The following is a 288,358-nucleotide window of genomic DNA, read 5'->3' as shown; positions in this document are numbered from 1 at the left end:
AACATCGGATCCTAAAACTGAGGAAAATAGGTGCTTGTACTTCCCACTCATAATTCTCAAGAAAACCTTTAGCTATGTGGTGAGTCCCCTCTCTTCACCACACTTCTTTTGTGCTTCTCCCTTCTCCATTCCCAAGCCAAGCCACAGGAGGAGGACAGTAAGAGAATCTCTGGTAAATTTGTACATTTGGAAAGGGCCTGTGTGGAGAGAGTCATTCCCCAGCTGAAGTTATAATTATGCCCCTGATATTACTGATTTATCCTTTGTGCCCATTTGCGCATAAGGAAAAAGGAATCAGGGAGGGACAACAAGGAAGGGAGAGGGGACGGTTAAGGAGCAGACTGCTCCCTTGCTGAGGTAGGAGGACAGCTGCACTCAAAGACGGCACCATGTTAGCCTTAGCTGATAAAACACAAATGGGTCAGTGGAAACAGTTGTGTGTTTTGTTTTGTTTTGTTTTGTTTTTTTGTATGAGTAATTGGTCAGATTTCTCTTGGGCTTGGCAAGGATCTGAGTGGACCCTGATGAAGACAGACAGGCTTGAGCCATCTTGGGGGTGCCCCGCCCAAGAGGGCTGCCTGTGGGCAAGAGGACGCAAGATCAAGGGGCGGCAGGACTGGAAAAGAGGGAAAGGAGAGGGGGTTGGTGGATTTTAAAAAGCATCAGGCTAGCTTCTCTCTAGTCAGAGAACTAAACAGTGGGGAGGACCCCTATAGGGGTCCCCAGAGAACCCTACATATGCTCCACTGGATGCCTGTTTTACAGAGAGCATCTACAGCCAAGAGGGGACAACATAGCAAGGTGAAGTAGAAAGATGTTCGCCATTTTTCATTGCCCTCTCCCTTGCGATGGTACATAGAGGAGAAAATGACCCAGGAGTGTGTGTGTGCAGATGGGTCACCCTTTTAAGCTTCTCATACTTTGATATCCACTGTTAACTCCATGCCCACCCCCATCCTATCACATCCTTTCCTCTACCCTTGGCAGAGAAACTCTCTGGCTCAGACACGAACAAAAGAACATTGTTACTCTCAGCACAGCAAAGCAAGCTGGAATTTCCCAAAGGAATATGATTGAAGACAAAAGAATGTAAAGAAAACACAAAGTTCATAAGTACAGTGAGGCTGAGAAAGCACAGACTTCCCCCTCCTACAATAACCAAACAGCACTAGGCTCTCACCAGTGGTGTCCACACCCTCCTGAGAATCCCATCCAGTGAAACTGCATCTCAGATCACCCACATACTCTCTCTACACACCCTTCTTAGTCTTCATGCCTTCTTAGAGGGAGATTTGAAGGACATCCTGGCTGGATAATAGGTGATGCACACATGGATAAAGAAATAGTACTGTTTCTTAGCTTTTGAGTCTGATAGACCTGAGTGACCTTATGAAAATTACTTCACCTCTCTGAACCTTTTTATCATCCATATAGCACCTATTTCATAGTTATGAAATATTCACATAAGTGCCTGCATATGATAAATATTCAAAAAAGTTTCCTATCTATAATGGACTAAATGTATCCCCCCCTCCACACCGTACATTCATATATTGAAATCCTAGCCCTTAGTGTGATGATATTAGGAGGAGGGGCCTTTGGGAGGTAATATGTCATAAGGATGGAGCCCTCATGAATGGCATTAGTGCCCTTATAATGCCTTCAGAGAGCTCTCTTGGCCTTTTTCTGCCTTGTGAGAATCCATTGAGAAGTTGGCAGTCTGCAACCTGGAAAAGGGCCATCCCAGAACCAACCATGCTGGCACCCTGATCTCAGACTTCCAACCTCCAGAACTGCATCAAGTAAATCTCTGTTGTTTCTAAGCCGTTCAGTCCATGACACTTCGTTGTAGCAGCTCTAACTGACTAAAATACTATCATCATCATTATTATTACTAATATTAATGATATCAGCATGGGAAGACACCACCTGTCTTCCTTCTCTCTACATTTATATGTATTAATTTCCCCATTCTTTCTCTCATTCCTCCTACCCTCATGGGTAGGTAAAGTTTATTTCTTTTCCCTTTAAACTGATTGCCCTGTTGATTGAATAAATTATATTATAGGTTTGTTGGAATAAACTATATCAAACTCATCAATCCACCCCTAGGCAAAGCTTGCCTTCTTTACCTAGAGTGCTAGCCTGGCATCTGGACTTTAGTATAATGACACAATATTACATCCCAGGTGATAGGTTTGGCTCTGTGTCCCCACCCAAATCTCACGTCAAATTGTAATTCCTAACGTTGGAGGAAGAACCTGGTGGGAGGTGATTCGATCATAGCGGGGGATTTCCCCCTTGCTGTTCTTGTGATAGTGAGTGAGTTCTCACAGGATCTGGTTGTTTAAAAGTGTGTAGCAAGGCCGGGCGCGGTGCTTCACGACTGTAATACCAGCAGTTTGGTAGGCTGAGGCAGGTAGATCACCTGAAGTCAGGAGTTTGAGACCAGCCTGGCCAACATGGTGAAACCCTATCTCTACTAAAAATACAAAAAATTAGCTGGGCATGCTGGCAGGCACTTGTAATCCCAGCTACTCAGGAGGCTGAGGCAGGAGAATCGCTTGAACCCAGGAGGCAGAGGTTTCAGTGACCCAAGATCGCGCCATTGCACTCCAGCCTGGGCGACAAGAGCGAAACTCCATCCCCCCCCAAAAAAAAAAAAAAAAAAGGTGCAGCACTTCCCCCTTTGCTCTCTGTGTTCTGCTACAATATGTAAGAACATGCTCACTTCCCCCTCACCTTCTGCCCATGATTGTAAGTTTCCTGAGGCCTCCCAACCAAGCTTCCCGTAAAGCCTGTGGAACTGTGAGTCAATTACACCTCTTTTCTTCATATATTACTCAGTCTCAGGTACGTCTTTATAGCAGTGCAAGAATGGACTAATACATCAGAACTAGCTAAACATTTCTATTTCATGTTTAAAGGATATCTTTATTTTCCAAACCCTAGTGGTGAACTTGCTCAAGGCCAGCCATTCATCACACATTCCCCGACTCATATAGCTCATGCTTGAGCCAGGTAAACCACAGCTTCTTTACTGCCAGCCAGGCATCAGACAAATCCAGGCTCAAACTTGGGCTCGGTACGAAATTACTAATAGTAAGTGCTTAATCTTTCTAATTTTCAATTCACTCTTTATGGAATTGTGATTAGGATATCTCACACAAGAGTCTTTGTGAAGGTTAAATTAGAAAATGAATGTCAAGCACTTAATGCAGAGGCTGGTCCACATCACCACAGGCTCAGTAAATGGTGGCCAACATCATCAGTACATGTTTATGATATCACAACTACTTTACATCAACAGTTAGGTGGACAATACATATCAAAAGAAAACAGGACTTTCTTTTACATAGTCTCTCACCCACGTACAACCTACTTAGTAAACCAGTGGTTCTCAACCTTGAGATATACATTAAGAGTCACCTGTTTACCCCTGAATCTTAATAATGTCCTACTCACTTAAGATAGAAGTACAAATAGCACATGTATGGACCTGGGTACTATTGATTTCTTAATTATGATCTATCTTTATTGACAACTCCAAATCATAATTGAACACAGTTTCCCTGCATTTATTGTTCTTAGGAGTCTGATGGTAAAAGGCAAGAAATTTGACTTTAACACTAACGTGTTGATATTTCACACTCACATTTACTAGCTGGGGCCACATGCCCCAGCCTGACCTTTGTTTCTATCCAAAGTCCTTTCTGCAAAGTGCAGTCATTTCTGCCCCATAGCATGAGCTAAAGCACTTGTTAAATGAATGAATTCACAGCAGAGAATGGCTAAATGCCCTTCATGTTACAATCTTGGATGAACAATGAGTGGTTCATGGATAAGAGACGTGGCATACTGGCGAGGCCTGGTGGCTTATGCCTGTAATCTCAGCACTTTGGGAGGCCGAAGCAGGCAGATCACCTGAGGTCAGGAGTTCAAGACCAGTCTGACCAACATGGAGAAACCCCATCTCTACTAAAAAATACAAAATTAGCTGGGCATGGTGGCGCATGCCTGTAATCCCAGCTACTCGGGAGGCTGAGGCAGGAGAATCGCTTGAACCTAGGAGGCAGAGGTTGTGGTGAACCAATTTCGCGCCATTGTACTCCAGCCTGGGCAACAAGAATGAAACTCCATCTCAAAAAAAAAAAAAAAAAAGAGAGAGAGAGACGTGGCATCCTTTCTTTGAAATATACCAAGGGGAGGCAATGAAATGAACTTCTGAGTCAGACACATCTGTGACCCTGGGAAGATCAATGAACCTATCTGAGTCTCTATAAGGATGAAGACGATGACAGCACCTACCTCCTAAATGGTTGGGAGGATTAAATGAATCCATCAATGAGCAGTGCACAGCTTTTAAGACATAGTCTCCTTGATGCTGATCTCACATCCTTTCTTTTTTCTTTTTTTTTTTTTTTTTGAGATGGAGCCTTGCTTTGTTGCCCAGGCTGGAGTGCAGTGGCACCATCTTGGCTCACTGCAACCTCTGCCTCCTGGGTTCAATCGATTCTCCTGTCTTAGCCTCCAGAGTAGCTGGGATAACAGGTGCACCACCACCACACCCAACTAATTTTTGTATTTTTAGTAGAGACGGGGTTCCACTGTGTTGGCCAGGCTGGTCTTAACTCCTGACCTCAGGTGATCGGCCTGCCTCGGCCTCCCAAAGTGCTGGAATTACAGGCAAAAGCCACTGCGCCCGGCCTCACATCCTTTCTTGGGGTTGCCCCAACCTCTCTTTCTTATTTTCATTCACTTTCTGGTTTCTGACCAGGGATCTTCTTTGGGAAGATTACATCTGGAGAATCATGTTTATTTCTGAGCATTTGAAGAGGGCTTTGACTAGGACTATAAAGGCCAGAAAACTGTCATGTGAAAAGTGGACTTTTAGACGTTAGGTAAAAACTAAGGCAATGTGAATAAAGTATGGACTTTAGTTAATAATATCAGTTTATTAACTGTAACAAATGTACCATAACGACACACATAATAGGGGAAACTAGGTGTGGGGTATGTGAGAACTCGCTGTAATATTATTGCACCTTTTATATCAATCTAATACTATTCTAAAATAAAAAGTTTATTCACTGTTAAAAATATTTATCAATATTAAAACCATAAAAGTCAAAACTTACATATATGTTTATAATTTAATCCTATATGTACATGACAAGAAGTTATCAGAATAAAAGTGAATTTTCTTTTCTTTTTTTTTTTTTGGTAGCGTATGGTAGAGTCAGTGTCTCACTATGTTGACCAAGCTGGTTTCAAACTCCTGGCCTTAAGCAGTCCTCCCATCTTAGCCTCCCAAAGTGCTGGGATTACAGGCATTGAGGCACCATGCCTGGCCAAGAAATTTTTTTAATGGACCTTTAGTCAGGAATAAGAAACACATTGGGGAGATGATAATATTGGTTACTTTCTTAAAATATTTGCAGGTCTCTATTGTGTGGAAGGTAAGATATGTGCCGCATAGTTCCCAAGGCAGAAATAATGAGCAGAAATGGCAGATAATCCAGTTTTACCTAAATTAATGATTAAAACTGTACCCCCACATACACACACAAAATGGACACATTATAAAGTAGTATATAAACTCTTTGAAAGTTGTCCATGCAGAAGGCAGATGACCACCCGTTGAGGGGATGTTGCATGAGTAGATAGGAAGTTGCACTTGACAAAATTGTGTATATTTTATGACCATTTGTTTATCCTTACATCTATCGGTTCTACCTTGCCCTTTTCTACCTTCATCCTTTTGATCCATTAAGTTTTGAATTTGAAAAGGACTTCAGAGACTGTGTAGTTTTTATCTGGGGTGTGATTTTCTGACAGTCTTCTTGACCCCTGGTATTATAGGCAAACACATTCCTAGGAATCCTACTTGTTCAGCTTAAATCACTATTATTTGTTCTTTCTTACTCTGGCTCAAGATCCTCATCTCAGGCTTTTCTTGCTTTGACAACCTGTTTGGAGTCAATTCTCCAGCTCCAACATTAGAAATCTCACAGATTTGTTCTTGCCCTCCTGACATACAGCTGGAGCCATGATTGGTCCTTCTGCCCCATACCATGCCATGGACCTACTGGGCAATCAGAAACAAAAACCTGTCTGTGATGGATCACTGCCCTGGCCCTGAGGCTGACATCCAGACTGAGTCATTATTTTCATGTGACATATTACTCAGATCATGGCCTTATATTAAGTGCACAAATGGATCCTAGAAATGAAACAGAAATACAACTTGGAAAATGCACTATGACTCACAAAACAGATAAACTGCACCAAGCCACAATGTGCCACACACACAATCTAAGATCAAATTAACTCTATCTCCTTTAGAGCCACATCTTCCAAGTAAGACCACAGATAAACTGACTTAACTGAAAATTTGCAGACTCATATCTTGTGCAGATGGAACCACTGACTCTTCTAACAGGCCACTTCATTTACATATTCTGACCAATCCCTGCTGAGACCACACTTACTATCTGCCACCTAAAACCACCTGATGATTAACTGCAGCCCCGACCCAAGTACCCTTCCCTGACTCCTTTGTTTTAGGACAACATCACAGTCGTGCTCTGCCTTGCTCGGTATGCGTAATAAACCCAGCTTTGGACAATCAACAGGTACTCCTAGTGATCTTTGATTAGAGAATCTAACAATTCTTTTGCCTGGTTATGCTCATTTTCCTCTTGTTTCCCTAGCACACACCTACTCTTGCTTCAAGAATCAACTTACATATCACTATGAGTCTTCCTTGATTCATTCTTCACCTTTATCCTCTGCACTACTAGTTACCTCATCCTCTGTGTTGCCCAAGCACTTAGCCCAGACTTCCATTAGCTTTCCTCTCACTATATTTTCATTCTTTTGTTTATGTCTGCCCACTCCTTCCATCTTTCCTTAAAAGCAAGAACACATTTATGCATGTTTATATGTTCAATGTTTACACTGGTCCTAGATACCAAATAGGCTTTGAATAAATAATTGTTACTTAAACCTGCAAACACAGCTTTAAGGGATGCATGTGTTACTTATTCTTTCTCAGCCATCATATATGTATAAAGGAGCCTCATGTACAATTTTCCACAAAACCCATTCCTTCGTGGTAAGAAGAGTCTCTAAAACCAGATACTGGGTGGCCAGGGTCAAAAGTGGTGATATAGAATTATAGGGACCCAGGTGATGGGCATGACAAATACTGTTTGCAATTCTATCTTGCAAAGAGGAAAAACAGCCCAGCAGTTTCATTTTACGAATTAGTTTAATTATGCCTGCCTGGTTGTTACTGGTGGAAGATGTCCAGGTTCTTGGTGTTTTAAACAAAGAATTGGACAAACGCACAAACAAAGCAACCAACAAAAGCATAGATTCATTAAAATAAAAGTACACTCCACAGAGTGGGAGCAGGCTCCAGCAAGCAGCTCAAGAGCACTGGTTACAGAATTTTCTGGCACAAGGCAACCAGTCAGAGACTGAAGGGAAGTTACAAAGTTATACCCTATGCAAATGTCTGATTGGTTGCAGGAGGTTACCAATCAGAGGTACTTTCCTTTTTTCATCTGCAACACAGAAGGTGGGGGGTGTTGCAAAGGAAGTAGCCTCTGATCCTTTTGTTACTTGGGTGTGCAAAGTTGGAGTTTTCCTTTCATTCAGTTCTAGGAAGTCAGCATGAATCAGCCTTAGGTTCCCTGCCTCCAGACCCTATTTTCCTGCCTCATGCTGGGTGGGATGGAAAAAGTTTTTAAAATTAATTCCTAAAACAACACATAACTTAGCTTCTTGTAAAAAACAGCTGGGTGTGTGGTGGCACACACCTGCAGTCCCAGCCACTCAAGAGGCTGAGGCAGAGGGATCACTTGAGGCCAGGAGTTTATCTATGTAATAGAGAAAACTAAAGTGTCTTAGAACACCACTTCCATCCTGATGCAAGCACTACTTTTCCAAAGGTATTTGCTGTTATTAGTTAAATATGCATCCTTCCAGATTATTTCCATGCATTATACGCATAGGAAAAATACAGTACTGTTTTGTGTGTGTGTTTAATACAAATGTAATCAAGACTAAATGTCTCTATTTATTTATTTTTGAGATGGAGTCTTGCTCTTTTACCCAGACTGGAATGCAGTGGCATGATCTCAGCTCACTATAACCTCTGCCTTTCGGGTTCTAGCGATCCTCCTGCCTCAGCCTCCCGAGTAGCTGGAATTACAGGCGCCTGCCACCACACTGGGCTAATTTTTGTATTTTTAGTAGAGATGGGATTTCGCCATGTTGGCCAGGCTGGTCTTGAACTCCTGACCTCAAGTGATCCATCCGCCTGCCTCCCAAAGTGCTGAGATTACTGGCGTGAGCCACTGTGCCCAGCCAAGACTAAATGTCTTTAGACTTTCATACGCATTTGAGATATGGATGGTAAAGATTTCATGAAAGATGTTCATTTACTAGGCTCTGTTACTTAACCCGTGTCTAAGTAAAAATGTTAAGAACTGAACATAGAGCATGTGTGTATTCTGCATACAGCATATTAATACTTATATTAATAAATATACATCTATATTATCTCATCCTTATGTTACCCAAAGATAATGACTGATTCCCATTATAGCTCAAAGGGAATGTTGTGAAGATTAATGACAGCGTTCCTAAAACTATTTCAGTTCTTTAGAATGCAAAAGCTAAAAATAAAGCAGTATACTTTATGTGATCAAAAATATCTGAATGCACAAGCCACATATTATCTTTAGTGGAAAAATAATTATTACTTTATATTGAAAAGGCTCATGCCTAGTCATAAAATTCTTATTCAACACTAGAAAAATCATAACATAAATATCTCTTCTTTCTCGGTTACTTACATAAAACTCTAGTTTACCTGTGTAAATGGGTCACCATTACATGTATAATTTTATATTTTGGAATAGGAAAATCACATTCATGCTCAATAATTTGTTTTCAGTGCCAACTTGAAGTTTTTCCAACCAAACATTGAAAATGCACTTTTGAAATGTACGATGAAAAAGTATCAAGGAATGATGAATTGATGCATTCACAGTTGGAAAGTAGTAAGAGTTTGTGGTTGTGAACTATATTTGCTAATAAATTGTGTTTTAAAAGCTGCAAAAGGCTTTTAGAAATGCAATTAATATGCACATTAATAAGCATTCCAGAAAATCACCAGCTCAATATGGAAAAGTAATATGAGTAAAACACATAGTCACTACAACACTGTGTTTATATAGCCCCTACTTTATGTGTAAAGACCTTGTCTATCATAAACATGGTTGGAATAGGCAATGCACATTTATACCCAGCTAAGAGTTAATTCTCTCCCCACTTAATCATCCAAACAGAGCCTCATTGTAACCAATCTTGTTGGTATTGGGTCATTATCCTGTGCTTTCCTCAGATACAGTGACGTTTTAAGATACATCTTAAAAAGGGTCAGTTTTACTAAGGGATCTAGGCTAAAAGAGACTACAGTGAAATTAACCCCTAGGTTTTCTGTCAGATAATATATTAGTCAGGGTTATCCAGATAAATAGAACCAATAGGGGATGGGGTGTGTGTGTGTGTGTGTGTGTGTGTGTGTGTGTGTGTGTGTGTATACATACATAAAGAAAGAGAGATTTATTTTAAGGAATTGGCTCAAGCAATTACCGAGACTGTTAAACCCCAAATCTGCAGTTCAAGTGTGAAGACCGTATGACTCTAGAACTCCCTCTGGGGGTGGTGGAGGTCAGCCTTTTGTTGTAGTCAGGTCTTCTTCAATTGATTGGATGAGGCCCATCCACATTAGGGAAAGTAATCTGCTTTACTCAAAGTCCACCGATTTAAAGTTAATCTCATCCAAAAACACTCTCATAGAAACATCCTGAATAATCCACATATTTGGGCACTGTGGCCCAGCCAAAATAACACATAAAAGTAACCATCATGGAGAACTATGGCAGAAGAGCCTTTGAGGTCTCCCATAAGGATACAAGAATACCTGTTGACACTGCTAGTCAGCAGCCTATTGGAGAAAATTTTGAAATCCATGAGAACCAGTTAGCTCCTGTTTTCAACATCAATGCTGCTGTGCCTATGAAACCCCTCCAAGTCCTGCTCCAGCCCTGGATCTTATCTTTTAAAATCACTTCTCATCAGATAAATATGAAATAGCTCCCACTTATTATTACAGTTAATCTTCTTGCTAAGCATATTTTATTTTATTTTTATTTTTTAAAAATTTATTTACTTTTTAATTTTTTAAAAAACGTATTAAAAAACAAAACCAAAAAAGAATCTTAAAAGAGGCAGAATATTGGCCAGGCATGGTGACTCATGCCTGTAATCTTAGCATTTTGGGAAGCCGTGGCGGGCAGATCACTTAAGGTCAGGAGTTTGAAACCAGCCTGGCCAACATGGTGGAACCCTGTCTCTACCAAAAATTAACCGGGTGTGGTAGCACACACCTATAGTCCCAGCTACTCTAGAGGCTGAGGTGGGAGAATTACTTGAACCCAGGAAGCAAAGGTTACAGTGCGCCGAGATTGTGCCTATGTACCCCAGCCTGGGCGACAGAGTGAGACCCTGCCAAAAAAAAAGAAGAAAAAAGGGGGCAAAATATTGTAATAGAAAATTTCCTGGACTGGGAGATAAGGCATCGATGATGATGATGATGATGATGATGATGGCCAGGCACTCTAACAAGTACTGAGCATATTTTATTTTCTGCATTTATGCAAGAGAAAATTAGGGTTTGGATATCAGCTTGCCTGAGGCCACATAGCTGGTAAATAACAAAGATAGTATCAAAGCCGGGTTTCAGACAGACTTCAAGTTTCATGCTGTTGCTCCCTAGAGCAAACAACTTCAAGCAACCAAACTTGCTTTAAATTTTCATTGCCATGAGGAGTTTTGTTGGAGGTCTGTGGCAGACTGCTAGTTGCCTACCCAATATCCATTCTGACCTTCTTCTTTAGTGAGGAATAGGATCACTGTTTTATCCAGGCAGCAGTGTGCCCAGCTAAAAGACTACAACTCCCCAGCCATGATGTAAGCAGAAGTTGCTGAATGATCCCATGAGTCCTGCAACTCTCACTCCTGCTTCCTGTCTGGAATATGAATATGATGGCTTCAACATATACAAATGTAGCCTGATCTTTGACTATAGTCACGAGCAAAGGGAACATATTAGAAGAAAACAGACCATAAGTTTTTTTAAATAAACTTTTTATTTTGAAATAATTTTAGATTTACAGAAAAGTTGAAAAGACATAGTACAAAGAATTCCCGTACCTTGAAAACATGCTAAGTGAAAGAAGCCAGTCTTCTGACTACTCTCTCTAAAACCCACGCATTGTATAATTCCATTTACACAAAATATCTAGGACAGGCAAATCCACAGAGACAGAAAATGGATTAGTGGTTTGCCAGGGGCTGGGGAGAAGAGAGAGTGGAGAGTACTTAATGAGTACAGGGCTCCCTTTTGGGGTTACAAAAATATTCTGGAGTTGGACAGTGGAGATTGTGCATAACACTGTACGTAAGATTGTGAAGGCACTGATTCCACTGAATTACTGAATTGCACACTTAAAAATGGTGAGTTTTACCACTATATAAAAAAGTTCCCTTCTACCTTTCAACAAGCTACCCCTAATATTAACATCTTACCTCGGCATGGTACATTTGTCAAAACCAAGAAATCAATGGTGGAACGACACTAGTAACTAAAGATTTCTTCACTGTACATTTCACATTCTCCTCTTTTCTGAAAAGGTGTCTTCATTGCAATTACCCTATTTGTTCCCTTTTCCTCCCACTCCCTTCATTCTGCTTCCTGCTAGAATGTAGATATGATGGCTGGAATAAGGACAGAAGCCATGCAACAAGGATAGCAGTGCTTGGGTCCCTGATGACTTTGTGAAGTCTTTACATCAGCCCTAAACTGCCATGTCTGGACTTATTTTATGAGAGATAATAAACAATATGTTTAAGCTACTATAACTTCAGTCTATGTTGCCAACAACTAGCCAAATCCTAACTGATATCAGGTTGTAAATTGCTTGGGGTTAACCTTCAGCGTGCATGAAATTTTCTTTCTTTCTTTCTTTTAGATGGAGTCTCCCTTTGTAGCCGAGGCTGGAGTGTAGTGGCATAAATGAACCCATTTGAATCCAAGGTTTAAGCAATTCTCCTGCCTCCGTCTCCCGAGTAGCTGGGATTACAGGCACCCACCACCACACCTGGCTAATTTTTGTATTTTTAGTAGAGACTGGGTTTCACCATATTGGTCAGGCTCGCCTCCTGACTTCAAGTGATCGACCCGCCTTGCCCTCCCAAAGTGCTGGGATTCCAGGTGTGACCCACCACACGCAGCCATGATGGGAAATTTTCCAAGCTCACAGGGGACATTCAGGAACTGTCAATAATATTGTTTCCATATCATAGAATAGGCTATGAAGGGAGAGACTACAATATGAGGTGATTTAGTCAATATTTTATATTTGAGCTCCCATTAATTCAGTGTTAATCCCAGCATAGAGATTTGCCAATTCTCAAACATATTTAGTATCCTTTCCACATGTCTATTCTTCTGACTAATGAATAATTGTGATGCTTACAGGATATAGAAAAATTTTTGACAATTTTTTCTAGCTGAGAATAAATGCAAAAGATTCCTTTAGCGTTTGCTAATGTTCCTGAGATGACCTCAAAACCTCAGGTTTAAATACTTAGATTTTTATTTCGTAGTTTGTGATTATATGAGAATGAGTTGCATGAACAAAATATTAAAGTCAATTTTGTTTTTTTTTTTAAATTATCATTACTTTTAGCTCTTAGTGGCTATGATTTTCATCTTTTCATATTTTACATTCCACAAGACATTGTATTAACAAAGACTTCTTTAAATCCACCTTTTCTGGAAAAGACATTTTTATGTTCACAGGCATTCTGCCTTATGTTTATAGAAGCATCTAGGGAGAAAAAATGCGTTAATGTTGAGGATGAGTGAATTTTGTCATGAAGGATAAGTAATTTTCACAGACTCTCGTTCTATCTAGGCTTTCTCTTTCTCAAGAGATGGGGTCTTACCCTGTTGCCCAGGCTGGAGTACAGTGATGCAATCATAGTTTACTGTAACCTTGAATTCCTGGGCTCAAGTGATGCTCCCACCTCAGCCTCCCAAGTAGCTGGGACTACCAGTGTGCACCACCATACCTGGCTAAATTTTTTTGGTTTTTATAGAAACAGAGGTTCACTATGTTGCCCAGCCTGGTCTTGAACTCCTAGCCTCAAGTGATCCTCCCACCTTGGTCCCCCAAAGTGTTAGGATTACAGGCGTGAGTGACCACACCCACACCTGGCCCTCTATGTAGATTATATCTAAATCTCAACTTATTAGATGCATACTTTTGATTGATAGCTACTTTTCTATAGCAGCATAAAAATTGGATTCAGAAATGACCAAGTAGATACTATGCACTGTCTGAAAGACAACTTAAGTCATCACAAGTCAGTCTGTTTGTATTAGAAAACTATATTGATTTAGTGGTATTAGTTAAGATGCTTTTGGATGTAAGTAAAAAAATCAATTAACAAGCGGCGTTAAAAGATAGCTTATTTTTTGGTACATGCCTTTAGTCCTAGCTACTCAGGAGGCTGAGGCAAGAGGATCACTTGAGCCCAGGAGTTTGAGGTTGCAGTGAGCTATGATTAAGCCACTGTACTCCACCCAGGTGACAGCCTGGGTAACAGACCGTAAGTTGGCTTTTATCCGTTATCTTGAGCGTGATCCTCTTTGTCTTCTGGGCTCCAAACATCACATCTTTTACAAGATCACATTAAAAACAGAAAGCCTGGGGATGTGAGGTGGGGAGAAACTTTTCTTTCTTTTCTTCTTTCCAGAAATTCTCAGCAGACTTCACCTCACATAATAAACCAGAACTGGGGTCACAGGGAAGCTAGGAATGGAAGTACTGGATATTTTCTGTCTCTGTTATAGAATATAGATGGCCCTGCCCACAAGGAAGGAGACGTTGGGAAGGCAGCCAATGAGGTCTGCCACAGGGGTCTTGTAGCTATCGTCACTCCATGTGCCTTGCATCTTTCTTATGGCCAGTGAGCTAAAATATGGAGGATGTGAATGTCACATGGGGTGGAAGGAAGAGGAGAGGGCTAAAAGACACATGGTGGCTGGGCGCAGTGGCTCATGCCTGTAATCCCAGCACTTTGGGAAGCTGAGGCGGGCAGATCACGAGGTCAGGAGTTCAAGACCAGCCTGGCCAACATGGTGAAACCCTTTCTCTACTGAAAGTACAAAAATTACCTGGGCCTAGTGGCAGGTGCCTATAATCCCAGCTACTTGGGAGGCTGAGGCAGAGAATTGCTTGAACCTGGGAGGTGGAGGTTGCAGTGAGCTGAGATTGCGCCACTGCACTCCAGCCTGGGTGACAGATTGAGATTCCATTTAAAAAAAAAAAAAAGACACACTCCTGGTATAGAATGATAGTCTGATGAATATGTAATGTGCCAGAGTCAGAAAAATTGTAAACTATCCCTAATCCACAAAGCTATTCAAGTCGGCAGAACAAAACTTCAGGGTTAATCAGGTGAATGTTGGTATTCAACATTCAGCTGATTTCCCTCAAAAACCTTCAGTGGATCTTTTTCCTACTGTCTGAAGCCTCACACATATTGAAAGTGATCTTTCTGTTAGAATTTTTCCTCTTAATGGTTTGACTAGTTTTTCCTCATATTTATTTGTTCATAATTGTTATTCAAGAGCTCTCGTGTGCTGTCCTAGGTTCTGGGTCATTATATGGTAATTCATGGTTAGAAATCCAGAAACCAATGGATACAGCATTATTTATTCTGCAAGATAAGATAATCCCTCATTTGCATTTACTAATGAGGAGACTCCCCGACCTTTACAGAATACAAAGAAAGATGGCATGCCAAATTTGGGTTTCATTCAATAAAATTGTACTTTCCTATCAACCTACCAACAGCTATTTTCAGCATTTTCCTTAGAACAAAAGAGTTAATGAACAGCAAACCAAAAGGGAAGGTTGGCTGGTCATTGTGTATTATAAACTATAGACAAACATCTTTTGTTTTGTTGTTGTTAATGAAAAACATGATAATGTGCATCTTAATCAAATTTAAAATGTGGGCATTTGAATATTTTTAATGAGAAGGAGTAGTGCACAGTGCCACCTTTAGTCAAATCTAGAGTTCCCATTTCAGGCTTAAATAATAAATGTGGGCATTATTACCTTTTACAATACACCATTGATAGAACACCAACTTTAAAGCCAATTAAAGGTTGGCAATCTTCCTACCATTGGCAAAGTAACACTTGTTAACAGTTCCCCTTGTGACACGTTTCAGCATAATCACTGATTTCTGGAAACCTTATTTAGCACTTACGGATATTTTGAAATCTCTAATGAATTTCTTTTTATAGACATTTTTACGTTTTATTCTAATTTTTTAAAGGTGTTCAGGTAGTTTAATTTTATACACTCAGATGTGCATGTACCCAGATATTTATATGTGAAAGACAAAATGTCAGAATATGTAGAACTATACTCTATAAATAACAGTTTGCTCATAATACTCAGATTTTAATGGTTCCATTTTTGAAATCAAATTGTGCCCAAATTCATTCAGAAAAATCTCACATTAGAATCTAAATATGCAGAAATTGTTCTGTTTAATAAACTACAAGTTCTTGTAATTTAAAAACAAATTTTAAAAACTGGTCGGAATAAGTAAATTCTTTCACAGTTATTTACTTGAAATAAAAATGTTGTGGAGGCTAGTAAAGTCTTTTTTCATTTCACATGGAAATAATTTGATAAGCCTGGCAAAGATGTGAGAAACATAAAAATGAGCTAAGAAAATTCAAATTATTTCAGCCCTGAGTTACTAACACCAGACAGAGAACTAGTTTTCACCAATTAAAGAACAGCTTGATTATGTGCCATGTAAAACGCTAATGCAGAAATGAACAATAGCTATTTCTCATTTAAATTTAGTTATCTGGAATGCTTCAAGTAGACAACATTAATGCAAGATGATACAATGCATCCAGATATTGGCAGTAGATTGATTTAGGTAGACATAAATGATCTTTAAAAAATCAGCAACCTGCCGGGCGTGGTGGCTCAAGCCTGTAATCCCAGCACTTTGGGAGGCCGAGACGGGCGGATCACGAGGTCAGGAGATCGAGACTATCCTGGCTAACACGGGGAAACCCTGTCTCTACTAAAAAATACAAAAAATTAGCCGGGCGTGGTGGCGGGCGCCTGTAGTTCCAGCTACTCGGGAGGCTGAGAGGCAGGAGAATGGGCGAAAACCCGAGTAGCGGAACTTTGCAGTGAGCTGAGATCTGGCCACCGCACTCCAGCCCATGCATGAGACTCCTGCCCCCAAAATAAATAAATAAATAAACAAATACATCAAAGCAACCTTTAGAAGCTGCTATATCACTCTTTTGCTTATGTAATGTAGTCACAATATTAATTAGCAACACTGTATTGGTGAACAGAAAATCATACTTAGGCCAGGCATGGTGGCTTAGGCCTGAAATCCCAGCACTTTGGGAGGCCAAGGCAGGCAGATCACTTGGAGGTAAGGAGTTTGAGACAAGCCTGACCAATGTGGCGGTAAACTCCATCTCTACTAAAATATGAAAACAATTAGCTGGGTGTGGTGGCATGCCTGTAATCCCAGCTACTCGGGAGGCTGAGGCAGGAGAATCACGGAACCCAGGAAACAGAGGTTGCAGTGAGCCAAGATTGCCACTGCACTCCAGCTGGGTGACAGAGGGAGACTGTCTCAAAAAGGAAGAAAGAAAGAAAGAAAAGAAAAGAAAGAAAGAAAGAAAGAAAGAAAGAAAGAGAGAGAGAGAGAGAGAGAGAGAGAGAAAGAAAGAAAGAAAGAAAGAAAGAAGAAAGAGAGCGAGCGAGCGAAAGAAAGAAAGAAAGAAAAGAAAGAGAAAGAAAGAAAAGAAAGAGAGAGAGAGAAAGAAAGAAAATAATAATTTAACGTATCTTTATCTTAGCCATCTATTCCTTGACCCACAAGGATTTATGTCAGGACTAAATATCAATATAAACATTCAATTGCCCTCCTTTTTAAAAAGAACTCAACTGTTATTGTTGCAACCTTAATTAAATACATATTATATAATTTGATTTAATAAACAGAAAATTATTCCAAAGAAGTGTACTTGTTATTTAGGGATGTGTTTTTTAAAAATTTAGAGCAAGACACAATTGAAAAGTTTGGAAGTAATGTTGATAATGGTGGAAAATCAGATACAACCTATGTAAACAAAAATTAAAGTTTGCTTACATATTTTTTTTGGTTGGTATGGCAGGGACTGTTGGTTGCCTACCCATATCCATTCACCTTTATTTCCTAGTAACAGCCTTATTTCTTGCTAGGTGGCCATGTATGCAGCAAAAAGACTACATTTTCCAGCTGTCCTTCGAGTTAAGTGTAGTCCCATGATTAAGTTCTGGCTAATGAGATGGAAGCAGAGCCAGGCTTCTTCGAAGTCTCCCTCGAGGAAGCTGATTCAGCCTAAAGGGGAGACTCCTTTGCACCCCTTTTGCTGATGTTGAACTTCAACAGTCAGCTTGGACCATGAAGTGACCTTGAGGTTGGAGACCCTCGTATGAAGGAGGAAAAAGATAAAAGAAGACCAAATCCTGGAAGATTTGGAGTGTGCAGTCATACAAGGACCTCTGCTCAGAAGGGCCTCACATGTGGTTCAATGCTCTATTATTGCTACCTTGAAATTCTTAATAACTGTCATCTTTGACATTGTATTTTTTGGTTTGGTTTTGTTTTTTGAGACTGGATTTCCCTCTATTGCCCAGGCTGCAGTGCAGTCTTACTGCAGCCTCTGCCTCCTGAGCTCAAGTGATCCTCTCTCCTCAGTCTCCAAAGTAGCTGGGACTACAGGCATGCACCTCCACGTCCATTTTTGTTTTGTTTTGTTTTGTTCATTTCTTGTAGACACAGGGTTTTGACACATTGCCCAGGCTGGTCTCAAACACCTGAGCTCAAGTGATCCGCCTGCCTTGGCCTCCTAAAGTGCTGTGATTGCAGGCATGAGTCACCACACCCAGCCTGAGGTTGTGCTTTCTACATAAAGTCTAGTAGAACAAGGAAGCATGAATGTGAGAAGAGAAGTTACACACAATCAGCACATCTGCTGTTTCTTGTTGCCCTATTTGCATGTAGCCCCATGAGCTCTGAATTCTGGAGGCCCCACAGTGAGTGGGAGTTCAGTGAGACTCAGAGTGTACAAGGAGAATGTGTTAGATCTATGACTAATTAATTGGAGTACTGATGGCCCCAAGAGGCCACACTTCCCATCTGAACTAGAACTTGCTATGCAGAAAGAAGGCAGTGGCATTTCTAGAAACATACACAATCAAGGAATCCTGTTGTGTCATTTCTTACTTATGTTACTTCCCTGTAGTAGTCAACAACTTACCCTGAAAATAATAGCATAGAAGGAAAAGGGAAAACAGCCCATAGTTCCTTTTAATTTCAGTCCTTCCTTATCAGTAAGCCAAAGGTAGAGAGTGTTGGTAGAAGGTGCTTGTATCAAGAAGTGAAATAAAAACAGTTAATTGCATTTTGGGCAACATTTTCATTCTTCTGGTTAAGAACAAAGTACAAATGCACACACATCCTATAAAATATGAATTGTGTGATTTCAGTGATCTCAAGTACACACATTAAATGTTCTTATATTTACATTTAAAACTAGCATTGCTTAATATAAAGATGAAGGGTAAAATTCATGCTATCAATTTAAGTTTTTATGTATTTTTTGTTACTTAGAACAACATTAAAATAGGAAATTTTTAAAAACACCAGGGCAAGTCAAGAGAGAGGTCTCAGTAGAAAAGAAAAATCTTTATATTTCAGTACTCTTTTTTGTTTGTTTGTTTTGAGACAGAGTCTCACTCTGTCACCCAGGCTGGAGTGCAGTGGTATAATCTCGGCTCACTGCAACCTCTGCCTCCCGGGTTCAAGCGATTCTGCTGCCTCAGCCTCCTGAGTAGCTGGGATTACAGGCACCCACCATCATGCCCAGCTAATTCTTGTATTTTTGTAAAGACAGGCTTTCACCATGTTCACCAGGCCAGTCTTGAACTCCTGACCTCAGGTGATCTGCCCGCGTAGGCCTCCCAAAGTGCCAGGATTACAGGCTTGAGCCACCATGCCCAGCCTATATTTCAGTACTCTTAATGAAACATTTTTAAAATTTTTGAACAGGGGCCCCCACTTTTTCATTTTGCACTGGGTCCCACAATTACGTAGTCAGCCTTCACATCAAGGAACCACCATACCATCCCTGAACTGCCTACTTTTGTGTTTAAATCACCGTTTCATTTTAGTCAAATATAATCCTTGTCCTTATAGTGTACAGTATAGTCACTACACTGCTGCTAAAGAAGGATATTTGATTTTTTGGAAAACCTTTGTTGGGCTTCAAAAACAGTGGGGTATAGACAGTATTTTTTTTTAATTTTTGTTTTAAATATACAAACACACACATAGCACATGCAGAAAAAAAAAAGACCAGAAATAATTACACCAAAATATATTCATAATATTTATTTCCAAGAGTTGGAATTATTGATGTTACCTATTTCCTTTGGGTTTGTGTGATTTTCTGTGTTGTTCAATATTTCTTAAATGAATATTTAATATTTTTATAATTAGATGAAATTTGGAAAATTTACAAATGAATCCTGAATCAGTATGAAATTTACTGCTGAATCTAGAAACTACGTAAAACTTAGTTGTGTAGTTTTTTTTATTTTCCTTAATTTGAGGATTTTCAAACTATAAAAATGATACAGGCTAGTTGTAATAACTGAGATTATACAAAGTTATATTAAAAAAAATTTTTTTTTCCTGGCACATGCCTGTGGTCCCAGCTACTTACGAACCTAAGAGAGGAGGATTACTTGAGTCTAGGGGTTCCAGTTATCCTGGACAACACAGCAAGACCCTGTCTCTTTTTAAAAGTCAAAAAACTATTTTGTCTTTATATTCTGTCTCTGCCATCTAAGGCTAACATGTTAAGTGACCAACATGCATCATCTCACAAATTATATAATATAATCTAGCCTATATAATTTGCTCATCACACACACAAACACAGATTGATTTTTGAGTTTGTTTTCTGTGAAATAGAATTATAAAAGTGAATCTACAATTTACTATTTTTTAGTTAACGCATCACAAACTTCTCTACAAGAAAATATATAAATTTATCATGTTTCTTATTTCTCCATGTGTACATACAGACATATTTTAAATGCCATTTTAAACTTCTCATTTTGGAACTTGGAGGTGTCTTTTGACAAAGATGCTTTGCTTGACCAAACTTTAGTCAGTCTCCTGAACCTTCTCCTAGGCCCATCTATGCTCTTCCTTGTAAAATCCGATTTTGGCAAGAGCCCTGCTAAGTCAGTTTAGCAAGAACTCCCCACCCTGCATATCCTATCACTCTCAATAGCTTGATCAGGTTCCTCAAACTCCGCCATCCAGCAGGAGATGTCTGATCATCCTTGTCCATCTTCAGCAAGAATCCTGTTAGGTCAATTTCACCAGAATCCTCCTCAACCTTAATGTTTCCTCTTAGTAATTTTTTATCACTGAGCCCTACCCGGCTTCTTGGCTATAAATTCCCACTTGCCTATATTGTATTCAGAGTTGAACCCAATCTCTCTCCTCCACTGCAAAATCCCCTTGCCATGGTTCTTACACCTATTGCAGTGTTCCTGAATAAAGTCTTCTTTAGCATGCTTTAACTAGCATCTTTGAATACTTTTTTTCTTTAACACTTTTAAGTATACATTTATTAAAATAAACATTCTGTTTGTGATGCTGTGGAGGGCAGAGGGTGGTTTTCTTGCGGGTAGGTTGTTGCTTCCAAGTAAACTCATTCTGTCGTCTTGATCAGAGATTATGGAAGGGAATACTTTAAATTTGTGTTTCCAGACAAGATATATTTCACATCCATATGTTTCCTCCTTGCCTGCACTTTCTTAGGCTGTATTTTATCCCATATCATGCTAAAACGTTGAGTCAGTCCTCTGGTCTGCAGTATGCTTTCTGGTACATCATTCTCCTATTCTCTTGATGGAAAACAGGTTTGGTGCCTTGAAGAAGTAAGTCAATACATAATTCAGTGTTGATTAGATTAACCTTAGAAGGCTACCTTAACAGTATCTGCTGAGGAAGTGGGGGAATTGGGGGGATGCTTATTGGGTTGCAAAAGTTATAAGGTAGACCATACTGATTTTATAAAATTATGATTATTCCTACATGATAGTGAAAACAGATTTGTAAGGAACTGTGTCAAAACTGATGACTCTGAGCCCTTGCTTAGACAGAGTCTCAGTGAATTCCTCGGTGACCTCAGTGTCCTTATTAGTATGAAGCAGTTGGCAAGAAGATTCTGTCTACTCTCTAGTGCACGTGTATACACTTAACTGCACTTAAATCTTCATTTAATCTGAGCTGAGAAAGAGTTCTGTACCAATGAATGGTTTTCTTATCATTTTAAAACATATTACATGAGTAATTAACTTGTTTCTTCTTGGTAACATGTCCACCATTATAATTTATAATGAATCACACTTTAATTTTGCTTATTTATGGTTTTATCCTTATTAACAGCTATTCATTGTTCATTGGCTGTGCTCTGCAGTCTCAGCTTATGAGACTAGAAAATGTTCCCATCACCACAGGGAACAGGTAATTACCCTTTTGGGATTACATTCTTGAGAAAAAATTGGGGAGTTTTTACTCCTCAAATGAGTCAACAGAAAAATCTTTACAGGATGTAAGTGCAAAATATAGATGAATCAGCCACTACATCAAAAATATTATGGAAACAAGAGAAAAAAAGAAAAACCCTTTCAAGTCTATAGCTAGAATATCTTTTTCAAACCTCGATTTTTGTACCAAAAGCTGCAGCTGCACCTAGTTTATTATTGCAAGGGCTTTGCCTACACGGCAGATAGAAAATAAAAATTAAGTGCAGAAAAGCTAAATTAAAATTAACCCTCTGCTCCAAATATATATCAATACATTACTGTGTCTCCCCAAACCAAGGTCATCCCAGGTTAAATGTGGTGATTAAAGAGGGCCTTGTCCTCAAGGCCTGGCTTGGCCAGAAGCAAGCTTATGCAATAGGAAGTTTGTCTCTGGCACACGCACATCTCCAAATAGCTCCCTTTCTCTTTGCAGTCACTTCTTCTCCCTTCCTCTAGCTCTCAGGGGTCTCCCTGTCCCTGCTACATTTTTCTCTCAGCTGGAAGCAAATTAATGGGTAAGAGGGTACCGTTTGTGGAGAAAATTGTGCTGCTTAGCATTTATAGTCTTTATATGTTTTTTTGTGTTTTTTTTTTTTTTTTTAGTTATTAGAAACAGGGAGGAAAATTCTGGTAGAAAAACCAGTTTGGTTCTGGGTCAGTGAAACTATCTGGCAATTTAATATAATCAAATCTTAGTAATTAATTTTGCATTATAATTGTGTTAAGTGACCCTAAGGTATCTAAGCAGCAGAGGTGGAAAAGGGGAAGTAAAAGTTAGTAGTACTTTCACGATTTACTTTTTCATAGGGTAGAAATAGTCATGGGATCTACCAGACTACGGGGAAATTGCTGTTTTCTTCTTTTTTGAAGAAATATTTAGCAGAAGGGAAAAATAACCACCAGGAGAACTGTAATCAGAAACTTTCGCTCTTGTAGGGGTTAAAATATAAGCATAATGGGCTTAAATATTGGAAAAATAGAATTTAGACACCAGGCACTTCCCACCTACAGCATAAGCAAACAGGCTAAAAGATGGTGGGACTGAAAGCTAGTATGTCCTCTGGCCAAATTCTATATTCAACAGGAAAATCCCCACATTTGACTAGACTCAAGAGTAAAAAAAGGGCTGGGCACGGTGGCTCATGCCTGTAATTCCAGCACATTGGGAGGCCAAGGCAGGTGGATCACGAGGTCAGGTGTTCGAGACCAGCCTGGCCAACATAGTGAAACCCCGTCTCTATTAAAATACAAAAAATTAGCCATGTGGGCTCCTGTAATCCCAGCTACTCAGGAGGCTGAGGCAGGAGAATCGCTTGAACCTGGGAGGCAGAGGCTGCAGTGAGCCAAGATCGCGCCACTGCACTCCAGCCCAGGTGACAGAGCGAGACTATGTCTCGGGGAAAAAAAAAAAAAGTTTGCTTCGTTAACAGAAATTTTACTAACACGTTATGTTCTTTTCCATCCTTCTCTTTTCAGTGGAGTATTTTTTAATAATTATGGCTGTAAGTATATAGTTATATTTTCTTAATAGAGTTTAAACTGTTTATTTTTCTGGTTCTTTAGACCCAGGGCCTTCAAAATTCTTTGCAAATTTAGTCTCAAAAGCATTTTGAAAAACAATGGATCTCTTGAACATTTTACATGGATATCTAAAAACATTGTATCAAGTTTAAGTCATTGCAAATAATGTATTTTCTGGTGTATTGTAATTTGAATATGTACTTTATTTTTTGGGACAAGGTCTTTCTGTCTATGGCCCAGGCTGGAGTGCAGTGGCTTGATCATAGCTTACTGATGCCTCAAACTCCTGGGCTCAAGAGATCCTCCTGCCTCAACCTCCCAAGTAGTAAAACTACAGGCACACAGCACTGTACCCAGCTTATTTTTCATTTTTTTGTAGAGATGGAGTTAGGGGGGCAGGGTGGCAGTCTATGTTGCCCAGGCTCATCTGGATTTCTGGCCTCAAGTGATCCTCCCCCTCAGCCTCCCAAAGTGCTGGGATTATAGGCCTTAGGCACAGTGGCTGGCCTAATTTTATTTTTATCAAATCCTTGGAGCTGCAGGTTTAGCTCATTCACTTTATGGAATAAGTCTACCGCACAAATACATTACTGGAGAAGCCAGTCTTCCCTGTCAAACCAATCAGCTAAATCAGACTTACTGCCTATCATTTCAAAATTTAAATGAATGGCATATTATTGTGAATCTTAATTCTATAAGAGAGAGACAGAGATGAGGTAGAGAGAGAAGGCATGGAGATTTGCCAAGAGTTTGTTGCCTGGATAAAATAAGGCTGTAGCAATTTTTTTTTTTTTTTTTTTTTTTTTTTTTTTTTTGAGATGGAGTCTCGCTCTGTCGCCCAGGCTGGAGTGCAGTGGCGCCATCTCAGCTCACTGTAAGTTCTGCCTCCCGGATTCACGCCATTCTCCTGCCTCAGCCTCCCGAGTAGCTGGGACTACAGGTGCCTGCCACCACGCCTGGCTAATTTTTTTGTATTTTTAGTAGAGACAGGGTTTCACCGTGTTAGCCAGGATGGTCTCGATCTCCTGACCTCATGATCTGCCCGCCTCGGCCTCCCAAAGTGCTGAGATTACAGACGTGAGCCACCGTGCCCAGTCAGGCTTTAGTAATTTTTACTGATACTTTCTTTACTCTTGTTTTCTTTCCCTCTCTCCTTCCTTCCTTTCTTCCTTCCTTCCTTCCTTCCTTCCTTCCTTCCTTCCTCTCTGTCTCTCTCTCTCTCTGTTTCTTTCTTTCTCTGTTGGGGAGGAATGAGAAGAAGTCCCCTCAGAAGCAGTACATTTTAAATTATCCCCTTATGAGTTATCCTCAAGATTTGTATACCCCAGAGCAATGCACGAAGGAAAGATTCAGGTTGGGAGAGAGACAAGTCTGTCTTCTCTGAGATGGAAGAAGGGTGAACATGTAAAGGCAGATATTGGCAGGCCTTAAGAGGAGGGCTCTCAGGAAATCAAGTTGTAGAAGTTGGGAATCTGGAAACTGATTGCATTATCCATCACCATATGCTTTTGGAAAGTCTTCATGTACCCTAGGAATATGAGTATCCAGTTTGAAGCCTACTCCCCTGAACTCTTTTTAAAAGTGCATGTACTATGAAGATGCAAGATAAAAGATAGGCTTCCGGTGGTGAGGCATGCAAAAGGCACCAGACCTTCCAGAAAATCAGTAGGGCAAAAGGAACTCCTTCATGAACACGCCGCGCTATTGGCAGAACTCAATTCCAAAGTTGAATTCTTTGCTTTATTTTAATCTATATGTTTTGAATTTTTAGAGATGAAAAAGTCTATAAGACAAAAATATAAAACTAGAATAGTAGAATAAATAGCAGTGGGATTATTTTCCATTTTTGGGCTCTACCAAAGTAGCATAAGGCAGCTTCTGATTTACTTTCCATTGAAGCTCCTAAATTATAATGATAGCATATTAAGGGAGAATTTAAAGTAACTCCACATGTCAGAGAGTTTGAAAGGATGCCAAAATCATGCCCCCGCTTTAATAATGCCAATTATATGGGTGAAAATCCAAGCTTCATAATAGATAAGCTAATATTTCAAAGGAATGCTTCAAAGGACATTCTTCAGCATATTTTCTCCATGAATTGTAAAACATCCCAAAAATGAGAACTAGCCATAAGGAAGGGTCAAATCTCTACCAGTAGGGAATGTTTGTTGCATTTATTCTCTCAGTATTTCTGTCTCCCATCTTCAGGTAATACTTTCCCACTTCTTTGAGGATACTGCTCCTCCTTCACTCCATGCAGTTCCAGGTTTTCATTTATATTCTTACCATCATAGAAGTTATCATGTGATGCAGGTCTCATCATTCATAGTATTCCATCCTCCTGGCCACACACTGGCCCAGTAGTAGGCATATGACCCAAGCTGGGCCAATTAGAGTCTTTCTCTGGGATATTTATATGAAACTAGGAACACTTCAATGAGGCTACCGAAACACAGAAATGCTGAGTTGTGTTAGATTTCTTATGGAAAATGATAAACAATCAAGTTTTCCCATTGGGATCTCATATGGAGCAAGCCATGCAGATAAAGTAAACAATGGAAGACAGAAAGACGCAAATAAATAAGGACACACAAATTATAAGAACTTGAACCCAGGCCCTGGAATGGTATTCGGACAAAGCATTGCCTGCATCAATGAGAGACATAGAGGGCCCTGGTGACTTATGGATGACAGAGTCTAAAAATCAGATGTCAAAAGGTAGAAGTTGCCAGGACAGATGCAACAGGAAGGTCCTATGATAGGACTTTTAGGCAAGCAGAATGCCCACAGGCTTTTGGCACTTAGGGAACTTCCTGTACTTGAAAGGAACCGGGTGTGAAGGGAGACAGGGATGTGAGGTTTTTAGAAGAGATGTAGGTTTTGCATGACTGAGGACAAGCTGGGGGCTGGGTGTGGAGGGGGGTACTGAGGCAGCTGCAACACCTGTGTTTCAATAGTGCCATCATGTGGCTATGACACCAGCAACAGCCTAGATCTAGCCCAATGTGCCACTTTGACTGAGCCGAATTTCTGGTTTTCTCTTCTAGAGGCAGACCTGACTATCCAGTCCCTGAGGTATATGGATTTCCTATGGTGGAATGTGGGAATAGTCAGAGAGATGGGATTACAGAGAAGAAAGATATTTTCATGTCGGAGAAGTGTGATTTGGATAACAAAAATAGATGGTTCCTCATTTTGTCCTTCAAGTCAGAGAAGTGGAGTTTGTAAGTGATGGTGTTCTGGAGTTGGCTTGTACCAGATTGTGAGAGCTGAGTATTAAATTTTCAGGAATTTTGCAAGCTGGTTGTTAAATGAAGCCATCATGAAAAATAAAGTACACATGTCAGATTTAATGACAAAAGATTTACTGGGGAAAGAGTTAGCAGATTGAGATGCAACTCCATTTGTCAAATCATCGCTCAATTGTAACCATATGTTGGCTACAGAAACAAAAGTTTGGCAAAAATTAACAAACACATTCTTCACAAATCCATTGGCTTCATGGAAGTCACAATAAAAGTATTGTATATTTTATTATTATTTGTAAATTATATGTTGTATATCTTTTATGTCACAAAATTTATAATAAACTTATATATACACACACATAAATATGTATGCACACTTTTATTCCCTGAAGAGTCAGTTTTCAAACATTTACTAGCACACCACTACTTCTAGGTAATATGTTTGTAATTAATTGCTAATAGTAACAAAATATGAATAATGCATCATTTCATTCCACTCGCACTCACTTAGTTCCAGACTAGTATGACTCCATCCTAAATCATACTCCATCAATGCTACAAAAATTTCAGGCTGTTACCAGTGCTTAATAGGAATTCCCATTCAGTTATTTCCTCAAACACTTTGATGACAAACAGACAATTGAACTCCTATGAGATCTACGGTGAGACTTTAAAACCATGTTGAAGTGCTAACTGCATAATATTTTTGGAAAGTAACATTTTATTCCCACCTATATAGTTCAATTTTATATAATTATATAAGAGGTTAGATCTTACCATGAGCCACTTTTTTTTTTCTTTTTTGAGATGGAGTCTTGCTGTGTTTCCCAGGCTGGTCACAAACCCCTGGGTTCAAGTGATCTTCCCACCTCAGCCTCCCATGTAGCTGCAATTACAGGCACACATTATAGTGCCTAGTTGATGGAAAAAGTAGAAAGGTGGATTCTTATGCATGATGACAACCAACAACACAAGCTTTGCGACTCTAAAAAATAAAAAGGACAAGGGAGAAGCTTCCATTTTCAATGGCAAACTATACACATGTATTTGATCTGGATGCCATTAAAATGACAATAAAGGAACAAAAATTGGAAAGGAAATAAAATCACAAGAATGAAGAGAATGGAACGAGAATCACCAACAGATGAGATTTGTTTTAAATTTATGGAAGTCAGAAAAGAGATGGAATCATGTAATTAAACAGAAGGAAGGAAGCCATAACCCAGATACAATCAAGAGGGGCTACAGTGGCAATAGGAATGAATTTAACCAGCGGCACTTTAGAGAAACTCTGAGACTGGAGAACTTGGAGTCAAACCATCAAGTAAGCATGAAAAGAAGATAAAGATACTTTAGGTCTCAGAAAATCCTTTTCTTAGGAAGTTACTTGATGTACCCAAGAAAAAAGTAAGACGGAGGGAAATCAGAAAGAAAATCACTTAGAATACAGAAAATGTGGAACTACTCAGGAGTTCAATAAAAAGAACTTATTTTGGGTACTGCAGGCCTAGAAATAAGTCTTTCCAAATTGGAACAAGAATTCAATGGGGACTAAAAAGAATATCTTCAGTAAGAAAGGAAAGAATCCCATGTCATAGGTAGAATAAATAAAATGTTGGAAGATATTTGGATATGACAAAGTAAGCATGTTCTTTTTTTCAAGAAAAAAAAGGCAATTAGAAACTGCAGGAAAACAAAAATGCTGAAATAAAGTTGTATTACTAATATTAATCAATCTAAAATACAGTATAATTTAATTGTATATTGTATTTATAGTACAAGGATTATATTGTATTTAGAGTACAAGGAAAATACAATATAGTATAAGGCAGAGTATAAAGGAAATACAATACAGTACAAGGAAATACAATACAGTGGAAGGCAGAGTATAAAAAACAATCTGGCCACGTGTGGTGGTGCACATCTGTAGTTCCAACTCTTTGGAAGCCTGAGGCAGGAGAATCACTTGAACCAGGGAGGCAGAGGTTGCAGTGAGCCGAGATCATGCCATTGCACTCCAGCCTGGGAGATGAGTAAAACTCCATCTCAAAAAACAAAAATAAAAACAAAAACAATCTAGTTGACTATGATGTCAGAAGCATTCTCCTTCATGTATACAGCAATCCTAAATGAAATCTATAGTTTGAAAAAAGCAAACTTCCTGGCTCTCTATTGAACAATACCTTTATAGTCTAAATAATAAATGTGTTATTAATTATGATTCAACTTTTAAAATCAATTTATAGACAAGATACAGAAAATGTTATTATGTTATGGCCACAGAACAGAATATAAACCACTCTTGACAATATAAAAGAAAGATAAAGCTGGTAGAAATTGGTAGGTAAAAGTTGAAGAAGAGAAGTAAATGGAAGCATAGGGACACTAATAACCTTTTTTTAAAAAAGAAAACATAATGGGGAATTAAGAAATACTGTCTTTGAGTAAGAGAACAAGAAATAAAAACTTAAATATTACAAAGTTTAAAAAAATGACACAACAGTCAAATATCTAGAAGAGGAAAAGTGGAAAGAGATGTAGATGTAAGTTGAGTGAGTTAAATCCTCATCTTTTAAAGTGGGAGATCAACAAATAAATCAAGCAATGAAAATATGAACATATTATTTAGTTGTATGGAAGTCTCTCCTAGAAGTAAAATCACAGTGATTAAAAGTTGTGGTTTCTGGGGAGCAGAGGACTATTGTCTCTCATTATAGTTGCTTTTATAAGATGAAAAAATTTTAACAATATATACATATTACTTTGATAAATATAAAACTCAAAGTAAAGTAGTGAGACAGGATAGTATCTGACACATGAGCTCTGAAGTCAGTTTATGAGTGTTTAGTCTCAGCTTCACCATTTCCTGGCTATGTGACCTTGGTATGTTACTTAATTCCTTTGTTCGTTACTATCTGTGTGACCTTGGGCATATTACTTCATCCTTTTGTGCCTTACAGGACTGTTCTGATTATTAAATAAGCCAGTGTATATTAAGTGCTTAGCAAAGTGCCTAGCATATAGGAGATGACCATATTGTCTGCTAATTTTGAAATAGACAACCACTAAGGCTTTTGGAAATCTATGAGGGTGGATAGAACTTTTTCTATTATCTAAAACTATCTTATTCTTGAATGTAAATGTATAGAACCTCTTTAGAAGAAATTTTGGAGATTGCTGTTAAAATGTAAAATGCATGTTTTTTGAATCAGTTATTCCATTTCTAGGAATATATCCTCAGATTTCTATTCACAACTTTGTCTAAAGATGTAAATTTAAAGACGTCCATTTCATCACTATTTATAATGGTAAAAAATTAGAATTGGTTAAATGAATTGTGATATATCCATACAATATAGTATCATGCAGTATTTAAAAAGGGAGATAGATCTATATGTATTGATTGAAAGATATATAAAGTACAGTAAACAAGATTTAAAACAATGTGTATATTGTCTTGTATTTGAGCAGAAATGAAACACACACACACACACACATACACACACGAAACTTGTTCTGAGGTTGACTCTGGAGAGACGAATGATGCCTGAAATGAGAGGGACATTTACTTTGATTGCCCTTTTACACTGCTTGAATTTTACCATATGCTTATAATTTTTTTTTTTTGAGACAGAGTCTCGTTCTTATTGCCCAGGCTAGAGTGTAGTGGCGTGATCTTGGCTCACTGCAACCTCCACCTCCCGGGGACAAGCGATTCTCCTGCCTCAGCCTCCTGAGTACCTGGGATTACAGGCGCCCACCACCACGCCTGGCTAATTTTTGTGCTTTTAGTAGAGACAAGGTTTCACCATGTTGGCCAGGCTGGTCTTGAACTCCTGACCTCAGGTGATTTGCCCACCACAGCTTCCCAAAGTGCTGGAATTACAGTTGTGAATTAAGGCTCTAAAATACTTCAAAAGTGAAATAAAATTAAAACTAACTCACCATTTCATTTAGAATGTTTTTTGAAAGTAACAGAAAACCAGACTCTGCTTAGTTTTCATTGGCTTATGTAACTGGGAATTTACATAACGGAAGTCCAGAGCAGGGCAGGCTTCAGGTTTTGCCTGATGCAGGCTGCCAGGACTGTTATTTATTCCTGTTTGTTGGATTTATTTTCTTTCTCTTTTTTCTTTTTGAGACAGGGCCTCACTTTGTCACCCAGACTGGAGTGCAGCAGCACAACTGTGGCTCACTGCAGCCTCAACCTCCTGGGCTTAGGTGATCCTCCCACCTCAGCCTTCTGAGTAGCAGAAATTACAAGTGTGCGCCACCAGCCTAGCTAATGTTTGTTTGTTTGTTGAGTTTGACGGAGTCTTGCTCAGTCACCCAGGCTGGAGTGCAGTGGTGCAATCTCAGCTCACTGCAACCTCTACCTCCCTGGTTCAAGCGATTCTCCTGCCTCAGCCTCCCAAGTATCTGGGACTAAAGGCGCAAGCCACCATGCCTGGCTAATTTTTGTATTTTTAGTAGAGACAGGGCCTCACCATATTGGCCAGGGTGGTCTCAAACTTCTGACCTCAAGTGACCCACCCGCCTTGGCCTCCCAAAGTGCTGAGATTACAGGCATGAACCACTGTCCCTGGCTAGATTCATTTTCACATTGGCTTTTCTCATGACCAAATGCTACCTTCACATCTGCTCTCCTTAATGCCCAAAGAAAGAGAGGAAAACTCTCAGAAGGTTCTGCATGTGTCCTCTTATGTCTCATTGGCTTAAACTGGTTCTTATGTCATTCCTAAACTACTCCCTGTGGTCAAAGGAATACCATATGCACATAAGCTTAGGCCTGGGTTCCTGTACCAGTCACTGTGGCGAGGGAGATGGCATTACCCTTCATTCAAAATAGTCTTCCTCTGGAGCTGGGTATAACAGTGTTCCCTGAAGTACAAGAGAAGAATTATACTGGAACCTGAATTAGGAAACTGTTAGAAAAGGGAAGAGAGGGAAATTGGTGCCTTGTAGGCAACCAACAAAGACCATGACTCCCTCTCTAATCTTCCTCAATGCTATTATAAAAGGCTTTCCACTATTGCCTCCAAAAAGTTCTCAAATTATTGTCAAAGAGAAGGAATTAATTTCTCTTCTATAGCAACAGAGTAATGCCTGGCAATAATGATCATAATATGTCTTATGAAAAGATGTAATTTATAGGAAGTTCTCTCATTTGATACAGATCAGTTGTTAGATTATCCTATTAATTAGAATACAACCATTGGGGGAATAGAAATAGAACTATATCTTCAAGTATGTCAGGCTTGGAGAGAATATAGAATAATTATCATGATGATGAATGTATAATTTTAAACTCCAAAGTGGGATTCATTAGGTCTAACTTTCCCTCACTAATGATTGTCTACAAAGAAACAATGTAAAGGTTACAGAGAGAAGCCCACAAAAACCCTAACAAATAAGTTACAGAATATTTCCTTGCTAATACAAATGATGTTAAAATTTTAAAGTTATGTTAAATTTATGTTAAAATTACCACGAACATTCTGTCTTTCCCAGATTTAGCCCAATATAGAGTAAACATTGATGCTATCAAGAGAAACAATGGCAACTGTGAACATTTCAGCTTATCTGTTTTTCAATGTATGCCCAGCAAAAGGAGATATTCCCAAAGAACCTCATAATGGAAGCAAAGCTGAATGTTTCATGGACACCATCTACAAAACAATTATTGTTGGCCGTATTTCAGACTTCAGAGTCTAGTCTTTTGGGTCTCGAGAGGCTTGATGGTTCTTCTGGGCTGCATGGGATTCTCTAGATGAGTTGTGGTAGTGGTGATTGAAGTGAATAATGGAGAATTATTTGGAGTGTGTAATGGACTATATGTCTGTGTCACCCCCAAATTGATATGTTAACTCCTAACATACATTCAGTGGTAAAATTTGAAGATGGAGTCTTTGGGAGGTGATTAGGTCATAAGGGTGGAGTGCTCATGAATGGGACTAGTGCTCTTGTAAAAGAGGCCTCAGAGAGATCCCTCACCCCTTCAACATGTGAGGACACAGCAAGAAGACAGCATCTGTGAACCCGGAAGTGGGCCCTCACCAGATACTGAATCTCTTGGTGCCTTGATCTTGGATTTCCCAGCCTCCAGAACTGTAAAAAAATAAACTTCTGTTGTTTATAAGCCACCCCATTTATGATTTTTAAAAAAACAATAAACGTTGTTGTGTATATTTAAGGTACACAACATCATGTTACAGGATACATATAGATAGCAAAATAATTTTTAGAGTGGAGCAAATAAACATATGCATCATCTCACATGGTAACTCATTTTGTGTATAGAGGCGGTAAGAGCAGGTAAAATCTACTCATTTAGCAGGAATTCCAAATACAGCACAGTTTTATTAACTCTAGCCGTACTATAGCCATGGTGTTGTACATCGGCTCCTTAGACTTGTTCATCCTACATACCTGCTACTTTGTGACTTCTAACCTACATCTCCCCAATTCTTCCCTATCGGGAGAACCCACTCCCGATGTTTAACGTGGGTTCTTTTCTATTTCCTAAGTGTCTCAGCTGGGTTGAGAAATAAAGGGAAAGACCACAAGAGAGAGAAATTTAAAGCTAGGTGTCCGGGGGAGACATCACATGTCTGCAGGATCCGTGAGGTTTCCTGAGCCGTAAAACCAGCAAATTTTTATTAGCGATTTTCAAAAGGGGAGAGAGTACGCGAATAGGGTGTGGGTCACAGAGATCACATACTTCACAAGGTAATAAAATATCACAAAGCAAATGGAGGCAGGGCGAGATCACAGGACCACAGGATGGGGCAAGATTAAAATTGCTAATGAAGTTTTGGGCACGCATTGTCATTGATAACATCTTATCAGGAAACAGGATTTGAGAGCAGATAACCTGTCTGACCAAAATTAATTAGGTGGGAATTTTCTCATCCTAATAAGCCTGGGAGCACTATAGGAGACCGGGGCTTATTTCATCCCTTCGCTTCGAACATAAAAGACAGCGCACTTTGAGAGGGCCAGAGGACTGTTCGTAGGCCTACCCTCAGGGCGCATTCTCTTTCTACGATGTTCCTTGCTGAGAAAAAGAATTCAGCCATATTTCTCCTATTTGCTTTTGAAAGAGGAGAAATATGGCTCTGTTCTGTCCGGCTCACCGGCAGCCAGTTCAAAGTTACCTCTCTTGTTCCCTGAACATCGCTGTTATCCTGTTCTTCTTTTAAGATGCCCAGATTTCATATTGTTCAAACACACATGCTCTACAATTTGGGCAGTTGATACAATCACAGGGTCCTGAGGCGACATTCATCCTCCTCAGTTTACAAAGAAGATGATGGGATTAAGAGATTAAAGTAAAGACAGGCATAGGAAATCACGATGATATTCATTGGGGAAGTGATAAGTGTCCATGAAATCTTCACAATTTATGTTCATATGTTATAGTAAAGACAGATGTAAGAAATTATAAAAGTATTAATTTGGGGAACTAATAAATATCCATGAAATCTTCACAATTTATGTTCTTCTGCCGCGGCTTCAGTTGGTCCCTCCATTCAGGGTCCCTGACTTCCCGCAACACTTCCCTCCACCCCCCTAACCCTGGTAACCACTGCTTTATTCTCTATCTCTGCATATTTGACTCTTTTTTTTTAGATTCAACTTATAAGTAAGATAATGTAATACTTTTCTGTCTGTGTCTGGCTGATTTCATTTAGCACAATGTTCTCCAGATTCAGCCATGTTATGGAAAATCACAGGAGCCCTTTGTTTTTGGAGACAGACTCTTGCTCTGTCACCCAGGCTGGAGTGCAGTGGTGTGATCTCGGCTCACTACATCCTTCAATTCCCAGGTTCAAGTGATTCTCCTGCCTCAGCCTCCCGAGTAGCTGGTACTACAGGCTCCTGCTACCATGCCTGGCTACATTTTTGTATTTTTTTTTCCCTGCCCTGGGACGGAGTTTTGCTTTGTCACCTTGACTGGAGTGCAGTGCTGCAATCTTGGCTCACTGCAACCTCCACCTCCCGGGTTCAAGCAATTCTCCAACCTCAGCCTCCCGAGTAGCTGGGATTACAGATGCCCACCACCACGCCCGGCTAATTTTTGTATTTTTAGTAGAAATGGGGTTTCACCACGTTAGCCAGGATGGTTTCAATCTCCTGCCCTCAGGTGATCCTCCTGTCTCAGCCTCCCAAAGTGCTGGGATTACAGGCATGAGCCACCACACCCGGCCTTTTATTTTTTATTTTTTATTTTTGGTAGAGATGGTGTTTTACCATGTTGGCCAGGCTGGTCTCAAACTCCTGACCTCAGGTGATCCGCCTGCCTGGGCCTCCCAAAGCGCTAGAATTACAGGCGTGAACCATCGCGCTGGCCTTTTTTTTTTTTAAAAAAAAAAGAGACAGAGTCTTGTTCTGTTACCTAGGCTGGAGTGCAGTGGCATGATCATGGCTCACTGTTATCTTGAATTCCTGGCCTCAAATGATTCTCTTGTCTTGGCCTCCCAAAGCACTGGGATCACAGGTGTTAGCCACTGTGCCTGATCAAGATCTCCCTTTTTAAGGCGGAATAAATATCCACTTTACACACACCCGCACCCACACACACTGTGGTACATATATGTGTAAATGTATTTCTATTTTTACACATATATGTAAATATTTATATATATTTATGTATATACACAAAGATAGCACACTTTCCTTTTTCTTTTCTTTTTTTTTTTTTTTTGAGACAGTCTCTCTCTGTCACTCAGGCCAGAGTGCAGTGATGCAATCTTGGCTCACTGCAACCTCTGCCTCCCGGGGTCAAGCAATTCTCCTGCCTCAGTCTCCCAAGTAGCTGAGATTACAGGCGCCTACCACCACGCCTAGCTAATTTTTGTAATTTTAGTAGAGACGGGGTTTTACCATATTGGCCAGGTTGGTCTCGAACTCCTGACCTCAGGTGATCTGCCCCCCTTGGCCTCCCAAAGTGCTGGGATTACAGGCATGAGCCACTGTGCCCAGCCTCCACGATGTCTTTATTCATTCCTCTGTTGTCAGGTGATGTTTTGTTACAGCAGCCCAAATAATCTAAGACAGGGTGAAACCCATAATTGTAGTACGTATTTTAAATATTGGCTGAATGGAGTTATTTTTAAAACTTTCATAGTGTGAAGTTTGGCTTATTAAGGGCAATTACCCTATTAAGAAGATGCCCTAAATTTGAAGTGTTCTAGCACGTGGTTGATGAATTCTTAGCCGTGAGTTTAAGGGTAATGGGAAGTACATTCGGACCTGGAATTGATGTCTTACAAGGCGAGTCACAAGTATAGGTCCTCTGAAGGGTTCTGTATGACAGGAATCTACTCAGTGGTCTATACTGTTCTATCACATTTTGTAGGTGCATGGTTGAGTGTCCAGTGTTAAGTGTAGTCAGGCACAAGTGATAAATAAAACTATCTTCATTAACAGCTCCATCGTCCCTGAGATGAACCCAGATAAACAGGAAAGTTTATGATTAAATCGAATGACATTGTTCCCTAGGAGGCTCAGGGGGCAGAAAAGGGAATAATAGCATTTTGGGAATCACCCATTTATTTTTTGGCCAGGAGTACCATTTGCACTTGCCTGACTAATGAAAGAAGTTATATTACACACGAGACCATTAGAGTCCCTAATGAGTCAAATTAGTTTCCTTGAAAGGGCCCCAGTGGCCCTCTCAGTTTGCATCCTGGCATGGCAGAAAGACCTGGACCCAGTCCGTATCTGCTGGGACATGTAACTGGCTGTACTTGCATGGGAGGCCTTCCTTACTCTTAGTTCACATGGCTGACTCTCAGGGTATGTTCAGAGCCCTGTAAGCTTGGACGGATACAGAAATTTTGTTTGGTGGCACTGGGTGAGTTTTGCCAATCTTTTTGAGGTTGTAGGACTATATAGTAGAGGTTTTTGAGTGAAAGATCTGGAATGGGGGTAATTTTCTGACTTCTTGGTCTCAAAGCATCTTAAAACCTAAAATTAACCAATGGAAGAATGAAGCCTCTGGCCGTTATTTCTAGGGGCACATATCTGCTGAGGGCTTCATTCTGAACTTACTAGGAGCACTAAGTCTTTTCTCTATTTTTGAGACAGGGTCTTGCTCTGTCACCCAGGCTGGAGTACGGTGGTGAAATCATGGCTTACTGTAGCCTTGACCTCCTGGGTTCAAGCGATCCTCTCACCTCAGCATCCCCCACCCCCACCCCCAGTAGCTGGGATTACAGGCCTGTGCCACCATATCCAGCTAATTTTTGTATTTTTTTTTTTTTAGAAAAGGGGTCTCACCATGTTGCTTAAGCTGGTCTTGAACTCCTGGCCTCAGGCGATTCACCTGCCTCGGCCTCCCTAAGTGCCAGGATTATAGGCGTGAGCCACTGTGCCTGGCAATAGATCTTTTTGAGGTGGGGTCTTTAGGCGTGGAAGGTGAACTTCATGGTGAGGAGCTGCTCTTCTACCCTAGTAATTAGGCTCATCTGGCATCAGTCTGTGTGAAACTACTGAGCATGTAGCAGGGCACCTCCGCAGGTGTTTTCTTAGGACAATGGCATTGAATGCTAATGTGTAGGGTGCATTACAGGGTTACCGACTTCCTGACTGCTGGATCTGAGTGACCCCCTGGCCTTTCTCTAGAACTTCAAAGTCCCGTAGAGTAGCCACTGGCCACAGGTAGCTACTGAGCACTTGAAAGGTAGCTGGTACGAATTGAGATGTACTCCAGGCATGAAATAGAACCCAGAATGAAAAGGTTTAGTCTAAAAAAGTGTAAAATACATTGTTAATCATTTTAAAATATTGATCATATGAAGCAACTATATTTTTAGTATCAGGTTAAATAAAATATATTATTAAAAGTAATTTCACTTATTTCTCTATACTCTTTTGAAATGTGGCTACTATAACATTTAAATGGCTCAAATTACGTTTATTTTGCACAGTGCTGCTCCAGAGAATAGTCAGTGGGAGAGTTAGGCTAGTGAATGTGTGGCCAGAGGCTGTAAAATCCAAAATCTATGAATAGATATTGGGTCTGAGGAGGTGCTCTCTATAAGCAAGGCATTCAGAATTGAATTTCTTCAGTTTGCCTGAAGATCAGCATACCACATCCATTTCAGTCCAGGACTTTCAGCACCAGAGGTGTGTGAGAGGCAAGATCCAGGGACCAAATAAGTCTATTAGTTAAGAGAGTCATAAAAAATGTTGTTAATCAATTGCTAGGAAACTCATATTTATAGCCAGTCTTCAAACATCTGGACTGGGCTTGGAAAAATTGTTTTATTTCCTGAGAGATATGCCCAAGGCTTTAGCCTCCTCAGAGATCTAACTCCCTGATGAGCCTCTCAGGGCCTATTAGTACTGGCTGCAGAGGAAGTGAGTGGATAATGATGCCCTAAGGTCACTGTGGGCAGGCCACAGTATTCCTGACATAGGGTCTCATTCTTCCCAAGGAGCATGGGATGCTGCAGCCCGGTTTGAAGTGAGGTGGGGGCTTTTCTTCAAGAATAGTTGGCTGTATGTTGTGGGATACTACACACATAATTCAGCATCTGCCACAAATGCATCATTGAAAGATTGGGTCATGTCAGACACTGAAGTTACTAGACTTTGGCTGGAAACAAATGGAAAAAGCAAATGGAAAAAACCAACGAAAAACTCAGAACACTGGCTTTCTAATACAAACACTCACCTCAGTGACCAGTCACAGCCTTTCTTCCCCGAGGAATCTTTGCCATGTCATGGGGGGCATCTGGAGAGTGTTTGCCAATCTTGACTCTACACCTTTAAGTTGCTTGATTCACCTATGCACCTGGAGGGGTAACTTTGGGCACCCAGCAGCATTTGGGACCAATCAGTTCTGACCAAAACATTCAGTGGGTTGTACTTCAATCAGCTTCCTGCTTGGTTTCCCATTTTGGCTTTCTTTCCCATTCACTGTCAAGCTGCAGACCTTTGGACTTGACAATTATGTCTGGCGACTCCAGCCTCAGACCCTTGGCTCTCCCTCAAGGGATTTGCCTTAGGGAAAATCAGATCTCTATTTGTATTTCCTCAGATATTTAAAAAAACAAAAAAACAGTTAACATAGCAGGCCTGGCTCCTTACCAGGTTCACCCTTGGCTGACATCTGCGAACTTGAATTTGGGAAAGGTTTCTACCATGCTAACTGATAAAAGCGGCTCACTATACCTAAACTGTACAAACAATGTGAGTTTATGCTGAATATCTGCTTTATTTCTGGGAATCTGGAATTTGGTGGTAGGCAGAGGATGCCTATGTGATTTAACCACCAGTGAAAACCCTGGATGCAGAGTGTATAATGAGCTTCTGTGGTATAAAACATTTCCCATGTGTCATCACAATTCATTACTAAGGAGTTAGGCATGTCTTGTATGACTTCACTGGGAAAGAATTATCAACAGCTTGAGCTTGGTTTCCTCTAGACTTTGCTCCATGTGCTTTTGCCTTTGCTGATTTTTCTCTGTATCCTTTCGCTGTAATAAATCATAGCCATGAGTGTGACTATATGCGGACTCGTGAGTCCTTCTAGCAAATAACCAAATCTGGGGATGGTCTTGGGGGCCCTTGACATATCAGTTAATATACGGAAACTACTGGAGGAAGTCTTGAATGTAATTTTTGCTTTCATTATTTTTCTTAGAGTTCAGAATGGGAATCCCTGAATACATCCATCATTACATAATATGGTTGGGAGATTCAAAGCACTAAAGCCGAGGCTAATAATATGTGGAAAATTGGCATATGTTGTAGACTTCCCAAAAGATCCCTGTTAGGACAAGTTACATAGGGTACACGCAGGAGAGATCAGTGCAGGAAGACCAAGGAAGGTTTGAAGAATTCAGTATGGCAGAGAGACATGTAAATCAGAGACAGGACCCTCCTTAAACAGAACCCAAGACCGCATCCTAGAAAAGGGAATAGAGAGATAAGGGCTGGTATTATCTCTGTCACATTGGCTGAGTAGGTTAAAATCAGAAAGTGTGTTGGAAAAACAAAGCAAAGCAAAGCAAAACAAAACAAAACAAGGACCTGCAAGAAAGAATAAACTTCATTTTTTCTGAGGGGAGGGACAGTATCTCTGTTGCCCAGGATGGAGTGCAGTGGTGCAATCTCAGCGCACTGCAATTTCTGCCTCCTGGGCTCAAGCGATCCTCCCAGTTCAGCCTCCTGAGTACTTTTAGTGGAGATGAGGTTTCACCTTGTTGCCCAGGCTGGTCTCGAACTCAAGCGATCTGCCCACCCCAGCCTCCCAAAATATTGGGATTACAGATGTGAGCCACGCATCTGGTCACTTCTTTTTTAAAGTATACTGTTCTTGATAAAGCTGCAGTCAGGAATATTTTTAGGGACAAAAAGTTTACAAACAGAAATAGTAAAAAAAAAAAAAAAAAATTATTGAGAAGCATTGTCATTAGTCTACCCTATAAAATGAAAGTTTTTTGTATACGGATGGTGTAGATTAGGTTTAGCACTGAATATTTTTTGTGTATTAAATACTCAAAAAAAAAAAAAAAAAAAAAAAAGCCCTGCGAGGCCTCATTAGTTTTGTTTTCTCACGGAAAACCACAGTTCAAATTCCCAACGGGGATGCAGCCCCTGATTTTTTGAAAGACAGAGTATATAGTGGTTATGAGCATGGACTTTGGAATCAGATGCCTTTTTTTGAGTTCTAGTCCTATTTATAGCTGTGTAATCTTGGACAAGTTAACAACCTCTTCATTTCCTGTCTTATCTTCAAATGCAAATAATAATTATAATTGCTTCAAAGGGTTGCTGAAAGGATGACCTGAATTAATCCACATAAAGGACTTACATAGTGCCTAGCATATAGAGTATGCTCAATAAATGGTAGAGATCATTGTTATTATTACTATGACATGATTCCTGTGCTCTTAGAAAGTGAATTCATAGGATGTTGTAAATAATTGAGAGCTATAGTGATATGCATTGATAACTTACAAATGTGATAAAACAAAATGCCCCTAAATTTTTAGTTATAGAGCTAACTAAAATGAATCACATGAAGGATAGCTGGAAGGGCCAGAATTGTTTTTTTTTTTTTTTTTTTTTTGAGATGGAGTCTTACTCCATCGCCCAGGCTGGAGTGCAGTGGCGCCATCTCAGCTCACTGCAAGCTCCGCCTCCCACGTTCACGCCATTCTCCTACCTCAGCCTCCCGTGTAGCTGGGACTACAGGTGCCCACCACAACGCCCCGCTAATTTTTTGTATTTTTAGTAGAGACAGGGTTTCACCATGTTAGCCAGGATGGTCTCGATCTCCTGACTTCGAGATCTGCCCGCCTCGGCTTCCCAAAGTGCTGGGATTACGGGTGTGAGCCACTGTGCCTGGCCGAAGGCCCAGAAAATTTTAATGAAACCAATTTGAAGTTATTATTGCATCTTAAGGATGTATCAATCAAAACAAGTAGTTGTTCAACTCTGGCAGGACAGAACAGTAGTTCCAGGACTTCAAGTTTTATGACGAAGTTAGAAAAAAAATTGTAGAATGTGATGAAGTGCTGCCAACTTTTCAATTTACCCAAGACTGGCATGAAAAAGATCTAATAGTCTATTACCACTGTCATGTCCTAAAAGAAAAAATGTTTCATCTCCAAAAAATAACAAATAGCATATCTTTAGAACAAAGATAGTACTTCCCAGAAAGTCTACTAATCTAGGGAGATTTTTTCCCCCAACAGGTGAAAATCTCCTTAAAGGCAAGCAACACTCTTTGGATCAGTCCTTGGGATAAGAAAAGTCACAGTTGGGGCTGGGCACAGTGACTTGTGCTTGTAATCCCAGTGCTTCGGGAGACTGAGGTAGGGGGATCGCTTGAGTTTGAGTGATGAATTTGAGTAGCGAGGCCCCCTGCTCTGCCTGCACAGTCTCTACACATTTTTTTTTTTTTTCAGTTAGCCAGGTGTAGTGGTACATGTCTATAGTCCCAGTTACTCAGGAGGCTGAGATGGGAGGGTTGCTTGAGTCTAGGAGGTTGAGGCTGCAGTGAGCTAAGAACATGCCACTGTACTCCAGCCTGGACCTCAGAGCAAGATCCTGTTCCAAAAAAGAAAAGTCACAAAGGCAAACACCAGTAGTGTCCACTGTCCAAGCAAAAGGAAACTATGCCACCTAAATTTGACCTATTCCTGGTTCCAGTTGCAACACCATTTATTTTTTCTCTCTTTCTTTTGTAGAATCAGGGTCTCACTATTTTGCTCAGGCAGGTCTTGAACTCCAGGCCTCAAGTGATTCTCCCACCTCAGCCTCCCAAAATGCTGGAATTACAAACCTGAGCCAACTGCGCCTGGCCTTGCAACACCATTTCCAATGTGAAGATAAATATTGGAGATTTAGGCATTGATTTTGAGTTCTTCCTGTTAATATAGGTCACAAAAGTAACAGGACATTCCCTAAACATTTGATTTATCTGTTTCTCTTATCCTTATGAAGCAACCATCTAATTCCAACGTAGGTCAACCAGGGAGAGCCTGGGTTGACCACCTGAACTTCAAACATTTCTAGCAAATCACGGAAATGACTTGTGAATATGGCTTAGCTTCCTATGTAGCTTCATTACAGGAGTGGGAATATGCTTATTATGTCCACAGGGGTATTGCTGCTTTATTTCTCCTAGTAAATTAATATATTTGCATTCTGGTATCTATTTTGGTCTCTTGTGCTTTTCAGACAACTTGTCCCAGTCTCTCAGGGCCTGATTACTCCCAGGCACTGAGAAAATGACATTTCCAGGATGTGGAAGCAGCTGGTCTTCTTGTATACCATGGCACATGCACACTATTCCTTTTTTTTTTCCTACTTTATTATTATTATTTTTAAATTATACTTTAAGTTCTAGGGTACATGTGCATAACGTGCAAGTTTGATACATAGGTATACATGTGCCATGTTTATTTGCTGCACCCATCAACTCATCATTTACATTAGGTATTTCTCCTAATGCTATCCCTCCCCCAGCCCCCCACCCTCTGACAGGCTCCGGTGTGTGATGTTCCCCATCCTGTGTCCAAGTGATCTCATTGTTCAATTCCCACCTATGAGTGAGAACATGCGGTGTTTGGTTTTCTGTGCTTGTGATAGTTTGCTCAGAATGATGGTTTCCATCTTCATCCATGTCCCCGCAAAGGACATGAACTCATCCTTTTTTATGGCTGCATAGTATTCCATGATGTATATGTGCCACATTTTATTTATTTGTTTATGTATTTATTTTTCTTTCTTTTTTTTTTTTTCTTTTGAGATGGAGTCTCACTCTGTTGCCCAGACTGGAGTGCAGTGTTGCGATCTCAGTTCACTGCAAGCTCTGCCTCCCAGGTTCAGGCCATTCTCCTGCCTCAGCCTCCCAAGTAGCTGGTACTACAGGCACCCGCCAACACACCTGGCTAATGTTTTGTATTTTTAGTAGAGATGGGGTTTCACCATGTTAGCCAGGATGGTCTCCATCTCCTGACCTCGTGATCCACCTGCCTTGGCCTCCCAAAGTGCTGGGATTACAGGTGTGAGCCACCATGCCCGGCCTATATGTGCCACATTTCCTTAATCCAGTCTATCATTGATGGACATGTGGGTCGGTTCCAAGTGTTTGCTATTGTGCACAGTATTCCATTTTTAAAGTCATGCCTATCTACTGACATTTACAAAAAAAATACATGGCAGTGGCTTTATTAGTCAAGGTGCAAGCTAAGCTGCTATAATAAAGAGACTCCAAAATATATTGACTTAAATAAAATGAAGTTTCTTTCTCTCTTATAAGTCTAGAGTAAGAGGTCCAGGGCTGGTCTGAGGGTCTTACTTCATTAGAGCAGAGGCCTGGGTTTCATTCGGATACCCAAGTTTCTTCTGTCTCCTTGCTTTACCACCTCTCTAGGTATTGTCTTCATCCATATAGTTGAAACTGGCTCTCTCCATGTTTATATTTTAGTCTGTGGGAATGGAAAAAAAAATGTTGAGGGCAAGGGACTCTGGCTTTAAGGAAAGATGTGAAAGTCACACACATCACTTCTGCTCATATCTTACTGGCCCAAATTTAGTTATATAACCACAGCTAGCTGCAAGGCAGGCTGGAAATGTTCTACTCAGTGTCATGCCCTGTGACTAAGAATATATAAAACATGTTGATTTCTCTGAATCATTGATCCAGACTCATGGAATAATCCCTGTGAAATTTTCCTGACTTTACTATTATGTAAAGAATAATAATAAACCTGCCTCCCCTTCCTCCCAATCAGAGGTAACCTCTAACTGAAACATGTGGTAATTATTCTCTTGCTTAAAATAATAGTTTTAGGCTGCGTGCAGTGTCTCATTCCTGTAATCCCAGCACTTTGGGAGGCTGAGGCGGGTGGATCACGTGAGGTCAGGAGTTCGAGATCAGCCTGGCCAACAGGGAGAAATCCTGTCTCTACTAAAAATACAAAAATTAGCTGGGCATAGTGGTGGGTGCCTGTAATCCCAGCTACTTGGGAGACTGAAGCAAGGAATCACTGGAACCCGGGAGGCAGAGATTGCAGTGAGCCGAGACGGCGCCACTGCACTCCAGCCTCAGCAAAAAGAGCAAAACTCCATCTAAAAAATAAATAAATAAATAATAAATCACCATCATAGTTTTACTATCTGTATGTGTATTCAAAAAATGAAATACTTTTTGTTCTGCCTGGTTTGAGTACCATATAAATGTACTTATTCTTTTGCGACTTGCTAAACATTGCTTTGACTTCTGGTTCCTTTTTGCTTGACAATTTAATCTTCAACTATTTTCTCTCCTGTTGCATTTTACTGCAAATGGAAGGAACCAAACCCCTCCTTTAACACTGCTTAGAAACCTCCAATTTCATCACTTGTGAGTTCTACCTTCCATAAAACACTACAACATAAACACAATTCAGCCAACTACTTTGCCACATGTATAAACTAAATGGGGAAGTTTGTTTTTGTTTTTGAGACAGGGATTCATTCTGTCACCCAGGCTGCAGTGAAGTGGCATGATCATGGCTCACTGCAGCCTCAACCTCCTGAGCTCAAGCAGTCCTCCCACCTCAGCCTCCCGAGTAGCTGGGACTACAGGCATGCACCACCACACCCGGCTACTTTCTTTTATTTTTTTGTAGAGGCAGTGTCTTGCTGTGTTGCCCAGGCAAGTGTTGAATTCCTGGGCTCAAGGAGTCCTCTCACCTTATCCTCCCAAAATGCTGGGATTACAGGTGAGAGCCTGCCCAGCTTTTTCCCCTTAGCATTTAAACATACTCAAATCTCTTTCCTCTTTAAAATGAAAACAAACAAATAAAAACCTTCATTAAATTTGCTGTCTTCTGATTTCTCCTTTCCTTCACAGGTCATGTTTCTTGAAAAAGTGGGCAAGATTCGTTGTCTTTATTTCCCCATTTCTCATTCTTCCCTTGACCTATTGTGACTGGCCCCACCATTTCACCGAATCTGCTCTCCCTTATTAAAGTCAACAATAACTCTTAGCTGTAAAAGCCTATACAGACTTTTCTGTACTTACCTTACCAAGTGATGATAATAACCAGCACTGTGAAATATTCCTTCCTCGAGCTTTGCTGCTGCTTCAACTTCTATGACATCATTCTTGTTTTTCTCCTCAATGGCCCCTCCTTCTTCATCTTCATAAACTAACTTTTCTACACCCCTTCCCACCTCCTTAGGGGTGTTCCCAGGGGTTTTATCAGCAACTGTGTTCTCTTCTCATTTTATAAATGTTTGGATGATCCCATCTACATTGATGATTTAAGTATCATCTATTAGCCCACGACTCCCAAATATATATCTCTAACTCACACTTTCCATATGGCCAACTGCCCTTGAACATGTCCACTTCCAACTCAGTGTTACTCAGTTCCCTGTCTTGGGAGATGGCACTTTCATCTATCCACTCACCCAACAGCCTGGGAATCTACCTAGATTACCCATCCTCCTTCAAGTCTCCTTCAACCCCTGCAAGTAACTGATAGCATCAATTTTGCACCCCAGATATCTCTCATACCTGCCTCTTTCTTTCTATGCTTGCTATCACTACCAGCATGATTTATTCCTGAGCATCTCTTTTTTTTTTTTTTTGGACAGAGTCTCGCTCTGTTGCCCAGGCTGGAGTGCAGTGGCGTGATCTCAGCTCACTGCAAGCTCCACCTCCTGGGTTCACAACATTCTCCTGCCTCAGCCTCCCGAGTAGCTGGGACTACAGGCACCCGCCACCACACCTGGCTAATTTTTTGTAGTTTTAGTAGAGACAGGGTTTCACTGTGTTAGCCAGGATGGTCTCTATCTTCTGACCTCGTGATCCACCCGCCTCGGCCTCCCAAAGTGCTGGGATTACAGGCGTGAGCCACCGCGCCCGGCTCCTGAGCATCTCTTATGTCTTAGATAGCTTTACCTTTTATGGCAGTGGCTCTCAATGATCACTGTAGAGCAGAACTTGAGGAAATTAAAAATAAATTCGGCCAGGTGTAGTGGCTCATGCCTGTAATCCTAGTACTTTGGGAGGCTGAGGTAGGTGGATCACCTGAGGTCAGAGTTCGAGACCAGCCTGACCAACATGGTAAAACCCCATCTCTACTAAAAATACAAAATTAGCCAGGTATGGTGGCACATGCCTGTAATTCCAGCCACTCAGGAGGCTGAGGCAGGAGAATTGCTTAAACTCAGGAGGTGGAGGTTGCAGTGAGCTGAGATTGTGCCATTGCACTCCAACCTGAGCAACAAGAGCAAAGCTCCATCTGAAAAAAAAAAAATCAAATATTTGATGACTCACCTTCGAAATTACTTTTGGATGGGGACTGGACATTCACATTTTGAAAAAGTTCTAATGTGCACTTAGGATGGCAAGCCATTGCTTTATGATCTGTGAAGATGAATTGGAAGTGGATTGGAAGATAAACTGAACCATCTTGGGCCAGATGTAGAAGTAATCTGACTAGGAAATATCAGAGTGATCCAAGGCTACCAGAATTATGTTGTGAGTCTCTGGTAATTATATTCTTGAACAAAACCAAATAAACAACAGCAAAACCCCATACTTCAGCTATTTTTGTTATAATTGGTTTATGGGATATTGAACAAAGTTGATCCACTGCTTCCTCAATCACAAAGGGGCCAGTAGGTTATATAAACATACGATGTCAACATGGGAGACTGCCTGACTTCTCCAAAGGCATCTGATTCCAATTTTTTCTTTTTCTTTTATTATTTCACTCTAATCCCATGACAGACTGTGATTCCAATTTTTAAAAGCACTGCAGCACATTTTGAAGATGAGATTTTACCTGGAGCTGCCAGTCTAAAACCCTGTTTAAAGTCACATTTAAGTATTAATTTGCTCAGTCGCTGTCTGAGGTCAACATCCATTGTTGTTATCCTGTAGCCTTTCATCCTCTTGTGGGTTAAAAAACCCGGAACACATCTTTCCCTCATCTCCCATGCTCAAGCCATTTAGTTTGAGTGAGAATGACCTCAACTTAGCTCCACTGTGAGCCCAGATACCAGAGCTTTGTATTATTCCATTGTTGTGGCAATAGTAATTGATTCAGAGATAAGCAAGAATCTAATCAGTTCTGTGAGGACAAAAAGTTTCTGTCTTCCATAAGAAAGTTCATATCCACCCCAGGATGGTTCAGTATGAGAATGTAAAGCAGCCATAGCCACTGGCCACTGCCAGGGGAGCAACTAGGACAGTGCATGATGCTTGAAGATGAAGCCAAGACCATGGCAGGTAGAGTGGAGCAAGTCTCTCTACTACGGACTTTTCGGTAATGCAGAAAAACACCCTCTTTTTATTTCTTTAAGCAAATTAAAATTTTAAAATAATTTGTGCTATGGTCTGAATGTGTTCCCTAAAATTGATAGTTGGAAACTGAATCCCCCATGCAACACTGTTGGGAGGTAGGGCCTTCTGGGAGGTGTTTAGGTCATGAGGGCTCTGCCACTATAAAAAGGACTTGAGGGAGTAGATTTGCCCTCTTTCACTCTTCTGCCACGTGAGGACACAGCCAGCAGGCCCACAGAAGATGCCACCTTAATCTCAGACTTCCCAGACCCCAGAACTGTGAGAAATAAATTTCTGTTTTTAACAAATTACCCAGTTTGTGATATTCTGTTATAGCAGCACAAAATGAACTAAGACAACTTGTGACATAAAGACTGATTTAATACGTGGTCTTTACTAGATTTAAAATAGTTTTGGCCAGGTGTGGTGGCTCACACCTGTAATCCTAACACTTTGGGAGGTGGAGGTGGGTAGATCACTAGAGGTCAGGAGTTCAAAACCAGCCTGGCCAACATGGTGAAACCACGTCTCTACTAAAAATATAAAAAATTAGCTGGACGTGGTGGCGGGTGCCTGTAATTCCAGCTACTCAGGAGGCTGAGGCAGGAGAATCGCTTGAACCTGGGAGGCAGAGGTTGCAATGAGCCAAGATCATGCCATTGCACTCCAGCCTGGGCAACAAAAGTGAAACTCCGTCTCAAGGAAAAAAAAAAAAAAAAGAAGAAGTTTTATCACTTGTATACATCCCTAATATTATTAATTCATACGCTAGTTTTTTGTTTTTGTTTTTTTGCTAGTTATATAACTAGCAAAAAAGTAAGGATGATTTTGAATCTTCCCATACTCAGAGGTCATAAAAATTCAGGTCCATGATTGAGGAACCAAATTATCAAGATGGAACGGGGATTTATGGGAATTTGTAACACCTTTACACCATAGACATCATCAAAAGAGGTAATTACGTCTCAGGCTCCTTACTATCATGCCATATTAGAAAGTATGCCAGGCACAGTGGCTCATGCCTGTAATCCCAGCACTTTGGGAGACCGAGGTAGGTGGATCACTTGAGGTCGGGAGTTGGAGACCAGTCTCACAAATATGGTGAAACCCCATCTCTACTAAAAAAATACAAAATTAGGCAGGTGTGGTGGCGCACACGTGTAATCCCAGCTACTTGGGAGGCTGAGGCAGGAGAATTGCTTGAACCCGGGAGGCAGAGGTTGCAGTGAGCCAGGATCATGCCATTGCACTCCAGCCTGGGCAACAAGAGTGAAACTCTGTCTCAGAAAAAGAAAAGAAAAGAAAAGAAAAAAAGATAACGAAAGATGTAGTGCATTGCTCAATAGTAGTTATGAACATTAACATGTTTGGATATGTTTTATGAAACAGAAACAAAAGAATATAGTTAATTCATTTGATTAAATGTTCATATTGAATTTGCATGTTGAGGACCACATAGTAAGTAAAATAACTGAATATAAATTAGGTTGTATGATAATAATAATTGGCAGAATCAACAGATATTTATTGAATGGTAATTAAATTTATTCAACAATGTAATTGTATTCAATAATACAATTTTGTAATCCATATTTACAAGGGATCTCGTAATCCAATTACAAGATAATTGTTGACCACCACAGTCAAAGACATATAGAACTGGAAAACACACAATTGTTGCTACTGGAGTATAAATGCTTCTAGGCCCCCTCAGATGACAGAGCAAAGAGACATGTGTATACTAACCTGTGTCTATATACACATTGAAAAACATTTCTATATGTAACCATCTGTATCTATATTAAGTTAGTTCATACTGATGTCTCCAACTTTAATCCATTTAAATTAATGCAATAATATGTACTTAGATTTGCTCTCATCTTAGGACACAACTCAATTATCTTACCAGGGTTTTGTGTTCCAAAATTTTTGAAACTGCCTAGAACAAAGACTTGTCATGCCATCCAAATCTTATGGCTAAGTGACTAAGTTCTGGCCAGTGGGAGGACAGTTGTAGGGTGGGACTTACAGGAAAGCTTCTGAAAATGAGAACAGTCTGCTGACACACCTCTTTCCTTTACTTTTCCCTCCTTTTCTTTCCTCTTGCCTGGAACTCAGACAAGATGGTTGGACCACTAGCAGCTATCTTTGATCACGAAGTAATTATGAGGTTAGAAAATCATTTTAGATAGTAAAACAAAATGAGAAGCTTGGATTTTTGACAACTCAGAGCTGTCGAACTAGCCCTGGTTCTGTCTACGTCCACACTGCTTTTATGAGAGGAAAAACCAAATTGCTATCATTTGGACTTTGTTTTATCCAACCAAACCTGATGCTGATAGTTTTTGAAAGTGACTTTAGATATAATTTCTTAATCAAACTGGATTGTTTTTATGACTGCTTATATATTATTCAGAAAAAGACTTCTTGAGGAAAGTCATATTGAGTTGAGTCCTAAAAAGTGGGGAGTGTAAAAGCGACATTAGAATGTGTGGAAAAGAAAAAAGGAACGAAAGAAGAAAAACAGAGAACCTGAGGAACTCAGAGTGCTCTGGGAAAGGGAGAGAGTACTGCATTATCAGGGAGGTGAGTACAGAGAGAATGATATCTTAGGAATAGGTATAAAAATGATTAGATAGTGTAGGCATTGTTGGGAAAGTCTTTTTCCTCTTCTTCCCAGATTCTGAGATTCTGATGACAAGAATGTTAGTTTTTTTTTTTTGTGATGGAATTTCACTCTTGTTACCCAGGCTGGAGCGCAATAATGAGATCTCGTCTCATTGCAGCCTCCGCCTCCCAGGTTCAAGGGATTCTCCTGCCTCAGCCTCCTGAGTAGCTGGGATTACAGGTGCCTGCCACCATGCCCAGATAATTTTTGTATTTTCAGTAGAGATGAGGTTTCACCATGTTGACCAGGCTGGTCTCGAACTCCTGACCTCAGGTGATCCTGAGATCAGGGATGCTTGGGCCTCCCAAAGTGGGATTACAGGTGTGGGCCACCACACTCAGCCGAATGTTTGATCTTTTGTTAGAGTCACAACACACACCCCTGAGCTTTGTTGCTTTTTAAATCCCAGTTTATTTTCTCTCTGTTTAGATTAGATGGTTTCTACTGTTCTATCTTCTAGTTCAGTGATTCTTTTCTTTATTCTGCTGTTGAGTTAAAAAATTGTATTTCTTGCATTTTTTGTTTTAAAATTTTCATTTATTTCTTCTTTACATGTTGTTTCTTTGCTGAGATTTCTTTTTATTTAATTCAAGCATGTTTTATTTATTATTTTATTTTTTGAGAAAGAGTCTCACTCTGTCATCCAGGCTGTAGTGCAGTGGCTCACTGCAACCTCCGCCTCCTGGGTTCAAGTGATTCTCCTGCCTCAGCCTCCCGAGTTGCTGGGATTACAGGTGCCTACCACGACACCTGGCTAATTTTTGTAATTTTTTGGAAGAGATGGGGTTTTACCATGTTGGCCAGGCTTATCTTGAACTCCTCACCTCAAATGATCTGCCAGCCTCGGCCTCCCAAAGTGCTAGGATTACAGGCATGAGCCACAGCGCCTGGCCTCAAGCGTGTTTTAATTGCTTCTTGAAATATTTTCTGATGGATGCTTTCAAATCTTTGTTAGATAATTTTAACTTGTCATCTCAGTGTTGGCACTTATTGTCTTTTTTATTCAGCTTGAGATCTTCCTTGGTTTTGGTATCATGAGTCATTTTTTAATTGAAATCTGGTATCATGAGTGATTTTTTATTGAAATCTGGACATTTGGGTATTACGATATTTTGGATATTATTTAAGCTTTTATTTTAACTATCTTTTTCTTGACACTGTTCTGGCAGGGGGCATCAACTTGTAAATGGCAACTCATGGTAGACGTCTAGGTTCCCTATTCCACCTCCGTTGACACCAAGGGTGGGTGGTTCCTTGTTACTGCCGGGCAATGATGGGAGTTTCAGCTCCCCACTAGTTGTCCACTGATACTTCCTTAGTTTAAAAGGCTTGGAATGGCTCCTTACTGCCCCCACGTATCCTCCACTGACACCATGGAGGGGAAGGGGTGACATCTTTACCACTGGGCAGTGATGAAAGCTCTGACTCTCCAGTATGCCTCCAATTACACCATCTAAGCAGGGAAAGGGAGGGGAACCTCATCACTGTAAGGTAGGAGTGGAACCCAGGCTCACCCCCTGTGGTTTCCAGCGACACCGATGGTAGGGAAGGATGTGTGTGGAGGATCACTCATTACTGACCAGTTGAAGATGAAAATCTCATCTCTCTCTTTGGTTTTCTCTGACATTACCTTAGAGGGGTTGAGGAGTAGAGTGATTGGGGTGGTAGGATGCTGGCGTGTCTCATCACAACCTGGAGAGTGTGGAAGTCTAGGCTCCCCACTCAGCCTTTGCTTTATGGGGTGGGGTCAGTGAGTGTGTGTGTGTATTGTTTGTCTACAGTAGAGTGATTATCTTCTAAATGTTTTCTTTCTTGCTAGGCTGCTCCTTTTTCATTGCTTGGCTAGAAAGAGCGGCTTTTTATTGGGGCACTTTTTGTCTATCTATGCCTCTTGGCATTTTGGGGTTTCTGGTTTTTGGCTTCTCCAGGACCCAGTTTGGGATACATAAGGCTACATGAAAACCCAAGGAACTTCCCACTGTGTTCCTCTCTGGACCCTAGCCAGTGTGACTTCTCTCCACCTTTCAAAGTTTCCCTATGTTTATCTTATATATAATGTCAAGTTTTTAGCTGTACTTAGAAGAATAGGGAGAAACCTATCTACTCCATCTTCCTGGAAGCAGAAGTCAGGGGCCACTATAAGGCATTGAAACAATTTCAAACAAAACCGCGTGGCAAAGACACAGGGAGGAGTTGCAGTGCCTTTCAAACAAGGGCATCAGGAGGGCAATCAAATGAAGAAAGCTAGCCAGCCATAGGCAGTAACTGCATTTGCCAGTACAATAATATTTGCAAGCACCTTCAAACAGTAAGAATTACTTAAAAATTCATAACGCCTTTTAAAAATCATAGAAGCCTATGAAAATTCCTTAGTTTATGAATCAATGTAGGGCTTCTTGGAGGAGACATAGTTGAAAGACCAATTGCACTTCAGGAGTTAATTACAGAAATCTGTAGGGCTGGAGGAAGAACAAGAAAGAAACCTGTAGGCCCACATTTATTGATTGCAGGAGATCTATTCCAGCCAAAAACCTGACGAAAGCAGGAAGAGAGGCACAGGTGGGGAATGCTCCAGAAACTAATTAACCCCTAGTAGGGGTGGGGACCCAAATCTAGGAGAGGGTCTAATTGGTGAAATGAGTTTTTTCTCCCTCACTCCCTTTCCTTCATTCTTTTCATTTAGTGTTAGGTAGAGGATTGGGGTGGAGAGATGGTCAAAGAAGGGAATTATTTTCCTCCCAGTTACAGATAGGGACCTTGCACTCTGTACAGGTTTTTGGAAACGTTGCCAGCATGCCCAGAAACATGAAAGAGCCCAGATGGAAATGATCCAATTCCTGTGCTTTCAACTCCATGGGTTACTGGGTAGAGTGAAAAAAAAAAAGGTCAAAGTCAAATTTGTTGATTGTGCTCCTCAGATTGGGGTTCGCATTTCCCTACCTACTCCATACACATCCTCTTTCCTGCTTTATCGCCATTCTCCAAAGGCTATATAGTTTTGCTTTGGTGCGGTCATGACTTCCAACCCTTTGGTGGAGTCAGTGGAGATGAGAAGGCCTGCAATTACCCTCAAGGGGTTTACAGACTCGAATAGGTACACCAAGAACTGACAGAAGAATGATTGTCTGTCTCTCCGCACGGTGCAGTGGCTCACGCCTGTAATCCCCAGCACTTCGGAAGGCCGAGGCTGGCGGATCACTTGAGGCCAGGAGTTTGAGACCAGCCTGGGCAAAATGGCGACACCCCGCCTCTACTAAAAGTGACAAAAAATTAGCCGGGTGTGGTGGCGCACGCAGGCCTGCAGTCCCACCTCACCTACTCCGGAGGCTGAAGTAGGAGAATCACTTGAACCCGGGAGGCGGAGGTTGCAGTGAGCCGAGATCGCACCACTGCACTCCAGACTGGGTGACAAACTCCGTCTCCAAAGAAGAAAAAAAAAAAAAAAAAAAAAGGACTGTCTTTCTAATACACATACATATACTACTACTTTCTGGATTTTATATTTAGTTTTGCTTACAAAATGGATTTAGGCTGTAGAATTTTCAAGTATTAGAGAAATACTTGAAATAGAAAGTGCAAGTTTCCAGTAATTCTTCCCTTCAAAGATAATGTTACCAACTTCTTTTCCTACTATTTTTAGAATTTATTGAGAAACTGTTGTGTTAAACAAAATCAAATGAATTTAAAAGTTATTACACACATGGTAGCTTTCTGAGTGTTTTTCAAGCTGCGAGTCAGTTTTGTCCTTTTAAACACGCAATACAGCTCTCCATAGGACGGTTCTGGGGACAGGTTTTCCAAAGAGGCGGGAGCGAGAGACTGCCACCTGCTCCCACACGCCCTCTGCTTTGGTAAACAAGGAGACTCCCGCCCGCAGGCTGTAAACGAGGCACGAGCTTGGGGGCAGAGCCAGGGCGCCTGACGCCACTGTTCAAAAAGACCTCTTATTGGTCCTTCGCGCAGCGGCGGATCTGGGAGTTCTGATTGGTCTGTTTCCCTGTCCGTAAGGGGATTGACAGGCTCTGCCGCGTCAGGCCGCTCCTCTCGGCTCCGCGCTCCTTCTCTCGCGCGTGGGCACCCGCCCCCGAGCGGTGAGAGCGCGTGCGCGCGCGGCTTTTTCCGTGGCCGAGCCAGCTAGTCCCGCTGCACACGCTCGCCGTCTGTGGGCCCTCCAGGAGGCGGCGGCGGTCACCGCGGGGAGGAGGGGCGGGGGCAGCATGGCAGCCTCCTTACGGCTCCTCGGAGCTGCCTCCGGTCTCCGGTACTGGAGCCGGCGGCTGCGGCCGGCAGCCGGCAGCTTTGCAGCGGGTAAGGACCTCACGCCTCCTCCCCCTTGTCCTTCTTTCGGCCGCTCGCTTCTTCTGTCCAGACGGCCGAAGAAGTCTTTTCTCGGGAGGTGCTGCGCTTGGGCTGGGGCTTAAAAACCAGTATTTTGGCTGGTCCTAAAGGCCTGTCCTCTTCTCCGGCCGCCACTCCGCGAGTACCCCCCTCTGCCTTACCTCCCTTTCTCCCCGGCTCCTGATGAACGGGTTCAGCGCCCTTTTCGGTATTTAGGAAGAGGTGGGGAAGAGCTTGCGCTGAAGGGAAGAGTATTTGGGACCGCGGCATGCTGCTTTGGAGTTAGGACTCCGAGGACTTTTGGAGGGCCCAACTCCAGGGGCAACCCCGCCCTCACCCCAGCGACCCCTGGCCTTTCAGCGCCCCCAGGGTGCACCTTGGGTTGGGGACACAGTTGGGCAGCAGGGCCTGATGTTTAACCACTTGAGTACGAGGGAATGGCCTTATTACACAAGCGGTGTCTGTACAAGCCAGGCAGTAAATCTTCCAGCAAAGTTTGAGTCAGCCTTGACCAGCAAGCCGGGCTTCCCCCCTCTACTGTAACTGTGCCATCTAAAAAATGTCATTTCTGTCAAATTATGAACCAAAGCATGTTCAGCGTCCTCAAGATTGTGGGCGGAATTTATCCTGCCTCCCTCCTCTCATACTATTGTAAATTGTGGAAGCTAGCCATGAATTTATGAAGAGACAGTTTTTAGAGCCAGGATGAAGATCCACAGTCTTTCATATTCCGCACGAGGGACATGAGGCCCCTTGGATAAGTGAATCAGGATATTCCCAGCAAGATCTAGGAAGTAGTTCTCAGTTCTACCTAATTCCTTCACTTTCTATCACACCAAGACTCCTCTTTAATTGAAAAATTGGTTGATTTGTGGGGACACTGCCGTTTTCTTCTTGTGAAAGTTTGAGAGTTGTAACAGTGCACCTTGTAGCAAGATGATACTGAGGATTAACCACAAAAATATCTTGGCATTAATTTTTTCTAATGTTTGGTTAAAAAAGTGTGGTAGGTTAGGATTTGAGCCTCCCCCATCCTGCCCTTTTTTTTTTTTTTTTTTTTTTGAGACAGGGTCTCTGTCGCCCAGACTGGAGTGCGGTGGCCCAATCACACTGTTCACTGCAGCCTCGACCTCCTGGGCTTAGGTGATCCTCCCACTACCTCAGCCTCCCGAGTAGCTGATTACAGGCATGTTCCACCATGCCCGTCCAGTTTTTGTATTTTCACAAGGGACAGGGTTTTGCCATGTTGCCCACGCTGGTCTTGAACCCCTGGGCTCAAGTGATCCTCCCAGAGTGCTGGGAATATAGGCATGAGCCACCATGCCTGGCCGGGAATTGTAAGAACTTTTAAAATTCTTAACAGCTTGCCATTCTCCCCCTCAGTGAAACCTCTGAATTTCGTTTCTGGTTGGAGGACAGAGGCTTGGCGAGATGCAAGAGAGCACGTGTCTGATACAGAACCACAGTAACAAGATAAAAACTCAGAATATGCCAAACCTGAATGTAATCACTATTTGAGCTTATATATTGAGCTACAAAAATGCTCCTGACTTTTGAGATAACCTTAAAAAAAAGACACTTTTCCACAGTAGCAGCACTTTTCACATGAATTCACAATTCTTTCAGTTCTAATTAGCCAAGGAAGACATATTTGCTGTTTAGTGGTTTTACAAGGTGTTCTAATGGTATTTTAATGAACCCTTGATGTACCTTTTAGCGTTATGAAAGTTCTTACCAGTTCATGGTGAAAGAGCCTGAGGCCTAAGACTAATAGGTGCCTCTGTAAACTGGGAGGTCCTACCTCAAGAGTGCTGATTAGACTACTTTGGCATATGGTCTTGTACTTTGGGTTCTTTGGCCCAAAGATATTGTAAGAATGTAGATTTCTGATAAATTTTAAATAGTTCTTTTGTGACAAAGTGATTAGATCACTTCACCAATTGTTTTTTTCTCTGGAATTCTTTTTTTTTTTTTTTTTTTTTTTTTGAGATGGAGTCTCGCTCTGTTACCCAGGCTGGAGTGCAGTGGCGTGATCTTGGCTCACTGCAAGCTCCGCCTCCCGGGTTCACGCCTTTCTCCTGCCTCAGCCTCCCGAGTAGCTGGGACTACAGGTGCCCACCACCACGCCCAGCTAATTTTTTGGTATTTTTTAGTAGAGACGGGGTTTCACCTGCTAGCCAGGATGATCTCCATCTCCTGACCTCGTGATCCATCCGCCTCGGCCTCCCAAAGTGCTGGGATTACAGGCGTGAGCCACCGCGCCTGGCCTTTCTCTGGAATTGTTTTAAACATTTAAATTTCTGTTAATTTGAGTTTACTGCAAAAGTGTTAACTTTTTTGACATTAGATTCTTAAAGAGTAGAAAAAAATCTACCTGCAAGTTTGGAGTCAAATGACATTGAGAAAAAGAACCATGTTCAGGCTGGGCGCGGTGGCTCACGCCTGTAATCCCAGCACTTTGGGAGGCCGAGGCGGGCGGATCACGAGGTCAGGAGATAGAGACCATCTTGGCTAACACGGTGAAACCCCGTCTCTACTAAAAAATACAAAACAAAATTAGCCGGGTGTGGTGGCGGGTGCCTGTAGTCCCAGCTACTCGGGAGGCGGAGGCAGGAGAATGACCTGAACCCGGGAGGCGGAGCTTGCAGTGAGCTGAGATGGGGCCACTGCACTCCAGCCTGGGCGACACAGCGAGAGTCCGTCCCAAAAAAAAAAAAAAAGAAAAGAACCATGTTCAAATAATAATGTGTGATGTTCTGAATTCTCTTGGATATTTGTAGTATGTTTAAGATGTTTATATCATACAAATGATAATATAAGGATCTATATAATTTATTTACTGTTTAAAAAAATGAAACCTGAAAGTTGCCAGTTGTAGCACATCTTTTTAATTTTTTAATAAATACGTTTTAGAGACAGGTCTCCCGGTGTTGTCCAGGCAGGAGTACAGTGGCACCTGCTTAGCTCATTGCAACCTTGAATTCCTGGACTCAAGTGATCTTCTGCCTCAGCTTCCCAAGTAGTTAGGATTGCAGGGGTGCACCACCATACCTAGCTAATTAAAAAAAATGTTTTTTGAGACAAGGCTAGTAGCCTACTACGCTGGTCTAGAACTGCTGGCCTGAAGCCATCCTCTTGCCTTGACCTCCTTAAGTGTTGGGCTTGCAGGCATTAGTCACTGTGCCCAGCCTGCCACATCTTAATTTTTAAATGTTTGTTTGTATGTTTGTTTGTTTATTTATTTATTTATTTGAGATGGGGTTTCTCTCTCTCTTGCCCAGGCTGGAGTGCAGTGGTGCAATCATGGCTCATTGTCACCTCAACCTCCTGGGCTCAAGCAATCCTCCTGCCTCAGCCTCCCAAGTAGCTGGGACCACAGGTGCACACCACCACGCCTGGCTTTTTTTTTTTTTTTTTTGTGGAGATGGAGTCTCACCATGTTGCCTAGGCTGGTCTTGAACTCCAGGAGTCAACTGATCCTCCTACCTCAGCCTCCTAAAGTACTGGGATTACAGGCATGAGCCGCTGTACCTGAGCGTAATTTTAAAATACTTAAAGCATTGAAAGGGAAATAGAGGAATGAGAAATATTCAATTGTATGTATATTACTATTTCATCACCTGTTTGATACAATTGTGTATGTTATTTTACAAGGTAATTAAATTTAGTTTCAGACTTATTTGTACAGAGAAAAAAATCTATGGATGTAGGCCCTCTACAAAATGTCTTGTTGTGACTCTCCAGCTTGTACATGGAAAAATAAATCACATCAGATCATCTTGAAGTGACCACCTGACCAAAGGTAGAATGGAAAAATTAGCATCATGTATAGAAACAGGAATACAATTTTTAATATTATTGGTCCTTCTGTATACATGAAATTTACTTTCAAAGTAGCATAACTCATTGGATAAATCAAATATATAATGGCAGTTTTTCCCTTTACCTTAGCTTCTGGGGCTGCACATGAAGTTCTGAAAAGCTGCTCGTGGTCCTGGGACTAAAAGTTGACCCTAAACTTGTGAAATTACATAAGGAGCGTATTTATTACTAAAATAAGTTAACTGAGACCATAAAGGCCTTTATAGAGAAAGTCCTCACCCTTAGTTTAGTAACTCTTAATAGTAAAGCAGATAGAGTGCTTATGATGCAGTATAATGTGATAAAACAGACATACATTGTATAGAAAACCTAATGATACAATGAAAAATGCAGTCAAAAGACTGAAGGTCCATGCAAAATGTTTTTATTTTTGTGTAATGAGATTGTTTCCCCTTATGACTATATACTTTTTCATTCTAGTTTTCTACAATGAAAATGCATTACTTTGAATAGAAAAGAAGCCTCAGAAATGTAAAGTAATTAACTTGTTACCAGTTTTTGCATTTTGACACTTAGTGAAACCTGGTTTTTGGTAGCACTTAAGGTTGTCAAGATACGGATAACTCTCCTTGTTACATTGGAGAAAGAGGTCATGATTGGTAAATTTGCATCTATAAATTTAGAAACAAACTTTGCCAAGTTTTCTAGCTAGTTTCTTTACATTGGTCCTCAGTAATAGACACTAATGCTAGTTTCTTAACCGGTCAACCAGTATCACCTTTGTATTTTGTTGATTGATTTTCTCCCAGTTTGGTTTTATTTATGTTTTAACTCTACTTTTTCCACACTCTACTGTCAGAAGTTATTTAAAGAGAGATGCGTTATTTAGGTTTGAAAGTTTTTAGGGCAATAATCATTCCATTATGCTCATGGATTTCTGCTCCTTTGGTTGCAAATTCTTTTGTATTTGCCAAGTGCTTATTCAGGTGCTTCACCTTAACTAAAAGCTTTCTTTCCCCAGATACAGGGCTTCTCCTACAGGCATCTATTCCTTTTTCTATCTCTTTGACTCTTACTTCTAACCCACTAGGCAAAATGGGGCAGTTGGCATAGGACTTCACGTGTACTGCTACTTCTTGACCAATTTTAGTAAGAGTAAGTAATACGTATTATCTGTCATGTGTCAGGCACTGTTGAACGCTTTATATGCATTATCTCAAGTAATCTTTACAATAACCTTCTGAAGTAGGTACTTTTATTGATCAAACAATGTCTTGAGAAGTTAAGTAACTTGTATACATCTGAGAAGTGAAATTATCTGGATAGGAACCTAGGCCTTCCCAACTCAGAGAAAATTTTAAACATTATCACTATCAATAAATAACTTCTTCTCTTTTGACATCAGGTCATCTAATTATACTGCCCTTTCTTTAACTTTGCCGCAGGCAAAGATGAAATAAAGAGAGTTGAGCCCTTTGAAAACTTTATCTTCATTCACATTCATGTTGGCCCATCCAACATGGCCTCATTGTTCTTCACTTCTTCAGCTTTAGTAACAAACATCAGCACTCTACTTGAGCTTCTCTAGGATCTTAGTAGTAGGAGTGATTCTCTTGCCGAGATTTCACCAGCAGAACTAGTCTTCTGGTTGATTTAACCCCCTCTGTGATTCTTGTTCTAACAAACATAATGTTACATAATGCTCATCACCTGGTCCTTTGACTCCCTCCGTTTTCCTCCAAGTACATAGACATACTTTCTTGTTTCCTCATTTCGTTAGGTCTCTCTCTAGGTTTGTCTGTATCCAGTCTCAAACTTATTTATAATTAGGAATTTCACTGATGCCTAATACTATTTTTTTCAGCCTCTTGTTGTATTTCTTGATAAATCCGTTGTTGTGGTCTGTTTGTGCCTTTCCCCAGCTGTCACTTAGCTTAGTGGTATTGAGAGTCATAGAAGTTTGCTGATTAGATACAATGCTTTCATTAATTTCTTGTTCATTCCCCATTACATTTGCAGACTTTCCACAGCATTTCTAGAACTTTAACTTAGGGCTGGCAGCTCCTGAACTAGTCATTTGGCAGAAGGATGACATTACCATGTATTAGTTTAGGCAGTTTGGAACTTGACCTCGGATCTAGGGGAAAGAATATTAGAGAGTCTACCTGCAATGTGTAATGATTGCTGTGACACTGTTTACCTTTACACAATCCACTTTTATCAGCATCATTACTTTGTAATTGCTTTAGAACTGGCTTTTATTCCCATATGCCTATTTGATGAAACTTACCTAGTTTATTATTCATTCACATGGCATATATTAAATTTCACTGTGCCACTTTATGTATTTAATTTTATTATAAAAGTAGTTACAAAAGTTACATGCTCATGGTAAAAAAATGGGAAAGGTTATAAAATGTAATATTTTCTTCAACTCTGACCCAGTAGTCCAACTCTCCAGGTGTAAGTACTGTTTCGTGTGTCTCCATACAGAAAATCAGAAAACTTAATGCGTATGTATCCTTTTTTCTCCTCTCATACTCTATCCTATAGATAATGTTCCGCGTTTTGTGGGTTTTTTTTTCCCACTTAATAACTTATCCTGGAGATTTTTTCCTATAATTTTAGATAAATATATCACCTTTTTTAAAAACATTTGCACATTTCATTGTGTTATTTACTGTGAATTATCAAGTGCCCTACAATGTATATTTAGTTATGAATTAAGTGCCCTATTAATATATAATTAGTTATGAATGAAGTGCCTTATTAATATATAGTTATTTGCAGGTTTTTGGCTGTTACAAGCAGTGGTATAATAAACTGTATCTTTGTGTTGTTCAGAATTTAATACATAGTAGGGATTGCTATGGCCCTTAGTTGGGCACCTTTTTTGTGAATAAAATTGTATTGGAACACAGCCATACCCATTTGTTTGTATGTTGTCTATGGCTGCTTTCAAACTAGAGTAGATGAATGAAATAGTTGTAACAGAATGAAATAGTTGTAAATAGATGAATGTAATAGTTGTAAAAAAGCTGAAAATAATTTACTGCCTGACCCTTTAAGACAAAGTTGGTTGGCCCCTCATGTGTACTATATATTCTTAGAAATGGAATTGCTGGTCAGAGAGTATGCATGTTTTAAATTTAAATTTTAAATAAAAGTTCAAATTTTTTTTTTTTTTTTTTGCCAAATTACCATCCAAAAGGTTGACCTAATATACAGCTGGACAGTATATGAGAGCATATATTTTCATCAGTTATTTCTTACCAAGAGCAGTTTTTACCAAAGAAATAAAACTTATCCAACAGGTGAAAAATAGTATTACATCATTTTGTTTTGCATTTCTCTAATTATGACAAGTTGGGTATATATTTAGAGGGTTTTTTGGGGGGTAATTTACAAATTTTCTGTTGTCATTTCGTGATTTTTGCCTACTTAAAAAAATTATATTTTCTTCCAGATTTTAAAGTTATTTTACATATAAAGCAAAGTAGCCCTATTTTTGTTATGTGTTGGAGTATTTTTCTTGTTATTTGTATTTTATCTGTTTGTGATATTTTTCCCACATAGACGTGCTAAACTTTTCCCCTTTGTTTTATTATGAAAAATATGAAGCAGAAGGTATTGAAAGAATAATATAACTGGCATCCATATACTCTTTCCTTAGAAACAACAGTTGTTAATATTTTGCCACATTATCTTTTTTTGTTCCACATATATACCTATTCCACTTGAATGTAAATTGCTGACATGACACTTTAACCCTAATGCTTCAGCATGAATCTAAGAATGAGGATATTCTATGTAACCAAACTACCATTGTCCTACCTAAGCCAATTAGCAGCAATTCCATGGTATCATCTAATGTACAGTTTATATTCAAGATTTCATTATTTTTTTAAGAAAGTCCAGCTTTTTTTAAAAAGGATCTATTCAGACTTCCTACTTTACATTTGATTAATCTATCACTTTAGTATTTTTTAATTGAGAACTGTCTTGTTTGATTCTATAAATATACTGACTTTTTAAAAACAGCTTTGTTAGCAATATAGTGACATACGATAAATTGTACATAAAGTATACAATTTGGTAAGTTTTGATGTATATAAGCCAGTGAAGCTATCATCACAGTCAGGATAGTGTGGCTTGGTGCGGTGGCTCACGCCTACACTCCTAGCACTTTAGGAGGCTGAGGCCTGTTGATTGCTTGAGCTCAGGAGTTTGAGACCAGTCTGGCCAACATGATGAAACCTCTTCTCTACAAAAAAATACAAAAATTAGACGGGCGTGGTGGCATGTGCCTGTAGTCCCAGCTACTTGGGAAGCTGAAGTGGGATATCTGAGCTTGGGAAGTTGAGGCTGCAGCGAGCTGTGATCACGCCACTGCACTCTAGCCTGGGCGACAGAGTGAGACCCTGTCAAAAAAAAAAAAAAAAAGTAAACATATCCATCACCATATCCCTGAGATTTATTCATACCTGTGGAATATAGAATATTTGTATATTTTTCCTGGTTATAGATTTCTAGCTTGACAGTTGTTTTTTCCTTCTAGTGTTTAAAAAATGTTGCACCACTGTCTTCTCACTTGCATTGTTTCTGATGAAAAATCTGCCTTTATCCTTATCTTTTTCCCTTTCTACATAGTGTGTCTTTTTTTCTGTGGCTGCTCTTATGTGTTTGATTGTGATGTGTCTTGGTATGGTTTTCTTCACGTTTTTTGTATTGGGGTTCATCCAGTTCCTTGGATGCATGGGGTGTTTGTAGTTTTCATCAACTTTGGAACATTTTTGGCCATTCATTCTTCACATATATTTTCTGTCCCACTTCTCTCCCCTCGTTTGAGGACTCGAGTTACATATGTGTTTGGGTGGTTGAAGCTGTCTCACAGCATATTGATGCTCTCTTTATTTTTTAAATTGTTTTTTTTCTCTGTGTTTTAAATAGTTTCTATTGATTTATCTTCAAGGTTATTAATCTTTGGTATCTATTCTTTGGTTAATCTTCTGGTATAATTTTCATCTCACACATTTTATTGGTAGATTTCATCTCAAGAAATTTAATTTGGATTGGTAAAAATATCTTTCATAATTCTACCTTTGGAATATATGGACTACAGTTATAATTTTTAATGTCCTTGTTTCCTGATTCTAACATCTGTTTCAGCTTAGGGTTGGTTTTGACTTTTGAGTATACACATTCTCTTGGGCTTCAGAGAGGTTCAGCTTTTGACCTTCAGCCTCTTTATACTCATCTGGTGATTTTATTAGCTTTTACAGATTTCATCTCTTACTTTGAGACAGGTGGCTACCATGTATATCTCTTTTTTCTCATCCTATAACTGAAACCTTGGTCATGATATTTCTAATAGTCTGTTGGACGTCTTTCAGCTCATTGACAGTTCATCGTTGCCCTGTGTAAAACTGAGCCAGATCTCCTTGATTTTTTCACTTAGGTATTGATAACACTATTCTCTTGCTGTCATTTTGGACCTCACCCTTATTTTAGCTTATAATCCAATCCATTGTTATATCCTTTTACTTCTGTCTTTGAAGTATTTTTTATACCTGTCTTTTCCTGTGGCTACCACACTTTATTAACTTTGACTTTGTTATGGACTGAAATTTTGTGTCCCTACAAAATTTTTATGTTGAATTCCTTTTTTTTTCTTTTTTGAGATGGAGTCTTGCTCTGTCACCCAGGCTGAAGTGCAGTGGTACAATCTTGGCTCGCTGCAGCTTCCACCCCGCTGTGTTCAAGCGATCCTCCTGCCTCACCCTTCTGAGTAGCTGGGATTACAGGCGCATGCCACCATGCCTGGCTAATTTTTGTATTTTTAGTAAACACTGGGTTTCACCATGTTGCCCACGTTGGTCTCAAACGCCTGACCACAGGTGATCCACCCACTTTGGCATCCCAAAGTGCTGGGATTATAGGTGTGAGCCAATGTGCCTGGCCAAAATTCGTAACCCTCAATATAATGATATTAGGAGCTCGGCCGTTTGGGAGGCAATTAGATCATGCAGGTAGAGCTCCTGTGAATAGGATTAGCGCGCTTATACAGAGAGACGTGAGAGCTGCTTCTCTTTCTGCTCTCTACCGTGTGAGGATACAGTGAGAAAATGGCCATCGGGAAACGAGTTAATGGACCTACCAGACACTGGATCTGCTGCCACCTTCATGTTGGACTTCCTGGCCTCCAGAACTATGAGAAATAAGTGTTCGTTATTTAAGCCATTATGGTATATTTGTTATAGTAGCTCAAACTAAGGCATCTAGAGGATTACCGTTGCTTTTATATTGGTCTTCTTGCCTCCAGACTCTTTTCTTTAAGTTCATTCATTGTGCACTGCTGCCTCTTTTCTGTTCCTAAAGTATTAAGTCTCATCTGTCGTTTCTCTTGCCCACCATTTCAGTAACTACCTCTTGCCTACAAAATACGAGTTGTTTAGCATCCTTCCATCCTTCCACATTATGGTTGCATTTTTAAAAAAATCTTAATCTCTTGCTGTTTTGTTTCTTTGTGCATTCTTTAGGAAGAATAGAGGGCAGTATCATACAGTGTTTACAAGTGGAGACTCTAAAATTAGAATGTCTGGATTTGAATCTTGGCATTACAACTTAGTAAAGTATTGGGTATTTTACTTCAGCTCACTAAGCATCAGGGTTCTCAGCTGTAAGATGGGCTTCATATATAGCATATGGTAATAAGTCTGTTTATAAAGTGCTTAGTACAGTGTCTGGCATGTAGTAAAATTGCAGCAAGTATTAACTATTACTGTCATTTCTTCATGGCTCTTCTAGTTCCTTGTGTATATTCATTTTCCTTTTTCTATTTGGAACTTTTTCTCCTTACCCTCCTATCCATTTGAAATCCTACCCCTTGCTTACTATCCAGGTCAGATGCCACCTTCCTCAAGTTCCCACACCATGAATTCTCATTTTTCATCAGCATTCTGTTTTTATCCTTAACTGTCTTATGTCAGTGTTTATGTACATGGTTTATTTCTTCTTGGGTTTTAAGCTTGTTGAAGGCAAGGACTGTGTCTCTTACCTTCCTTGGCATCTCTTTTGGTACATGTGATAGTTGCTTAATATTTGTTGAATTTGTGAATGAATTGTGGTTCTACCTGACTGTACTTACGAAGTGTTTGACCTAGGGTGAATTGCCTGTTAAATTAACTGTCTTTAAATTATAATCTTCCTAGTTTCTAATGTTTTTAGATTGCTAAATTATACCTTTTCAACCTTAACACAGTAGTCAGGCACAGTAATGCCACATTTTCTTTCTGGCTATTATTGCTAGTTTGTTTGTGAGCATTAGTTAGAGTTCTTGATGAAGTGTACTCATTTTTTTTTAATATCAAAATAAAATTTCAATTAGGTGTCACTTTTCTGTTACTGAATTCCTTGTGGGCCAGAAAGACAAATTATACCAATGTACTATTATATCAGTGTATTAAACTTAGCACCTGTTAAATGATGTTGCACAGAAATGACACCCACATTTAATGGGAGTGTTAGTCAATCATTAAGTTAAAGGAATTAAATATGCTTCTAACCCAAGAAGACCTCTAGTTCTTAAGCATTAGGGCTTCAAATAATTTGCTTTTAACAAGTCTCATTCCATTCAGATTCAATTCAGGGAAGAGCAGATTAAGTTCAGTTGAGGGGATCTGAAACTTAAAAGAGGGACTGTGATTAGTTGTTGCACTACAAATTTTAAAGCTGGAGTTCTTGAAAGAAAAAAGAAAAAGAATTCTGGGAAATGAAAGGGCAAGGAGAGTTAGTTCTCTTTCTTCCCTCACTAGACTGTGAGCTTTTAAAGGACAGGGACCATACATTGCTTGTGTCTATCTCTGAGCTCTGTCGTAGTACTTCATGCAATTAATATTTGTTGAGTGGAGTTCTCAATCTAGAAAGTGAAAAATTGCATCTAATGTTATTTCCATAGTAATGTAAAGCCTCCCCACTCTGTAACGCATTACTTTGATTCATATGCCCACAGAGTAATTTCAAAAAGTCTTATATGAAAAAGAAAAGAATAAATAAAATCTGTATAGTTTTTAAGGCTTTTTTTTTTTTTTTTTTTTTTTAAATGGCAGTCTGGTCAACAGAGTGAAACCCTGTCTCTATTAAAAGTACAAAAATTAACCAGGCGTGGTGGTACGTGCCTGTGATCCCTGCTACTCCGGAGGCTGAGGCGTGAGAATTGCTTGAACCCAGTAGGCAGAGGCTTCAGTGAGCCGAGATTGCATCACTACCCTCCAGCCTGGGTGACAGAGCAAGACTCCATCTCAAAATAAATAAATAAATAAATAAATAAATAAATAAATAAATAAATAAATAAATAAATAAAATAAATAAATAAATAAAATAAGGAAGTTTCTCTTTTCTGAAAGTTTAGAGTTGTTAGACCAAGGTCCTGATACTGTTATACTTGCCATTTAAAGCCTATGGAAGTGTCTCCGCTTTCTCCCCCAGGACCACCTTTATAAACCAATGATTCCATTCTACTGGGTTTAACATCTTTTAGAGATTTTTTTTTGTTTTTTGTATCATTGGAGGAGATGGTTTCTGTAACTGTGGGAGTGGGAAGGTGAAAAGCTTTTCCATTCTTGGAGCTGGTCCAAGACATAGGTCTTATTGAATACTTCTGTCTTTTATACACATTATTAAGGGAGATAATATAGAATACTTCACATTATAAGTGAATCACATATTAGGTGTTTTGTAAATGATAATGTTATTTAGTTTAGTGTTAAAAATGGTAAAGGAATGTTATACAGGTACAAAACAGGAAAAATGCTTAAAATTTTGTGACTGTGCCCCAGAAAACTAAATAATTAGAAGTTAGTCTGCCTGCACATTGTTGATAACTTTAAATGTGGTTAGGTCCATTAGTTTAAAATTAACCTTTTAAAAGTTAGTGGGGTTTTTTTTTTTAAATAAATGTATTATTATTTTGTGTATTTTTCAGATGGGATCTTGTTGTGTTGCCTAGGCTGTTCTAAAACTCCTGGGCTTGAGCAGTCCTCCTGCCTCAGCCTCCCAAGTAGCTAGGATTATAGGTGCGCACCACTGCACCTGGTCCTAAAAGTTTCTTTTAGTTAAAAAAAAAAAAAACACCTAACAATTGACTTGCTAATATTAAATGAATGTTTACAATAAAAAATATTATTTGCCCCTATTGAAAATAATGTATTGAAATCAGTGTGTTCTAGGTCAGTGGCTTCAAAGACTCCAGTTGGATTCATTGGACTGGGCAACATGGGGAATCCAATGGCAAAAAATCTCATGAAACATGGCTATCCACTTATTATTTATGATGTGTTCCCTGATGCCTGCAAAGAGTTTCAAGATGCAGGTGAACAGGTAAGACCTTTTCTTTAGATTTGTTTTAGATTTTGAGGATTAAAAATGAATGTACATTCAAATAAGTGACAGCTTGTTAGAAGTCTACCCAATGGAGTTGTAAACCTGATTCAATGTTAATTTTATATATATGTAAACATCCAACATCCAGATTTGCAGTAAAGGAGAGTTCTCGTCAGACACTCAGGGGTATCTGTTCTTTGGCGGGTGACTTGGAACATTTTGCACATTTGGTGAGAGGGCCTTGCTTTAGCTCTATATCAGTTTTCTGAGATAGTAACTTTACTGATTGTGCTGTTAAAGTATTTAGTTTGGTGGAAATAATCTCCTGTGTTATTAAAAGCACAATTGTCTTTAAAACAAGAGTAGACTGAGAGATATAAAGCTTAGTTTGGGTTCTAGTTCAGATAGTTACGTGCTTTCTTACTGGGGGCAAGTTACATCACTTCTGCTGATTTCCTCATTCTTAAAAGGTGAATGATGACAACCTACGCCATTAGGTTGTGAAGCTCAAATGAGAGAATGTATGTGAACATACTTTGTAAACACCATATAGCAGCACTTTGTGCATAATTATTAGTTATTGGCCATAAACCAGGAGACAACCTAAAAACACTATGTCTTGTAATGAAGAGTTGAGTTATAGTGAATCTCTAGTGTTTTGTTTTTAGGCTATCATTCATGTTAAAGAATTTTGGTACTAGAGTTTATCATGTTGGATGATAGTATCTGCTGGTTAAGTCTTGAGTTGTTTGGATTTGTTAAACTTTATCAATAACTCAAATTATAGGAGACCATGTATCAGTATCTGAATATAGAGTTTGTTTTTTCTAGATATGAGGAAATTCTTCTTGGTCAAGTTGTAGAGTGGTAACTGAGGATAGTATGTGACCCCAAAACAGAGAATACTAAAAAATTCCTGAGAAAAAGGTGAGAGAAAAAAATTAGTCAACTTCTAGATAATAGACTTGAAAATAAATACTGATAAATGCCATACCTAGATACAGAACAGCTTTAGGTAACTTAGAGGCCATTTTCACAACTAGATATCTGAATCTTTTCCCTTTCCGTGGTTTTTGTGCCATATGGAAATTGCAGCAGTGTAGTGTTAGGGTGGAAGTATGACTTTGGAACTTTTCAGCGTAGTATTGTGGCTGCTTCTGCCTGTTCAGTTGCTGAATACGGATGCTATACTCCCAGTACAGCAGGCTTATGGGCTTAATTAATGTAGGGACTTAGTAGCCTTGTTGGAGAAATTTGATCAGTTGTATAGTAGAGAATCTGGGAAAGGTGGCCTTTTACCATCTTCAGAGATGGTGAGCATTTCAAGTTGATATTCAGTCTGAGATGAACCAATTAGTAGTTATTTTGAGGAGATGGTTATTATTTTCTGGGATAACACATCTATTTGGTATTGCCGTTTTACAGTGGTTTATCTGTTAGTAAGAGTAACAAGGGTACTTCATCTCTAAACAGAGGAAATATCTTCAATTAAATACAAAATTTGACCAAAGAGTGGAATAGGAATTGAATGGAGACTATTACCCTAGACCGGCAAAGCAGAAACTTGTGACCTTTTAAATTGTTACCAACACAAGTACTTTCCCTCTATCCCTGTAGCACTTCCAGCTTGTCTGTGGAACAACTGTAATGATCGTCACTGCTTTGTGAATCTCTCCTGTGTTTTCCCAGAATTCTAGAGCTTTCTGATGCTCTACCTGAATTACCTCGTACTCTGAAGTTACCAGGCCTACCTCTATTTCCCAACAAGTTTATTATTTCTTTTGTGTTGCTAATTTTAGGTAGGTATGAAGGAAGCCTACCTTAAGAATAAGAGAATCTGGGAAAGGTGGCCTTTTACCATCTTCAGAGATGGTGATTCATCCTGTGTGAATGAGATATTTATTTTGAAATAGATATTTTTGAAATAGATATTTATTTTGAAATAGATATATTTTGATAGATATTTTGAAAGGCAGAGAAAAGAATCTAATACAGTATTTAGTGAGCACCTACTATGTGTCAGGTCTTTTGCTAAATATTTTGTGTATATTATCTCATTTTGTCTTTGCAACAGAAGTGTAATCAAGAAATTGATGCTTGGAGAAGATAAATAATATCCCTAACGTTATACAGTGGTTCTTATTATCTGTAGTTTCACTTTCTACAATTTCAGTTACCTATAGTCAAATGTGGTCTGAAAATGTTAAGTACAAAATTCAAGAAATAAACAATTTATAAGTTTTAAATTGCATGCCGTTCTGAGTAGCATGATGAAATCTTGTGCTGTCCTGCTCTGCCCACCCTGGATGTGAATCATCCCTTTGTCCAGTGTCTCCATGCTGTAGACACTCTCTGGCCCATCAGCCGCTTAGTAGCCGCCTCAGTGATTGGCTGTTGTGATATTGCGTGCTTATTTTCAGGTAATCCTTATTTTATTTCATAATGGTCCAAAGTGCAGGAGTAGTGATGCTTGCATATCGTTATAATTGTTCTATTTTATTGTTGTTAATTTCTTACTGTGACTAATTTGTAAATTAAAACTTTATCATAGAAGTGTATATTTAAAGAAAAACTGGCTGGGCGCTGTGTCTCACGCCTCTAATCCCAACATTTTGGGAGGCCAAGACAGGCGGATCACTTGAGGCCAGGAGTTCAAGACCAGCCTGGTCAATGTGGCAAAACCCCGTCTCTACTAAAAATACAAAAATTAGCCAGGCGTGGTGGCATGTGCCTGTGATTTCAGCTACTTGAGAGACTGAGACATGAGAATCACTTGAGCCCGGGAGGCGGAGGTTGCAGTGAGCTGAGATTGCACCACTCTGGTCCAGCCTGGATGACGGAGGGACACTCTGTCTCAGAAAAAAAAAAAAAATTAGCTGAGCGTGGTTGTGTGTGCCTGTAGTCCCAGCTACTTGGGAGGCTGAGGTGGGAGGATTACTTGAGCCTAGGAGGTTGAGGCTGCAGTGAGCTGTGCGCTGCAGCCTCGGTGATGGAGTGAGACCTTGCCTTAAAAAGGAAGAAAAAAAAAATGGAAAACATAGTCTATATGTTTATATAGACTATGTTCTATAAACATATAGAACATGAAGTGAAACATATAGACTATGTTCTATAGACATATAGACTATGTTATAGGATTTGGTACTGTCTGTGGTTTCAGACATCCACTGCGAGTCTTGGAATGGATACCTCTCAGAGGAAGGGTTACCACTGTGCAGTGAATGAATAGCAAGAGCCAGTGTCTAAACAAAGGTCTTTGACTTTGGAGTTTTGGTTCTTTTAATTACGTGATGTATAGTCACTAATTAGTGAAATTAACGTGAAAGACGTTTTTGAGTGTGTGTGTGTGTGTGACATCTCTGTTGATGATTCTGAAATGTAGCTACCTGTTAACCTATTTATAAACTAGATTGCTGGAAAATAAAGTGCCTAGATCAGTCAAGCCACTGATCATTTGTCTCCCTTGCCCCTTCTCTTGTGTGGTTCTGTACCCATGGAGTTAGAATTTAATAATAATTATCTATTGTATGGGTTGTTTAGTGGGTTGAATAGTGGCCCACCTCCCCAACCCCCAATGATGTCCTATAAAATTGTTAGGAGAAAACACAGAGGTAAATCTTTATGACTTTGGATTTGGCAAAGGATTCTTAGATATGACATCAAGAGCATGAGCAACAAAATTACAAATAGGTAAATTGGACTTTATCAAAATTAAAAACTTGTTCTCCAAAGAACATCATCAAGAAAGTGAAAAACAATTCACAGAATGTGATAAAATATTTGCAAATCATGTATCTGATAAAGGAATTTGTATCTAGAATATATGAAGAAGTCTTACAACGGAAACATAAGACAAGTAACTCAATTAAATGGGCAAAGGATTTGAATAGACATTTATCCCAGGAAGATATATGAATGGTCAGTAAACACATGAAAAGATGCTCAACATCATTAGGCATCATAGAAACGTAATCAGAACAGCTGGGTGAGGTGGCTCACGCCTGTAATCCCAACACTTTGGGAGGCCGAGGCAGGTGGATCACTTGAGGTCAGGAGTTCAAGACCAGCCTGGCCAACATGGTGAAACCCCGTCTCTACTAAAAATACAAAAAAAATTAGCCAAGCGTGATGGTGCGCATCTATAATCCCACCTACTCAGGAGGCTGAGGTGGGAGAATTGCTTGAACCCAGGAGGTGGACGTTGCAGTGAGCCGACATTGCCACCACTGCACTCCAGCCTGGGTGACAGAGTAAGAGTCTGTCTCAAAAAAAAAAAAAAAGGTAATTAAAACCATGAGACACACCCACTAGAATCTAGATTAAAAAGTTAGATAGCAAAATGTGTTTGTGAAGTTGTAGAAAAATTGGAGCCCTCATACACTGCTAGTGGAAATGTAAAATGGTACAGCCACTTTGGGAAAGATTTTGGGAGTTCCTCAAACAATTAAGCATTAGAATTATGCCATGACCCAGGAATTTCACACCTAGCTATATACTCAAGAGAAATGAGAAATTTGTATCCACATGGAAATGTGTATTCAGCAACATTATTCATAATCACGAAAAAGTGGAAACAACCCAAAAATCTATCAGTGGATAGAATGTCCAAACAAAATGTGTTATATCCATACAATGGATGATTATTCAGTAATAAAAAGAAACGAAGTACTAATATTTGCTGCAACATTGATGAACCTTGAAAACATGTTGCGTGAAGGAAGCCAGTCATAAAAGACCACATACTATAGACTTCCCAGGGAAGTCCAGAATAAGGAAGTCTGTATAGAGACACAAAGTAGATTAGTGGTTGTTTAGCACTGGGGAAGAGGGAAAGTTGGGCATAGAGGCATGATAGCTAATGCATATAAGGCTTCTTATTCTTTGTTTTTTTTGAAATGGAGTCTCACTCTCACCAGACTGGAGTGCAGTGGTGCGATCTCAGCCTACTGCAACCTCCGCCTCCCGGGTTTAAGTGATTCTCCTGCCTCAGCCTCCCGAGTAGCTGTGACTACAGGCACGCCCCACCACGCCCAGCTAATTTTTTTTTTTTTTTTTTTTTTGAGATGGCGTCTTGCTCTGTTGGCCAGGCTGGAGTGCAGTGGCGCAATCTTGGCTCACTGCAACCTCTGCCTCCTGGGTTCAAGCAATTCTCCTGTCTTAGACTCCTGAGTAGCTAGGATTACAGACACATGTCACCACCCCCGTCTAATTTTTGTATTTTTAGTAGAGATGGGATTTCACCATACTGGCTAGGCTGGTCTCGAACTCGACCTCAGGTGATCCACCCACCTTGGCCTCCCAAAGTGTTGAGATTATAGGTGTGAGCCACCGTACCTGGCCAATTTTTTTGTATTTTTAGTAGAGACGGGGTTTCACCATGTTGGCCAGGATGGTCTCGATCTCTTGACCCTCGTGATCTGCCCACCTCGGCCTCCCAAAGTGCTGGGATTACAGGCGTGAGCCACCAGGCCCAGCCAGGTTTCTTCTTGAAAAGTTTCTAAAATTGATTGTCATCATGGTTGCATATGTCTGTGAATATGTTAACAGGGCCTTTGGTACACTTTAAATGGGTGAATTGTATGCAAATGATATGTCAGTGAAGCTATTAAAAAAGATATATTCAAGTTCTAACTCCTAGTACCTGTGAATGTGACGTTTTTGGAAGCAGGGTCTTTGATGATCTAAGTAAGTTAAGAGAGATCATCCTGGATTTAGGGTGGAGCCTAAAGCTAATGACAGGTGTCCTTACCAGAGACAGAAAAGAAAACACAGAGACACAGAGGGGAAGGCCATGTGAAGATGGAGGCAGACATTAGAGTTTCGCTGCTGCCAACCAAGGAGTATCAGGAGCCATCAGAAGCTGGAAAAGGCAAAGACGGATCCTCCCCTAGAGCCTTTGTGGGGAGCGTGTCTCTCTTGACACCTTGATTTCAGACTTTTGACCTCCAGAGCTGTGAGAGAGTAAATTTCTGTTTTAAGCGACTGTGCTTGTGGTAACTTGTTGCAGCAGCTATGGAAAACTAATGCAGCAAACATTGGGAATCTACAAAATGTGTGGGTTTTGAATCTTTTTTTACCACTTAGTATCTGTGCAATCTTGGGCAAGTTTTTCAGTGTCTCTATACCCTTGTTTCCACATGTATGAAGATTAATCATACTGTTTTCATAAAGTTGGTACAGGGATTAAGTGAGTTAATTATGTATGGCGCTTAAAATAGCATTTGGCACATATTAATCACTGTATGTTAATGTTAACTATAAATTAGTTTCTGTATGCCTTAGTTTCATCTCTGCTGTACACAGCTGTTCCTTTTCTCATGTTCTCCATTCAAATGGTAGTATCAGATATTCTCTTCTGTGAAGAAAAGTTACTTTTTATTGCTCTAATCACTATGGGTTAAGGCTACTGTAGACTACCTTAGCAAAACGGGGGATAGGACCTTCATTAAGTCACTAATTTAACATGTTTCTCGAGAACTTTCTATGTGCCAGGCACTGGGAATACAGCTCAGAACAAGATAGTCACAGTCCTTGCCTTTAGGGACCAATAGGGGGTGTTAGATTGTCAAATCACACAAATATGTGATTCCAAACTGTGATAAGTCTAAAGAAAAAGTAAAAGGTCACATTAGTTTTTAATAAAAATCTGTGTTACATTAGGTGAGAGGGTGGTTAGGGGAATTCTCTCTAAAGACTAGATATTTAGGCAGACAGCAAAATAACAAATAGGATTTATCCAGATTAAGAATGAGGACAAAGGAGCAATTTCCTCAAGAAGTGGAGCCTCAGTCTTTGCTGCAGACTGTTACTTTAGGTCATCAGAGATAGCTTGAGTAACTATCATATGTCTAGTAGTTTACCTGATGCTCTTGGGGAATAAAACAGGTTGAGTTGGATGTGACAAGGTGTTGGATATGTCTTAGGTGGCAAGACCACCTAATACTGCAAGGAAGTTTCTACTAAAATTGTAATTTGACTATAATTAAGTGCTAAGGCAATTTTTTTTTTTTTTTTTTTTTTTGAGACGGAGTCTCACTGTGTCTCCCAGGCTGGAGTGCAGTGGCGCGATCTCGGCTCACTGCAAGCTCCGCCCCCCGGGTTCACGCCATTCTCCCGCCTCAGCCTCCCAAGTAGCTGGGACTACAGGCGCCCGCTACCGCGCCCGGCTAGTTTTTTGTATTTTTAGTAGAGACGGGGTTTCACCATGTTAGCCAGGATAGTCTCGATCTCCTGACCTTGTGATCCACCCGCCTCGGCCTCCCAAAGTGCTGGGATTACAGGCTTGAGCCACCGCGCCCGGCCAAGGCAATTTTTGAGGTAGAAAAAAATAAGCAACTTCTAAGGGTCATTTCATTTCTGATAGGGAATTACAGGATTAATTCCCTATTAATATAAACAGGATTAATTACAGTAAAGATTGCATGTAATCTTTACTCACCCAACAAAGATTGTATTATCTTTGTAGTCTGAAATGAAAGTCATGAAGGACAAGGTCTCCAAGATTCCTGCATAAAAATTTGAGGGTTCCAGGACACAGACTCAGTTACTGGGTTTTCCTTTTTCTTCTTCCTTGCAATATGTCACTGGTTGTAAAGAAGGAAAGAAGGTGGGTTCTGGGTCAGTGCTCCTCCCAGATTAGTGAATAGCAAAGACTTAGCTTCTTGTGTACAGTTGCCACTCCTCCCCCAATACACAGTGGGGAAAATTCTGTGTGTGGTTCACACTGAGGCAGGAAGCCTGGAAGACAGAATCTTCTTGCCTCTCTTCCTCACATCTCTCGTTCTCTTAAGCATCTTGACTCTAAGAGGTCCTTTGAGTATTGATTTTAACAGCAGTGGAAGGTAGGACAATGTGAAATTCAGATGAAGTGAGAAAGGTAAAGGGTGAAAAAGCTTTGGTCCTGAGGGCAACAGAAAATGAAAGCATTTGTTGATAAATGATTTATGTTGGCAGCTTAGAGAATGTTTGGAACAGTGGCAACATCATCAGAACAAGTGTGGTTTCCTAAGAGCACTACTTTAAAAAGTAATATTAATTTAGATAGGTTCTGATATATTAAAATGTCAACATTCTTATTTCATAGCTATGTTTAGTTTTTTAAAATGTTGGATAAAAGAAAAAATGAATTTCATTCTACTACTATAAGGCCAAGACACAACTTGGGATGAGATGGAGAAGTATGTGTGAAACCTTGAAACTTTTTGCCACAATAGTGCCCTGAAGGGTTTAAAGGTTAAAAAATTCAGGGTATATTTGAGTTGACTCATACATTTTTAAGGATGGGTGTCCATTTCCTCCTTCTGTGTTACTATATCAAGTCAAGCTGATGAAGTGAGAGTCAAAGAAAACAAGCCCATCCCCCAACACCCTGCCAAGATTGCAGAAATGCTGGCTAGTTGATTTCTAATGTCAACTGTTCTTTCAGTGAGAGATTTGCAGGGAGGAAAATCAGATGTCGTTTTGAAGAAGTGCTTTTCTTTTTTTGAAAGCAAAAACTGAGAATTTATTGTTTCATGTATTCGAAGAGTTGGGGAGTGGTCTGACCTCTGGCAGAGTTGAATTTAGTGACATAGATATAGCCAGATTCTTTTCTTTTCTCTTTGCCTCTTGAGTTTGCTTTTCTCCCTTAGGCTCCTTTCTCCCTTCAAGGTGCAAGATGGCCACCTGCAGTTCCAGGTGAAGAAGTGTTTTAGAATATTATGACCCTGGAGGCTTTTCTTCAAGTTTTAGTAAAACTGTAGTCATGCACCTCATGAGGATGTTTTGGTTATGGACTGCATATAGGATTGTAATAGAGTATTTTTACCGTACCTTTTGTATGTATAGATACATTAAATACACAGATTCTTACATTATGTTACAGTTGCCTACAGTATTCAGTACAGTAATGTTGCTGTACAGGTTTGTAGCCTAGAAGCAATACACTATACCATGAAGGTCTGTAAGTGCTTTCTCTGACGTTCGACACCATGAAATAGCCTAACAACTGTCAACCTTAAATAACGATTCAGAAACTGTGATTAGGTATAGAGTTTATTCAAGCCCAAAAGGTGGAAAATGTCCACCTGGAAGCATAAATTCAAGTTGCCTTGAATATATGTGATTACCAGATGTTACAAGTGATTTTGTTTGTTCATTTCTTTTGAGACAGGGTCTCTCCCTGTCACCCAGGCTGGAATGCAGTGGTGGGATCACAGCTCACTGCAGTCTCAACCTCCCAGACTTAAGTGATCCTCCTGCCCTGTCTCCCAAGTAGTTGGAACCACAGGCGTGTACCACCATGCCCAGCCAATTTTTGTATTTTTGTAGAGACAGGGTTTTGCTTTGTTGCTCAGGCTGGGCTTGAACCACTGGGCTCAAGTGATCAGCCCGTCTTGGCCTCCCAAAGTGTTGGGATTACAGGTGTGAGCCACTGCACCTGGCCCCAGGTGAGTTTTTAAGGAAAAAAGAAGAGGCAGTTCCTAAGTTGTTTAGCAAGAGTTTACGTTAACATAAATTATTAATTGGCTGTACACTGTTCTTTGTATTCCAGATTTCAGGAACATGACCATAATAAGTGAGGCAGCTAGTCAGGAACAAAAATGCCTTTAAGTAATTACCACTGGGCACGGAGGGTGGTGGTGACCAAAGTCCTATGCTCACGTCTCTCTGGGCCTGATAAATTTTGCAAACCTCACATAGCTCAGATTGCTCCAAGTTGTTTTTCTTTTCTCACAACGCATTTCTCAGAACGTATCTCTTTTGCATGACTGTATGTGGATTATTAGGGAAATAAAAACTTTGATATGTTTAATACGTTTTACATGACTACTTAATAGCTTGTTTATGCCTTGAAGTGTTAACCTATTCTGATAGGGCATTTATAATTGGTTGAACTTGTTTTGGTCATTTTCATAAAATATGTAGACATTTCTATTTCCTTATCCCTTTTTTTTTTTTTTTTTTTTGAGACGGAGTGTTGCTCTGTCACCCAGGCTGGAGTGCAGTGGCGCAATCTCGGCTCACTGCAACCGCCACCTTCCAGGTTCAAGCGATTCTCTCGCCTCAGCCTCCCAAGTAGCTGGGATTATAGGTGCTTGCCACCACACCTGGCTGATTTTTGTATTTTTGGTAGAGACGGGGTTTCGCCATGTTGGCCAGGCTAGTCTCAAACTCCTGACCTCAGGTGATCCGCCTGCCTCGGCCTCCCAAAGTGCTGGGATTACAGGTGTGAGCCACCGCACCCGGCCTTATCCCTTTTTTTAAATTTAAAAACATCAGAGGGAAGTTATTATTATATAAGCGTTTATTAAAATAAGTTGGGCAGAATGATGGACTCAGAAAATGAGTGTGTTTGTAGGGCAGCCTCCAAGGCCCGCAGGAAGCTTGCAGTTGAAGATGTTTTTGAACTTTTAGGTTCAGTGGTAATGTGCAGGTTTGTTATATAGGTAAATTGCATGTCACAGGAGTTTGGTGTACAGATTATTTTGCCACCCAGGTAATAAGCATAGTACCTGGCAGGTAGTTTTTTGATCCTCACCCTCCTCCCTCCCTCCACCTTCAGGTAGTCCCAAGTGTCTGTTGTTCCTTCCTTTGTGTCCATATGTACTCAGTGTTCAACTCCCACTTATAAGTGAGAACATGTGGTATTTGGTTTCTCTCCCTGGATTAGTTTGCTTAGGATAATGGCCTCCAGCTCTATCTATGTTGCTGCAAAGGCCATGATCTCATTCTTTTTTATGGCTGCATAGTATTTCATGGTGTGTATGTACCACATTTTCTTTATTCAGTCTACCATTGATGGGCATTTAGGTTGATTCCATGTCTTTGCTATTGTGAATAGTGCTGTGATGAACATACGGGTGCATGTATCTTTATGGTGAACTGTTTATATTCCTTTGGGTATGTACCCAATAATGGGATTGCTGGGTTGAATGGTAATTCTGCTTTGAGTTCTTTGAGAAATCACCACACTGCTTCCACAATAACTCATCTAATTTACATTCCCACCAGTGGTGTATAAATGTTCCCTTTTCTCTGCAACCTTGCCAGCATGTTATTTTTTGACTTTCTAATAACAGCCTTTCTGACTGGTGTGATACTGTATCTTACTGTGGTTTTGATTTGCATTTCACTAATGATTAGTATGGTCACATTTTTTCATATGCTTGTTGACCATGTGTATGTCTTTTTTTGAGAAGTGTCTGTTCATGTCATTTGCCTACTCTTCAATGCAGTTGTTTGATTTTTGCTTGTTGATTTAAGTTCCTTATAGATTCTGAGTAGTAGACCTTTGTGGGACGCATAGTTTGCAAACATTTTCTCCCATTCTGTAGGTTGTCTGTTTACTTTTTGTTGATAGTTTCTTTTGCTGTGCAGAAGAAGCTCTTTAGTTTAATTAGGTCCCATTTATCAATTTTTGTTTTTGTCGCAATTGCTTTTGGTAACTTTGTCTTGAAATCTTTTCCAGGTCCTATGTCTAGAAACAGTATTTCCTAGATTATCTTCCAGGGTTTTTATAGCTTTAGGTTTTACATTTAAGTCTTTAATCCATCTTGAGTTGAATTTTGAGTATGGTGTAAGGAGGGGTCCAGTTTCAGGTTTTTGCATATGGCTAGCCAGTTATTCCAGCACCATTTATTGAATAGGGAGCCCTTATTGCTTGTTTTTGTTGACTTTGCCAAAGATCAGATGGGTGTAGGTGTGCAGCATTGTTTCTGGAACTCTTTTCTGTTCCATTGGTCTGTGTGCCTGTTTTGTTCCATGCTATTTTGGTTACTATAACCCTGTAGAAAAGTTTGAGTTTGAAGTCAGGTAACATGATGCCTTCAGCTTTGTTCTTTTTGCTTAGGATTGCCTTGACTATTTGAGCTCCTTTTTTGGTTCCATATAAATTTTAAAATAGTTTTTTTCTAATTCTGTGAAGAAAGTCATTGGTAGTTTGATAGGAATAGCATTGAATCTATAAATTGCTTTGGGCAGTATGGCCATTTTAACAAAATTCATTATCCCTATCCATGAGCATGATTTGTGTCATGATTTCTTTGAGCATTCTTTGACCATTCTTTGAGCATTCTTTGACCATTTGTGTCATGATTTCTTTGAGCAGTGTTCTGTAATTCTTGATATAGAGATCTTTCACCTCTCTTGTTAGCTGTATTCCTGTGTTTTATTCTTTTTGTGTCTATTGTGAGTGGGATTGTGTTCTTGATTTGGCTCTTGGCTTGAGTATTATTGGTATATAGGAATGTTACTTATTTTTGCACATTGATTTTGTGTCTTGGGACTTTGCTGAAGTTGTTTATCAGCTTAAAGGGCATTTGGACTGAGATTATGGGGTTTTCTAGATATAGGGTCATGTCTGCAAACAGGGATAGGTTGACTTCCTCTCTTTGTATTTGAATGCCTTTTATTTCTTGCCTGATTGCTGTGGCCAGGACTTAAAGTACCATATTGAATAGGAGTGATGAGATGGGACATCCTTGTCTGGTTCCGGTTTTCAAGGGGAGTACTTCTAGCTTTTGCTCATTCATTATGATGTTGGCTGTGGGTTTGTCATAGCTTATCCCTTTATTATATTCGTGTTTCTGTTGGAAACAGATGCATCATTTCAACTTTTAGCATCTTTTTAAAAAATGTAACTGATAATAATGATCAGATCTTCATATTTTAGAAATTTTGAATCAATAAATTGTGAATGTAGTGATTTAAAAACATAAACCCTGGAACTAAACTGTCTGGGCTCAAATCTCAGCTCTGCCATTTGATAGCTGTGTGACTTCAGATGACTTAACCTTTCTCTGCTTAAATTTCTTACTCTTATATAAAATGAGGATAAGAGTATCTTTCTCTTAGCCCAAAATAACCTGGCACATAGAAAGTACCACTACTGCTGCTGCTACTGCTATTATTGCTGCTGCTGTTGTTATTACTGCTGCTGCTGTTGTTATTGTAGCTATAGCATTTTTCTCCAAAATCTTTATTCTCCAACACACCTCAAACACCACTGTCTCGGCTGCATTATTGAGTCCAGAATATGTTGAAAGAGAGTCATAGATGTATTTTCATTCTTGATTATAGCCCAAAGGCCAAGAAGTGATACGGAGACATATTTCTAAATGAAAGAATGAAGATACAAATTAAAACCAAGCTAGGCGGTAAAGTGATTTGGCAGCATTCCTGTTTGAGTCTATTCTGCACTGCCCCTTCTGACCCACCTTTATTTTGCAGAAGATACTGGTTTTTCTTTTTAACTTAGGCCTTAGCATCAAGGACATGCGACTTGTGCTTTGTTTTCATTGTCTAGGATTTTCCTTGGAGATGCTCCTGATCTATGCCAAAAGTCTGAGATGTATGCACCACTTCTGTGTGAGTTTTCTGATTGAACTAGGCTTAATTAGATTCTCTTTTCTTTTGTTTTCTCTTTAAAAACTTGGAAACCATTTTGTTGTTCCTGAGTTGTAAGGCTGAAAATGTTTGCTTAAGTCAATCTCTTGGGATCTAATCTGGCATCCACTCAGGTCTTGTTAAATGAGAGCGTTAAAAGCCTCTTGCTGAGTGGGCTCCATCATTGCTGACCAAATGTTTCAAGATGTAGGCACAAAGCTCTTTTGTCAGTTTTTCAAGTGTAGTGCAATTTTGAAGTAATTGTGCTTTTCTACTTTTAAAGTATTTAAAAAGTACTTTTAAAGAGTACTTTTAAAGATTAAAAAACACAGGAGTGGCAAGTTTAACAAGATCAAGTTCTTCTTGTTTCTTTGTAAATTTCTGTTACCCATCTGGTTTACTTGGAAGCAGTGCTGAACTTGACTTACGTGACTGTTTTATCTAGAAGAGGCAGCAAGATTTTTCTCTTCATGTAAAGCAACTAGGTAACAGTTGTCTTCTCCCAATGGATATGTAAAAAGAGGGTGTAGTCCCTTCAGATTACTCTTGGCTCTTCACCCCCCTCCTCATGCAGCAAAGCAGATTTTTGTTTTTATTAAACAGATTTTTAATTTATTTTAGCAGATTTTTAATTTATTCAGTTCTCTGCTCTTTATATCACACACCCGCCGTTGATGCATACTGGCATACAGATAAAGTTAAATTCAGATAAGTTGGCTGCAAGAAATCTTAAAGACTGTGTTGTGGTATACACAGAAACCAATTTCCTATAGTCAGAATTGAGATAATAGAAGAGTAGAATTGTTATAATTCATAATAGTGTAAGTGTGAGGCAGTTGGAATTAGCAGATCTGTCTGGGGCAGCCTTGACAATCAGAGCAGAGCCATGTCCCAGAGTCAGCCAGGCCAGTGACCATCGCCAGTTATGGAGGTGTTGAAAACCTGCACGGTGAAAGTCCTGCTAATGCTGTGCTGAATCATTGCACGTGCTTCCAGTCCCCTCAGCCCTTTTTCATGGGAACTATACCTTCTTAGAACTTGAGATTACTAAATATGAAAAGTATCTCTGCCTAAATTTCCTTTTTACTTTGGGGATGGGAATGCTGAGAGATAATCCAAATCACTGTTTTTATTTTATAGATTTGGAAACTGAAGCTGGAGACGTTACATAGTTTACACAAAATCACCTGTGACTTCTTGGCTGAGCTGCAACTAAACCTGGGTCTCTGGCTTCCCAAATTAGTGTTCCTTTCACTGATCCATGCTGGCTTTGCTTATCCATTCAATTAGCAAATGTAATTGAAGGGACTCTAATTAGTTTGGCTTCTAAAGGCTTTTGTAGTTGATGTCAGACTGGCAACAAGGTTGATTTTTTTTTTCCTCCCAGCTTTTGAGTTGTGGCCAGATTTGTCAGTTATTTCAGGGTCTTGAAGTCATCACATGGATGGTCAGATTAGTTGAATGTCTGTTTATCTGTCTAATAAACATACCTTTGTAGTACAAATTAGAGACTGTTAGGATATACCATATATACATATATATCTGTATGTCTATATATCTACATATATATATATAGAGAGAGAGTGTGTGTGTGTGTTATTAGATTTAGAGCAGTTGTGGCCAGTACAGTGGTGACATTCCAGCTATCACTACCGTTGTGTGTTTTTTCCGGGCCTGTGAGCTTTGACACTACTTTCCTGTATAATTAAGGGGTTAACAGTATTCTGGCAATGCAACCATCTCAAGAAGCAGATGCTAGAGATGCAGGGGGCTGATTGGCCACCCTATGCACTTGGCAAGTGCCTGAATTGGCACTGCCAGTTCATGGGATTAGGAAACTTGGAGGTGTGAAACACCCTTGACCTGTGAACTAATTGTTGATGCCCTTCAGGGCCCCTCTAAAGGAGTTATGTAGATGGAATTTAATTTCCTTCAGTGAGAGAGAACTCAATTCCTAAGGGGAAGTCTGGAATTAACTCTTAGACCTCATGGCTTACTGATGTCCTTGAAAGATCTAGAAGGATGGAGCTGGAATAGAAGGAAAGTATGCCATTGTTTTGCATTGTGTTTATTAGAGTAGGATGAATAAATGGGGCCGTCTAAGTAACATATTTTTGGTATAGTATAGGAATAGAGAAGTATGACTACTACAACTTGTTATTTCACTGAGCTCTATTTTTCTTGAGTAAACTTCAACTGTTTGCCAGGAAATAGTTGCCTCTTCTAGAGTCTCAATATTTATGAAGGTGTAGGAAAGGTTTTCATGCAACTTAAGCATTTCTTTGTAATTTGATGGAAAATTTTTTAATTTTTAGAATTATTTGTAGCAAATCCTCATTATGTATCAAAATATACAGGTTGAATGTATCTCATTGTAAATTCTAAAATGCTGCATTGTCTTTAGAGTGAAACATTAAAAGAGAATTTTTGTTTGTTTGTTTTAGGGTCTGAGATGTTTTATAATGTCATTTCCTGCCTTGTTAATACACCATATGCCAGGATACTTGATTTACTGAAATTTTAAAGTGTGACTTATGAAACTGCTTTTTGTTAAAGCTACATTTATCTTGAATTTGATTTAGAAACTCATAGTCTCTTGTGGAAATTGAAATGTAATTACTTCTAGCTCTTAATATTTAGATTACACACTCTCTTTGGCTTCCTATTCTTTTACTTTCATCAAATGCACGTAAAATATAAAATGTGTAAACTTCTACCACATGAAAAGCAGAGGCATTCCTATTTGTAAGATGCTTACATGTCACTTCACATTTTCTAGTAGAAAATACATGTTTCTACCTGCATAACGTATGTAGAAATATGTCTGTTTTTCCATATGTGACTCATTCTGGAGAGAAATCTTCAATAATCTGCCTGATAGTCTTTTGTCTTTTTTCAATGAAGAGAAAAAAGGCTTTACAGAAGATGTTGTGACAGTTGGGATGCCGGATTTCTTTTTTAAGAGACAGGTCTCGCTCTGTTGCCCAGGCAGGCTGGACTGCAGTGGCGTGATCATAGCTCACTGTAACCTCCAACGCCTGGGCTTTTTAAAGTTATCCTCCCATCTCAGCCTCCCAAGTAGCTGGGACTACTGGTGTGCACCACTGCACCCAGCTAATTTTTCTGTTTTTTTGTAGAGATGGAGTCTTGCTGTGTTACCCAGGCTGGTCTTGACCACCTGGGTTCAGGCAGTCCTGCTCTGACCTCCCAAAGTGCTGGGATTACAGGCATGAGTCATCATGCCCAGCTGATTCTTTCTATTAAAGGGTAATTTGAGTCAAGGAGGGAGCTCCTGGTCTCTCCTGACCTCTTTGGTTGCCAGTTGACTGGCCAGGTTTCTCAAGTTGAATATATGGAAAAGAGCGAGAGAGCTGGGGGTGGGGGATTTGAGCGACAGTGCATCTACTCATGCATGCACCTATACAAACAGGATAGACAGTGCAACTTTCCTTTACAGTATATTTGTGGTCATTAATAAAGCAGAAATGAGGGTTGAGAGAGTGCCCTGATGCATATTCATATATCTTTATTCTGTATGTAGTTTCCACATAAGTTTAGGTAGCTCATACTGTTAGCCTTCCTGGTGGTACTTGCAGTCATTGTAGTAAGTGTTTATGTCCTTGTCCTGACCTTTTCTTTTCTGAAACAGACTTATATTTTCTTCTTTTTTTGCTTGAAAATAGAGACTGGAGGATGGTGGGGATTGGGACTTGAGATTTTGTTAAGGGATTTTGCTGCCCACCAAATCACTAATGAGTCCTACAGTTGAGTTACCAGTGTTGTTGTACTATAATATTTTTCTTAGTCAAAGTGTATACCAAAGATTATGCTGTTTAGGAATCCAACTTGGAAGAACCCATGAGAAGTGTGTCTGTTCCCAGGACTGCTGGGTTTTGCCCTTTTACCCTCAACTCTCTTCACACTTTTAAAAATAAACGATAGATTTGATTTCACAGAAACTGCATCTGTATATGTATAATGATGTGCCTTTATTTTGGGCAGTAAGCTTTTTTTTTGGTCGTTTGCAAACAAGGATTAGTTTTTATGCACTGTCACTGTTATAGGCATGCATGAAAAGTGGATCCTGTTTGTGCTCTAGAAACTGCTTACATTATAATTTAAATAATGTGCCTTTGCAATTTTTTTTTTAAAGGTAGTATCTTCCCCAGCAGATGTTGCTGAAAAAGCTGACAGAATTATTACAATGCTGCCCACAAGTATCAATGCAATAGAAGCTTATTCCGGAGCAAATGGGATTCTAAAGTATGTATTTCTCAACTGTGGATATTTTCTTGTTATGATAGTTCATGAATTTCACGTGTTAGAACTATTAGGAAATTACAAGTGTGTTTGTTAAACCTTTCTATACTGTTCTTATTTCATACAGTGAATAGTGTGGTTTTCTCATTGTAAAAGGCTTATTTTTTTCACTGAAGTCAAGTATGTGACATTGTGTATAAATTTTTTTGGTTTCGTTTTTTTCCTTTTACTCTTGCATTTTAAACTTACCCTTTCATTGGTAACATGTTTAGGAGACTTTTAAAGCTTACATTTTAAGCTGCAACTATTAATAATATAATTTTCTTACAGCTTATAGAAATTCAGGAAAAGAGTTTAAGAAAAATATAGCCAAACATTGGAAAGAACACCATTGTTTAACATTTTATTATATGAAAAAAAGTTATCGTATGTCCTGTGGGTTAGTATGTTTTTAGTAAGAACTTTGGGAAGTTGGAATCAAAGGTTAGCAGTAGCTCTTTAACCCATTTATGTCGGAGGTTGCAAATTTTTTTGTGAAAAATCAGACCTTGGCAATGACCTTGAGCAGTAGGATGTAAATAACTCCCACAAACTTAGTGTAAATGGAACAGTAGGCATAAATGGGCTAAGTAAAATAAAGTTTAGGTCAGAGTTTCCTAATCTGTGCCTGTCTTCCCTGGCTTTGAGAAACCTTTTGGTTAATTGCTGCTTATTGCCAAACCCTTGTGGTTATGTTAGGATGATAGTGTTTGAATTCCCAACTTAGTTTTCTCATCTCACTGTTTCTATTCCTAACTTATTTTGTTGTTGAATTTCAACAAAGAGATAGAGCAAACTGGTAGATGCTGTAGTCACAAGAAGGGCTAAAAGAAAGGGTTTGATTTCAGGAAACTGTAATATGTGAAATTTGAAGTTTTTGGAAATTGAATTGTGTTGGAAAACTAACCAACTTGGAAGGAAGCAAAAGACACTTGGATATTAGGCAGAAAACTGATAAGATAAATGTTTAGATTTCAGGGAAGGTTAAAAGACACTCATTTTGGATGGAGCTCTCAGGGCCACAATGTGTGTGGTCCGGAGGCATCCTAGCTGTCCTGTTACCTAGCCTGTTTCAGTTATGGTCCTGCTTTACCTCTGAAGGAAAAGTTACTAAAAACTTCTGAGGAGACATAGCCCTATATTTGTTAATATCCTTTGCTAAGGAATATGGTGACTAGCTATCAGAACAGTTTGGTCCAGGATGTGTTTTTAAAAAGTTTGACTTTACCTTGAGCTATAATTTGCTTCTTATGGGTGGTTATTTTTTTCTGGGTAAGGATCATTTCCATACACCCAGTGCATGTATAATTTTTTGGATGATTTTCCATTTGTTTGAAGGTTTAAGATCTTAAAATATTAAGATCACAGATTGATAAACTTAATTCTTATTTTTTTAGGCTAAAGAGAAACCTACATACTCGTAGAGTATGCTATTTCTCTTCTGTGAAATATACCCAACCATTGCATTTGAATTGTAACAATTCATATGTCTAAAATTGTTTAAACAATTTTTAATGTATATATTTTTCTTTTCTTTTTATTTTAGACGAGGTCTTGCTATGTTGCCTAGTCTGGTCTCCAACCCATGGCCTCAAGTGATCCTTCTTCCTTGGCCTCATAGAGTGCTGGGATTACAGGCATAAGCCACCATGCCTGGTTATGTTTAAACCATTTTGTGTGCTATTTTTTTAATAGAAAGATTTTTCCTTTTAGTAGTTTTTATCAATGATTTTTCTGTTTTCTTCTTCAGTGTTTACATTTATTCAGTTTTAATTTTCTAATCATGATTCCATGTCCTCTGGGTTAGTATATCTATAGTAAGAACTTTGGAAAGTTTGGCTAGGCACAGTAGCTCATAGTTGTAATCCCACCACTGTGGGAGACCGAGGCAGGATGATTGGTTGAGCCCAGGAGTTCAAGATCAGCCTGGACAACATGGTGAGACCCCATCTCTATAAATATAAAATTTAAAACTTAGATGGGTATGGTGGCATGCACCTGTGGTCCCAGCTACTTGGGAGGCTGAGGTGGGAGATCATGTCTTAAAGAACTTTGGAAAGTTTGAATTAAAGGTTAGCCATACCCTTTAAAGAAATTATAATTTAGGTTAGAGTTTCCTAGCTAGTGAAGATAGACAGTGCCTTATAGTGTAGATACGTAAGTTACCCTAAAAAGCCAAAAAGACTGTGAGATTTCCAGATTGTTTCATATGTTTTCCTTTCTACCTGTTTGATATTTTATTTTGTCATTAAAAAGTTAGTTATAAAGTAATATGCCATCTCAACACAAATGACTAGATTTTAATTGCTTATGTTTATTCTTCATAGTGGAAATAACACAGATATATGAAATTTACAGTATGGCTTGTTAAAGACAAATAAATTACTTTTTAAATACCCAACTACTTTACAAACAAAAATTTAAGTCCTATCTAATACCCTTTTAAAGTTAATAGGTGTTTTAAATTGCTTACGTCTTAGCTTCGTGTTTATTATTGTGGTTAGTGTGTACTTCACCTGAAATCAGAATTTATACCATGTAATGTATCAGGTTTTTTTGGATCTTTTGAAAGAGTTTGGCTTTACTTTTGAACTATAATTGATTTCAAAAAGAATATGAGATTTTTAAACCTATTCTAAAATAATGTTTTTAATACTAAACTAAAATCCTCCTTGATATATGGCAGCTTTTTAGCAGATTCTAATTCTATAGGTAGGTGCATGAAAGTTTTACTCAGAATTGTAAACTAGAAATATTTTTATTTATTTACTTAGAAAAGTGAAGAAGGGCTCGTTATTAATAGATTCCAGCACTATTGATCCTGCAGTTTCAAAAGAATTGGCCAAAGAAGTTGAGAAAATGGGAGCAGTTTTCATGGATGCCCCTGTTTCTGGTGGTAAGTGGTAGCTAAAATATATGCAAACCTATTTATGTTTATCAGAAGTAGCAATTATGGTTTTGTGGTACCATATGGTTTTATGGTAGTTATTTTTAGACTTGTTACAGGATTCTCACTCATTAAAAATAAAAACAAACCGACATGTTATTTAGTACTCTCAAGTCTAAGTAACATTGTTAGTCTTAAATTCAGATAAAAAAGTGTCATAACTTTGAAGTGTTGTGAATTTTTGGTCCATTTACTGTAGATAGGAATATATCAGTTTTTAGAAAATTTTTTTTGGAACTAATGTAAAAAATAACCAGCTTAAATAATCCTGTAACTGTTAAAGAAATTGAACAAGTGGAAAAAAAGAAAAACAGTTGTTTCATAAGGGAAACATTGGCTCAGATCATTTTACAGATGAATATTACCAAAATTTCAAGGAGCAGATCATCTAAATTTTATACAAAGTTTTCCAGAGAATAGGAAAAGAGGAAATACTTCCCAACTCATTCTGTAACACCTGTATAACTCTGATGTTTACACCAGATAGAAATGTTATAAAAAAGAAAAAATAAATGTAGATTTATTTTAGTTATGAATATAGATGTAAAAACTTTATATTAGCAAACTAAATGCAACCATGTATGAAAGAGATTAAACACTATAACCAAGTTTCCTTTAGCCCATGTATGCCAAGATGGCTTAATTTTAGAAAATCTGTGCATATAATTTACCATGTTAACATGGTTAAAAGTCATATGATTGTCTCAATTAGAAGAAAAGACCCAGTAATGAAATTCTAAAAACTTACTATTAACTCATATATTAATAGTGGGTATCTGGGTAGTTTGGAATGGCAGGATTATAGTATGGCTTTTCTGTAATTTCCAAGTTTTCCAAAATTACTGTGTAATCAGAATTACTGTGTACACATTTATATTATGTATTTGTAGCAGTATAGCAGTAGGCAGCAGAATATGAATTTTATTCCAGTTACATTAAACTGGATTGTGGGCTTTAGAATTAAAAAGTAAAATATAGAAATTTAAATCATTTTGTATTTTTTTAATAAAGAACTTAATGATCTTGTAAAGGTACCTTATATCCCAAATGATTTTTGAATATAGGTGGAGGAATAAATAATTGCTGGCTCTTCTGATTGTTATATTGAATTACTTAAATAGGATTTAGGTATAAAGATTTATGATGTGGTATAGGTACTTTGAGTAAAAGTACCTACAAAATACTAATAAGCGGTTTTAAGGTTGGTGTTTGTGTGGTTTTTATTGGTTGGAATTAATAAACTGAACAGATCTTTCTTAGAGTGGTTCTGCAGTTGAATTTGAGAATTGATATGGTACAAATGTTGTTGCCATTGATTGATTTTCTTTGGCCTCAGGAGTACAACCTGAAATTATAATCTGATAATAAAAAATACCAATTTGAGTTTTAAACATTATTTTAACCTTTAAAATACAATCTTGTGAGAAAACTTTGAAATTACTCTTTAGTTTTTGTCAAGCAATTTTTAAACTTTGGTTTGTTGTTTTAGTGTACAAAAATGCTAATATAACTGAATACACCTGAATCTGCACTATACAGTAGATTAAAAGCTTTGTGCAGGGATGATTTGTGGCAATTTATTGGTTGACACATGATCATTATGAGGTTAACCAGTATATAATAACAGCTTATTTATATTGGTCTTATTGTTATTATGTTTATATTTTTTAACATGGTGTGTTACAAACTGTTCCACCTTCCCACTTAAATGGGCTGGTTTAAAAATTATTGTATTTTAACTAAATAAAGTTAAACCAAAGTGTTATAGGACTACTGGGTTTGATTGCTTGTTGCATGGTAACAGACCAGTATGCAGACACAATGGGAGTTGCAGTAGAGAAAGAATTTAATAATTGTAGGGCAGTCAAATGAGACAGAGGAACCTTCAAATCCTCCTCCCTCAAGGGTTTGGGGATGGAGCTTGTAAAGGGTCTGAACAGGTAGGGCTAAAATGTGGGGATTGCTGATTGGTCAGGAAGCAAGGGGTGAATTCCTGGGACAGGGAGATGAAGAAACCGCATTCCTGTGCAGAGTTCTTTGGTTCCTTGGTTGACGTCTTTAGAATGGCTTCAGCCATTCTGCTGGAATTCAGGACCTGAAAATGCCATAAGCAATTCTTGGGTAAAAAGGTCCAGTGTCAGAGATTCTGTCTATAGGAACAATGGGGGAGCAGGTGGTCAGCACGCCACATGACCCTTGGTTAGTTACCAGCTACAGGGAAATGGGTTGAAGTGCCCCAGTGCACCCTGGTCAGTGCCTGACTATAATTCTGCCTAAAGCCTGGCTTGTACTTCTCCATCAACTCTGTGAGGGTGGTGGTTTCAAAAGGGAGGTGGGAAAAGCATGGCTTAGATAACCAAAATGGGCCCACAGTTTTTTTTTTTTTTTTTTTGGAGACGGAGTCTCGCTGTGTCGCCCAGGCTCGAGTGCAGTGGCCGGATCTCAGCTCACTGCAAGCTCCGCCTCCCGGGTTTACGCCATTCTCCTGCCTCAGCCTCCCGAGTAGCTGGGACTACAGGCGCCCGCCACCTCGCCCAGCTAGTTTTTTGTATTTTTTAGTAGAGACGGGGTTTCACTGTGTTAGCCAAGATGGTCTCGATCTCCTGACCTCGTGATCCGCCCGTCTCGGCCTCCCAAAGTGCTGGGATTACAGGCTTGAGCCACCGCGCCCGGCCCTGGGCCCACAGTTTTATAGAAGTCCTGTGTTCATCAATCTTGAAACGTAGAGTATTTGAGATCATTTGAAAAAAACTTGAAGAATTTCTCCCCATCCCTTTCTCCCAAGTCTTCATCTATTTCCTATTCCAGACTTTTAAAAATGCATCATGGATTTATATATAGGTACATACAAATAGAGTAGTATTCTAAAACTGTAAATGGAAACATACTATACTTCTATTAGTCTATGGTTAGTATTTTAAAGAGAAGTTTTTTTTAAAAACTCGGATGAATTTAAAATAGTATTGATTTTTGAGAAGCAATTGGTTTATTTAGTCAAGTGTTTCCCCCTACTTCCTGCTAAGTATTATTCTGCACATATATTTTATAAATATCTTGTACATATCTTTTGTATTTCTGTGGTATCAGTTGTAATGTGTCATTTTTCATTTGATTTTATTTGAGGCTTCTCTCTTCTCTTCCTGGTTAAAACCAGTGGTTTATCAATTTTATTTATCTTTTTGAAGAGCCAAATTTTTGTTTTGTTGATCCTTTGTATTTTTAAGTCTCTATTTCATCTAGCTCTGCTCTGATCTTTATTATTTATTTTCTTCTGCTCATTTTATGTTATGTTATAATCTTTGGGCATTTGTTGCTATAAACTTCCCTCTTAGTACTGCTTTTGCTGTATCCCACAGGTTTTGGTATATTGTGTTTCTGTTTTCATTTGTTCCAATAAATTTTTTAATTTCCATGTTTTCTTTTTTTTTCTTTTTTCTTTTAAATAACTCTTGCCCTGTCATCCAGGCTGGAGTGCAGTGGTGCAATCACAGCTCACTGCAGCCTCGACCTCCTGGACTCAAGGGATCCTCCAGCCTCAGCCTCTCAAGTAGCTGGGACTATAGGTGTGCACCACCACACCTGTCTAATTTTTGTAGAGATGGATTCTCACTGTGTTGCCCAGTCTGGTCTTGAACTCCGGGGCTCAAGTGATCCTCCCATCTTGGCCTCCCAAAGTGCTGGGATTACAGCCATGAGTCATGGTGCCCAGCCTTTATTTTCATCTTAATTTCTTAGTCAACCCAATGGTCATTCAGAAGCATGTTCCCCCCCAACCCCACCCATGTATTTGTAGAATTCTTCTTGGTATTGATTTTAGTTATATTTTAATGTGGTATGAAGAGATACTTAACAGGTTTTCAGTTTTTTGTTTGTTTGTTTGTTTTGAGACTGAGTCTCACTTTGTCGCCCAGGCTGGAATGCAGTGGCGCCATCTCGGCTCACTGCAACCTCCACCTCCCAGGTTCAAGCAATTCTTCTGCCTCAGCCTCCTGAGTAGCTGGGATTACAGACTTGTGCCACCACACCTGGCTCATTTTTGTATTTTTAGTAAAGATGGGATTTCACCATGTTGGTCAGGCTGGTCTCAAACCACTGACCTCAAGTGATCTGCCTGGCTTGGCCTCCCAAGCTGCTGGGATTACAGGTGTTAGCCACCATGCCTGGCTGTTTTCAGTTTTTTAAAAGTTATTCATACTTATTTTGTGGCCTAATAAAAGGTCTATTCTGGAGAATGTTCCATATACTGATGAAAAAAATGTATATTCTGCAACTGTTGGATAAAATGTGCTGTAAATGTCTGTTAGGTCCGTTTTGTCTGAACTCCAGTTTAAATTCAGTGTTTATTTCTTGACTTCCTGTCTAGGTGAGCTGTTTAACATTGCGAATTGGGTGTTGAAGCCCCCAACTATTATTGGATCTTTCTTTTAGATCTAGTAATACTTGCTTTATGAATCTGGGTACTCCAGTGTTGGGTGCATATAAATTTGGACTTGTTATATCATCTTGCTGGGTTGATTCCTTTTTCATTATTTAATGCCCTACAATTAATGATTGTCTTTTTTTATTGTTCTTTATTTAAGTCTATTTTTCTGATGTAAGTATAACTATTCTTGCTTGCTATTGGTTTCTGTTTGCATGGAATATCTTTTTCCATTCTTTTACTTTAACTGTGTATGTGTCCTTATTAGTGAGGTGAGTTTCTTGTAAGCAGTTGGATTTTTTTTTTTTAATCCATTCAACCATTGTGTATCTTTTAACTGGAGAATTTAATCTGTTTAGTTACTATCAAGGTTATTATTGATATGAGAGGCTTTGTCCCTGTCATATTGTTAATTATTTTACAATAATGTTATATATTTTGTTTCTTTTTCTCTCCTTGTTAGTCATTATGGCATGGTGGATTTCTGTATTGATACCATTTGAGTCCTTTTTTCTTTGTGTGATTGCTTTGCCAGTGAGTTTTATACTTTTGTGTGTTTTCATGATGGTAAATGTCTTTTTGCTTCCAGGTTCAGGACTCCCTTGATTATTTCTTGTAGGGCTGGGCTAGTGGAATTAATTCCTTGAGCATTTGCTTCTCTGGAAAAGACTATTTCTTCTTCATCGTGAACAGTAATTTTGTTGGATACAGTATTCTTGGCTGCCAGGTTTTTTTTTTTTCTTCTTCCTGTCAGAACTTTGAATATATTATCCTATTCTCTTCCGGCCTATAAAGTTTCTGCCGATAAATCTTCTGTTAGTCTGATGGGGTTCCCTTTATAGGTGACCAGGTCCTTTTGTCTTGCTGTTTAGCTTAGACCTTATTTATTTTATGGCCAGGCATGGTGGCTCACGCCTGTAATCCCAGCACTTTGGGAGGCCGAGGTGGGCGGATCAAGAGGTCAGGAGATCGAGACCATCTTGGCTAACATGGTGAAACCCCATCTCTACTAAAAATACAAAAAATTAGCCGGGCGTGGTGGCGGGCGCCTGTAGTCCCAGCTACTCGGGAGGCTGAGGCAGGAGAATGACATGAACCCGGAAGGCGGAGCTTGCAGTGAGCCGAGATTGCGCCACTGCACTCCAGCCTGGGCGACAGAGCGAGACTCCATCTCAAAACAAACAAACAAAAAAGACTTTATTTATTTATGTATTTATTAGATACTAGGTCTCAGTCTGTTGCCGTGGCTGGAGTGCAGTGGTGTGATCAAAGTTCACTGCACCCTTGAACTCCTGGGTTCAAGTAATTCTCCCCAACCCCAGCCTCCTGAGTAGCTAGAACAACAGGTATGTGTCACAATGCCCAGCTAATTAAAAATTTTTGTAGTGATGGGATCTCAGTATATTGCCCAGGCTGATCTCAAACTCCTGGGCTCAAGCGCTCCTCCACCTTGGCTTCCTAAAGTGTTGGGATTACAGGAGTGAGCCACCATATCCCGCTGGCTTCGACTTTAGCCAGTCTGATTAAAATGTGTAGTGAAGAAGATCTTTTAGCATTGTATCTTTCTGGGAATTGCTGAACCTCCTGTATCTGAATATTTAAATTTCTTGCTAGACTTAGGAAGTTTTCACCTATTCTTTTGTTAAATAGATTTTCTAATCTTTTCACTTTTTCTGTGGGTTTGGAGATACTGATAATTTGTATATTTGGTCACTGTGTGTTATCCCAAATGTCATGAATGCTTTACTCATTCTTTTTAATTATTTATTTTTGTCTGACTGCATTATTTTAAAAAGTCTATCTTCAAGTTCTGAGCTTTTTATCTTCTGCTTGTCTAGTTTATTGTTGAAGCTTTCTAATGTATTTTATATTTCCTTCGATAAATTCTTCAGTTCCAGAGTTTCTACTTGTTGCTTCTTAAAGATATCTATCTCTTTGGTAAATTTCACATTCATGTCCTTAATTGTTATTCTGATTTGTTTGCATTGTGTTTTAGAATTAATCTGTTTTTCACTGAGCTTCTTTAAAATCAATATTTTGAATTTATTATCTGGAATTTTGAAGATTTTAAAAAATTAATATATATTGTTGGAGAATTGGTGTATTCCTTTGGAGATGTCATATTTCCTTGCTTTTTCATGTTTCCTGTCTCCTCATATTGATATCTATGCATCTGGTGTAACAGTCTCTTCCTCCTATTTTTGAATTTACTTTTTGTAGGGGAAGACTTTTTCTTAAAGATATATCTGCGGTTTCATGATTGAGCAGGGCTCTTTGGCTTTGATTATGGTTGCATGCAGTATTATAGTCACTGCATGGTTTCCTTGGCTGTAAATAGCTTTACTGGTATCTGTTATTTCCTTGGAGGATTAGGGTGAAGTTATTAGTGGAAGCTGTGGTGAAGTTGCAGTGTGGACTGGGAAGCCAGGTAGGCCAGTCTTCAGGCCCTAGTGGTGGCAGCAGTGGGCTGTGCATGCTTTGTTCCCCAGGGCAGTGTGTGATTGGTACAGTTTGGATATTTGTCTGCCCAAGAATGTAATCCCCAGTGTTGGAGGTGAAGCCTGGTGGGAGGTCATGGGGGCAGATTTCTTATGAAAGTTTTAATACCATCCCCTTGGTGCTGTCCTCGCAATAATGAGTAACTTCTCAGGACACCTGGTTGTTTAAAAGTGTGTGGCACCTTCCCCCTTCTCTCTTGCTCCCACCTGGTCATGTAATATGCCCTCTCCCCCTTTGCCTTCCACCATGAGAAAAGCTCCCTGAGACCTATCCAAAAGCTGTGCAGATGCTGGTGCCATGCTTCCTGACAACCTGCAGATCCAAAAGCCAATTGAACCCCTTTTATTTATAACACCCAGCTTCAGGTATTTCTTTATAGCAATGCAAGAACAGCCTCATACATGCTGGCACCTGTGTCAGTGGTTACGGCGGACCAATTCTTGATGCCTTCACATGGCTTTCTCCAATGCCAGTAGTGGCAGTGGGGGCTGGGTAGGTGAGCAGGTTCTCATATCCCTGGCCAGCTGGAGTGGTTTGGGCAATGGCAATATTGGTGGTTTGATTACCTTCTGGGTCCCTATCTGTGTGGGCTGGTGATGGTGGTGACTGCAATACTGGTGGTGGCTGCAATACAGGGTCACCCCCAACAGCCCCAGATATGCTGCTGCCAGGCTTTCCTGCTGTCTATAGCAGCAGAGCTGCCATGCTATACAGAGTGGTGTAGGGGCCCTGCCTTTGCATGTGAGCCTTAGCATGGAGGCCATGCTGCCAGTGGGGTTTCAGTCACCACTCACTGCCCCTCACTGGTAGCCCTCCAGCTTGCCTAGCCCAGCCTCCAGTGATAGCAGGAGCAAGTGCACAGAGCAGGGGGAAGGGTACCATGCTCTGTGTGTGTGTGAGAGCTTGATCACAGAGGCTGTTCCACCCGTAGGAGAAGAGTTCACTCTCCCTTTGCAAAGCCAAGCACAGGGTTTGTGAATTGCTGAACTTGGAGTCACTTCTCACAGCCCCGGACAGGGAGCTCTCAGACACTGTAGAGTGTGCTTCGGTTTCCTTTGTCCCAGGTACTGCCTTTCAGTGCACTGTACCATTTTTTTCCTGGGGAGTAGTATACCCTGTGGGTTAAAGTCCTTTGGATTCAGCCAGTGCTGTGCCACCACGGCCATTCAGGTCTTGGGGGATGGCGAATGACCCAGGATGAGTTTCCTGTCTGGTGCAGTGCCTGCCCTTGCAGCATTTGCAGATCTCCACCTGCGCTAGTGTCAGGGTTCATGTAGGTAGAGGAGCTCTCTTGTGGTTCATCAGATCGCAACAGTCCGTTGCAGAGACATGGACTGTTGAAGCTCTTTTACTTACCATTTTCCTGTAATACAGAGTCCCTCGGGGCTCTTGGTTGATCTTGGTTAAGCTGACTGCTTTCTTTCTTCTCTTTCTATGCCTCTGGTGTTTGCTGTGAATTCACCCGTGGACTCTGATGTTCTCTTCTACTTGAGGTATTTTTATTCCTAATTTTGGCTTTTCTTTCTGGAGAGGGTGGCTGTCTGATATCTGTCGTCAGCCATCTTCAACCAGGTAACTGAGTTTTGACCAAGCTGGTGAAAATTTAATAGAAGTTGTTATAGTGTTCTTCAGACTGCTGGGATAAATGCAGTGTTGTGTTACTTAATGTAAAGCAATTTCATCATTGTTCAAATATCAGAGTGTACTTACACAAATCTGAATCTAGGCTGTATGGCCATAGCCTATTGCTCCTAGGCTGTAAACCTATACAACATGTTACTGTACTGAATACTGTAGGCAGTTATAACACAATAGTATTTGTGTATCGAAGCATATCTAAACCTAGAAAAGATACAATATTAAATACAATATAAAAGATAAAAAATGGCACACCTGTATAGGGCCACTTACCATGAATGGAGCTTGTGAGTCTGGAAATTGCTCTGGATGAGTCAGTAAGTGGTGAGTGAATGTGAAGGCCTAGGACATTACTGTACACTGCTGTAGGCTTGATAAACACTGTATACTTAGGGTACACTAAATTTAGAAAACATTTTTCTTTCTTCAATAATCAACCCCAGCTTACTGTAACATTTTTACTTTATAAACTTAAATTTCTAAAAAACTTTCTGACTCTTGTAATAATACTCAAAACAGCAACACATTATACAACTGTACAAAAAATATTTTTTCCTGATATTCTATTTTATAAGCTTTTTTCCTATTAATTAAATTTTTTTTCCCTTTTAACTCTTTTCTAAAAAAGGAAGACACAGGGGCTGGGCGTAGTGGCTCATGCCTGAAATTCCAGCACTTTGGGAGGCCAAGGTGAACACATCACTTGAGCCCAGGAGTTCAAGACCAGCCTGGGTAACATGGCAAGACTCCTTCTCTGCAAAAAATACAAACATCAGTTGGGCGTGGTGGTGTGCACCTGTAGTCCCATCTACTTAGGAGGCTGAGGTGGGAGAGTCGATTGAGCCTGGAAGATTGAGGGTGCAGTGAGTCGTGATGGCACCACTGCACTACAGCCTAGGCGACAGAGAAAAACCCTATATTTAAAACAAAACAAAAAAAAAACAACGAAGACATGAACACACACATTAGCCTGGGCCTTTCCTAAGCCTTCACATTAACTCATAGGATATTACTGTGCTATGGTTTGGATGTATGAGCTCTCCAAACCTCATGTTGAAATTTGATCCCCAGTGTTGGAGGAGAGACCTCATGGGACGTATTTGGGCCATGGAGGCAGATCCCTCATGAATAGATTAATGCTGTTCCTTGCAGGTCAGGAGTGAGTGCATTCTCAGTCTTAATTCCCGCAATATTGGGTTGTTAAAATGAGTTTGGCTCCTTCCCCTTTTTTCTCTTGCTTCCTCTTTTGCCCTGTGATGTCTGCACATGCTGGCTCCCCTTCACTTTCTGCCATGAGAGGAAGCAGCCTGAGGCCCTCAGAAAATGCATTGGTGCTAGTGCCATCCTTCTTGTGTAGCTTGCAGAACTGTAAGCCAAATAAACCTCTATTCTTTATAAATTATCCAGCCTTGGGTATTCCTTTATAGCAACACTAAATGGACTAAGACACACTGTCTTTCACTTATACATCTTGTCTCACTGGAAAGGTCTTCGGGGGCAACTAACAGGCATGGAGATATAATGTCTTAAAATAACAGTGCTTTCTTATGGAATACCTCCTGAAGGACCTGCCTGGGGTTGTTTTGTAGCTTACTTTTCTTTATCAATAGAAGGAATATACTCTATTTATTCTAAAATTATAGTAAATCCATAAACTAGTAGCAGGGTTGTTTTATTTTCATCAGTAAGTATTATGTGCTGTACGTAATTGTTGTGTGCTACACTTCTATCTGACTAGCAGTGCAGTGGGTTTGTTTATACCAGCATCACCACAAACATGAATAATGCATTGTCCTGTGACATTACTAGGTGACTGGAATTTTTCAGCTCCGTGATGATCTCATGGGGCCAATGTTGTATATGCAGCCTGTCATTGACTGAAATGTCATTATGCAGTGCATGGCTGTAGTATGTCTAGCTGTTAAATGTCTCTTGTGCTTCTAGACTTCAGTTTTATTATTAGACAGGACCTTACTAATAATTTAATTTAACTCTGTTAACATTTTATAGATGGAAAAATCGAGGTTCAAAGAGGATAAGTGACTTGCCCAGGGTTCTCTAGGTTTTTAGCAACTCTAGGACTAGAATCAGTTTTCCAGCTAAATCTAATGTTCTTCCCACACTGTGTCACACCTTCCTCCCTTCAGTCTCATTCCATGGTGGCATCCTCTCTTCTTCATAGCAGTCATACTTATCAGATCGGAAGGGATTCTCATAACTCCATTTGTATCCATTTTATTTACCCCAGCAACTGCTCCCTATCTCCTATGTTGCTAGCCGATGGGCACTGGCATGTAGTAAAAATAGGGAATTGCCATATTTCCTAGTCCTCAGAGGCTAGCTTATAATCTGAAAGAGGCTTAATACTTCTGTGTCAGATTCACACGAGAAGAAATCATTGAGAAGCCACTGTTCTTGAATCTGGAGAACTCAGGAGAGATCAGATCAGTCCTATTAGGTTATGTCCATCCTGGAATGTTTGTTAACTGGCTCTAAGGGGCATTTGTTCTGTGGATGGATTGGGATGGAACCAGTTTTTGGGGTCTTTCCTGATTGAGATCCACCTGACTAGTGCTGCTTCATCAAATAAGCCTCCAGAGAAAGAGAAAGTAAAGTGATACCTTGACTTATCTTTAACATGTTTTAGTTTAATGGGATAAGATCTGTTTTTAGGTATAAGGATTTGTGAATTGAACAGAATTATAGTTGAAAGCAAAGGGATGAGAGGATTTTTATATAGCAACAATGATAGTACAGAATCTATGCTATTGCAAGGACAACTGTGCTACACTTATATTTGTGCCTGTCTCTTCTGCTAGACTGAAGAGGGCAGACACCATATCTTATTTAATTTATATCTCCAATGTATATCTCCTTGTAGACATTTAATAAAGTATGGTTGGTTGAATCAAGAATCTTTTCTTATTTTAAAATTCAAGACTGATGTTAAATATTTTGAGCTGAGTTAGTTCATCTTTCTGAAGCTGTCCTCCAGGTTATCTCCAGATTATTTATCTCTCTGTGAAGTGTAAGCTAACTGCCTCTACATTTTGTTATCAGTCAGGTAGCAGGTATATACTATGTTTAAAATATTGTATTATAATATTAGGTGCCATTGTGGTGAGTGTGATTATGATCAATTTAGTGGGGATGAGATAAGAGAAGTAGAGAAATACTCAGAACAACTTAAAGAGGAAGTTCTTACATTAAAAGTTTAGAATTTAGAAAAACATACTAATACTTGCAAATAGTTACAGAATGCAAAATACTGCAATATGGCAGTATTCCCAGTATTTAACAAGCAGAAATGGAACTCCTCATTACCAGTTTAATCTCTAACAGCATTCTAGGCACTGTAAAGAAACAGTCCTCATCCCATCTCGGTTGACTATTACTATTTACACTTTTATCTCCTAGTCAACTTTCTGGATATTTAAAGAGAGTAACACTAGATTTAGGCCGGGAGCAGTGACTTATGCCTGTAATCTCAGCACTTTGGGAGGCCAATGTGGGTGAACCACTGGGGCTCAGGAGTTTGAGACCAGCCTGGCCAACATGGTGAAACCCTGTCTCTACCAAAAAATACAAAAATTACCTGGGCATGGTGGCGTGTACCTGTAGTCCCAGCTACTCAGGAGGCTGAGATGGGAGAATCACTGGAACCTGGAAGGTGGAAGTTGCAGTGAGCTGAGATTGTGCCACTGCACTCCAGCCTGGGTAACAGATGAGACCTGTCTCAAACAAAACAAAACAAAACAAAAACCACAACAAAAAACCCCACTAGATTTAATCTATACAGCTGATTCCAGGCCAACAGAAGGACTTTTAGTTCTGGAAATGGAATGTTTCTGTTAAAGATCAACTGGAAATTTTTTAAGATGCTTCCCAGTAACAACCTGGGGGAACCAGTGGAATTTGGAATTAGATTTGACAGTTCTTTAGTACATATTATTTAAATAAAGAAGAAAGGGAATTAGTTCATATAATTCTCCTACCACCTTTAGGTTTTTTGTTGTTGTGCTTTTATTAAAGAATAAATTGAAAGAAGTTTCCTTGGATGGTAGAAAGAACCTGGTTCATACATACACATATATATATATATATTTTATTTATTTATTTATTTGGAGACAGTCTCCGTCATCTAGGCTGGAGTGCAGTGATGTGATAATAGCTTACTGCATCCTTCAACTCCTGGGTTCAAGCGGTCTTCTGCCTCTGGAATATCTAGGACTAGAGGCATGCACCACCATACCCAGCTAATTTTTTAATTTTTTTGTAGTGATGGGGTCTGGCTGTGTTGCCCAGGCTGATCTCCAACTCTTGGGCTCAAGTGATCCTCCTACCTTGGCCTCCCAAAGTGCTGGGATTACAGGTGTGAACCCCTGTGTCTGGCTGAGCCTGGTACTTTTAGAAAGAGAATGTAATTGGCCAGGCGCAGTGGCTCATGCCTGTAATCCCAGCACTTTGGGAGGCTGAGGCGGGCGGATCACCTAAAGTCAAGAGTACGAGACCAGCCTGTCCAACATGGTGAAACCCCATCTCTACTAAAAGATACAAAAATTAGTCGGGCTTGGTGGCAGGCAGCTTGATCCCAGCTACTTGGGAGGCAGCGGCAGGAGAATCGTTTGAACCTGAGAGGCGGAGGCTGCAGTGAGCCGAGATTGAGCCATTGCACTCAAGCCTGAGGGACAAGAGCAAGACTTCTCTTAAAAAAAAAAAAAAAAAAAGAAAATGAAAAGAAAGAGAATGTAACTTTAAAAATCAAGGTCTGCATTTCTTTCTTCAACAAAATATCTTGTACTTGAAATTATTTATATAGTCCTTATAAGATTATCTACTTGTTTCTGATTATACACTTTAATCTCATCTTCTGTATTATGCTGACAGCATCTTCACCACAAGGGACTTGCCTCATTTTCCAGTTCATATAAAGAAGGTAGAGAAATACTCAGAACAAGGTGAAGGGATAAGGCTTTAAAGATCCTCAAAGTCCTTTGCCTCTTGAAACTTACAGAGGAATAGAGAGAGTTAACATAAAAATAATTTCAGTGATAATTGCTGTGAAGGAAAAAAAAAAAAAAGGAAGAGTAACAGTTTGGGAGATAGAAAGTATTGAGAGTGCTCTTTTGGATAGAGTGGATGGGATGCCCTTTCTGGGGAAGTGATATTTAAGCAGAGGTTTGAATGAAAAGGTTTAGGGAAGAGTGTTTCACTGAAAGGAGTTGCTCTGTTAAGAGCTCCGAGGCATTGAACTGGCTTGGTGTGTTCATGGAACATTTATCTTTGTATCACCAGACTTAGCAGTTGTTTCCCTCAGAGTTTGTTAAACTGAATAACCTGTACCTGACTCACCATATGTCTAATACTATGCCTTTGTTGATCAGTTTGTTGTTTCCAAAGTAAAGCGAACTGGGCTTTATATAAATTAGCCCATGACACAGGTCTCATAAGTATGATGCCCTATTAACTTGTGCAAATCACATTTTTATGAAAGTTGTAATCCTTATTTAATGTCTAATGTTGTTTAGTCATGCCATTTTGGATACATGCACGTGTGTGTATGTATGTATGTGTGTGTGTGTGTGTGTGCACGCAGTGGGTCTGCTACCACAGCGTTGGTTCTAGCTTGATCAGCTCTCATCTATAATGAATGCTAGACATAGAGCAAATTAAAACTAAATTAAAAACTATTGCTAGTGACTGATGACCAAATACTGTTCAGTCTGCTCCCAGGGCATCATTATAGCTGTGCTTGAATAATTGAAGAATAAACTCACTGATTGCCCAATACATCTGTAGATTTGCCCAGAGACCTTAAGTTGAAGTGATTCTCAAGTGATGCTTGTAGTTAGCCCCAGGCACTGCATGCTGGCAAGCCTCATTGATTTGCTAAACTGTATTGTTCCACGTAGGAGTTAATGTCAAAATTAAATAATTGAACTTGTGTGTACGTGTTTGTATAACAGTTCCATACCAGAAAACCAAATTTTATACTCTACTTGGCTGAGTTAAGTTTTAGTAATTTGTTTGAGGCATTCTTAGAATAAGCGCAAAACCTATTAAGAAATTTCTCTTAGAGTGCTAGGCTTGCTTGGTAAATCTCAGTGAGTTTCCTATAGACTTCATTATTGTTTTTAAAATCAACCATTCAGGCTTGGCCTTTACTGCTCACTGAACTGGATACCTACTGTTTTTCCGCTAGATCTGTATCTAATTTATGGTAAAAGGACCACAAAAAATTATTTCTATTTTGGCACCTAACACTATTATAGTTAAGGGTCTGTTGGCATTTCCATTAAAACGTTTTCTTAGAGAAGTTTATAACTTGGCAGTTTTACTTGGCTTTGGGCTGAAACATTGCTATTTTTGTCCAAAAAGCAAATTCTTCTATCAAATTTCATATAACTGAAATTATAATGTGTAGAGGGGGAAGGGCTATCAGAATAGGTCTTTTTTTGATACTCTCACAAGTGCTTCGATTATACAGTAGTCTTGTGTGTGATATTTATTCTTATGTTTTATTCTTACCTCAGTAAGAATTTATTTTTGTTATGCAAGATAAGTAAGTTCTAGAGAGCTGTTGTAAAACATAGTGCCTATAGTTAACAATACTGTGTTGAGTATTAAAAATTTGTTAAGAAGGTAGATATCAGGATGGGTGTTCTTACCACAAAGCAACCACCACTACCATAACATGTGGGGCATGAGGAAACTTTTGGAGGTGATGGAAATGTTTATTACCTTGAATGTGGTGGTAGTTTTATGGGTATTTGCATATGTCCAAACTCACCAAATTGTATACATTAAATATGTACAGTATATCAATTATTCCTCAATAAGGCTGTTTAAGAAAGAATTTTTAAGAATGATTTGAAATATTTTGGTAGAATAATTCATCCCCATGGGTTCCTCTCTTTAAAGAGTTATAGTACTATTACGTATTTTAAAGTTACTTTTGACCAGGCGTGGTGGCTCATGTCTGTAATCCCAGCACTCTGGGAGGCTGCGACGGGCAGATCACCTGAGATCAGGAGTTCGAGACCAGCCTGGCCAACATGGTGAAACCCCATCTCTACTAAAAAAATATAAAAATTAGCTGGGTGTGGTGGTGCGTGCCTGTAATCCCAGCTACTCAGGAGGCTGAGGCAGGAGAATTGCTTGAACCCAGGAGGCTGAGGTTGCAGTGAGCCAAGATCGCACACTGCACTCCAGCCTGGGCAACAGAGCAAGACTCTGTCTCAATAAATAAATACATTTTTAAAAACTTTACTTTTTAATTAGCAACTGCTGTTATTTATTATAAAAATTAAAGTACTTTGTGCATTGACTATTATATGAAAGGCTTGAATTACACTATCTTAAAAAAAATTAAGTAAAATAAGACTTTCCTTGGTCTGACTTGCTATTATTTAAAACTTTGGTGACTCTCATAATTAAAGTATCCCTTACGTTGTTTGAGGGACAAATCCATTTCCTTAGAAATGAGTTAAGATTCATCAGTACTAGTACACAGAACTGGGTCAATTATGTTAGCCATTTACATTTTCCCATAATTTTACTTATCACTCTGTATCCATAAAGTATCCTTTCTGTCTCTGGAGAATATCTTTAGCCTGGGATTTTCTACAGTTTGCACAAGTAGTTCAGAAATGTTTGGTAAATAAATTCCAAGGGTTTCTTTGAAATTAGTCCTGAAGAAGAGGTGCCCATAAAAATCTCTTTTTACATTCTTTGGCATGCCTAAGACTGCCTTACAACAGTTGTCATAGACAAGAATTCGTTATATAAGGTGTTAAGTTCTTAACACATTCAAAGAAGACTGCTGACTCATTGCCCAAGATAACATGGTTGAGGCAGCTCCAGCAGTTTGTCTCCTAAGAAAATTACAGAAGAATGTGTTAGAGAAGGCAAGGTGATCACTTTTACAGTATTTTCTTATTATTGCTTTCATTATTTATTGTTAGTGATAATTACTATTATTGCCAACAAGCTACTTTATTTCTAAAATTTTACTTTCACAGTTTGACCAAACCTGAAGGCCAAATATTAATTGCATTGTAATTTCCAATCAGGTAACCATGACACCGGCTGCTCTTGCCGGGCTCTATTCTGTGGTGGAGGGGGAACCTGTGTTCTCTTCACATGGCTATGCTGGAAAGTGTATGGATAAGGCAGGGGTCCTGCCTGAAGTAATCCCAGTGTATTTTTAATGTCCTTTAATTGCCATTCAGGATGTAAGTCAGACCAGACACAATTGGGTCTGGTCACAGTTTAGGACTACTGAGCCCTGTTTATATAAAGGTGAATTTAGGAAATAAATCTGAAGCTATTACTTATGTACAATTTATTTTTCTTTAACACCTATTGATTTCTAAGCAATGTGAAACTAGTTCCAGAATACTCTATGTATTATATGTCTTTATTTGGCTTTGTTTGTGACCCCTGGATAGCATTGGTAGTGAAGTGGGAGGAGCAGATGTAATTCAGAATTTGACAAGGCCCTTGCTACCATAATCAAACTGAAACCTTATCAGACTTATTTGAAGTTTTCAAGAAGTCCGATTTTCTTAAAATTTGATAATGTTAACAGATGAAAAGTATATGAAGTTTTAAGTCTGTCTTTCTATATATTTGCCATAAAATTCTGTTTTGTTTTGCATTGCTTGGGTGATGTAGTTGTGAACATTTTAAATTTACATGCAAATTTCATAGTAGTCATCTTTCCTTCGGGTCCAAGGAAAGTATGGCAGCAGGTATGCCTTCTGTCTTCTGCCTTGGAAGGATTTTGACCTGACCTGAAGATTAGAAGATTGTTGCTGTTTTGCATTTAGCTTGGGTTACCTACAGGGATAGGAAAGATGTGGATTCCTTTTAAAAGAGTACTAAGAATTTTAACATTAGCATCTGACATCTTTTTACACTGAGTTTTTATTGACTGTTAGTTTTGGTTACCATCATTGTTTATCTACTATAGCCTCTAGGAGGACATTGTTCCTAGGGAGATTTTAAAAACCAAACTTAGTATGAGGCCAGAATACAAATAATTTTATCATTAATTACATTTCATTTCCCCTAATTCTTCTTATGTGTGAGAGTAATACTTGTTCTTAAGTGACCAACATTTTTAATGTACTATGTCCATATATTAAAAGAATAGAAACCAGTCTTGGCAGACACTGGAATAGTTAATTGGCTTTTCCAGCCAAGATAGGTTTGTAAAACTTTGTGAAAATTAAGAAATGGGAGGAAAAGTATGTTTCTATGCACTAATGGCATATTTTATTAACCCTTTACCTTAGGCTATAACATTTTTTTTTTTTGCAGCATTATTTCATTAGATAAGCAGCTGGAGGAAGGAGGCTAGTTAGTTTACTGTAAGTGTTAAATATCTGCAAACATTCAGATAGTTAAAATAATTATTTTCATATAAAATCCTGGGTAGAGATGAAGTTTTTCTAAAAATAAATGATAATTTTGAGAAAGGAATAAGAGCAGTGACATAATTCTGACTTTGAGACCTGTAATCTTTAATAGCAAACTTTTTTTTTTTTTTGAGACAAAGTCTTGCTCTGTCGCCCACACCGGAGTTCAGTGGCGTGATCTCAGCTCATGGCAACCTCCATCTCCTGGGTTCAAACGATTCTCCTGCCTCTTCCTCCCATGTAGCTGCCATTATAGGCATGAGCTACCACGCCCGGCTAATTTTTTGTATTTTTACTAGAGACATGGTTTCACTGTGTTGACAAGGCTGGCCTCGAACTCCTGACCTCAGGTGATCTGCCTACCTCAGCCTCCCAAAGTGTTGGGATTATAGGCGTGAGCCACGGTGCCCAGCCGCAAACTTTTAAAAACAGCATTTAGAAAGGTTTGATGATATCATATGGTCTTTAATTGGACTGAATTTTATATTCTTACTAGTACACGTATAAAATCAACAGCTTTTCATGATTCGGCATTTACATCTTAAATCTTGCACTCTGCTCTGTTAGGAAATGGAGCAACACTGGATATTTTGAAGCTAATAGGAAAAGTCTACATTTGTTGTGTAAAAGTTACCTTACGCAATATCCAAGAGCAAGTGAACAAGGGTTGGGGGGTGGGGGTGCCAGAGAGCAGAGCATGCAAGAATGAGAGCGCAATTACATTGTCCTCTTCCATTTTAGTTGGTAGTTTGTACCGAAAACTGTAAAGTTAAACTTTTTGGAATTGTAACTATCCCAAGTGGGAATGTAAACTATATTGAACAAAATTTATTTAGCCTGTTAAAAAGTCAACCTAAAACTATAGTTAATTAGTTTATATTGTTACATCACTTTTAATAGAGACTCACAATCAGTGCAGAGTAAGAGGAGCTATTATCAGGTGAGCTGACTGCTACCCATATGGGGCTTTAAGATAATGATGAGTTTAAATTTCCTCTTAGAGCTAAGTGAGAATAAAACTGGAGGCAATAAATACTCTTGGCCAAAGCCATTAAATGAAAAAGCTGGGAATTCTCCAGCTCTTGACTTAAATTGTTTGTTTATCAGCTGGCGCCTAGTCTGGAGTCAAGAGCTGGAGATTTCTATCTGTGACAGAACTTTGAAACTCTTGCAGGACACTTTCATTTCAACTTAAGGTAACTTGAGTTTATAGCTTTGGCTTTAAAGATTACTAATGATTTACTCATTTCCTTACCATTTAACCAGAGTGGACTTTTTCCCAGGAAGGGATCTGTGTTTATTTAGGGCCTTTGTCTGCGGAGGGATTAAAAGGCAGCCCACCAGCATTGTGAACTTGATGGTAATAAAAGGTCACCAAAACACACCATAAAAACATTCTTACCATGGAATTAATTATACAGTGTAATTTTACAAAGCAACTTGGTTACTCCATCTTATCCCCTCCCCCATATTTAAACATTTCAACTTTTAAAAAGTAAATCTTTGGTATAATTTTGGTTTATGAAAAAAACGTTTTTTTGTTTTATGATGTTTAAATGCTGAGGAAGTTGTCATGTGCATATGTACAGTTTAATTGCTTAAAAATCTTAAAAGTTTTTAAATAAAAATGATCATTTATTGTTAAACTATGGGATGAATAACTTGTTTGGGAGGAGGTTAGAGTAGTCAGAAGGGTTGGTTAGTATTTCGTAGAACAGCTCAGTTTCTAAAAACCTAAGTCCAGCTAAGAATTTATCTGTGCCACCAGGTGGCATTGCATCCAAACCTGCTAATGATAAAAGAAGGATTATAAAATATTTTTTTTGTTAAAGATATAAAGATTTTGCTTTTGAAGTTAACTTAAAACTACATCTGATATCAAGGTTAAGTATCTCCAAAGAATTGAAAAGATTTCTAAACTCTGTAAATATTTGTTTTTAGGTTGTTGATATTAAAACGAAAGTAAATGAAAATTAAACATTGAGGGGATTGCTATTTTTCATTTAGTAAAATAAGCATTTAACATTTGGCTTTTTTTTTTTTTTTTTTTTTTTTTTTGCTCGTCTAAACACTGGAGAGGGGAATCCAGCCTATAAAGATTCTCACAAATATTTCAAATCCCCGCCCCCTACCATGTGGCAAGATTCCACCCCCCTCCTTGGGTCTTGTAAAAAAAAAAAAAAAAAAAAAAAGTGTCAGCAGGTTTTACTGTATGGGAATTTTTAAAAAGAGGGAGAGACCTCTGAAAGGTGCAAGTTGGTCCTTTTCACAAGCCTCACTATGAGATTCATTAGGAGTTCATGTTCATGTCTTAAAAGCTGTTTTTGGGAAAGTAAATTCTTGAGTTTCCTGTACTGGTTTTCAGGGAGTCTTTATAGTCTTTTGAATCAGCTCATTTTAAAACAGTGATAATGTAAAAAGCACAATAAAAAAAGGCTCATTATAAATTTTATAAAAGTGTGATTTTTTTCATTAAAATACGTATTCATGTTCTATTTTTATGAAGCCATAAATATTAGTTAATAAACTGTAGCAGAAACAATTAAATTACTTAATACAGCTATCCAGGTGCTAGGATATGTTGTCAGAATAAATAAAGCTCAGTGTATATTCTATTGATTTTTATTCTTTTAAAAAATGTATTCACCATGCAGAGAGATGTTTAATGCTTAGCTTTGATCATTTATCAAAAAGCTTAGTGCTACTCATTTTATACTCTTGCCTCTTCTCTGAGGCTTCTTAATGTGCACAACCTGTTTAAGAAATGTATATGTTTTCAAAGTAAATGTTTGACCTCCCACCTTGATGTTCCCACTTAAAAGCAAAACCCTTCTCTCCCTTATATTTTGAATAACTTGATGAGAATGTGTGTTGTACTAAAACTAAATATACGTACCCTTCAGTATTACCAAAAGAGACCTTTTGGTTTTAAAAATTAGGAAATTTCACATTTGAAAGTAATCTAGACAAAGGTACTCATGACATTTGACCCTGAAATTTTTACTTTTAAACTTGATACAACAGTCTGCTTCTTAGCTTTGTTGTATGCTAATATTTCTACTTATTTAACATCAAAAAGCTGTCGAGGTTTCTCTTTATAGATTAGGCCTGTGTTCTGGAATTGCCTCCTGCGGTCCATGAATTGCTTCTTGGCTTGTCGTGTTAGAATTTCTCACCAGGGTCTTTTGTGAGCTATGTAGCCAACATTAAAAAAAAAAAAAATCAAATTTGATAGAGCAAACTGGATTAGTAAAAATTATACTTAATATTCATAATTATAATTGAGGTTTCTTGGCTAAGCATATCAATTTTATGCAGTAAGAGTAAGCACATGCAAATCTCATGTTAATGATATGCATACATATAGTTGCCCACAATGACTATATTTTTCTAGTTATTTCTATAATATTAAAATGATAATTTTTTGGCTGAAATTCCAGAAATCTGAAAACATTGAAAAATACTGATCATGAGAAAAACAATTCTTACTTGTTAGGGTATATGTTATTTAGTAATGAAGCATTTAGATTTTGGATTCTGTAATTTCAGTTGGAAATAGTATTGGTGTAAGTGAGTGTTGCCATGGGAACCTCCACATAGATATAAAAGGCAATACTGTCTAAGTGGAGGAGGAGGGGCGATGTACTGAAATACCAGTGGCCTAAATGATCTATTTTATGTATGTGTTGGTGTGGGGGTGAGAGCTAGGATGAAAAGGGGAGAGAAAGTACTACGGAAAGTAAATGTTACCAGTCAAAGCAATTTACTCATACTTTTGGATTCTTTTAGATGGAAGTGTTTTAAAGCTTGAAATGTGATTCTTAATTATTGGTATCATTTGCACATACTGGGGAGTCTTTGCATACCTTATTTTTAACCTACATTGGAGTATGTTTAACTTACTTGGTTTTAGATAAAATTTAATTTAGTGAAATTTGAGAGTTAGGATTTCAGTCTTTGAAATGGCTTTAATTATACTAATGTTATTAAAGATGGTTATTATATTTAATTCTTTTTAAATATCTGAAATTTAGAAAAACTAAACTGACTAGGACACAGTTAATGTGACTTTCAAAGAAAAGCTAGCATTTTGGCTTTATAGTATTTTTAATATTAGATTTTTAGTAATTTTCTATAAATATATAGGCAAGGAAACAATGACTTACTGTATCTACATGTATAATATTTTATGGTTTAAAAAAATAAAGAATGAAAACAACAAAACCTAACATAAAATCTTTTTATATCCCTTAGGAGCACATAAAGATTATAGAGATAGAGATGATTAGAGAACAACCAATTTAACTGCATGCAAAGTAACATTTTTGTTTTTTGTATGCTTAGGTTACAAAAAAACAATGAAATTGTGCCCAACCTGAGTTAGCCTGGTAAAATGCAGCATCATCATCATGGCAGTTTTAACACTATGGATTCTGGTTGTCAGATACAAGTATAAAAAAAAAGAAGAGATATTAACCTGACAAAAACTGTTTAAACTTACCTTTTTAGTCAATCCAGAGAAAAAGCTGCCAAGGTAATAAAATATCCAGAAGTTTTTAAGTTAAAATGAGTAATTTAAATTAAAAGAGGTGAGGGGGCATGAGCAAGCAAGCGAGAAGAAAGAGGGGTGAAAACGACAGGCACTGTGCTTCCCGGGCCTGGCTGTATCTGATGTAAATTAACCAGCAGTGGGGAGTGTATTGTTTCCAACTCCACATAAACAATGCTGGGTATCTCTTTGGAAGTGGGTGGGTGCTGGGATGGATGGGGGTTGTTGAGAAGGGAACTGGCAAGCAGAGTTTATAATCTATTAGTGGATTTTTTTGGCATGCAAAACATAGTAGGAAAGAGAGTAAAGAATGAGAAAGTATGTTTGCACCTAAAATGGATCAAGTGAAACCTTAAAATGATGTGAAATAATTCATAATTGTTAGAGAATGCTTAGTTGTCAGTAATCTTCAGGTTAAAAAAAAAATTTTTTTAAAGACTGACGCCTTATAATGTAAAACGTTCAGCAATGAAGATGCCCAGTTTTAAGTGTACTTTTGGCATAGTCAGCTTAGCTCTAAACATGGCTTCTAAAAACTAAAAGACTAAGGAAACTTGTATTTCTTGGAAAAATAGGTAACAAGGGATGAAAAGTCAAGTTTATTTTTAAAAATAAGAGAATGAAAGTAAGAGCTACAACATCCATGTTGCTTTTCTGTTTCAGTTTTTGCCTGCTGCTTTTTCTTCCCCGCACCTTCTTGGAGTAAAATCTGATAGTCTTAACGGAGTGGAAAGTGTGAAAATGCACACAGCCTTATCAATAAGTAGATTCAAAACATCTCTAATCACCTTAAAGTTTTATAGTGCAGAATTTTCTAGAAGTCAGCTCATTCATTAAGTACTTTTTGTGTGTCAGGTTACCTCACTGGGTTGTTTCTGTATTTTAAAACATTTCATCCTTATAGCATCCCCATGAAATGCAGATTATCCTAAATTTTTTTTTTTTTTTTTCCCCAGTGAGGAAGTTGAGTCTCAGGAAGGCACGATAGGACAATATGTAATTTTAAGAATTAGCCTGATTTAGCAAAAAGAAGACAATTTAGGTAGAGGATTTTCAATATTATGGCAGGACTAATACATTCAAATTTGGAGTTTCTTTGGATTGCTAGAATAACTAAAAGGCTTTGGTTTGTTTCATTTAAAAACAAAATAGAGAAAAATACATTTTCTTGCTCTATCGATATCACACCATTCAATGACCCCAACTCCCACACACGTACCCACAATCAAAATACAGAAAGAATTGTTAGCCAGCCAAAAAAAGTTCACATAGGTAATCTAAAGTAATTTTAGTTTTGGTTTTAAGTGCTTTAATCTAGTTAACCAAAGGAACAGGAAGGGCAAACATGTATAAACAAGTGAAAACCAGAACTTTTAACCTTCTAACATAATTTCTTTCATAGGTCTTTTAGCAATTGGATTAGGAAAAAGAGCCAGAATATCTTATTTAGTCATTAATTGTAATATGAGTACACAGGACAGCTTTACATATTTTCCCCTTTACCTTATATTTTTAAATTTTTATTTTGCAACATTACCCAGTTAAATGCTCTTTTGTAACTTTTTAAATACCCAAAATTGACCTTTACAAAATATCAATGAGAATTTCAGTATTCAACATTAATCACTGATAAGCTTTTTTTAAGTACGTTTATAGTATAGGTATTTAACGTTAATACATGATTAACAGTGTATCAAGCTTATTGCACGATCATAATAAAATACACCATTCAGTGCTAAGTAGACATTGCAATTATCATTTGGTGTTATACTGAAAGAATTATATTGGTAACTGATGATTTTCATCTTGTTAGTATTTTTAATCCCTCTCAACATATGTAATCTTTCAGTAGTTTCATCAAAAGAAATCTGTTCCAACAACTTTAAACAGAGGACCTTCAAGAGTGTGAGATGTGTGTGTTTTAATAGTTTTATCTTGAAGAGAACTCAGTGAAAGATACTTTCTAGAGTATGTTAGAAAGACCCAACCAACCAGCCCATACTCATCATGACTTAACTTTTGGAGTTTTATACATAGGTTTCATTGAAGGCTGTAAGAAAATCTGATGTTTATAACATTTTCCTTTGCCAGTATTTGTCTGAATTTTGCAAAGATCAAGTATCCAAAGTACGAAATGCTAATGTATTTTCGGAAAACAAACCAAAATCCACTTGCCCAGTATATTTTACATATTTTAAGAATGAGAATTCAATAGTCTAATAAGTCTGGCTTCATAACTCATAGATTTCTTGCACCAAATAAGATTGTCAGCAGTTTGGAAAAAAGAGTAAAGAAGAGGCTCTTCTTCTTACATTGGTGTGTTCAAAAGTAAAATATAAACCAGTATTTTTGTTACTATAGCTTGGAGCACTAAAGAAGAGCCATCTATCAGTTTCCAGATTGTTTTAGAAGTAGTGTATGAAGACCTTTTCATTTCAACTTGTTCTTATTCTAAAGATTCCTGGCTCGTTATATACTAAATTGTTTCTAGAAATGCTTACTAGATAGGTTGCTATGAAAGGAAAGGTTTAGAAAAGGGTGAGTAGAGAAAATTACTTTTGAAAATATATTCTGACCCTGACCCTCAGTGGGATAAAGTTCCAAGGGAATAAAGATTATTGCTAGCCAGAAAATTGCCCAACTAGATAGTGATGAAAACTGGAGTTTAGCCAACTCTTATTTTTGTGTGATTTTACTCACTCTTTTCCTGTAGTTGGTTGGGTTGGCAAAGACGTTTAGTGGGTTGTTTGATTATGGCAGGACCAAGGTCAAGTTTAGCTTTGCCTGACTTCAGTGTTATCTTTTCAAACCAAAATGCCTTATAATAATGAGATTCTTCATTGGAGAAAAAAAATGAACACTTCTTTATCTTTATGCATGTTTTAAGTGATGTGTTTTTTGAAGATAGAGGCTGTAAGTTTAAAAGGGTGGATTGTTATATTCTAGGAAGTATGCTAAGTGAACATGACAGTGTTTTCATAAAGGAGAGATGATATGGGAAAACCATAGCAATGAAGGTGAAGAAAAATAAGGAACGTGAAAGAAGACCCTTTCTATTTTTGTTGTTTAAGGGAGAGAACTCCCTGACTCTGTCAAAACATTTTAGCATCTAAGAAATAAGAAGTGACTTATCTCTGTTATTTCTTCCATATCCTATAGTAACTTAAACTTTGATTTTTTTTTCCCATTGGCGACAAAAATGTGATATAGCTTCCTTTTATTTATGTCTGAGTTTTGAATTTTTTATTTGATTATAAGACAATGTATACAATTATAAAGGACCAACAAACATTTACTTATAATTTTCCATGCAAACCTTTTTTGAGGAAAAAAACTTTCCTTAAAAAAAAAAAACACTGAATCTTTTAAACAATTGGTATTTGGTTTTATTTGTATTATTTTACTTTCTCTTGTTCAGTTTTAATCAATTTTTAAAACTAATTAAAAATTGAAATACAAAGGATTTAAAACAAAGTTTGGGAAGGGAAATTGATCTAATTGACTGCTGTTTTTCTGCGTTTTCTATAGAAATTCCTTTAAAAAATGTTCTTTCATTTTAATCCTTCTTTAAGTTCAACCTAAGGAACACATTTGATAAACTTTTTTATTTGGATCCAAAATAGCAACTCTGATGGACTAATTGGTACATACCTCATATGTGAACACATCTTTGATACGATGTTTGCTTTCTGAAGGGCTGCTTAATTATTCCCTCCCCGTAATGAACTAAAATTGTTGAATGGGATCAATCACATCATTGTAAGGTGTTCTGCATTTGACACAGATGATTATGCTACTGTATGTCGAGTTTGAATTGTACTCACTTTATGCCTCTTGGTGGTCATACTTTTTCTTTTCTTTTCAGTGCACACTCAGTACATAAAGCTTGTGTGGGAAAGAAGTCCTTGTTTCCTGTCTTTGTTGGTATTTGTAGGTTCCTAATCTTCCAAGAGTCTTGGGATGTAGATCTGTACATCACGACTAGGGTTGGGTAGTTTTTATGGTGAGGAAGAGGGGAAAAGATAGTATTGAAGCAATTCCTGTCTAGGTCTGCAAAGTGCAGATTGCATTTCTCTTGCAGTGGTGTTAGGTATATGGCCTTTTTTTGGGAAAGTGCTATTAAGTGTTTGGAGACCTTTATCTTTCTCTGTTTTGTTGTAGCAGATGGAGTTGTCCTGTGGTGTTTTTGCTAGGTATGATAAATGTTGTACTAAAACTGCTTGGTGGAAGTTTGATCTGGAAAGATTACTGTTCCTTTCAGTTTCCTGAAGAAAATGGAATCATAGTATTCAAACCATTGAGCAAACAAGTCCATGAGCCAGACCAGCAATAATAATGTGTACTTCTAATTGATGCTTGTGATTCTTTTTCTTTCTTTAAAACAAAAGGTTTAGGAATAAAAACCAGGAATGATTGTTAGTTTTGTCTGAAATAAAACAAATGGTAGAAATAGTCAAACCTTTTTCTTCAGAGCTTCTAGAAAGAAATATCTAGATAATGAAGGATTGTCCTTATTTTATAGAAGAAAAATAAAAGCAAAGAAGTTACTTGGTTCTTTCATATTCCAGAAATAAAACATTCAATTCTCCCCTTCATGTAGCATAGCAGTATTTAGTTTTATTCTGATTAGTTTGACTAATAGCATTTTTAGATAATTGTGTACTTCTAATAGCTTTTATGCAATCTGTAATTTATCTACACTTGTGTTGAAAGCTGTTAGCCACCACTTACCTATTGGATGGAAATAAATTTTTGATTAAATTCTCCCAACAAATAAACTTGTTACTAAAAACAAGTAGGAGGTTCTAATCAAATTGCTTGGCATTTAAAGACAGAGTTTCTTTCTTCTTTCTTGGGTGATTCCCACTGCAGATATGCTCTGACACAATTGGGAGTAAATTTATAGCCTGAACTGAGTCTGTGGGGTGATTTGCAAACTTTTATTATCCTCCATCTCAGCTATTTGCCGTTAATATTTTCTTACACTAATATAGGTAATTAGAAATTGATGTTGGATCTGAAACTCCCTCTTTGAATTCCTTTATATTTTATTTTCTATCTTGTATGTATTCTTTCCTTCAATAGTTAGGAGCAAAATAAGATAGCAGCAGATCCGCAGTCTTAAGCCCCTCTTTTTATTGGTGTTGGGGGAAAGTGATGAACTATGATCAAAACAGTAAGTGGTCTCAGTGGTATCTGGAGTCCACTCATGTCTTTGACTGTGATTATGGCATCTGAGATACAGGATGCAAAGGAGTCTGGTTAGGGGGATTCTGGTAGTGCCTCTTACAGTGGTGTTGCCTCTGTACCCAGCATACTATTCTAAGCCTGAGAATACAGGATTATTGACTCGGAGCATCATGGGTTTTTTTTTGTTTTGTTTTAACTGAGGCTATGGGAAGCTCGGAGCTACATTTTGGTACCCCATAATAATCATCGTTTTTCCCCTGGCCTTCCCCTTTTCTGTGTGGTTTCTATTTTCACTTGTGTCTTTAGCTTAAAAAATATTTATTTAGTCCCTGCTATCTGCTAGGCACTGAGAATACAATGGTATACATGAGAGACCTGCTTTCCTTCCTCTTAGTACTTATGGTCCATATGTTTGTGTCATCTTACAAATTATCTCAAAATCCTTTTTGGAAGTAAATATATGAATTATAGGGCCATCAGGTTTTTGTGCTACTCTGTCTCTTTTTAAAATCTTTCTCTATGTACTTTTATTCCTGCCTTAGTTTTTATTTTCTTTGCTTATTTTTTCTAATTTTTAAATAAAATTAAGACTCCCTACCTCTACTTTTCTCTTAACTCTTGCCTTAATATTTTAAAAAAGTTTTTATTGCATATATATGCATATACGCACTTTTTTAAAAAACAAAAATGGGATTTTTTTTGCAAATTACTTTTTAAAAATTTCATATATCTTTTCATATATACAGCTTGAGCATCTGAAATCTGAAATGCTCCAAATCTGAAACTTTTTGAGCACTGACATGATGCTCAAAGGAAATGCTCACTGGAGCATTTCAGATTTTGGATTTTTGGATTTGGGATGCTCAGCCAGTAAGTACAATGCAGATACTCCAACATCTGAAAAAATCTGGAATCCAAAACACTTCTGGTCCCAGGCATTTTAGATAAGGGACATTCAGCCTGTAATAAATTTACTTTATACTTTCAAGTTACTACAAAATATTTTATATTGTAGACAGCCTTCTGCTATTACAGAGGCTACTCTGAATATTCTTGAGCAGAGATATTTTCATGTAAATGCAAATTTATCAGTAGGAGAAATTTTAAGAAATGGTATTTCTAGGTCAAAGAGTATGGGCATTTTAAATTTTGGTAGATGTTGCCAGTCTTTTCATCAAAGTTTTTACTTCTACCAACAATGTAGGAGAATTTTGTGGTCTGAATGTGTCCCCCAGAATTCGTGTGTTAGAAACGTAATTCCCAATGCAACAGTGTTGGGGACTTTTGGGAACTGTTCAGATCATGAGGGCTCTGCCCTTGTGAATGGATTCATAATGTTAGAAAAGGGCATGGTGGAGGGAGTTTGGTCCTTTGGTCCTTTTTTGCCTTTCTGCCTTCTGCCCTGTGAGGACACAGCATTCCTCCCCTCCAGAGGACACAGCATTCAAGGTAACTTCTTGGAAGCAGAGCTGGAACCCTCACCAGACAACAGACCTGCTGGCATCTTGACTTGGGCTTCTTAGTCTCAGAAATGTGTGAGAAATACTTTTCTGTTCTTTATAAATTACCCAGTGTCAGGTATTTTGTTGTAGGATCACAAAAGGAAAAAGAGTATTTATTCATACGTTTGCAACAGTCTGGTTGGGGGAACTGATACATTATCTTTACATTTCTTTTCTTCTAGTCTAATAAGAAGTAAAAAATAGTATAGTGTGGTTTTGATTTTCTTTTCTTTTTTTCCTCCAAATTATGATCTTGTTTGAGCATTTTAAGAACACTTATTGGCCATTTATTTGCCTTTTTAAAAAGTGATTGCGAATTCGTGTCCTTTATGCATGATTTTATTAGATTTATTCATTCAGCAGCTATTTCTTGATTATGGTGTGCCAGGCACTGTGCTAGGCATTGATCTTTTCTAATCGGTATGTATGAGTATCAAATGCTCATTCATTTATTCAATAAATATTTATTATCTGTCATATACCAAGTACTAGTCTAGGCCTGGGAATATAGCTGTTCTCACACACACACACACACACACACACACACACTCCTGCCCTTATGGAAATTACATTTTTTTTTTAATTTAAAAAAAATTTCTTTTTTGAGACAGAGTCTCTTTCGCCTAGGCTGGAGTACAGTGTTGCCATCTAGGCTAACTGCAACCTCTGCCTCCCAGGTTCAAGTGATTCTCATGCCTCAGCCTCCCGAGTAGCTGGGATTACAGGCACGTACCACAACGCCTGGCTAATTTTTGTGTTTTTCATAGAGACCGGGTTTTGCCATGTTGGCCAGGCTGGTCTCGACCTCCTGACCTCCAGAAATCTGCCCACCTCAGCCTCCCAAAGTGCTGGGATTATAGGTATGAGCCACTGCACCTGGCTGGAAATTACATTTTAATGAGTATGAATATGTGTGGGAAGATAAAAATGTTGCAAATATTTTCTGCCAGTTTGTCCTTTCTTTATTCAGTTTATGGTAATTTTTAAAATATGGAAGCTTGGAATTATTGTACAGTTGAGTGTATCAGTCTTCTCCTTTATGGCTTCTGAGTTTGATGTCCTATCCAGAAAAGGTTTATTGTCACTAAATTTGTAAAATTAAAAAGAAATTTATGTATATCTTCTTTTAGTTATTTTATGATTTCATTTTTAGAAACTTAAATTTTTGATTGCAGTTTATTTTAGTTGAAGGGGTGAGGGTAGAAATCTAGATTACTTTTTCTCTTAAAAATTTCTTGAATGAAAATCTGTCTTTTTTCCCTTCATTTCAAATGCCCCATTAATTTCATACACTCAGTTCCAATATGTATTTGGGTCTTTTTCTGAGCTCTCTGTTGATATCTCATTGTTGAGTGTTTCCTGAGTAGGACAACTTTCCATTGCTTTATTTTACTGTCTGGAAGGGTAGTCGTCTTTCATTGCTCTTTTTCCCCGCTCAGAATTTTTCAGACTACTTCTGCTTGTTTATTGTTCCAAAGAGACATGAAAATCATTTTATCATGTTCCTCCCAAAACATACTGTTAATATTTTCGTTGGGATTGCACTGAATTTATGGATTAATTTATGGAAAATTTACATAGCTAAATCTTTCTATTTAAGAATAAGATATACTCATTGATTTCTTTTTGTGTGTCTCTTACTAGGACTTTTAGGTCTTCTTTAGGCTGGGCGCAGTGGCTCACGCCTTATAATCCCAGCACTTTGGGAGGCCAAGGCGGGTGGATCACCTGAGGTCAGAAGTTCGAGACCAGCATGACCAATGTGGTGAAACCTTGTCTCTACTAAAAATACAAAATTAGCCAGGCATGGTGGCTCATGTCTGTAATCCCAGCTATTCGGGAGGCTGAGGCAGGAGAATCAGTTGAACTCGGGAGTTGGAGGTTGCAGTAAGCTAAGATTGTGCCATTGCACTCCAGCTGGGGCAACGAGTGAAACTCCGTTTCAGAGACAAAAAACAAAAAACGTCTTTATGTAACAACCTAAACATTTCTTCAACAGCTTATTCCCAACTCTTTTTACCTTTATATACTGGAATTATTTTATTTATTTGTTTATTTTTTTTGAGATGGAGTCTCGCTCTGTCACCCAGGCTGGAGTGCAGCGGCGCGATCTCGGCTCACTGAAAGCTCCACCTCTGGGTTCACACCATTCTCCTGCCTCTGTTAGTGGTATTGCAAACTGACTCCTCTTTAAAAAAAAAAAAAAATTTCCGTTGATATTTATATATATGAGAGGTATTGATTTCTATATATTAATTTGAACCCTACTTCCTTTTTGAATTCTCTTATTCTACTAGTTTTTCAGTTGGTTCTCTGATTTTCTAGGTCTAAAAATGATCATTTTGCTCCTTTTTTTCCTAAATCATATTGCCTCTTTTTGTTTTTTCTTTCTTTCTTAACTGGTTATTAAACATTTGGTTAATACTTCCAGAATAATATTGAATAATAGTAGTGATAACAGGTGTTCTCGTCATGTTCCTGACATTAATGAAAATGCTTTCATTGAGTTAATTTTCAACACAGTGGTAGCTTTGGTTTGAAGGAGATTTTTGAAAAATTATGTTGAAGAAATATCTTTTTTTAAATGTATGTTTGCATTATTAATTTTCTCAACCAATATATAATGTTTCTAGTATGAGTCAGTCACTGCATTGGCCCTGGAAAGTGAGCAATCAGAATAGGCACAATCCTTGCCCTTGGAACTTACAGTCTGTTTGGGGGAACTGATACCGATTGATTATAGATTTGCCAAAATGGGACCTGAAGTGTTTTGGATTTTGAAATATTTGCAGAATACATATCTGGATGAGCATCCCTAATTTGAAAATCCAAAATGCTTTAAAATCTAAAGCTTTTTGAGGGCTGACATGATATTCAGAGGAAGTGCTCTTTGGAGCATTTCAGATTTCAGATTTTTGGACTGGGATCCTCTCAACCTGTATTAATCATATAATCATAAAAACTGTACCATATTTTGCCCTGTGCTACAGCAGGGTTACATTGAACCATAGGAGTATTTCTAAGGTGGATTTTCTTGGAGGTCAGGAAAGTCTTGCTGGAAAAAGTAACCATTGATTGTGACCTTAAAGGAGAGTTTGAGTTAACTAGACACAGAGGAAGAGCATGCCGAGCACCTGGTGGCACGTTTTAAATAGGGAAGTATGGTGTTGGGTGAGGCTGAAGAGAGAGGTTGGGCTGGACTATCAAGACCTTTTTCGTTTGTTTTTTTTTTTTTGAGACAGAGTCTCGCTGTGCTCCCAGGCTGGAGTGCAGTGGTGTGATCTCGGCTCACTGCAAGCTCCGCCTCCCGGGTTCACGCCATTCTCCCGCCTCAGCCTCCCAAGTAGCTGAGACTACAGGCGCCCGCCACCACGCCCGGCTAGTTTTTTGTATTTTTTTAGTAGAGACGGGGTTTCACCATGTTAGCCAGGATAGTCTCGATCTCCTGACCTCGTGATCCACCCGCCTCGGCCTCCCAAAGTGCTGGGATTACAGGCTTGAGCCACCGCGCCCGGCCTTATCAAGACCTTTTTCACCACGTTACTAATTTTGTTCATATGCTAAGAACAGTGGGAAGCCATTGAAAGTTTTAAGTAAGGAGACAGCATAATCAGATTAGGATTTCTAAAAGATTATGGTAGCTATAATGTGGAAAACATTTTAGAGACAGGGTGTGAGTAAAAGCTGGGAGACAATTGGGAGTCAGTTGTAGTAGTCCAGGCACGCAGGGATGGTAGCCTGAGCTAGAGATATAGAGATAGAGAAAAGTTGTCAGTTTTTTTTTGTTTGTTTGTTTTCTTAAAAGTATCTTAAGTTTAGGCTTTACAAGAAGTCAGCCTATAACATTCACCAAGAATAACTCATAGGATGAATGGGGCCGGGTGAAGGTGTGGCTTTTGGGATAAAAAATAACCAAGTTGGTCTGAGTACTTTTTGTTTTATTTTTATTCTCATCCTGCTCTTTTTTCTCATCTTTCCTATTTTGGTTTCTGACCTAAAAATTCAGTCTCTTTTCTTCAGATAGTCTCTTCGTTATCTTAAACATCCTTTCATCCAGCAAACATTTGAGTATGTCTTGTATCATGCATTCTGCTGAGTGCTGAGGAAAAAGATAAATGGATGCTCAGGGACCTCAAGATCATCATAATGTATTAGGTGAGACAGATGCATATTCATAAAAAACACATTGCACTAAATGTAACCCACAAAATGAAGCTGTTGATACATTTGAGGCATCATTTGGAAGCCTTTCTGGAATAGGTGAGGTTCAAATTACATTTTAAAAGATTAATAGAGATTTTCCAAGTGAGGAAGGGGAAGGCTGTTTTCACGCAAAGGGAATATAGCATTTACAAAGACACAGAAGCGTGAAATAATACAGTGTTTTTGCTGAAATTTGGAAGTTTGATATTTCTGGATTTTGGCATTTCTGGTTGTAAATGGAGAGGGAAGTGGGAAGAGATGAGATTGGCTTGATTGACAAGACACTCACATGAAGGTTCTTCTAGAATCGCTGTATTCAGAAAAGCATTTACATTGGGGGATATAAAAGGCTAGCATGAAAAATTAACATAGCAATGTATTTAGATTTTAGAAGCCCACAGCTCCATTTAAAAAATGCCCTTTTTACCTAGGTTAACAAGTAAATTGTTAAACTAAGTTTCAAGGGGACGATTTAGTTGTACTTTTTAGAAAATACTGTCTTGATAAATGCCTTACATTGTATGTATATGTAAATGCTTGCAGATGAAACAAAATAATGAAAGTTAAACAAAATCATGAAATTCCCATGCTCTTCACTGAAAGCAGTCACAACTTGTGGTAGGTTAGGTGATAATCTTAAGTGAGCTGAAAGGGCTCAGGTCCTCACCAAACTTAAAATTTACTTCTAAGGAGAGACTTGGAGAGTCTCTGAGATTCGTAGAGAATTTTTTAAATGATGTTTTGATCGTACCCATTTAACTAACTGAATTTATATAGTGCCTCGATTTAGGAAAACTGAAAGCTAAACTTCAAATTAAAAAAACTTAGATGAGACCAGTTGATACCAAAATATGATGGTATCAGTTAAGTTCCGTATAAAAGGAAAAATTGACTTTTCTCTTGCAGTGTTAGTATTTTTCCTGAGCTCCTGTCTCCTCCCTTTAAGCATTTTTCTGTTATTTGAGGGAGATATTCAAGGATTGAAGCTAACAGAGTCCCTCACTGAAAGGCTGGAAATATAATTTCACTTAACCATACCTGGTAGCATCTTCTTAAATGGTATAAGAAAGTGCTTTTCTAATTCAAATGATTCAAATAATAATAATTGCTAATATTATGACCAAACTTTGAAGAAAGTGATAGTTGTATTTTATAGAATTAAGTGAGATCCTTATCTGGGACTATGAAAGGATTAACATACCTTCAGAATGCTTTACACCTGAGGTGTATGTAGATGGCTGTAGAGCTCTAAAGGGATTAGATGGGTGGTGGTTAAGTAATAGCAGATGTCCCTTTTAAAATCTGCAAACCAGAGGTCTATTAAGTACAGTGCTTATTTTTTGCTGACTTGGTTCCATGAGAAACCTTGATGTTTGTAAGTGCTTCTGAAAGTATCAAGAAGAAACTATTCAGATGATTTGGAAATTTGGGGCCTACTCTTTTTGCTTTGTAAAATGGACAGTTTTGGATAAGCAGGAAATTCTGACTGATGGGCAGCAGAACAATTAATTACAGTATAGAAGTGCATTAGGTATAGTCAAGAGAGCACTTACATGAGAAATCTGAAGATAGATCTGAGTTCTGTTACTTCCTCTATCTGTTGTGTGACTTTGGGCAAATTAACTTTTCTGAGCCTCAGCTTTTCTGGGTGTAAATAAAAGTGATGGGACTGTTGGTGCTGAGTCTAAATGCATTGCTTATTTTGAGACTTAAATAAAATGATGTACCATTGAATCTCTTGGAGTGGGCATATTTCTTTCTCTAATGCCATTTTTAGGGCCTGTGCTTTTTGTGAACATCAAATGAGATTTTGATGTTTTCTTTTTTTCTCACCAAAATCCTAACCTCAGGGATGACTTTATCAGAATGTTCTAATGTAATCATTGTGGAAAGATACAGATTAGTACTTACTTGAGAATGTGATAACCCAAATCAGAACTCTTACTCTGGTTCACAAAATAGGACTTCTGGAACTTTGAGAAGAGGCAGTTTGGTGTGATGGAACGATCACGGGATTTGGATTCAGGACTCCAATGTAGGTCACTTACTAGTTGTAAACTTGGGTATGTGTGAACCACATATTCAAAAGTGAACCACAGAGTCTTTGCCACAGAAAAGGTTGCTCAGAGAACACAACTGTCTTCATTTTATATACAGAGAAGTATTTCCCCAGATTGCCTTTTTACTGATTGTCTTACAATCAAGTGTTTGATTTCAGTTTTCCTTTTAGTTTCTACCATACATTTGAAGACACTGGAGTTAGAATCACTTTCTCTGATGCATACTAGGCATATGTCCTAGTTATTTAATATCTCTGTGCCTTACTTTCTACATCTGTAAAATAGACATTATTATATAATACATACCTCAAGGGTTGATTTCTCAAGGGTCTAGAAAAGTACCTGATCCACAGTATGTGCTGAATAGTGTTAATTACTCCCATTGTTATTAAAATCCCTGTTGGAATTATTAAGGGGAAAACACGAATTTCTCATTTAGTCAATAAGAATTTGAGAGCTAGCAGCATAGTTTAAGGATAAATTCTAGTTACTGCTTTTCTACTTGTGTATAAAGATTTGAAGGAAAATATATTATTCACTATAAAAATTAAAACAAAAAAATTAGGTTTTTCCTAAATCAAATATAAGCATTTTAGTGATTTTTAAAAATGTAATAGAAGCATACTTACCCTTTTTTGTTAATCTGAATTTATAAGTGGAAATATAACATGTTGATAAAACCATTTTGTTACATAAAAATACACATTTTCAATATACTTGTATTACCTAATAATGCCATTCCCACATTTTAAAAGTCATTCCTGTGGGATAGCTATATGTCCCTGCAAATGCAGATAGTTCCTAATTTTCATACATATTATTCACATACTTGAGTGAAATAGTTTGCTTTCAGTTTTAACTAGTATAATTTAAAATAACTTTGGTCGGGTCTCTCAAAATGTAAGAGATACTGATTTTAAAAAATGATTACAAATGAGGCCTTTGAAAAGCAGTTCTAAACAATTGGATTTTAGGGGTTTAAGGCCAAGCATATAGGCACTCTTTTTCATTTCTGATCAAGAACAGAGTTCAAAAGTAAAAATAATTAGAGAATATAACACTTTATGCTTTTAGAGTACTGATTGCTCAGATGGAATTGAGAAAATTTTAATAATTTCTAGAAGCAAAATTATAGAGTTACTAAAATCATCTTAGCAGAAAATAAGATGGTTTCATGATATATTTTAAAATACTCTTATACTGGGCCAGGTGTGGTGGCTCATTCCTGTAATCCTAGCACTTTGGGAGGCCGAGGCAGGAGGATCACTTGAGGTCAGGAATTAGACACCAGCATGGGCAACATAGCAAGACCTTGCCTCTACAAAAAAATTTTAAAAACTTAGCTGGGTGTGGTGGCATGCACTTGTAGTCTAGCTACTTGGGAGGCTGAGGCAGGAGGATCACTTGAGCCCAGGAGTTAGAGGCTACAGTGAGCTATGATCATACCACTGCATTCCATCCTGGGTGACAAAGTGAGACCCTATCTCTTAAACAAAAGAAAATAAAAAAATAAAAACTGTTTACCAAAACTTCTTGCTTGTATTTATCCTGGATCTCCTTTCCTTACACATTTTCCAAGTTCACTTAGAAAATAAAGCAAACCAAAAAAACCAACAACCCTCCATTGTCCATAAGCTTTAAACTTGAAACACGGTTGCATTTGACTTTGACTTGTGCCTGGCCAGCAGTCTTTTCATTTTTTTAGTTTTGTAATCAACAGTTAATTGTTATTTTCAGAGTAAAGATCCTAAAGATTTGTGCATTAGAAACATTCCTTGGGGACTGATGTCCAAATATCACTCTCTCTGTAATACCTATTTTAGCTAAATTTCTGTTGGTATTTCGTATCATTGTATGATTCATAAACAGACATTACTTCTAAACTGCTGTACTCACTCATGTTTGGAAACTGCTATTTTGAAAGTGTAACTACTGATTTACACTACTCTTTTTCTCTTAACCTCCTCAGTTGTTTAAAATGTCTCATTTTGTGATGACGTTGCTTGGGTGAGACTCTTGGAATTACAGCTGTACCTTGGAATCTTTTCTCAGTTGTCTTAAATGGATTAGAAATGGTTAAATGCCTTCAAATACTTATCTCAACCTTCAAATCACTGCTGGTTTAAAATGAATTATTGAAAAAGAACAAAACCTAATTGTAGATGTAAGGCTAGAGGGTATAGGCAGTGGGGAGAGGGAGTGCACGTATTTGGGAGTGGCATGGCTAGGGCTAGAGGGTGCAGGGGAGGGGAGAATGTAGACAAGGCAGTGAGCCATCAACATGAACTTTACCTGATGAAATGTCTTGTCACTTCTTTCCTTTTTATTTAAAAGTAGGTATTAGTAAATGCTACTACAGCATTTTCTCCTAATAATTCTTTTTTTTTTTTTTTTTTTTTTGTCTAATATAACTTGTTATACCAGATTTTCCTTTCGGTCATTAAGATTTAAATTTCATATTTCTGGTAGTAAAATCATCTCTGTCAAGTGTAGGGAATCTGCAGCTTTAACACCACTTCATGTCTGATTAGAAGGTTTTCTTTTTGCAATTAATTTTCCTCTCAGCTCTTTGTGGAGAACAGTAGCCCACTGTAGAGAGGTTAGAATACCGTGGACTTTGGCTGTTCAGCTTTAATGATACAAGGAGGCAGCAAAGCAAGAATAAATGAGGTACTTTTTGGTGAACAAAAAATGTGAACTGTCAGTGTGAGATCGGTTCTAGGAGCAGTTAGCCAGCAGTAATAGGGCACACTTGAGTAATTGAATTTGCATAACAAGGCTTGCTGAAGAGATCTGACAGGCATAGAGATTTGTCTAGCTAGAGCGCTCCAGATGGACGTGACCATGCAGCAGCTGGGTGGCACGTTGCTCAGCATGGACAGCACCGCCCAGACTGGCAGCTGGACCCTGGCGACTGCAGGGCTGTGGCAGGCCAGCTGGTGGCTTCTGACAGCCAGTGGCCCTGTTAAAGAGCCTTTTTATAATGGCCTGTCAGGGTACTGTACCTGCAGGGACTGGCAGGAGAATGTCACAAGTCACCAGTGAGGGTGGTTAAGCTGAATAAATCTGTCCCAGGAAAGTAGAGATGGTCACTGTTGCAACCACAAAGCTAACACCTCATAGGGTGATTTCCCTCCTTTTCTAAGAGTGCAGGCCTCTTTTCTTTTTGTCTCCTCCTCCTCCTCCTCTTCCTCCTCCTCCTCCTCCTCTCTCTTCCCTCCCCTTTCCTCCCCTCCCCTTCCCCCCCTTTCCTCCCCTCCCCTTCCCCTTTCCTCCCCTCCCCTTCCCCTTTCCTTCCCCTTTTCCTTCCGTTTCCTTCCCTTCCCCTTCCCCTCCCTTTCCTTCCCTTCCCCTTCCCTTTCCCCTTCCCTTCCCCTTCCTTCCCTCCCTCTCTCTCCTCCTCCTCCTTTCTCTTTTTCTTTCTTTCTCTTTTTCTTTTTCTTTCTCTCTCTCTCTTTCTTTTTCCCTCCGTCCCTCCCTCCCTCCCTTCCTTCCTTCCTTCCTTCCTTCATACTGCAGTCACTCTGGATTATTGTAATATTCTTAAAACCTTGAAACCTAGTTGCCAAACTTCCTGAGAGCTCGTATAGACGATCAGTTGGAATGGAAAAAGAACGTTCCTTTTTGTGTTTTCCTTCTGTTTTTGCATATTCACAACAAGGGCATATTTGTTTTTTTTAGAAATTGGTGATAATCTAATTTATATTAAATGTATTGTTCATAGGGAAAAAAACATGTTTAAAGAATAAATTGCAGAGAAAATGAGTGAACTGATGTGAAGTCAGTTTAAGTCACCTCTCCCTTTACGTCCAGGTGGACTGAATTTATGTGGAGGAATTACATAACCCCATATCTTCTTAGATTAGAATAGAATAGCATGAAAGAAGGCCAGCTCTCTACCTGCTATTAATAAAGTTTACATCTGTGTTATTAAATTGAGAATTTTGTCATCTTATAACATTTTCTCCAGAAAAATAAAAATAATAATAAATCATGTACCTAGAAAATACAACCATTTTTAAGGGAGGAAAACTCTAGATTCATTTTTCACTAAAACAGAAAACTTAAATGTTACAAGCCTGAAAAGCCCGAAACTCACTCACTTTTAGGACAACCAAAATCTAGTGAAAACAAACAATTTATATACTTCCTTTGAGTGTGTGTCATTGACATTTGATCTGTTTCTCTTTGAATTGTCTTACAAATGCTTTTTGCTTTTTCATTCTTTTCCTAATTATTTTTCATATCATCCCAGTGAATTAGACAGGGTAAATAATATCTTCATTTTGATGGGATGAAATGTGAGCCACAAAGAAGGCAAATATATGTAGTGTCTCCTGGCTAATCTGGGGCCACCCAGTCTTTCTGGCAGTCAGGATGGTTCTGAAAAGTTGTTATGTTTAACCTTCAGATTGGCAGAGATACAAAAGTCCAGTCTTAGCATAGATAGGGAAGGATGTGTAGCTTCATAGACTGCTTTGGTGATGTAAGTTATTTGAACCAACTCAGAGAACAGTTTGGTAGTATGCATCAAAAACTTAACTTTTATGCATACACACGTGTGTGCATATACATATATACACATGTGTATATATGCACGTATGTGCACATGCATATACATACATACACACGTTTTATACATGTGTGTATTTATACACATATACATATATAATATAAAAAAAACACCTGTATGTATGTGTAAAAGCTATATATAGATCTATAAATTTACCTAGTAATTTATATATGTCTATTTTTACAAATATATATAATTTACCTAGTAATTCCACTTCTAAGAATTTATCCCCCCAAATTAAGAATACTTGTAAAGATTTAACTGAAGTTAAATCTTTAAATCTTTCTTTAACTTTAGTTAAAGGTTTAACTAAAGTATAAGAATGTACTTTTAGCATTGTTAAGAACATTGGTTCTCAATGTGCCCTCCATGGATCCCCCAGGAGGCCATAAAGTGAAAATTATTTTTCTAATAATAGAGTAATACTCATGGTGCAAAAGGAATGGTGAGTAAAACTGCTGCCCTTAGCAAGAGTCAAGACAGTGATATTGTATTCTTAACATCTACACATAATGCAGTTCCACTTAATGTTCCTTGATGAAGGATTAAAAATTATTAATTTTATTAAATCTTGATGTTGAGTACATGTCTTTTGTATATTTTATTTGACATAATGGAAAATATGCCCCAAATGATCCTGCTAGTGTTGGTATTGGGGTTGTCTTGAGAAGTATTTAGGTGATTGAGTTGCCAGCTAAACTATCTGCATTTTTGTGGAACACCATTTTTATTTCAAAGAAGAACAAGACATTTTATAGAAAGAAAAAAGTGAGTCTTACTTCAAGGAAAGCATCTGAGGGTATTTGTAGCTAATGATAAAACTGGATCTTTCAAGTAAAAATTAGAATTTTGGAAAACTTGTATCTGACCATATGAACTTAATAACTTTCTAATCCTTAAAGACTTTTGTGAAAAGATTGTTGGTGCAGTTGAAGAATGTGTTTCTGCTATTGTATACTGGGAATTTGGAATATCTGCATAACTAACTGAACCAGTATTTTCCAAGTGACCATTGTATGATGTTACAAAATTATGCCTAGATAAAAGATGAAGACAAAGTACAAAATAGAGGGATAGATTTTAATGTAACATAGTATAAAAAGTTCTTTCCACATTGCAACAAGCCTTTAAGAAACCACCATTTGTCAAGTTTGGGTTTAATATAAAAGAAGGATATCCACAATTATCTGAAAAAGTTATTAAAATTCTCTCCTACTTTTTAAAACTGCATTATCTATATGAGGTCAGCTTTTCTTTATGTATTTCAACCAAAACAACATATATCTGCTTCTGCATTTAATCTACTATGAAAATCCCAGCTGTCTTCTATTAAGCCAGAACTAAAGAGATTTGAAAAATTGTAAAACAATGCTACTCTTCTCACTCAAGTTTTTTGCTTGTTATTTTCCCCAAAATATGTTAATATGTAGTAGGTTTATGATTGTTTTTAAGTCAATTGAGAAATGTTTTTAAAATTTGTTTTGATTTCTGATATAGTAAATACCAATAGATGCAATTCATATAAACAAAAGCTTTTGTGTCCCCCAAAATATTTAAAGAGTATAAAGAGATCCTAAGACCAGAAAGTTTAAGAATCACTGGTTTAAAATGATAAGCACTTGGAAATAACCCAAGTGTCCAATAAGGGAGAAACGATTAAATTACATATTATGAATCAGTGATGTAGATAAACATTCAACATGAAAATATTTTACAGTATTTTGTTAGTAGTAAAAGCAGGTTATGAAACAATACATGATTTAATGTCACAAAAAGTTATTAATATATAATATACTTAATATTGTATTCTATAATACTTAGGTATTAGGCAGCTTTCTCTTGAAAAGGAAGGTAGAAAAAGTTTTTTTGAAGTTGTCATAAGAGTATTAGACTGATTCGTGAGATACTGTTTCCTTCTGGCTTTTGGTGAAGGTATTTGCTCTTTACTAGTTTTGTAACATTGGCCAAGCCTGAATTTTGTTCTCCTCACTTTAAAAATCAGATCAAGCTTGTTAACAGAGTAAGCTGTTCAATGTATTTTACTTCCCTCTAACATCTCCCTTAACTTTTAAAATTCTGTATAATAGCGGTGTATCTGTGACATTTAATGCTTAATAAAGTTTCCCTTGAAGTCAAAATAAGGGTCTTTTGAAACAAGAACACATCATGTAAATATCATCTTATTTCTGTGGAAGAAAAGGTTTTGTGGAATAATAGCTGTAATACAGAAAGTAAATTATCATCATGCAGATGCTTATTGATAAAGATAGGTAAGGTAGCTTATGATTATACACTAAGTACTAGGCCAGGTACTTTATAAAATTGCTAGTACTTTACAGACATCATCTCATTTAATCCCCACAAAAGCCCTGTGAGGTCAGTATTGTTGTTATCCCCATTTTACTGACGTGGAAATGGTCTCATAAAGAGGTTAAAGAACTTGTCCTACTCATTTGTAGTGGTGGAGCTAATTCAGACATGAGCCTGGATGACTGTAAGGTTTGTGTTTTTTATCCATATAATAATCTCTGATTAAAGAGAAATGAAAAACCACCATATGGACACAAAGAGCAGCTAGCCCAGCTTCTTACTCTGGCAGACCAGATTGATTTTGAGGTGGGGAGAAGCCTGGATAAAGTCCCATACACTTAGATCTCTAGGTCGTAAAGATTCATTCCACAGTGTTCAATTAGAATAATGTAAATGTGTAAAACCCAGTGCCTGGTATATAGTAATTATTCAGTAAGTGGGAGTGAACTATTACAATCATTCTAAGACTAAGCCAGAAGTTTAGGTTCCTGTTCATAAAATAGGAAAAGAAAAACTTCCCATAAGCCCACAATCCCTTACTTGAAACTCTTAGAGTCATGTGAGTTTTGTTTTAGAATTATAGAAAGATAATATGTATATTTACCATATACTGTGTAATATCCCTAGCAGAGACCAGGGCAGCCCCCTGTAATCAAAACACATTAGTTTATGCGATGAAATATATGCATATTCACACTAAGCAGAAGAAATGAAGACTGTAGCCTTAAATCAGTTCAGGTAAAGTTTTGCTTTCAAATGAGTGAAGAAAAACTCTTTTGCATTTCAGAGCTTATTGTATAAGAGTTGAAGGGAAGGGATTGCATACTTGTAAAGCATATAACAACATTTCAAGAATAAAGAAGCATCAATTACTTTACTAAGTTGAATAAAGTGATAGCTCTGTTCAAAAGACTCTTAATCCTAAGTCAAAGCATTAAGTCTTTTTGGCCCCTGATTTCAAATGCTAATAGTTACATCCAAAGAGAGAAAACAAACATCTCTTATTTTATCTTCTTTCAAATAAGTATGTGTCACTTTAAATGAAGTTGGGAACTAATATCAAGTACCATATTTTTTTCTAGAGGATCTGTGTTTATTAAAGAAAACACAAGAAGCTAAATCCATTTGAATTGGTCTTTCTTTGTAGATTCGTTTTCATAATAGAATCTCATTTCTTTTAAATGAGAATGGAAAAATGATATTCTGTATGGTGGTCTTTAAGTGCTGAAGGATCCACAAATACTAGATTCTTCTGAACTTTGAAAGAAACTAAGTTTGGCCACTCCTGAGCAAAAGTAATCTAGAAAAAGCGGTAAGTATGTAAGGTGATGGATATGTTAATTAGTTTGATTTAATCATTGCACAATGTATACATTTATCGAAATATGTTGTATATCATAAATCTATAAAATTTTTATCAATTAAACCTTAATAAAGTTGGAGGAGAAAAAGAAATCTATCTTCCATCCTTCCGTAAAATGAATTGAATAATTCTAAAGGAAGGGAATTTCAAATTTTAGGAAGATAAGCAGTTATAGTTGATGGCAGTACCTGTTGTAGATAAAACTGAAGCAGAATAATTAAATACCTTATTCTTTATCTATACCCTCTTCATGTCCTAACTTCCTTCCCTACTGGTTTATATTCCACTGTACATGATTACACATCCTCAGCTCCCTCATTCTTCCTTCCCTTTATTGAATTTGACCCCATCCCTGGTCAAATCCAACTGTTCATTTGCCCTGCATTGGCCCTTGAGTAGCTGAACATGGTTGGAGTAAATGGATGACCATGTGGGTCTGGCTTGAATTTTAAATTAATGATCAGTAATCCCAAGTTGGCCTTTAGGGCTGCTTGACAGTTCCCCTTCATTTCCGTAGTCCATTCACTCTTTTCCATCACCTAAACAATTATTTCACACATTCTCTTATCTCTGCGCCTCTGGTATTCTCTCCCAGTGTCAGCTGATGACCTTCCTTTTTACTTTCACTGAGAATAGACACAGTCGAGAAAGAACTTCCACATGATCCACCACCCCTTAACCTGCATGCATTTGTATGCACATACTCTGCCTATCCTCCTGTCACAATTGGCCAAGCATTAGTGGTCTCTCTGAAGTCAGCCTTTCTACTTCTGCTTTGATCTCCACCTCTCTTACCTTCTCCCCAATTAAATCAATTTCTAGGAGTTGTTCCTTAATACGTAGTTGGGATTGAGAACCACTCTGCTAGAATATAAACTCCACAGACCAAAGATTTGTTCTCTTGCTCACTGCTGTATTCTCAGTGTCTGTAACAATACATAACCCAACAGTAGGCACTCAGTCTTGTGTTGAATGGATAGATGAGTGAATGGATAAATGAACGAATGAATCTTTCTGGTAAAAAAGATATAAATTACAGTACAAGCTCTGAAGAGCACAAAACATACTTAATAAATAATCTTTCCTTGTGTTGTATGATCAAATTGGAGCTAAACTGTTCATCTTACAATGTTCATTTAAAGAGTTTTCTGCTGATTTACTGTAACTGTCCTCACCTGAAAACTTCCTAGAATTTTTATGCAGACAGTCCTAGTTATCTGGATTTTTGTTGTTGTTGTTACTGGGAACTGAGATTTTTCTGATTTCTAAGTGGTTAAGCTTTGGTTTTCAAACGAATTTCTCTGGTGGCAGTTTCACAAGTGAATAGATCTGTACAAATCCAGAACTGTTCATTTTACTCATTACTGCTACTTCGAAGACCTGAGTTCAACTGCCTGCTCCATCACTTTGTCTCACTGAAGTGAATCTGGGCATGATTCTTGTATTAAGAAATGCCTAGTATAGTCTCAATATAATTGATTGCATTTCTTTCATTAAAATCAGGGGAAGCATGTTTGTTTCCCTGACACCTGTGTTTCATGAAAAATCATAGGAAAACAGCCACATGTATTTTAATTTGGTTCTATATCTCTTTTCCCTGAATCCTAATTTGTAGAAGTATGGCTGTTCAAACAGACTCTCATGTATTTTGAAATACATGCAGTGCAGTTTTAGTATGGGAGCAAGTATTATGGATTTTCTTGGGCTATAACTTAGTAACGCGGCAGTATGTTATAGAACCAGTCCATGAATCCTGCAGTTCTTACTAATGTGAGTCAAATGGTATTATGATAAAGATGCCTCGCTTCTTTTTTGGTGGCTGTGTTTTGTAAGACAACCCTAAAATGGAACTCAGCTAGGTCATTTCTAAACATAATGTTGTAGTTGATACCCTAGAACAAACACGATTAATGTGGTTAGTCATTTACTTGGAAAGCTATTGCCAGGGCAGACTCAGAGCTACTAGAGACAGAAAGCACATACGTAAACCTGCTTGTTAAAGTGGAGATAAAGAGTAACTCAGCAATGTAATAATAGAGTAACGCAGCAATGTAATAATATAAATTAATGGTCAAGTATTCAGTTTACAGAAATTTGACTCAGATGTTTCAATAAAATATCCTTTTTATAAATCAAAAGATAACTATTTACCTCCATTGGTATTTGGGACCAAAGTTTTTCTCCTTCACTTTCTGCCCTTTTGGAAGACACAGTAAAAGTAGAATTCATGAAACATTTCTAAATAATGAGTGTATAGAGATTCTCTTTATGTATGGTATCAGTGCTCTGCTATCTAATTATTTGTTATATTTTACATTTCAATTTATGTGTTCTCTTTTGCCCCCTTCAGCCCCCTGCCACACATAATTTTTTTTTTGGTGGAACCATTCAGCCTTAAATACTTTTAGTATGTATCTTCTGAGAATAGGGACATTCCTCTATATAACTCCAAGACTGCTATCACACCCAAGAAATTTGACTTTGATTCAGTGCCATCTTATTTGTGTAACCCATATTCAAATTTTCTCAGTTGTCCTGCAAATAACTGGACTTTCTAATTTTCTTTGAGCCAGCATCTAACAAAAGCTCATAGATTACATTTAGTTGTTCAGTTTCTTCATCTTTCTTTAATGTAGAACAGTTCCCATGCCCTCCCTTTTAAAATTAAAAAAATATTTCTTTACATTTCTGGAGTCTAGACCAGTTATTGTATGAAATGTTCTTCATTCTGGATTTGTCTGATTATTTTCTTACTGTTAATTTTAGGTTAAATCTTTTTGGTTACCATATAGCGTCTGATTATTTTTTAAGTTTAGCATTCAGTTATAGAGAATCTTGACTTGTTCTGCCTGCTTGCATCTGCTTTTCTTAGAGTCCTAACCTCTCAACTCAGGTGCAAGGAAGCAGAGTTTGACTACTTTTTATGGGTACTAAAGACCTAGCTTATTGTAACAACAAAAAAAATTTCATTTTATTTTTAGTAAAAATCAGTGTCCAGTATGTGCTCTAAATATAATCTGGTTATTTTTGAAATTTATGTTAAGAAGTAAGCATTTGGCTGGGCGAGGTGGCTCACATCTGTAATCTTGGCACTTTGGGAGGCCAAGACTGGAGGATTGCCTGAGTTCTGGAGTTCGAGACCAGCCTGGGCAACATGGTGAAACCCTGTCTCTACTGAAATATAAAAAGTCAGCCAGGTGTGGTGGTGGGCGCCTGTAATCTCAGCTATCAGGAGTCTGAGGCATGAGAATTGCTTGAACCTGGGAAGCGGAGGTTGCAGTGAGCTGAGATTGTACCACTGTACTCCAGCTTGGGCAACAAAGCGAAACTCTGTCTCAAAAAAAAAAAAAAAAATCTAAACATTGAACTTTAGAACCAAAATGAAATCTTACTGTAACCCTAATAGACAGTACTAAGAAAACAAATCTTTTCATTGATATATTGAACTTATAAAATAATGTATCTTCAAAAAAAGTTTCTCTTGGTTTTAACAAATATGTTTAAGTAATGTCTTCAGCTTCACATTTTCAGAACCCTATTGACTCTCACTTAGCAAAATTAGCATACTGAACTCTAAACTATTTCTTTTATTTAATGATTTGATGTATATATTTTCATACTCATGAACAATGGATGCTAATAACAGTATTCTGTGAGGAGTAAGGTTTTTTTTGAGGTCAGCAGTGTTTAGATTAATCAGGTTGACATTTCTTGCTGGTGGGTCATGAACTGTTGATAATAGCATTAAATGGTGATTCAGTTGTTGCAGAAGGTACAACTCATTATCCAGCTACTATATTAAATCATTACAGAAACAACTGGCACTCCACACCCATGTGTTCTGCAGCAGTGGTACATCAGGGAAGTATATTTGTTTCTTTTATTTACATCTCAAATTTTTTGGAGGCTTACTTACATTCTCAAAGGATGCTACAGCATTGCCACTACTTTAGGGAACCAGGATGATTATCTTGACTGATTTGGGGGGATGAAGGGATATATAATCCTTTTAATAACACACCCAAAGTCTTCTCTTTATATTGTGAGCCTTTCTGAAACCTTGTTTTCATAATGAGTGTACCTGGGTTGCAAGTAATAAAAACAAATATATTTATGGATTTTTAAATTGGGTTTAAATTTAACATAAATTATTATTATAAAGATATGGGTCTTTTAAAAAGATTTGTATTCATTTTAAGGGAGAAATGATGCTTGGAAAGTTCACAAATGTGCTGTAGAAGTAATTTCTTCCAAAAGGTCATTGTTATAGAAATCTCTTTACGAAAAATTTAAGAGATGAACTGGATTTGTTTTTTATAGTTGTTAATCTATTGCCTTTTAAGATAAACCTCAGTAATTTGGTATGCATTGAATCAGAAATTATTGATGTCTTTGAATTTTAAAATCAGGTATGTTTTCAGTATGTCCCGTGTGTATAGGCAGTGAATAGATAGTAGCATGACAATTGTATTAATGTTGATTTCATTTCTCATTGGATAGTAAAGAATTAGTGAAGTCAGTTTCTAATTATTCATAAAATATCCCAAACACCCAGCCCCTGGGTTTCACAAATAGGTGCTCGATCATAATTTGTTAATGAATGTGTGACACTTTGGGTAGAAGCAGGAGAGCTTTTTGGCATTTTGTATTTGCCAGAATATACTTTAAGGAGCTAAGTGCAGGAAAAAGGAATATTTCCCTTTATAATGAAAAGGAATATTAACATCTTCAGAGTAATTGCCTTATTTAGGGTAAATAGGTTCTTCAAATCTATGCTGACTCTAAGAGAAACAATATAGCATTGGAAAATTATGGGCCACTAGAGGTCACTGTTTAGTAATCAACTTTTAATGAACCAGAACGATCAGGAGAGCCAATAAATTACAGTGTTGGTTTTTCTAATTATGGATTCATATTTAATCATTCAATGACAAGTTAACTTTGGAAATGGTTCTATGTACTTTGCATACGTGGTTATGCTAATACACTATTATATTTCTCTGACGTTGGTCCTCCATCATTAGAATAGAACATTGCCAAAGGCTTTGTTATATAATCTTAATTACTAATTATGAGACATAATTAACATTACCGCCTCCACATCTTTTGTGGGCCACAGGGTTTTTGGAAATAAAGTTTTACTCTAAATAACAATTACTTTTAAGTGAACATAGGTGTAATGGTTATGATCAGTTCCTCCTTCTCCCCCATGTCTTGTCTTCCTGCTTCATTCTTGGTTTCTGTTGCTCCCATCCCTGTTCTCTGCTCTCTCATTCCTTTCCTTCCCTCCTTTGGATTCCTTTTCCACTTTATTTTGTCAGTGATTGAATGTTTCTTCTCAAGCTTTCCAGCCTTGATTCAATGAGTAGAAGAACGTGACTTTTACTGCATATGTTAAAGTAATCCTAGGGTGGGCAACTTGAGCTGAGCCAACCAGCAGTGCAAAGGAAGATTGTATGCATATAAGCAAGCATGCTGCTGCTGCTGTTGCTGCGAGCAGATGGCTGTCTTCAGGCTGTCCAGCCCAGAATCCATTCAGGAAAAGGCAGATTTCCGTACTTATGTGATAAAAACTGTTTTCCTCCTTACAGGCTAGGCTAGTTGCCCAAGAGGAGGCCTCATGATCATAGGGAAAAAACAACATGTGCACATGTGTTTCCTTTTTTTGAAAACAGCCCTGTGCATTCTTTCTTAGAAAGCAGGCATATCACACCATTCCTTGGACTTCCTCTACTTCTTGCTGCTTTTACCATCCCTGCTGCTATGCCAACTGCTATACAGTTATATCCCCCTCACTGTTCTGAGATTTGTTTCAGTCTGCCCAAGATATACTTCTGATAAATTGTTCAGAAACCTTCTCTGGTTCCTGATGCTTACCCAGTCCAGCCCAGTCTTCCTTCTCAGCCTGCCGTTCAAGGCTCTCCACAGTCTGGATCCAACTTACTTTTCCATTCTTATTTCCTGCTACTTCTTTCCACATGCCTTAAATTCTAACCAAACTGGACTATTCACTAATTCTTATTTACTCAAGTCCCTGGTGCTTATTTACGCTTTTCTTCTACTAGGATTTTAACCTTTTCTTCATTTTTTATCTGTCAAATTCTAAGCCCAATATAGATACCACCTCCTGTGATCCCTCCTTAGGTAGAGGTCACCCTCCCTGTGAAGCACCATGACAGGTAGGGTCTCACCTCACATTGTAGTTACTGTGTACCTATGTTCTCAGCTACATTGTAAGTCCAGAGATTCTTGACAAATAAATCAAGAGTGCTAAAATTTCCAATTAAAAAACCTATTTGGCAGAGTATCTGGCTTTCTAGTTTTATTCTGGGAAAAGTAAAATAATTTTATAATGCTAAGGTTTGTAATATTAGGGAAGACTGTGGGATATCCTTTGCTAGAACTCTCAATAAGTTGAGCTCTGTCTGAACACATGAGAATAGTAGTCAGCTTGCCCTTCTCGATTACCTGCTTTGTAATATCACTGGGAATACAAACAGTTCTATATTAAATCTCCTAAATGAAAAGAAAATGTATTTTATAATTTAAAATGGTATGTACATTTTATATGTACATGGCTCTATTTTGAAGAAATTGAGTTTTGTTAAAAACAATCTTTTGCTTATAACAGCTCCAGATGGCTTGTGTTTTGGTAAAAATAAGATATGTGGAAGATACATGAATTTTGAACTTGAACTATATTTTGGGGGCTCTTTTCAAGTATTATTTCCAGTGGCTGAGTACAGTATATAAATTTCCATTATTATTAGAAGGGGAGATGTGCATAACCCCTTTTTTCCTCTATCAGAGCAGCAATAATAAAGTTCTGCATGTCTAAACCTATCTATGTCCTTAGTTATGATAGAAGCTAACTTGCAGTGTTTTTTGTTTACAAGTAAAAAAGGTTAAGAGTTACCTGTTAGAAGTTTGGAATGTACTTTTCCTTGGAAAAATATTTTCTAATATATTTAGGTCCTTATTTTCAACCTCACATATATTCAGAATATCCCTAAATTATAACACAATTGTCATCGTATTTCTGTAGGAAATGATTTCAGAGATCCTTCGTGGGATACCAGCCCCTCCTATCCTATCCTTTGAGGAAAAAAATCACCTATTGTCTCTTCCTCCCCTTTTCTAAGCTGTGGGATCTAAAATTTTCTCTGGGAATTCACCTGCTTTTCCAAAATTCCAACTATCTCGTTTCTAAAGAGATTTTCTAACTCTGTATTTCCATCACAGACTTTTCTGATTTCTGGATCTGCATTTTTATTTATTGGACCCCTTCAATCAAGCTCATTTTTGGAGTCAAGCTTTTCTGTTTCAGTAAAACCACCTCTTCCTCTTGGTCCTCTATAGTATATTACAATTTCAATTTTTCTGATCTTTTAGGTTCAGATTCTGAAAGTAGCACTGTCCAATAGAAATGTAATATAAGCCACATGTGTAATTTAAAATTTTTTAGTAGTCACATTAAAAAAGTAGTAAGAAACATGGGTGAGGATAATTTCAGGAATACATTTTATTTAACCCAGTATATCAAAAATATAATTTCAACATGTAATCAATATAAAAATTAAGATATTTCACATTTTTTCACACTAAGTCTTTGAAATGTGTGTATTTTACACTTAAAGCACATCTGAATGTGAACTAGCTATATTTTAAGTTCTCAACAGCCACATGTTGCTAGTGGCTACTCTGTTGGACAGGACACAGCCTTAGAGTCTGCCGCTACATTTTTCTCTTAACCAATGACATATTCTGGTTCTGCACTGCCTTTCAATGTTCGTTAAATACATGCAAGGAAATTTACAGAATTTTTCTTGTTCCTTTTTTCCCATACTTCCTACATTCCTGTTTTTAGAATAATATGTGTATCAGCCACTTTGTTAGAATAAGTCATAGCCTTTGCTCTCAAGGAGCTCATACTCTAGTCTAGAAGATGCCTAGTCAGTGAGATGGGCATGGAAAAAGATACTGTGTTATAGTGCAGATTGGTAATTGCCATAACAGAGATAGAAACAAGTTCCATGATGAGACGATGATGTAGTTAGGGTCATCCACATTTACCAGATCTGAATGCTAGGCAGTTGCTTTCCTGAAGAAGTAATCCATGTTTACCATATATTATGGGGTTGGAATGAGGACATTCCAAGAAGAGATAGTATTCAAAGTTGAGAATTAGAAAAGGGCATGGCATGTTTGAAGATTAAATGAGAGTCAATGTTTCTGGAGTTTTGTTTGTTCTAACTTCAGCTACTTAGGATTTTCTGTACAAATCCTCTACTTTTTTCACCTTTAAGCATTTGCTTTTGCAGATCACTTTACATAGAATTTCTCTCTCTGTCCCAAGTCATTTCTTACCAGTATATATAATCTTAATCATCTTTCATGGCCCGTATTGATCTGATCTTTTTAGTGAAGCTTCTTTTACTCTTCTGTTGTAGTTTTATGCCCCAAATGAATGTGATATTTCTCTTCTTGGAATTTTGAACATTTTAACTTTTGTATGACAATATTTTTTGTATTAAAGTTAATTTTATAATGTAGTAATAGTCTGGATCACCAAATCAAATTCTTAATTTGAGCAAGAATTACATATTAATTATTTTTGTATACCCTGAAGAGCTGAGAGTGGGTTCCTTGTATACAGAAGATATTCAGTAAATACTTGATTTGTGAATAATAAGTATTTTTATGAGATATTTAAAACAAAAGCACAAAATTGAAGTTATCTAGAGATTTCAAGTACCTAATGTTTCTTGTAGATTACTTTCATGGAAAGTCTTCATTAACATGATTGACTGCTGTATGTAGTTGGATGATTTCTTGATTTCATTTGTAAAAGTAGATGCCATAAAAGCAACAGTCTGCTGTAATAGTGAATAATGAAGGTGCTAATGGTAAAGATGAAACCTGTTTTATTATGAGAAAATAGTTAAGAGTATCTTGGCATAAAAATACAATGGAAATGAATTTTTCGTTTAACATTTAAGGGCCTGTTTTGTTTCTTTACATAGCCGTCTATTGCTTCTGGCAATATGGTGGACTAGGGTATATTAAAATACCCTGCTGCAATAAAATACCTGTGCTGGATATATTACAATAAATGTACTTTTAACTGTACTTTACATTTCTCAGTAGAGAAGGGAGATCTTCAATGACCAAATAATTGAGTAGTAATCTGAAATAAGAATAATAAATATAGCCGAAAGCTCTGGCTGACCTGGAAGCAAATGCTGATTCCAGAAAACAGGGGCTCTGGATGTTAACATTCGTGAGTAAAACAATCATGGGGTAATGGAAACCTAGGCCCTATGCTCACACAAAGTGAGGAAGCCAACCCTTATGCCCCAACAAAGCCAGATGCCCAAAGAGACCATAACTTCTGGGAGAAAGGGTGGTCTGTGGATAATAAGCCTTCTAGTTAAAGAATCCAGGAAGTCTGTCTGTCTATGCTGGTTATAGGTTGAGAAATAAAGTATATTAGTTTCTCCTGAATCTTTATAACAGTAGCTCTGAATTTATGGGCATAAAGTTCAAATTTAAATTACTCATCCAGTTGGGAAGGTACCCAACGAATAATTAAATTTAAGACCTTAATTTGGTAGGGCTAGCACTTGTCATCCATAGAAAGAATAAAAATTCTTTCTGGAGAAAATCATCCTTAATCCAGAAATCTTAGAACTCATAAATATCAAGTACAATAAATATAAGCTCACAGTTAAAAAAAAATTACCAGACACATAGGGAGACAGGTCACCAGACAAGCCAACAGGAACAAAAATATTCAGTCTCTACAAACTGTAGACACTGACGTTTCCAAAACAGAATGTGAAATGACTATACATAAAACATTTAAAGAAATAAAAGATAGCTGGGAGCAGTGGCTCACGCCTGTAATCCCAGCACTTTGGGAGGCTGAGGCAAGTGGATCACCTGAGGTCAGGAGTTTGAGACCAGCCTGACCAACATGGAGAAACCCTGTCTCTACTAAAAATACAAAATAATTAGCCAGGCCTGGTGGCACATGCCTGTGATCCCAGCCACTTGGGAGGCTGAGGCAGGAGAATCGCTTGAACCTGGGAGGCAGAGAGTAAGTCAAGATCACACCATTGCACTCCAGCCTGGGCAACAAGAGCAAAACTCTATCTCAAAAAAAATTAATAAAAATAAAAAGACTGAAAATGAATAAGGATCCAGAAAATGTCAGAAATGACTGAATTTAGAAAAATCATTGAAATTTAAAAATTAATAGATAAGTTAAATGGTACATGGGAGCTGAAGAGACAGAATTAGTAAATAAGGAGAGAGATCTAAAGAAATAAAGATACTACAGAAAGAGTTGGAAATGGAAAATATGAAAGAAAGGTTGAGCCATGAATAGAAAGCTAGAAAGAAAAAGTTATACATGCATCTAATTGGAGTTCCAGATAGAATAGGGAGAGAGTGGTCAACATGATGAAATCTGAGAATTTTTCAGAATTGACATAAACCCACAGAAACAGGAAGCACAATGTATATCAAATAGGAGTTTAAATTTTTTAAAAAAAGAAATCTTACTAAGTACATGATAGTAAAACTACTAAGTACCAAATACAAATGTTTAAGCAGCTAGGAAAAAAAGACACATTACCTATAAAAGAACAATACAGCCTGTTACCATACTTACTTTTTACTCCCCCCACCGCCCCCAGCATTATTGAGGTATAATTTGTATACAGTAAAATTTACCTGTTTGAAGTGTGGAGATTGATGAATTTGGACAACTATATATAGTTGTGTAACCGTCATCACATTTAAGGCAGAGGGGAGTTTCTGTAGTGACAGAATGCTTTTTTGCAGTCATTTCCTTCCTCAGCCCTAGGTAAACACTGATTTGCTTTCTGATACTATAGTTTTGCCTCTTCTAGAATATCATGTAAAAACATCATGTAAATATCATGTACATATGCATGTAGAATTCATACAATAGGTAGCCTTTTGTGTCAGTAGCAAGACTTCCTAAGAACAACTGAAGCCAGAAAACAGTAGAACAGTATCATCAAAATACAAGTAACTGTCACCTTAGAATTTGCATCCAACAGAATCAAGAATGATAGTAGGTTCCAGTTGTGGTTAAGATGAAGTGAATACACTGTCCTTTCTCTCCTACTGAATGTGGCTAAAAACCTTGGGCAGAATGCCTGGGGAAGCTGTCTGAGGACTCTGAAAGGTAAATGATAGCAAGTAGCTTGGAGAAGAAAAATAGAACTTTAAGTACAAAAGCTCTGGCGGTGAGTTTCCTGGATCCTTTCCCCACTTTTTGTATTTCCGAGTCTGAATTCAAAGACAGCATGAATCCTAGGACTGTGCACAGATGCAAACAACAAGAATTCCAAGGGAAATTTCTGATCCAAGGAGCAGGAGAGAGGCTCTATGAGACAGAAAGTGGAAGAAATGCTATCTCTTGTTTTTCTTCCCTCCCAGCGCTGCCACATGATCCTCACTTCTGAACCTGCAGTTTTGTGGTAGCAGCAGTAGCCAACCAGACACTTAAAAATCCAAGGGACGTGAATACTCTCTGATCAGAGGAACTGTGGTCCAAACAGTGCAGAATGATTCCTATTGCTTTTTTCTTTTTTTAATTCTCTTGCTGTTTGGCCCCAGAGACAGATATAGTTGTAGGAAGTACAAGACTTTCTAGTCAGAGGACTGGGTGGCAGTCGGGGATGGAGGTGGGGTAGTAGAGTGTCAGAGAGTGGGGCCCTTCACAGATAAGAGGGAGCTCATAAAAGGGACCACATGATGTTATGTATGGCCCACCCTTGAGCCATACAACATGGATCTGACCCTAAACAGCATACCAAGTAGCTATGGAATAGACAGCAGACTGACTTCTGACTGATGCACATCTAGGACAGAGTCAAATACATCCTGTTCGTCATAGAATTTGAGCAAGATCTAGAGTCTCATAGCATTTTATATCCCAAATGTTCATGATACGGTACAAAATTACTTGATGCAAAAAGAACCAGGGAAGTCCGATTAAGTCTCAAGGGAAGACAAGATACCAACCCTGAGATTACCCAGATGTTTTGTATGAGGCAATGATTTTAAAACAGCTGTTATAACCATGCTTTAAGAAATAATAGTCTCAGTTAAGAAATAGAAGCTATAAAAAAGAACCAAATGGAAATTTTATAACTGGAAGATAGAATAATTAGAAATGTGAAGAAAATCACTGGATATGTTCAAAAGCAGAGTGCGTGTGACAAAGGAAAGAGTCAGTGAGTTTGGAGATAGAAATTACATGAATGGAAATTATCTAATCGGACCAAAAGAGAGAAAAAACTGTAAGAAAATGGACAGAGCCTTGGGATCCTCTGAGATAATACCAAGAAATATCTAACATTTGTGCTAGTGGAGTTTCATGCAGAGATGAGTGTGGTACAGGAAAAAAACTTGAAAAAAAAGGAAAAAAAGGTGGCTGAAAGCCTCCTAAGTTTAGTGGAAGACAAACTTAGAGATTTAAGAAGCTCAGTGAGCCCCAAATAGAATACAGAAGTCTATGCCCAGATTATCATAAACTACTGAAAACCAGACACATAGAAAAAAATGCCGGCTGGGCGCTGGCTCACACCTGTGATCCCAGCACTTTGGGAGACTAAAGTGAGTGGATCACCTGAGGTCAGGAGTTTGAGACCAGCCTGGCCAACATGGTGAAACCCTGTCACTATTAAAAATACAAAAAAAAAAAAGTTAGCCGGGCCTGGTGGCAGTCACCTGTAATCCCACCTACTCGGGAGGCTGAGGCATGAGAATTGGCTGAGCCCTGGAGGCGAAGGTTGCAGTGAGCTGAGATCACACCACTGTACTCCAACCGGGGTGATAGAGACTCTGTCGCAAAAAAAAAAAAATAAAAGTCTATTTAAAGAAATAAAATTTTTTGAGATCAGCTAGAAAAAAAATGATGCATTACAGGGGAACAATGATTGCAACAACTTCAGGAAAAAAATATAGGTCAAAAGACCAGTGGAATAACATTTTTGAAGTGTTGAAACCAGAATTTTATATGTGACAAAAATATCCTTCAGGAATGAAGATGAAATAGAGATATTCACAGGTAAAGGAAAACTAAGAAAATTCATCTCTAGTTGATTGCTTTACAAAAAAAAAAGGTAAAGGAATTTCTTCAGGTAAAAGGAAACTGATAACAGAACTATAGAACCTCAAGAAAGAAGAAAAAGAAACAGAAATTGTAAGCATTTGGATAAATACAGTATTTTTTCTACTTTTAAGTTCTTTAAAATATGTGTGATGGTCGTGATTAAAAATTGCCAATGCTCCTTGACTTACAGTGGGATTACATCCTGGTAACTCCTGCATAAGTTGAAAATATTATAAATTGAATATGCATTTTCAACTTAGGATGGGTTTATCTAGATGTAGCCCCATGGAAAGTCAAGGAGTGTACTGAATGCATATGGCTTTTGTGCCATTGTAAAGTGAAAAAAAATTGTAAGGCAAACTAAGTCGAAGGCCATCTGTTAAACATTGGTGGAATTTTGTATGTATGTAAATGTAATACAGATGACAATTATAATATTAAAGGTAGTAAGGGCAATTTTTCTACATTTTGCTTGATGTAAAATACTAATTTTCAATGGACATGAAAAGTTTAGTATGTATATTGTAATCCCTAGGTCAGTCACACACGCGCATGCACACACACACACTCTATACAGAGATGTAATAGGTAAATTAAAATGGAATATCAAAGACATCCTCAAATACTGTAATGCAGAAGAAGGTGGGAAAGGAGAAAGAGAGGAACTAAAAACATAATGGACAAGCAGAAAATAAACTAGTAGACTTAAATCCAAGCCTATCAATACTAACATTAAATGTAAATGACCTAAATACACCAACTAAAAAGCACAATATTATCAGATTGGACTTAAAAAAGAGACCAGGCCGGTCATAGTGGTTCACACCTGTAATCCCAGCACTTTGGGAGGCCGAGGCAGGCAGATCACGAGGTCCAGAGATTGAGACCATCCTGGCTAACACGATGAAACCCCATCTCTACTAAAAATACAAAAAATTAGCTGGGCGTGATGGCGGCTGCCTGTAGTCACAGCTACTTGGGAGGCTGAGGCAGGAGAATGGTGTGAACCCGGGAGGTGGAGCTTGCAGTGAGCCGAGATGGTGCCACTGCACTCCAGCCCGGGCAACAGAGCAAGACTCCGTCTCAAAAGAAAAAATAAAAAATATTAAAAAGAGACCAAAGTGTGTTTACAAGCAATCCACTTTAAATATAATGATGTAGGCAGATTAAAAGTATAGAAAAAGATATATCATGTAAGTACTAGTTGAAACAAAGAGCAAGGAAAATTACCAAAGGTAAAGAAGGACATTACATAATGATAAGAGTCAATGTACCAAGAAGACACTAACAGTCCTAAATTTGTAGGTACCTAATAATAGAGCTTCAAAATACATAAAATAAAAACTAGCAGAATGAAAAGGAGAAATGAACAAATCCACAATTATTATTGGAGGCTTCAACACTTCTCTCTCAGTAATGGATATGACAAGTAGACAGAACAATCAACAATATGAAAGAATTGAGCAACATCGTCAGTCAAATGAACCTAATTGACATGTATAGAACACTCTGCAGCAACAGCAGAAAACACATGCTACTTAAGTGCACATTTACCAAGATGGATGTTATTCTGGGTCAAAACCACCCTTAACAATTTGAAAAGAACTAGAATTAAACAAAATGTATTCTTTAACCATAAGGATTTAAACTAGAAATCAGTAACAAATATATATGGAAATTTACCCCTCAAATATTTGGAAATTGAATAACACATTCCTAAGTAATCTATGGGTCAAAGAGGAAATGTCAAGGGATACTAGAAAATATTTTGAACTGAACAAAAATATAAATACAACATATTTGTGGGATGCCCCTAAAGCAGTGCTTAGAAGGACATTTATAAAATTAAATGCTTGTATTAGAAAAGGAGTCTCATATCAGTAATTTAAGTTCTATTGTAAGAAACTAGAAAAAGCAGAGTAAAATAAAACCAAAGCAAACAGAATAAAGGAAATAATAAAGAACAGAAATTAATGAAATTGGAAACAGAAAAACATTAAAGAAAATCAATAAAACCCAAGGTTGATACTTTTGAAAAACCAGCCTAACCAAAAAATAAAAGAAGACACAAATTGCCAATGTGAGGAATGGAGCACTGTAAGTAACTTTATTGACATAAATTTTGCAGTGTAAATGAAAGGGACCTTTTTTTTTTTTTTTTTTTTTTTTTTGAGAGCCACAAACTACTAAAAATTACTTAAAAAGAAATTAAAGCATGAATTTGTAGTTAAAAACTTTCTGAAAAAGAACACAAGCCTAGATGTTTTCTCTGGCGAACTCTACCACATTTTTTCTTATTTAAAGAAATACCAGCAGTTCTACACAATTTCTTCTAGAAAACTGGAAGAATATGCAGTATTTCCCAACTCATTTTTTGAGACCAGTGTTACATTGATACTAAAACCAGATAAACTATAAGAATAGTACAGATTAGTATTCTTTATACTGTACACATAAGAATTCTGATCAACATATTAATAAATTGAATCAGCAATACATAAAAAGAACAATACAGCCATGTGGGATTTATCTTAAAATGCAAATCTTGTTCAACTGAAATCAATCTTTGTAATATTAATAGTCTAAAGAAGACTTCATGCTAATATGTGTGTGTATATATGTATACAGAATATATATGTATGACATACATAAGACATATATCTATATGTCAGAATTCAACATCCATTCATGATAAAAGCTCTCAGCAAACTAGGAATAGAAGGGAACTTCCTAAAACTGATAAAGGCATATACTAAAACAAAAACAACCTATAGCTAATGTTATACTTTACAGTGAAAGACTAAATGCTTTCCCCCGAGATCAGACAACACAGGATATCTACTCTCACCACTCAGTCTCTCACTAGAAATCTTAGCCAGTACAATAAAGTAAGAAAAAATGAAATAAAACTATTCATATTCACAAATGACATGATTGTCTATGTCGAAAAGTTCAAGGAGTCTACAAGTAAATGCTTATAAACAGTAAATGAGTTTCCTAAGGTCATAGAACACAAGGTCAACATGCAGAAATTCATCATATTTCTCTATACTAGCAATCAACATTGGTGTTTTAAGATACAGAGTTTATTATTAAGCAGGTGTAGTGAGGCCAACAGATCAGGACACCACTACCATTGAGAAGATAGTTTATTACTCACAGTTCCCAAGAGGAGGGGCCATGTCACACCACACAAGACCATATGGGTATGCATCAGGGTCTATCAGGAGGCAGAAGGAACAGGAGGAAAACGTGGGCAAGAGCCTTTGTTGCGGTTTCCACATGAAAGAATGTGTGAGGCAGGGTAAGCAGGCTTAGGCTTGGCTAGTTTGAATAATTTCAGCAGTTTTGGGGTATAGGGGCTATCTCTAAGTGTCTGGTACTTGGCCCTGGGGTGATTAGGGCAGAGAAATAGTAGCCTGGAGCATAAGAGCTGTATAATGGAGGTGGTTGGGGATATGAGCTTTAGATTGGTTGGTTTGCATATGAAAGGCACACTTAAAGGTTAGTCTTTTACTCTCTCTAGGAATTGATTAGCCCTGGGAGGGGCAGTCTCTCCAGGATCAGCAAGGGCCCAGATTTCAAAGCATCAGAAATAAATTAAAAGGCATAATTAATGCAATTGGTAACTAATATTTAAAACATTATTATTTACATTTGTTTCAAAAACTAAATTACTTGCTATAAATCTAAATGCGCAGAACGCGTGAAAACTACAAAAGTTGATGAAAGAAGTCAAAGAAGACCTAAATAAATGAAGTGTACTGTGTTCATGGATTGATGGATTTGAAGACTCTGTGTAGTAAAGATGTCAATTTTCCCCCATTTAGCACTATTACTTTTTATTGCATCTATAGAGCTTTGCATCTATAGAGGTTTGTTACATGTGTATACATGTGCCATGTTGGTGTGCTGCACCCATTAACTCATCATTTACATTAGGTATATCTCCTAATGCTATCCCGATCCCTCCCCTAACCCCACAATAGGCCCCAGTGTGTGATATTCCCCCTCCTGTGTCCAAGTGATCTCATTGTTCAATTCCCACCTGTGAGTGAGAACATGTGGTGTTTGGTTTTCTGTTCTTGAGATAGTTTGCTCAGAATGATGGTTTCCAGCTGCATCCATGTCCCTACACAGGACATGAACTCATCCTTTTTTATGGCTGCATAGTATTCCATGGTGTATATGTGCCACATTTTCCTAATCCAGTCTGTCATGGATGGACATGTGGGTTGGTTCCAAGTCTTTGCTATTGTGAATAGTGCCGCAGTAAACATACGTGTGCATGTGTCTTTATAAGAGCATGATTTATAATCCTTTGGGTATATACCCAGTAATGGGATGGCTGGGTCAAATGGTATTTCTAGTTCTAGATCCTTGAGGAATTGCCACACTGTCTTCCACCATGGTTGAACTAGTTTACAGTCCCACCAATAGTGTAAAAGTGTTCCTGTTTCTCCACATCCTCTCCAGCACTTGTTGTTTCCTGACTTTTTAATGATGGCCATTCTAACTGGTGTGAGATGGTATCTCATTGTGGTTTTGATTTGCATTTCTCTGATGGCCAGTGATGATGAGCATTTTTTCATGTGTCTGTTGGCTGTATAAATGTCTTCTTTTGAGAAGTGTCTGTTCATATCCTTCACCCACTTAAAATGGGGTTGTTTTTTTCTTGTAAATTTGTTTGAGTTCTTTGTAGGTTCTGGATATTAGCCCTTTGTCAGATGAGTAGATTGCAGAAATTTTCTCCCATTCTGTAGGTTGCCTGTTCACTCTGATGGTAGTTTCTTTTGCTGTGCAGAAGCTCTTTAGTTTAATTAGATCCCATTTGTCAATTTTGGCTTTTGTTGCCACTGCTTTTGGTGTTTTAGACATGAAGTCCTTGCCCATGCCTATGTCCTGAATGGTATTGCCTAGGTTTTCTTCTAGGGTTTTTATGGTTTTAGGTCTAACATTTAAGTCTTTAATCCATCTTGAATTAATTTTCATATAAGGTGTAAGGAAGGAATCCAGTTTCAGCTTCCTACATATGGCTAGCCAGTTTTCCCAGCACTATTTATAAAATAGGGAATCCTTTCCCCATTTCTTGTTTTTGTCAAGTTTGTCAAAGATCAGATGGTTGTAGATGTGTGGTGTTATTTCTGAGGGCTCTGTTCTGTTCCATTGGTCTATATCTCTGTTTTGTTACCAGTACCATGCTGTTTTGGTTACTGTAGCCTTGTAGTGTGGTTTGAAGTCAGGTAGCATGATGCCTCCAGCTTTGTTCTTTTGGCTTAGGATTGTCTTGGCAATGCGGGCTCTTTTTTGGTTCCATATGAACTTTAAAGTAGTTTTTTCCAATTCTGTGAAGAAAGTCATTGGTAGCTTGATGGGGATGGCATTGAATCTATAAATTACCTTGGGCATTATGGCCATTTTCACGATATTGATTCTTCTTATCCCATGAGCATGGAATGTTCTTCCATTTGTTTGTGTCCTCTTTTATTTCATTGAGCAGTGGTTTGTAGTTCTCCTTGAAGAGGTCTTTCACATCCCTTGTAAGATGGATTCCTGGGTATTTTATTCTCTTTGAAGCAATTGTGAATGGGAGTTCACTCATGATTTGGCTCTCTGTTTGTCTTTTATTGGTGTATAACAATGCTTGTGATTTTTGCACAGTGATTTTTGTATCCTGAGACTTTGCTGAAGTTGCTTACCAGCTTAAGAAGATTTTGGACTGAGATGATGGGGTTTTCTAAATATACAATCATGTCAACTGCAAACAGGGATAATTTGACTTCCTCTTTCCCTAATTGAATACGCTTTATTTCTTTCTCCTGCCTGATTGCCCTAGCCAGAACTTCCAACACTATGTTGAATAGGAGTGGTGAGAGAGGGCATCCCTGTCTTGTGCCAGTTTTCAAAGGGAATGTTTCCAGTTTTTGCCCATTCAGTATGATATTGGCTGTGGGTTTGTCATAAATAGCTCTTACTATTTTGAGATACGTTCCATCAATACCGAATTTATTGAGAGTTTTTAGCATGAAGGGCTGTTGAATTTTGTCAGAGGCCTTTTCTGCATCTATTGAGATAATCATGTGGTTTTTGTCTTTGGTTCTGTTTATGTGCTGGATTACATTTGTTGATTTGCATATGTTGAACCAGCCTTGCATCCCAGGGATGAAGCCCAATTGATCATGGTGGATAAGCTTTTTGATGTGCTGCTGGATTCGGCTTGCCAGTATTTTATTGAGGATTTTTGCATCGATGTTCATCAGGGATATTGGTCTAAAATTCTCTTTTTTTTGTTGTGTCTCTGCCAGGCTTTGGTATCAGGATGATGTTGGCCTCATAAAATGAGTTAGGGAGGATTCCCTCTTTTTCTATTGATTGGAATAGTTTCAGAAGGAATGGTACCAGCTCCTCCTTATACCTCTGGTAGAATTCAGCTGTGAACCCGTCTGGTCCTGGACTTTTTTTGGTTGGTAGACCGTTAATTATTGCCTCAATTTCAGAGCCTGTTATTGGTCTATTGAGGGATTCAACTTCTTCCTGGTTTAGTCTTGGGAGAGTATATGTGTCCAGGAATTTATCCATTTTTTCTAGGTTTTCTAGTTTATTTGTGTAGAGGTGTTTACAGTATTCTCTGAGGGTAGTTTGTATTTCCGTGGGGTTGGTGGTGATATCCCCTTTGTCTTTTTTTTATTGCATCTATTTGATTCTTCTCTCTTTTCTTCTTTATAAGTTTTGCTAGCCGTCTATCAATTTTGTTGATCTTTTCAAAAAACCAACTCCTGGATTCAGTGATTTTTTGAAGGGTTTTCTTTGTCTCTATCTCCTTCAGTTCTGCTCTGATCTTAGTTATTTCTTGTCTTCTCTAACTTTTGAATGTGTTTGCTCTTGCTTCTCTAGTTCTTTTAATTGTGATGTTAGGGTGTCAATTTTAGAGCTTTCCTGCTTTCTCTTGTGGGCATTTAGCGCTATAAATTTCCCTCTACACACTGCTTTAAATGTGTCCCAGAGATTCTGGTATGTTGTGTCTTTGTTCTCATTGGTTTCAAAGAACATCTTTATTTCTGCCTTCATTTCGTTACGTACCCAGTAGTCATTCAGGAGCAGGTTGTTCAGTTTCCATGTAGTTGACCGGTTTTGATTGAGTTTCTTAATCCTGAGTTGTAGTTTGATTGCACTGTGGTCTGAGAGACAGTTTGTTATAATTTCTGTTCTTTTACATTTGCTGAGGAATGCTTTACTTCCAACAATGTGGTCAATTTTGGAATAAGTGTGATGTGGTGCTGAGAAGAATGTATATTCTGTTGATTTGTGGAGAGTTCTGTAGATGTCTATTAGGTCCACTTAGTGCAGAGCTGAGTTCAATTCCTGGATATCCTTGTTAACTTTCTGTCTTGTTGATCTGTCTGATGTTGACAGTGGGGTGTTAAAGTCTCCCATTATTATGGTGTGGGAGTCTAAGTCTCTTTGTAAGTCTCTAACGACTTGCTTTATGAATATGGGTGCTCCTGTATTGGGTGCATATATATTTAGGATAGTGAGCTCTTCTTGTTGAACGGATCCCTTCACCATTATGTAATGGCCTTCTTTGTCTCTTTTGATCTTTGTTGATTTAAAGTCTGTTTTATCAGACACTAGGATTGCAACCCCTGCCTTTTTTTGTTTTCCATTTGCTTGGTAGATCTTCCTCCATCCCTTTATTTTGAGCCTGTGTGTGTCTCTGCAGGTGAGATGGGTCTCCTGAATACAGCAAACTGATGGGTCTTGACTCTTCATCCAATTTGCCAGTCTGTGTCTTTTAATTGGAGCATTTAGCCTATTTACATTTAAGGTTAGTATTGTTATGTGTGAATTTGATCCTGTCATTATGATTATAGCTGGCTATTTTACTCACTAGTTGATGCAGTTTCTTCCTGGCATCGATAGTCTTTACATTTTGGCATGTTTTTGCAGTGGCTGATACCAATTGTTCCTTTCCATGTTTAGTGCTTCCTTCAGGAGCTCTTGTAGGGCAGGCCTGATGGTGGCAGAATCTCTCAGCGTTTGCTTGTCTGCAAAGGATTTTATTTCTCCTTCACTTATGAAACTTAGTTTGGCTGGATATGAAATTCTGGGTTGAAAATTCTTTTCTTTAAGAATATTAAAAAAACAACAACAACAACAACAAAAAAAAAACAATGTTGAATATTGGCCCCCCACTCTCTTCTGGCTTGTAGAGTTTCTGCTGAGAGATCCACTGTTAGTCTGATGGGCTTCCCTTTGTGGGTAACCCAACCTTTCTCTCTGGCTGCCCTTAACATTTTTTCCTTCATATCAACTTTGGTGAATCTGGCCATTATGTGTCTTGGAGTTGCTCTTCTCAAGGAGTATCTTTGTGGCGTTCTCTGTATTTCCTGAATTTGAATGTTGGTCTGCCTTGCTAGGTTGGGGAACTTCTCCTGGACAATATCCTGCAGAGTGTTTTCCAGCTTGGTTCTATTCTCCCCATCACTTTCAGGTATACCAGTCAGACATAGATTTGGTCTTTTCACATAGTCCCATATTTCTTGTAGGCTTTGTTCGTTTCTTCCTACTCTTTTTTCTCTAAACTTCTCTTCTCGCTTCATTTCATTCATTTGATCTTTAATCACTATACCCTTTCTTCCAGTTGATCGAATCGGTTACTGAAGCTTGTGCATTTGTCACGTAGTTCTCATGTCATGGTTTTCAGCTCTATCAGGTCATTTAAGGACTTCTCTACATTGGTTATTCTTGTTTGCCATTTGTCTAATCTTTTTTCAAGGTTTTTAGCTTCTTTGTGATGGGTTTGAACTTCCTCCTTTAGCTCGGAGAAGTTTGATTGTCTGAAGCCTTCTTCTCTCAACTGTCCAAAGTCATTCTCCGTCCAGCTTTGTTCTGTTGCTGGCGAGGAGCTGTCTTCCTTTGGAGGGGGAGAGGTGCTCTGATTTTTAGAATTTTCAGCTTTTCTGCTCTGTTTTTTCCCCATCTTTGTGGTTTTATCTAACTTTGGTCTTTGATGATGGTGACGTACAGATGGGGTTTTGGTGTGGATGTCCTGTCTGTCTGTTAGTTTTCCCTCTAACAGTCAGGACCGTCAGCTGCAAGGTCTGTTGGAGTTTGCTCGAGGCCCACTCCAGACCCTGTTTGCCTGGGTATCAGCAGCAGAGGCTGCAGAAGATTGAATATTGCTGAACAGCAAATGTTGGTGCCTGATTGTTTCTCTGGAACCTTCGTCTCAGAGGGGTACCCGGCCGTGTGAGGTGTCAGTCTGCCCCTACTTGGGGGTGCCTCCCAGTTAGGCTGCTTGGGGATCAGGGACCCACTTGAGGAGGCAGTCTGTCCGTTGTCAGATCTCAAACTCCATGCTGGGAGAACCACTACTCTTTTCAAAGCTGTCACACAGGGACATTTAAATCTGCAGAGGTTTCTGCTGCCTTTTGTTTGGCTATGCCCTGTCCCCAGAGGTGAAGTCTACAGAGGCAGTCAGGCCTCCTTGAGCTGCAGTGGGCTCCACCCAGTTTGAGCTTCCTGGCCGCTTTGTTTACCTACTCAAGCCTCAGCAATGGTGGGCGCCTCTCCCCCAGCCTCACTGCCGCCTTGCAGTTGGATCTCAGACTGCTGTGCTATGACAGAGGCCCCATGGGCTTGGGACCCTCCGAGCCAGGTGTGGGATATAATCTCCTGGTGTGCCATTTGCTAAGACCCTTGGAAAATCACAGTATTAAGGGTGGGAGTGACCCGATTTTCCAGGTGCCGTGTGTCACAGTTTCCCTTGGCTAGGAAAGGGAATTCCCTTACCCCTTGTGCTTCCCGGGTGAGGTGATGCCTTGCCTTGCTTCAGTTCTTGCTTGGTGGGCTGCACCCACTGTCCTGCATCCACTTTCCGACATGCCCCAGTGAGATGAGCCCGGTACCTCAGTTGGAAATGCAGAAATCACCTGTCTTCTGTGTCGCTCACGCTGGGAGCTGTAGCCTGGAGCTGTTCCTATTCAGCCATCTTCTAGAATCACACTTCTAAAGAATTTTTTTTTTTAGTGGAAGAAGTCATATAAGAAAAAATGTTAGAGCTCAACAATAATGAAAATACTGTCTAGTAAACTGGGATGCAGCTGCAGCAGGACTTTTAAGAAACTGAGAATGCAAGTTTTGAGTGGAATTTGAAAATATAAGGGGGCAAGGTGAGTATAAGAAAACTTGAATTTTTTCCAATCTAAAGTACATAGTGAAAACTAAAATGAACTCAACAAGAAGTGAATAACCTAGCTTAAAAATAGACAAAGGATTTGAACAGACATTTCTCCAAAGAAGATATACAGATGACTAATAAGCACATGAAAATATGCTCTACATCACTAACCATTAGGGAAGGACAAATCAAAACCACAAAGAGATTATACTTAACACGCATGAGAATGGCTATTACTAAAACAACAAATAGAAAACAAGTGGTGTTGAGGATGTGGAGAAGTTAGAATCCTTTGGCACCGTTGGTAGGAATGTAAAATAGTGCAGCCACTGTGGAAAATGATACTGGTGGTTCCTCAGAACATTAAACATGTAATTACCATATGATCCCGCAATTTTACTTCTGGGTATATGCCCAAAGAATTGAAAGCACATATGTTCATAGCTGCAGTATTCATAGCAACCAAAAGGTGGAAACAACCCAAATGTCCATCAGTGGATAAATAGACGGACAAAATGTGGTATATGCATGTAATGGTGTGTTATTTAGCGTTAACATGGAATGAAATTCAGTTGAGTTCTACAATGTGGATGAACCTTAAAGACATTATGCTAAGTGAAATAAGCCAGACACAAAAGGACAAATAGTGTATGCTTTTCCATACATCAGATTCCTAGAATAGTGAAATTAATAGAGATAGAAAATAGAACAGTTGTTAACACAGGCATGGTGGCAGGTAGAATAGGGAAATATTGTTTAATGGGTACAGAGTTTCAGTTTGGGTTAATGAAAAAGTTCTGGAGATGATGGTGGTGATGGTTGCATAACAGTGTGAATGTACTTAATGCCACTGAACTGTACACTTAAAAATTGTTAAAATGGTACATTTTATGTACATTTTACCTTAAAAAAAATCACTAAGTAAAAATCCAGGAACGAAACTTAAATGATTAACAGTCATGACTGACTTGAATTTTACTGTGAGACAAGATTCTCAGGATTAGAGAACAAAATGCAGCTCTTTGCTCTTTTTAAGAAATATCTGAAACAAAATTATATTAAAGGCTAACAATAAAAGAAAAAACAAAGACATATTTATTTTGGGTATAATATACACTACTCAGGTGACAGGTGCTCTAAAATCTCAGACTTTGCCACTATACAGTTCATCCATGTAACCAAAAACCATTTGAACCCCAAAAGTTAATGAAATAAAAAATGTTTAAAATAAATGAATAAAAGGCTGGGTGCAGTGGCTCACACCTGTAATCCCAGCACTGTGGGAAGCAGAGACAGGAGGATCACTTGAAGCCAGGAGTTCAAGACCAGCCTGGCCAACATGGTGAAACCCCATCTCTACTAAAAATACAAAAAATTAGCCAGGCATGGTGGCGTGCACCTGTAATCCCTGCTACTTGGGAAGTTGAGACAGAATCGCTTGAACCTGGGTGGTGAAGGTTGCAGTGAGCCAACATCACACCACTGCACTCCAGCCTGGGCAACAGAGCAAGACTCTGTATCAAAATAATAATAGAAATATAAACAAGATTTGATGGCAACATCATATTACAGAAACTAAAACTTAGGGCAAAATTTGTGATGAACAGGGATGTCTTACAATGGAACAAAACTGCGCAACTGTGAAGAGGAACAAAATTATGCACTTTTATGCATATGGCATTATTATATATCAGTGAATACATAAAGCCAAAATCTTTAGAAATTTACGAGTTTGATTTAAAACTACAATTATTTTGGAAATTTATAATAGTTCTCTCAGCATTTGACAGATCAAAATGACAACGCATATAAAAGTAACAGTGATGCTTAGTTTAATAGAATACTACAAAAATAGAGAATATACTTTCTTATCACATTTCCGTGGGGAGACCTGGCCACAGATAAAACCTTTAAAGATTCAGAAATAGAAAGTCCTGTCATATTCCCTAATCACAAGGACATGTATAGTTTTTGTGATTCCCTACTCATAAGGACAAGTATAGCTTTTTGTTGTTGTTGTTGTTGTTGTTATTGTTTTTTGAGACAGAATCTTGCTCTGTCACCTAGGTTGGGCTGCTGTGCAGTGGAGTGATCATACCTCACTGCAGCCTCAACCTCTTGGGCTCAAGTGATGCTTCTGCTTCAGCCTCCTAAGAAGCTGGGACTATAGGTTTGGGCCACCACTCCTGGCTAATTTTTTTATTTTTTAAACTTTTTCTAGAGATGAGAACTTGCTGTTTTGCTTAAGCTGGTCTCGAACTCCTGGGCTCAAGCAATTCCCCCGCCTTGGTCTCATAAAATGCTGAGATTATGGCATGAGCCACTGTGCCCAGCCTAAATAGAGTTTTAAGCTGTGGTTTTGGGTTGATTTGTGGGCTCCCAAAATTCCTATGTTGAAATCCTTAACCCAAGTATCTCAGAATATGACCACCTTGGAGATACGGTCCTCACAAAGTTAATCAAGTTAAAGTGCGGTCATTAAGGTGGGCTCTAATTTAATATGATTGTTCTTATAAAAAGGGCAAATTTGGACACAGACACACATAAAAGGAAGATGATGGGAAGACACAGGGAGAAAACAGTCATCTACAAACCAAGGAGAAAGTCCTGAAACTAATCCTTCCCTCACAGCCATGCAAAGGAACCAATCCTGCCAACACCTTAATCTGAGACTTCTAGCCTCCAGGACTGTCAGACAGTAAATTTCTGTTGTTTAAGCCACCTAGTTTGTGGTACTTTGTTATGACAGCCCTAGCAAACTAATACAGCTACCATTTCAAACTTGAAAATATTCTGCTGGATAGTTTTAAGATCAGAGAAGTTTTAAGCTAAAGTAAATGAAAATGAGAACATTTTACATTAAAAATGTGAGGGCTTCTCCTTTCCTGAATGGGATTTGGCCCCCTTATAAAGTTAAAACTGTAGAAGAGATTTTACAGACTTTAAGTGCTGGTGTTTTGTTTTTGTTTTTTGTTTTTGAGACCTGGTCTTGCTCTGTGGTCCAGGCTGGAGTCCTGGAGTGAATATGGCTCACTACAGCCTCAACCTCCTGGGCTCAGGCAGTCCTCTTGCCTCAGCCTCCCATGTAGCTGGGACCACAGGTGGATTGCTTGAGTTTAGGAGTTTGAGACCAGCTGGCAAATGGCAAGACACTATCTCTACTAAAAATAGAAAAAAGTAGCTGTGTGAAGTCATGCGTGCTTGTGGTCCCAGCTATTTGGGAGGTTGAGGTGGGAGGATTGCTTGAGCCTGGGAGTTGGAGGTTGCAGTGAGTCGAGATTGTGCCACTGCACTCCAGCCAGGGTGACAGAGTGAGACCCTCTCTCAAAAAAAAACTGAAAATAAGCAGAGCCTCTCAAACTCAATAAACTAGAAGAAAACAAATATAAATCTATTTAAATAAGAAGATAAATGTGACAAATGTGGTAAGTGGAATTAATTAGGAAATTAGTTAGCAACAAGAAAAATAGAATCGTTGAATAAAACCAAGAACTGGTCTTTCAGAAAACAAATCTTTAAGAAGTTTCACCAAGAAAAATAGAGAAACCATGAACATCAAGAATAAGATAAGAGATTTCACACAGATATGGATGAAATAAGGAATTATAAGTTTGGGGGCAGAAAAGTGGAAAGTCCAGAGGAAATAGGTGATTTTCTAGGAAAAAATAAGTTACCAAAATCGATTCAAGAAGAGGTAAACACATAAGTAAACTTCCAATGACCAAAGGTATTCTAACAGCCATTACTAAGGAGGAACAAAGTAAAGATGGTTTTAAAAGACAAGTCTTATGTAGTCTTCAAGTAATACTTAGTTCTTGTATATTGTGCTACGGTTTGAATGTGTCCTCTCCAAAATTCAGGTGTTAATACTTACCGGCCAATGTAAAGATATTAAGAGGTGGGGTCTTTAAGAGGTGATTAGGTCATGAGGGTTCCTCCTTTCCTGAATGGGATTAGGCCCCCTTATAAGAAGGCTTCATGGAGGGAGTTTGTTCTGCTTGCCCTTCTGTCTTCTGCCATGTGAAGACACAATGTTCCTCCCTTCTGGAGGGGATACAGCAACAAGGTGCCATCTTGGAAACAGAGAGCAGCCCTCACCAGACAGCTGAACCTGTTGGTGCCTTGATCTTGGACTTCCCAGTCTCCGAAACTGAAAAAATACATTTCTGCTCTTTATAAATTTCCCAGTCTGTGATATTCTGTGATGGGAGCACAAAACAGACTAAGACAATATGTAACTATATAATATAGTTTAATATTATTCTAGGTTCTAAGGTCTAGAATAGTACTTAACAAATTTAACAAGAAATGTGTAAGACCTATATGAGGAAGATGACAAAACTATAAAGGCAAAATAAGATCTGAATAAATGGAGATACCACTTATCTGCTTGGGAAAGCATGTAAACATGTCCATTCTCTTGAGATAATATATAAATTTTAATGCAAAACCATGTTATTTCTTAAAAAACAAAAAACAAAACAAAAAAACCTTAAGCTCATCTGGGAGAATTAAGTAAATAAAAAAATGCCAGGTTTTTTTTTTTTTCCTTTTTAGACAGGGTCTCACTCTGTTGTTCAGGCTGGAGTGCAGTAGTGTGAACATGCCTCACTATAGCCTCAACCTCCTAGGCTCAAGTGATCCTCTTGCCTCAGCCTCCTGAGTAGCTGAGACCACAGGCGTGTATTACCATGTTCAGCTAATATTAAAAATTTTTGTTGAGACAGGGTCTCACCATGTTGCCTAGGCAGGTTTCCTGGGCTCAGGCTCTATCCTCTTCTACCCTCCTTTATCCTCTATCCTCTGCCTTGGCCTCCCAAATATTATAGGCACCTGCCCAAAAAAAAATTTTTAATAAAGCAGTTAGGACTCCGTAAATATCAGAACACAGTATAAAGTTACAGTGATTAAAACAGCATGATATTTGTTCAAGAACAGACAGACTGGGAGACAGAGTTAGGTCCCCAAACAGACCCTTGTATGTATAGGTACTTAGAATCTGAGTAAGGCAATCAGATCAGTGGGGAAATGAATTATTTAATAAATGTTGTTAGGACAATTCATTGTGGGGGCAGATCCCTACTTCACCCCATACACTGAAAATAAATAGCAGATGGATTAAATAACTGTTTAAAACAAAAGTGTAAGAAGGCCAAATAAAAGTCTAAGAGAATATTTTCAAAATCTTAGAATGAGGAAAACCTTCCGAAGCAAGACAATAAAAAAACCATTAAAAAAAATTAACAGATCCAAGAATTGAAAACACACACATCTTTGTGACAAAAAGAAAAGTTAAAAGGCAGCAACAGACTGAGGGAAACTCTTTGCAAAATATATAACAGAGTAGACATGAAATCTACTATAATTAACAAGAAAAAGACTAAGAATCAGGAGAAAAGTAGAGAAACATATAATAGGCAATTTACTGAAGAAAAAACCCAGTGAACTATGTAAAAAGATACTCGACTTTTCTAGAGGACACAGAAGGACTATCGTATATCAAGCATTGCTTATGTAGTCTTTCACAGTCCTGTCAAGGCAGGTATTACTCAGTTCATTTAACAAGTGAGAAAAGCGAGTCTTAGAATTAGTAACTTATGGTGGACATTTTTTCAAATACTGTAAGGCATCGAAGTGGAATATTTTTTGCATTAAGTTAAAATCCTTTATTCTCTAATTCACGACTATCTTTAATATAAATTTTGTTTTCAGAATACACTTGAAGGTGTTTATTTAGTATAGCCCCTTGAAGAGAAAGGGCAAGGAAAGAAATGCAGTTGGCTACCCTTGATCATGTGACCCTAACAGGTTAAGCGTTCAGGACACACACTTGGATGCATATATATTTGACTTGAGTAGATAGACAAGATTTTTACAAGGATTTGCTTCTATTTTACTTTGGCAAATACTGCATGAATCATGTCTCTAGATTTTGACTGGTTGGGTACTTTTTTTATATGCCTGAACTTCTTGGCATAGTATTGAATTGTCTTTCAAGTGATCCAAATAAATAATACATATCTATACATTTATATCACTGTAAATTTGGAAATGCTGCCATAAGTGGGTAATGGTAATATCATAACTGAATGGACATGCAGGAGACCAATTTGAGGTCTATTTGAGGAGAAGGTAGGACAACAAAAGCTGTTTGGACATGTTGAATTCACTGTGCTTCTAAGGGCCAATAGTAAGAATTAGCTGATAGTTGAAATTTTGACTCTAGACTTGGAACTGAAAGTTGAGTCTTGTCTTTGTACTCAGTGTTCTACTGAAACAAGTTGTATGTAGTCAGGAGGTGGGTTGTGTTAAGGGCTGAGGAGGGAGAAGGCCATTATCCATGATAGGTTTATGTATTTGGCTTAGTCTTTATTTAAAAAAAAAAAAAGTAGAGCAAGAAATGTTCCTTTGGCTATGATTAATTCTCGTGAAACCAGAACAGTTCTCCCCACTTAAATTACTACTATTAAGCAGTGGTTGCCCTTATCGCACATACAGAATTCTACAAAAATTTTATTCCAAGGTTATAGTACTTGAAGTAGCCCAAAAACATAATAATTTTTTAAACTACTTCCCAGTGGAGTGTTTTTCTGCTCAATAAGGAAATAGTCACGTGGCATCCAAACTGGATACAAGCAGTACTGCGTTCTTTGTCCTCACGCAAATCTGGTTACCCTTCCTTAATGTTATGTTAATGCACCATCAGAAATGGTTGCAAAAGGCTACGCATTGGCTGAGGAGCTAGCAAGAATGGCAGAGTGGACCATACTCAACTCATATGTAGGAGTTGGCACCTCTTCAACTGTACCCCAACCCCAAAATATGAGAGTCCACATTTTCAAGGGATTTTCACATGAAAGAGATGATAATTCCTGGTTAGCCAAGTGTAGCTTCATAGCACGGCCTTCTCTTAATCTTTGGTTTTTTGCTGTCCCCAGTTTTCTACTATTTGCTGCCAGATTATCATCTTGCCTTTTGCTTATTTCTTCTTACTCTCTTCCCTCCTTTCTCTGACAGCCATCACTTCTTTATACCTACCTTCAAAGTTATAACAAAACTCATGTGAATAATCAGTTCTCTTTAAAATAGAGGGCACATGATTATTATGCCTGTTTTTCTTCTCAAGCAAACTAGACAGATTAGGGATGGGAGGATACCCGGAAGGGTGTGGTATTGGTGGTAATTGGATTACTGAGAATTTGGTTATTGGCCTTGTTTTACTTTGTGATTGTTAATGCTGAATGAAAGGATGCATGTGAAACTTACAGGAAAATAGCCAACTCCTGTCACAGAAATGTTACAAACTATGTGTTGCCTAAAGAAAGTAAAATAGAAGGACATAACGATTGCAAGCTATTTGGCTTTTTTTCTCTCTCTCTTATTTGGCTTTTAAAAATGACTTTTGGCTGGGCACGGTGGCTCACGCCTATAATCTCAGCACTTTGGGAGGCTGAGGCAGGTGGATCACCTGAGGTCAGGAGTTCAAGACAAGCCTGGCCAGCAAGGTGAAACCCTGTCTCTACTAAAAAATACAAAAATTAGCCAACTGTGATAGTGGGCGCTTGTAATCCCAGCTACTCGGGAGGCTGAGGCAGAAGAATCACTTGAACCCGGGAGGCAGAGGTTGCAGTGAGCTGGGATCACACCATTGTACTCCAGCCTAGGCGAAAAGAGCGAAACTCCATAAGTAAACAAACAAACCAACCAACCCAGCTACTCGAGTGGCTGAGGCAGGAGAATCGCTTGAACCCAGGAGGCAAAGGTTGCAGTGAGCCAAGATCACACCATTGTACTCCAGCCTGAGCGACAAGAGCGAAACTCCATCTCAAATAAATAAATAGTAAAAATAAAAATGACTTTTAAAGCTGAAAGTTACATTATTTGCAAGACGGAGTTTTAAAAATCATATTCTTCAGGGGCATTAAGTTAACTCTCTTTGTGCTCCAGCTATTTAGCTTTCAGGAGCTTAGCGTTTTATTGTAAACCAACATTGTGCACCGTCTTGATCTGAGGTGAATGCCAGGGAATTGCTTTTTAAAGTGATTTTTAGAAAGAAAGAAAACCATTTCATTCTCTGATTTGCCCTCCCTTTAAAATCCCCACTCTGCATTTCTGTCTTACGGCTTCTGTACTGCATCGGTCCTCCTCAAGCCGGCCAGCTCCATGCGGAACATTCTGTTGCTCTTTCAGCATAAGCAGGTCTATTGTGATATTTATCTGAATTCAAGCAAGGCTAATTAAAAGAGCTGCTGACAGTTGTTGTGATCTGACTTTGACTGCAGCTTGATGGTCATTATGGGTAAATAATGAACCAGGTCTGCAAATGTAGCAGCTGCCAACTTGGGCTAGAAGAACGGCTATTGCTTCCAATTTAAGGATCTATCGACCGCTTCTCTTCTCCCTGCAGATCTTCTGCAGAAAACTAATGTTTTCTGCTGCTGTGTATTGTGGTTTCAGCTGTTTCAGATATAGCCTATAATTTCCTTCTTTAATATTTAACTTAGGACATTATTAGCTTTCAAAGTCAACAACTTTTCTATTTTGAAGAAGTTCAGCTTTGTCCTTGTGTACGCTTTAGCTAATCAGCTACAGTTTATTTATATGCATTTAATTTGTGTATTGTGCAGGAAATGGCTAGTCTCTAAGAGCAAGGTATAGCTTTATTAAGATGTGTCACAATCCTATGTAGATGCCTCTTCTAAAAAAAGAGATAGATGCATGTCCCTTGCTTTTGTTTTCTTAAAGATAAACACCTACCAAATATCAGTTTTGAGTTTTGTTCACTTTGTCAATGGCTTATGAAATATTTTGATGCAGAACTCTATCAATTCAGAGGAACTGCTGCAGTGACTTTCATTAAAATGCAATACTGAATATATTGTCACTCCATCATGAGCTTTTCCTTGTCCTATTAGCAAGTAGGAACAGGTGCATTAAGGTAAGAGAGAAGGCAAATTGCATTCATAGATTAATACTCTTCCTCCAGATTTTTCATACTTGTGAAATACAGTTTCTGGATTTAAAAGTCATATTCTAGAATTTAACACAAGCCAGCACTTAACAACATATCCCTAACATTTATTCAACTGCCATAGAAAAGACTGTGTGCATTATGTAAAGTCTGAGGATACAGTGGTGCTTTGTGCATAATATAGCAGAGCTTTGAGACGTTGCTGGGAGGAAATGATCCCAAACATGCTCCTGAAAGACAAGTCTTACTCTAAAAAATAATGATGAAAAATTGCTTATTTCTTCATGTATTTGTGTCTGTGTTTATTTCAGGAAAAGCTAACTAAACTTTGTTTATCTGACTCCAGAAGAGTGCTGTGAGTGTTTTTGCTTTTCTGTTTCCAGCTTGGATAATGCCAGAAATAGTGTTAACAAGGGGTTATGTTATGCTGGCTTATGTTAAACCAGATCACCCCTAACATGTGCAAAGCCATTCATCTGTGTCACCAAAACCCAAGAGAACATCTGACATGGACTCTGAAACAGAAACAGTGATCACTTACAAATCAAACATGGCATGCTCTAAACTGATTGTGCACGGCAATCTTTTCTAGAAAGGACAACTAATTGAACATGATAAAGTGTAAAGTTAATTAACACCCTTAAATTTGTTGATTACTTTCACGGGATTATATTGTTCGTTGAGTAGCAGCTTTCTTTCCCAGCTGTCGCCTTTTTCTGCGAATGTCGCTGGTAAACAATAGAGACACCATAACAAGTCGTAAATGGTCCCTGTGACAGCAGCCCCTTGTGAGGCTGCATCTGTAGAAAATGATTAGAACAATTGCATTTTAAAGATGGCTCACATTGCAGCCCAAGTCCCATTGGTGCTCTTCTTGATGTCTTTTGATGGCACACTGGTTAAAACATTTAAGTTCTTTTGAGTAAATTAAGTGATTTACTATGTTTGGCTATATATCAATGGAAGTGCTTTGGCGGCAATATTTTTATAGTGTTAAAGACAAATATAATTTGAATTGTACTTTTTAGTTTTCCATCTCTTCCCTCTTTGGACTTGAAGCCTTCTTTCCAATAGCCATAGAATTGAAAATGATCTCCTTATTAGTAACTTGGGAGTGGTTAATCTAAGTTATCAGCACCTGCATCATTATTTATCTATCATAATTCTTTGGGTCACCTTTTCAGTAAGGCTAAATTCCAAATTTCAGCTCTTTGCTACTGTTAGGTCAAAGACTTTGACATGTTTAAGCTGAATAAATGTACTTGTTATGTTTAAATTTTTTATAACATTTGTGTAATAGCTGTATACCTTTCCAATGTATTGCTTGATTTGAGTGTCAAAGTTAGTGTGGCCAGTGTTTTTATCACTGTTGTCAGATGAAGAAACCAAGATTGAGAGTTGTTATAACTTGTCCAAGAGGTGGGACCCTGCCCTGTGATTTCTTTCCAAGTTTTTTAACTCAATCACGTTTTTCACTTTTAACTCTTCATAATAATGTCCCCATACATATACACTTATGCTTATGCATGCTTATGTAGCAGTAAATGAAAATGCCATTACCACATGTGAAGAATCATGCTGCCCCAAAGTTGAGCTTTTAAAAAAAGTAATTGACAAATAAAAAATTGTATGTATTGTGTGCATGTTATAAAATATGTATACATTGTAGATTGGCCAAACTGAGCTAGTTAATTACCTCACATACTAACCGTGTGTGTTGGGGGGGGGGTGGTCAAGTTATTTAAAAATCTACTCTCAGTAATTTTCAAGATTACAATAAATACATTGATACTAAAAAGTTTTTTGATAAACTAGAAAATACTGTCTTAATGAGGATTATTGGTCATTTTATTAGCCATTGATATCTGCCTGCCTACTAAGAAGAAAATTAACATTTATCAGATACATGCCATGTGCTGGGTGCAAAGATTCAAACAGCTCATGCCCATAAGGATCTTAATAAGACACACCAGAAAAATCATTGATTAGAGTAGTGTAAGTGCTTTATTAGAGATATCACCAGGAATGTTTTAAGGATAGAGAAAGAGGGGTCATGAAATACTTCTCAGAGTTGACATGAGTTGAGTCTTGAAAAATAAGCAGGAGTTAGCCAGGCAAAGAAGGCAGAGAAGGGTATTTCATGTGAGGGAACAGTCCAAGATAGGCATGGGTACTTGAAAAATCATTGCACATTCTGGCCATTGCAAATAGTTTTCAGTGTGCCTTGTTGCAAGGGTTAGATGAGGAGACCAAAGAAGTAATTAGGATTCACTGACAAGGAAAATAAAGATTTAAAAATCAGAGGTCATTTAAGGAGAGAAGAGAAAATTCATTGCTTCCTACAACTCAAGACAGAAGAGAGGGTACAGTGAGTTATGTAGTTCACCTTTTTGCCGAAGCATAAATATATAGGTACTTCAGAAAGAATAACTTAATGGAGAAAAAATGGGAGGAACTTTGAGACTATATAAAAAATGTTGGCTGGGCGTGGTGACTCACGCCTGTAATCCCAGCACTTTGCGGGCCGAGGCAGGAGGATCACGAGGTGAAGAGATCGAGACCATCCTGGCCAACATGGTGAAACCCTGTCTCTACTAAAAATACAAAAATATTAGCTAGGTGTAGTGGCACGCTCCTGTAGTCCCAGCTACTCGGGAGGCTGAGGCAGGAGAATTGCTTGAACCCGGGAGGCAGAGGTTGCAATGAGCTGAGATTGCGCCATGGCACTCCAGCCTGGGCGACAGATTGAGACTCGTCTCAGATAAAAGAAAGGAAATGTTAAGTGAATAATGTTTTCAGTTGCTGGTTATTTTCATGTTAATGTATAACTTAAGACTTGAGCCTGTTTTCATTCTCATATCAAATAAAACTGCCCAAAGATTAGGAGACAGATAAGCATAAATGTTAGAATGAGGTGATTTAAGTTTTATTTATTTTATAGGTATAAGGCTAAGATTAGCCTGGAAAGGATATAAAGCAAGAACCAAGCTTCAATTCAGTTTATCTTGGGAAAAAAAGGTCACTATTTTTGATGCAAAAATGTGGAAACATTGTTCATTACTTCATTTACTGTTCCTGCATGAAGTTCCAAATGAGAATTTTTAAAAATCTGGAACTCAGTTCAAGGAAAAGATGCTTGCTCCCAAATAGGGTTTTTCCCAAGACTTCTAAGATACTCAGATCCATATTTGAGATTTGTTGTGAGATACTATGGTTTCTTTTTTTATTGTTCTTAATGCTGATTTTGTTTTCTTTTGAAAATTTGATTTCGTTTTTTAATTGACAAATAAAAATTGTATATATTTAGCATGTACAACATATTTTGAAATATGTACATATTGTGAAATGGCTAAACCGAAATAATTAACATATGCATTACCTCACATACTATTTGTGTGATAAAAGCACTTAAAATCTACTCTCTGAGCAATTTTCAAGAATACAGTACATTGTTACTAACTATAATCACTATGTTGTACAGGTCTCTTGAACTTCTCCTTATTTCTGATTTTCTAAAAGCTCTCTAATTTTTTTGCTCTGATAAGCATACCCACATTGGTTGTGAAGAGAGGGTAGAGTGTTATGTGCATTTAGAGAACAGGCAGAACTCAGCATCTAATAAAAAGCATACCAGATTACCTGCTCAGTTCATGTTAGTTAAACTGCTCTGAACTAGATTTGCAAATGGATTCAGAATACCTATATTCTTATCAGAGTTTTTATATGCCTACCTACAGTTGACAGCAAGAATATTACTCTTCAAGAACAATTTGTTGTTTTTTCACCCCTTCTCTTTCTGAGAATTGTTCTTTCAATGACGAAGGTTGAAAAATGAAAGGAAAGGGGGAATCAGGATTTGGTGGTGATTGCCCTCATTCATTGATACTTGGTATGTGATGCTACCTTTTGGCATTTTCTTCTGGTTATACATCTCTTTCCCTAATTATATTTTGTACTTTTTGAGTGCAAAGACTAGGTTTTATAACTACCATGACCTTACATTTTGGACTTTCTGTGATAGTCGTATTTCAAGTAGTTTCTGAATATAACAGAAAACAAGTCCTTATTTTTGATTCAGCAAATATATTTACTTGTTGAATCTTTACACATAGCACGAAGATCTAACAAGTTGTTAAAGGCACTGAATAAATATTTGCTGATGATATTTTTCCTCTTTGGACCTCTGTACAACTGTATACCCTCTAATAGCACGAATCTGACTCTTTTATTAGCTATCTGTATTTTCCTTATCCCTTCCGCTACCTCCATTCTCCAACGTCTCCCTCCCCCCAGCATCACAAGCACAAAATTTCAAACTCGTTGAGAACAAGGATTGTTTCTTCCTCATTCTCAGGGTTGAGGACCACTGAAGAATGGATCTCCAGTGATCACATTTTTGATGTCAACTATAAGTAGGTGTGGAAGGGAAGAAGGAACGTAGCTTAGCAAATGGAGTCATCTATGATACCTTCTTTTTTTAAGAGAGAGAGAGAGGCTGATTTAGAGGATTTGTGCTTAGATTTAAAAGTGCTTCTCCCCTATAAGGCTTACTAAAATCAAAACAGATTACCAAGAGAAGTGACAGATGTCTATCACTTTAAAATCAGGGTAGTCAGCTACCCATTTTGCGCGGTTTGGGCATTTGCCAAAAACATTTATTTCTACAAATGAGTTCAGTGTTTCCGATTCTAGTATTATGGGAGAGAAACACTAGAGACATCATCACAGGGAAGTGTTAGAAAAAGCACTAAAGGCAGCCACAAATATTTAGGCTTTTTAGGGTTAATGTAGTTACATGAGAAAATTTTTTTTCTCATTTGGAACTTTTTTTTTTTGTACAAAATAAAACATGCCATAGTTTTGTGTGTTAATATAATAAATGTGGGAAAGTGGATGATTATGAACTTGAAAACCCAAAATTATAGAATTTCAAAGCCTTAAAAGGAATTCAGTGGTAATTTTCTCTAACCACTTCACATCCTAGATGAAGAAACAGGGTGAGCAGCATTTAATGACTTGCTGGAATGATAGAAATGCTTTGTCTGTAATCCTTGGCATGTCATGCATATCTTGTGAGAGCAGTTATCACATGGTATTACAGTTGTGGTCTGTTTCCTGGACTTTTCTTCTCTCTTGCCTCCTGAGAATCTCTTATGTACTAGAGCTGGTGGATGTGAGTGAATGAGCCAACGATTACTGCCCTCATGGAGCTAGTGTTATTCTAGGGAATACAGACCAGAAACAAATGAAAGTGTTAAAGAGGTGATACATGCTATGAATAAAATTAAAGCAGGAAAAGGACAGAGCGATGAGATGCTATTTTAGATTGTTAGGTTGAGTGGTCAGGGAAGGCCTCTCTCAAGAGGTGAATTTTGAACAGAGGCCTCAATGAACTAAACTATACCAGTCATGAATATCTGGGGGAAGAACATTTCCGGCAAAAGGAATAGCCAGTTCAAGGCTTTGAGATGGGAGCATACTTCACCTGTTTCAAGAACAGCAAGGAGGGCAGGGTGGCTGGAAAGCAGCAAGTGATGGGAAGAATGACATGAAATGAAATAGGAGAGGTAACCCAGGGCCATGTCATGTAGGGCTTTGTAGGACTTGGGATTTTATAGCAAGAGTGATAGGAAGTCTTTGGAGGGTTGGGAATAGGGAACAAACATGAGCTGGGTGAACTAGATGTATATTTTAAGAGGATTCCTCTAGCTGCTATATGGAGAACAGACTACAGAGACAAGAGGAGAAGGGAAATAAAGTAGGAGACTATTGCAGTAATCCAGGCAGGAGTTACCTGTGGCTCAGACCAGGGTAGTAGGGACGGACAGTGAGAGAAGTGGCTGAATCACCAGTGCCTAACTTCTTAGGAGCAGGGACATTTGTGATTCATCCTTCACCCAAGGGCTTACCACAGGGCCTGATTCTTAGTAGGTGCCCAGTTAATTGTGTTGAGTAGATAAAACAAATGCAGATTTCTTGTGTTTTCCCCATTCACTATGCTGCCAGTGAAAGATTTTCCAAGAAGTCTTCACAGTGATGTCATCTTAACATAATGGCTGTAGACCACTAAAGTTTTTCTTAACCTGAGCCACCCTGCTTCTGTTATTTACAGGTGCAGCCCAAACCCACTAATACTTAAAAAGAGAGGCTAAAATTATCCCAGAGAAGACAATGGCTTAAGTAACTAAATAGGAAAATGTCCACTTCACAAATTCAAGTTAAAAAGTAGTAAGCCCTTACATTTAAATAGCATTTTTAGCTGGGCAGGGTGCTCATACTTGTAATCCCAGCACTTTGGGAGGCCAAGGCAGGAGAATTGCTTGAGCCCAGAAGTTCGAGACCAACCTAAATGAAACCCTGTCTACCAACAACAACAACAACAAAACAAATAGCCAGGCACAATGACACATGCCTGTAGTCCGAGCTACTCAAAAGGCTGATGTGGGAGGATTGCTTGAATGTGGGAGGATTGCTTGAGCCTGGGAGGTTGAGGCTGCAGTGAGCTATGATCATTACACTCCAGCCAGGGTGACAGAGCAAGACCCTGTCTCAAAAAATAAATAGCATTTTTATTTTACAGCATACATTTACATATTCACAGCCAATCTATGAAGAGGTTATTAATACTTTTCCTGTTCTATACACTGAGACTCAGAAGTTAAATAATTTGTCACACAATTTGCCAGCAAGTGGCGCATCCCCAAAACAAAATATAACATCTCCAGATATTTTACCCTTTCTACCATGCTTATTAGTTTATTTATCAACCAACCATTTGTTGAGTATATCATGCACTATAATAGATAATGGGGATGCTGGCAAGCCATGCCCCCAGTGCTGACTTTGTGGGAAGTTTATAATGGAAGAATCAGACAAGAAAATCCAAGATTTTAATAAAGTATGATAAATGCTGTAATAGAATTAAGCACAGGGTGGATTTTGGTTTTGTATATACAATTACTAAAATATATAGTAAAATAAATATTTCTTCCAGTATTCTAGCAGCTACCCGAGTATGCATTCTGTGTTTTTATATTTTAGAAAATGGACTTGAATCAAAATGGCATGTCATTGTAATAAATTTCTTCATTTTTGATAGACATAAAAATCTATACAATGTCTTCTGAAATCCATAAGCTGTCTTACACAGCTTTAGAGTCACAGCTTTCTAGATATTCTTTCCTAAGTTCAAAATGGTTACTTACGTTTATTTCAGGATAATTTCGGTCTCTTTGTTTTGATTTTGAGACAAGGTCTTGCTCTGTTGTCCAGGCTGGAGTGCAGTGGCATGATCTCAGCTCACTGCAGCTTCCACCTTCTGGGTTCAAGCAATCCTCCATCTCAGCCTCCTGAGTAGCTGGGACTACAGGCACATGCCACCATGCCCAGCTAATTTTTGTATTTTTTGTAGAGATGGGGTTTCGCCCTGTTGCCCAGGCTGGTCTCAAACTTCTGGGCTCAAGCAGTCCACTAGCCTCAGCCTCCCAAAGTGCTGGGATTACAGATGTGAACCACCATGCCTAGCTAATTTAGGTCTTAATTCTGCCTTTGCAGAGGGACTAGGCTTGATAGTGTTGTATGATTAAAGGAATATGTATGAGAAGATAAGATTTGGTTCCAAGGAATGTCAAAACTTTAGAATTACCCATTTTAGTTAGACCCTTACTTTGGCGTGTAGGTTATGATGAAGTCGGAAATAATTATGATACCACATCAATATGAGGAAAGAGTCGAACTACCACAGACCTCTGAATTAAAAGATAAACTATTCTTTCTTTTGTGGTCTTCTCTTGCCTAAGCAACTTATTTCTGCTTTTTAAAATATGTGTTTGAACAAGTGAGAAAGTACACCTGTCAAAAGACTAACCAGCTGAGAATCACTGTCAACATTAATTTTTTTTAAATAAATGACTCTGAAGCTATTTAGCAGTCTGTAATCTAAATACAAAGCAAAGCTATTGATCTATGATGGATAGTGCTGGATTTGTTTGTAAGCTTTGACTTAAATCTTCTACTTAATTTCTCTAGGTGAGATCAACAGGATTAGGAGGAATGGTGGTTATATGGTTTAAATAAAAATGGCTATAGAAATTGAGCAAAATAATTGTAAAACATTAATGGTTTACCATCTTGATAAAGTAAACTAGAAACTAACAAAACAACGGTCACTTAAATGTTAATAAGAATGTTTGAATGACATAGATTGGCTAACTGAATGCATTTTTTATAAATTGGGTTTTTGTATATAATCCATTTCAAAGTGAAGATATTGCAAAATAATGTAATTTAACTATATGCATGAGCATCTCAGGTTTTCAGAACATGTGGGCACTCACTATTCCAAGATTGTTTGGCTAGCATAATGCTGACTTTTTTTTGACTTTTAATCATTGGCTATGACTAGTATCAACTGTAAAATAGAAAGCAAAATATTCACAATTTGAATGAAATAGGTATTTCTTCACTTGGGCTTTTAAAAAACATAAATACGGTATTTCATTGAATACATTAAATTCAAAAGCAGGCCATTACTTGCAGCTGTCTATTCTAATGGCCAGATTTGATATATACTACAGACAATTACAGTTTCTTTGTTCTTACCGTACTGTAAAATAAGTTCTTCCACATACTTGCCTGGGAAGTTTTGAAAAATAAAGCCTAGCTTGAAAATTATGAACCAAGATTTCTTTGAATATTAAAAACAGTAATAATACTCTTGATTTTATAGTTAATAAAAATTTAGATGAATGAAGCTTCTTCCTCTTCCTTTTAGGACAAGTCTAGATCATATTTTCTGTGCTAAATAAAAAGTTGTTTCTCCAGTCACTCGAATGAATGAACATGCATTAAGTCTTTGTTAAAAGTTACTAAGGAGTAGTGAAGTCAGTGTTAAAGTTTATTTCTTCTTCTTGCTCATATCACTAAAAATAAATTGCCCAAAAGATGTATAGCAGGAAGGAAAAGAAAAATCAAATAATATTGAAAAGTACACATGAGAATAATCAGTCAAAATAAGCAACAGTTTTTCTTGCCTTAAAAAAAGAATCTACCATCTGAAATGCCTACTTGTTTAAGGAACAAAGAGGCAGGTCTCCCTCTTTGTAGATCTCACTTATAGATAGTATTTGGAGAGTGGGTGAGTGAGCAAGAACCCCAAATCCAAACGTGGGCAGCAGACCCCTCTCTGGCTGCTCCTTTGCTGATCAGGGGCCAGGTAAAACTTTTTTTGTGGGTACTTTCTGTAACTTAATAGGTTTCTTAGGAGAATAATAGATGCATGGGAATAATAACATTTACATTTTAAGTTCCCTTATCTGTTAGGCCATGATTGTGCCGAAATGATTAAGGTGAGTTGAGATTCAGAGTACGACTGAATCTATATGTCTCTTTTGGTTTGTGATTAATCTGGGTGATACTTGATTGCGGAATATTTCTGTAGAGATTTAGAGTATCTTATACATGCCTGGCAAAAATACAGTTTGGAGGCAGGATGTTTTTAGTTGGTTTCTCTAATTTTATTATATGCCTAAAAATTTTAAGAAATGTATTCTTTTGCTTCTATCCCTTTACCCCCAAATGATTCAGGTGTAGGAGCTGCACGATCTGGGAACCTCACGTTTATGGTGGGAGGAGTTGAAGATGAATTTGCTGCTGCCCAAGAGTTGCTGGGGTGCATGGGCTCCAACGTGGTATACTGTGGAGCTGTTGGGACTGGGCAGGTAAGATTTTTACATTAATGACCTTGACTTGATGATGTAAAATTGACTAATGTTCCTTTCTCTTCCCTGACCATATTTTTATTCTTCTTTCTTCAACCTTTGGATTCTTTCTTTGCTCAGATTTTTAAAAATTTATTTGGAATAAATTAGTTTTGCATCATTCCTGGTGGGCTTAAGCAGACATCAGTCAATTAACTTATTTTTAAAACTTCCATTATTGGCCAGATGCGATGACTCATGCCTGTAATCCCAACACTTTGGGAGGCTGAAGCAGGAGGATCACTCGGGCCCAGGAGTTAGACACCAGCCAGGGCAACATAGTAAGACCCCATCTCTACAATACACAAAAAAATTAGTCGAGTGTGGTGACACACACTTATATAGTCCCAGCTACTTAGGAGGCTGAGGTGGGGGGATCACCTGAGCCCAGGGGTGGGGGATCGAGGTTGCAGTGAGCCATGATAGAGCCACTGCAATCAGCCTGGGTGATAGAGCAAGAACCTATCTCAAAAAAAAAGAAAAAAGGGAAAAAAATTTCATTATTAGGATCTTGACATGTCATCCCAGCAACTACTGAAATCATCCTTAAAACTGCTCTTTATTTTCAAGTGCTTGTTTCTGAGTTGCTATTTTCCTCCACCTAATTTTGTAATTACAGTTGACCCTTGGACAACACAGATTTGAACTCCGTGGGCCCACTTATACATGTATTTTTTTCCATAGATATATTGAAAACTTTTTGAAGATTTGTGACAGTTTGAAAAAACAGGTGAACCACATGGCCTATAAATACCAAAAAAATTAAGAAAAAGTTAGATATGTCATGAACGCATAAAATATATGTAGATAGATGCTAGTTTATAAATATGCACAAATCTGTTACAAAGAGTTAAAATTTATCAAAATTTACAAACACTTATAGACCATACATGGCACCATTCACAGTTGGGAAAAGAAGTATTAAATCATAATGGCATAAAATTAACTATAGTAATACTGTACTGCTGTAATAATTTTGTGGCCACCTCCTGTTGCTATTGCAGTGAACTCACGTGTTACAAGTGTTGGACATAAAATGTCATGTGACACTAATCATCTTTGTGTGAGTGGTTCATCTCTTCAGTAAATTGTGTATCATAGTAAACACGATCTCTTGGAATTCTCTTGTATTTTTTATCATGTTTTGTGCAATACCATAAACCTTAAATGACACCATAGGACCCATACAAAGTGCCACTAGTGATGCTGGAAGTGCTCCCAAGAAGCTGAGAAAAGTCATGACATTGCAAGAAAAAGTTGAATTGCCTGATATGTACCATGGATTGAGGTCTGCGGTTGCATTTGCCCTCCATTTCAAGATAAACAAATCCAATGTAAGGACCATTGTAAAAAAAGAAAAGAATAGTCATGAACCCATCGCTGCAGCTACTCCAGCAGGCTTGCACTTTTTGCAGAACATCTTTTTATCTCACATTGAAAATGCAGCTTTTATGTAGATGCAGGATTGCTATAGAAAGGCATACTTACATCTAATATGATTCAAGAAAAAGTGAAGTCATTATATGACACCTTAAAGCAAAAAGAAAATGAAGGATCTAAAGCTGGAGAATTTAATGCCAGCAAAGGATGGTTTGATAATTTTAGGAGGAGGTTTGCTTAAAAAATGTCAAGCTAATAAGCGAAGTAGTTTCTGCCAACCAAGAGACAGCAGACAGTTCCCAGGTGCCATTAAGAAAAATAATTGAAGAGAAAGGATATCTGCCTGAATGAGTTTTTAATCCAGACAGAAGTGCCCTATGATGGGGGGAAATAAAAAGGATGCTCAAAGGACATTTATTGGGAAGAGAAGCAAGCACCAGGATTTAAGGCAGGAAAGGATAGGCTGACTCTCCTGTTTTGTACAAATGCAGTTGGGTTGGTAATCAGGACTGCCCTTATCTATAAAGTTGCTAACTCCTGAGGCTTTGAGTAAAAAGATAAATACCAGCTGCCTGTCTTTTGGTTGTACAGCAAGAAGGCCTGGACAGTGAGAACCCTGTTTCTGGATTGTTTCCATCAATGGTTTTGTCTCTGGAGTCAGGAAATATCTTACCAGTAAGAGACTGACTTTTAAAGCTATTTTGATATTGGACAGTACCCCTGGCCACCCAGAATAATATGAGTTCAACACTGAAGGGCATCCAAGGGGCCAACTTGCCCCTAAACACAACACCCCTAATTCAGCCTCTAGATTAGGGGATCATAAGGACCTTTAAGGCTTATTACACATGGTACTCTATGGGAAGGATTGTCACTGTGGAAGAAAACCCTGATAGAACATCATGAAAATCTGGAACGATTACACCACTGAAGATGCCATTGTTATTGTAGAAAACACCTTGAAAGCCATCAAGTCCCTAACAGTAAATTCCTGCTGGAAAAAAGTGTCCAGATGTTGTACTGGACTTCACAGGATTTATGGCAGGGCCAATCAAGGAAATCACTAAAGAGACTGTGCATATGACAGAAAAGGTGGGGAGTGTATGAAAGCTTTCAAGATACGGATCTTGGAGAAATTCAAGAGCTAATAGACACCACACCAGAGTAATTAACAGAAGAGACTTGGTGGAGATGAGTGCTTCTGAACAGTGCCAGATGAGGAGGAAGATGATGTACTGAAAGCAGTGCCAGGAAACAAATGGACATTAGACAGTAAGGCAGAATGGTTCTTATTATTCAAGACTCCTTTCAACTTCTTTTACAACATGGACCTTTCTATGATACAGACACTGAAAATAAAGCACACAGTGGAAGACGGATTGGTACCATACAAAAACGTTTTTAGAGAAATGAAACAGCAGAAAAGTCTGATACAAATGACAATTTCCATAAAGTTATCTGGAGTGTGCCGGCCCCTCCTGCCTCCCCTTCTGCCACCTCCACCTCTTCTGCCTCTGTCACCCCTGAGACAGCAAAGAGCCAACACCTCCTCTTCCTCCTCAGCCTACTCATTATTAAGATGATGGGATTGAAGACCTTTATGGTGATCCACTTCCACTTAATGAATAATAAATATATTTTTATCTTCCTCATGATTCTCTCTAACATTTTTTCTCTAGCTTACTTTACCGTAAGAATACAATATATAATACATGTAAAAATATGTGTTAATCAACTGTTTGTGTTATTGACGAGGCTTCCAGTCAACAGTGGGCTATTAGTACTTAAGTTTTTGGAGAGTCAAAAGTGATACATAGGTTTTTGACTGCAACCGGGGGTGGGCACCCCTAACCCCCTCATCATTCAAGGGTCAACTGTACTTGCCATAGCTCTATTTGTAGTACAATCAGTCAGCAATAACTCATGGACTTCAAACTTTTTCTTGAAAAGTAACTTTAATTTAGAAATATGAGGTGATTGACAGAGACGATTAAACAATACTGAACACTGAAATCAAGCTAGTTGTTTCCCTCCCCCTCCCAATACACACACACACACACACACTCACACACAAACACACTCTCACTCCTCCTCTTAATGCTTTTATCCTAGTCACTAGGACTCTATCTCACTCTAGACTTGGTATTATCTTAGATATATTTATTGTCTCCATATTCTTACACAGTCTCCAAGCTCTATTAATTCAAATTACTCTCATTGTTGACCTTCATTTCCATTCAACACAGGACCTGGTCCAACCCTTTCTTTCAGTGTCTCACACCTAGTTTACTGCTCAGGGGGCCTAATAAGTCCCTGAATGCCAAATTTACCCCTCAGTCCAACACCATAACCCAGACCAACTCCATCAAGATGCTTGTATCATCATAGTGCTTCCCCATTCTGAAACTTTGAATAGATCCCAATTTCCTACCGTGTCAAATTTTAACTCTACACCCTAGCTTTCATAGCTGACATGTTCTTGCCCCAGTCTTAACTATCAAATTTCTCACTATTCCTTAAAACATAGGCATATTAATCAATTTTCTTACTGTTCCCCAGCAACATCCCATGTAAAATATTTAATCCTTATATATTTACCCTTCTCCCCGGATCTCCTTCTTTCCCTTTCTTGCCTGTTTAAATCCTGCCTTGGCCTCCTAAAGGATGATTTCAGGTTCCACTTCCTCTCTCTTCCTGCCTTCAGTGATCGTGTTGCTCTGAACTCCTCCTCCTATCTCTTATAGCTTCTACCTTACAATTCACCACTTGTTTTGTTGCCTTTTCATATAGCATATTACTCCCATTTCCCAATTAGACTGTAAGTTACATCCTGTAAAGAGCAGTTGTACCCTATAGTGCTGAGCCCGTAGTAGCGATGTGAAAAATAAATTTTCACATAGGCAAATTTATTACCTAGTGGAGGAGACCTGCAAGTCTGCTCTGGGATAGCATGAGGTTCAGAGGGAGCCAGGCTGCATCATGTTCTCTTCCCCACTCGAGAAAATCAACAGTTGAATGTTACTTCTTTTAGAACGTAGCCCCTGGAATTGGGCAAGGAAAAACATCCTGTGAGTTATAGCTTAAAAATACAGATATTTAATATGTACTCAATTTATTTTCAGGCGGCAAAGATCTGCAACAACATGCTGTTAGCTATTAGTATGATCGGAACTGCTGAAACTATGAATCTTGGAATCAGGTTTGAATAGTACATTTTTATACTAACATTTTTATAGGCTTTCCTATTTGATTTTCTGATGTTAAAAAAATGATGTTCATGAGAGATAAATGAGTTGATCCAAGAACATTTTGAAAGTACTTCATTATTCAAGTTGAACAGACTTTGCTTATTGGACAAGCAATAGGACCCAGGAGAGCATGAATACTTTTTGCCATAGCCATAAAATGTATTGCCTGTGCATTTGAAGTTATATTATCCTTTTTATATGGGAGCCCCATTTCTTCTATTATGTTGAAATGCAAGAAACATTTTTACTATAAAATTTAAACATACTTTGGAATGTCGGGACAAATTTGTATAAGACATGGTTTTAGTGTGTAGTGAATTCAAGTGGTATGCTACCATGTGACTACTTTATGTACCTTTTAAAAATATGGTCCCCCAAATCTGCCCTAAAAGTGTTCTTGGTGGTTCATTCTCAGGCTAAAAACTGGATAGCATTCATAAAGCTGCAGTTCATATGTATAACTCTTTCATTTTATTTTGCCTGTCGTTTAGTTACTTTGCATTAGTATGTATCTTTCTATTAAAATGGCATACTTTGCTTAAAGTGATTCAGGAATTCTGTTTTTCCTATGGATGATCATCTTTTAAATGCTTAAGGTTAATGTTTTAATTTTAGCCTTTAATCTTTTGGGTTAGTAATGCTACATATGATTAATCACCTAATTAATTTTTTGAATGTTTTATATTTCATGAAAATAATAAATATACATTGCTTACTTTAGAAAATGCTTAATGAGCAGGATGCTTTACTCAGTTGCTTTCATCACATTCCCCAAAACTGCTTACCAAATATATCACAAAACAGAATAGTGTTTCCTAGCACAGCTTTTAATAAAAGTAATAAAAAGAGCCAACATACTTGAGATATTTTTGAAAACACAGTAACGGATTCACATTTCCTCTTAATTACCATATCAAGATGCTGTTATTTTATTGAATTGCCCTTGTCTCAGATGTTTAACTATCTTGACCTATTAAGTTGTCATGTTGTAATTGAGATAAAAGAGGAATTTGCTTTGCATCAGCACTAATTGGTTTATCAATATCGTGTACCATTTACATTTTAAAATTGAATGTCCATAAGACGGTAAAGCATGTCTGTACAGAGCCTTAATAAAAGTGGTAGTATATAGGCACCTTTTCAGAGTGTTATGTTTGTATTGTGGCCAGTTTTAGGATATGGGTCACTTATAATTGAAAAACTGGTTACTAGCAACTTGTTTTCATGTTCATTCTCTAGACTAATTTCATGGAAGAGGAAAATGTACATTTCTGGAACATAAATTACATATACAATTGGTGTTGACAGCAGGATTGGTATGCATATGTATGTTTAGAATTTTATTTTTATTTTCTGGATATAAATGATTATATAAAGTAAAATGCTGGATGAACTTAGGCTATACTGTACTACAACTTTCCCTCTTTGCCCACTCACTTGTAGTGGGTTCGTTTTCAAGGAGAAAATGAAAAGTGATTTTTAAAAAAAGACATGTAAGAGAGCAGAAGCAATTAACAGAGTTTCCCTTATTTTTGGCTCTGATCAACTATGACAAAATTATTATTTAGAAATATGAAACTTTTAAATGTTTAATTTTTCTAAAACTCTACATATATACTGATATATATAACATAAAATATATTTTAAAAGTCTGAACACAAGGCAGAAACTCACTAGTTGTACTTAACTGTTAAAAATAATGTATAAGTTTCTCGTGTTTCAGATTATACCAATGAATTGCTTATTTTCATAACATGAGGGTTTTACCACTTTATCTTACAAAGATTCTCAGTGGTTTAAAGGCCCTAAAAATGAATGCTTCTGCTATTGTCTTTTCTCCATGGTTTACAGACATGGTTTAAAGTGACAGGATTTTTCTCTAATAGAGTATAGAGAGCAGCCACGATTTATTGAGCTCTGCAAGGTGAAAGAGAAAATTGGCATCAGCAAGCATAAATTCTCAAGTAGTAAATTCCCACAAAGTAGTATAGCATCAAAACGGTTTAGCCACATTTATATTCTGTCCACTCTGAAGTGAAATTTTTCAGAGCATTAATGTCAACATTTACAAATTGAGTCACCCATTCCTGTGAAGTCATCATCTCTGATTAATTTTATTCTCATAAGTCAGTGGTTTTTCTGGAACACTTTTTTAAAAATAATGAAGAATAAAATCTTACAGTTTAAAATTCTTATTGACCCTATGCTCTTTTACAATGAGTCTTTATGGATGTTAGCAAAGTTTTTAAATGTTGTAAAAAAAAAAAAAAAAGTACAAAATATGGTATACAATATATTTTGAGATTCCTTTTTTATTAGACTTTTCTGCTTTCTAATTGCATTCCTACATAGGCATTAGAATCATAGTTTTATGGCCCTGAAAGTACCCTACTTGTATTAGAGAGGTTTTGTTCCTGTGTATCACATAGAGACAACATTGATAATGTTTTGTTGTTTTAAATTACCAGCTCCACTGGAAATTGATTTAAAATATATATATATTGGTAGTATAACAAGTTATTTGCATTACCAACCAGGCCCAGGCTCCTCCAGCACCCACTCTATTGTCTTCCACCAAAAGAAGCTTGAAGCAGCTGAACTTCTGGAAAGCTGTTCAAGATGAGAACTTTCCCTCCAGTGTGGTTTTATTAATAGTTTCTTGCATACTGCCCTTAGAAGATGTTGCTTTTGCATTTATGTGATGACTGGAGCCTTAGTTGTGTACCCTAATAAATATAACAGATGGCAAAAGTTTGTAATTTGTAAACGGCCAGAAAGTTTGTTCTTTGTATGTCTCTATACTGTCTGGTTTTACGTAAGAACAAAACAAATTATGTCACTAAACTGGGATGTTTGTATCACAGGAACAGATCTGGAAATGAAACATCTAAGACTATGTCAACCCAAATCATTCACTTATCATACAGATTTCTTAATAAACTGATAAAATGCCATCATATTTTATCAACAACTAGCCAATACGTATTGGTTTACTACCTGTGTATACCAATACGTATTAAGTTCACCACCTACTTAATAGTCAACTACTAGCCAATACAATAGCATGTGTTTGGGCATGCATGTAGGTCTGCATCCAAGCTGTCCCACATAATTAAGCTTTTTTCGTTTATAAAATGACAAAAATAATTACATCTATCCACTGGGTTGTTGTGAAGATTAAGTGAGTTAACCCACGTAAAACAATTTCTGGCACATAGTAGGTGTCGATATGTGGTAATGATATTTGTGGTTGTGGTGAGGTGGTTATTGTTTGAAATTAAATTGTACTTTAATCTTTTTCTTCCTAACATGTCTCACTAGCTGGCATTACATATTTATTTGTCTGTTTATTACCTGTCTTCCCATCTAGAAGCTCCATGAAGGGGAATGGTTTGTTTACTCATTGCCATATCTTAAGAATATACCTGGCAGGTATTAGGCACCCAGTGAAGATTTGTCAGATAAATAAGGAGAGGAGGGAGGAGGTAGGGGAGTGAGTGAGTGAGTCTCTTGCCAAAAGTAAAAGTTATCCAGGTGGGTCTTAACTCAGCCCTCCTGGCAGACTGGCACAGCCTCCTCTTAGCTTCCTTCTTACTGTCTCCTTGGCTGCACGTGTAGCACTTGGGTATAGTAGATCTCAGTAAACATTGATGGATAAGTGATTAATTAAAACTGACATGGTCTTAGATGTGTCATTTCCAGATATGTTCCTGTGATATATAAACATCCCAGTTTAGTGACATAATTTGTTTCATTCTTTCGTAAAACCAGACAGTATAGATTACTCACAGATAATATAAACAAACTTTTTTGGCCCTTAAAGTCTTGGTTACATTGAAGGCAAATGTTTAATTTTTAAAATTTTTTTACAGTTTATGCATTATTTTTACTTATTCCAAAACCTCATTTAAAATTCTTATGTTTTAGAGGTGAGTAGATTTGACACAGTGACGTTTATTTGAGATGCATTATATATGCAGTCAGAGCAATGAATTCATTCTGTTTATATCAGAGAACATTCCAGCAATTGTAAAGCCACATGCATGCACGCATGCACTCTCGAACCACATCCAGTGGCAAGTTATTATGGGGACTGACAGACTGTCATTCTTTTGATGGCTTGAGCTGTATATCTTCTGAACAGCAATGGGGCTCTTATGCAGAAAGTATCATATGTTCCCAGCCAATTTACAGGGAAACAGCAATAACATTTTATCATGGTTGAGAGCCCAGTAGCTGCTTCCTATTAAACTTGCCCTTTCAGATACCTGTCTTGGATTAATTTGTTGATTTCGAATGGAAACTCAGTCTTCTCCAGTGAAGCATGACGTTCTAGGATAGACTCTGAATGACAATTACTGTGTATTCTAGCTGGTTTCAGACCATTACAAGCCTTGGGCACAGTGGAAAACAGAGGACTTCAGTAACTGATTTTAATATCATGTCTAATTTTAACTGTCAGTTATGTATGTGCCAGAGAAAGAATCCTCAGAAAGATGAAATGCAAAACACTTCTAACTTGCTCTTTTTAATGATACACTTTGCTACGGGTGGGGGCAGGGGGAGGGAAGTGGAGAGGGAGTAACTATCTCCTGAAGGGAATCAGCACGGTGGGGAAGCATCAGATTTGAAAAGTGAGAATGAAAAACTGCCGCCTGATTTTTTTGTGTGTGCCCCTCAGGATGCTTCTAAATAGTAATGTGTTCACCAAAAAGGGTTTCCATCAATCAGTACCAGTACTCTTCCTTGAACATTCAAGAAAAATGTAGGGTTTTACAAAGTTAGGATAATTGGCTTTGCTCACCATTTTGTTGAATATTATAGAAGAGAATTTCCTTAGCCGTAAAAGCTCTTGTGAGCTACTACTGAGTGTAACCTGGTAGATTAGAAAGAAGGGAGGAATTCTGCTGCTTTAAATGTGATGAACCATCTTCAAAGATCTAAATTAGGAAGTCCTGAAATTGTATTTCAAGTGGAGGGAGAAAGCGACGTTTTGGAGTCTTTAAAAGTCTTTTCTCCTTATGGAGCATATTAGATGTATGCATTCTTGAACATTTGTACTTTCCAGGTATAGCGAATTAACTAATTGTTAATTTGTGGTTTTACTTTTCACAATTATTCACTAAGCACACTGGCTTTATCTTTTCCTAAGTGATATACTACAATAGCATACTGATAGCCTAATCTTATTTAAAAGGAGAAAGCAAGCATCAGTAGCAAACTATACATGCAGTGAACTTGGATCTTTATAAAAGAATGAATGAAACTGTTGGGTTTCTCTCGGGCAATCTACAGTTGAACAGAATGAATGATAGCCGATTTAGAGTGAGTTTCTGTATCTGTTATAATCCTTAGTAAAACCCATCACTATAACATGGGCCACCATATGAATTCAGATACTTGATATGCCACATAGCAGTCTGGGAACCACAGCTACCCCTTGAAAGCCTGATTACATAACAGTTGTATTATGTGGTAATTCCATACATATTTTTGGCTGTTAGCCTCAGCCCCCTGCTCTAGCATCTGAAAAAAATGTTTTATTGGCCATGATATTCAGATTTTGAAATAAACAGACATGTATTTTAGACACACAAACAATCTAAGCATGCCAAGATGCATAGTTTGTTTAACATTTACATAAGTGTCTCTTTTCAGTGTTTTTATTTTCTGGAAGAGGTTGGTTTTAAGAAAAAGCGGAAAGCTTTTATGACAATTGTTTCATAATGGCTCTGTGTATAAAAGAAACCAAATAAATTGCTAGGTATAAAGTTTTATTTGAAACTTGATTCAATGATACTTAGCAAAATTGTGCTTCCCAAACTGCATTATATCTTTAGAATCCAAGTAATGGAGCATTTTGATTCTATTTTTTCTAGGGTCCATACTGAACAGCCGTTTCTGCCATCAGCCCAGTGATAGAACAAATGATGTTTCCGCTTGGGCAAGCTTTGTTTTATCAGGATCAGTAACCTTATCAGCAGTTGACCCAGAACTATAATGCATGTCTCTGAATAGATAGCATATGTCACAACTCTGTGCAGACTTGCTTCATAAGCAAGATTGTCTAATAAAGATTTAGTAAGTAAGGAAAAGTTTGCAGCAAAAAAGTCTTCTTTTATAATAACTTTTCTTAAGCTCGTTTACAGCTCCTGGCTCATCTCTTGCATTTATTCTCGTAAAAACTAAAGGAATAAACATACATATAAATGCATTCACACAGACTCCCATGATGCATCGTTTATCTGTCAATATTTCTTTCTGAAATATATCATTTGTGGGTAAAGAATGTAGAATTTAAATTATCATATTGGTTTAAGGTTCTTATGTGACACATAAATGTAGTAATGTCCAAAGATTAGAAAACCCATGAGTGTGATAAAGCAATAGTACTTTTATGCAATTATATATTAGTTTTTCTTAATAATAGGATAACATAGGTTTTCTCTAAATGCAAAATGGTCCTGGCTCAAAAATGTTATTTAACCAGTAGTGTTTAGTACCCTATAATTCAAAATTGGATTGTTCACTCTCATATCAATCTGCTTAGATTTTAGAAGACATATAATAAATGGAGAGAGAAGATGGAGCATCCCCATACATAAATAAGTCACGCACGACTTGTACATTTTGACACTTAACACTTCTTTTCTTTGACCTTTGACAGGTTAGGGCTTGACCCAAAACTACTGGCTAAAATCCTAAACATGAGCTCAGGACGGTGTTGGTCAAGTGACACTTACAATCCTGTGCCTGGAGTGATGGACGGTGTTCCCTCAGCTAATAACTATCAGGGTGGATTTGGAACAACACTCATGGCTAAGGTATGGTAAATATAGACACTAACCAAGAGAGAAGGAAAAATGTTTCATGGTCTAATAACACTTTCCTTCTCTTTCTCTTAATAAAGCATATGTCTCATAGAAGAGGCAAAATTACTAGAATATTCACTCTCACTGAAAGAGTAAAAACCTAGCTTAGATGAAAATCCATAAATCCGTATCTTGTTCATTTTTATTCCTGGCCTTTTGGATGAGAAGAATGGGCCAGGCTGTGTGTGTGTGTGTGTGTGTGTGTGTGATGGGCCAGGCTGTGTTTTTGTGTGTGTGTGTGTGTGTGTGTGTGTGTGTGTGTGCGCGTGTGTGAGATGGGCCAGGCTGTGTGTGTGTGTGTGATGGGCCAGGCTGTATGTGTGTGTGTGTGTGTGTGTGTGTGTGTGTGTGTGTGATGGGCCAGGCTGTGTGTGTGTGTGTGTGCGCATGCGCGCGCTTGGGTTTGTTTATATGAGCTGGTAAAATTTGGTTCATCATAAACTTAGGTTAATTTACCAACTTCTTAAATGACAGCAGTGAGAATTTTCTCATTGTTGATAATACACTGGCAGTGCATATATGCATCACAAAAGAAGAGAGGATTTTCCCATTGATAATAGATTTCCAAATACATCTTCCTGCTTTAAGATTTTAATATATGGATTTATATGTAAAAATTAGTTAAGTCGTTTGAAAAGCAGATTGTCATCCTTCTCTTATTTGAGATCTCAACTTTAGAAAGTCTGTGCTGTCAACTGTAGAAAATAATTTTTAGACGAGCTAACTTTCAGATTTCTGCAGTGCTATTTTCTCCCAGTTGAGGGTGGGTTTTTTTGTTTGTTTCTGATTCAAAAGTAAGAATACGGCCAGGCGCAGTGGCTCATGCCTATAATCCCAGCATTTTGGGAGGCCACGGTGGGTAGATTACCTGAGATCAGGAGTTCGAGACCAGTCCAGCTAACGTGGTAAAACCCCATTTCTACTACAAATACAAAAAATTAGTCAGGCGTGGTGGCACGCGTCTGTAAGCCCAGCTACTCAGGAGGCTGAGGCAGGAGAATCACTTGAACCCGGGAGGTGGAGATTGCAGTCCGCTGAGATCGTGCCATTACACTCCAGCCTGGGTAACAGAGCGAGACTTCATCTCAAAAAAAAAAAAAAGAAAAAGTAAGAATACATATACCTAGATACCACACAGGCATACCTTGGAGATATTGTGGGTTCAGTTCCAGACAACCACAACAAAGCAAGTCACACAAATATTTTGGTTTCCCAGTACATATAAAAATTACATTTACACTATGCTGTAGTCTATTAAGTGTGCAGTAGCATTATGTCTAAACAATATACGTATCTTAATTTCAAAATGCTCTACTGCTAAAAAATGCTAACAATTATTTGAGCCTTCAGTGAGTCATAAGTCTTTTTTGCTGGTGGAAGGTCTTGCCTTGAGGTTGATGACTGCTGATTGACCAGGGTTGGTGGTTGCTGAAGGTTGGGTGGCTATGACAATTTCTTAAAATAAGATAGTAATGAAGTTTAAGTTTACTGCATTGATTGAGTCATCCTTTCATAGAAGATTTATGTGCTGCTGTTTGATAGCATTTTACCCACAGTAGAACTTCTTTCAAAATTGGAGGCAATCCTCTCAGACCCTGATGCTACTTTATTAACTAAATTTGTGTAATATTCTAAATCCTTTGTTGTCATTTCACCAGGAGTAGAGCTATCTCAAGAAACCACTTTCTTTGCTCATCCATAAGAAGTAACTCCTCATCCCTTCAAGTTTAGCACAAGATGGCAGTAATTCAGTCACATCTGCAGGCTCCACTTCTAATTCTAGTTCTGTTTGCACCACATCTGCAGTGACTTTCTCCATTGAAGTCTTAAAGGCCTCAAAGTTATACATGAGCATTGGAATCAGCTTCTTCCAAACTCCTATTAATGTTGATATTTTGACCTCCTCCCATGAATCACAAATATTCTTAATGGCATCTAGAATGGCAAATTATTTTCATAAGGTTTTCAGTTTACTCTGCCCAGATCTGTCAGAGGAATCACTATATATGGTAGCTATTGCCTTATGAAATATTTCTCACATAAGAGTTGAAAAACGACTCTTTGATCCATGGGCTACAGAATGGATGTTGTTGTGTTCATAGACATGAAAACAACATTAATCTTGTACATCTCCATCAGCACCCTTGGGTGACTACGTGTACTGTCAGTGAGCAGTCATGTTTTGAAAGGAATCTTCTGACCAGTAGGTCTCAACAGTGGGCTTAAAATATTCAGTAAACCATCCCATAAACAGATGCGCTTTCTTTTAGACTTTGTTGTTCCATTTGTAGAGCACAGGCAGAGCAGATTCAGTGTGATTCTTAAGGGCCCTAGGATTTTTGGAATGATAAATGAGCACTGGCTTCAACTTCAAGTCACCAGCTGCACTGGCCCTTAACAACAGGGTTAGCCTGTCCTTTGAAGCTTTGGAACCAGACATTGACTTCTCTTTAGCTGTGAAAGTCCTAGATGATATCTTCCAACAGCAGGCTGTTTCATCTACACTGAAAATCTGTTGTTTTGTGTGGCCACCCTCATCAGTGATAGCTGGATCTTCTGGATAACTTCCTGCAGTTTCTCCATCAGCACTTGCTGCTTCACCTTCCACTTTTATGTTATGGAGATGGCTTCTTTGCTTAATCCTCATGAACTAATCACTGCTAGCTTCACACATCTTCTGCAGCTTCCTCACCTCTCTCAGCCTTCATAGAATTGAAGAAAGTTAGGGCCTTGTTCTGGGTTAAGCTTTGGTTTAAGGGAATGTTGTGGCTGGTTTGATCTATGCAGACCACTCAAACTTTCTCCCTATCAGCAGTAAGGCCAATAGGGAGCAGTAACACATTATCATTCATGTGTTCACTGGAATAGCATTTGTAATTTTCTTCAAGAATTTTTTCTTTGCATTCTGCTGTTTTAGTTGCCCTGCCTTTCAGCCTGTCTTGATTTTCTACACGCCTTCCTCACTAAGCTTAATCATTTCTAGCTTTTGATTTAAAGTGTGAGACAGCTGACTCCTTTCATTTGAACACTCAGAGATCATTGTAGGGTTATTAATTGACCTAATTTCAATATTTTGTGTCTCAGGGAATAGGGAGGCCTGAGGATTGAAAGAGAGAGCTGCCATTCAGCGGCAGGGCAGTCAGAATACATGTGTACCACATTTATCGATTATGTTTGCCATCTTATATGCGCTTTGTGACACCCCAAAACAGTTTCAATAATAACATCAAAGATCACTGGGCACAGTGGCTCATGCCTGTAATCCCAGCACTTCGGGAGGCCGAGGCGGGTGTATCACCTGAGGTTAGGAGTTCAACACCAGCCTGGCCAACATGGCAAAACCCTACTAAAATAACTCTACTAAAAATAAAAAAGCTGGGTGTGGTGGCACATGCCTGTAATCCCAGCTGCTCAGGAGGCTGTGGGAGGAAAATCACTTGAACCTGGGAGGCGGAGGTTGCAGTGAGTCAAGATTGCACCGCTACACTCCAGCCTGGGCAACAAGAGAGAAACTCCGTCTCAAAAAAAAAAAAAAAAAAAAAAGTCACTGATCAGAGTCACCATAACAGAAATAATAGTAATGAAAAAGTTTAAAATATTGTGAGAATTACCAAAATGTGACAGCTGCATGGCTGGGCACATGCTGTTGGAAAAACAGTGCTGATAGACTTGCTCAATGCAGGATTGCCACAAACCTTTGATTATTAAAATACAAAAACAAACATGCATTATTTGTGAAGCATGATAAAGTGAAGCATAGTCAGACAGACAAGATGTGCCCATACTTGGCTTACTCTCCCTCATTCCCCATGACGTTTGTTCATTCTGCTTCCTGAATATGCCTTGAATCCATCCCTCCTCCCCCGCTAGCAGTACCTTGGCTGAGCCTCGTGTGTGTTGTACCACAAATACATCTTAACTGATCTTGTCTTTCAGCCTGATCTTCTCCACTTTATTTTCCACAACAAAGCAAGAGTGCGCTTCTAAAATGTAAAATCCTGATTGTGTCACTTCTACTTTGAAGTTTTTGTAGTAGTTTCAGTTACTTCGAGATTAAAGTCCATCCCTGCAACTTGTCTGACAAGCCCCCAGATGCCTTGGCTTTTGCTTGCCTCAACCAGACTGATTTCCTTTCCCATCCCCCACTCCTTGATTTCATCATGCTGAACTCACTTCTCCCTCTTGTTCTCTCTCTTACAAACCTTCACATTTGCTGTTCCGTCTGCCAGGATCATTCTTCCTTGCCCACCACCTCCCTGCCACCCCGATGTTTTCACCTGGCTCCAGGTCTGTGCTTCACTGTCTCTTTCTCTTCACCTTTCCCAGCACCCCAGACCCTGCTTCCTTGGATCCCATGATAGTACTCCTCCTATCCAATTATACCATGTTTATTTGTCTTTCTCCTTAACACAATGTGAGTTTGGGTGGGCTGTGGCTGTTTTGCTCATCATTTTATCCCAGCTTCTGGCACATTGTCAGCACACTTCAAATATTTATTGGATGAAGTAATATTTGTAACTGTTTCCTGTTTTGCAGTTTTATTTCTCTTTGTTTTCATTTAAGAATCTTTTAAAAAAATTTTGTCAGTCTTACAGATTTCCACAGATAAGATTACACAGGGAAATTTTTTTTTTCTTCAAATCTTTGAAACAAACAGGTATTGTGGAAGGTGGAAAAATACAAGAGAAATCAAGGTTTCTGTCTGGAGCAGTTTTGCAATTATATGAAAGCACTTACTAAAAAATGTTAACTTACCATAGTATTTATCTTATTTTTTCAGATTACATTTTTTCTTCTTTGAAACCAAAACATTAGGAACCACAGTTCTAAAGAGCCTTTACCACCAGTCTCAATGTGTTCTCTCTTCCTCTTGTTTGATTTAGGATCTGGGATTGGCACAAGACTCTGCTACTAGCACAAAGACCCCAATCCTTCTTGGCAGTCTGGCCCATCAGATCTACAGGATGATGTGTGCAAAGGGCTACTCAAAGAAAGACTTCTCATCTGTGTTCCAGTTCCTACGAGAGGAGGAGACCTTCTGAGTGTGCCCTTTGGCCACGGACACTGTTGGGAACCAAACTCTGTCTTGGAGCCTCCTTCTAGCTCACTCCACAAGTAAATGGATTTAATCAAAGGTCACCTATCTGCTTTTGATTGTCTAGGTCACAGTAATCTCTAGGATTTTTTCACCCATTTTTAACCACTTATTCTTTTTGTCTTTTTAACAAACATATTATCTGAATTTTTTTTCTGCAAGCCACTGATAGAATCTGCTAACTAGCTGAATTGACCTTTTACAAAGTTTGATCCCTGAGCATCCTCAACTAAATCGTTGAATCCTCCAATCAGGATATTATCTGCTTTACTTTACAAATAAAAGCAAATCTTTTGTCAACCGGATGAAACCCATCTTAAAGGAACTGGTGTGAAGAGAGAAGTTAGAGAAGGGATATGCAGTGATGAATTACTATCTGTGTCCATCAGGAAGTTTGTGCTGTTAACCAAATGGTTACTGCACTACCAGGGTTACTGGTTTATTTTCCAGGGAGCTGATAAAGCAGGAGAACTGTTGCAGCATGTTTTCTATTTGGACTCAGTCACAATATGGTAGGATATCCCTCACCAACTCCCAACACTCAGCAGACTTGTTTTTATATTTTTTTCTGTCTTGTACATTCTTACTACGTATTTTTTTGACTTGAAAAGAATGACATCTTTAGACCCATTTCAGAGCCAATGATGATATTTGCTTTAGATAATTATTATATTATTATAAATATAGCCATATTATTTTGAATTCAAATAAATTTCTATACTGGTAATACTTTCTTGGTTTTTGTTTCTTCCCCATCATTTGGTGAACTAATGATCTGACAAACTGACGTTCACATTAATGGGGAAAGGATGGGAATAAAGAGAAAGGAGGGGAGGTCAAAAGGAACAAAGCTCTGAGTTGGCCAGTGGCAAGCCAGTGTTTTGCTGCTTTACCTGAATCCTTATTGAGTATTCGTTTGAATGTTTTTTAGGTCATCAGTTCTCTAGGAATTCAGCCTGTGTTAAATGTAACATGCCCCAATATGGAGCATAGTCACCACTTTTCCCACCTCAGCCTCTAGCAACATTCCAGGTAATAGACCTAGACACCAAATTTGGCAGAAGTATTATTGCTTTCATCATTTTCCTGGTGATAAAAAATTCCAGGCACTATTAAAAGTGCTGGGGATACAGTGATGAACAAGACACAAGATTTCTGCCCTTGCAGAGCATAAGTTCTGGTGTCTCATGTGTTTGTGACAGACAAGAAATATATATTTTTCAGATAAGAACTAAAAAGAAAAAGCAGAATAAGGGGGATGGATAGGGAGTGCTGGGGTATTTTCTTAGGGTGATAAGGAAAGTTCTCTCCAATAAGGTGGCAATTGAGCAGAGGTAAGTAAGGGAGTAAGCAATGCAGGTACCTGAGGAACAAACAAACATTCCAGGCAAAGGGAACAGAAAGTAAAAAGGCCCTGAGGTAGGACACTGCTGAATATGAGGAGTAACAGGCAGGCTATAAGTGAAGTGGCTCAGAATGAGGGTAGCCAGATCATACGGGGCCTTGCAGTGTATGTTAGGACACTGGCTTTTATTCTAAGCAAAATGGGCAATGTATCACTTAGCTTTTGCTGGATAACAAATCACCCCAAAATTTAGTGGCTTAAAACAACAAACGTATTGTTTTTCAAGATTCTGTGGGTTGGCCATATTATTCTGGTCTAGACCAGCTCATCTCTAGCTAAAGTCTCTAGTTTGGCTTTGCTCAGCTGGGACTGCTGGAATGGTTGAGGCTTCTCTCCGTATGGTCATGCATTTTCCAGGAGTCTAGTATGAATTTGTTCACATAGTGCTGGAAGCATCCCAGCAGCAGCAGACGACAAGCCTTGACTTTCTAAGCCTGCGCTTGCTTCATGTTGGTACTTTCCCCTTGGCCACAGCAAATGTCATAGCCAAGCCCAGAATCAGCATAGGAGGGGTCTGCATGAGAGTGTGGACACAAAGAGGGGCATTATGGTTGTCTTTTTGCAAACAACCTATCACAAGCAGCCTGTGAAAGTTTTTCACCAGATTGATGTGATCTGACCTACTTTTTTAAAGGGCTCACTCTGGATGCTGTGTGGAAAAGAGTCTGTAGGAGCAAAGCTGGAAACAAGGAGACCAACTCGGAGGCAATAGTAATAATCCAGTTGAGAGGTGGTAGCTGGGACCAGAATGTTAAAATGATGAAGGAGGCAAGAGGTGGTTAGATTCTGAACCTAGAAAACAGAGCTAACTAACTAACTGATGGATGGCATGAGAGAGAAAGTGGGGAGTCAGGGATAACCCCATGTCAGTGGCCTGAGAAAGTAGAAGAAAGAAGTTGCCATTTCCTATATGGGCAAGATCGTGGGAGGAAGATTTGGGGAGAACTGTAGGAAGTTTAGGAGAAAAAAGTCAGGGATTTATATGAGATGCCTAATAGACATCTAAGTAAAGAACAAAAGTCCAAGGACTGAGCCCTGTGTTACTGTAACTTCAGTGGTTAGGAAAATGGGGGGGGATAAGCAAATGAGACTGAAGAGGAGAGATCAGCAAAGTAGGGAAAAAACATGGGAGCAGTGTCCCAGGAGCCAAATGAAAACAGTATTTTAAGGAAGGAATGATGATCTGATGAGTAATAGGGCTGAGAGTCATTTGGATTTGGCAAAAGAGCTATCACTGGTGACTTTTTCAAGAGTTTTGGTGGAGTCTTGGAAATGAGACCTGGATTGAGAACGGGAGAGGAATTGGAAACTAGAGAATTCTTGAAGAGCTTTGCTGCAGAGGAGAACAGACAAATGGGATAGACATTGGCAGCAAATAAGGGGTCAGGAAGAGTTTTATTATATTTTTAAAATAGGAAATATTATGGGATTATACGGATGGAAGTGGAGTGATCCAGTAACGAGGGGGAAAGTAATGACACAACAGAGAAGATACTTGCTAAATGATATATTTTGAGTAGTTGAGAGGGAAGGGGTTTAACTTGGGCCAAATCTCTGCAAATTAAAGGAACCAGCAAAAACAGATCAGATCACATTTCAGCCTGTCAGCATCTTACATGAAGAATAGAATTGTAATTAATTATACAGTTTTCAACATGAACAAAATATTTGTGCTGGAAAGGAATTCCCTCTGCGTGTGACCCTGTGCAAGCCACCCTCTACTGACCATTCATTTTCTCATCTATGAAGTTGTCATAAACAGTCTAGCTTAATATTAAATGCTTTCTGGAAATGAAAACAAAAGATGTAAGTTAAGGACAATCACGCATGATAGCAAGCATATGGAAAAATTGGAACCCTTATACATTGCTGCTGGGAATATAAAATGGTGCAGCCACTTTGGAAAATAGCTTGGTAGTTCCTCAAAAGGTTAAACAGTGTTGGCACATGATCCAGCAATTTCACTCCTAGATGTATAACCAAGAAAGGAAAAAAATATCTCCACACAAAACTTATACACAAATGTTCATAGCAGCATTATTCATAATAGCTAAAAAGTGGAAACAATCCAAATATCCTCCAGCTGATGATTGGATGAACTATTATATCCACACAGTGGAAGATTGCTTGACCATACAAAGGAATAAAGTACTGATCCATGCTACCACATGCATGAACTTAAAAACATACCAGGTGAAAGGCGGCAGACGCAAAGGGCCACGTATTGTATGATTCTACTTATCTGAAGTATCAGATAATAGGCAAATCCACAGAGACAGTAGATAAGTGGTACCCACGGAGTGGAGAGGGGGAAATGGGGAATGACTGCTAATGGATATGGAGTTTTTTGAGGGGAGTAATGAAAATGTTCTGGAATAGTGATGGTTCACAACTTTGTGGATATATTTTAAAATCACTGAGTTGTATATTTGAAAATAGTGAATTACATCTCAATTTTTAAAAAGCCTAAGGAAAATATCATGAGTTAAGATCTTTTGATAAGTGGTTCCCAACTGGGGCAGTTTTGCTTGCCAGGGGGGACACATGGCAATGGCTGGAGACATTTTTGGTTGTCCATTTTACTGGTATTTAGTGGGTAGAGGCCAAGAATGTTGCTAAACCTCTTACAATGCATGGGACAGCAACCACAACAATAGTTATCCTGCCCAAAATACGAGTCAGGCAAAGTTTAAGAAATGCTGCTCTAGGTGTACATTCCACAGGACCTGAACTCAGCATATCAACACCTGAGCTCCTCATTTTCCCCCAAAGCCCTGCTTCTCCTTCTGGTCCTACCCCATGACTTCTCCCAGGCTTTCAGGACCCATTCCTGACTCCTCCACTCCTCCACCCAATCTCCACAGCTAATCCTAAATATCCAGTGCCTATTATAGGCCCTCACCAGTTCTTACCTAGGGCAGCAGTCCCCAACTTCTTTGGCACCTGGGACTGGTTTTGTGGAAGACAGTTTTTCCATGGGCGGTAGTCGGGGGAATGGTTTTGGGATGAAGCTGTTCCACCTCAGATTATCAGGTATTAGATTCTTGTAAGGAGCGCACAACCTAGATCCCTCACACGTGCAGTTCGCAATAGGGTTTAGGATCCTATGAGAATCTAATGCAGCCGCTGATCTGACAAGAGGCAGAGCTTAGGCAGTATTGCTTGTTCACTGGCTGGCCGCTCACCTGCCCTTCAACCCAGTTCCTAACAGGCCACAGACCAGATCAGTACTAGTCCTTGGCCTGGGGGTTGGAGACCCCTGATCTAGGGTACTTCAGTATCTTCAGTGACACCTTTTATTTTTCCTAACAGCTTTTTAAAGGTACAGTGTACATACAATGAAATTTGTTCCTTTTATATAATGAATGACTTTTAGTACATTTAGAGTTTTACAACCATCACAATTCAATTTTAGAACATTTCCATCACCCCTGCAAAATCCCTTGGATCCATTCGTAGTCACTCCTCATTCTCCCTGCCCCCAGCCATTGGCGGCTACTAAGCTTTCTGACTCTAGATTTAAAGCTGCTTCTTGGCCACCAGCCTGGTTTTATTTCCCAGTTGCTGAGCACTGCTGCAGAAGAGGTCTTTCTAAGACTGAAAGCCAATCCAGCCAACCCCCTGGTTAGAATGTTTGAGTCTAGGATACAGTCTGGTCTCCAAGACCCTCCTGCTGGGGCTTCTATTTCACCGGCACCACTGCCCACAGTACGTCTTTTCCCAAACCTGCCATGCTTTGCACACCTCAGTACATTTGCACATGTCATTTCCTCCATCTGGAATGCCCTTCACCGCCCCTTCTGGCACTGTGACTGGTTCAGCACTGTTATCTTCTAAAAAGCATTCCTCAGCTACTTCAGACTCAGTTGTGGCCACTCTGCTTTCATAGCTCCTTGTTGATATCTTTCTCATCACAGGACTTGCCCTGTTACATTATATTTCCAGGTTTGCTCATTTGTCTTCCTCACCAGACTGTGAGCTCCTGCACGGCACAGAATATGTCCTGTCAGCTTTGAGGTTTGCGTTGAGTTCAGCACCTAGCATTAAGTAAGAGCTCAATAAGCGTTTGAATAAATGAATGAGTGAAAGCTCGGGCATTACATTTATGTTAGGGGAATTACTGACTGCATAAACATTTTCTTAAAGATTCTTGCTTAGCAGACCAAGTTTATTAGTCAAAAGTTTAGCTTATGCTGTTAAAACTGGAGAAATTCTGGAAAAGAGAAAGTATGCATTTTTGGTAGCAAGCTTAGTCTAAACTTTTATGTACTTGCCTACAGTAAAGCATGCACCTATTTCCCCTTATGGAGCACAGCAGTTGCAAATGTCATCTTACATAACATGCTATGTAGACCTTGAGACATGAGGTGAATCTCAGAAGAATCTAGGTTTGATTTATTCAAGGGAATCTGTAAATAGGTGTTTGAGAGACTCTGCCATCCTGCTGATCTGACACCATTATAATGGAGCACACTGCTCAGCCACAGCCCAGTCCACATGAAAGCGAACACCAAATGAACTGGGCCCACTCCTTAGCCCTTCTTCACATTACACAAAGTTCGATCTTGTTTTCTAAGCAATCAGAAATGTGTATAATATGTCCACATTGTAGGGGGAAGAAAGGCAAATCCGAGCAGAGAATGGGGCAAAATTATCCATGTGCATAAATTCTACCCAGGCTACTGTCAGAAGCCTGCTGCTGCTCAGGAAAACAGCGCGAGTTACTACCAGCCTCAGCTGCGGTAACTGCACCCTTGAGCATTCTCAAATGGCCAGCCAATGGAGAGGCGTCTGCCTGAGTGGGGTTTTTAGCCATCTTTCAGTTCAATTGAAGAGGGAGCTTAAGGACATCATAGGGATTTGTAACATTCCATGCAAGGTGTCAGACCCATAAACTAGCGTGTCCATCATACCGATGCGCAAGTGGAGTCGTCTCTCATTGGTGGCAGACAGACTGAAGATGACCTTTTGCTATGTAATTGTATTCATCACTTAATAATTCAAGAATATCTAAAGGGGATGAAGACTTCTTTATTCAGATTAGAGCATTAATAGGAAAACACAGTAAATCAGAAGCCCTTTGCAACCAGCCTACAGGGAGTGCTTTCGAATGGCTTGGTTACAAGAATGGTTCCTGGGCTGGGAGACAGAAGACCTGAGTTCTAGTCCTAGGTCAGCGCTAAGCTGTGTGTGTTGTAGATCTGTTTCCTTCTCTTTAAAATGAGGGCATTCCATTGATCTTTAAGGTTTGTTTTAGCTCTAAAATTCTGATTCCCCGTAGTTAAGGATTTAAGAAAACATGAGGCATGTGCTTCTGACAGTTTTTGGACTCTCTCTGGTTAGGTATTATTTATTGCTCATATAGCCATCTCATTTATTAAGGTTTTTTTTTACAGCCAGGAATAGATTCAGAGATCAATACATTTTTATTAATGATGGTCCGTCATGCCTGGTAAAGAGATAGCAAGAAAGCTCATCTAGAATGAGCCACTTGAATAAACCTGACACATAAGCTTAGCTTCAAGCTGCATTTTGGCAGGACTCTCTGTGAAATAATGACATTGGCAGAGGAAGAAACTATGGAAACCTTCTTCACAGCCAGACTCATAAAATCAAAAGCAGGTTTGGGGTATGCTTCTCAGCCCTGGCTGTAGATGCAAATCCCATGACTTTTTGAGTGTAGCATTTTATCTTCAAAAGGACAAAATTTGGCATTTGCTGTAGTCATTAAAAATGATAAATGCCTAAAATACTTTAGAGTTTGGATTACTGTAGGTTAGAATAAATACTGTGTCAATACTAAACAGGATTTTAGAGTGGAAAACTTCTCATGGACATTGTCAAATCAAAACTTAAAATCTTTTCACTATTTTCCCTTTAATCATATGAATTGAGCATAATTGTTGCCAGTTCTTGTAAAAATGATGGTCTGGGCCTTTTGGAAGTGAATTCCTCCTCCCAGCACCATTAAGAGAGAGGCTCGTGCCCTGAAAGAGTTAATTCACTTCCAGATGGAGCTTTTCAGCCCCTGTGAGGAGTTCAGATGATATCAAGTTCACCAGTCTTTTACATTTGTTTTGTGCCTCTTGAACTTCGTTTGTATACCATTTATGGATAGAATTGAAGTAGTCTATGGTAATTTTAGACTATTTGAGACCTTTTCCAGAAATTTCACCTTAGAGTTCCAATCCCAGAGACTCCAGAGCAAATGCAGCTTTCATCTCATCTCTCCATCCCTCCTCTTAATGACCTTAACCCTGACCTGAGGACCACTCTCTATAAACATGATTCATTCTCTTTGCTTGGTTTAGTTTTGTTCCTTTAATGAGCCAAGATGACCAGGGAGACCCAATAGCTTATTTGCCCTAATGTAAGTATGCTCTACTAGTTAACTCCTAACTCATTTATTTGGCTTTTACTTTGCCTAGAATTGACCCTCTGTCTCAGAGATGAAACATCTATGTCTTAGACAAAGAGATGCAAACAGTTAACATAAACAAGAGTCAGGATACAGACTACTACCCTAGAGTGAAACATAAAACAAACTGCTGGAGAGGGAGAGTATCTTTATATCCTGTACCTCAACTGCCATATTATAGTCCAGTATAAATGTTCATTAACATGTTTTATTATACAGTTACAGCCTAATGCGCTCCGGTTCAGACTACTTTCCTCTTGTGAGTTCTAGGAGTCATCATATCTCCAAGTTAAAAATTTTTGTGTTTGTCACTTTGTGATTCGAATGTCTTATTTCTCCAGCCTCTATAACATAATTTCTGATTCTGCTTGTGTGTGCAGGCGTGCTTTTCTGACTTGAGTTTAATACGTAGTCTCTGATTTTTTTTTTTTTTTTCAAAGTTGCAATGGCAGAACTGGGCCATCAAGGACGCTTAGAAGGTGATAAGCTGGAAGAGACTTTTAAGGAGAAGATTTACGATGGGTTTAGTTTCCCTATTGTCCAGCTTGCCACTTTCAGCCCAATTCATTTTGGATTGGTAGGGGTCTGTCCATGGGGTTCTGACAAATGTGTTTTTATCCTTGTGAATTTATGCTCACTTCAGTGTCCAAAAAAAAAAAATCTATTAAAAACTGATATGACTTTGAACAGTGGCTTGGTCCCTGATTATGGCCTTTCCTGGCCATCCCATTTAATTTCTGGCTGGACCATCTAGTGACATTAAAAGCTGCCCCTTCCAAAGCTGGATATTCCCTGCATTGCACTGTACTCATTGCAGTTTAGTCTAGTCCCTTTTATAGGTCAGTGACACCTTGAAGCCTATATACCTGAGTCACTACAAATCTTAAAAGATGCAATTTTCTTGGCAGCTTTATCCTCCTAAGATGAATTGGAGGGTGGGAGTGAAGGACAGGGTTCTAATCTCTGTGTTAGGACCAGGGACGATAGAGACCTCTGTCTTCGCACTGGGAAGCTGCTGGCTGAAGGACTAAAAGAAGGGTTTCTTAAGTGGTTAGTTACATGCTGGAATCTTTGTTGTTTTTAAAACAATCTGCTTGTTCTCTAAAAGCACCTGTTTGTGCTTCTCCTCGAAAAGTACCAGTGGCATTCCCTCACCAACAATACAGCTTTAGGAACTCACTCTCTTCAAAAGAAATAAAATTTCAAAGAAAATTCTTCTAAGGTGGTCAAAGAGTTATCAAATCTGGAGAGTTGGGGAATCTTTTCTTGTGTTAGCCCTGTTATGCCAGATGGTTTCTTTAAAAAAAAAAAATCATGAATGTATTCTGCATGGACAGGCATTGTCATCTCTGCAGAGAACTGTCTTTGCCTAATGTCCTGTCTGATGGGCCATTCTATGTATTATATGCTACATAATCTCCACAAATGTATACTGTGGTCCATAAAACTGCCATACTGTTTTCAGAAACTAGTAAGTCACAAAGTAAACCTGAGACAGTGCTGTTAATAAACACAAATTGCAAACAAGAAGGTAGTAAGTGGAAATAATGCACTCATTTAGGAGTCATAAAGCCTTTGATCTTACTTTGAAGGAAAGAGTCTATGTTTAAACTACCCATTCAGGGACAGCCAGATCCCCATAAAGAGCAGTGCTTTTTGCTTTGATAGAAAATCACTGAGGCCTGTCTAGCAGGTCTGGTTTGTAAACAGATTAGTTAAAGGCTCATCAGGACTGATTTGCATAGGATTCAGCAAGCCTCAGTCACTTAATGAGCAATGCCATTTCCAGGTTGGGAAGAACACCATTTTTCCCCGCTAGCTATAAGTCTTAGATCATTACTTTGTGGGAAAGGGAAAGAATATTCATATAAAGTGAACGCTTGCTGTCCTTCACTAATGAGAAAATGATGACCTAAGACTTGCTTTGCTTGCTCTAAATAGTGAAGGTTGTAATGAAAGAAATAGGTGATGAGTTTGAAATTAGGTTACAAAAAAGGTTTCCCTACCCTTCTCTATTGTTAGAGAGACAAAGGAGGACTAATGTGAATTATAATAGAGAAGGTAAATGCACTGCAGACGCAGACCACAAATATGTATCCACAAATGTTTATGGAGGACCTCCTTAGAACCTGGCTCTGTGTGTGTGTGTCAAGGGTGAGACATTCCACGCTGCCCAAGGCAGAGTGAGCCTCTGCCTGCACCGAGCCTCCCTTCTGGGGCCATCATTACAGAGAAATGGGAACAGCAGAGGAAAGGAATTTGGCAGTTTAAGCACAGGTTTTGAAATTTCTACCAGTGAGCCGCCATTTGCTTGAAGATGGCAAGAACAGTATTTCCAGAGAGAGCAAATCCTCTGATCAATCTTACTGCACTTTTGTTTTTGAGTTTCAGAAAAATGGGCAATCACCTTCCTGTCAGTAATTAAGAACCTCTCTTTTCCTTAAATGTTGGAGTGAGAAAAATGTTCAAAGAGGAGGGGCGTGGTGGCTCATGCCTGTAATCCCAGCACTTTGGGAGACTGAGGTGGGCAGATCACTTGAGGTCAGGAGTTCGAGACCAGCCTAGCCAGCATGGCAAAACCCCATCTCTACTAAAAATACAAAAATTAGCCAGGCATGGTGGTGCGTGCCTGTAATCCCAGCTACTAAGGAGGCTGTGGCATGAGAATCACTTGAACCCTACCGGCAGAGGTTGCAGTGAGCTGGGATTGCACCAGTGCACTCCATTCTGGGCAACAAAGCAAGAATCCATCTTTAAAAAAAAAAAGAAAAAAGAAAGAAAAAGAAAAAATGTCGAAAGCAAGCCTTTGCCTATTTTGATCACTTAATAGATAACAAACAGAGCAGCTCAGTAGAAACAAAAAATTGGAAACTGCTTATTTTTAACTTTGAAAAATAAGCAGTTTCTAAGTAAAACAAAGTGATCTCTGAAGTTTTCTACTCTGACTTCCAAGCATGTAGTGAACTGCCGGGGGACAGTGGGTGCTTCTTTGTCTGGCTTGCAGCAGCATCATCCTGCTTATGGGAAATGTTTTTTAAATATTATCAACGTTGGCAACATTAACTTTCTCAGCTGGAAACTTGGGTTTAAATAGCAACCTTTGGCCTTTGGGTCCTGCCTTGTCAAGGCCAAGGACCTCAGCCTTACCCTGCTTCCTAGAAGCGAGATCAAATCAGCACTCTCCTGTAAATGTCACCTTGGATCCACTGCACTCAGGAAGACACAGTGCAGCTCTGGGAAGTGTTAGAAGAGAGCCTGGGGACAATTTCATACTGGCGTGATCAAGACTCCGGGTCCTGTCCAGGTAATTCAGATGGATAGCGGGTGTAAAGGGAGGCCATGCCCTCTGTCTCTCCAGGTGGATTTAATTAGGCTACGGAGGAAGAGGAGGCCTTGTTAGTTTGTCTGCTTGTGAATATGGCTAGGGAGAGTATTCTAGTAAAATCTACTTGCGACGAGGTAAGACACCTGCATCCCTCCCTAGGAAAACGGGGGGTATTCTATATCTCACAAGGGACCACATGTGAGGCCTCAGAGAGCCTTGCAGTCCCTCTTGCTGGCACCTTTCCCCAACCCCACTATTTTCTGATGGAGAAATTTCTTCCAGCTTGCCTTTGTCCACATCTCTCTCAACTTCCATAGGGGCACAGACCTGCTTTGTACAGGCAGGGACCTCCTGCTTGGAAGGAGCCCTTTAGATGGGCACTGACAAGAAGGCTCCAACCCACCTACCTACTGAGGAGGCCTCTTGATGCGTGGCAGCACCTGCATTTCTACCACAGGCTGGCATGAGGCAAATGAGCATGTCCACTGCCTGAGAAGATGTTCAAACACGAGCTCCATGAGGGCACGGACCATGGTTTTGTGACTGAGGTATCACAAGCACCTGGCACACTGGATGCATTCCACACACGGCATTTGTTTGGTGCATGAGTGAAGGAACAAATGAATGAGATGACCCCAGCTTTTATTAGTCATTCTCTTGAATTACTAATAAAATTACTAAGGAACTAGTAATTCCCTTTCCTTTAGCTGTTCAGGAACACAGGCAAAGCCAAAGCTCCCAGGATCCTCATTCCATGGGCTCTAAAGCAGGAAGGATTGGAGGAAATGAGGGACTGACTGTAGTGAGGCTGGTTTGCCAAGTCTTAGGAAGCCTGGCCCCAATATTTGGAAGCTTTCCCTGAGTTAGAAACATGAACACATAGCCTCTGTTATTATGGGCCCAGGACCAATTCCAAGGCATCAGGAAGAGGCCCTCTAAACATCCCTTTACACACATAAAGCACTAGCACAGTTTCTAACCTGTAGTAGATGCTTAATAAATGCCCTTGCTCTCAGTGTGACTGCATCTGAATACCAGCAGGTAGGATCTTTGATTGGAGCCACGAGCCCGTTAACACTGAAATGCTGTGTTAATCAAGCTTAGAGAACACAGAAGCCCACCATAGCAGAAGACCAGAAATGGCTTAATCTCATTTCACTTAATATATCTAAGTGAGATATGTCTAAACACTCTGCTTTATTTTACAAACTTATAATCAACTTTTGAAAATAATGATGAAAGCCATCCTTTGCTGCCCTACTCACCTCCCACATCCTTCAACACTGTATTAAAAGGTGGGCCCTGGAGAGGTCAGGCCTGAGTTCTAAACCCAGCAATACCATTTTCTAGTGTGGACTTGAGCAGGTGACTTAGCCTCTCTCGGTGTCAGTTTTCTTTTTTTCTTTTTTTTTTTTTTTTTTTTTTTGAGCAGGGTCTTGCTCTGTTGCCCAGGCTGGAGTGCAGTGGTGAAATCTCGGCTCACTGCAACCTCCACCTCCCGGGTTTAAGCAATTCTTCTGCCTCAGCCTCCTGAGTAGCTGGGACTGCAGGCACGTGTCACCACACCCGGCTAATTTTTAGTGTTTTTAGTAGAGATAGGTTTTCACCATGTTGGCCAGGCTGGTCTCAATCTCCTGACTTCATGATCCACCTGCCTCGGCCTCCCAAAGTGCTAGGATTATAGGCATGAGCCACTGCGCCCAGCCTCTCAGTGCCAGTTTTCTCATCATGACATAGGGATAATAGTAACTGTCCCAGGGTATAATTGAAAGGCTTAAATAACACAGTGTAGGTACAGGGCATGGCATGGTGTCTGCCACATAGTAAATGCTCACTAAAACTTACAAGCTCTTACTATGAGCTACTGGTAACCAAGAAGCCAGTTGGTGAAGAGCAAACTTGATAAATACAAGACTGCCATCAGCCATCTTCTACTTCAAATGGTTTCTGGTTAGTTAGCAAGAGGGTATTTGAATCTGCTTGTGGGAGATTTTTTTTCTCTAATGCCATAGGACCCAGTAGAGAGAGTGAATACGAAAAGCCTGGCTCTCTCAAACTTGGCAGAAGATAAGTCAGAAATGTGCTGGACTCATGGGCTATATCTGCTAAGACAAAAGCAGTGGTCTGCAAGGTCATATTCTGGGAGACAAATCTTGCTGAATGAATTCCACTCAGAGCTGGGGCTTTGGCGCAGCCCAAGGCTGTGAGTGCTCAGCCCAGTGGGGCAAATGGTGGCTTTAAGTCCTGTCTTTTGTGCAATCCTCCCCTACCCCATTCTTTGATGTGGAAAATGGACACTTTGTCAATCTCATGTAAAGTGCTATGCAGATGCGGTTTCAAAGCACTTTCCCACCTCCACCCAATGAGATCCCTGTCCCTGAGACTTTCCCATTTAGAAATTCTGAAGCTGCCAGACAAGCAGACATCACTCTAAACCAAACTGGAGATTGCTAGCTAAATGTCTGCAAACCCAGGGACTCAGCTAGTGCATAGCTGATGGGAATGCAGACTGATAAAAGTCTTGCTGGAGCATCATTTGCCAATAGATTTTAAAAACACTCATTTATAATTAAACACCGAAATATTTACAAATGTATTCATTCATCTTAGCTTCTTTTATATAATAGTATTGACAAGTGATTCAGATCCTTTTCCATGCCCTGGTCTCCTTATTGGGCTCTTTCTAGCTAAGCTTTGCCAGGCCCAGTGCGGCTGGTGAAGAGGTTTGGCTTTGGAGGTGGCAGTGAAGTGGGAAGAGCCACCACAAAACTATAGGAACCGCCAGGCACGGTGGCTCACGCCTGTAATCCCAGCACTTTGGGAGACCAAGGCTGGCAGATCACGAGGTCAGGAGTTCAATACCAGCCTGGCCAACATGTTGAAACCCTGTCTCTACTAAAAATACAAAGATTAGCCGGGTGTGGTGGTGCGCACCTGTAATCCCAGCTACTCAGGAGGCTGAGGCAGGAGAGTTGCTTGCACCCAGGAGGCAGAGGTTGAGTGAGCCGAGATTATACCACAGCACTCCAGCCTGGGTGACAGAGCAAGACTCCGTCTCGGGGGAGGAAAAAATGAACCATAGGAACCCTGGAATGTTCCCTACCACTGTTAAATTGTCAATAAGGCATGAAATGGCTGGTGAAAATTATCTATCCATCGTCACTTGCAGCCATCCACAGCTCTCCTGGTTACTGACCTATAGTAGATGCTTAATAAATGCCCTACGCAGGGAATACAAATAACTGCATATAGCCAGCCAAACATGCTTCCAGCATAATAGAGCCATGGAATGTAAATAGAGATCACAGTAAAATAGAGCTACGTGTGCAGCCAGGGGAAGACAGGAAGATGGTGTTGGGAAGGAAAGAGGATGAGAGAGAGCTGCCATTGTGTAGGATAGTTATCTTAGGACATAGAGAATAGAATAGGGGCTTTGGAATACAGCAGACTTATATTTGAGTACCTGAATTGCCAATAAATAGCAAACTACTTAACACTTCTGAAGCTTGGTTTCCTTATCTATAAAATGGAGAAGCAGGAGGATCACTTGAGCCCAGGAGTTGGAGATCAGCCTGGGCAACATAGAGAAACCCTATCTCTACTAAATACAAATGAAAATTAGCTGGGTGTGGTGGCACATGCCTGTAGTCCCAGCTACTCAGAGGCTGAGGCAGGAGGATCACTTGAACCCAGGTGTTTGAGGCTATAGTGAGCTATGATCACACCACTGTACTCCAGCCTGGGCAACAGAGCAAGACCCTGTCTCTAAAAATAATAATAATAATTAAAACAAAATAGGAAAAGCAATTTGTAGAGCTATTGGCAGAATTAAGTGAGATGAAAGAGCATATACAAAGCATGACCCAGGGAAGGTACTCAATAAAAGTGAGTTTCATTTTCAAATACTTTGTCTTGTTGTCTCCTTAAGAAATGTTTATTGTATAAGGTGTGTTGATTTCAGATTCAAAAGACACAATCAGTGTGACATATCTAAAACTCTTGTCCCAGATCTGAATAGTCTGATTTATATCGTATACGTAGCTTCCACTATCTTAGTGGGGTTTTAAGGAATTTACCCTTGTAGTGACCTTTTTGATTAAAGACTCTGTTAAGAAGTTGGTTAAATAACAAAGTATGGATTAGTAAGTCCAAGAGCAGCATTTGAAAAATATGATTACCTAAAATGTGGTGCTTCCAGTGAGCACTGTGAGTTGTATTGGTATCTTTTGCATAACTAACAGATGGCTTTGAAGTTTACTCAAAAGACAATTAAAAAGGCTGATCAGGCAAGGGATGGCGGGATGTTTTAAAGCCTGCTTTTACCCAGGCATTCCATGCAGATAAGCACCAAGGTAGAGGAATAAGAAGAAATGGTCTTCTAAGCTGAAGTGTTCTGTTTCACTTCCTTCTGTCCCAAGTAGTTGCTAAAGTAATTTACAATTTGGAAAGCTGTGATCACCCTACCTGAAGCAGTAAAATCTCATGGTGGGGCCTCGTAATTTATCACCGGCAGTAAATGCTAACAAATTATACTGTACTAAAAGCCATTGCCCAAGAGTTTAGCCCAGAAGACACCAAGGCAAGGCCTTTATTTTTATTTTTTTTATCAGGATGAGTGAATGTTTAGTCTACTGGATATTTTTCAAGCTTACATTTTTATATTATGCCTTTTGGTTTTTTGAACCAGATCCAAGTTTGACTTTGGTATTTGCTGTAATGTACTCTTTGTTTTCCCTTTATTTCCCATCTCACTGTTACCTCTATCCCAGTGGAGCCTTTCCAGTGTTTGAAGAGGGCAAACATTGATCTAGCCTGAAGTTAGAATAGGAAAATATGTGTGAGGAAATTGATGTTACCATTTGCACTCAGTCACTCGGTCAAGAGTCAGCTCTCTCATTTTAAAAGCAAAATATGCATCAAAAACTTCAACAGACTTCAGCGGCAATGGAAAGCAGCATGTTTGGAAACTGCACATCAGGAGGCCTACTGCTGAGTTCAGAATGATTACCATATCCCATCACACTACCTTCTAGTGAAATCTAACACTTTCTTGTTAGAGTCTTAGAAACTATTCAAGACCAATCCATTTAGCCAAAAAAAAAAAAAAAATCCTCTCTGGGTGAATTTACTGATACCAGAGAACAGATTTTTTTAAAAACCCAAGAATTCTTCTCTAAAAAATCAAAGAAAAAAGCTTTCCTCAAGATGCTAAGGACCTGAGGCCTCAGAGGCACTTGGTCATGTGCCAGATTTGAGCATCTTCCTCTACTCTTCCCAAATGCCACAGAAAGGGAAAAAAAGTGAGGAAATATCACTTATTCTGCCTCTTTACTGCCTTTTAGATCAGTTGGAAATCAAGTTTTTGTTGGTTTTATTTGTTTTAGATCGGGATTTCTTTCTTTCTAGTTGAGTAACAGGGTTGCTCACGCAAGTCACCCTTTCTCTTGCTCTTGTGAACGGGGGGCCGTGGGAGTGGCAGCACCTGGGGCCATGACAGACATGCAGAGCCTCAGTTGCTAGGCAGACCTGTCTGAGAAGAGCTGCCGAGTATCCCTCAGCTCGCACTGTGTCAGGAGATGCTGGTGTTTAGGGTTGTTGGCAGGTTTTTAGTTTGAAGGGATGTCCTTTGCAAGGAAAGAATCCTAGACCCAGAGCACTCCAAGAAGCAGAGGGCTTACTCATGGGCTATACATGGACCCAAACTGGAGTCTGAAAGCAAGATCTGGAGGCAGCTCCAGGGACAGGCTGCCCTCTGCCCCTAGCTCCTGTGTCTGCTCCACTCTCCCCACTTCACGGACCACATTTCAGCGCTTCCTCATGGCTTCTGCTGCTGCACAACTTAAGCTTTGACGTGGTCCATCATGGCCCCTCCAACCCCTTTCTGCATCAGCATCTCCTTTCAGCTTCAGCTCATACTGATGCCTGATTTCCTCCATCTCAATTCTCAAGAGCTAGAATCTGATCGGTCCAACAAAATGTTTTGCTCCCAACCTTCCACAGGTCACTGGCTAGCCTAGAATTGGACTCTGGATCAGCTCGAGGGGCTGGGGATACAAATGATCTGCATGAAGGCTGACCCTCAGCAGGGGAGGCCAAACTCAGAAGGCTGACCCTCTGAGGACCGGCAGGCAGTTTGAGAGGCCTGAGAGGTGGGCCGCTGGCCACTCTTAAATTTATCACAGCTTGTAGGAACTACAGAATAAAAAATCTCAATGCAACATGGGAAAAAACTCTTAGCTGGGTGCGGTGGCTCACGCCTGTAATCCCAGCACTTTGGGAGGCCGAGGTGGGCCGATTACAAAGTCAGGAGATCGAGACCATCCTGGCCAACATGGTAAAACCCCGTCTCTACTAAAAATACAAAAATTAGCTGGGCGTGATGGCATGCGCCTGTAGTCCCAGCTACTCGGGAGGCTGAGGCAGGAGAATCACTTGAACCCCAGAGGCGGAGGTTGCAGTGAGCTGAGATCACACCACTGCACTCCAGCTTGGCAACAGAGCGAGACTCCATCAAAAACAAAACAAAATAAAAGAACAAACACACACACACATACACCAAAACAAAACTCTTACCTGCTCCCTAATGCAAATGTCAGTTTAAGTCAGGAAATAAAAAAAGTTTCTAAATTTATTTACTGCCAGACCTATTCTAGGGAGAGAAAGAAGGAAAGGTGAGTATGAGGAACTGAACATTAATTTTAAAGATATTTTGTGGGCCAGTTTTATTTTATTTTAGGGACTTATTTTTATTTTATTTTAGGGACTTATATTAAGACATAAAACTATATACCTGAGAGGCTAGTGAGAGGAAGTGTAACGAATTGAAATTTTCTGGAGTATTATGTAGAAGACAGGTACCCCCACTTACCTCTCTTCAAAGAGCCTAATCACAGCTGCATTTATGAAGCCTGGAAGAAGTTGTTAGAGAAAGTTTGAGAGTTTTAAAATTATTACTGAAAGATTTGAATCTTTTATCAGGAATCTTAGTTTTTCTACAAAAATTATAAATCCCAGGACAGATATGTCAGCCACCTGGGGATCAGAAACTAAGCCCTTTGATGCTACAAGGTAACATTATGGAAGCCCTGCAGCCTAGTTTAACAGGCACTGCCGAGAGAGCTCACTGCAGTCATAGAGAGAATTCGGTTTGCACAATGTCTTTCTGCTGGTCAGGCCCCTCCTTTCCTTTGTTTCTCCCTCTCGGTCAGTGAGAATCATTCCCCTGCCTCCACTCTGTCCCCTCTGGCCTAATCCACGCACAGTTGCTACTTGGCTTTCCTGGAGCACAGCTCCAACCAGACCTGATCTGCTCAGACCCCTGTAGAAGTTGTGAAGGAAGCAGCCTCCCCAGCCTGGCACTCGCCTTAACACTACACAGTGGCCATGCCTCCCACGACACTCTCATCTGCACCATACACTCTTGTCATCCTGCAAGGTCTCCTTCCTTAGGCGTGCTGACCCAGTCCCCTGCCCCTGCTCACTGCCCCCAGCTTTCCTATCCCTGCCTAGAACCTCCTCTGGGCTCTTTCACAATGCCTCCCACTTTCCAAGTGTTTTTTTTTTTTGAGACAGAGTTTCACTCTTGTCACCCAGGCTGGAGTATAGTGGCATGATCTCCTTTCCCTACAACCTCCACCTCCCGGGTTCAAGCAATTCTCCTGCCTCAGCCTCCCAAGTAGCTGGGATTACAGGTGCCTGCCACCACGCTGGCTAATTTTTGTATTTTTAGTAGAGATGCGGTTTCACCATGTTGACCAGGCTGGCCTCGAACTCCTGACCTATGGTGATCCACCTGCCTCAGCCTCCCAAAGTGCTGGGATTACAGGCATGAGCCACCGCGCTCAGCCTCAAGTGCATTTCTGATACCGCTTTCGAGATCCCCCTCCTCCTTCTCACTGGTTTGTTGATGTCTCATCTTCCTCATAGCAGCTGTGATCTCACATTTCCCTTTCCCTTTTGTTTTTTAGGTTTTCACCTCAAAGGTGCCATTCCTCCCCCATCAGGTCAGAAGTATATCGAGAATGGGAACTTGAAATCTTCACACCGAATGTGACCTGGTAGAAAAACAGAGTGGTATAGTAATGTGAGTAGGCTCTGGACTCCAACTTCCTATCAGAATTCACATTCCTGGTGGACTTATTTGCTGTGGTTTGTGGGATGTTGAACAAGTCACTTGCCTCTCCCAGTCTCAGCTTCCATATCTATAAAATAAGATAAGAATTATACTGACCCCACAAGCTTGCTGTGAGGATCACCTGAACCATATGTTCCAAAGTGCTCCGTGAACTCGTCAGTACCTCACAGAACATCACTTGCTGCTCTAGTGATGCCAGTAGGTGCTCAGTAAATGCAAGCCCCTGTGCAGCCCCTGGACGGGGATGCTGGAGCCTCCAGGGTTAGCCAACAGCATTAACCTGCTTGTCCATCAAGACTTTTAAAGAGCTGCTAACAGGCAGGAAAATTGCTGGATTTGAGTTTCACCTCCTCCCCTTAACCAGGTCACCTTCTGGAGGAGGTGCTAATGAGCAGCAAAATGACCAAAATGTGGGCGGTAAGGGAGGCAGAGAAGGAAACAGCCTAGGAGCTTGGACAGCCCTCTGCTAGCTACCCAGCGCTTGAAGCTAGGCCTAACAGGCATCCCAGAGCCCAGCACACGGCCCCTCTTGGCACCAAGGGGAGAATAACCATGCAAGGGCCGGAGATGTGGCTTTGGTTCCGGTGAAGCTTTGGGGAAAAACCCAGATCAGGCCCCTCTCTCTCTGGCCATATAAACTTGCAGTCTCCAGCCTCCACAATCGGCACACTGGTGCTTTAATAATTGCTCTTTCTCTTAAGCAGGTTCCATTTTAACTGACCACCTTCTTGACAAATATTGAGCCACAGAATGTTCCTGGCGAGTGGCAACCTAAGAGTGCCATCAGCACTGGAGGGTCTCAAGTATTCCATTCCAGACCCATGGCCAGAGCAGGCAGGTCCAGGAGGGGCAGGCATGGGACTGGCGGCTTCCCAGACATCCATGAATAGACGTGGCCTCCTGTGAGTCTTCCCTTACCATCTGTGGTGTCAGCTTCAGGGTTCCAGGGTGAACCTGAGGCCTTGAAGAAGCAGGCTGGTGAGCCCCAGCATTCACTAACCATGACATTTGCTAACAAACTTCACCCATCAGTGGCTCTCAAGTCTGACTGCACATGAGAACCACCTGGGGCGGCGATGCTGCTGTCGACCTTGGAAGGCTGCTGTGTACTGAATTGAGGTAATGCGTATTCAATACTTGGCACTTAGTAAATACTGCAGGTCCTCAAATAACGTTTTTCTTCCTTTCTTTGAGACGGAGTATCACTCTTGTCACCCAGGCTGGGTTGTAGTAGTATCATCGCAGCTCACTGCAACCTCCACCTCCCGGGTTCAAGTGTTTCTCCTGCCTCAGCCTCCCACGTATCTGGGACTACAAGCGCACACCACCACGCCCAGCTAATTTTTGTATTTTTAGTAGAGACAGGGTTTCACCATGTTGGCCAGGCTGGTCTCGAACTCCTGACTTCAGGTGATCCACCCGCCTTGGCCTCCCAAGTGCTGGGATTACAGGTATGAGCCACCATGCCCGGCCAAATAACATTTAGTTCAACATTATTTTCTTACCACGTTGACGAGAAAAGAAAAATGGATTCCAGCTGGGGCCACTGTCTATGTGGAGTTGGTACATGTTCCTCACATCTGCATGGGTTTTCTCTAAGCACTCTGGTTTCCTCCCACATCCCAAAGGTGTGCACACGGCATGTCTATCTGGCCCCAGAGTGAGCATGGGTGTGTGTGAGTGCGCCCTGAGATCTGATGGTGTCCAGGCTGGGGCAGGTTCTGTCCTGTACCCTGAACTGGAAAAAGTAGGAAGATAATTATCTTGTTCTTATGAATTTGTCTTAAGTGTATGTATTGCTCATATTTATTTCAGTGTTTACTATTAGGCGCATTTTGGTATTTATTTAGAAGTTTGGTGATGTTTTTCTGATTAGAAATATTCCAGGAACTTAGCTCCTGTTTATACCAATTAGCTTGTGGGAAAATGGATTTTGTTCTATGGCATTTCACCTAAAGTTGCAGTTTCCAAGAACCTATTGGCAACATTAAGTGAGGACTTACTTCATTACTTTTTTCTGTATTTGTGGCTATATATCTTACAAATAACAGTATATAAAATTAATATAGTCTAATAAAAACCAGACACAATTTGAGGTGACACTCTAGGGTGCTTGGTCTATACTTTTTCACCCTGTTGTCATTCTACTGATATTAAATCAGAGATTCTCAATTGAGAGGAAAGGAAGCATTCTTAACAAAGAAAGGGGATAGAAGCGGGCACAGTACACTTTGCACACATCATGAACTGGGCTTGATGCTAACAGACTTAGATTGGATCCAGCCTCCATGTTTTACCTAGGATAGAAAGTGTGTGACACACTGATAGCCCATGATCAAAACGTTTTTTGTGTATTTTTTTTGAGCTGGAGTCTTGCTCTGACACCCAGGCAATAGCACAATCTTGGCTCACTGCAACCTCTGCCTCCCACGTTCAAGTGATTCTCCTGCCTCAGCCTCCCGAGTAGCTGGGATTACAGGTGCCCACCACCATGCCTGGTTAATTTTTGTATTCTAGATTTTGTATTTTTAGTAGGTTTTGCCATGTTGGCTGGGCTGGTCTCAAACTCCTGACCTCATATGATCTGCCTGCCTCAGCCTCCCAAAATACTGGGATTACAGGCATGAGCCACCACTCCCAGTCCAAAATGTTTTTTAATACCAAAATAATTTTTCTTGTAAAAGTACTATTAGATTGATTTAAGTCAGGATATTGATAATTCAAATGTTTAAAGAAGAATTTTGAGATTTTAATATTTACCAAAGGGGCATGGGCTATTTCTCATGACAACAAGTAGGAAAAGTTTTGCAGTGGGCTTTCAGGTGGGGAAAAAACGTGTACCTAGAGAGATTTGCAAAACTCTCAAGCTTGAATTTGTTGTCTGCTCACAGGAGCCTTGACTTTGAGGCATGTTTCTCGATCCTTTAATTTTGTGCTTAGAACACGTCCTTGGATGGGGGTCAAAGTTTCATAGAAAGAATTTAATTTACTTAAAAGGTGTAGCTGCTCACTGGAAACCCTGGCACCTTTGGGTTTCCGACAGGTGAGAATGAATTCGGGCTGTGAAAGAGCATTTTGCTTCTTGAGATGAAAAGCCAGAGCAAGACACTCATGGGAATCACTGGAGAGCTTGGTAAACCAGAATGCTGGGTTCTGCCCCTAGAATTTCCAATTCAGTGCATCTGAGTTGAGAGCTTGGTCGTCTGAAAAAGGGCATGTCTAACTAATTCTCACGGGGCACTCGTACTATAGGCCTGGTAAGGAAATACAGAGTCTGGGCAAGCTCAGCTGGGAGCAGCTGCAGAGTTCTGTACTCCACGGATGGGGCAAGCCCAACATGCAGTCAGCTGGTGAGGTCTGTGGGCAGTCCCTGGGTATGGTTCCTACCTGTCCCTGTCTCTGGGCCTTCCTGGGAATTAGGCCATCTAACTAACCTATCAATGGTGAAGGAATTTGAACCTAGGAAATTAAGAACTATGAAGGGTCTGAGGTTTTACTCTACTTGTAATCTAACAAATTAGCCTGCTACAGTTTCATGGATTGGCTATAGACACAAAACTCCTGGATCAGAGACAAAGAGCAGTTTATTGCTCATAGCAATAGCAGTAGGCAGAGCATCAGCATTTTCTTGTGCTGGTTTCATGAGCCTCATTGCCACAGGGCAACACAAAGAGGGCTAGTTGAATCCTTTACATGTGGTAGGTTGAGTTATAGGAGAGGAACACTAAGATGAGGGAACCTGAGTCTTTTATAATGGACAGAGAGTATACCTAATCTCTTCTCCGGTAAGAGACACTGTATCTCTGAAGGCTGACCACTCTACAACATTTTTCAAAAGTGAAATACTTTGGATGTCCCCTCCAAATCTCCTGTTGAGATGCAGTCCCCAGTGTTGGAGGTGGAGCCTGGTGGGAGGTGTTTGAGTCATGGATCTCTCATGGCTTGGTGCTGTCCTCAGGGTAGTGACTGAGTTGTTGTGATGCCTGGTTGTTTAAAAGTGTGTGGCATCTCTTCCCCACTCTCTCTCTTGCTCCCAAAGTGGGAGTAGGCCTTGTGATGCTCCTATTCTTGTTTTGCCTTCTGACATGAGTAAAAGCTTCCTGAGGCCTCTGCAGAACCTGAGCCACTTAAATTTCCTTTCTTTATAAATTACCCAGCCTCAGGTATTTCTTTATAGCAATGTGAAAGAATGGTCTAACACAACAAGATAATTTAGAACAATGTTATTTGGTATCTCTGCATTGCTAGATGTGTAGAAACATGAAAGACCCATGGATAATTGCCTCCCAACAAGTCTAGGCTCTTAATACCTTACACTGGAGTTAGTAACTACAGCCCACCAGCCTTCAGCCTGTTTTCCTACTGCCAATGAGCTAAGAATGTTTTTTACATTAATAGACTATGACACACACACACACACACACAGAGAGAGAGAGAGAGAGAGAGAGAGAGAGAGAGAGAGAGAGAGAGAGAGAGAGAATGAATATACAACAAGAATCTTACATGGCCTGCAAAGCCTAAAATATTTACTACTGGCCCTTTAAGGAAAAAAAAATGCCAACCCTTGCCCCATGCAGTACTGCTTCTGCAGCCCTGACTAGACTTATGCCAAGAGTCTACATGAACCTGACTTATTCTAGCAGTTTCTGTAACCATTAGATACTCTGGGACAGGTGTATGGCAGATTGAATTTCTTAGCAGGCAAACTCTGAGATGGAGTTTAATGTGCAGATATTTATTAAGGAGCACTTCTGGTATTGACACCTGTGGAGCATAGGGCAAGGAAGTTGGACTAGATAGAGAAGCTGGGCTGTGATGCAGCCCCAGCAACAGACTCAGCCAGTCACACAGGGAGCTCTGAACCTGGAATAGCCTCTCAGACTGTTCCTAAGTTGGGCTGAGATGCCCAGGCCTTTACACTCATGCATCAGACACTCATTGGATGGAGACCACCTGTGAAGACCAGGCCAGGTGGCTCTCGGGAGCTGAGGCAATCCCTAAAGGGTCTGACAACTGAAAGCTGTCTGCCCACCCCTCCCAGTAGCTGGGACAACTGGTCTTTCATTGAAGGGAAAATCTCAGAGGAGCATCTCAGCGTTCATCACATGGTGCAAACATTTTAGGGCCATGACAGTGGCCTCTGTTAGATCATCATCCTTCTATAATGATTTTTCTAATCTCTCTCTTGAGACAGGGTCTCACTCTGTCGCCCAGGCTGGAGTGAGGTGACACAATCTCAGCTCACTTCAACCTCTGTCTCCCAGCCTCAAGTGATCCTCCCACCTCAGCTGCACACATAGCTGGGACTACAGGCCTGCACCACCACACCCAGCTAATTCTTTTTCTTTTTTTTTTTTTTGTAGAGACAAGAGCTTTGCCATGTTGGCCAGGCTGGTCTCGAACTCCTGGGCTCAAGTGATCCATCTCCTTCAGCCTCTCAAAGTGCCGGGATTACAGGCGCAAGCCACTGTGCCTTGCCTAATGTTTTTAATCCCCTGAAGTACTATACTTAGCAAAAGGTCCTGCAAGTGGTAAGGTCTAATGAGTATATATTCAATGAGGAGGTGAATGAGTTTTATGGACTAAATGTTTGTGTCCCTCTCAGATTCGTACATTAACTAATTTCTAATATGATGGTATTAGGAGGTGAGGGTCTTTGAAGGGTAATTAGGTCATGAACGCGGAAGCCTCATGAATGGGATTGGTGTCCTTATAAAAGGGACCCCAGAGAGCTCTCTCATACTCTTTTATCCATGTGAAGATACAACGAAAAGATGACAATCTGCAACCCAGAAGAAGGTCCTCACCAGAACCCTACCACTCTGTCTCGGACTTCCAGTCTCCAGAACCATGAGAAATAAATTCCTGTTGTTTCAAAGCCACCCAGTCTGTGGCACTTTGTTATAGCACCCCAAACCAAGCCAAAGAGTGGGGGAGTGAGTGGGTGGATGGATGAGTTACAAAAGGAACCCAACACTGAAGTCTTGGATACTGCTGCAATTACCTCCTCCCGGGTCCTACCTCTGTTCATTAGGAGCCCTGGAGAGGGAAGCAGTGTTATAGAATGCCGCCCCACCCACTATCCTTCCAAAGACTGTTCTTAAAATCAACTCAAACAAAAAAATAACTGTGATAGACTTGACCTTTGAAAAAGAAACATTAGATCCTCTTTCTGGTAGCTGGGAAATTCAGCACTAGCAACAAAATTGTGTGAATCACTGACAGAAAAGGGGCCAGTAGCTGTAGCTCTCACCAATACAAATGAGAGGCAGGCAAAAGGCAGATTAAAATATGATCTTGTTGATGCTTTGGCTTTGCTTCCCAGGCCTTTGGTGTGTGGAATTGTAGACTGCATTTTTCTTCTTCTATAGAGCCCCAAAGCATTAGAATTAGGACAGTAGATCTAGGCCACGACAGGCTTTCATCCATTGGCAAAAATTAGACCCCAAAGAGGAAGAGGCAGGGTAGTCTGCACTCAGGGAGACATCAAGAGGCACTCTTGTCTTGGGTCCCAATTGGCCAGGCAGTATCATGGATGAGTTTCTGAGCAGTAAAGTGGGATATAAGTAGATGAACCACAGGAGAAAGAATCCTTGAGCAGTCCCAGGCAGAAGTAATTTTCTACAGTTCTGGTTGGCAATTCTTTTCAGATTCAAAGGAACAAAGGACAACCAATTCAACAGTAATAAGAAACAAAGTGGCAAATTATTCAGTAATAGGGGTAAAAAAATAGTTATAGAAGCCCTTTAAAATGAATTTCATAATAGATATCAGACTTCTGCTTTCAGTAGTGGCAGAATAGGATATTTGGACCAACCTACCTATCAGTGGAAGACCATCAGAAAAGCTAACAAAGTAGTAAAACTCCGCTTGAAGGCATTAGAGAGCAAACAAGGCAGAAAAGAGTTACCAGGTTAAGATTTGGGGAAAGGCAGAAACACAGAGCAATGGAGACCCAGTGGCATTCAGGACTACCTCTGCCAATCTCAGAAGAGACTTATGGTTGAGAGGTTAAAAACATAAACAGGGCTTTGATTGCTTTGCAGAACACAGGGGAACAGAAACTGAATTCTATAATTTGAGGTGATACTCATAATTATGTATACTCTGGAAGAAAAGATGAACCAGAAGTAAACTAACTTTCAAAGGGACTGAAACTCAGCTTCAAATCCTCTCATTCCTGAATTTGGATTAATGGGATCCTAGGTTGCTAATGCCCCAGCTATCATCCAGATGCACAGATAAATCCTTTCTGAAGACATGGTATACCATTCTTCTAACTTTTAATTTTTTCTACTATTTTTTCATAACCAATTTCAGGCACTTATGCAAAAATAACCAGGCATATGAGAAAAAGAAAAGTACAGATGAAAATCGAGAGAAAGAACAGACCCACGGGGGATCCAGACAAGGAAGGTATTAACATAGACTCTAAAATAACCATGCCTGATGTTTAAAGATAACATTGTGGATATGTGTAGGGGTTTGGAAACTTACAGCTGAACCATGGATACACCGCTAAGGCACAGCCAAGGGCTGGAAGGCCTAGGGCCTGAATCCCCCGAGAGCCTCACCTCAGTTTTGCGGGTGAGACGGGTCCTTGTGGAGTTCGAGTCAAACCCAGGAGAAACGAGGGAGCCCGGGTCTCCTCCGAGTGTGCAACAAGCTGACCTGGGGCGCCCCGCCGAAAGGTCACTGGAGACAATCCAGGATCACCCAGTCTTCGCAGCAGGGTGCAGACTTGGAGCCCCCCCAGGGGCGGCCAGAATCAGGCCCAGGGTCCCCACAGCGTCAGCAAGACCTACACCTGGAGTCGCCTCAAAGACAGCTGGAGTCAATCCTGAATCCCCACGATGTCAGCCAAAGCCAAGTGAGGAGGCACCCAACTGTTCTCAGGGCGAGGGAGTACTGGCCTCGGTGTTAGCCCAAAGTAAGGAGGAGCTGACCCCAGGGGCCTCCCAGCATCAGCTGCTGCCAGGCCCAGGATCACCAGAGCCTTAACCCCATTCAGCAAGCTCCAGGTCCGGAGCCCTCTCAGCTACTACTGGAGCTGACACTTGAGGCACCTGGCTTCCCCCGGGGTCAGGGTCAGCACGAGCAGAGCAAACCACCTCCAGCTGGGGAGATGGTGACAGACGGCTTCGGCAAAGAAGCGAAAGGGTTCTTCATCCCAGGCCCCAGCGTCCAAGAAGCTGAAGAAAGAGCAGCTTTCTGTAATCCCGAAGGGGAAGCCCAAATCGGGCTGAGTGTGGAAGAACCACTCCAAGAAAAGATTCTCTCTGATGCTTCAGGACAAGCCCCTGCACCCATCGTGGCAGGGGAAGCTGAAGCAAGAGAGGAAGCTGGCCTAGGACTTTGCCCCTCACCTGGAGGAGGAGTAGGAGAGGCGCCGCCAGAAGAAACAGCGCCGGGCCGAGAACGTGAAATGCCCGGAATGAGCCAAAGGTGGAAATCGTCCAAGTGATCTGAAACCCCACCAAGCTCAAGCGGGCAAAGCAGGAGCAGCTGCGCTGCATTAAGAAGTGGGACACCCTGACCCTGCTGCAGAAGCAGCCGGCCGGCAGCCAAGATCTGAGCTCAGGATGGCCCGAGGCCTTCCATGGCCAACAATAATGTCAGGCCGCAGCTCAGACAACTCTGCTGGAGCTGGCACTCCAACCCCATGGCTCCAGAACAGGGACCCCCAACTGGGGTTCCTAGGCCTTTGAAGGCTTGCAGGCAGGTCTCTTTGGGACAGAAGCCCAGAGGGGAGGCTGGGACCTGGCAGAGATGGGGTGGGAAGAGATTCAGCCCCCATCTCTCCTTCCTCTCCTTCTCCAAGTGTCTTCAAACCAAGAACAGTACATTATTCTGGTTCCTCAGTGAGCTGGTGACTGGCGGGTGACTCACCTAGTGTTGTATGTTCTGTCTCAGCGTCCTAGGTCCATCCAAGGCCTGGAGGCTGGCAGTTGGGAATCCAGCCTCCCCCACACCTTCCCAAAGGCTGCTCTGGGCACCGTGGCGGCCCACTGGCTCTCTCCCCAGCAAACTGAATCTGGCTCCTCCCCACTTTTCAACACTGAAAGATTAAAATGAGAGGCTGCAGGGAGCAGGGTTTTTCCCTAGCACCCCCTTTCCCAAACCAGACTCTGCAGAAGCCCCAGAGAATCACTCACGTGCATCCAGTGTACAGCAAAAATATTTATATTCATTGCGTGCCTGTTGCATACAGGCACAACCCTAGGCACCAGCCAATACAGACAGTAGACCAAAGTCCCTGCCCTCGAGGAGCTTTCATTCTGATGGAGAGAAAACATAATAAACAAGCAAATGCAAAAATAAATTAGTAAATAACATTGTGATTTTTCACAGAGAAAAATCAAATGGAATCTGTAGAACTGAAAAATTCAGTAACTGAAACTAATTAATTGAGTGCATTTAATAGAAGAATAGACGCAGCTGAATAGAAAATTAATGATCTGCAAGATAGACCATGAAAAAATATTTGGAATGATGAGTGATGACAGAGGAAAGAATAAGAGACATGGAAATACTATGAAGAATCTAACATAATGTGTAATTGGCGTCCCAAAAGTAGAGGAGAGACATTGGGTGGATGCAATATTTGAAGAGACAGTAGCTGAGAATTTTCGAAAAATGATGAAAGATATTGAGCCACAGGTTCAGGAAGTACTACCAACTCCTAGCAGGACAAATAAAAGCAAAAGCAGACCTAGGCACATCACAGGAAAACTGTTCAAAACATCTTCAAAGAGTTGACAGAAAATCAACCAACTGAGGATCCTACACTTAGTAAAAATATCCTTCAAGAATGAAGATGAAATAAAAACATTTTCAACCAAAAATGGATAAATTTGTCAGCAGAAGACCTATACTAAAGGAATACTAAAGGTTATTCTTCACACAGAAGGAAAATGATTAAAGACAGAAATTGGAGGTGTAGAAAGGAATGAAGAACAATGGAAAGTGTATGTAGGAAATATAAATAAATATTGATTATCAATGCTTCATGGAATTTATAATATCTATGGAATTAAAATGCATGGCAACAATAATATGTAAGGTCAGAGTGGGATGGAAAGGGTAAATTAATAAATTAGTATTTTAAGGCATTATCAGAAGAGGGCAGAAGTACAAAATAACATCAGGCTTTTATAAATCAGGATGTATACTGCATCTCTGTGTTAATGACCCAAGGACTACTAAAAGAGTACCACTCATGACACATGCACTCATACCCAAGCACACATGCACTTGCATGCACACAGAGAAAAATCATGGAAAGCCTCCACCAAAATGTTAACTGTGGTTATGTGTGGGTGGCGGCAGCTGGTCAATTTTTCTCTTCCTTTGTTTATGTGTATTTTTAATTTTTTCCTAGCATATAGAAAATGAATCATTACTCCATTGAAAGAGCTCTACCTTCTAATTCTATGACTTGTCTACTTCTTTTTTAGCTCTTCTGAGCTGTAGATAGATGATTTAAAGTAAAATTTGTCATTAATTTGAAGTCTGGTTTGGTTTTATTTTGTTTTACTAAATAATATAACCTTAATATCTTTGCCTGTCATTAAATACTATTCTATAATATCTGAATGACTGTAGAATAGCCCTTTGCACAGCTCCTCTATAATTTAGTCATTTTCCTATTGTTGGACATTTGAATTATTTCTAATTTTTAGAATAAATATTCCTAATGGACATTCCTACATACATGATTTTTTCCTGAGGAGATACTTCTAGAAGTGTAATTGCTGGGTCAAAGGGTCTATAAAATATTGTTTTTAAATTCATATTACCAAATTGCCCTCTGTGAGGGCTGTATTTAGGTGCTTTTTAATTGGCCAATATAAGAGTATGAAGGGGGTTATAGTAATTGTTTTGACAGTGTGCACAGGGTCTATGTCTATGACAGTTGAAGGTTCCCTCCATGCTGCTGTGGTCACACCTAGAGAACTATGCCATGCAGTGCATGGTTGCAGTAATGGGCATAAGGGCTAAAGGAATTCACAGAAAGGGAGCAGTCTTATGGGTCTGGTTGAGTCTGGAGAAGCTTTGTGGAGAGATGAGGCTTGAGGAAGGTCTTGAAGGTGGGTAATGGACTGGTCCAGAGGTGGAGAAAGCCGCTGATGTGAAGCAGGTGCCCTCCAGACCAGCCCTGGCAGGTGTGGGCACAGAGTGGTGGGATGGGAGAAGGTGGCACGTTGTCTCCAAGTAATGCTGAACCAGGCTGGACTAGATAAGATGGGTCCCGGCAGACAAGGGGGCTCTGGAGCAAGGCAATGGTGTGATGAAAGGGACATGTCTGTGTCCTCATTTGACCCCACATTTGATGATTCCTCAGAAATGGGAAGAAACTGGGGCTTTTCTACTTTTTATTATATTAGGAAAAAAAAAAACCCTGCCAATTTGCCAGTCTTGGAAGGATAATAAAAACAAAACTCTTCCTCTCTCAGCAGAATGGAATTAGACTCACCTTGTTACAGATTGTGCTGCTACCAATTAGAGAGAGAAAAGATACTCTGCTGAAAAGTTCTCCACCTTCCAGCTGCTCTTCTTTAATCCATGTAGTTTAAATACCCCAAGGACCTTACACTAAAGCAAACACCAAATATTGAAAAATAGAACTGTGAGTTGGGACTGTAAAGAATGCCTTTTGTTTAGGAAAGGAGGGGACTAGGGAGGATTTTAAATGGGAACCCCTTTAAAGGTGAGGAAGAAAGAAGTTTAGGGTGCCTTTCTTTCTCCCCAGGGATTTCCAAGCAAAGACTTGTAGACTCCAGGAGTCCTGCGGACAGCACTAGTGTCTTGTTAAATCAGCTAAGGAACTCTAAATTAGAGACTGATGAAAGCAGGTGATCTCCCAATTGGGAGAAGCCTGAACGAGCCAGGCTGCGCTCAAGGATATCCCCTCAAAGGCCCTGCCTGGGGAGGAGATGTTTTGCATGTGTGCCCAGAAGCAGATGTCCTGAGCCAGAGTGGACATAAGGTGATGGTTGGTGGGGCAGACCCTCACCTCCAAGAGCAGGTCCAATGAACCCCAAGATTATCCATACACACTGCCAGTCTGCCGAGAGAAGCTGCTTCTCACTGTGGCAGGTCAGCTGTGACCACATCTCTTCTCTGGAGTAAGGACAAGGAGAAGGTACCATCCATGGGACAGCAGTGGGCAGCCGTCCCCTCTCCTGCATGCAAAGGCACTGGGTGCTGTCAGAAGATTTTGACTCCATCTCCTTTACCCTGCATTGCTTGAACTACAGGACCACATCACTGAAATCAAGCATCAGACTTTAGGGGGTCAATAAATGGGATTTTAGATCTTTAACTTTTGGATGTGTTGTTTAAACTACTAAAAGAGCAATGAGGGGTGGAGGGATGGAGTCAGGCTGCCCAGTTGAGTTTGGGTAACTTGCTTTTCCTTTCCAAACCCATCTCCTCTCTGTAAAATACGGCTAGAAATAGCACACACCTCAGAGGATGCTGTGAGAAGTAAGTGAGACGATGCCCTTGACCGCCCAGCGGGGCCCAGCACACAGGGAACACGTGGTGCAAATGGGAGCTCATTTGCACTCCAGTGAGAGGATGTTCAAGCTGGGACACAGCTTCCACTGCAGTCCAGGGGTTAAGTAAAAATGATAAGATGCTTCTCATTAAAAGACAAAAGTCTTGCTTTAGAAAAAGTCTTCATGTGGGGCAGTGTTCCTTCCAGACAAGCCATCTCTGAATCCAAGTATTAAGTGAGATTCAGAGACAGGACAGCCCATGCAGTCATCTGTAGGACTCTCGAGCCAGGTGAGTGTCTACCAGATGAAACCAGGCCCCAAAGAAATCCAGGGGGCTGGATTCTAGCACCTGTTTAGATTTAGTGCCCTGCTGCTCTGGCCCAGGTCTTTACTTCCCTGGTTTTCTCTGGCTCACCTGTGTGTACTTTTCTGGTAATTTTGGCTTGTGGGGGAAGACCAGGAACAAATGATAGGCAATGAGATGGGATTTCTTTATTTATCTGCAGTTTCAGTTGGGGAAACCCTGCACTCCACCACACTCTACACAATAGGACTTAGAGACCTGTGCTTTAACTTGGCCTGGTTCAGGGTCTAATCACTGTACTCTAGGTGGCCAGCCTCCAACAAGAGAACGGCCACTGTGCCAAGGAGGTCAGACTCAGTTCACCACAGCAGGTGGTTGTGGGAGGAGGTCCAGGGCTATGACTTCAAGGGGGTCACTAAGATCCCTGGCCCATTTGCACATGGGCCACCATCGAAGATGAAGCATGGTCTTGGAGGCCATGGAGGCTCCCGGAAGGCTGGAGGCTGGCCATCTCTGCTTAGCTCCTCGGGCACAGGCTAAGCTTCAATGGCACTGGGTGGCAATCAGGTAGTGGGGCACACAGAGCTCCCTGCTGGGCAGCCTTTCCGTTTAGAACCAGGGAAAGGGCAAGGCATGCTTTCTGAGGATACCTCAAAGACCTCTGCTGCTCTCCAGTCAAGGCCTTCGCTTCCCAAGCATTTCCCAGGCTTCCTCACCTCTGCACTCTTAATGCCATCCTATTTTGCTAAAATATGCTAGTAAATGACACCTTGGTAAAGAAGAAATGGAGAATGCCATAGTCTAATAATTTGTCTCCTAAAATTCACACCCTTTTTGCTAGATGGCAGGAGTGAGAATGACCTTTGATGTGGATGGTTGGCAGAGACACCCAGTGAGAGACCCCTCCTCGCCCTCAGAGACCTCCCCATGGAGCTGCATCTCCCAGCAGAGGAAAGCCCGAGGTAATGTCCATGCTGCAAGCCCACCTGTATGTGGATTATCCCTCTCCATTTCCTCCACATCCCCAGAAATCTTAGCTTTACAATCATCAAAAGTATGATACCTAAATATTAAATTCTAATAATGCATTAGCATTATTTCTTCAACCCTAAAATGTGTCCTTGAATTGTACAAACAGGTGTCCATTGCTATGCATTTATTGTATTTGGATTTTTATTTCATTAATTTTACTGAATAATACATGCGTATCATCAAAAGCTAAAAATGTCCAAAAGAATATACAATGAAGATGAGGTCCCTTTCCTCCCATCCCTGCCCCACTCCCCAGGCCTTTGCTTCCCCTGCACATGAAGCAACCATTGTTTTTAGTTTTTTCTATGTTGTTCCAGAGATAGTCTACATGTATACCAGCATGTATGTATGTGTGTCTGTATGTTTATACGTGTGTGTATACACTGTATCCTTTTCAAAGTACAAGAGGTGGCACATTGTTAACATTGCTTTGCATATTGATCTTTCTTCCATTCAACAGTATATCTTGAAGCTTGTTCAACATCACCACGTATAGATTGTGCCATAATTGAACCAGTCCCCTACTGATGGACAATTGTGTTGTTCCTAATTTTTTGAAACTATAAACAAACCGCAGAGAACATCCTCAAGCATACTTATTTGTATGCAACACACATATCTGTGGGTTAAATCCTAGTATTATAAAATGCAAAACTATAAAACTCCTAGAAGGTAACAGAAGACAAGACCTAGATGACCTTTGGTATGACAATGACTTTTTAGATACAATACCAAAGGCACAATCAATGCAAAAAAATTTTAATGCACTTCATTAAAATTAAAAAACTAGGCTGGGAGCGGTGGCTCGTGCCTGTAATCCCAGCACTTTGTGAGGCTGAGGCAGGTGGATCACCTGATATCAGGAGTTTGAAACCAACCTGTCTAACATGGCAAAACCCCGTCTCTATTGAAAATACAAGAGTTAGCCGGCATGGTGGTACACACCTGTAATCCTTGCCACTCGGGAGACGGAGGCACTTGAATCACTTGAACCTGGGAAGCAGAGGCTGCAGTGAGCCGAGATAGCGCCACTGCACTCTAGCCTGGGCAACAGAGAGAGACTCTGTCTCAAAAATTAAATTAAATTAAATTAAAAATTTCAACTCTGCAAAAGACATTTTCTTTTTTTTTTTTTTTTTTTTTTTTTTGAGATGGAGTATCACCCTGTCGCCCAGGCTGGAGTGCAATGGCGCGATCTCAGCTCACTGCAACCTCCACCATCAGGGTTCAAGCAATTTTCTTGCCTCAGCCTCCTGAGTAACTGGGATTACAGGCACATGCCACCACACCTGCCTAATTTTTTGTATCTTTAGTAGAGATGGGATTTCACTACGTTGGTCAGGCTGGTCTCGAACTCCTGACCTCGTGATCTGCCCGCCTTGGCCTCTCAAAGTGCTGGGATTACAGGTGTGAGCCACTGTGCCTGGCCAAGACATTATCAAAAGAATGAAATAACAAGCTACCGATCTGGAGGGAATACTACATTTACAAAAGGCATACCTTATAAATCACTTTTATCCAAAATACACAAAGAATTCTTAAAATTCAACATAAAGAAACAACCTAATTTTAAAATGGACCAAAGACCTTAACAGATACTTCACAAAAGAAGATATACAAATGGCAAATAAGCACATGAAAAGATGCTCCACATCATATGTCATTAGGGAAACGCAAATTAAAACAATGAAATACCACTATGTACCCATGAGAGCAGCCAAAACCCAGAACACTCACACCACCAAAGGCTGGTGGGGATGTGGAGCAAGGGGAACTCTCATTCATTATTGGCGGGAATGCAAAAGGATAGCTACTTTGGAAGACAGTTTGTCGGCTTCTTACAAAACTAAACATAATTTTACTATACAATCTAGCAATTGTGCTCCTTGTTTTTACCCAGTGGAGTTGAAAACTTAGGTTCACACAAAAAACAGCACATGGGGCCAGGCACAGTGGCTCACGCCTGTAATCCCAGCACTTTGGGAGGCCAAGGCAGACAGATCATGAGGTCAGGAGATCAAGACCATTCTGGCCAACATGGTGAAACCCTGTCTCTACTGAAAATACAAAAATTAGCCGGGTGTGGCAACATGTGCCTGTAGTCCCAGCTACTTGGGAGGCTGAGGCAGGAGAATTGCTTGAACCTGGCAGGCGGAGGCTGCAGTGAGCCGACATCACACCACTGCACTCCAGCCTGGGCTTTAAATATAAAAATACAAAAATTAGCTGGATGTGGTGGTGCGCACCTGTAGTCCCAGCTACATGGGAGGCTGACGCAGGAGAATCACTTGAATCTGGGAGGCGGAGGTTGCAGTGAGCCAAGATTGTGCCACTGCACTCCAACCTGGTGACAGAGTGAGACTCCATCTCAAAAAAAAGACAGCACATGGATGTTTATAGCAGCTTCATTCACAATGGCCAAAACTTGGAAGCAGCTAAGGTGTCCTTCAGAAGGTGACTTGATAAATAAACCATAGTACATCCAGACAATGGAATATGATTCCACACTAAAAAGAAATGAGTTATCAAGCCATGAAAAGACATGGGAGAATGGAGAAACCTTAAATGTATATTACTAAGTGAAAGAAACCAATCTGAAAAGGCTACCTAGTGTAGAATTCCAAGCATATGACATGCTAGAAAAGGCAAAACTGTGTAGAAAGTAAAAGATCAGTGGTTGCCAGGGATTGGGGGTGGGTAAGAAAGGGAAGGGTAAAATGGCAGAGCACAGAGGATTTAAAGGTCAATGAAATGATGCTGTATGGGGCTATAATGCTAGAGACGGGTCATTATATATTTGTTAAAACCCATAGAATGTACAACACCAAGAGTGATCCCTAATGTAAACTACAGACTTTGGGTGAAAACAATGTGTCAGAGGAGGCTCATCAATTGTAATAAATGTACCGCTGTGGTAGAGGTGGTTGATAATGGGCGAAACAATGCATGTGTCGGGGCAGAGGCTATGTGGGAACTCTTCATGACTCTGCTCAATTTTACTATAAATCTAAAACAACTCTAAAAAATAAAGTTTAGGCCGTGCGCGGTGGCTCACGCCTGTAACCCCAGCACTTTGGGAGGCCAAGGCGGGAGGATCACGAGGTCAGGAGATCAAGACCATCCTGGCTAACACAGTGAAACCCCATCTCTACTAAAATTACAAAAAAATTAGCCGGGCGTAGTGGCGGGCACTTGTAGTCCCAGCTACTCGGGAGGCTGAGGCAGGAGAATGGCGTGAACCCGGGAGGCGGAGCTTGCAGTGAGCCGAGATCGCGCCACTGCACTCCAGCCTGGGCGGCTGGGTGAGACTCCGTCTCATAAATAAATAAATAAATAAATAAATAAATAAATAAATAAAGTTTATTTACTTATTATTTATTTTTGAGATGGAGTCTCGCTCTGTCACCCAGGCTGGAATGCAGTGGTGCATCTCGGCTCACTGCAGCCTCCGCCTTCCGGGTTCAGCAATTCTCCTGCCTCAGCCTCCTAAGTAGCTGGGACTACAGGCACGTGCTGCCATGCCCAGCTAATTTTTGTAGTTTTAGTAGAGAGGGGGTTTCACCATGTTGGCCAGGATGGTCATGATCTCCTGACCTCGTGATCCACCCGCCTCGGCCTCCCAAAGTGCTGGGATTACAGGCGTGAGCCACTGCACCCAGCAATAGTCTGTTTTAAATAAATCCTAGTATTAGCATTGCTGGGTCAAAGAGCATGTGGATTTTAAATTTTGACTGGTAATGTTTTTGTCTACCTGAAAAGTGTCAGGGGGGATGAAGGTTAAAGAATAACTAAGAGGCATGTTGTTAAAATTGCACTAAAAAGTATGTTTTAAGCAACTTTATACTGTATTGAAAAAGTACAGAGCTGCTCACATATAAACTATTCTCTGAAAACTTCTAGTGCACAAAAACAATAGTAGCATTTATCAACCCCTTACTACCCAGAGTAGCACTCTGCTTGCTACATACAATCTCATCTTATTGTTAGAACACTCCATGAGGTGCAATCATCATCCCTAACTTCTGAATGAGGGAAATAAAAGCACAGAGATGTTAAGTAACTCACCTAAGGCCACACAGCTAATATGTGGCAGGGCCAAGACTTGAACCCAGACTATGTGATTCCAGAGCCTCAAGCTCAACCACCATGCTGCCTGCCTTACAGTAATTCAGATGGAACACAGAAATCCTGATTTCTAGATGTATTCACATTAAGATTTTTTTTTCCAGAAAACTACCATACCATTAGCATAAAGCCAGAAATAAGCCTCAATAACACAAAATTATCGCTGCTTATTCTGTGCCACTGGATCTTGAATGTAATAAATAGGTTGAGCCTATCTTTTCTAGATTCTGGGTTCTTTCATTTAGGGCTGTGCTCCAGGTTCATCCTCCACCCATCTGCACCCTGCCCTGTGTCTCTGGGGGCTCATCTAAGGACAGTGTCACTGGCTCTGGTTTGGTTTGGCCAATGGTAAGAAGTGGAAGGAGATGGAATGGCAGGAGTTGAGAAAGGTCAGGGTATTTATTTTACTGTTTCCCCCTCTTCTGGGCTGAAGTCTACAATAGCTAAGTCTTTATATCTGATTCTTGCTTCAGACCACTAACTCTCAGATACTACTTATGTGATTTGCTCAAGGAGCAGCCTTTCCAACCTGAACCTTTGATTGCTTTGGGGGACTCTGTTTCCCCTACTACACTCTCCAAAATTCTAACTCTGCCGGCAGAAGTCACCTGTCTCTCTAGATGGAGTGTGTGTGCTTCCATCTTCTCAGAAACAGCCAATAGTTTTCTGCATGCTATGACAAGAGGAGGACTGTTTTTGGAAAGATTCTTTTGGTGGGGTCACTCCCTTCTTGTGATAGGGGATACTCCCACCTTCGCCTTCCCTTTGTGCAGATACGCAATGATCCTGTGCAAAGCTATTACCTGGCCCTCTAATAAAAGTTTCTTTGGGTGTTACTCTCTCTTTAATCACTTTATCACATATTATATTTCTTTTCTTTTCTTTTTTCTTGAGACAGGATCTCACTCTGTTACCAAGGCTGGAGTGCAGTGGTGCGATAAGGCTCACTGCAGCCTTGACTCCTGCTAGGCTCAAGCAATCCTCCCAGCTCAGCCTCCCAAGTAGCTGGGACCACAGGCATGCACCACCATACCAGGCTAATTTCTGCATTTTTTGTAGAGACAGAGTCTCATCATGTTGCCCAAGCCGGTCTCGAACTCAAGCAATCTGCCTGCCTTGGCCTCCCAACGTGCTGGGATTACAGGCATGAGCCATGGCACCTGTCCTGCAGGTTACATTTTCAACGATAGATGCAGCAGTATCTCCTATCCCAGGTGCTCTTCTACACTGTGACCTTGACGCTCCTCCTACTGAGAGGTGGGTTTTTTGCAGCCTCCCCCGACCCCCACCCCCGCCACCTTGGGTCTGAGTGAGCTTGTGATTGTTTCTACCAGTAAAGTACACTAGAAGGAATGGGCTGTGAAGAAAGGGCCATGGAGCTTTGGCCTAGTCTTTTAGAATTCTGCCTTTCCAAAGGCCCCCTATCAGGACCCTTCCTTTCAAAACTGAGCCTCCAGGCTGCGAGATGCCCACACTGTGTGGGATGCTGTGTACCACAGGTCCAGTGGAGCCAGCCGCCTACATATCAGCTCAGGCACCAATGAGTGAAGAACCCATGCGGGAAGGGGATCCTCCAGTTACCACTACATATCATACTACATACGGCCCCTAGCTTATGAGGGCTCAACTTAGGAGTTTTCAACTTTAAGATGGTATGAAAATCATATGCATTCAACAGAAACTGTACTTTGAATTTTGATCTTTTCCCAGCCTAGCGACATGCCCTGTGATCCTCTCTCATGCTCCCAGCCAGCCACGCAATCACAAGGGTAAACAACCCATACCCGACCATGTACTGCGTTGCCAGCATTTCTTAGATACTGTGTTCCGTGTTTTCACATCCCATCATGTCTGCGAAACACCCATCTGTGTCTAGGCTAACGTAAGTGTTCTGAACATGCTTAAGGCAGGCTAGGCTAAGCTATGGTGTTTGGCAGGTTAGGAGAATTAAATGCATTTTCTACTTAGCAATATTTTAAACTTATGATAGGTTTCTGGGGATGAAATTCCATTGTAAGTCAATAAGTGTCTGTATTCCAGCCTCTCATGGTTCATATCTTCCCAGCTGAGGCCCCAGGCATAGAACAGAGAAGAACCATCCTTACTGTGCCATTCCTAGTACTTGGCCCTTGGAACCTGTGAGTATAATACATGGCTGTAGTTTTATACCACTGAGTTTGGGGTAGCTTGTTATGTGTTCACAGTAATAGGGACATGAGCACACTTTATACCTAATGCTGGGTGCTCATGTTCCTGTCACTGTGACTGTATAACAGTACGTGGTGACTGATTCATTTAGAAACTGATTCTAATCGGCAGCTGGCTGATTCATTTAGAAACACATAATTCCCAAGGCTCAAACTGTTTTTATTTTTATTTTACTTTAAGTTCCAGGATACAAGTGCAGAACGTATAGGTTTGTTATATAGGTATACATGTGCCATGGTGGTCTGCTGCACCTATCAACCCATCATCTAGGTTTTAAGTCCCACATGCATTGGCTATTTGTCCTAATGCTCTCTCCCCTTGCTCCGCACTGCCTAGCAGGCCCTGGTGTGTGTTGTTCCCCTCCCTGTGTCCATGTGTTTTCACTGCTTAACTCCCTCTTATAAGTGAGAACATGCAGTGTTTGGTTTTCCATTCCTGTGTTAGTTTGCTGTGGATGATGGCTTCCAGCTTCATCCATGTCCTGCAAAAACAGATCTCATTCCTTTTATGGCTGCATAGTATTCCACGGTGTATATGTGACACATTTTCTTTATCCAGTCTATCACTGATGGGCATTTGGGTTGGTTCCAAGTCTTTGCTATTGTAAATAGTGCTGCAGTAAACATACGTGTGAATGTGTCTTTAGAGTAAAATGATTTATATTCCTTTGGGTATTATACAGAGTAATGGGATGGCTGGGTCAAATGGTATTTCTGGCTCTAGATCCTTGAGGAATCGCCACACTGTATTCCACAGTGGTTGAACTATTTACATTCCCACCAACAGTGTAAAAGTGTTCCTATTTCTCCACAGCCTCACCAGCATCTATTGTTTCCTGACTTTTTAATAATCACCATTCTGACTGGTGTGAGATGGTATCTCATTGTGGTTTTGATTTGCATTTCTCTAATGATCAGTGGTGTTGAGCTTTTCTCATATGTTTGTTGGCTGCATAAATGTCTTCTTTTGAGAAGTATCTGTTCATATCCTTTGCCCACTTTTGAATGACTTATTTTTTCTTGTAAATTTGTTTAAGTTCCTTGTAGATTCTGGATATTAGACCTTTGTCAGATGGGTAGATTGCAAAATTTTTCTCCCATTCTATAGGTTGCCTGTTCACTCTGATGATAGTTTATTTTGCTGTCCAAGGCCCAAACTTAAACAACATCCCCCTCCCTCTCCACCTTTATTTCGGAAGGAGGTGAGATCAAAGTAGTTCAGATTTTTCTCCAATCATCCATTCACTGTTTTGAGAACAAGGATGAGTATTTAAAATCAAAAGAATACTATAAACCTCAATTCATAATGCTAAAATTCTGGTGCTACTTTTATAATGTGGGGTTGCAAGTTTTCTTTCCGTTGCTACAGTTCCCTCTAATCTTGCAGCCATCTGTCCCTGCCCTGATGAAAGTATTATAGAATACCCTTTTGTCCCTGACCCTGCTGGGAATACACACATGTTAGCTTGAACCACATGAAATTGCCATTTTGTAGGTCATAAATGGTTAAGTATCAGTAATTGTATGTGGTTCAACCTAATAGTAACTTCCAACTCCATATATATATATACACACACACACACACATATATATACACACACATATATATATATACAAATTATATGTATCTCATTGAATTATACCCTTAGCTCTCAGTCTAACTGGTACTTGCTTCCTGCCTTCCGCTTCTGTCTCCACCCCATCTACGCTAGATTTTTCTATATCATATCATCTTGTTCTTTCTTCCACCGCACTTAATTATGAGTGTGTTTATTATTTAATGTCTAATACTCTTAACTAGACTTACATAAACTTTACAAGAGCTGCATATCCCTGTATCCCAGCCCCTGGGACAGACCTGGCACATCACAGACACTCAATAAATGTAATCTGAATTAATGTCTATATAATGTGGCTCTCTTCATCTGCAGACAATGTTTTTTTCTGTTGCCAGAGTGTCCTGTACACAGTGTGGTCCTTGCCATTGTATCTGGATTGGAATTTAAGCTATTAGAACAACGAATGGTTCTAATCCTATAGAGAATACTCAAGATACCACGTAACTCTTCCTTTCCTGTCTTTCCAGCTCTTAGGATACTTTATAAGTCACAGTTTAGTGGGGATTCACACACTCATCCATTTAATCTTTTTTGTATTCATCTATCCATGTATCCATTCATCTATCTATTTGAATGCTGAGCACTCACAATGTAGCCTTTTCTACTTGCCTGGAACCATGTCTTACCCATGAGAGGGGGCACCAAACTCAATAAGGCTTGGTTCCATCCCCAGTGAGCTCATGTAAGCAGAAATTGAAACAGAGCTGATAAGTGCTATTACAACAACTCGTAAAAAGTATCATTGGAACACAGTGAGGGACATGACTAATTACTGGCAGGAGAAGTAAAGAAGGCTTCACAGAGGTAGTATTCACTGGACCTTGAAAAGTAGGAGTTCACTGGGTTGGAGGCAGAAGCTATTACAGGCAAAAGGAAAGCCTAAAAAATTAGAATAAACCCAATAGTCTTAGATGTGACCAAAATAAATCAGGGAGTAGATGAGTATTTGTTAACCCTTTATTCTGAATGTAGCCTCAGACCACAGAGGGCTCTCTCTTTATTTCCTAAATATAGAACATGTTGTGCATTTGTTACCCACATTCATGCACAACTAATTCCATTTTCATAAACTTTATTGATTCTACCATGCCCTTCACAGCCACTGATTTTATATACTCTTCCCATCAACTTTAAGTTTATCATTTCACTTTGTACATATTGTAGTAATTGGATTGCGTGCCTTAATGGCGCGATAAGTTTTTGCACACTTTGCCAGTGACACTGCTGACTTAACACAGTTTGTCTCACTTACTTTACTGCATTGTTCTTATTAATTCTTCTACAGCCAACTAAGCTATTTCTCCTGGGAATTGCCGGGGAGACAGAAAGTCTTATTTTTGTCCCACTTTGCTATTCCTAGAGATGAGTAGAATTTCAAATTATTCTTACTTTCCAGTAAATACAAATCAGGGGTTGTTTCAGTTATCTATTGCTACATAACAAACAACCCGAAAACACAGTAGTCTAAAATAACAGCGGGCATTTGCTATATTTCACAATTCTGTGGGTTGACTGTGCTCAACTGGGTGGTTCTTCTGCTTCATGTTTGTGTTGGCTGGGTCTATAGTCATTTGGAGGCTTCACTGGGCTGGAATGTTGAAGCCAGATCACTGACATGGCTGGCAGTGGTCACTGGCTATCAGCTATAAGCTCGGTGCTGTTGACCAGACCACCTTAGGAGGACCCCTCCATGCAGCCTCTCATAGCACGGTGTCTGGATTCTAAGAGGCAACATTTCCAGCACATAAAAGCAGAGACTGCAGATCTCTCAAGGCTTAGCCTCAGAAGTTATGCAGTGTGACTTCTGCTACTTTTCATTGGATGAAGCAAGTCACAGGGCCAGCCCAGATTCAAAGTGAAAGAGTACAGAGTCTGCCTCTCCATGAGAGTAGTGGTAGAGAATTTGCAGTCATCTTTAATTCATTACAGGCAGATCAATTCCTTTCTGAGGACATAATGTACCACAAAGGGTATCTCTGACATTGCCCTATTGTTCTGCAAATGTACTAGTGCATTACATTTCTTAGAAAATCACCTAAAGGCCCGGCCCTTCTCCCACTTTTAATGTATCTTACTATTATGGAAAGTAATTAGGTTCAGGAACTGTGCATTTCTTTGCACTGCTAGCTCATTGCTATTGATGACCATTAGTAAATAAAAGCATCTCATTTTTAAATTTCTCTTTTGTCTTTATTGCATTCTTGGTTGAAATAATACCTCTATATCCTGTATGAACTAATCAAAAAGAGCTCTAATCAACGCAGGGGAGCATATGTAAATAGTCTCTCTTGAAAACAAAAGTGTAAACATAAGCACAATTTGCTAATTATTCTGATCTCATGTTGAGATGAACTCTTAGTCATGACATTTATCCAAGACAATATTTTTCTGAACAAGTATTTTTCTAAACAAACCTGGTATTTCCTTCCTTCCTTCCTTCCTTCCTTCCTTCCTTCCTTCCTTCCTTCCTTCCTTTTCCTTTCCCTCCTTTCCTTCCTTTCCTCCCTCCCTCCCTCCCTTTTGAATGCTTTGACTTGCGTCGCCCACTTTGGCACTGTTGATAGAAAGATGAATGAAACAGAGACCCTGCCTTCAATGACCTCACAATCTGAGGAACTAAAATGTGTACAACTTTATATACAGCATGCTAGATAATGATGAGGGCAATCATGGTATAAAGCAGGGGGTGAGGAAACACAGGAAAAAGGGAGTCAATTGTGCCCAGGAGCATCAGGGAAGGCTTTGCAGAGCATATGGGAGAGTGACCCATGCCGGCAGAAGGGCAGCAGAGGACTGGGCAGCACAGGGTGAGGCTACATTGAGAACAGCATTGATTGCCGCACTTTGGCCAACTTCTTACAAGTGGTGATGAGAGAGCAAAGGCTTTTGGTGGGTTTTGTTTTTGTTTTTGTTTTTTGAGACAAGGTCTCGTTCTGTCACCCAGGCTGTATGTAGTGCAGTGGTGTCGTCATAGTTCACTGCAGCCTCAAACTGCTGGACTCAGGTGATCCTCCCACCTCAGCTTCCCAAGTAGCTGGACCACAGGTATGTGCCACCATGCCTGGCTAGTTTTTTCAATTTTTTTATAGAGATGGGGGTCTCACTATGTTGTCTAGACTGGTCTCAAACTCCTGCTCTCACGGGATTGTCCCGCCTTGACCTCCCAAAGTGCAGGTTTACAGGTATGAGCCACTGCACCCAGCTGGCAAAGACTTTTAATAAATGCCTCCAGGTTGGTCCCACTCTGTTGGGGCATATCTGGGCACTAGGCCTTCCAGTTTACCTCTTTGTACCCAGCTGCTTCTCCTGCCCATGGAATCATGATGTGATTGGACTTCAGGCTTCCCATCCTTCTTGGCTCTCATCATTGTGCTCCTGCGTCGTGGGGCTCCCCCAGCATGTCCCATCAGAGATGTTCCCTCTGCCACTCTGCCCTCCCTCAGCATCCCCATCTCCTAGTAAGCCCCGATCCTTTGCCTTGTTGGGGTAGGAGGTTAGAGAGCCAGAGCCTACGCAAGCAAGGTCACTGAAATGGTCTCAAAGAAGAGAAAATAGAAAATGTGAAGACTTCTTGTTGTCGCCCCACCTTTATGCTTCCCACTCTCTGAGGTCCTGCTCCCTGGAGAAACCCTCCTGTCCTTCAAGGATGGCACCTCTGTGACCTGGTCCCTGATCTGTCGGGGTCGCTGCAATTTCCTCTTAACCCTGACAGCATTTAAGCCTTTTAGGGAAATGATCACGGTCTGCACTTGTGTCAGAGTTGTCATTTTTCAGCTTGTCTTGTCCCATTTCCTGCCCACTCACTCTATCCATGTTTTTTGAGGGCAAGATGCATCTTGAATGCTTTTAAAACACTTCAAATAAACAGGACATGGGCACTGTAGTAAATGCAAATAAGCAAAAAGAAGGAAAGAAAAATGATCAATGATGCCACCACTGTTAACATTTTGGTATGTCTTTTGTCCTTTATTTTGATATGCCTTTTTTCTTTGTATATTTATATATGTAATTTTTTAAAAGCCCCATTACATGTGCTGTTGAGCCTTGTATGTAGTAGGACCCCAGGAAATGTTTGTTAGATGAATTTTCAGTGAGTAAATGAGTGAAAAGTGATCTACTGAATGATTCTTTGGAAATCTTCCCAGGAGATAACTCATCCCGAGAAATAATGTGTGACTGACTCCTAAGAGGAGAACAGCTCCAGAATCTTATCTAAATGTGTAGCAAATGAAGATAATTTTGAAACTTAATTCACCAACTCATCCACTTACTTGTTGAGTACCTACCAGGTGTTGGGCTTCTATGCTGGTCATTAGGTGCAGTAATAGTGGAAGCTCTGGTGACCGATTCAGCATTTTGGAAGAGTGTAAAGACGAGTTTGTGAAAGAATTTCAGCACTGTTATGTGGGGAGGGGGGTTCCCAGCTGTTAACATTCATCCTCATGTCTGTTTGGTGGTTATAGCCTTGGAGCGGACCTGTGTCTATCAGGGGCTCTTAGCTCAGTCACTTGGCCCTGCCAACCATCCAACCTACTTTTCTTCAATTCCTGGGGCCTCCCAGGAGACTTTCCCTCTGAAGATAGAATGCACAGAATGTCAGCCGACTCTCCTGATTCTCTGGGCAGAGTGTGTTCGTATATAGCCAGCCTGGCTTACTAGTCAGTCTCTGGGGAGTTTAACAAGGATGGGGGCCCCCTGAATCCTGGCACCTCTTTGAAAACTAACAGAGCTGAAGACCAGATTCTGTGGGCAGGTCAGGGCAGTCAGAGGCAAGGACCTGGGTGGGTCACCGTTTTTCAGCCTGCCAAACCCTCCCAGTCCCCTACGATACAATGTTAGGGCCTGAATGACGTGGCTGCTGAAACTCTCGGCCCCAGGAACAGAAATCAGAATTAAAATTTCAAAGCCCTATATAATCTGTAAAGGTGCATGTAAACAGTATTACTGCCGTCATTATGAGTACCGGAATTCTGCAAGTGCTTGGCGATAAGGAGCCTGTATGTTTTTAATTTCCTCTAAGACACTTAGAATAGCCATTTGGTGGCCAATATGTTCTCAATAGCTGCTGCTGAATAGTAATAATATGTGGTTTATGCAATATCCACGCTTATACCTTCAAATAAACATTTTTTCCCAAGCATTGAAATCCATGGACAACTTTGAATGGTGCACCAAAGTTCCAGAGTTCTTTATTGATCTTTTCTTTCCATTTTGGGATTTTAACAAAACGGTTGTTGGATATTAAAATCCACATAACATGAGAGCATAGGAGCATCATTAAAGATGAGAAATTATTGGGACAATGAGATACCTGACACCAGTCAGGGTGGCTATAATAAAAAGATGGATAATAACAATTTCCACATGGAGATGTGGAAAAATCAGAACCCGCATACACCAGTGATGAAAATGTAAAGCAGTGCAGCCACTTTGGAAAATAGTTTGGCAGTTCCTCAAAATGTTAAGAATAGATTTATCACATGACCCAGCAATTCCTCTTCTAGGTCTATAACAGAGAGAATTGAAAGCAAGTGTACAGAAACTTGTACATAAATGTTTGTGGCATCATTATTGATACAGCTCAAAGGTGGGAACAACCCAAATGTCCATGGATGGAGAAATGGGTAAATAAAATCTGGTACGTACATACAACGGAAAGTTATTCCACCAGAAAGAGGAGTAGATGCTGATAATGCTGCACCATGATGGACCTTGAAAACACAGCGTGGTGTGAAAGAAACAAGTCACAGAAGAATATATATGGTATGATTTTGTTGATATTAAATGTTCAGAGACAGAAATAGTGGTTTCCTGGAACTGCATGGGCATGTACGTGTGTGTGTGCATGCATGCGTGTGTGTGTGTGTGTGTGTGTGTGTGTGTGTAGGGGGAATGGGCATGTAGAAAGAGAAAGGAGGGTGACTACTAAGGGGTATGGGATTGGGGGATAAAAATGTTCTAAAATTGTGGTGATTGCACAACTCTGTAAATACACTGAAAAATATCAAGCCAGGTGCAGTGGCTCACACCTATAATCCCAGCACTTTGAGAGGCCAAGGTGGGAGAGCCCTTGAGCTCAGGAGTTCAAGACCAGCCTGGACAACATAGCGAGACTTTGTCTTTACTAAAAATAAAACATTTAGCCAGGTGTTGGGGTGTGTGCCTGTGGTCCCAGCTACTCCCAGGGGGATAGTGGGGGTGGGGTGGGGGTAAGGTAAGAGGATTGCTTGAATCCAGGAGGTTTTTTAAAAGCAGTTGTTTTTAAAAAAGATGATCAAGCAGATAATTTTAGAAGCAGCTCAACTTTTGTTAATGTTCATTTATCTTCTAGTTTGATCATCCTTTCATAATGAGCTCCACAACTGCAAAACTGAAGCTGTGACACCCACTACACTTGTCTCCCTGGACTCTGGAAGGGGCTGCAAGTGAGGTTTGCATCTGACTCTTAGCCTGCCTTCCTTTCCCAGAATCCTTAGTGGGCCGTTTGCCTATTCTGCAGCCTTCGCCTTGGTCCCTTAGGCTCTATAAATCACACTTTCCATTCTGACCTCTCATTTTAAAGTGATCTGAGATATTTTGAATAAAGGATGAGGCAGCACATAAAAATAACTAGTATTGTACCGATTTGTCTCATCTGGTAGTTTGTGATACATATTTGTAAAGTTCTAGCAAACGTGAGAAGCCACAGAAAATTGCCTTTTGTCCGAATACAGGAGCTAGATTTTTTTTCTTTTATGTTATTGATCAGTGAGGTAGGTGCAATGATATTTTATTTCATAGTTTTCCTGCAGTAGCAACACCCACCCAGCCTGCTGCAACTGCCCGGCCAACTAAATGAGCCAGTCATTCTACAGGAACGTCAGCCATGGAAAAGTCAAGCTTGCTGGATTCACGGGCCAGGCAGCTCCATTTCCCCAAACTGCAAATGCAACTTGAACTATACGACTTACTAAGGGAGCACTTTGTTACAGACAAGTTCGAAGACTCTGTTTGACAGTTGAAGTCAGACCGTTTTGATTTTTACATAAAGATAGTTAAACATTGTCTTGACAGGTTTATTCTAATTTGGTAAAGGCAATAATTTTATGGGATGGTAACTGTTTCCTTGCAGTCATGATTCCTGCTGTTACTCTTGCATTTTCTTCTAATTGGCAGATTGATGGGTTCCCAAGAATTTGCTTAAAAACCATTTGCAGAGGAAGAGGGACAAATCAGAGGGTCGTGCTTTCTCTCCTGAAAGACCACTTCTAGTAGTGTGGGCAAGGGGTCTATTTTTACTCACAATTTACAAATTATTTTTGGCATATTAATAGACTTTTGCCTATTTAAATTTAATTTGTATGAAGGCAATAAATGTGCTTAGTTTAAAAGTCAAATAATACTACAGGACTTATGAAGAAAAACAGCAATCCTTTCCCGACTCAACCCCCTCCTTCAATTCCTGTTTCCCAAAGGAAATTCCTTTCATCTCTTTAGCCGTTCCTCCTGCTATGTACCTTCATATTTCTAAATAACAACATTATACTGTTTTCTCTTTTTCACTTACAGATATCACCCACCGAATTCCTGCTATGAAAGATCAGAATTGAGCTTTCTTATATTCCTCTGCCCCGTCATCCTTGAAAATTTTTCCTGCTCTTCTGTGGAAAATCCTCTGGCTTTTATTTATTTTTATTGTGGTTGTTGTTAATCTCACGTCTTTCTCTTTCTTGACAACAGTCTTGGTTTGGTGGAGTGCATCTTCTAGTGACTTCTCAAAAAGTGATATATGGAAGGTACATTTTGAGGCCTTGTCTTAACCCCCTCATCCTCAATTGAAAGCTTAGCTGAGTATAAGATCCTAGTTGGAAATTATTTTCCCTTAGGATCTCAAAGGCATTTTTCCATTATCTTCTAACATGATGATGATGATGATGATGATGATGATTATTATTATTATTTTGAGGCAGGGTCTCACCCTGTCATTCAGGCTAGAGTGCAGTGACGTGATCACAGCTCACTGTAGCCTCTATCTCCTGGGCTCAAGCAATCTTCCCACCTCAGCCTCCCAAGTAGCTAGGATGACAGGCATGTGCTACTACACCCAGCTAATTTTTTTTATTTTTACTTTTGTAGAGATGGAGTCCTATTATGCTGCCTACGTTGGTCTGAAACTCCTGGGCTGAAGTGATCTTCCCGCCTTGGCCTGCAAAAGTGTTCGGATTGCAGGCATGAGCCACCATGCCCGGCCTGACTTCTAATTTCTGGTATTGGTATTGAGAAGACTGATCCCATATTTATTTCACCTGTGACCTGTTCTCTCTCTCCCTGTTAGAGCTCTCAGGATCTTTTCTTTATCCTCAGAACTCTGAAATATCATTATGAAATGCTTTGTTATGAGTCATTTTCATTAAGTATGCTGGGCTTTTCAGCCCATTCAATCTGAAATACTACATCCCTCAGGAAAATTTTTTGTATAATTTTTTGATAATTCCTTGGTCCATTTTATCTGTCCTTTCAGAAATTAGACCTTCTGAATTGATTCTCCAATTTTCTCTTCTCAATTTCTTTGACTATTTATTCTATTTACTGTGAGAGTTACTCAATTACCTTCTAATTCGTTTATTACATTTAAAATTTCTGTTATCATGGGTTTAATTTCCAAGAGCTTTGTCTTGTTTGCTGGATCTTCTTTCTAGTATCTGATTTTGCTTACTCTCTGAGGATATCAATCTCTATTCCGGAAGCTTCCCCCTGCTCCTTGCATTGCTTCTGTGTCCTCTACAAAGCCTGCATTATGGGACAGCTAACTCAATGTGCAGCTTGAGCCAAAGAAACAGAAGGAAATCACGATTGAAACCTGCTTCTTTTTGCCCCTGAAGACACTGCTCCATAGTGAATCTCTTTGTAAAACATTTGACTTCTCCTTCCTTTCAGTGCTGTTGCTTTTTCCTTAATCAAGTGTCTTAGTCAGATTTTAATCAAAATTGGTATTGGTCAGGACTCTCCGGAGAAACACACACACACACCCCCCCACACACACCCACCCCCTAATGGTTCTCTCTCTCTCTCTCTCTCTCTCTTTCCATGTATATATGAAACTTGGAAACCACCTATTTGTCATTCTTGTTATGTATATGCATATGGAGAGAGTGAGAGAGATTATAAGGAATTGGCTAATGAAGGCTGGCAAGTCCCAAACCTGCAGAGTAGACCAGCAGGCTAGAGACCCAGAGAAAAGCTGATGTCGCACTTTAAGTCCAGCTATCATTTGGTGGATTTTCTTCTCTTCTAGGTCTGAACTTAAAAAAAGAAAAGAAAAACAAACAGAAACTCTCTGAAACTGTCCTTATTCTCACAGCTTCTAATATCACCCCTGTGGGAATCCATAGTGCCTCAACGTGATTTCTAAATCGTTCTGTACACAAGACCTGGTTCTGCCTCAACTACCACCTACAGGACAGTTCCCCTTGAAGATTTTGGTGCTTCAAATGTAACACTTTCACACCAATCTAATATCAAACCAATTTTCCACAATAGGAACTTCTCGCTCCAGCAGTCACTCTTCTCGCAGTCTCTCAGGTTGAGACTCAGAAACCACATGTTCATCATTCTCACCTTGTCCCAACAGCCATTAGCACCCAGCTGATGCTCCCTGAACTGTTCTCCTATTCCCTCCCCATTCGCTGTTACCCTCTTGATGTGGGATGTGCTTGGTCATGTTCTGTGCTCCAGGGACTGTAGTGAGGCCCAGCACTGTGAAAGGTATAAGACATGGTCACTGTTCAAGGAACTCACAATCTACAACCTGGAAGCACATGACACGGCTGGCTTGTAAGTCCCCTCAAGTTAGGGGTGTGTCTGGGCATTGTTTAGATGCCTATTGTTGCAGGTTGGGCTACCCAGGAAGCAGGCTCTGAGGCGTAGATGAATTTGCAGGAGCTTTGTAGGGGGTGCTCTTGGGATGACACCTGAGGGAAGGGAGGGGAGGGAAGCAAGGTCGGGCAGGGGGAGGAGTCCAGCTGCGGTGTGGTCTCAATGGCAACCTTGGCAGATGCTAAGGAGAGTTCTGAAGCAGAACTTTTCAGAGTTGTCCCAGTTGGGGAATAGGGGCCAGCATGTTATACCTCCAAGGACCAGTCATTGGATGCAGCAGGCCACCCCGGGAAAGGGGGTGACCTTGGATGAAGCGGCTCCCCATTGGGCGAGGCAATCTCTGAGGGCTTCTTGCCAGCAGCAGTCCCTGCAGCTGTAGAGTGGCCCTTCATCCCTTAAGGGGCCTGTGGGTGATGCAGGCCTGTGGCACCCACCAGACCTGTGGATGCTGGTATAGTCTCGACACCTCAGCATAGAGAACAAATAGGGGTTGAGTAAGTAAGCAATTCAGGAAGACTCAGGTAATCTTTTGGTAATCTCAGGTAATGCATTCTGTTTATTACATACCTATTCCCACTTCATCAGAATGGGTTAGGGATTGAATTAAAAAATGGTACGATCACAGGCCCTGCCTGAAAGAAAGAAGCTTATAGTCCGACAGGGGCTACCAAAAGGTAAGCAAACAGGACAACATAATGAGAATCAGAAAACAGAGGGTTATGGAGTAAAAACACATTTTCAAAGAAGTCCTAGGACATGACAAAATGCTAAATAAAAAAAAGAGGACACTGACTATTTGTGTAAGCACTCATTTTCCAGCACACACTTTTGTTATACTGGTGCCAAAAAATCCCTTGTAATTTGATTTTTAAACTAAGCAATTTTTTAAGTTGCCAGTCACCTAGAAACAATAAATGCACTGAACTTTTTATCAGTCAAGGTTCCTTCTCCATCTTCTTACGGCATTTTTTTCTTTTCTGAGTATGAAAGTTTTACAAATATATACATGGAAAAAATACTGGAAAGAAATTCATCAGAATGTTAACAGTGCTTATAACCCCCAAGTTGTCAATTTACATGTATTTTTTCCCTTTAAGTTTTTTTTTTATTTCCCATATTTTCTACAAGTGTGAGTGACTTTTATAATCAAGCGAAATATACTTTTTAAATATAGGGTGAAAGTGTTGTGACAAAACTGTGTGAACACAGAAGACGAAAACGCAGAGCAGCAGGTGAGGGAGAGCTTCCTGGACGAGGTGTCACCTGCACCAAGCATTCAAGGAGAGCTGGGGCTGGGTGAGGAAAGGATGGTGTGCATGGTGCTGCACTTGAAGGGCACAGGCAGAAAGAACAAAATGTGCCATGAGTGTGAAGAAGCCCTAGAGTGTGAAGAAGCATGTTGGGTGAAAGGCTGAGAAACAGGGAGCCCTTGAGAGGGAAGAGATGAGGCTAGAAGGGCAAGAAAGGGCAGAGGATGAAGGGCCCCCAGGGATTAGGGATGCCGATCTGGAAGCCCACGCCAGACACTTGCACTCAACCTCTTCCAGCTTAAAAGGCTTCATGATTGAACAGGGTATTGATTAATGGATGCTGTTTTGTGGAACTAATTTAGAAGTAAAAACTGATTTAGAGTGAAAAGCTTCATGCTTGACATGAAGTTTCTCAGCCTAAGCAAAGTGACCTGACTCAGGCAGAGAAAGTGGTCTGTCAATGCGAGAGATGATATAGACATGACTACACACACACACACACACACACACACGTACACACACACCACCCCACACCCTTAAGACTCTGGAATCTATATTTAAGAAAAAAAAAAAGAAGAAAAGAACCAGCTCAGGTTCACTTTGCATACTTTAAAAGTAATAACCAAGATTTGCAGGTAGCCCTTATCCAGGGATCTGAACTCTCCGCAGGTCATTAACAATGTTAACTGTTAGCAGCCTGGGAATCCATTAAAAACACATGTCGGGGGCTGTGGTCATCTAATGCTGCAGGAATGCATTTGGCTGAGCACTTAACTTGCCTTTGCAGAACTCAGCACCTCTCTGTCGTCCTGTGTGCCAGCTGGGCTGGGTTTGCTGGAGACACCCTTAGGGCTGTTTTATCTGGGGACACCCACACTATTAGCACCCACACTCGTTTCCTGTTCCTGCCTCAATTTTGCCTGTGTCTGGGAAGAACTAGTGGGCACTGCAGGCCACTGGTTTTTCTCCTAGCCCGGTCCCTCCTTCCCTATCCCTGTGGCACTCACTGCCTACTTGGACTCTTACTACATCCAATCAGGATCTGCAATCCGCTTCCACTTGCAACCTTGCTCCCCTCCTACTTGCTTGCACCTGGCCACCTGGGCGATCTCTGAAACAGAGACGGAGGAGTCCTTTACTGGCTCCAAACGTGAATGACCCCCAGTTACCTGTGGCAGAGTCCAACTTCCCTACCATTTTTTACATAAACCTCCTACATCAAGGTCCTTCATGGTCTGGCCAGATCTTACCTCTGCAGACCCGTCACCTACCATCCCCCTTGGACTCCCTCTGTGCCAGCTGGCCAGGAGCACCCTGTCCACAGAGCGCAGACATTGCTGGTTCCCCCCGAGGACACTGCTCACACTTAGCTATTAAGTTGGTGCAAAAGTAATGACAGTTTTGGCCTTTTTTTTTTTTGAGACGGAGTCTCGCCACGCTTCAGGCTGGAGTGTAGTGGCTGACTGGCTCACTGCAAGCCTCCGCCTCCCGGCTTACGCTTTATTCTCCTGCCTCAGCCTCCCGAGTAGCTGGGACTACAGGCTAGTTTTTTTTGTATTTTTTAGTAGAGACAGGGGTTTCTCACCGTGCAGCTAGCCAGGATGGTCTCGATATCCTGACCTCGATCTCAGCCATTCTCGCCTCCCAAAGTGCTGGGAGGCCATTTTTAAAAAGTACTGTAAAACCATACTACATTTTGCACCAACCTTTTCCAACCTTTTTTTTGCCTTCTTCTCTGCCAGGATGTGGTGGAAAGGATAGGCTTCAGAATCAGACCGGCCTGGGTTTTAATCCTGTATTAGCGTCACTAAACATGTGATCTAGAACAAGGTATTTCATCTCCCTACACTTCCTCATTTGTAAAGCAAGGATCTTATTCTCTCCCTCAGAAGGCTATTGTGAGGATTATATCCAATGTTTACATAACAAAATGTACAGGGGGACATATCCTGTTGACTTAGGTTTTGACTGAATTTCCAAATGGAGACATAGGGGAAAAGGAACTCTGTATTTGAAAGAGTGGAACAAGAAACGTCCCTCCGGATTCACAAAGGGATTCAGCAAGCATGACCCTAGCAGACTTTGCAAGAGGAGGCTAGAGCTTCACTGCACTTCATAGGGCTTACATATTAAGTTTACCAGGTAGCCCCATGGGGGCCCTACTTCACGGGAGGGGAGAAGGCAGAAACCTCCCTCATGATATATGGCAAAGCCTTTTCTAAAATACCTTCCTGCAACCCGCCCCCTATATATATAAAATATTTATTTATTTATTTATTTATTTATTAGAGACAAGCTCTTGCTCTGTCACTTAGGCTGGATTGCAGTGGTGAGATCATAGCTCACTGCAGCCTCAAACTCCCGGGCTCAAGCGATCCTCCTGCCTCAGCCTTGTGAGTAGCTGGTATGCCAGTCATGCACCACTGTGCCTGGTGTCTTTACACAAATAAAGATGTTAGTTAAAAATCATGAAACCACAACACATGAAAGTTTCAAGGTGGAAAGGCAGAGAAAGGCAGCTGATTCCTGACAGAATGACAGGGCAGTGGCCAGGGTTGAGGTGGCAGTAGCCAAAGTGTCTTTTTTTCCGAAATCTCTGCTGAGAATGTACTGTCCATCTTCTTCTAGTCAGGGATTGACTAGTTGGTTGTAAGGTTGCCAGCTTGCTCAAATAAAGACAGGAGACTATTAAACAGGTATAGGAGTGGCTCATGGAAGTCAGGAGCAGCTGGTCTTCATGGGGATTACAGACGGCAACTGGGAAGCTGTCAGGGACTCAGGCAGATCTAAACTGCATACGAGTCTGAAGTTTTGTTTTAGGATGACTTGGACCTTATCATGTCTGCAATTAGGACTGTTTTATTTCTATTTGTAGAGGCTGGGTATCATTCTGTCATCCAGGCTGGAGTGCAGTGGCATGATCTTAGCTCGCTGCAGCCTCAAACTCCTGGGCTCAAGTAATCCTCATGCCTCAGCCTCCCAAAGTGCTGGGACTACAGGCATGAGCCACAAAGCCTGGCCAGGACTGTTTTAATAGCTGACAGTGACTGGGAGAGACAGGCATCTAATATTGTCCAATTTCTGATAGACTGTGTTTGAAGGAGATAAATTAGGAAGCTTCCAGATTAAAGCCTACTTCTTTGGGCCCATTTAGTGAATAATTCTCTGTCATGTGTAAAAACATTTAGCACAATATTTGGCATATAATAAGTGCTCAATATAGTAGTAACAGTTATTGTAGTATTTGCACCTGGTGCCTGGCACACAGTATTATTATTAAATAGTGTTATTTAGTAATAATAATATTGTTATTATCCAGGTACACATCTCTCCCCCAGCTAGACTGGTACTCCGTTTGCTGAATTAATTTTGGCAGGTAGGGGAAGAACAGGCAGTTTGAACATGGATTCTTTGCACTCACCAATGAAGAGACATGATGTACACAGAAAACAGTGGGAACTAGAAGAATTTGTCCAATAGCAGAGCGCTACGTTTGTTGGCTCTGACAGCTGTATCTGGCTCAGATACCTGGAATTCTGCATTCTCTTCAGAATAACTTCTAACAAGAAGTAGGGGCAATAAGATACACACAAAAGAGAGAGAATGGAAGAAAAAGGACATTTCTCCTGGTCCACACTGTGCCAGAGACCGTGCTGAGCCCTTTTCATTTGTTGTCTCATACAATGAGATGCAATAACAAACACGTGCGAATTGTGGCTGGCATTACCCCAGTAAAACATGGATACATTTTTAAAACGTGCAATGCTTGTACAGAAAACGATGAGCCTATTTTTTCCATTATAATTTTTGTGTAAACATGAAATGACAAGAGTTTAAAGATGGAGCCTCCCTGAGCACAAGCTTAAGAGTTCCAAATATAATCAAAATCCTCTTATTTATTTTCTTGCCTAAGTGGCTTCTCCCAGGAGGACAGCAGTTGCATTTCCTTCATTGTGTGCCGCAGTGGTTGCAAATGAATGTGCTTTACCATCAAAACAACTTTATGCACCTCTGCAAGGATAGTTATCTCATTCAATAATAGGTACAGCCTAGAGACAGTGCAGTTTTAAACCCAAATCTTAGAAATTCCGAGGAATCAGTCACTCACTTGAAGAATAGGAAAGGGTAAGACTGCAATAAAACAACACCTTGTTCCAAATAATATCTCCTTTATGCTTCTAAACTTCACCTGATCCATAGGCTAGTGTGAGTGGATGCATGTGATAAATGGAGACAGAAGGTGAAGAATGGGAAAGTTATGAAGAATTAACAAGTTCTTCAACCTAGAGTTGGGTTAAGGTTGTGAATATAAGCTGGAGAATGCCTTTACTTTCAAATTGCAATGGGAAGATAAAAGCCTAAGAAAAAGTCATAGAAATTTAGATTTATAGATAATTTTGGTATCAACATATATTTGAAGTGCATTACATCAATGATGTCTTAGAAGATTAAAGTCATTGCTATACACAAACCTATGGAACTAAGTCACACCAAAACAAAAATCTGTTAAATACGTTTATTTTTTCCTACCTGATGTTTGTTAGCCAGGGCATATTTTTCTGCTTAGCAATTGCTTATATGAAAACTACTGGTTCTAGAACAAACATTTCTCGTTTTTAGTTCGTGTCTGTGTGTAGAGAGAGAGAAAGAAAAAGCACAGTTTATTGGGAAGCAGAATATTGCACAGTGACCGACAGACAAAAACAGCCCAGTGGATGTCTTACACATCATACTCCAAAAGACTCACAGGATGTGTTGTTAATAAAAATAAACTGGAACACGAATTCCTCTGGGCAACTCCCCCAACCTCATCCCTTTGAGGGCTTGGGAAATCTCCCAGCCATTTTCCTGATGGCAACTGTGGTTCACTAGAGACAGAGCCCCTTGGGGGTGTCTTCCTGTTCTTTATAAAGAACATTTTCTTGAGATTTTTTGAAGGTTTCATTGTTACTTTCATTCCATGTTCTCTTAAGGCCATCAGACTAGCTTCTGTGCAAATTGCCTTGATGTCAAGTGTCAAGTTGTTCCAGGGTTACATCATTGGCCAGTCTCATGCTGCTTGTGTGCATCTGAAAGATGCGCTTCTTAGTCTTTTCATCAGGCAGGGGGAACTCGAGCTTCCTGTCAATGTAGCCTGGTCTGGTAAGTGCTAGATCCAAAGTTTCTATTCGGCTTGTGGATATAAATTTCACATCTCCCCGTGAATCAAATCCATCCAATGGTTCAACATTTCCAACATTATTTGCTGAATTTCTCTCTCACTACCAGAATTTGAGTCATATCTTTTGTCCCAATAGCATAGATTTCATTAATAAACATGATGGAAGGTGCATGGTTTTCAGCAACTACAAACAATTCCCATGTGAGTTTGGGCCCATTACATAGGTATTTCTTTTTTTTTTTTTTTTAATTATACTTTAAGTTCTAGGGTACATGTGGATAACGTGCAGGTTTGTTACATATGTATACTTGTGCCATGTTGCTGGGCTGCACCCATCAACTCGACAGCACCCATCAACTCGTCATTTACATCAGGTATAACTCCCAATGCAATCCCTCCCCCCTCCCCATGATAGGCCCCGGTGTATGATGTTCCCCTTCCCGAGTCCAAGTGATCTCATTGTTCAGTTCCCATACATAGGTATTTCTTAATAAATTCAGAGCTGATCACTTGCAAGAGAGTGACTAAGGTGTGGTTTGCTACTGCTTTGGTTAACAAGGTTTTACCTGCGCCAGGTGGACCATAGTGAATGACCCCCTTTGGGGGCTTTATACCCATGTCTTCATAATATTCAGAATGGATTCCTTAATTTCCTGAATTTGGCTGTCCAACCCCCCAATATCAGCATAGGTCTCCTGGGGGGTCTTTTCCACCTTCATCATTGTGACTAGGGGATCCGTGTCATCCATCAGCAACCCATATCATGGCATGCACCTTGTGGTTGAGCAGGAACCGAGCAGCCACGTTCCAGCAGATCCCTGTCTACAAATCAAAGAATGCTGACATAGTGCTCTGAGCCCACAGATGTAGACATGATGGCATGATTGTCTTCAATACTCTCTTCCAAGGTTCCTACTGACATCAGGCTCCCCCTCAGATCATCTACTTTTGATCTTTCCTCCTCTTGCTTTCCTTCTAATAGTTTCATTTGTTCCTGATTTCTAATGAATTCTTCCTTCATGAGAAGACAGTCTTTAATTCCAACTTTCAATCATTTTAACCCGCACTGAGTGTGAGGTGTCATCAGTGGCAGTTTGCTGGCAGCATCTGGTCCCTTGGTTTTCTTCTTCTTCCTCACTCTAGCTGGTATAGGAGGTTCATATTTCTTTTTCTTGTCCTTGTCATCCTTCTTGCCAGCTCCAAGACCATGACCACCACTCTGACTTTGACCCATCTTGCCCTGGCCACTCAAGCTGCCTAGTTTTTAAAATTTTTTGTACAGATGAGGTCTTGCTATGTTGCCTGGGCTAGTTTTGAACTCCTGGGCTCAAGCGATCCTTTTGCCAAAGTGCTGGGATTACAGATGTGAGCCATCGCACCCGTCATAGAACAAACATTTCTTGACATGCTTCCAGAGACTTGGCTTTTAAAAGCCTACTGAAGATAGAAGGTGAATTCAGCCATAAGTACATCTACATGATTTGGTTCAGTAAAATTCCATGTGCTCTGTGAAGCTATTATTTTATCTTTCACTACCTGTGTTGAACAATTCTAAAACATAACTATTTTGTTGACTTGGTTTCAGGTTTATATGGAAAAGTGGGCATAATAACTCCTCTGTAGCTCACAACTCATGGGATGTATGGCTAGAAGTCTTAGGTTAGTGTCCCGAATTGTTCTAAGTGGCTCTGTGAGAATCTGTGGCAGGCACAGCTAGCAGCCTACTAGTTATTACTCCCTTTTCACCTTCCATTTCAGAAACATTTTATCTAGAGCAGCAATGTGTCCTACTCAAAATACTCACATCCCCATACTTCCTTGCAGCTGGGGCTGATACTTCATTTTCTAATTATCTTATTACTACTGAGTAATCCCTTTAATTGCAAGCATTGTTCTAATCTTGATTTTATTCACAGAATATTACATTAAAAAGGAAATAGTGATTTCACCAAGACCCCAGTGAGATGACCCAGGCTAAACCTTTGCCCATAACTTATTGTCCACTTATCTGAAAAGGAGTCATTCTAGAACTAAGCTTCATTTGAAGTGTGGCATCAGGGAGCTTTGACTCTAGAGCAAGATCCTTAGCAGAAGAATGAATCAGGGTTTAAATCAGGAAATCTTTAATTCAGAAAAAAAGTGTTTAACATTTAATAAGATTTCAAGTAATGTTCACTGTTGGCTCTTTAAAAATAAACACCCTGGCCAGGCCCAGTGGCTCACGCCTGTAATCCCAGCACTTTGGGAGGCCGAGGTGGGCAGATCACGAGGTCAGGAGTTCAAGACCAGCCTGGCCAACATGGTGAAACCCCGTCTCTACTAAAAACACAAAAATTAGCTGGGCGTTGTGGCACACGTCTCTAATCCCAGCTATGTGGGAGGCTGAGCCAGGAGAATTGCTTGAACCCGGGAGGCAGAGGTTGCAGTGAGCTGAGATCACGCCATTGCAGTCCGGCCTGGGCAACAGGGCAAGACTATGTCTCTAAATAAATAAATAAGACCCCAAGATTGAAGAATCATAGATACTTTAAAAATTTTCTTTATATTTTCCGTATGTTTCAAATTTTCTACAGTGAAGATCTACTACTTCATAACCAGAAAATAAAGATATTTTGCAGTATAATAAAAGAGTTTAGAAGAAAAAAGAAAGGCCTAATAAATATAATTTCCTTAGAGAACACTAGACGTTACATAGGATAATATTAAGAAAAACATCAACCTTAATATTTCCATCAGGTGTGTTTTTGAATGTCAGTTGCAGTTTGTTTCTGCCATGTGTGTGTTCCAAGTAGCTGAAGTTTTTAATGTCCAAGAATTCAATAATGTACTCTGTAAAATTCCCACTGATCTAATAATTTTTCTCCTTATGGACAGGCATGAAAAGCCCATTATCTTCAATGCAGAATTCTGCTCACAGAAATGGCCTAAATCTTTTGGAAACAATAAGAATTGAGCAATCCGAATAACGCCAGCCTAACACTAGTATGACATTTGGTTAGGGAAGATGTCCCAAGAGAAATGTAAACTATTTGAAAACATTCTGTTACCAAAACTTGGACATAAAAAGAATGACAAATGGACTGGATGCAACAACTTAATTCTAAGCACGCATGGGTTTGGCTGCTGAGAATGCATTTTAACACGTACTATTTTTCATGTTCTCTTATATGGATATCATCCCTACCATATGAAGAAAGATCAATTGACATTTACTACTTGCCGAAGAACAGGTTAGAAGCAATCAGCAACCTCACTCCTGGCCTGGAATCAAGCCGAGTGAGTCACAGAGTGCTGGACCTTGGTGAGAGTCCCATCCAACTTCCCTCCCCAAGTACATCCCTGGGGACCAATTACAACCATCTGCTTAAGAGTTATTACTCTGTCCCCCAAATTAAAAGCTACAAATTGTCAAACAGAAGGAATACAAGAACAACAGAGTAAAATGACCACATCTTAAACCATTTGTAGAATGAATAATCCCCAGACAGCTTCGGATGCGTGTGGCTGAGACCTTAGAAGGTGCAAGTCAAGTGTGAGGGAGTGACAGGCAGAGGCTTTGTTTCCATTCAAATGGGACGATAGATGGGTCCAGGAACCCCAGACAGTGTGTGGATGCTATTGCTACATCGTCCCTGCCTACAGTCCAGCTCCATTTGGGAGAATGTGTACAAAGGCTTTTTGGTCCGAGTGGTTTCTTTATGGGCAGATTTACTCTTGCAAGACATGTTTTAAGGCAAAGGAAGTGTAATACGAAACCTGCAGCATGTTAAGAGTTAGCTATTCTCTTGGAAAAAGTGGAATGATTCAGTGAACACTTTGAAGCATGCAATGTGTGATCAATATGTGAGGAGAGAGGATCAAGATGAGGAAATCCTAACTAGGAAAAGACAAGAGAAGAGGATTTCAGTGTTAACACCATTTAAAAGCCAAGCATTCCTCTGATAATGAACTCTTGCTACAAACCACAAGGCACAACTGCCTTTTGCTTTATTAAAAAATAAAAAGATGGGGATGTCTAGACAAGAAAAATATTAGAGACCTTGTCTTAAATGTTCTTGTACTGGAAGATATAAAACCATACACCCTCCTTTCTCACTTTCCTGCTTCTTTACAACCAAAGCCCAAGAAGGAAAAAATCGTGGAAGAAATTGTCTGGGTCCCAGGGCCATTCCCACATACAGGGAAAGCAGGCGCCTCAATGTGACTGAAAGATTTCTTCTCATCTTCTTTTTAAGATAGTGAGTGTGTGGAGGGTTGGGTCTGTGTTGGATTTTTAAACCCCTCCCTCATAGCACTATATCAGCCACAGAGCAATCTCTCAATAAATGCTAGGTGAAAGGAAAGAATGGAATGGAATTATTATGACTTGGACTTTTTGTTGTTCTTATTCTTTAAGTCATATTTTCTGTGAGTTGCTGTTTAGATTGGAGTTTTAACAAGAATCATACACATGGCTGAGGACAGAATAAAGAAATATGAAGAATGAGGACTGGAGAGCGTGGGATAAAGAGTGTGATGTGGCTGCAGTTGCCCTCATCCCTTAAATGAGGAAGGTGGGCGAGAATGACCTCTAAGTTCCTTCTAGCTTCAAAGATTGTGAATTTTCCTGCATCCTCCCATCTCATTAATACTTTAGCTTTAAGCACCTCCCAATTCAAATCTCCTCTGCAATATTGCCTTTTCTATCCATTCCATCACTGTTAATCTAACATATTGGCATGTCCAACAAAATGGGGACTTCAAATGTTTTATTAAAGTATGAGACATCTCTATAACAGAATGCTGTCAACGGTGTGGCTGTTAGCATTTACAATGCCACTGGACGGCATTGTTCATAATTTTTAAAAAGTTTAAAACAATGATATGATAGTAAATTAACCCTAGAATATCTGGAAGGAAGGAGAGTCACCAATATGGTGATTATCCATGAATGGTGGGATTACGGGTGGTTTTTGTATTTCTTTTCGAGTGAATGCATTTTCTAGTGTTTTTTACAATGAATGTAAGTTTCTTATGTTACAAAAATAGGAAAGAAATCAAAGACTTCATCTCAAATGATTCTAAAAATGATGGCCTGAGCTATTCTTTACTTTTTCTTTTTCTTTCTTTTTTTTTTGGACACGGTCTTGCTCAATTGCCCAGGCTGGAGTGCAGTGGCATGATCATAGCTCACTGCAGCCTCCAACTCCTGGGCTCAAGGGATCTTCCTGCCTCAACCTCTCAAACAGCTGAGATTACAGGTGCCTGCCACTATGCCTGGCTAATATTTTTTTCAGAAGGTTTTGCTATGTTTCCCAGGCTGGTCTTGAACTCATGGCCTCAAGTGATCCTCCCATCTTGGCCCCCCAAAGTGCTAGGATTACAGGTGTGAGCCACCGTACCTGGCCTCATTTTTTACTTGCTATGGAAGAAGATTCTATGCCTTCCATTTATTCATTGAAGGCCGCTGGGGTTTCTTGTTGTTTTCACAGCAGGACTAAAGCTCTCCACTTCCAGAATTCACCTCCAGTTTGCTTTGGCACCACTTTCGCTCAGGCTCTTCACAAGCATTGCCTCTTCCCCAACTGTTCTGTGCCAGATCCACTGAGATCCACCTAGTTCTGTCTCCTCTCATGGAGCTGGAAGGCTGATAGCTAAACTCTCAGACTCCTAGACTATGGTTCTGGATGTGATTTAGATTCTGCAGTGAGATGCCCTTGCATAAAGATTAGAAAGAGAGAAGCAGAGGCCATCTTCCTGCAGCAGTGCTGCCTGACGAGCAAGCACTGTTGGCAGCAGCTGGTCTCTAACAGTTTCTTGGGTGTAGGATGACTGTGGCAGCAGCCAGAGCAGAGGCAGTTCAGTTTCCGGCAGTTTCCTGACCTCTTCATCATAGTTGCTGTGATGTGACCTTGAAGCCAATCATCTAGCCTAGCGACACCATGACTCATTCCTCCAGCCCCTCCAGTGACTTGTAGGAAACTCATTCCCTGTGTTTCATTCCTTTCTTTTTGATGTGCCTGAAGTTGTCCCACCTCATCCCCCAGGACAGAGCCCTGCTTCAGATCCCATCTGCTTCATGAAGCTCACTGAAGATTTTGGGAGTCTAACAATGGCCTCACCTTGTGGATCTTGATTCCACAAAAATAGAGCAGTGACAATAAGCTGGGAGGGCCCCTGTGCAGAGCTGGAGGAAAACGAAAGGAGGCCTGAGAGGATCCTGGGGCTTTTGTTTTCTCTTTGAGGTTTCATGTTAAATGTTCCTTGAACAAAGTGTTCCACAGCTACAGGAGCTTTGAAACCCTCTTCTTTTTTTTGACATACAGTCTCACTCTGTCGCCCAGGCTGGAGTGCAATGACATGATCTCGGCTCACCGCAACCTCAGCCTCCTGGGTTCAAGTGATTCTCCTGCCTCAGCCTCCCGAGTAGCTGGGATTACAGGCATGTGCCACCACACCTGGCTAATTTTTGTATTTTTAGTAGAGACGGAGTTTCACGACATTGGCCAGGCTGGTCTTGAACTCCTGACCTCGGGTGATCCACCCACCTCGGCCTCCCAAAGTGCTGGGATTACAGGTGTGAGCCACTCCACCCGGCTAGACTACTCTTAAGAATCTTTGAGCACAGAATATCTGTGATGTTGCAACCCAAAGGAATAGAGACAAGAATAGGGTTCATTCTATGCTTTCCTTGAGATGAGGGACTTGCATGTTTCATTGCAACTCCTTTCAGGGATATAAACCCTCACAACCTCCTGATTCAGTTAAGCCAGGCCCCATCTTCAGTGACACTGTCAACAGTTGGTCACCATCCTCTCTTTAGCAGCCTCTCCAGTCTAGCAGTCCCTCTTCTCTTCATTTTCAAATTTGTGACCATTCAAAGTGAAATTTGAAACTTTCTGCAATAGGATTGGATTTATATTATTTTGTACAGAAGGCTAGAACTGCAAGAAAATTGATTTCTAACCAGACCCTGCTGTGCCCTGTCCCATCACAGTAAGGCACAGTAAATGAGAGGTTGAGATAGAAATGCCATTTTTTAACCATCAAGTTGAGTACTTCATCTGACATACCTGCAAAACTAACAGCTGCAGATTTAACACATTTTTCCATAAATACATTTCTCTGTAAATCTAGACTCACAAATACAAAAAAAAAAAATTAAAGTGCAGCTCCTATAGATGTAGGAATCATCTCTCAGTCCTGAAAGATGAAATTTTTAAAAGAACAATGATGATGATGATAATGATTCATGTTAACACACTTTTCATCAAAAGCATTCCAGTAACATTTTAAACTTCATGTAGGGGTTGCATCACGCATTTCTGGTCATCACTGTCTTTGGGGTGAAGCATAGCAACTGTTCCATGACATGGCTAATGCCTGGTGATTGTAATGTTGGAAGCATTGGAGAATCTGGTCTCCAAAGAAATGCTAAGAAACAAAAAAGTAACTCTGGGCAGTATTACACAGAATACCTGTGTAAAATACCGGCAGTATTTTTTTTTAATATTATGGACTTTTTAAAAGCATGTCAATCACATGTATTAGAGGGACTTCCTTTACCCGCCCCCTTGACATACACTCACCGAAGTTTGTGTTTGGTACCAACCCATGGGGAAGACTGTTTCCTTCCAAAGGGACATCTCATGTGAGTTTGCATTTAGGCTTGAGATTTGGGTGGCAGACACACGCAAAATAACTAAGTCAATGGGTGCTCAGAGAATTGGGAGAATATAGAAGAATGTAGCATTATTATTATTTTAATTGAGTATAATTGCCTTATTAATCAGTATTTGCATAATACTTGGTAAAGCACTTAGCTAATACATGGTTATATTCGCAATTTAATTCACCCAGAATATTTCTATTCAGCATTTATATAGCACCTATTAGTTATGATGCTAATATAGTAGATTCATGTTTCTGTTAAGGCTTAAATGAAATAAGTTGAAAGCCAAGTCCATTATATTACCTTCTTTATATAGAACCTTTCATCATGAAGGATTCCAAATTGCTTTACAAAGTACAGTGAAACCCTTTTACAATGAATTCCTAAGGGGACAGCTAGAGCAGTGTTAGCTGTGGCATTTCATTGTATGAGCACTGTATTCAGCATTATGAGATTGATGGGGAAGGAGCAGATTTTAAAATTGGTATAGCCCTTGGGAACTCAGATTGTGTTATTTGCCAAGATGTCTGCAGTCCAGAGCAAAGGAAAAGTTAAGCTGTTATTGACCTATGAATGAAAAGTTTAGGCTTACAATATAAAGAATGAACAAGGAAAGCATTTAATACAAAAACCCCCACCTTAATACAGTGTTAGAAATACATCATATACAGAGAATCTGCTAACAAATATCATGTGATAATTAACAGATTTTTTTCAAGAACTCATTCAATTTTCCTTTTTTTAAAATATTTTGCTCAGATGTAACATTCAGAAAAATGCATAAATTGCAATGCGGCATATCAATAGATTTTCACAAGTGAACTCACCTGTGTAACCTGTGTACAGTTGAAGAAATACAATGTTACCAGGATACCCAGGGATCCCCATATGCCCCCTTCCTAGTTATTACCCAATTATAGGGACCACTCACTAGACTTTCAATATAGTAGATTGGTTTTACCCGGTTTTGAGCTTTATGCAAAAGTATGTACTCTTTTTTGAAAGCTTCTTTTTCTCAATATTATGTCTGTGAGTTTATACACATAAGTGTATGTAGCAATAGTTAATTGACTTTGATTACTCTAGAGTAATTCATTGTATGAAGGTCCTGTAATTTATTCAACAAAAGACATATATATATAAAATATATTAAGAACTCAAATCAGTAAGACAAAAGGAGACAAGTCAACAGAAAAGGGGACGAAAGTTTGATTAGTTACTTTGAGAGAAGTGAAAAGATGATCAGTCTCATTAGTTATCAGGGAAATGCAAACTAAAACACCAGATACCATTATACTCCCACCATAATGCTAAAAGGAAAAAGACTGACAATACCAGATATTGGGAGGACGTGGTGATTTTCACAGAGTGCTAGTTGAAATATAACATGGCACAACTACTTTGGAAAACTGACAGCTTTCTACAAACTGAAACATCTACCCTATTCCTGTTCCACTCCTAGGTACTTAAGAGAAATAAAAATACATGTTCGTATAAATATATGTGCAAGAATACAACTTTATACATATAGCCTCTAGCTTCAATCAGGAAATAACCAGAATGACCATCAAAAGTATATTGGATAAGTAATTTTTTCTTCTTTTTAATATGACAAAAAAGCTTTGTTAGCAAGCAGAAAAAAAGGCAGCAACAAGGATTAGTGCAGAAGTTAGTAAAATAGAGAACAGAAAAACAATAGAGAAAAATCAATAAAACTGAAGGTTAGTTCTTTGAAAAGATCAACAAAATTGACAAACTTTTAGCCAGACTAAACAGGAAAAAAAGAGATAAATCTCAAAAATGAAAGAGGGACATTACTGCTGATGTTCCAGAAACAAAAATTATAAGGGAATACTATAAAAAATTGGATGCCAACAAACTAGATAACTGAGATCAAATGGACAAATTCCTGGATCAAATGGACATATTCCTGGAAAGACAGACACAACCAAACTTACCTGAGAAGAAATAGAAAATGTGAATAAACCTAAAATAAGTAGAAATTAAATTAGTAATCAAAAAGCTTCCTACAAAGAACAGCCCAGGATCAGTTGACTTCATTGATGAATTCTACCAAACATTTTAAAAAGAATTGACACCAATTCTTCACACACTTTTCCAAAAAAACAGAAGAGAACGGAAGACTTCCCAACTTGCTCATGAGGCCAGTATTACTCTGAAGGCAAAATCAGACAAAGACATGGCAAGAAAAGAAAAATTACGTATCAGTATCACTTGGAATACAGGCACAAAAGTCTTTGACAAAATATTAGGATAGGTAATATAGAAAAATAATTATACACTACACTCAAGTGGGATTGTCCTAGGGATGCAAAGCTGGTTTAACATTGGATGGTCCAAGATGGCTGAATAGGAATAGCTTCGGTCTGCAGCTCCCAGCATGACTGATACAGAAGACGGTGATTTCTGCATTTCCAACTGAAGTACCTGGTTCATCGCATTGGGACTGGTTGGACAGTGAATGCAGTCCACGGAGGGCAAGCTGAAGCAGGGTGGGGCATCGCCTCACCTGGGAAGCACAAGGGGTTGGGGGATTTCCCTTTCCTAGCCAAGGGAAGCCATGACAGACTGTACCTGGAAAAACGGGACACTCCTGCCCAAATACTGTGCTTTTCCCATAGTCTTAGCAATCAGCAGACCAGGAGATTCTCTCCCATGCCTGGCTCAGTGGGTCCCATGCCCATGGAGCCTTGCTCACTGCTAGCACAGCAATGTGAGATCAACCTCCAAGGCTGCAGCCTGGCAGGGGGAGGGGCATCCACCATTGCTGAGGCTTGAGTAGGTAAACAAAATGGCCCGGAAGCTCGAACTGGGCAGAGCCCACCGCAGCTCAGCAAGGCCTACTGCCTCTATAAACTCACCTCAACAAAAGGCAGCAGAAACTTCTGCAGACTTAAACGTCCCTGTCTGACAGCTCTGAAGAGAGCAGTGGTTCTGAGAATGGCATTAGAGTTCTGAGAATGGACAGACTGCCTCCTTGAGTGGGTCCCTGACCCCCAATATAGCCTAACTGGGAGACACCTCCTAGTAGGGGCCAACTGACACCTCATACAGGCGGGTGTCCCTCTGGGACAAAGCTTCCAGAGAAAGGATCAATCAGCAATCTTTGCTGTTCTGCAGCTTCCACTGGCAAACAGCGTCTGGAGTGGACCTCCAGCAAACTCCAACAGACCTGCAGCTGAGGGACCTGACTGTTAGAAAGAAAACTAACAAACAGAAATGAATAGCAGCAACATCAACAAAAAGGACAACCACACCAAAATCCCATCTGTAGGTCACCAACATCAAAGACCAAAGGTAGATAAAACCACAAAGATGGGGAGAAACTAGAGCAGAAAAGCTGAAAATTCTAAAAACCAGAGCACCTCTTCTCCTCCAAAGGATCACAGCTCCTTGCCAGCAACGAAACAAAGCTGGATAGAGAATGACTTTCACAAGTAGACAAAAGTAGGCTTCAGAAGGTTGTTAATAACAAACTTCTCTAAGCTAAAGGAGCATGTTCTAACCCACCGTGAGGAAGCTGAAAACCTTGAAAAAAGGTTAGACAAATGGCTGATTAGAATAAACAGTGTAGAGAAGACCTCAAATGACTGATGGAGCTGAAAACCATAGCACAAGAACTTTGTGATGCATGCACAAGCTTCAGTAGCCGATCCAATCAAGTGGAAGAAAGGATATCAGTGATTGAAGATCAAATTAATGAAATAAAGTGAGAAGACAAGATTAAAGAAAAAAGAGTAAAAAGAAATGAACAAAGCCTCCAAGAAATATGGGACTACGTGAAAAGACCAAATTGGTTTGATTGGTGTACCTGAAAGTGATGGGGAGAATGGAATCAAGTTGGAAAACACTCTTCAGGATATTATCCAGGAGAACTTCCCGAGCCTAGCAAGGCAGGCCAACATTCAAATTCAGGAAATATAGAGAACACCACGAAGATACTCCTTGAGAAGAGCAACCCCAAGACCCATAATTGTCCGATTCACCAAGGCTGAAATGAAGGGAAAAATGTTAAGGGCATCCAGAGAGAAAGGTGGGTTACCCACAAAGGGAAGCCCATCAGACTAACAGCAGATCCCTTGGAAGAAACTCTACAAGCTGGAAGAGAGTGGGGGCCCATAGTCAACATTCTTAAAGAAAAGGATTTTCAACCCAGAATTTCATATCCAGCCAAACTAAGCTTCATAAGTGAAGGGGAAATAAAATCTTTTACAGACAAGCAAATGCTGAGAGAGTTTGTCACCACCAGGCCTGCCTTACAAGAGCTCCTGAAGGAAGCACTAAACACGGGAAGGAACAACTGGTACCAGCCACTGCAAAAACATGCCAAATTGTAAAGACCATCGATGCTATGAAGAAACTGCATCAATTAACGGGTAAAATAACCAGCTAACATCATAATGACAGGATCAAATTCACACATAACAATATTAACCTTAAATGTAAATGGGTTAAATGCCCCAATTAAAAGACACGGACTGGCAAATTGGATAAAAAGTCAAGACCCAGGGCTTCTTCTCCTGAAGGGGCTGCAAGAGGGAAGACTTAGCCATGTCGTCCTTGATCAAAAGGGTGATCAGCACCACAAAAGCCCCAGGGGCCATTGGACCCTACAGTCAAGCTGTGTTAGTCGACAGGACCATTTACATTTCAGGACAGATAGGCATGGACCCTTCAAGTGGACAGCTTGTGTCAGGAGGGGTAGCAGAAGAAGCTAAACAAGCTCTTAAAAACATGGGTGAAATTCTGAAAGCTGCAGGCTGTGACTTCACTAATGCGGTGAAAACAACTGTTCTTCTGGCTGACATAAATGACTTCAATACTGTCAATGAAATCTACAAATAGTATTTCAAGAGTAATTTTCCTGCTAGAGCTGCTTACCAAGTTGCTGCTTTGCCCAAAGGTAGCCGAATTGAAATTGAAGCAGTAGCTGTCCAAGGACCGCTGACAACAGCATCACTATAAGTGGGCCAGTGCTTTGTAGTCTGGAATTGTTAACATTTTAATTTTTACAATTGATGTAACATCTTAATTAACCTTTTAATTTTCACAATTGATGACAGTGTGAGCTTGATGAAAATATCTGAAGTTATTATGGAAATACCATATAATAGGGAGAATTGAACATGAATTGAAGATTAGAGAAGGAATCCAGTTACTGTTTTAAATTACATCTGTATTACTGAATATAGGAAAGAGATACCCATTACATAGTTACTCAATAAATAAAAGAGAAATAACAAGTAGGAAAGAAGAGTAATTATTCCTGAGAAATAATCAAGAACGTATCTAATTCAAACTAATGATGTGAACGATTTAGTTTTCATGTTAGGTATGTGATTCTGCTCTTACTTGAGTAAAATTTAAGTGTTTAAATTTGAGGTCAAGGAGAAGAAAGTGGACCAAAATTTAACACAGATAATATTTTTCTAATGGAAATACAATAGACATGCAGATTTCAAAAAAAAAAAAAGTCAAAACCCATCAGTGTGCTGCATTCAGGAGACCCATCTCATGTGCAGAGACCCACATAGGCTCAAAATAAAGGGATGGAGGAACATCTACCAAGCAAATTGAAAGCAAAAAAAAAAGCAGGGGTTGAATCCTAGTCTCTGATAAAACAGACTTTATATCAACAAAGATCAAAAGAGACAAAGAAGGCACAATGGTAAAGGGATCAATTCAACAAGAAGAGCTAACTATCCTAAATATACATGCACCCAATACAGGAGCACCCAGATTCATAAAGCAAAGTTAGTTTAACATCCAAAAATCAACTGGGGTTGATTCTATTGATACTACATCAATAGAATAAGGACAAAAACCACATCATCAGCTCAACAAATACAGAAAAAGTATTTGACAAAATCTAATACCCTTTAATGATGAAAACACTCAACAAACTAGGTTAGAAGGGAACTTCTTCAACCTGATAAAAGATAACTACGAAAAACCCATAGTGAGTGTCATACTTAACGGCGGAAGACAATGTTTTCTCCCAAAGATTAGGAACAAAACAAGGATGTCCATTCTTGCCTCTTCTATTCACCATTGTACTGAAGGGTCTAGCCAAGGTAATTTGGCAAGAAAATGAAATAAAGTATATGCAGATTGGAGATGAAGAAGTAAAACTATCTCTATTTGCAGGTGACATGATCTCATATATAGAAAATCCCAGGAAATCCATTTAAAAACTACTGGAAATAATAAATGAGTTCAGTAAAATCAATTGTATTTCTGTGCAGTAGCATTGAGCAAGCAAAAATTATATTAAGAAAACTGCACTCCAGCCTGGGTGACAGAGTGAGACTCCATCCCCCAAAACTAAAAATAAATAAAAACAAAAAGGAAAACAATTCCATTTATAATAGTACCTAAAAGAACAAAATGGCCAGGCGCGGTGGCTCATGCCTGTAATCCCAGCACTTTGGGAGGCCAAGGTAGGCAGATCACGAGGTCAGGAGTTCAGGACCAGCCTGGCCAACATGGTGAAACCCCATCTATACTAAAAATACAAAAATTAGCCGGGTGTGGTGGCATGTGCCTAAAGTCCCAGCTACTCAGAAGGCTGAGGCAGGAGAATCGGTTGAACCCGGAAGGAAGAGGTTGCAGTGAGCCGAGATCACGCCATTGCACTCCAGCCTGGTGACAGAGCAAGACTCTGTCTCAAAAAATAAAAATAAAAATAAAAATAAAACAGCAGTAAATTTAATAAAAGAAGCACAAAACTCATACTCTGAAAACTACAAAATAATGCTGAAAGGAATTAAGGAAGACCTAAATAAACAGAAAGCATCACATGTTCATGGATTAGAAGATGTGCTACTATCGAAAGGCAATATTCCCCAAATTGATCTGCAGATTCAACATCATCCTTTTCAAAATCCCTGCTGACATCTTTGTAGAAATTGATAAGCTGATCCTGAAATTCATAAAAAATGTAAGGGACACAGAATAGACAAAACAATCTCTATTTTATCTTCTAAAATTTATAAATGACATAAAATTGTACATATTAATGGGGTACAGTGTTACGTTTCAATGCATGTGGACATTGCATAATGATAAAATCAGGATAATTAGCATATATCCATCATTTTAAACATTTATTATTTCTTTGTGGTGATAGCACTCAAAGCCCTCTCTTCTAGCTATCTTGAAATATACAATATATTGTTATTAGCTACAATCACTCTACTGTGTAATAGAACACCAGAACTTAATTCTTTCTGTCTAACTGTAACTGGCTAGATGTTAGCTAACATCTGCCCATCCCTCCTCTCCCCTTCCTCACTCTCTGGTAACTGCTGTTTTACTCTCTATTTCTATGAGACCAATGTTTTTAGATTCCACATAAGAATGAGAATGTGTTTATCTTTATCCTTCTGTGCCAGGCTTATTTCACTTAACCTAATGTCTTCCAGGTTCACTCATGTTGCTGCAAATGAGAGAATGTCTTTCTTTTCCTCCCTCCCTCCGATCCTCCCTCCTTCCCTCCGATCCTCCCTCCCTCCCTTCCTTTTATTTTTATTTTTTGAGACAGCGTCTCACTCTGTTGCCCAGGTTGGAATGCAGTGGTGCAATCATGGCTCACTGCAGCCTGAAACTCCTGGGCTCAAGCGATCCTCCTACCTCAGCTTTCCAAGTAGCTGGAGACTACAGGTGCATGCCACAACACTTGGCTAATTTTTTTTTAATTTTTAATTTTAGTAGAGACGAGGTTTCACTATGTTGCCCAGGCTGTTCTCCAGCTCCCAGGCTTAAGTGATCCTCCTGCCTCGGCCTCCCAAAGTGCTGGGATTGTAGGTATGAGCCACTGCACCTAGCCAATGACAGTATTTCATTCTGTTTTATGGCTGAATAGTATTTCTCTGCGTGTGTGTGTGTGTGTGTGTATAAAATTTCCTTTATCCATTCATCTGTAGATGGACACTTAGGTTATTTCATATCTTAGATATTGTGAATAGTGCTGTAGTAAATATTGGAGTGCTATCTCTTTGATATACTGACTTCCTTTCCTTTGGATACATACCCAGTAATGGGATTGCGCTGGATCATATAGTAGTTCTATTTTTAATATTTTGAGTAACTTCCGTACTATTTTTCCATAATGACTTTCCATAATACATTCCCACCAACAGTGTCTAGCAATTCCATTTTCTCTACAGTAGCTCATTATTATTTTTTGTCTTTTTTGATAACAACCATTCCAACTGGGGTGAGGTGATATCCATTGTGGTTTTGATCTGCATTTCTCTGATGATTAGTGATGTTGACCATTTTTTCGTATGTCTGTTGGCCATTTGTATGTCTTCTGTCAAAACAGCCTTGAAAATAAAGAAAAACTTGGAGTATCATATATCCCAACTTCAAAACTCACTACAAAGCTACAATAATCAAGACAGTGAGTTATTCTCCAAGGATAGCTATATAGATCAGTTAAAAATTTAAAAAATAAAAAAAACTAAAAACTGAGAGACCAGAAATAATCCCCTGAATTTCTAGTCAATTGATTTTCTTGACAAAGGTATCAAAACAATTCCATGGGGAAAAAATAGTCTTTTCAACAAATAATGTTGGAAAATTGGATATTCACATGCAAAAGAATGAAGTTGAACCCCTACCTCACAGCATATACAAAATTAACTCAAAATTGATCAAAAACTAAGTGTAAGAGCTGAAAGTATAAAAATCTGAGAAGAAATATAGGGGTAAATCTTTGTGACCTTGGATTAAGCAATGGGTTTTTACATATATATGACATCGAAGCACAAGGACAAGAAAAAACAGATGAACTGGACTTCATCAGAATTACAACTTTTATGCTCCAAAAGACACCATCAAAAAAGCAAAAAGACAACCTACAGAAAATTTCATAAATCCCACATCTGGTAAGGGATTTGTATCTAGAATATATAAAGATCAATTACAATTCTATACAGTAGTTCCTCCTTGTCCATGGTTTTGCTTTCTGCAGTTTTAGTTACCCACAGTCAACCATGGACTGAAAATATTAAATAGAAAAATCCAGAAATAGGCAATTAATAAGTTTTAAATTGCAGGCCATTTGAGCAGTGTGATGAAATCTCATGCCACCCCGCTTCACCTCACCAGGTAAGTGAAGCATCCCTTTGTCCAGCATATCCATGCTGTGTCCTCTACCCACCCATTAGTCACTTAGGAACCTTCCTAATTATCAGATCAACTGTCAAAATATTGCAGTGCTTGTGTTCAAGTAACCTTTGTTTTACTAAATAGTGGCTCCAAAGTGCAACTGTAGTGATGCTGGCATATTTTTATAATTGTTCCATTTATTATTAGTTATTGTGAATCTCTTACTGTGCCTAATTTATAAATTAAACTTTAACACAGGTATGTATGCATAGGAAAAAGCATAGTATATATAGGGTTTAGTACTCTTCTCAGTTTCAGGCATCCACTGGGGGTCTTGGAACATATTCCCTGTGGATAAGAGGGGACTACTGTAATAAAAAGACAATCCAACTGAAAGATTGGCAAAGAATTTGAATCGACATTTCTTCTAAGAGGATACACAAATGGCCAACAAGCCCATGAAAAGATGCTCAATATCACTAGCCGTTAGAGAAATACGAATCAAAACCACAATGCGATACACCCCAGTAGGATGGCTAGACTCAAAGACAGATAATGATTAGTGTTGGGGAGAATGTAGGGAAATTAGAACACTCAAGACACTGCTGGTAGGAATGTAAAATGGTACACCAACTTTGAAGAACAGCCTCATAGTTCCTCAGATGGTTAAACAGATCTACCACATCATCTAACAATTCCACTCACGTGTATATATATGAGAAATGAAAATGTGTGTCCACTCACATAATTATAAATGAATGTCCACAGCAGCAGTAGTATGTATAATACGCAAAAAATAGAAACAACTCAGATGTCCCTGTAGGGGTGGGAAGGTGTGGTACCTTTCCTCATCCATCATAAGAATCACAACCAACATTCCTGTAGCAAAAGATGAGTTAACAAGACAAAGCATAATAGTTTCTTTAATCAAAGTTTTATGTTTTAGCCTTCAGAAATAAAGTTTTAAGTTTTAGTCTTCAGAAAATAAAGATCCAAATAAAGATCCAAAAAGATCCAAATAAAGATCCAAAAACCAGGGAAACTGTTTATTTTTATGCTTAGGTTTAATGAAGAATGGACAGCCATGCAGAAATGTGATCGGATTAAAAGGGTATGATCTAATAGTAATAGATGGAGAGGAGGAACCCAGCAAGACCTGTGTGTTCAAATTCTTCTTAGCCTCTCTGTGTAGCATTCCTTCCTTGAGGATTGGGCAAGATCCCTCTGGAATGAGAGTCTTTAAGGGAGAAGGGAAGAGCGAGAGTGATCTTCCTAGGTTTTATGGCTTGCTTTGGGGAGAGGATTTCTAGGTTCTATGACTCACTTTGGGGAAGAGAAATTCTAGTTCCTATGACTCACTTCCAGGGGTAAAGATTTGGCACATCTCTCAACTGGTGAATGGATAAATGAAATGTGATATATCCATATGATGAGATGCTATTCAGCAACAAAAAGAAAAGAAATACTGATACATTCTATAATCCATATAAACCTTGAAAAAGCCTTATGCTACATGAAAGAAACCAGTCACAAAAGACCACATATTATATGATTCCATTTACATGAAAGGTGCAGAATAGGCAAATCCATAGAGACAGAAAATGGGGGATGAGGAGTTGAGGGGGAGAGCTAAGGGGTGTGAGGTTTCTTTGGGAGGTAATAAAAATGTTTCTAAAGTTGACTGTGGTGATGGATGCACGCCTCTGTAAATACACTAAAAGCCATTGAATTGTACACTTTAAGTGTACGAATTGTATGGTCTGTGAATTATATCTCAATAAAGGTGTTAAAAAATAGCTTTGTTTCCAAATGACAAAATCAATACACATGCTTTGTGGAAAACTTATAAAAGATTGAAAATACAAATGGATAAAGTAAAAATCACCCATAATTCCACAGATAACAAGAGGGAACATTCTGGTGTCTATCAAGGACATGCTTTGGCTCTTCTGAAGCAAGGAGCAAATTCCTTTACAGTGCAAACCATCAAGAATGTTACTGGCTTTACTAGTCCCCCAAGATATGTGTTGGCATATGACATTGCTTTCACAAAGCCCTGATACTGTAGAAATTGGTTCTGTCTCTGAGATGGCTCATAAACCATTTTTACTTTAGCAAGTGAGATCTCTTGAGGCCTTGGTGGATGGGGACAGCAAAAGTTGAGTTTGCATGGGAGGTAGAAAATAGAATGTCTGGAGCTTGGGCATCTGGGAAGTGTTATGGAAAGACGAACCCCTGGGAGAGAGGAAGAATAAATGTAAGAGTGAAGTAGAAGTCTAGGAGCAGGGGCACATATTTGAAAACAAGCCTTACCTATTTCACTGTTTTGCGCATAGGTATAGTCCAAGATCTGACAAAAGAGGAGTGTTAATAATCATGTCTAAAAAACCTTCCTAGCATTAGTATTACCACTAACAATAACCCTTTCTCCAATGAATAGTGTACCAGATTGTATTTTCCAGAAATCGCAGTATCTATAAGTTTCTTCTATCCCATGCGCGCTCTTTTTGCAAGATGCCTGACACTTCTTCACCAAGAGATGGGAGTCTATGTCCCTTCTCCTCAAATCTTGGTGTGACTACCCTAACCAATGGAATATGGTGGAAGCAATGCTATGTGACCTCTCAGGCTAGATCATTAAAAGGATATAGCTTCCACTTGGCTCTCTCTTTCAGGACACTTGCCTTTGGAACCCAGATACCATGTTTTAGGGAAGCCCAGGCCACATGGAGAAGCCACATGTGGGTGTTCTGACCCACAGTCCCAGTTAGACCTTCAGTCAACAGTCAGCATCAATTGTCAGACATGTGAGTGATAAGCCTTCGCACGCTTCCGTTCTGAAGCTTTGAGTTTTCCAGCCAAAACCATCCACAATGAGAAGCAGAGACAAGACATCCCTGCTGGGCCTGTCTGAATTCTTGACCCACAAAAACTGCAGAAAATAATAAACAATTGTCTAGTTTTAAGTCACCACATATATGGTAATTTTGTTACACAGCAATAGATAACTAATACAAATAGTGTCGACAGTTTCAAAAGTTTTTCACAGTAATATGTTAGTTCATGCAAGCGCAATCAGGAAAGTTCTTTCCATTTTACAGATAAAGAAATTGAAAGGCAGAGACATGTCTCTGGTGTTTTTTATTGCATGTGTACATATGCTAAAAGTTTTAAACTACATTATTTATTTTTCTCATTACTGTTAACTTGAGATTACTTATCATAATTATATTTTATTAGAAAGGGAAATTTTGATTCCCTTGAAAGGATAAAGGTAAAAAATAAGGCAAGAGTCAAGGAAGTCAGACAAATTGTTCCTTCTTCTTCCTGAATTTGGTACCACTTATGCTCTAGTGTCCAACACTCAATAACCTTAACGGTGAATCAGTTTTAGAACTATATGACCACCTGCAGAATCCTACCATCTTAAAAAATCTGAATCTAACAGATCTACCATCTCATGCCACAGTGTCTCAAGTTACATCTTAGGATAGCTAAATTTCTATAGATGATAAAACATGCTTTTGAGTTTCACAGGATCCCTCATGAACTTTTGCGTTTGCTAAGTGTTCCAGACACGTGTTTCTTCTGCAACATTTTGCCTGTTGTCATACTAGGCTACCTATGGTAGGTAGCCTATGTTAGGTGAGTAAGGATCTCGGTTATGAAAAACACTGAACAAATGATAAGGTACTTGCTCTGATTTGAGATTCAATTAAGAACCATGACTTTTATACTCAATCAGTATCTTGTACTTTTTTTTTTTTTTTTAAAGCCAGTTATTTGTTAAGTCAGCTTCCAGATCCTTGACAGATCACCTTCGATCAGAAATACGGCTCAATAGGACATATCTAGAAAAATACACAAGCTGTGCATCTTGCCTATCTCCTCTGAGAAGTAGGTCTGGAGGGAAAGAAGTATTCCTTTTTACTCTTTTTTATTTGAGTTTTTATTGTAAGCATGTATTGACTTTATAACAATAAAAACAAAATAAACCCCTCCAAAAATTAATTTGTAAAAAGGACCCTGCTTCTGCAAGATGTTCATTTACCTTCACCTGGATCTAATTTCTTAATTTCCCTCTGTCTTTACATCTGTGTTATGACTATAACAAAGAAAAGTTCAGAGTCGTTGGCCTTTGCCATGGAAAATAAAGATCTCTTCCAAAAACCCCAGCCACATTCCCCAGGGAATGGTGGGTGCCATAAGCACTTGGGGGAAAATGTTTTCATTTTCAAAGGCTTTGACCTGGACTCTGCAGCACTAACCAAGGCCTTAAAATTCCTTTGTAGTTCAAGGTGGAGATTTGAGTTCCTTCTTGAAAGTTTGAGCTCTTAATTAGGATGAAACACTTCAACAGACATTTGTTATTTAAAGATAAAACCCAAATCAAATTCTACATTGGAGGTTTCATGATAGTTTTGGACAGTAATATAAACAGGTATCTCCACCTTATGCATTGATATTTTATTTGATCTGTGGGAAAGTGGAAGGAACTCCATCTGGGAGAAGAAAGAGGACCTGCCACATGGAGGCTGGAGTGGGAGGGGCCGGGGTGTGAGGAAAGAGATCCAGGGGCCACCTCCAGCAAGGGCCATTGCCAATGAACTCCTAGTGTGGTTCTATCTGAGATACAGTTTTACCCTTTTCTTCCCTGCTTTGTAACCCTTTTATAATCCTAAGGAAATATCTGGTTGAAAGATACTAATCTGTAGAGGATTATTTGATGGCCATGCAGCATACCAAGTGTTCTAAGTTACGTAGATTTTAAAAATATCATCTTGTACAATATTATTTTGGCAGACTCTAGGATTATTTCCACTGAGTTTGTTCTGGTGTACTCTCCTCTGTTTACATTGAAGGACTCCCAATAAACAGCCATGTGAGGTCATTATGGCATTTACTGTTAAGATGTTGTTAGGTCAGTGTTTCTGAACAAATATTAAATGTCCCCTATGTAAAGATGCATGTGCAAAACTTCTTTCAGACCAAATCCCAGGAAAATCCTTTATTCCCCTGAAAAATTAATACTTTTCCTCATGGACAATTAATCACATTATAGATTAGGCTTTCTTTTTTTTTTTTGCTTTGACTGCCAGGAAGCTCACAGCCAGATGTGCCACTCAATTGTAATAGCTATTGGATCAAATGTCCAGCATCTCTCTGCTTCTACTTAAACCTTGGCCTTGTTCTTCTATTCTAAATTTTTTACTGGCCCTGTTTTTTAAATCTATTTTCTATTTTATACTGCCCATTCTTTATAAGCTGCCTCAAATTCTTTAGTAAAAATAGTCCATTATATGTAAATAAACAAAATAATAGAACAATTTAAGGTAATCAGTTTTTTCTGCAGCTAACAGGGACTTAAGAAACAATCTAATCTGGCCGGGTGTGGTGGCTCACACTTGTAATCCCAGCACTTTGGGAGGCTGAGGCGGATGGATCATTTGAGGTCAGGAGTTCGAGACCAGCCAGGCCAACATGGTGAAACCCTGTCTTTACTAAAACTACAAAAATTAGCCCGGTTTTAGTGGCAGGTGCCTGCAATCCCAGCTACTCGGGAGGCTGAGGCAGTAGAATCGCTTGAGCCTGGGAAGTAGAGGTTACAGTGAGCCGAGATCATGTCATTACACTTCAGCCTGGGTGACAGAGCAAGACTTGGTCTCAAAAGAAAAAAAAAAAAAAAAGAAAGAAACAATCTAATCCAACTTGCATATTTTATCAATGAGTAAAGGGAAATCCAGCAAGGCCCACCTTGATTTGCCTGGGACTGAGGGGTTTCCAGGCATGGGACTTTCAACACAAAAATCAGGATGAGCTGGTCACTCTACTGGGTCAAGTGGCCTTTCTAAAGGCACACAGCAGTAAAACGCAGAAATGGCACCAAAGCCCAAGCCTCTGGCCCTCTTTCCTTATTAAATGTCATTTTAGAATCTGGTTTTATGAAAGCAAGAGTTTAAAATATGTATCTAGGAACAATTCAGTATCCATCTCTTAGTTCTTATGTTTAAATTTTTTTCTTTCATAGGGAGTTACACTTGACTCTTTCCTCCTGTGTACAGTTGTATCCACAGCTAGAAAGGTACAAGCACTCCCTGAAGATAAAGTCCCCATCCTCACAGCTTCCTGGCAGGCGCAGCTGACTGCACTTCTTGGAATGAGAAAGGAAACTTCCCTATGGCCCACTGCTCCAGGCCTCCCTTCTGTTCTCCAGGGCAGAGGCCGGAAGACCCCAAACTAACACTCACTGGAGCTTTGGGAATCACATGAGCTCCTGTGTCTTTTCAATAGAATACTGTCCATTTTGAGAAAAGAAAACAAAAACTGTCTCCCCCTTCCACTCTTAACTTTTTATAATACGCCCTCAGCCAGATCTAAGAACTGAAAATTACCTCCAGTAGTTTTCTGAACAAAATAACACCTCTGACAGCTTACTATGGAAGCAGATTCTGGGAATGTTTTAGGATCTCAGCTTATATCTGAAACTCTTCTCTTATTGGTCTAATACGCAATAATTCAAACCAGTGTGAAGCAAAACTTAGCACATTTTAAAACAGAAATCTAAATAGTTTTCTCACCAGCTTAGGGGGACAATGAAACATGCAAGATGACTTGGGGCACAAAGATCATTCTAACTCCTGCTTGGCACGGGGTCCTTCTGGATCCCATGTCAGAGCTGATGAGGTAACTACACAGGAGACCCTCAGTATGCTTGTTCCTGGCCTCTCTAGGGAGGCCTGGCAGGGTCCCAGCCCTAACGCAGCTGGTTACGTTGCTTACTTCAATGGATATCTGATAGAATGTACAAACAAAATGGTGTCATCTCAAAGGACTCTCTGAATTTTTAATTTTGACTTTATCTTTTTTTTTTTTTGATACAGAGTTTCGCTTTTGTTGCCCAGGCTGGAATGCAATGGCACGATCTCAGTTCACTGCAACCTCTGCCTCCTGGGTTCAAGCAATTCTCCTGCCTCAGCCTTCTGAGTAGCTGGGATTACAGGCACGCACCACCACGCCCGGCTAATTTTTGCATTTTTAGTAGAGATGGGGTTTCTCCATGTTGGTCAGGTTGGTCTCGAACTCCTGACCTCAGGTGATCCACCCGCCTCAGCCTCCCAAAGTGCTGGGATTACAGGCATGAGCCACCACGCCTGGCCAATTCTGACTTTATCTTATGAGGTTCTATCAGAAATAGAAAATAATACTCAGCCCCATTGCTCAGTAACCAAAGTGTTCACCCTGCCCAGCAATTTCTTCCTCCTTTCCTCCCTCCTTCCTCCCTGTTCTCTCCCTTCCTTCCTTTTTTGAGAAGGATGTTATAAATTTGGGGAAAACTAAATCTATGCTTAGATTGACAATAACATGAATAATATTAATGATTAATAATAAGAGAATCATGGATTGAAAACTAATTAAATCTAAACATAGATTATTTGATGGCCATGTAGTATATACCAAGTGCTCAATGCATGATTCTACTATTATTCTCCCTTTTTAGAGTATATTAATATGTTCTGATGGCTGGACATGGTCACTCTTTCTAAAGTTATCTTACAGTTTCAAAAACAATTTAAGTGAATTGTTGGTGAATTATTATTAGAGTAGGGTAATTGTAGGGCTGCAGGATATCCCTATTAAGATTTTTTGCAGGAATCTTGGTAGGGGCTTATGACTGTCCTGACTACGTCAGTTCCTCTTGCTTATACATTTATTTAATTTTGCATTGCGCCACGCTTGACATCATGAAGGTTCTACCTGCAAGGAACTTGCAATATGGTGAATAGAAACAAAAACATCAGCAAGATGGAACAAAATAAACACTACTGGGTTGGTGCAAAAGCATTTACAGTTTTTGCCACTGAAAGTAACAGATAGTAATAAATAGAGGCGTGAACAACATGCTTTTTTATGTCACGGTGTGTGTGTGTTTCTATTAGAGAACACGCCCCTGTGAAAAATAGCCTTTAAACTGGAAGTGCATTTAATCTCCAATTTTGGGCTACCCTTCTCTCTGGGTAAGGACAAATGGCTGCCAACATGCTGTGGCCTAAGGGGCTCCAAAAGCTCCTTTGCCCCCAAATGTCTTCCATCTAGAGTCTGTCATGATGCCTGAATTCCCATTATTGGGCTCAATCCTTTGATTCAAGATGCTGAGGCTGCAGAGGATACCAATTAAAACACCTAAGCATGGTCCCTTTGGGAGAAGTAACACATTTTACCATTGGGCACACATGATATCAAGCAGGTTATCAGATCAGCTAGTTGTCACCCTGGAAAATGAAACACAGGGTAAGTACATTTTACTGGCGTCCCAAGAACACATTTGGATCTTGTACCAGGACAATGGAAATGGTAGAGGCACGGAAGGAGACCCACAGTACAGAGGATGCTGGCAAACAGACTTCATTCATGAAACACAGATGACCTTAGCTCTTTTCATCCACTTTAACCAGGGGTCTACAAGTGTGTATGTGTGGGTGGATGTAGGTGGGTGACACTAGCAGACACCTTTGTGGGTATTAAGTCCTCAATATGATCTTGCAGACACAAAGTGAAGCTTCGGGGCATCCAAAGACCCAAGACTGGCAAAAGGATGTCGCTAATGCTCACATTTTTTACCAACCACCATAACCAAAGGATCATTAACGGAAAATACCCAGTGTTCATTCTTCCATACTACTTCCTACAGCACCCAATTTTTTCATCTGGCAGCCACCTCTTGCCCACGAAGCCCTTGTGCTTGGGGGTAATCTCCTCCCTTGCCCAACTCAAGGAATGGGGCCTGATGAGCATAAGCAAACTTCACATAGCCCATTCCTCTGACAGTGACTGGCTCATGGGTGGGCATATGACCTAAGCTGGTCCAGTTAGGGTGAATTCTCAGAGCTCTGCTTGGCATTCCCTCACCGGATGAGAATGAAGAGGCCAGTAGCTCATATTACAATTGGAAGCTGTTACATGAGTACTAGATGAAACATTGTTTGGCTGTAGCCAAAGCTGTAGCCAGCAGTGCAGAGAAATGGAAAGAAACTGGGTCCTCAAGGATGACGCGAGCCTCTGGACTGAGAATCCTGGAGCCCACCCCTACAGCTGTCTTGTCAGTCACATGGACTTAAATACTCCAATAAGTGTGGTCTGAGGACCAGTAGCATCAGCATTACCTGGGAGTTTTGTGGAAATGCAGAATCTCAGGTCCCATCCTAGACTTCCTGAGTCAGAATCTGCATTTTAACAAGATCCTCAGCTAATTAATGTGCACTTTAAAGTTCAAGAAGCACTGCCCCAATACAGTTTAATCCTGTTGACTTGAATTTTCCATGACTCTCGATTTAACAAATCCTAAAAATCGCAGGCTCCCTCCACTGGTGACTCTAGGCTTCTCTCTGCTTCTGTGGTCTTAATTAGCCCCTTTTTGTTCCACCACAATGAACTCCCTAGCCCCTCCACTTCTTTCTTCTTACCATTGTCCATTTAGACAACCATCTGGAGATGTCTTGTTTTCTCTGTTGACCTCTTAATCTATTTCTTAAACATCCAACAGATATGCAAGTTGGACCAATTCCAAATGGTTTTTAGAGCAGTGAGAGGGAGTTTTGTACTGACTAGCAAAAGACAACTTTACTATTTGTTTATTGCCAGGGTCAGAAGGTTAGCTCTTAGCTCAACAACCCAACTCTTGCAAGTGGTTTCCACTCAGGCCACCAGAGGTGTAGTTTCTGAAATACTTGGAAGACACAGATTCATTGGTTAGTTCCATTGTTGGGTCTGAGCTTTAGAGGAAACTTTTTAGGCAGAAGGGAATGGAAGGATCTCATTCTCCTCATTTGTTTGGGGGAGATGGGAATCCCATCTGCAAGCTTACTGATCAGGGCAGCACTTGACAGATGGTACATGCTTAATAATTACGTCCTGTCATTGGTTCCCTCTTTAACATAGGCACAGCAATCACACCCATTTCAAGAGGGAATATCCTGATCATTTGGCCATCAGCTAGTGTTCTTGCTGAGATTGAGGCTGTGATTGCTGTGCAACCCACTGTGTGTCATATTTAAGGTGGAAGTTGTGACTTTTGCATTGGATTCCACTCAGCATCCAAGTTTTCCTGGAGAGCCTCTTGGCCTGTGAGTCCAAGATCTGCTTCCCTCTCGGGCCCTACACGAAAGTGGTTGTGTGGCCTTGGGCAATCACTCCTTCTTCCAGCCTCAGTTCCCTCCACTGTCAAAGAGGGGACTGGACAGGATGGCTGCTCAAGTTCCCGCCAATATTCTAGGAGTCTGTGACTCTGCTGTGGTCGCTTCCACAGCATCTCTCTCAATAGCCCTCCTTACAAGTACTCTGTTTAGAAAGCCCCATTTAACAGGAGGGAAAAGTGGAGCACAGAAAAGCGAAGGGTGTGCCCTGAGGTTTGACTATAGAAAATTAGAAGTGGAGCCTGTACCACTCTTGCACCAGCTCAGGACCTGGAACTTGTCACATGATCACATTTGTCTCCAGCGACTCCATGGCAGAGAAGAGCTAATGACAATACATTTGTTCTATTTCATGAAATCTGATTTTTATATAAAATGTCTGGATTAGAATGTGTTTTTTTTAGCATAAAAGGATGTTGTTGGCCTATTAGAGATAGTTTATATCATTCGCCAAAAGGTTTACATGGGGACAGACGTCCCCAGGTCTTAAGATGCTGCCTCAACTGAATAGCGTTCCTTTTAATCCCGTACTTGCATAATAAAACCAGTTAGCAGAGCAGCCAGTGTGTTTGCTCTGGGGGGCTATTCATCAAGGTTATAATGGAAGGAAGAGCACCTGGTAACACTGCAAAAGCAGACTTCATTTCCCTTTGTAATTACAACTGTAAAATAACTTCTAAAAACCCAAATTGCTATTGAGCACAAGATAAGGCAATTCTCAGTCTCCACCCCGATGAGTGACAGTCTCATTTCTGCTTAATTGAGCAGCAGTCAATTTCTTTTTGTAGCCAAGGTGGTAGCTTCAGCTTGTTGTCACTTGGTTATGATGGTGGGCACGAGGTGGCCTCATCTCAACCTTGCTGGTGCTCATTTGGTGATTCTGCCGTCTGCCCATGCAGACTGGGGTGGCAAACAGTGCTCCTAGTGAGTGCTACTGTAACTTGTAATTTATTAAGGAAAGCAGATAATCATCACAGAGGGCAGCTGCGTGACACAGTACCTGCTCTAACAGTGGTCAATTACAAACAGCAAGAATTCCATAAATGGTCTCTCTTAGGTTGAAACAAATAGATTGAAATTTTTTTCACTTACTGAAAAATCTCAGCATTAAATTTAATCAACATCAGCATATGACATGACTAGGTTGGATAATTTTTGGCCTCCACACTGACTATAAAATGCTGTCAATTACCCTCCTACATTCTCTCTCGTTTTGTTTTTCAGAAAAAGGCTATTACTACAGAAATAAGTGATTGTAGTCTAAGGGACAGCAGCTGTTTAATTTCTGCTCTAATTTTAAAATCCTGGCCATATTGCCATTTAAAAAATCAAACTTGGAGTTAACCATATGTAAAAACATTTAAGTTGAAAACAAAACATTTATGTATATGTTTCTTAAATAAAATACAATGCCCTATTTCTAAATGTTTATTATAATCTTGCATCCCAGCTTCATCACGTTCCAGCTATATGTCCTTGGGCAAGCTCCTTAGCCTTGCGATAACTCAGTTTCTTTACCTGTAAGGTGGCAGTAACAGCTCCTGTCTCACAGGGTGCTTGGAGAATCAGGTAAGATATACATGAAAAGTGCATAGGACAGTACCTGACAGAGAGTAAGTGCTCTATTACATGTTTTCTATTCTTATTCTTATTATTTACATTTTCTGCTCATTAAAAACTCTTAATTACAATGATTAAATCATGTGATGCCCAGGAGTATAAATATATTCTTTAGTGCTTCCTAACCTGGTTTAGCACATAATAGAATCTTTAGGCTGCAGAATGCTCCTCTGAGGAGCCTGAGGAAAGAAATGGACAGAGGAGAGGCCAGTGATTCCCAGGGAATGTGGTGGTGGGGATTGAAGACAGGGATAGGATTGGCCACCTTCATCAGTTTAGGCTTTGTCTTGGCAAAGTGCAGGTGCATGCCATCCTCTAACCCTAGATGGAAGGAAGAAAGGGTTTAGAAAGTAAAAACTGTTGGAGGGAGCGGGGAAGGCTGAAGGGGCTTGTGTAGAATAGTCTTAGTCTGACTGGGAGAGGACTGTATCCAGGGTACACATGAGAATAACCCAGGCCAGTCTCCACCCCATTAGGACCCACTGAGACCCAGGCACCTGGATTTTTCAGGCACCCTGGGGGTGATTCCAATGTGCAGCCAGGGTTGAGAACCACTGCCCTAAAGAGTAGGTGAAGAGGTAGAGGAGGGTCGGGTGAGACCTGAGTGGAGAAAATGTTAAACCACTGCTGCTGTGGCGAAAGTCCCAGGGAGTCAAAAAGAGATGCTCAGTAAGTGCTGGGCTGTAGTGACGGACAAGTCATCTGAGATCACACAGTATGGCTCTGTGCAAGACCTCACTGTCATTGTTTCTTGGCAGCCTCAGCTGAGGTTCCTGTGGATTGTGAAAGGTAGAGGTGCACTCTGGCCAGCATACGAGGAGAGAGGAATTTATTGGAAAGACATGGGGGTATTTCAGCAGAAGCCAGGAGAAGCGAGGGAGGCAGGGCAGTGCTTGGGGACTTGGCATCAAAAAGTCAGAGATTCTTTCTCCCAAGTTCTGCCATTGATCAGGATCGAGTCAAGGCCTCCATTCCAGATGTCAAGTTCCTGGGAGATGGAATGATGGGCCCAGCCTAGGCTACGTGTTCACTCCTAGACAATCAGCTACAGCCAGGGCACAAGGGCTCACTGGCAGCCCATCTCTGTGTACTGGTGACAGTTCCAAAGAACAGGGATCACAGTGAGTCTGACCAACACACCAAGAAGGGTTCATTCTCCCCTAATAACACTTGGCATCCTAGCTGTGGGAATGGACAAAACCAACTTCTGGATCTCCAGGACTGTACATTGTGAAGGCAGGCATGGCCGACTGACCATCATCAGTCAGGAGGGGAGGGAAGTCGCACGGTCAGAGATGACTGAGAATAAGGAGAGTACTGGTAAGGACAGCAAACCCCTACACAGTGCTTACATGTATCACCCCCACAACCTTATGAACTAGTATTATGATCCCCATTCTTCAGATGAGGAAACTGAGTTGTTAGGTGACTTACCCAAGGTCACACAAACCCAGTCAAGCTCCAGCATCTGTGTTCCTGTCTTCTGAATCACTATACTTGTCTCAAAATATACAAAGTCCTGGTGAAGCTTAGAGAGTGGGGTACAGGAAAATCAGGAAGTAACGGGGATATGGTGGGAACTGTCTCTGAATTCAAAGTCTTGGAGGGAGAGCAGGTCTAACGGATGAAGACCTGTGCTGTTGGGTGGCTGAGGTATTAAGAAAGAGGACACGAGAAGTTTGAATCCACATGACCCCATGAAATGATCCTTTTTATAACTGACCTGCAATTATATCACTATCTGAACAGTTCTGCTGAAACACTATTGATGAACTCTGTTTTGCTGTTTGACTTTTTGGTGTTCGTAAGACTATAAGCTCCTGTGGGCAGGAACCACCCCCCAGTTGGTGCCCTATAAATGTTCTATTGGTGGATCTAAGTGGAGAGTTTAGGCCAGGCATGGTAGCTCACGCCTGCAATCCCAGCACTTTGGAAGGCCGAGGTGGGCAGTTGCTTGATGCCAGGAGTTCAAGACCAGCCTGGGTAACATGGTGAAACCTCATCTCTACAAAACACACAAAAATTAGCCAGGCGTGGGCTCGGTGGGAGGATTGCTTGCACCTGACAGGTGGAGGCTGCAGTGAGCCACGATCACACCACTGCCCTCCAGCTGAGTGACAGAGCAAGACCCTGTCTCAGTAAATAAATAAATAAATAAATAAATAAATAAATAAATAAATAAATAAATAATTAAGTTAATTTTCCTCCACCTTCACTGACTGGTGTGGAGTACTTAGCCTGATGTAAGAAAAATGTACTAACCAAGAAAGTTTCTCCCCTTCATATTCTATCTTCCCTTAGTGTTTTCTTACTGTCCCTGCAGTGATTTGCTGCCACTGAGACTGTGATTTAATTATGCAAAGTGTGACAGATCATTTGAAAGTTATTAGTTGCTGAGGAAGCACATTTATGATGTGGAAAAAAAAGTCTTTGCATTTTGCTAAGTTTCACATCCTCTCTGAACACTTTTTAGAAGGAAATGACTTAAATTTTAAATGATTACCCTGCAGATTTATGAAATATTTCAATGAGATGTGACAATGAGAATGTGCTCAACTGTCTCCAGTGGTAAAAAGAAAGAAACCCTGATTCTATGACTGATGCAAGACATGTGAGTTCCTCACCTGCTGTCAGCATCCAGGCTGTATCCACCATGTCTCTTTCACACCTCGGAAGAACGGTAAGGTAATCCTGCCTGCCCTCTGGCCAACTGTGCTGGGAGGTATACACACTCTGGGCCTCAAACAACTCTTGGGTTAAAAAGACCAGAGCTAAGTCTATATGTGGTAAGGGAATCAGGCTATGAGTATCTGTTGATAGAACCATCCTCCCAGTTGTCATACTATAATCAGAAGTGCTGGAATACTTTGTCCTCAATGTGCCTCCTAGCACATCAGCCTCACCTGGAAGCTTCTTCAAAATGCAGGGTCTCAAGCCCTGCCCCAGACCTACTGAAGCAGAATGCACATTTAACAAGATCCCCAGGGCACTCCTATGCACATTAAAGTCTAGGAAGCACTGGCAAACACACTGATCAGTCAAGAGTTCCTCAAGAGCAGGTTCTGTGTCCATTTGTCCATGTATCTCCCACGCTCAGAACAGTTAGTGGGAGCTCAGTTGTTATTTGTTGTATTAAAATGAGTGGTTTATATGCAAAGGTACACACCTATGAAAGTGTTGGGGCTATGGAAGAATGTAGAGTGGCTGGAGTATACACGAAAGCAAGGAAGTCTCTTTCATTCATTCCTTTGACTGGTGTTTCCTGAGTGCCTGTGATGTGCCCAGTAATTTTTGTGTGTATTTTTATTTCTTTTTAAAATTTTTTTTAATTTTTAATTTTTGTGGGCATGCCTAGTATTGTTGTAGGCACTAGGGGCACAGTGACAACCAAGGCGCCCCAGTGTCTGTCCTCATGGAACTTATCTGCCTGGGTATGCAATAAACTAGCCTAAGAACTGCTCTTCGAACCAAAGGTGAATAGCATCTTTTGGTTATTGGTTGCTGGAAACTTAACTGCTTTTGGCTAAAAATTAAGATATCTCCATTATTTTTCTGTTCATCCATTCTTCCTCAGTTGTTTCTCTCTCTGTCTCTCACTCTCTACCTGTAAGAATGGACAGAGGCATGATTTTCAGTCATTATTCTTATTGGCAGCAATGCCACATCTCAGTTGTATTAAAAGTCTAAGTCAGGAGATTAGAATGGCTCTTTCGTGCTTTTAATGCTTCCCAGCTTCATGGCTTTAAGACTCACTGCCTGTGCCAGTTGTGTTTCCTGCAGAACGCAGACCACTCTCAGTTGTGCTATCTCACGGTATTCCTTCTGTAACAGTTGGGTGTCTGACAACCACAAGACAGGAAAAATTTACTTCCAAATGTCCTTTCCTTTTTTCCACATTAAATTACAAATCTTGAAACTCTGAAACATGAGGCTTGAATTGATCCACTATATTTTTCATGTTGAATGTGTGTCACTCTTTTCATCACTCATCAAGTATTTTTGGATTATCTACTATATGCTAGGCACTGTGGATATAAGAAAAGGATTAGCTTTATAAATTAGGAATGTAGTAAAAATTGAGTTTGATGTCTTTAGTCTTAGAAGCAGAGAGCTGGCCAGGCACAGTGGCTCAGGCCTGTAATCCCAGCACTTTGGGAGGCCGAGGCAGGTGGATCACCCAAGGTCAGGAGTTCGAGACCAGCCTGGCCAACATGGTGAAACCCCATCTCTACTAAAAATACAAAAATTAGCTTGGCGTGGTTGTGGGCACCTGTAATCCCAGCTACTTGGGAGGCTGAGGCAGGATAACTGAATTGCTTGAACCCGGGAAGCGGAGGTTGCAGTAAGCCAAGATCACACCATCACACTCCAGCCTCGGTGACAAAGCGAGACTCGGCCTCAAAAAACAAAACAAAACAAAAAAAAGCGGAGAGCCACTGAAATAGAAGTATTATGGGATATATTTTAGAGCAATGTATCACCATTTAATAAACTGTGTTCCTCCATTCAGTAGACTACTATATAGTCACTAAATTAAGAATATTAAATATTAATATTTAATAACATGCAAAGATAATCCTGATATATAAGCCTCAGGAGTTAAAAATAACACGTACAGCCATGAACTCATTTTTGTTTAAAATAACAAATGTAAAATATCTGGAGGGAAATACATCAAAATGTTATGAGTATTTATCACTGCATGATGGGGTAATGAGGGTTATTTATCAGGATTACATGTTCACTTTTGTTATCATAAGGAAAATAAAAAATATATCTAAAAAAATACATCGTCCTTCTCCCTGAGCCCTGGAATTTCTGAGACCCCTAAGGGATGAACTGCAGTGAAGCTGTCTTGGAGCTTAAAGAATTTCTGGGCTCCACGCATTGGTTCAGAAGTGGATCCAGCATCAATAATTGAGTTTAAATGATGGCTTCTTCCTTCCCTTACAGCTCTCACCTCAACCTTGGTTTTGCCCCGAAAAAAAAACAGGACTATTAATAATACTCTAGTGGACATTTCTGCCTGCCCAGCAATCTTTTGCACAGCCTTCCTATGTTTGGGGAATTTCACACATTGTGAAATTCCCACACTTCCCCGAGATGCCATCAGAACTTACTTTTCTTTTTTTTTTTTTTTTTTTTTTTTTTTTTTTGGAGACGGAGTCTCGCTCTGTCGCCCAGGCTGGAGTGCAGTGGCCGGATCTCAGCTCACTGCAAGCTTCGCCTCCCGGGTTTACGCCATTCTCCTGCCTCAGCCTCCCGTGTAGCTGGGACTACAGGCGCCCACCACCTCGCCCGGCTAATTTTTTGTATTTTTAGTAGAGACGGGGTTTCACCGTGTTAGCCAGGATGGTCTCGATCTTCTGACCTCGTGATCCGCCCGTCTCAGCCTCCCAAAGTGCTGGGATTACAGGCTTGAGCCACCGCACCCGGCTAGAACTTACTTTTCTAGTCTCTTGCTTTTCTAGGAGCTCCGAGCCTGTGTCCGCCACTGTGGGAGGTTCCCCCACAAGGCTCTGATGTGGAAGACAGTTCTGTAAGAACTCCTCTAGAAAGGTGCTGGAGGAGACATCGAGCTTTGAGGAGCTAACTAACATCCTTAAATAAATTTCTTTTCTGCTTGAACTGGCTAGCTAGAGGGGTTTCTGTTGTTTGCAACTGAGAACCCTGGCAGAGCTATCTATTCAGATGGTTTTCATTAATTTATGTCAGTGATGCTCAAACTTTCTAGTTTCAGGATCTCTTTACTGGCTTAAAAAATTATCATGAACTCTGAAAAGTTTTTGTTTAGATAGGCTATATTTATCGATATTTACCATATTTTATCTTAAGATTTAAGAAAGTATGTATCTAGTAATTCCTTTACAAACAACAATAATAAACCTATTTCACATCAACAGAAATAATATAATTTTATGAAAAATGTTTCTAAAACAAAAAAAGTAGTGAGAAGTGTAACATTAATTATTTTTGCCAATCTATTTGATGTCTGAATAAGTAGAAGTCAGTTCAATTTTCGTATCTTCTAAATTTAGTCTGTTGCAATGTTTTGTTGCTTTGGTTGACATATATAAAGAAAATCTGGTCTTACACAAATATTACTAGCTTTTCAGATAATTCCAGATAATTCTTCTTTGATACTACACCAAAACTTGAAAAGTAGCACTTTCTTGTTACTTGCAATGTGGAATCTAAAACCATTATCAATGAACTTTTCATACTCTGTTACATTACAATGTATTGGTATCTCTTTCACTTTGATGAGATCACTTACCCACACACAATTTCGAAACATCATACATTGGTCATGTGAAAAATATACTTTCAACATTTTATTATAGGATATTTAAAAACTATATCCATTACTGTTATCTCCAATTTCATCAATTCAACCAGTCCTTTTCCTCAAGACAAATGTCATACTGTTATGCAGAAGTGCTTTGTGCAGGAATACAGGCACAGAGGAAAGGCCATGTGAGGACACAGGGAGAAGGTGGCCCTCTGAAATCCAGGAAGAGAGGCCTGACTAGAAACTTGCCCTGCTGACACGCTGAGCATGGACTTCCAGCCTCCAAAACTGTAAGAAAATAAGTTACCATTGTTCAAGCCACCCAGTCTGTGGTATCATGCTGTGGCAGTCCAAGCTGACTGAAACAGCCACACACAAGCTGGGAGCAGGCTTCCAGCCTGACTCACTCTATCCATGCGGTCCCACACTCACTTGCTTTCATATATAGTAAGGGTTCTCCTCACCAGTCAGGCAGTTACTTGACATTGTATTATTTAGGATGCTTTTAGGCACAAGGAATATAAAAGTGTCTTAAACTGACAGAAACCTAACCAAAAGTGTCTGGAACTAAAAGAACAAGAAGTCCAAAGGTGGGTGCCTCCAGGATTGTAATTCAGAGGCTCACAGAGACCCAAGGGTTTCCCGTTTTCCATCTTTCTATTATCCTGCCCTCTGGATGTGATTATCCCACACGATGGCAAAGTGGGTGCAGAAGTTCCAGGCATCAGAAGCCGACTGTAAGATGTCTAGCAAAAAAGAGGGATGCTCTCATCCAGTTATCTCTCTTATGAGCAAGAACATTGTTTTCCAGATGCCTCGCACATCCACCCTCAACTTTCTCTCAAGTTTCATTGGCTGAGACCCGGACATATGGCCAAGTGGACGCCAATCTTCAGCAAGAGGAATGAAACCACCAAACAAGCCTCCCCTCCAGGGTCTGGGTGGGTGGGCCCAGCCTCCTATGATAAATGATCCAAAGGGGAAACGAAGGGCTGTTTTTGTCATCCTCTGGCTCCTGGTGTAAATTTGCGATCATGTTTTAAGCTTGTAATTGTGCCAGAAGTCTGCTACTACGTCCCTGAACTTGGACCTTTGGTCAATAAAGTATAAATGTTATGATGCAAATCCTAACAGATACTCTTCGTGTCCCATCCACATCCCTCAGACCCCACCATTTCTGGGTGCTCCCCAAAATACAGATGACTTTCAGCTGCCAGTACCTCTCCTCGGAATTAACAACCCCTCCTCAATGCCTTCAACCAATGACTGACAGGAGTTGGTGTCTAAATGTCCCAGTGTGCTTACCTCTGGAGGTCTAATTATGGGCTATGTCCTAGCCCATTTCCTAGACTTGGCTCCAGCTGCCCACTGGGGCAGCTGGCTTACTCAACGCACCTTTTACTGGCTGCCTCCCCTGTCCCGTTTCCCCTCTCCCCTGCTGATGCTCCCTTCCCTGCCCAAAGAAATCATTTGCATTTGAACCCTTGTCTCTGGGTCTACTTCTGGGGAAACTCCAAGATACAAACTATTCTATGCTATATAAACCATGCCAGACTTAGAGTATAGGGAACTCCCAGGGTGAGTTTCAACTCCATCCTGAACTACGAAAGATGGGAGGAATTGGAACTCATTGGACATGTGGGCTGATCATATCTCATCGGGGCTGGAGTCAGACTCAGCTCTGATGTTATAAGATCTCTTAAGGGAGTTGTCTTGCCAAGGCATCCTCATTAAACACGTCCCCCAGGAAGTTAGGAACCTATTTTGGGGCATAGGCAGTGCCAGGGGTGGGGAGTATGAGGAATCCCCAGAGACAAACAAAATGACTTCATACTTTCAAGGGCAAATAAACACAGTGCAAGCTGAGTGGGCATGAAAACTAAAAGGGAAGCAATCAAACATGGGAGTGGCTCAATAGCTTGGTCCTTAGGAATATGGACTCTGCTAGTTTCTGACCTGTACAAGGATTTTAGAGAGTGTTCACCTGGTTTTTGACTAATTAAGTGCAAGAAAAAATCTACAGTCAATAATAGAGTGTTGTAAATGCTGAGGGAAGAAAATCTTTAAAACCTCTTTATATCATTTTGGTCCAATTTTCCATTTCTACCCATTGTTTTCTATGTCTCAGCATACTCATTGTTACGCTTTTTTTTTCCTAAGAGCACCTCACTCTCTGAAGTGTGTTGTCATATTTGTATCAGTTTTCCCTCACAACAGTAGGTCAGTATCATTTTTCCCTGTTCAAAGAAGAAAAAGCAAGACCAGAGAGGGAGAAATGCCTTTGGCTCAGGTCAGACAGGGAGTTACCAGGAACCCTTTCCTGCCCCCTGCGGGCAAGGCACCTCCGGGACATGTGTAAACAAGATAAAACAAGACCAGTTACTTCCTTAAGGAAATTAGAACTCCTAATTTGGAAAACTTTCTCCCTGAAGTTTCTCCCTGAAGCTTTATGTCTAGGTCAACATTACAAGTGCAATGAAGTTCCCTACTTTCATCTCTTTGTCTGTCTAATTTCTCCCTAGATCAATCCCCACCTCCTCCGGAAAGTTCTCCTTGATTATGTCAGCCTTTAGGAGTCTCCCTCTCCTCTCTGCACTTGACCATACTTTGCCATCACATGGCAAGTGCTATGTGTTCTGTGCAGTTTTTTCCTGGCCCCTTGCATGATCTCTGGCACATAGAAATCCAGTATGTATTATTTAATGAATGCATGAAGTTTTGTAACAAATACATTGCATGTGCGCGCGTGCGTGTTTGAGAAATGGTAGGAGGCTGGGAGCAGTCCCACCGCAACTTTAATCAGTCAAGTCAGGTGAAGTCTGAAGACCACAGTGCCGTGGTCACAAAGTAACTGGGAACCACAAAACCGTGTCGCTTCCTGCACATTCCTGACAAAAGTAATTCTATCTTTGAAGTTCTTATATCCCTTACCATCACAGTGCTTGCAAATATTACAATCGCAGGCTAGCAAATGAGCCCGTCTACTCAACTGACCATCCAACAGAAAGCTCGGTTATACTAGGCGCTGCTGGAGGCAGAAGCTGGCAAAGACTGCATTGCAGGGGCCAACTGTCTTACACACACTCGCACAGGCATGCTGGCAGAGCTCAGCCACATCAAACAGATGAGTGCTCCTCCATTTCCCTGCTTCTTAGGTTCACATTTGGCCACTAGTCATTAATTCATCCGCAAGAGTTTACTGGGAAACTACCATGTGCCAGGCCCTAAACCAGGGACTAATGAGCACACACAGGTCCTCTACACCCACACTGGCAACCGTTCAGGTGTTCACAGTTTCTGGTCGGCTGATGACTCACCTTGCTTTCCAGAGCTGTTTTATTTTCTTCATTGTTAGTATATAGTAATGGTTATCGTAGATGGGGACGCTCTGTCTGAACTTGATCTAATTCTCCTGCATAATTAGTGGACACTCTTTGTTGCTTGGTGGAGAAAAGGCAGCCACAAAAGTCATGTCCCCATTTTGGTTCTCAGTTTCTTTCCTTTTCTCTTTTTTTTTTTTTTTTTTTTTGACAGGGTCTTGCGCTATTGCCCAGGCTAGAGTACAGTGGCGCAATCACAGCTCACTGCAGCCTAGACGTCCTGGGCTCAATCTATCCTCCTATCTCAACCTCCCAAGTAGCTAGGACTACAGGTGTGTGCCACCATGCCATGGCCAGCCTTTTTTTTTTTTTTTTTTTTTTTTTTGTAGAGATGGGGTTTTGCCATGTTGCCCAGACTAGTCTCAAATTCCTGGGCTCAAGTGATCCACCAGCCTCAGCCTCCCAAAGTGCTGGGATTACAAGTGTGACCCACCATGCCCAGCCAGTCCTCAATTTATCTGTATCATGGCTGAGCACACCAGGTGGTCAACAAAGCCAGCACTTGGCAGCAATAGCAGGCTAAACTCCTGCACAGTCTTGATTCAGCAGTTTCGAAGCCATTCCTTGCAGTTCTTTGCTCAGGGGCCTCCCTCCAATCCACTCGGAGACTCACACTGAGTAGGATACAGAAATCACCGGACGTGGTGCTCCTCCCCACTGAACGCTTCATTATAACCCAACAGGAAAGAAGTTTAAACTAAACAAATGCTCTCTTTCCTTTTCTTCCCCCACCCATCAGTCTCTGTCATCTTGATAGAGAAAATATGGCTGTTAATAGCCTGCAGTGGAACAAACATTTGCATAACTGTTACCTCAGAGCCCATAATTCTGAGCTAATTGGCTGATGGTGCTTAAAATGATTAAGTGATTGTAATTTATATGATTAACCAATTAAACCATTCTCCAGTGATTGGCTCAGGGTAGGCCTTGAGATGTGCGCTTGTCTCCCAGCATGAAGGCCAACGCTGTACAGTGTTAAATGTTCTTCCAAATGCTGAGCTGTTCCTCTGACCTGCAGGTAAAATCCTTTACACTGCATGGTTAAATTTGATAATGTTCAGTGAATGGCTACCAAAAACTCAGTGCCTGGCATAAAAGAAATGGGAGACAGGGCAATGATTCTTTAAGAATAACATAAAGGGACAAAGTGGTTGTGCTGTTTCCTAGAACCATGGTTGTTAGTTGAAAATAGCCCAATTCCATGAAAGTGAAAGACACGGTTAAGACTGAAAACTTGGGAACCACATTGTCCCATTCCAGCTCTGGGGTGAGCAACTTAGCAGCTGTGTTGTGTGATCAGGTTATCAAACCCCTTTAAGCCTGTGAATTCCTCTCCTATGAAATAATAATCTTACTTACCTCTTAGGATTATTAGGAAGATCATGTAAGGCTATGCATATTATAATCCCAGTAAGTATTAGTGGTCATTATTTTTAATTTTGTTATGACTCAATTGCTCCACTGGAATATAAGCTCCAAAGACATCCTCACTTTTCTGTTCCTGGTGTTCAGGAAGGTGCCTGGCACATAACAGGGACTCAAAAATATGTGTGGATGATTGAAATGATCACAGTGAACACAGCATTAAACTCACACTAGGCACTGTTCAAAATGCTTTACATTCGTGAACATGGGCAATCCTTGCAACAAGTCCATGAGGGAGGTACTGTTGTTACCCTCTGCATTTTAGAAGTTAGGAAACTAAGGTAGTGAGAGGTAAATTAATTTGCCCAAATTTCCACTGCATGTGGGAGGTGGATTTGAGATTGAGGCCTACATTATGGTACCTTCGTAACTAGTAAGTAGGAGGATGTTTAGACACGTCCCACTATCCAAAGTAAAAATGTCATTGCCAAATGGGAATAAGAAAAGAAAATGTTTTGGTTCCTTGCATTTGGTAGAAGAAACAAACTGGGTTAAGTTGTCAGTGATGCATTTCAAGGACTCGTCCAATTTGGCAAATGAAATAAGGAAGAACTAACTTGAGTTCTCAGAACCAACCAGGCAGGTAGGCAGAAAGCAGAAATTGAACATATTATTTGTTAATTTGTTAGGTAAACTCCATTTCACTGTAATCCATGTAAGGCTTCCCCCACCACTGCGCCCGC

General features: G+C 39.7%; 1 protein-coding gene, 1 long non-coding RNA gene and 3 pseudogenes across 3 annotated transcripts; 4 read left to right on the top strand and 1 right to left on the bottom strand.

Moving 5' to 3' along the window:
* Positions 1 to 54,114: 54,114 nt before the first annotated feature.
* HIBADH (3-hydroxyisobutyrate dehydrogenase) lies at positions 54,115 to 191,373 on the top strand. The gene is made up of 8 exons (XM_003896164.3): positions 54,115 to 54,414; positions 67,484 to 67,644; positions 85,166 to 85,275; positions 88,086 to 88,207; positions 173,877 to 174,010; positions 178,552 to 178,628; positions 185,345 to 185,501; positions 190,433 to 191,373. Exons 1-8 carry the CDS (start codon positions 54,324 to 54,326, stop codon positions 190,589 to 190,591), a joined length of 1,011 nt encoding a protein of 336 aa, XP_003896213.1. The 5' UTR covers positions 54,115 to 54,323; the 3' UTR covers positions 190,592 to 191,373.
* Positions 191,374 to 215,316: 23,943 nt separating this feature from the next.
* LOC101013411 lies at positions 215,317 to 228,976 on the top strand (annotated as a pseudogene).
* Positions 228,977 to 235,684: 6,708 nt separating this feature from the next.
* On the top strand, positions 235,685 to 241,690 carry LOC108585037. Its single transcript, XR_002520991.2, has 4 exons — positions 235,685 to 237,479; positions 238,048 to 238,146; positions 239,436 to 239,491; positions 239,832 to 241,690. It is a non-coding gene; the product is annotated as an uncharacterized LOC108585037 (long non-coding RNA).
* A 5,967-nt stretch (positions 241,691 to 247,657) lies between these two features.
* On the bottom strand, positions 247,658 to 249,893 carry LOC101021938 (annotated as a pseudogene).
* Positions 249,894 to 260,173: 10,280 nt separating this feature from the next.
* LOC101013770 lies at positions 260,174 to 261,127 on the top strand (annotated as a pseudogene). The gene has a single exon (XR_001900843.2). The product of XR_001900843.2 is annotated as a 2-iminobutanoate/2-iminopropanoate deaminase pseudogene (transcript).
* Positions 261,128 to 288,358: the final 27,231 nt, after the last annotated feature.

This window comes from Papio anubis, chromosome 4 (genome assembly GCF_008728515.1).
Source record: "Papio anubis isolate 15944 chromosome 4, Panubis1.0, whole genome shotgun sequence".
Lineage (NCBI taxonomy): Eukaryota > Metazoa > Chordata > Mammalia > Primates > Cercopithecidae > Papio > Papio anubis.
The sequence above is the reverse complement of the archived record's forward strand: the minus strand, read 5'-3'. Positions and strand labels throughout refer to the sequence as shown.

Coding starts and splice junctions, on each gene's coding strand:
- HIBADH (XM_003896164.3), top strand. CDS start 54,324: ATGGCAGCCTCCTTACGGCTCCTCGGAGCTGCCTCCGGTCTCCGGTAC. Junction 54,415..67,483: donor AGCCGGCAGCTTTGCAGCGG/GTAAGGACCTCA, acceptor TATTGAAATCAG/TGTGTTCTAGGTCAGTGGCT. Junction 67,645..85,165: donor TTCAAGATGCAGGTGAACAG/GTAAGACCTTTT, acceptor TTTTTTTTAAAG/GTAGTATCTTCCCCAGCAGA.